We start from the raw sequence: 222,661 nt of genomic DNA on the forward strand, positions 1-222,661 counted from the left end.
TCCTACGGAAACCAGCGAGATCTTAAGACATCACCTTCAAAAAGTCAGCTCACTTCACCAGCTCTGATCCAGATTACAGCAGTAGCTCCCTCGGCTTTTTAAATCCAACCAGACCGCCAAGCGCATTTTCCTCGTGCCACCTTGTAAAGCAAAACACAAACATTAAAAAGACCAAAAACCTGGATTTCTTACCGTGCCAGGCGAGCAAGAGGAGCGATGCTGAGGGAGTATTAAAGTGGTGCAGTGTGTTTGCTGAAGGTGTGCGCATCAAAAGCGGGACGGAAAGGGTGGATTAGGCAGGTCAGAGCAGTGCCGGGGTAGGCTTGCTTCGGGATGGAACAAGGAGAACATTTCTTCCACCCCACTTGCACCATCGCATCGGTACAAGCCACCCCACGCAGACTTTGCTAATGATGCTATTCAGCTAAATGGGGACGAACCGCAAGTGCAAAAGTCAGTCTTGCTGATTTCAGCAGCGATTGCGAGAGGATGCAAGTCTGCGCTTAAGTGTTTTCCACAATAGCAAGCCAAATAAACCATCTAAGATGCCAGCCGTCGTGCAAATAACATGGAGAAACCCACCAAGGCTTTTAGATGCCCTACACACGCTCACAAAAAGAGCAAGAGTAGAGTTTTGCAATCTTAATAACAGCAGGTCAAGTAGTGTGCTTGTTCCACATCCCCCAATAATATCTTATTTAGGGGAGACATCAATCAAGGCTAGACCTCGGGCAAAATCCATGTAATTGCAATGATTTATACCTTTTGACGCTCTGGTCTGCTGACACTGGAAAGACAATGTGCATCGGAGTTTGCTGCAAATATCCACTAACACATTTTTCTGGTTTTGGGGGGGGGGGGTGTGCGTGTTAGAAATATGAAAACATATGTTCTGATTTATAAACTGCAGGTCAAACATGCAGGTGTTAATGGCTTTTTCCCTGAGATTTTCAACTCCAGCCAGACCTGTGTATGAACGACCAATTAAAAAATAGAAAATAGCAGAGCATAATGGTGTTCCCATCATCTCATAGTAACAAAAAATAGCACAGCAAAATTAGAAACACAGACCTTTCCACCAGGACTCAACCTCCAGGTAAGAAAACAACTTGGGATCCTGCTCGAATCCAACAAATGCTTCTGCTTTGACCTTAAATGGTGTGATTTACAGTAATAATAAATATTTTAAAGACCTTTCCAATTTAAATGGCTGAAAGTTGAAAGTTTTCACTAGTACAGTTAGTTGAATGATTAAAAGGAACTGTAACTCTGTTGGTAATAACGAAGGCTGCACAAAGGTTCAGATTGCCTAATAGGTACATTTTTCCTTGTTGTTTTTTTTTCCTTCGTTGTTCTAATATTCCCTTTGGGTCCCATCTGCACAGGTAAATTTATGATGTTGAGGATTATCCTGAAATATGGGCTCTATCTACACTGGGCTAAAAGCCCAGGCAGGTAAGTACAGGCATATCATAAGTTCTGGCGCGGTTCGGCTGTCCCTGTGGCCCGGTCACGAACATCGTGCTGCCCAAGGATGGTGTAGGTTCAGACTTCGCCACTGCTTGCTCTGCCAGTCTACAAGCAAAAAGGGGATGACATGAGAAGACCAGCCCAGGGCCAGGACTCTGATTTTCATGAAACACAGCAACAACCACTGTAGGCACTTTCTAAGCTATGGCCGAGAGAAAGACAGTTCCTAAGGACAGCTCAAGCTCCTCATTCTTAGGTGAAGCTGATTTTGGAGGACTGAGCTGCTCTCTGGAGAGTATTTCTTTGCTGTCTAGAGAGGAAACCCAAGCTATTCCAGCTGAGATGTCACAGTGAAGTCACAGAATCACAGAATGGTAGGGTTGGAAGGGACCTCTGAAGATCACCTAGTCCAACCCCCACGCCTACATGGGGAAAATCCAGGCCCGAATCACAGGGTGTGACATAAGAACACCTTTGCCTGCAAGTTCATGACTTCCAGTCTTCTGCATGTAACACAGCCATGTATGGGAAGCCCCGGTGTCCCTGAGGTTGCATGTCAGTTTGCAGCTGCTTCAGGTCAACACTGCCCTGCTTGTGGCCCACAACACACCAGAAGACACAACACTTGCAAAGGTACAAAAGAACCATAGAAGCACGGATGTGTTTGCTGGAAAAGGAACCTGGAGATCGCCCAGCAGGATTATTGCCAACCCCAGAGCAGGTCAGCCTCTAGCTAAAGCCTCCAGGGGCGGTGATCCTACAGCCTTCCTGGGTACCTGCTCCAGCATCACACCACCCCCTGAGCGGAGCGTCTTGTCTTAACCTGCAGGACTGATAAGAGAAGACCAATGCATGCAGATGTGCAAAGTACAAAATGAGCATTTGAAGATTAGCCTAATTTTTCATTGCAACGGGTCGCTTACATCACACAAACGCACACACAACTCTTTGATACTTATTGCTGGTGTGGGTTTTTTTTGTTTTTTTTTTTTTCCTTTGAGGCTGGTTTAGTCCTTTAGTTTACATAGGCCGAGAAACACTGCCCAAAACTGCCTGAAAAAAATTCCATGCACCATTTCTTCCTGTTTTAAAGAATATTTTCCCATCAGGTGACATAACGTATAATTAAGCCAAAGATTTGTCAAGACGGCAAGTCAATATTGCCTTGAGACCACAGAATTGTTGAAAATTATTGTTTTAATGGGGATTCAAAGTGGTTTTGCATCATTATATCAATCTATAAATCAGCTACGTATTTTAAAAAAAAAATTCAGCTGGCCACATAATTCCCAGCAAGTCTAGCTTCTAGCAACAGTGTCATGAAGAAAACACCATCATTTTCAATCCCAGTAAAAACATGGTATATGTGGTAGAAACTATAACCAAAGAAAGCTAGAGAACATCCTTTAAAAACATTCCAAACATCTTTCTTTTTCATGCCATGAGAGATGATTTTTTCTATTCCTTGTGAGGCACTCTGCTGTTTTGCTTGTAATTCCCCAGCGACTAGTGACCTCATGAAGAAAAACAACCAGGACAGAATTAGCCTTTATTTATATATTAATAGTTTTACCTCCAGCAGTAGCAGATACAATTTTGAGTCAAAAAAAATCATAATTTGCGAGTGTTTGGATAGCAGCGCTCCTGCAAAGTTGTGGTAGCCGGAGTTGCCGGGGAAGGCTGAATTGCGGTTGCCGATCGCCGCATTTATTAATGATTGGATGCGAAAATTAAGCGCGTACTCCAAAACCGACGAAAACCAGGAAGATCCCTGGTTTTTGCATTCCCTGGATTTTATATCAAACCTTAAACATAAAGTAGAGTCATAGCACAGTGGGGGGCACTGACAGGGAATGCAAGACAGCAAACCTCTTCCAACGTAAGCGCTCTCAACAGAACTAGCTAACAGGACGGTCCTGGAGGCTTTGGGGAGGACTGGCTGTCCAAAAGCTTCCCTCCCCACCACTGCCATCCCCCTGGGCCAGGGTCAGTTTAGCAGGTGACTGATCCTTGTCCTCACCCTGCCCGGCGAGAGGTCCGGTCCCTCTGCCTCCCTCCCTCCCTGCAACACCCCTCGTGGGGCTGCGAGAGGGAGCCTTCACCCCGAGGGCCGGCGAGGCGGTGAAAAACGATACGAACCGAACGGCAAAATCAATATTTGGTCAGGCCGAGGGGGGACTATCGATTCTTTTCTCATGATATCCATGTCTCCTGCACTTCCTGCTTCTCCGGGGCACTGGAAACCCAAGTCCCTCCTAGACCAAGGGTGGCCAGGCTTTGACTCTGCAACATCTGTACCTCACAAGAAGTTCACGTGTGGTCTCCCGAGCCGATGCTCGTCCACTTGAGTGGCAGCAGGGATGTGCTGGCACAAGGGCTACCGGGTAAGCCAGGAGGAAGCGAGACAATGGGAGACGCTGAGGGCAACAACGCTGGGTCAATGCAGGGGAGTACCACATGGAGATGCTGCCAGCTCCTGCCTCTGCCGTCTTCCTCACAGCCGTGTGGCTACATCACAGTTTTAGCCTCTAACTTTTCGTTTAATTCCTCACATCCATTTTCTCTAGTCTTTCTTGCTGTCTCTCTCTCTGTCTGGCCCAGAAGTCGTATGTCCTGGATAAAGATAGCCATGGGGCCCACACAACTAGGAGGTCCAGGAATGGTTCCCAATCCTCGCATCTAGGAACAGTGCCTGGGCACATCCCAGCCCCATGTCTGGGGACCCTCATCCTAGCTCCAGATTTCCAAAGGGTGTGGGAACCAAGGGATGAACAGCAGCATTCATCATGTGTAAGTGCAAACACAGTCAAGACCAAGGGCTGCTCTCCTAAGAAGCTGATTAACACTTTCTTCCAGTTTCTCCCAATTCCCCTGTCACAGAGGGCCTTACCACAGGTGGCCACGGATGGTACATCATGATAGCCAGGACTGAGGACAGCAGATCAAGAGGGAAATAAAGTCACACCACCACCGTGTCACTAACCATAGTCAGTTCAGCACCTCAAAATACGGCAGTTCTTTTCCAGAAGAGTTACTATTTTAAGGGTCTTCCTCTGAAAAACCTAGGGTCTCCCTAAAAGTTACCCTAGATAAAGAGGGGTTTGCCAAACCACGCACTGCACTGCTTGGTGCCTCTGTTTGTCCAGTTGCAATAGTTTTGAGCGCCCCTGGAAAGGACCCAGGGATACAAGGATGAGGAGAGCACAGGAAAGGTCTCCTCCTCTTTCATCAAAACATTTTGCTCCCGGGTTTAAAAGCAATACTGCTTGCAGCAGAAAGGCTGCTTTTAGCCAAGGCTTAGAGAAACCTGCCAGGTGCCTTGAACTCCAGGATGGAGAGCGACCAGAGAAACTTTCAGCTTCTTGCCTGGGCAAGAGGCCATTTTCTCTGGAGCAAGAGTGCGACAGTGAAACAGCTCTCCATGCAAATAGAATTATAGAAAGTGTGGGGTTGGAAGGGACCTTTAAAGGTCATCTAGTCCAATTCCCCTGCAGTGAGCAGGGACATCTTCAACTAGACCAGATTGCTCAGAGCCTCATCGAGCCTGGCCTTGAATGTCTCCAGGGATGGGGCCTCCGCCACCTCTCTGGGCAACCTGTTCCAGTGTCTCACCACCCTCATTGTAAAGAGCTTCTTCCTAATGTCTAATCTAAACCTGCCCTGCTCTGGTTTAAAACCATTGCCCCTCGTCCTGTCGCTACCTGCCCTTGCAAACAGCCCCTCCCCAGCTTTCCTGTAGACCCCCTTCAGGTACTGGAAGGCTGCTATAAGGTCTCCCTGGAGCCTTCTCTTCTCCAGACTGAACAACCCCAACTCTCTCAGCCTGAGAAATACCTGCCTGAGACCCATAAACCCACCCCACGCCAAACAGCCATGCGTACACATCGCAATGACTGCAACAAACAAAACACTTGCAGTGCACGAGTTGTCCTCTCCAGGGAGTGCACCGGGCCGGGGGGGGAGGGGGGGGATTTCCACATTGCCAAGTTCACCCAGAATTTGAGCTGACGAGATAACCAGACCTCCTCAGCAATCCACACGTCACACCTGCTGACTCCTGACCTGGTTCAAACTGGGAATATCGAAAACCCTCAAATCCTGCTCTACCACACAGTCTAGATACAGGAGGGAACAGCCCCGCTGGAGCTGGCTTTTGCCTCACGAGGTTTCCAAAGGCACCCCCAGGCTTTGCAGGCTGTTGGCCCCTCTCACTGCTCTGCCCTCAGCCAGAAGGACCTGATGGAGGTGGAAGAGAGCCTGAACTCTGCCCTGCTAACGCACAACAAGAGAAAGGCATAGGAAAGCAAAGGACGTTGCATTGGCCAAAATGGTGCGTCGAGGCAAACATGAGCACGGCAGCAAGAGACTTGCCTAGGAGAAGTACAACCACGATGCGACCAGGTTTAGGGACATCGCCAAGAGCACCAGGTGGCACTCAGATGCTACGGTGCCAGGGAGACAACAGAGGGACACAGGGCACAGGTCTACCTCCGAAAGCCTACCCTGAAATGAAATCTGATCAGCAGGCACCTGAACAAGAGCGGATCCCATCCCTCCTCACAGGAACACAAACAAACCACGGCTCCAAGTGTCCTTTGCGGGTTGCATCTGGCCAAAATTGCCTTGCAAGTGTTGGGGAGAGTCTATAGAGAAAGCGCTCAGCCCTCAAAAAGACAAATATACAACAGAGCTGGCTAGGTGGTGGCTGCCCTTGTTAAACTTCATGGAAAAACACAACTTGTGCAAACCAAATTCCCTCGCTAACCTCTTCCCCTTGTTGAAATATTAAACAAAAATAACTTCTCTTTTTATCTTTGAGCCAGTGGGACAAATTCATCATTAAAGGAACTTCACTGAAGTCAACAGGGATATATCCGAGATGAAGAAATGAATTTGACCTATTGCGTTTTGTGTCCTTATGTTCTAACTAATAACTAAATTGCACAGACTTTTAATCAAGGGAATTTGAAAACCTGGCCAAAGCCACTTGCTTTCTTCCCCCCAGCGTTGCTATCTGTGCTTTCAAATTGCTTTCTCTTTAAGTAACTTTGGAAAACAGGTATTTTCGGTCGATTTAATCGTGTAAATTTTTTATGAGTATATTGTCAAAATCTTAACACGCAGTTTTCACAGAATATTTGTTCCCAAAGCAGAAACTAAGAAATTAAAAACTATTTTCTATTTAGCAAATTTAAAATGTTACCAATTCTCACCAAAAAGAAGTTTTGTGGGCGTTTTAGGCACACACATTTGTTAAAATGACTCCAGCCAGAGGACGCCTAGTCTGATCCAAGGATCTTCCTGGAAGATCCATGGAATGAAGCAAAACAAAGCTGCGGCGCACACAGGGAGAGCCAAAACGCTGCGTCTCGGCCCACCTACGGCTCTTCCCATGGAGCCGGGGCGCACGCTTCTCGCCGGGCAGAATACGAGGGATTCAAAGACAGGAAGACTTCCCGGCAAAGGAAGGGGAAGATGATGAAATATAGAAGCTACCGAAGCCGGTGTTAGGTGGAAGATGCATTCTGTGTCTCGTGTTATATTGCCTGCCAGTCGGTGAGGGTGCAGCCTGTATAAACACATCATGCGTGCTCTGACAGGGAGTCGGGGTGAAGCAGGGTGTCAGGGTAAAACAGAGGATAATAAAATCACTTTAGATTTATTTCTCTAAATTGGAAACTTCATGCTTACACCTGACTAAATCATCAGCCTGAAACTTTAGCTCGACTCCCACAGAAAAAGTATGAAACCTTATCCCATCTTTGTTTAACAAAGGCCAATCAAGCTCGCCTAATGAATTCTGCAGATGTAGGCGACAGGACGCGTTTGGCCATTTTAATTCTGCGGGGCTTCATCAGCCCTGTCTCCGACGTACCCATCTTACTCTTCAAGCGACCAAAGAGGTTTCGGCGCTCTCGAAGCCAGGCTGCGGCCCACGGGCAGAGCGGACGCATGAGCGTGTTATCGGGCATTAGCCACGGCCTTCATAAATTCTGACAAATCTTAAGGAAAGCATCGCAGGTGGCCAGCGGCGGGGGCTGGAGGATGCCAAGGGCTCGTCCCCTCGCTCCTCCCCAGCCCTGTAAGAGCAGGGCACCTCCACCACCGTCCCACGGCCGGCGAGTCTCCCCACTCACAAAGTGCAAAAAAGGACCTTTTTTTAAAAAAAAAAAATTTAAAAAAAAAAAGTCCAGCATATCCAGCATAAGGAGCTGGTTAAAAAACAATAAATCAGTGGTGAAATGTGGATAACAACCTTCTCTGTAAAATCAACATGGATTGTGTTCCTGCAGAGAGCCGTCTGACAGGCTGGTTGAAGTCTGACTGCTTGCAGCCAGATTTTTTTTTTTCTTCTTTTTTTTTCCCTTTTTTTTTTTTTTTTTTTTCCTCACAAGCTGGAGGAGTATCTTGGATCAGGGGGAGGCGAGGAGGTCTCTTCCTTTTGTACATGGTTCTGCTGTGTTAGAAAATCAATAAGCAAGGTCCTGACCTCAGCATAACTTCAGACATCACTCACGACTCCTTTGAATTTCTTCCCCCGCAAAAAAAAAACACCCAGTTTTCCTTTTTAATGGCACGCACCAGAGGGAGTGCTGGCAGGGAGGGGAGGTCTTGTGGGCAAAACCCATCTGCACCCATCTTTCCCGGCAGGTAGAAATCAAATTAGAAGAGGAACGCACCCGGGGAGGGCGAGGGGAGCGGGGTTAGCTGAGGTAGAGCACAGCCCAGCAGGAAAAGCCGAAAAAGAAACCATATGGAGCGTGGAGGTGCTATGGATTAATATACGAGTTCCCAATAGTTTTGTTTTTTGGGTTTTGGTTGTTTTTTTTTTTTTTAGTTTTTCTTTTCTCGGAGGGGAGGGCATCAAAAATAAAACGCACGTTCTTTTTCCTCCCTTCTTCTTTTAGCACCGGGCTATTTTCTGTTAAATCCCCCCCTTTTTTTTTTTCTAAAAAAAAAAAAAAAAGGGAAAACACACACACACAAACAGAAAAACAAAAACACGCTTTGCCACACGTTTTCCCTCCAGCCGACTCCTCAGGCTGGCTAAATTGGGTGATTAAAATATAGGAAGGCCTCCAGATTCCCCTCAGGACTGTTTTTAATATCTGTAAAACTGCCACTTTGTCTTGCCAAGGTAAACACCATCGCATGCAGTTCAAAGGTGAGCAAGCCTAAATGTTTCCCTTTGCCTGAAAGGAATCTGCCTTGGGACCCCGCGGGCCGTGCCGGAGGGGGACGCGGCCGAGCCCGGACCACGGCGCGGTGGCCGGAGAGGCATCTGTGTACACAACGCTAACTTCTCCCACACAAATACTAAAAATTTCTCATTAAAAATTATTGCTGTGTCAACATGTGAGGCCAGCTCAGACCCCAATCTGGAAAAGACGTTCTGGTTTTTTCCTTGCCTTTGCTGGGAAAGCGGCGGCAGCAGCAGGGAGAGGGGGGGGGGGAGAGGGATGGGACGTGAGACCGGAGTCATCTGCTGCTGACTTTGGATCTCTTCTTTCTCCCTTGTCACTCAAGTTGAGATTTCCAACTGTTCCACTTCATCTATTTTAGTTACTTGCTACCCAGATTTTTTCCCCTCTCCTCCTTTGCTCCCTATCGCGGAGCTTTATATTTCCCTCACATGGCTGGGCTGGCCACGGCGCTTGCCGTTACTTTAAATGGAAATGCAATTTTAAGCCATCTCTTTTGTCGTAGCGGCTGCAGTGCCTTCAGAGCACGAGATTTGCTCTTATCTAGACCCATCTACACAGATGCAGCCGTAAATCTGAACTCGCTCTGCCCGTGCGCGATCTCTTCCACGGGTGGCCTGGAATTCGTAACAAAACAGCAGAGGGACCAGATACGTGACCAAAGCCGGCGAGGCCAAATTCGCATCAAAGCCCCATCAAGTCAGGCTCTTCGTTCTGCCCTACAATGCCGGGCGTTTCGCTCCGGCCCACCGAAATAAAAGTTTAAAAATGCGCGTTGTTATCAAGCAAGGTGAAAGACGGGAAAGTTGACCCAGGGAATTTAAAAAAAAAAAAAAAAATGGGAAGGGGTGAGGTGGGGAGGGCAGGGAGCCGGTTGTGTCCCGCGAAACCGAGCAGCCGCCCCTGCTGGAAGCATCCGTCTCGGGGGAGGGCTGGGTGGGCAGCACCCCCTGGGCCCTGCCGATGCCCTGCGCTCCAACGCCACGCCGTGACGCACGCGGGTTTGGGCCGAGACGACATGAAATACAGCGACGCGTAATTAACCCGGTGTAACGCTATATATCAATAAGTTTAAAAAAAACCAACAACTTGCTTTGAGGTCAGGCACCCACACACGCAACTCAAACAGTGGAGACCTAATCCAAATTTATTGTAGTTTGTAACAGCTGGACTTATGCCTCTAATACCTTTTAAGTGCCTCTTTTAACAGTGAACTGAGTGTGTCTTTCATTAAGGTGGAGTTGAAAGTATGTTAAGTTCATAAGCATGAAAATAGCCATTTAGTTCTCTTGGAGATTAATTCTGCCTTCAGTTTACTCTCATCGAACCCCATTAATGTCTGGGATTTGGTCTTTAGTCTCCCATTTGCATAAGCTCTGTTTATTATAGGGCCTCTCGATAATGTGAAAGTATTAAAATATTTCTTTCCCAAAATATAGAGCCATTAATCTTGGAATCCTCCTAATGTCCTTAATTTGCCATCAAATCCCACAACAGGAACAAACGCGCTTTCTAATCAGCAATCTTTTCTCGCTTATAGGCCCCGATCCAACAAGCTTTTAAGCAAACAATTTACTTTAAGCAATGAGTAGTCGTACTGGAACCAATGGAACGGCTCGTGTGTTGTGATGGATTGGGGCCATAGAAAATTGCCTTGATGAAAATGTCAATGCTCCCAAGAGCTGGTGAAAATATATTTTTATTATAAACACACAGAGGAACTGTTTTGATCTGAACATTATGGGGAACAAGCTTTGAACCAATGCTTTTTCACGGTCAGACCTAAACAGAAACTGAACACCGCCAGGTTGGATGACAGTTTAAAAAGGCAGCCCAGAGCCAGATTGATGTTTGTATATAATGAAATTTAGTATTGATGTGATATGGACACTGTCCAGCCTCTACGACTTGTTAGGGCGATGCACAGAAAATGTGGAGAAGATAAAAATCGAAGGCACACTAGGAACATAAGTCTCAACACTAAGAGGAAACGTCGTTTTGAGGAGCTATTTTGCTGCAAATGTTTTGAAGATAAGCCATGGCCAGATGTAAAATACAGAAGTGACGGTAACGTCTGAGCACCATATACAGACACCTATGACGCTTGAGTTTAGGTCAGCAAATCAAAGCTGGGCCGTTCGCCAGAGGTGAGTTAATACCTGGACATGGGTTCACAGAGCCTTCACAAAGCCACCACTTTGTCCCCATACCAATACACCCCCACGGGCACCAGGCAGCATGTGGCCAGGGGATTTAGGCGGCATCTCCATCTCGCCCGCCTGCGGGTGATTTCAGGCATCACCGCTCTGTAGCAAGGTACAAACCGTTTCAAGAAGAGACGTTACATGGCAGCACATAGGACTGCCGGATAAGAAGTGATAACAGACAGCAAATAAACCCCAGAGACCGGCGCAGGCCTAATCCCAGATTCCTGCTGCAGTGGATAGGGAATCACCCCTGTTCTCTTATGAATATCGTATGTCCAGCTGTTTGCTGGATGGCCATTGCGTTGCCTGCTCCGTGATCGCCAGGGCTTACTCCCACCAGGAGCGAACTGCACACAGGTCAGAGGGTTGATGAGAGCCCCCGCTGGTCCCATTCACCAATACTTAATGGACAACCAGGTGTCCTTCACCCTGGAGGTTCATCTTGCACCACATCCAGCTTGGCAGAAGGGGGAGAGGGTCCGGAGTCAAGCCGGAGCAAGGAACCTCATGGCAAATGAAAGCGCAGATCCCAAAAGTAGAAGGGAGGGCAGGAGGTGCATTTCGGGGAAGGAATGGGAGCCCTGGCTCAGGGACAGCAGGGATCTGCATAAACCACCCATGAATGGCTTCAACTAGCTTGGGTTTGCTGCTTTTTTTGGAGCACGTCACCTGCAAACTGAAGGGTACCTTTGAGCTGGAACAGCTTCTGAAGTTTGCCATGCAAAGAGAGGACAAACCAAACAAAATTAACCATCATTTCTCACACCACTGCAAAAAAGGGGTGGCTGCTGAAGAGATCAGGCAGCAGATTTCAAACGGACATCAGCAGCAGAAGACTTTACCCAGGGCATTGTGGAGACCAAGAAACCTCCATAGCTGGATTTAAGGGGGAAAAAAAAAAAAAAAAAAAGGGACAAGACAAATTCAACACCAGACCCATAATTGACTCAAATGGAATACAGCCTCCACCTCACCGCATTGCTAAGCTTCTGACGTGGAAGATATGTCAGGGAAAGAATGACTCTAGGTCCCTTCTGATTTTTTCCCTAATTATCAGCAAGCAGACCCGGCCACAGGCACTGCGCAGGGTTGGATGTAGCCATGGACTGACCCAGGGTGGTGCATGGTACATTTGGACCCAGGAGGACTGTTGTCCCTGGTAAAGTTTCCAGCAGACAGCCTTCGAGCAGGTCACGGGGACCGGAGGCATCCCAACAAGCCCACAGCCTGGTCAACAAGTCAACCAGAGGATAAACCACAGCCTGGAAGTGGGAATAGGGGCGGTACCATCCCCGCAGCAGGGAAATAGGGAAGGGGAATTGAGGTGGCAAAACAAGGGGTGAGGTAGAAGAAGGAGCTACATCCATCAGTGCCTCCACACCGGATGCCTTTGGATGTGGAAAATTGCTGGACCGGGGCGGGGGGGGGGGAAGCGGGCAGAGAGCCAGAGAGGAGCAGGCTCTTTACCAACTCCATCTGCGACAAAGCCACGTCCTGACTGCAAATCTTGCAAATCAATTATGCCCACAGGTTGTTAGGTTGCAAAGGCGGGTGGGGGGGGGGAGAGGGAGTTTGTTTGTTTTGCTTTTCTTAGTAAACCACAAGACCATTTCCTAGCACGTTATCCCGAGAATGACAGGCAGGGCCAGGGCTGCCGGGTGCCTGGGAAGAGGCTGCCAAGTCCCAAGGATCACCATTGCTAATTGGCTCCTCTGAAACGAGCGTGACAGAGAGCCACATTTTCTCACCCGCGGGTTTCGGGGTTATATTTAACTGGCCGAGGCAGAATTAAATGTCAGCTTGGCTGGAAGGGGAAAAAACAAAACAAAACAAAACAAACAACAACAAACAAAGTGAGAACTTGTCATTAAGCCGGGGGGGAGTCAGTGCTAAGCGCGCTGCGGACGATGCCCGCAGACAGGGCTGGCAGGCCAGGGCAGGGAGGAATTCATCCCCTTAAAAACACATAATTTAGATCCAGGTTGCGTATATTGATTTGTAAGCAACACAGGGGACTGGGGAGAGGGGAGACAGATGGTGGGGACATTTATCCCTTCTGATTTCTCTGCTGGGTATTCCCACCGGCCCTGTCTGATTGCAGCCACAGACTTCCACTTCCAGCAACGCCAAGGGCAGAAACTTCCAGCAAAAAAAGTGGATGAGGTGGCAAAAAGAGACAGGGACAGAAAACTCCTCAGACACATCTGGAGCCACCGGAGGAAGCTCAGTTCAGCTGGAGCACAGGTCCCTTTGGGGTGGTGAAAGAGGGTGGAGGAGGAAGGGGAAGGAGCAATGTCTCCCCCGCACACAGCACCCACTCCTAAACAACCGGCAGAGCTTCAGACAGCAACGCACACGCTTCCCTGGCACGGGAAGGGCAGCTCCAGGCCTCCATCCTCCTGCTCCACAACCCATGGGATCAGGCTCCCCTGGGGCATGGTACCAGCCAGAGCAAAACCAGCAACCCACCCCCTCGATCTCCTGCCTGCCTTCACCCCCGCTCCTGTCTGCTTCCCGCCAGCGTTCAGGGACACAGAGATGGGAACGGCCCTTGCCACAGCTCTCAACAGCACCCAGCCCCTTCCCCTTTGCTGGAGGGCGGGCAGTGCCGGCATCTCACAGGCTTCAAAGCCGGTATCGGGCTGTTGGAGATCTCAATGGCCCCGCTCAGATACAGCAAAGGGGATATTTGCCCTCTGCCAAACAGGACGATGCAGGATATGGGCAAAGAGACAAGGCACATCCAGCCTGCTTTGGTTGCTCCTCACTTGCTTTGGTTCAGGAAGAAGAGGACTACGTTACCATGTCCACTCCGCAAGTCACGTAATATGGACCCTTCTCAGGTCAGGTTTATGAAGGCGAGACCAGGACTAACAGAAGGGAGAGGCATGGACCCCCCCAGATCATAATGGGCAACACCGAGTTGCTCCCACTCCAAAGGCAGCACAGCTGTGTGCCCTCTCCAGGGTCGTGGACTGGGAAAGGAAGAGCAGGATCACAGAGAGCAATGAGGGGAAGATCTTAAACCGTGGGAGATTCACAGCTTCACGTACATTAGCTAATAAGAAAATTAAACTAGGAGTACAGGTATGGTCCTAATTTTGCACTACAAGGATTTTTTCTTTCCTCCACCAGAAACTATTGTTTAATCCAGGTAGTCTCTTCCTCCTCCCATTCCCCAAATGAGAGAAAATGTCAAATTCTAGGAAAGTAGAGCTACTCCAGGAAACTGAAAGCATCTTTTCCAAATGCAAGGTTTCGCTTTCCAGTTTGGAGTGAAGTAGTCCAGACAAAATTGAGTTTAAAATCATGTTTTTCCAAGTCAAAATGGACATTGCAAATGGAATAATTTGTTTTGAGGCAGCTTAACCTCGGGAGGAGAATGACAGAGTTAAACTTTTTGGCACTATTGAATCAGAACTTCTTATTCAGTGGAAACAGGTTATTTTGACTTTCTCATCTTAACCGGGGACCAAAATTTTCAAAAGCCCAACAAAATGTTGACGCATCCAAATTTCCTTCAGGCTGGCAAGTCTAACCACCCCTTCTTAAATGAAGATGGAAACATTAAGCCTCAGCTCATATGTCTACAGGCTTATTTTCTTTAGCTCCCATCTTTAAAATCTGGAGACCATAAATAGCCTGGTTTTTTTCCCTCCAGACTGCAACACAGCCTTTTAAACCAAACATTTGTAATCGTCACAGCTGTAATAAGTACAAGGTTTCTTCAAAGGGATTACATTGGACTGTGGTTTTCAGTATTGCTTCGTTGTCTGTTGTGAAATCTCCTCGCCATAAATTAATTTGATTCTATTATCTTGCCGATACAATCTGCTTTCTGACAGATCGGTTTTATCTTGGTTCATTCCTGTTTCTTATTGACAGCTCAGAGCACTGTTGAAGAGATGCGAGTTATTAATGTTGACAGGGTTTGTAACGGAATATCTTTTATCCAGCAACGTATCCTTTGTAATGTTTTTATTCACCCTTCTCTGGCTACTTTAAGAGGCTAAACAGAAAAATCAAACAAGCCATACAGCTTGACTTTCCTGGAACCCTTTTCAGCTCTTTCTGGAACATCTTTCTACATCCACCGAGGATGTTATGGTATAAGGTGTTATTCATATTGGACAAAACTACTAAAACAATAACATACTGAAGGTTAAGTACAGTGCAATCCTGTTGGAAATCCAAGCGCTGGATCAAACGACTTAAAAGAAGTTCATATTTTTACAAAATGATGTAATCCTATAATGCCAACCAGCATGAGAAACAGCGAGGGAAATTAGCAAGACAGCTTATGTACCACCCGAACTTGAGATAACACCTCCCCATGCACCACCAAATCACAGAGGGGGGAGAAAAAAAAAAAAAAAACGAAAAGAGGCATAAAGAGATTCAGCCCATTAAATAAGAAGTACTTGGCTGGATCACTGGAAATTAGGCACCTATTTACCTTCTGTAGGCCTACTCCTAGGTCAAAGTAGGGAGCTGAACACAAATCATCTCCACCCTGTTTTAGCACTACCTTCAAAACACCCTTCCATTCCACACATGATTCATTTTGCCTTAAATGCTTACTAAAGATTTTCTTGAAAACGTTAAAACTGTGCAAGGAACACAAGAGAAGAATTAAACTGTCACGCCTCTCCCTTTGCACCTTCTCTGCTGGAGCAAATAAATTCCAGGCACCAAACCTTCAGCAGCAGCGATTGTATTTATACCAGGGACAGAGGATAAAACACCTCTAAATCGGTGTAATTCTCCATTCAGCTTCTCCTGCAAAAGCATTTTACAGCCACCCTGGGTTCACGCTGCACAAGATACCAGGATTTACGATTGGGATTTAAGCAAATCTGTAATTCCTAATGAATGGGGAAAGGCTTTGCGTGCAGGGAGCGTGACCCCCACCAGCCTCCTCGCGGTTTCCTATCTCTTTTCAAAGCGCATTGTGCTGATGCTGCCAGAGGCAGCAGAGGGTCCAGGTGTCCAGGACTGGCCCAAATAGTCCCAGAATAGAGCAGAAACTATTCCTTCATCCACAAAAAAAAAAAAAAAAAAAAAAAAAAAGCCTTAACAATCCCAGGCTTACACCTGGAGCACAAGGTTTTCCCGCTGGTCTCTTACAAGCTTCACCATCAGGAATGCATCTCTCCCGACAGCGTGGCTGGAGAGGACTTCGCCTCCTGCCTTGCTTGCAGGAATTCGCTAGACCCAGGGCTGCCTTAGTCGGACGTGTCCCTGCGTTGACATTTACTGACTGAGAGGATTTTCCCTAGATCTGTTGGTTTACTTTGACCAGCTTCCACGTTCTTATCTTACCTCCAAAACGATCAGGCCCTATTTCTTGGTATCTTTAGCAGTAGACTCTTAAAGCTTGTCCAGCTTGCCTTCTAGTAAAGTTAATAGTACCTTTCCCCAATTATCTGGAGCCCTTGAGAGCCCCCTGTTATTACTGGAGTGTTTTTCATTAGCTGTGCTGGTTCCAGGCTGCGAGAGGATGGAGCTCAGCACAGGAGTCAAACTGTTCTGGACAGAACAAACGAGAAACCCTGTAACACAATTAGAAGTACCCACAGGGTAACATATAACTTTACTGTCAAGCCCTGAAATAACACGGCTAGCTAATGAAATAACAAAATAAACTTTGTTTTAATTAAAATTAAGAACACTTTATCTCTCTCATTTTAGTCTTAAAACAGGGGCAGTTCAAAAGTCACGATGGAACAAATGGAGGAAAAAAAAAAAAAAAAAAAAGGTTTGCAAAAAGGGTTTGCAAGGGGAGGGGCAAGGCGTGAGGGCAACATCACCGGGTTTGGAGCAACCTGCGCCACAAACTCCTGGCAGGATCTTTGTCTGAAAACAGCCTGCGGTAGATGTAGGTCAAGCGAGATTCCTGGCAAGGAGCTAAACCTAAAAAACCCCAGGGATGTTTGCACAGACCCACCTTCCCTCCAGATTCAGGCTGAGCAGAGGATATTCCCCCCATCCCAGGGCAGACCTGCAACTCAGGCAATGGGACGCGAACTGCTCAGGAGCAACCCGGACCGAAGAAGTTTGACCCAAACGCAGGCGATCACAGTCTCTGCCTCGTAACACCATGGTCCCTCGTGCCTGGGAACAGTAGCTCCGCTCCCCATGGGGAGTTTTATTCCACTTTGTCTTCACCCATCAGCAGCAGCTTGCTGCTGGCAGCGCTCCTCCTCGCGCCTCCGCTCCCAGGGTAGCGGCAGTCAGCGACGGAGCCTTCGCTGCTGCCACCCCGCGAACCCGCTGTGCTGAAAGTGAGCCTGGCATCTCACTGCCTTCTACCAGCTTACGCTATTTTTATTTTTTTTTTTTTCCTTTTTTTGAATGGTAGGGTTGGAAGGGACCTCTGGAGATCATCTAGTCCAACCCCCCTGCCAGAGCAGGGTCACCCAGAGCAGGCTGCACAAGAACGCGTCCAGGTGGGTTTTGAACATCTGCAGAGATGGAGACTCCACCACCTCTCTGGGCAGCCTGTACCAGTGCTCTGACACCCTCAAAGAAGTTCCTCCTCATGATACATTAAGGACAGATGGCACGAACCTCATGCCTCGTCCCTGTACAGCATCATGGTGCACACTGACAGCAAGCAGCAGCAGGGCACCCAGAACAGGTTTGACAGCACGTGGCGTTTCTTCTCCTGCCACTATTGGAAGCCAAGAACTGTTTCCACTATTCTCATTTCTCCTGGCCTCTTTTTCCTACAGCTCATTGTTTCTTAACTGTTCTCAAAAGCCCTGGAGGAGCCTGGAGTTACGCTGCGAGAAGGACACCACTGTGTTCCTCGTACTTGCCATGGTTATTCAGCACGGGAATGAGCCTGCCTTCAGACCCCCTGGCCGAACAAGACGTGCGATAGAAGCTTTATGCACACAAATGGAGAAAAGGGAGAGCTGGTAAAAATAATAATCAGCTTTCCCTTTTTATACATATAAAGACACATTCTGGCAAAAGGTATTGGGGCAAAAAAATATTCCACGCTTGACCGGTTTTAATGAACAACGGAGGTATGCGGGGAGCTAGACTGTATGATCAGAGTCTGATGAAAAGCAGAAATTACCCAGGGGAACAAAATCCTCTTGGTCGAAATCCCAGCTTTTTTCTCAGAAGTTCTCCAACAGATTTTCAACAGTTTCAACATAACCTTTTTTAAAACCAGTTTGATATCAAGTCCTGCTGTAAGTGAGACTTGAGAAATTTTTTAATGTTCCACGTATGCGCATACCACCAGTACCTCCACTATAGATATGGACGTATGCTTCCACACAGGACAAGCACCAGTGAAATTTCAGAAAGATTCGATTTATATGTGTATATTTTAATGCATCTATCTCATCCTAAAATTCTGCGGAACCTCTGGGCCACCACATTCATCCGTTGCCTCCAGTGTTCCCTAGCCATTTCTGCTTGCACAAGGTGAGTTAGAGAAGACAGATCAGAACCGGACTGCAATTGTGTTAGAGCAGGGCTGATCTGCTGGTTGGGCTTTTCCTGCTCGCAGACCGGTCCCTCCATCTGTGCCTGAGTCCAGTGGAAGCACGAGTAATAAACCATACCACATCCTTATACCCGCTGGTCACCAAGGTTGAATTATACCAGAGGCTGCTCTGTGTGGAGCGTTAGATGTTCAGAAGGCAGACGGCTCCTTAACCCGTTTAGAAAAATCAGGCCCCTAGAAGTCCAACGGATCAGGCGCACGGCCCCTGATTTCTCAGGCAACGGACCTTAAATCACCTGCCCGAGCCCAGCCGCTGGCTCACTGCTTTGAGACACATCTACAGTTTCCCAAAGAAACTGGCAGGATCTGCAGCTTGCTCTGGAGGTCCTCAAATGCAGAGCATGGAAAAAATAAAATCCCAAACCAAAGAGGAAGTAACATCCGAAGCCAAGGAACATGAAATCAGCTGAAACATCCTCCCTTGCTTACTGTGAGAGCTCGCTTGCTCTGGAAGGGACCAGAAGATGGGCAGCCTTCTTTGTTCCAAAGTTTAATTAAAGCCTTGACCTCAACCATTGGATCCAAAAGCCAAGACCTTCAAGTGAGGGGAAATCTGTCAGTAACCAGGCAGGACTGTGGCATGCAGCTGTGGCGGGGTCTTTGTGCCAAACTCAGCGTTGTAGATTAATTTTCTCTTTCTACAAGATCTAATTGCCAGAATATCTGAGCTACCATAGAAAGCACAAGGCAATGAAGGATGCTTCTTAAGTGACCAACGTAGGTGCCACAAACTACAGCATGAGCAAAGCTCTTTAAGGCTCTTTGATGCTGTGGTTGCATTGCTTTCTGATTAAAACCAGCTCAAATTTGCTTACATGTGCTGTAATCATATCTGGAGAGCGCTTTGTGCAAAGTGTATGCTGTCTATGACAAATATTACGTGTCCATTAAAAGCAAAGAGGCTTCCAAAGCCAGGGCAGGAAAGATTAAGGGAAGAGGTGTGAAAGGAAAAGAGCAGAGGAATAGGAATGAAAGTCTCAGAAGCAAACTCGGGATGTCAAGAAATAAGAAGTGATGTAAAAATAACACAGGATGTCAATCTCCAGTGATACCGTTCACGATTCAAGACCTGCATATCTTAAACAATCTAAACTTATTCAATCCAATAAAAGCAACAGTTCTCATTATGCACTTACTATAGGGAAGTATTATTTCTGCGTTGGCTTACAAATTGTCTCCTCCTTTCTTGCTCAAACTCATCACAATCTTAACTAACACAAGTAAATCTCTGTGCATGAAATATGAACCACTGGCAGCTCTAAGGCTCGCTTTTCATCCCAAGCCTAATGGGCAGAGCACTGTGATTTCATTTCACGAGCTTTTCCAACTGAGCTCAGAGTCGATCATTTGCCAGAGTTTGACTCTTGCAAACAGCCTGCCGGAGCCGCTGAACTCATGGGGCCAAATCCATCAATGGTGCAACTCCAGCTAACCCGAGACACTTCAGGCCAGAGACCAGTTTGTTCCAAAGGACTAAAAAAAGTCTCTTGAGACTCATGATCACAGAACATTGTCATAACACTTAAGAAGTTATGGTATGTTAATTAAAAGTTGTCAAAATACACGTATGGGCCTGCCTGTGCTTCACTTGGATGTGCACAAGCCAAGAAGTTCATTTACTGGAGCGCTGCAGCTCCATGAGATAGCGACGCGTCTGTGCAGCACAGCGGGACGGGCTTTCGGGTGAAAGCTGTGTCGTTCCTCTTCGGCACACGGTTCCTGGCCCTTCAGCGGTGCTACCGGGGCTCAGTCACTCCTTTCAATGTCTGAACCAAAACCATGTATTTTCCATCTTAAATAGCATTGGCACTTGGTGTCCCTCTCCAGGAAGGGAGCTCTTGTAGCTCGAAGGAGCTAAAATAATTAACTCTTAGGCAAAACCAGGCAAAGAGCCTATAAATCTTGAGAGACCATGGAGTTTCCCCTATACCCAAGGGGAATGAGGGATGCCACATATATTTAAATACATTTGCTACTCACACAGTTTCAAGCACGGCAAAGATGAGGTGCAAACACCTACTGATAGAATTAAAGGCTGCTATGAAGGGTGGGGTGAATCAGACCTCAAAGCAGTGGGTCCAAGGAGAGCACTCCCATGACAAAGTTAAATGCGTGCTTATGCAGAAGAGCTGGACCTCTAGTCTTTTTCCCATCTCAATAATTTTATTTTTTTATCTGTTGGAAATTTCTTCCTGCAACAAACGTGAAAGAAGAGCCAAGGCAACAGGAGGAGAGACATACCAGCCCCTGCCCACTCTGCAAGGGGACCTGGATCCCGAACAAATGGATCCTGGCTCCCAGGCAGTGTCTATGGACACTGGAGCGTCCCATGGTGGAGAGCCCCAGGACCATTGCTGAGGGAACCAAGGTGGCACCATAGCTCTGTGCGAGGACACAACATGTATCAAAGCATACCTGGAGTGTCGCCTTTTACACTCCATACGGGGCAGAAAGACTTGGCGTTACAGCCTCACTCAACCCACCCCTGAACTCTCCAGAAAAAACTGAACAGACCAAACCAGGGTTTGCAAGAGAGCCAGATCCCCCACCCCTACCTACTTGATAGTCTCCCGACTGCTCCGTTCCCAGGGGGTGTGGGATACCTTGGCCCAAACCCTACACCTTTCCAAGCAGAGTAAAATCTGGAGCCACCCCCGTGTCCCATTTTCACATCTTAACTAAAGGGCTGCCAGGAGTAGTCATTCCTCACAGAAACCACAGGGAAGACAACAAGTTTCCTTTAAAAATTTCATTTTTGACAAAGCTGCGATTTCCAAACAGGGGGTAGGGGGAGAGCAGGGGGGAAACGGATTGTCAAAAAATTCTTGCAGTGCTTTGTTTAAGTGCTTTGTTGGATCTGAATGCAAAGAAATTACAGAAAGGATAAAAAAGTATGGACAACACACTACAAAACATACTAGAATAATTTCAATCCTTGGCAAAAGTATTTTAGTTCCCATTGCTTTTTGATAATATATCATAAAATGTCAGTAAAAGCATTGTATGGTAGCCTGTGAAAATAACATCATCTTACAAAGAAATACTTCGTTACTCCTTTCTGCTTAACTACCCGAGAACAGCTAGGTTCAAGAACTCGTGAAATTCAAGAAAACATGAATTGCCAAGAAGTTAAGTGCATTAATTGGAATATAAAGAGGCGTTGGATCCCTCGTCAGAGAGAAAGGCACTTTTGCTGAGCAAAGATGATTATTAAAATTCAAGTCATGCAGGTTACACTCTGAATCCAACAGGCAAGAACTTTCCATAGTTACTGTAAGAACATTTTCATAATGTTAAGGTGATAGACAGTTAATTCATTTTAAGCCAATTATGCAGAATAAACAGCAATATTTGGGGTGGGATCTGGGAAAGCAAATAACGTTTGTTTCCAAAAGGGTTATATGGAACATTCATTGACTATTCTGCTGGGTACCTCTCCAGTTAGTCACTTTTGAGCAGAGAGCTGGCAGGAGCTAGCACTGAAGTAAGGCCGCCTGACTTGTGGCTTGGTCCCCGTTAAACAGAATAATAGGAGGAGAGAAAGTTAAGCCCAGAATAAAACCAACACAAGAAAAAAAAAAAAAAGGCAGAAGCCTTAAATGACAGAGTGCAGAGCTCTGATGTCGGGTGCTTCCACCTTGGATGGTCTCAGCCAAGAGAGGAATGTTCACTCAACCACGGCACAGATCCTGTTTGTTCTACATTAATGGGTGTAAGCCCAGGAGAGGAGAGAGGAGGGACAGAGATCTTCTCACATCCTTTGGACTCTGGGTCACCAAAACAGCTCTAGATGCGAGTATGAGCTGCCCTGGAAGGGCTATGATTTACAATTGTCTCCCGCAGGGATGCTTAGCACCATCCTCCTTAGAGGAAAATCCACAGAGGTGGAGGGCAGCACCTGGGAGGTTGCAGAGGGGGTGAAAGCACATGTACACCCTGGTGAGCAGGACCAGGATAGACCTGGGACACAGCAGGTTCAGGGGCCCAGCAGCTCCCTGCCAGCGGCCACCCAGGGATCTCACAGGCAGAAACGGGATAAGCCCAGAGGGTCGCTCCCAACCACCATGTTGTGTGCCATGGTCGCCAGCAGGACAACGAAGAGGAGAAACAAACATTCAGCTTATCAAAGCAAGTGGCAGCTGGGAAATATCCTCAACTTTGGCACATCTGATCAACCAATTACTCTTCTTTCTCCCTGTTTCTTTCACCTAAATTCCTAATCCTGTTCTTGAAATGCCAGAAGACAAAAGAAAAAAAAAAAACCACAACCTGACAGTAACTGAATTGCACATTTTACAAAGCTCCGCTGAACTTGGCAGCAGACACTGGACGTTCTCAGAGCACTCAAAATTTAGGGCCTGAACCAATTCCCATTGGAGCCTTTCCATTCATTCAACGGCAGAGGGGTGGGGATGGTCAGTAAGAAGACAGGCAGGGGAGGGCAGCTGCCCGGCAGGGTGGGCAGCAGGAGATCCAGGTTGCTGTCCCATCCCTGTCCCCATATTCACAGCCCAACAAGCCCCTGAACCTCCCCACAACTGTCCCCCACTTTGCCCTATCTTTGAGGACAACGTTTGGCCATTTTAGCTGCTACGGCTCTGCCCAAAATTCACCCTTTTCAAAAGGGTTTCTCTTCCCCCCAGTCCACAAACTCGGAGACCAGACATGAAGCCTGGGAAAGTCCAGCCCAGAAGGGAACATTTTGGATATGCGTGAATGTGTAAGAGCAGGGTGTGGAGACTGCATGGGCTTTGCCAAAACTAGACTGCCCGGGTGCTAATAAAGTCCCATTCGGCATCCCAATCTCCTGGAAAAACCTCTTCACTTCTCCGGGATACTTGAGCAGAGCGGGAAGGTGGGAGGCAGCTAAGCGTTAACAGCTTGTGCTACAGGATCAGGACCTCCACCGAGGTCAAAGACGCTCTTTATTCCTGGAACATCTCCAGTCCCTGGCTGCCCTTGAAACCTGGGAACATCGCCACCTTTGCCCCACCTTCCCGGGCCGCGCCAAGCTCAGGCTGGCCACCACCCAGATTTGGGGCCACCGATTCTCATTTTTAAGTAAAAAGGGGGGAAAAGGGGAGAGGAGAGGAACCAAGACATGGAAAGGTCAAGTGTCTTCGCCAAGGCTAAACAGCACATCAGTGGCGGAGCTGGCATTCGAGCACAGGAGCGCCTGTTTTTTACGCCAGTGCTAAAACATCCAGACCACCCTGCTGCCTCCGAGACCACACCGCCTCTGTGAAATGTGTGGAAATTCGCAGGCATTTTCCCTGATTTTTACAGGGATTTTTTTGTTGTTGTTGTTCCACACTTGGCTTACAGCTGTTTGCCAAAATCAAATTGCTGAGGTGTTTCTGTCTCTTTAAAACTTCATAAACAGACACTTAGACAAAAACCATCAGTGAATCGCAGCTGTGGCCGGGGAGGGGGGGGTTTGATCTAGCCATGGCAGGCTGAAAACGAGAAACCCAAACCGAAGTACAGCCCCATCCGTCTGCCATCCCAGGGAGGGCTCACAGCCGCACACAACCCACCGGCATCACCCGCAGCCCCTTCGCTTGAGAGATGCTGGTGTCTGGAGAACCAGATTGCTCTTCGATTCCTCCCAACAAATAAAACAGCATTTTGCGCAATAACCATTGTACGCATTACTTCCAAAGGAAAAATAAAGCAGAAAACATTCAGGTCCTCTCCTGTCCCACGGCTACCGGGCCCTGCTGCAGGTTGCCACCCCTGTTTCAGCAGGATGATGCTGATTTACTCAGTTAAGCACCGGCACCTCTCCCCGCCCCTACCCGAGCTGGGCCATGTATCCCCAGCTTGTCACCTCGCTGCTCTGTTTGCGAGGCGTCCACAGGCCTAAATGTCTTGAAAGCCAGCCAGAAACCCCTCCTGCCCCTTCTCAGCACTCATCCCTGTCTGGGCGATGCTCATGCTGCAGGTGAGACTTCCTTCCCATCCATCACACCCGTCCTCGCCGATCCCACGGCCCCTCGGACCCCGCATCTCCCTACGGACCCACCCCAGGGCACATCAGGTGCATCAGAGTAACAGGGAAAGATATCCACGGCTCGCCCCAGGCAGAGGGAATGCCACGAGCAAAGCACATGGAGATGAAGTGACTATTTTTTCCTCCTTAAGAAAAAAAAAAAAAGGCAAAGCAAAACACCAACGCATCTGCGACCAAACCACATTCTGCAACTTGCCACTGAGGTTCTGCACAGCAAACAAAAGGTTAAACAAACAAACCCCGAGCAACGTCTCAGGCTTGCCAGATGCAAAAAATAAAAAAAAAAAAAAAAAAAAAAGCTTTTAGCCAGTGACATTTCTCCTTCCCCAGCTGTAGGTTCATATTTTTAATGTCAGATTGCAAAAATAATAAAAAAAAAAAAAAAAGGGAGGGGGAGAGGGGAGGAGGAGGGGGAGAAAAAAAGCAAACATCTAGCTCACAACTGGATGGGAAATGAACTGGAAGCTCGTGTTTGTGTATGTTTCGCCCTGGCGAAGGGAAGCCGGCTGGTATGTGCAAGGTCCTGAAAACCTGTCCTGACACCGGCAGAAGTGTGACCAGCGATACCTCTCCCGCGCTGGCTCATGCGTTTTCTCCTATCTCACTTCATCTCTCACTAAGCTCAAGCGAGCCCGCGCTATTGCAGATTTATCACCATCTGAAAAACATTAAATATCTCAGGGTTTCAAATATTTGCAGACAGCTGAAGAAGTGGCTGTGATGGAACTGTCTCTTTCTGGCATAAAGCTATCAATTTTCCATGAAAGTTGAGGCCTGGATTATTTTTTTTTATTATTATTTTATTTTTTTACCCCTGGTAAAACACTGTAACAAATGACTTATTCCCCTTTTAGTGAATGCGAGGGAAGCGGACAGTCATTATTACCAAATGTGTGCACGCACAAGTAACTAAGGGAAAATAAATCCCATTTGAAGGTTAATTAACTAAGGCAGGGTCACAGCTTGACAATCTGCCCTCAGCAAAGGGGAAGCTCAACGTCGGAGGGTCTACGAAGCAGAGCCATAATGAATTGTGACTTGAGGCTTGTCTATGCTGGGAAATTACCGTGCAGTGGGCTACGGGCTGGATTTATAGTGCTCCACATTTACAGCCTTAGACCCTTTGTGCAGAGTAATTAGGAACTAGTTTACCTCATTTACCTTCTGACAAATGCTTCTTTGCACAGAAGCCCACAAGACCAAATTGAGCCCCATCAACTCCTCGGCTGTTGCCCCCACCGCTGGCTTGGCGCAGCGACCAGCAAGTCCGTGCTGGGGAGCGAGGAAGGGGTTAGGAGAAACACGTTCAGCCCCCAGCATGTGAGCAAGAGTTTGGGCTGGAGCTCAGAACCCTCAAGTGTCCGTAGCAAGCCCTCAGGTTTGGACAGAAACAAGCTTGCATCAACGGTCACATCCAGCCTTGGGAGACGGCTGATGGTGAAAGCGATGGACAAACCAGGGTGCATTTGTCATCCCAGCATCTTGTTTAATCTATTCCCCATCCCAGCCTGTAGCTGAGGTGCCTTTCACAACCTCCAACACCCAAAGGAGCAAGAAAAGCTGCAGTGGCTTAGCCAAGGAGGCTGCGGGGAGTCAGAGCAGTGGTGGAGAAGACGGCCATGTTTTCGGTGCAAGGCACCAAGGAGCTCTGGTGGAGGGGAGCAGAGCTGAGCCCAACCTAGATTTCTTCCAAGGAAATTTCTTAAAGAGGACCAGCTGGCTCACTTTCACCCTGCCTGGCTTCTTGGCCAAGCCCAAGGGCACCAAGCCAACATGAGGCCACCTCAGTGCTGAACAAAATACACCCATCACAGAGGTTTCGCGCCGGTCAGCTGTTCTGCTTGCACCCCTTTGTCATACAACGAGCATGGAGGGACTATGAGGTCAGCATGCTGCAAAGGTGGGCTATGCTGGGCATCAGCCGGCAGAGGGTGGCAAGGGCCAGAACTGGCATGGGCAATGCCAGGCTGGAGTCTGGCCAGTAAAGGTGGCAATATCATGGTCCCACGCGCTGACTGACAGCTATCTAAATCCAAGTCCTTTAGGGTTGCTTCACAGATGTGGGCTCACACAGGCAAAACTAGTCAAGGCACCAGATGCCAAAAGTGCTGGGGAAGGTCAAATCCACCATCGCCGGTTAAAAACAAACACACTTCTTTTGGCATTTTGGCCTTTTGAGGCACCGTATAGGCAGGGATATTAGCAGATGTCAGGAGGAGGAGGTGGCGTGGGAAGATCAGTCAGTGTGGGATCTGCTGCCAGCCCCTACAGGCACCTTAAAAAAAAAAAAATATCATTTCACCTCCCTGTGCTGCTCTTTCCCTGCAACAACAGAAGACAAGTGACCTCCCCCGGAGGAAAATTTTCCAAGTCTTGGGGGGTGGACAAAGCTCTGATAAGAAGCAACTCAAGCCATGACTTTCTTAGTAAATGCAGCTACTTTCACACCTCATTTCCCCACACAGCAGAGAGGGTGGCTGAGTTTCAGGAGTAAGCGCAAGGTGCAACACACACTTTCCGTACAACAGGGTCTCCAACATAGCGAAACAAGCCAAGCCAGTGGGGGACATGCCATATGGTGGGCTAAAAGCTCCCCCTTTTGGGGACATCCCTTTGGAGACGGCTCCGGCACAGGGAGGAGGTGTCTGGCAGACACATTTCCGTGCTAAAACTAGAGATTGGCAGTCATTTCTGCTCTTATCTCTCATCTGCTGTGGAGCTAATGAAAGGGGTTCACTATTAACGTTCAATCACGCTCCTCCCCTTGGGGCTTGGAAGTCCACCACCTCCAGTCTGCGGAAGCAGTTTTTCATTTGCCACTTTATCTCATTTTTCTTTTCCTCCTCCCAAACCGTGGATTTCACCAAGCTTCCGAGACAGCTGCTTTACTGAAAAGGAAATGCTTAAAGCCAGCCTGACTACAAGGTGCGCCCTGCTGAAGGCTCAAGTCAGCTGGTGAACAGACTGTCTTCTCCCCAGCGGCCCAAAACCCAAAGGACGTGGAGATAAAACCATCAGAGAAGCTGCTGAAACGAGAGACAGGCACACAGGCCACCGAAAGACGGAGGAAGCCCCAAGAGGCACCGTCTAAGCAAAACCATATGGCAATCTCGGCCAAGCCGTCAAAGGTGTATTCCTACCCAGCTCCTGCTAGCATGCTCTCCAAGCGCCTCGTAGCATTCCCTCTTTCAGCACAGAAGCATCCCAAGTGACCTGCCCAAAACAATAACACCAAGCAAGCCAGTCAGCTAAGACCCCCCCTAAGCATCCTACGTGACCCTTTTCTCTTCCTCTCCTCTACCTTGCTTTTTCTTTCTCCCCCTCCACCACCTTCTTTACTTTCCACACATGAATATTCTTCCTTTACGCACTCCTAACTCATCATAACCTAAGACACTTTATTTTCACCTAGTCTTTTCAATTTAAGCACTGAAGAAATAAGCATCTTACAGGCTTTCACAATGCTGGCATCACACCACCAGCACCGGCCGGTTCCCTGTGAAATCAATTACAAGATAACGTTCCATCATGGCCCATCATACAAGCCCTTTCACCAAGAGGCACAAGAAATTTAAGGGAAGGAAAACCACCAGTGGGAAGGGGAAAAAACCTGTAGGCTTTTTCTTTCCAATGGGCTGTTTTAAAGTACAGATTCACATTCACCACTGGATACGCAGATTGCACACCCATGAAAAAAATAGATGGCCCCTCCTGTACGAAAAACAGCCTAGGGAATAAAATAGGTATAAAGCTACATACTCTGCAGGCTGGTCCTATGATGTCACGGCCCACCGATGTGTGCATACTGTCATATGTTTACCCACTAAAATATAAATAATATTTTATGTAGGACTTCATTTACGAGGCAGTGTTTATGCAGAAATGGGAGGGCCTGTTCTGCAGGAGAGAGGGGAGGTTACAAGGGCTGTGCTGCTGCACTGATTTACCGGCTGCCCAATTTAATTAGTATTTGAATATGATTATTCGGGGGGCTGTGGGTGGTCATTCACAAGGGAATGCCAATATCACCATTTGAAGGTTTTTCATTTATTTCATGGGCTCATGTAATTGTACGAAATCTAAATACATGAAACTGCCAAAAACCCAAAACATCCTTTTCAGGTACATTTGTATAGAAACTTTACCCAAAATACCACAAGAAACAGGTAAGAACCTTTATTCCTCAACCTCCAAAGGCAAGGTTGCAACATCCATTACCCAGATGCACTCTCTGGGGAGCAAAGAGGTTTAGCAGCCTCCTCCAGGACAACGAGGAACGTGGCTTCCACCGATGCTGTCCTGACCATGAGGCTCCCCTCCCTCACACCCCCACCCGCCTCATATTTCAATGCTATATGTGCTCATATAGTCTTATTCTTATTTTAAGAACGTTAATATATACATTTGAAAGCCCAAACCATTAAAAAGTAGTTGGCTCAGACTTTTACTGGAACACGTGCACAAATATGTTGTTTGGATATTTTTACGGCCATTAACTTTTCCATATATAACCCAGACCTCCCATTAGGTGTTGTGAACTGGATCGCCTCTTTACTTGCCAAGTTATATTTCAATTAAATTAAAGTCACCTTTGGTCCTAACGAACCCCTGTTGTTTGCCTAATGCCATGATTAATTCCAGCTGCAAGAAATGGTATTAGCCTGGGTGGGTACATGGTTGAAGACTCTGATTCTCCTCCAAGATTTATGGGTGCTAGAGAAGGCTCCATAACTCATGTTGCTGAGTATATGACTTTTCAGGCAGTAAACAGATGCCTCTGCCACAACAGGCCTCCACTAGTGCTTCAGAAACCAGGATTCACCCTAAATTTGTTCCTGCAGTAGAAACTTAACACAGTCCTTTGGGCACAGATCATAGAATACCCAAGTCCTTCCTTACAAAGCTCAGCAGAAAGTTCCCAAAGACCTTGAACAGTCACCTGGTGCCAACCATCCTCACCTGGAGAACTGCACAGCCAGGAGGGATTACAGCTGGTACTCACCATCCACACCTTCCAGAGGTGAAGGGTTCCCTCAGACCATGTTACCACATCAGACCTGCAAGGCCCAAAAGAGAAAAGCAAGCAGGGACGAGACTTTGTCCTGTGATCTGAAGAGTGCTGAACTCTGGTTCTAGGCCTAAAGATTTATGTTGGATCCAAGAGCGACTAGTTAATATGGAAAAGTAGCATTGGAAGGAGAAGCCACGGGCCACCAAAACCCCAGGTCTCTCACATACGTGTCTAGCCATTAACATGCTCAGAAGGAAGAGGACATCTCTCAACACCCTTGAGAGACTGTACTTAGTGCTGAACTCAGCGCTGTTAGGGTGATCTTAGACACACCTGAAACACGTCTACCAGACCTTCAGGAGATGCAGACATGAGAAACTTGGCTGTGAGCCAAAACCCCCCTATGGGTGGATGAGGTCTCAGCTTTGCCAAAAGGGAGTTGCCTCAGTGCTGCAGCAGGTCCCAGACTTTAGATGCCCCAGCACTTAAGAGCAAAGGTCCATTCAAGTGCAGACCCTCTTTCTGAACAATTTCCTATGAGGTAAAGATCTCCAAGATCAACAGCCACTGATGAGCTTGTCCTTCATGACTGTGTCTAATCCTCTTTTATCCCACTTGTGCTTATGGTCATCATGGCACCAAACAGCAGAGTCCCACCACTTTATTATCTCTGGCGTACCAAAGGCAGGCGCCTGCCACGCCACAGCGTGGTGCTGGAGGAGTTGTGTCAGCTCCAGCCACAGTACCTAAATTCTGACTGTATCACTCCGTAAGATCCAAAGAGAAGGCCATAGTGACCTACAATTCTCTCGGCTTTTTTTATTTCACAGGTTTACAGGTGAACTTGTTTGTGGCCAGGCCCTTCTCCAGTCCCTTCCCCTCCTCCTCTCCATATTATTAAGGCCGTAGAAGTTGCTTCGGTATTCAAGAACATGACTAGATTATCGGTCCTTTTATTAGTGCCAGCAGCAATCTGATACCATGACCCAGCCTGGCCACTTGCTTCACACCTTCCCAGCTGGCATAAGGTGTCCTTAACCACAGTTGCAGAAATTTCCAGAGAAGAGGGGCAACTCAGCAAGTCTGGCACCACAAACTCAGAAAATAAAGCACAGTTCAGACTGTTCAGAGGTGGAACAGGATAAGAACAGTTGGGATATCTCAGCTATATAAAAAATTTTGCCTTCTCCTCCTCAAAAAAAAAAAAAAATCATGATTTCAGAGAAAAATTCTGTTCTGTTGCCAGAACCCTGCTTTAGGATTGTATCTGTGTGAGATGATACCTACTGCTGACATCCAAGGCAGTCCTTCCCTGACAATCAGCCTGCGGGACCAATTCTTAGGAGAATTCTCCCATATTTAAGCCCAGATAAATCAGGAATAGCTCAAGCTGGGTGGAGTTTAAGACAGAGATGAGAATAAAGCCTACGATTTTAGAGGGGCCAGGGTAGCAGAAACAAATATCCATCAGTCCAAGGTTCAGAACTGCCTTACTTCGTACAGCAGTTCAACACAAATCACAGTCTAAGTACAACACTAAAAAATAGTTGCACAATTATCATATTCGGTTCCCACGACGTCCCTGGCATCCACCTCACCTAGACCAGGACTGCACTTGAGCAAGAGCGAAAAAGCAGAGCCAAACCATGTTACGTATAACTCCGCAAAGAAACACAGAGGTTCAATAGGCTTCAGACAAACCCAAGAATAACCTTTACACTGTGGAAAGTATTTGCCATTAAAACATTTTTCATTAAAAGTGGCATTTCTGAGACTTCTATCCTGCTGAAAAGCAATACCAGCTTCACGTCAGAAAGTCTTTAAGAAAAATTTCCATCGCTATAATTAACTTCTCTGTTGAGGTTATATTGTTCCCCCTTCGCAGAAAATCTCAGCAAAATTTCCGTGGTTTAAATGCAGCCAAAAAGGGTGTCCTGTTCCATTTTTGAGGAGGAACTTGTGGTCGCAAAATGTCTGGGAGAATTTTAAGCTATACATAGGGTGCAGAGCAAACACAGAGTAAGCATCTATCCCACTGAAACCAAACGAAAGGTCCAGCTCATTCCGTAAGCCAGCTTTGACGCTGGAAGCAGCTACAAAGTACAATCCGTTGGCCAACAGTTGCCACAGGACCACAGAAGAGTCAGAAATAATGCAAGAGCCAGGCTTGTACAGCATGTTCCTTCTCCTGGTACACGTTTTCTTGCATCCTGCTACACCTTCATTACTGACTTGCAGAATAAGATGTGAAGAGCCTACAGAGTGAAGACAAAACCTTAGACAAGGAATCTAAAAGGAGACCTAAGACGCTCAAGCAAACCGTACCCTCACTGCAGCCAACTTCTATCCCGGCCTGGTTTTAAAGCCCTGCCATGACTCCAGCAGGGAGAAACCCTCATACATAAATGGGTCCTGGTCCCAACAACTGCAAATTCACTTTTTCCGGACAGGTACAACTTCAATGAGGCCCTGTTATTTCCCTGATCACTGTTTTTGGGTAGCAAACGCATGCAGATTATTAGACCAGCCGCCACAGGAACCTGCCCCACACGATGTGTTACTGTAAAATCTTCTGGTTTGTGTGGTGCATTTCGGTGATGCAAAGGGTCGGGCGAGACCCTCCAAAGTAACACCCAGAACTGAGCTCAACCCAGTTACTCCTGCATTGAGACCAGTAACTTCCAATTGGACAGGACATCTAAGGGAACATTCATACTGATTTTAAGACCAAAGATGAAGATTCCATGTTTTCTTTTTGCAGCTTGCTCCTCACTGTTTAAAAAAGAAGAGGAACGTGCTCTAATTCTACTTTGAATATAGGTGTGGTATTCAGGTGCTATTTTTCTTCACCCCCCACGAGGAGATTAACTAGTACATTTTCTCCTGGTGATAGCAGCCCATATGCTAACAAAGTCACATTAATTTCATCTGAGATGAAAATATTTAACTTTATTCTCCTAACCTCATGAGCTAACTCTAAAGACACGGATGCGCGGATTCTGTTGATTTCTTCATTCCCCCCTAAAAATGTTGAACCCGTTCTCCCACTTTTTTTTACCCCTTGATTAGGCTTTAATGAATTTAAAAAATAAAGCTGCTGTGAATTGGGTGGGGAGGGGGCAGAAACAAAGGAGAAAAAGAAAGCAAGCCCAGTATATGTCCCTCAAGACAAAGGAAACAAAGGCAGTTCAACTGTCCCATGAAAATGGAAATACAACCAGCTCAACACCAGAAAGAGCTCAGAACCAGGTATCTCTTGGGCATGCTGCTGCCCAGAGAATCATTCGGACATCAGGGAAATGAGAGACCATTTTGGACAAAAGACGAGAAGTGAAGGTTGCAACAATGATTTCACCGGATTCATTGCTCAGGAAAGCCTTCTTTTCCTTTGCTAGAACAGAATTTTCTTACATTTCAGGAAATGGGTCAGAAACAGCCTTGCCATTTAAGCTGCGCATTTCCAAGATACAACCTTTAGCTCACGTATCAGAGAGCTGGTCAAGACATTGTGACGCAGATGGTCTCATTCCCAGCAGGAGGCATCCTGCCTAAGCACAGGGCATCATCTCAGCTCTTCTCCTCCAAAGCCAAGGGCGTCAGATTGGTGCTCAGACCCCCAGCTCCCGTAATACCTGATCTAATGCTGCCTCCCTGCATCAAAGCAAAGCAAACTTGAGTAGTGCCCGTTTCTGTGGGCTCTGGCTTCCAGGACCTGGAGCTGATGTTGCCGGAGACTGGGATTCTCTTGGAAAAGCCATGTTCTGTTTTGCTACTGAATCTTGGCCCAGCAAAACCCAATCTTTGACACATGTCCCTTCTCTCTACCGCTTATATATCACTGACACATATAATTAACAGCAGGTCGAACATACCACTCTTAACATTTTAGAGAATCTGGTTTCAGCTGCTGTACTGAAGCTCTTTGACTGTGCCAAAGACGGGTAACAGACACCAGGACATAACGCAGGGTCAAGAAATAGCTGCAGAAGGTTTTTCACCCAATCAGTAAGCAATTAAAATACAGATTATAATCCTAACTGAAGGAAAAAGGAATTTTTTTAGGATTACTGTCTCTGTATTGATATAAAACCCGTTTACACACAAAGAATAAATGACAATTTTATACTTAGAACAAAATATTAGAGGCATAAATTGTCCCCAAAACCATCCAAAAATTGGGCCTAAAGCTGAACAGACTGTTATCTTGGCCCTCAGAGTTAGTCAAGGAGACAAATTACTGGGGGAGGGAGGGAGAAAGCAAGCCCAAATTCCTTCCAGGTCTGTTTGAGTCCTGCTGATGTATCTCCATTTCTTACCAAACAAAATGCCCAATGCCTCATCCAGGGACCTGGACAAACAACTGCATGAGAACATGCCAGGAGATCTCATCAGAGCATGAAGTACACAAGAGAAGCAGATGCATTCCCCAAAAATCTAGTAGCTTCAATTTGAAATTTATTTTCTTTCAGTGCCATTAGACAGTGCTCAGCCCCAGGACTTTGTGCCAGACGTGAGGATCACCTGGTGAAGCCTCTGCCTGGAGCTGGCACATTAGATGAGCACAGCTTCTGCTCTACTTATGGTTAAACCCATCCAGAAGGAAGAATTCCCAGAAATCCCAGATCTTGCAAACACATCCTTCCCCAATAGGAAAAGAAATATTTTCAGCATGGTTTCATGGAGCCAAAAGGCCTGGTTTGTTGAATTAGTGTTTGATTACACTCCCAGCTACACCTGATCTCCTTCACTGCTCATTCACCATCCCCCGAGAAACACCTGTAGCAAATCACCCCACCTGCCTAAAACAACGTGGCTGGATAAGAAAAACAGAAAAATCAGACTTCAAAAGCAGTTTCACATACTGTGAAACACTACTTCTGCCACTCTGGACCATTGCAAGCAAATTGCAGACCCACATATATTGCTCAGTAGGTTTTTTCACCATGAAAATTCAGATTCTGCAGATGACCTTCTCCTGTCCCACCAGTCTGCGTTACTACCTGGGACAATTTAACAGACAAAGCAAATACATCCAGTCCCTTATTTTCAGAAGGCTTCCAAACACTGTTTTTAGAGGTCCACGCAATGTAACAAAACAAAATAACATTTCTTTGCAGCAAAAAACCCACACATTCCAGTAAAATTTGCTTTTGAATACCAAACATACATCAAAACAAGTTTTTTAACCTTCCCTTTGACAATGCAAATAAAACTGCCACCCATGTCACATCTCAGTCCTCAAACCTAGGAGAGGAGCCCTGCTCATCAGACAGGGACAAAGTTAGCCCTAAGCAGCATCACAAAGAACTTGGCCAGAATGAGCTTGTGAAACACCACAGGAGAACTGGGGACAGATCGGAATGTGCTAAAGTTGTGATAAGCTGCACATGGGTGCAACAGAGCAATAACAATATATATATGTATATGACAAAAATCAGCTTCACCTTTAGAGTCATCTCTTCAAAAATAGTAAATCTTTCTAATCTGTAAACCATGGCAGATGGCGACACATAAGGCTGAGAGGACAAGCTGGCTGCCCAGCATAACTGGTGGCGCTGCTTCTCTTCCTCTGGAATAAAACATTCCCCCATGTCCTTACCTTGCAATCCAGGCAGAAGTTTACAGCCAGGCACTGCTGTCCTGTTTGACCACCGATCCCAGCTGTTAGCACCCCAGGGAACCTGGGCAGAAGGCAAAGTAGAGACTCACCGCAAGCTGCCCAAGATATTCCTCTCCCTCCAGCCCCCAACTGTCCAATTCTGTCAGTCACTAACATCTTTCTAAAGCGAGTCCTGGTGGGTATGTGGAACATGGACGGCCCTGGTAATGGAGGCTTAAAAGCTGCAGCCCATATCTCCTTGCAAACGGGCAGAAGAATCCAGTGCAGGTTCTTCCCTTTCTCTAACGACATCCCAGATGGCATCTCCTCCTGGAGATGAAGGTTGACACTTCAGGCAGATTTTGTTAGCTAACACTTTTCACCTGGGATACTCATAACTAAGCCCAAAATGGATCTGCTGGCAGTGCTCACCCCTTGCTGTCATAGTGCTGGCGCCCGGCCATATGCCTGAGCAATAAAGCAGACAAAAGCACCGAGAAAATTATGGGATGAACTCTTGGAGCAGCAATAGGCTCATGCAAGAGTTGCAGACCCTTCATTTGCAAATCAGTTCTGGCTGACGCTATAGCAACTGGGCCACAAGAGTCTTCCTTCTCCAGGAGGGGAGACAAATTAGCCCTATTCCCGTTGCTCAGCACTAAAAGGTTTATCCAGACTACAGTTATTTCACCATTGACTTACAGCACAGGCAGGTTTGGAGGATCGTCAGGAAAAAAAAAGGAATGTCTCTTCAGCAGCATTGCTCCACTGCTCTGCCTAAAAAAAAATAAAATAAAAAAAAAAAAGTCAGAGTTTTCAGAAGGTAATGGAAGGACTTCTGAGCGTGCAAGATGAATGCAATTATGCAATTTAAGACCCTCCAGTTAAACTACAGATATTTTGCCAAAGCTGGTTTTAAAAAGTGAAAGGCTCATTCCACCGCAATACAACTGTTCCCATCGCATATACTTCAAGAAGGAACGATATTTATTCTATAAAAACTGTTTTATAAATACTTTTATCAAAAAGACGAGGGGAGAGGGGCTAATCTTTTTATATCACTTTTTTTCTCCTCTCCAGCTGCTTTATCTTTCCCCTACCATTTCAGGACAGAAAAAGAGGAAATACCAGTTACACACAAAAAGTTCAGCTCATATTTTTTTTTTTTTTTTAATTCCATTTAAAATAGCTTCAGAAAGTGAGTAAAACATTTTTTTCCTCCCACCAAAAAAAAAAAAATCAAGTTTTTCCAAAACAAAATTAAAAAACCCTCCAAACAGCTTCCCTTACTCAGTATTAACCTGGCTCTCTCTACAATTAGGGCTCCACTTTTAAAACCCTTCTAACAGAGGCATAACAAACCAACGTTAAGCCCGTTTATTGTTACTCGCTAGCTCAAAAATTTCTGCTTTCCAGCTAAAACACCAGCCCGCGTCCACAGCCTCAGCAGAGCTAGATCCGAGGTCAGGATCCCTAATCCCAAAGCCTCCTTTAATTTTACAATCAACAAATCCATCGCTGGTGAACATCAGAGAGATTATTTTCGGAGCGGCAGAGTGAGATTGCTTGCCTAATTGGAGGACGAGCAGAAAAAAAAAAAAAACTTGCAAAGGGTTTGCCAGGAACCTAAATTTCCTCTTCTTCCCCTCCGAGCAGGACACACGCCTCCATCCTCTCCCCAGGCCCGGCACCTTGTGCTGCAGAGCAGAGGCTGCTGCAAACAGAGGGCTATTTGTAGGAGGGTGGGGCTTGTCGTGACTGGGTGAGGGCTATCGTGACGAGGAGGAGCCTGTTGTGATGCGGTGGGGCTAACACACGCAGAGGGTGGCCACCAGGCAGTGACAGACAACATCAGGGGCACCATTGCCCTGGCTCCGGAGCAGCACTGCTTCACGGGGTTTGGGTTCTTTAAATCATCTTCTTAAAGCGCACGGTCCGAATCGACGTCACCTATTGCCCTTTGCGTTAAAGGCGAAGCCAGGCTGGATGCTGGAGCACTCTTCAGTGCTTTGCAGCCATTTTTGGCCCAAGCTACTGCCTCCAAGTTAGAGGGTGCCTGGGCTGATTGCTTGGCCAGGATGCTTGTCTCAACGGCGTTCAAGAAATAGAGGGGTCCAAGCCAACTCCTACAACAATTAAAGGCTCCAGTATTATGCCCAGTAGAATGAATCCATGCTAAAACTTTGCCGAGCATTGTCCAAGTGCCGGCCTAGGAAAGGGCGGGAGAAATTCCCCTGCTACAGCCTGCAAAAGCTCGGTTTTAGTTCACGAGTGCTGCAGATTTGTCAGAAGAGATGGGAAGGAGCATCAAGCATACCTTGACTGACTCTCCCTTCCGCACTGAGTTTAAACTAGGTTGGCCACAAGCCTTCTGGATGCAAGCAGGGAAACCACCCCATGGCGGCTGAAGCCTGGCCAGGGCTTTGGGTAGGCTCTGTGTGGTATTTCTGGGGCTTTCCACCCAGAAGGGATCGTTAAAAGCTGTGCTTTTCGGCATCTGTGCTAGGAACTGAGAAATATAGCGTCTGAACGCTGCAATAGCTCACCTAATAATTTCATGTTCCAAATAACAGGGTTCTGCCTCCTCTGTCCCCAGAAGCAATGATCAGACATGAAGGTAGAAGGACCAAGAGATCAAAGGGGTCTCCTTCAGCTCCACCTCCTTGAGGCTGTCTTGTATAACCCTGGGCGAACAGACCAAATTAAATCTTTTTGGTGTTGTGGCACACGGCAGCTCAGGCACCACCAGGGTTTCCAGACAACGGCTGCGTTCTCCTGAGAAAGCAGCGTCTCCAGCCTGCTCTACCCCTAGAAATACTCCAGCCAAACCATGCGGGAATGGCAGAGGTTTATCTGGGATGTTCAGAAATTAAAAGACACCAACTGGTGCTATAGCTAAGCCTAAAATCTGTTTTCATTACAATGAGCTGAAATAAAAAGCTTCATCTACCTGCAAAAGAATATATCTACTATTTTTATATATATATGCATATATAGATAAATATGTTGTCCTTTCCATAGAATGGTAGAAGAAGACACTTTGCTCCACAACTCCCTCTTAAGTATTGCATCGCTCTGAAGACCTTGTCCAGACTGAGTCAATTAGGGCCATTTATTTCCCTTCTATGCCAATCAGGCTCTAACGAAGCCAAAAGCAGCTCAGTGTTGCCAGCGTCAGAGGAGACCAAGGCTGCCTGTTTGTGCTTGCCCTCCGCATGATCTCAGAGCCGTGAAGATGCCACGGGAGACACGACCTGTGTGGAGCAGGAGAGGAGGGTGCAGGCGGCGGGGAGACGGGGTTGGGACAGGTGGAGAACACCAGTGGGTGAGGACACGGCGTGATCTCCAGCTGCCACTGCAGCACCTTTGCAAGAAGCTCTCCAACTCACGAGCCAGCCCCATTTTGAGGTCTTCGTGTTATTTCAGGCACCATTTGCCAAGGCGCAGCCGGTGTCCGAATAGCATTTTTTACAACCAGATGCAAAAACACACAGACAGAGATTTACTGGGTGGTGGGAAGACGACCAGATCCCTGACTCACCTCCACATTTCCCTGGCTTAATGTGGTACGCGTGCATCGCCGCAGCATCCATACATCCTTCCCCAACTCAGGCAGCCCTGGCTGCGGACACATGGTGGCTCGGCTGGGTTCTGGTGGCTTTTGCAGGAGAAGATCAGAGGGTTCATTCGAGGATACCCAAACTATCTGAAACAAACTACCCCATTCCTTTATGCTACAGTGGCCCAGAAAATACTGCTGCCCTTTCCCTGCACAGCACATCAGATGCAGAGTCAGGAGCTTGAACGCAACTTTAAACCATTGCTGTAGATGCATCATCTTTACTGGTTCCCCTCAGGTCTCTACCTCGTCGTGTCTCACACAACCCCGGATCAAAGCCAAGGGAAGGATAAACAGCACAGACAGTCTGGAAACGCTGGATATTCCTCTACTTTCTGCATGAACGCCATGGGCTTGTCTTCCTGGTTTTCATAGCTCTCCCCGGGCTCGACCATTCATTTCATTGCTCCATGCTTGGCCTCTCCTCCGTCCTCCCCATGACTCCTCACAGTCGGGGGTCACTGGAGCTCTAGCTGCCAAGCTTCCCTGAGACCCCATCCCTCATTCCCAACCCGTGAGTCATTTCCTCTCCTCAAACCCCACCTTTCAACTTCCATTTTTCATTTGCTTACGATTTTCTCTCTATCTCTGTAGGGTTTTTTGCTCTACACCATTCAGCCGCAGCCCTGTTGGTCCAGGCGGGAGCGCTGCTACTGGTTTCAGCAGGAAGCGGTGGGGTGTGAAGACACCACATAAACACACGGGGCTAAATCTTCCTTCCATGCAACACAGTGCCAGCCCCTGTGGAGATGGCTGAAAATCTAAGCTGTGTTGCTGCGGTCACTTGGAGTTTCTTTTCTCTCAAGAAAACATCATTATTGGATGATCAAAAGTTGGTTAGAAATGGAAGAAAATCCATCTCAAAAATAAAAAGAAAAAAATTTCAGATTTTCTCTCATTTCACATGCTTTGAAACGCACTTTTTCTATTATTATTTTCATCGTTAATTTTTGTTGAAATTATTGTTATTTTTGGAAACCATCAGAAATATGGCTTTTGCTAAGAAACGTAGTGTCTGGACAATAAAAGAATTCCTAGCAGGGTTTCAAAGAGCATAGTAAAAAATCACCTCTAATTCCATCAAAAGATACAAAAATATAATAAGTGCTAATATAGCTTCATAAATTTTCATTTTAAAAGAGTTAAAAAAAACTCAGCAACTTTTTGCCTGTGGAACACCATAAAGTTTAACTCATCATAAGACCGCACACGTTGTGGTGGGGGGGGTTTGCCATCCTCAGCCCCTGGCAATCAGCAGCAAAGGGACTTCTAAATGGCAGGGCCCATCTGGGGCTTCTGGTCTCTGATGGACACATCCCCTACGGCTCTTGTCTCGTTCAAAGCATTTGCTCTAATGTGGTGTCTTCACTAAAGCGGTCCTTATTCTTGCACTGTGACAAGTATGAATGGGAAAGTCCTCTGTGTAAGCAGTGGATGTTCAACCACAGGGAACAAAAGCGTGGACAAACCCGGGATTTTAGCATATATATAATAAGCCGTACCCATGGTCGGAGCAGAAGTAGTCCAACAGCTACTATTGCCCCTTTCAAAATGTCACTCCTGCTTTCAGCATCCTCCTCCTGGGCCCTTCTTCCTCTGCACCCTCGGGTTACTACTGCTTAATGACAGTGTCATTCCCCCAAGGAGTTGCCACCTGAGCACTCTGCCTCCTTCACCAAGAGGATGATCTTGCCCAAACAAGGTTCCTCCTCCTGCGGTCTCTTCCAAAGGTCCCAACCTCCATCCAGATGTCTCTTCCAAGTGTCCACAGGGCAGAGAAACCTCTAGGAACTCACGCACCAGGGGTTGTATAACCCCAGCCACCCCAGGAGATAAGAGCATCCTTCTTAATTTATGCCACCTCATGACAGCAATCTCAGATCCTGCAGATGCTGCCCAGGGCCACGTGCACAAACTAGGAATTATGGCACGCGCGTGACCTGCAGTACAGATTCATATGGCCACCAGCCCAAGCCTTTGACCAAGAAACACCAGGCTATATCGGGGTCTGGGATTGTTTCTCCAGCTTGCCAGTGGCTCGTGGACACCTACTTACTACACTAACTCTCCCCAGATGCACTCTGACAGCACCTTCCCTAATGCAAAGTCCAACCCTTTGCCAGGGTTTGGTCACTGACCACACTTGGGCTCTCCCTCATCACTGATGGTTTGAAGGATGCAGACCAGGGAGAGAAGAGTGACCCCTGCCAGGGACAGGGGACTGTCCTCCCATGGATGCTCCCCTCCATCCCTGGTCACCCTGGGCCTGTGACAAGGCGGATGGCCCAGGGAACGAGGGACAGATGGGGTTTCGGAGGGTGCTCTGGTGCCTGCGCTCATGCCGGGGGAGCCCGGTAACGCGAGCGCGTCTTCCCCATCCCCGGTGCAGCAAGCGGGAGATGAATTACTGAGGACAGCTGAGACAGGAGGCAAATGGCATCGCGCTGGAGCCGAACAAGGCCTGTGACTGTGCGCTGTGGGATCTTAAACATTTGGAGAGCAAAGGTCAGGAGAACAGGACACTCCTCAGCAATGACTTTCTTCCCGCCCCCACAAGAGGGACATGGGGCTGCTATGCCTGGAATGACCCTGGGCATCAGCCACAGCCAGTGCCCTGATGGGTCCCAGGGGTTCAGTGGTACCCACAAGGCAAGTCCTTCTTCTCCTCCTCCAGGTTTCGCTTGCCACCAGAGCCCGGCGTGATGCCCTCCCTGAGGCCGGTGGGTATTTATGACAGACCTGATGTGGTGCAGCCTCAAGCCAGGAGAAAAGTGCCTGCTGGCCACCCCACATCCTCAACGGGGCACGGTGGGACGTGCCACCGGCTGGCTAATCCTCCTCGCCACATCCCCCTGCGCCCGCTGGCCAGGCCGCCGGCCGTTACCAAAATAAACATTCGGGCATGGCAACGCTGACATTTGCTTCAGGCGAACAGGCGCTGGAAGGAGGAGGCAGTCACGTTATTTTTTGCAGGCTGGTCACGAGGCAGGAGACAACCTGCTTGACACGGGGCATTTGGGATCACATCTGCCCCCGTGACTTTGCGGCCGCCCCCGGTGTGCCCTGGCTGACCCCCTCCACATGGACCTCTTCCCTCCGAGCCCACCACCGCGTCCCAAGCCTTGGCGATGCTCCCGGGTGTCTCTGCAGGATTAAACACCTCCTGCCACACTTTGCTGTCCCCACGTCAGAGATGGGGAGGTCCCCAGGGCAGCAGCCCCACAAGCGAGAGGGTCGAGCAGGGCACAGCGGCAGCAGGTATGGCCCCATCAGGCAGGGGACAGGCAACCAGCATGCAGTCCATCTCTTCCCCTCCAAAAAGAGCATCCCTCCATCGAGGGGGTCACAGCTCTGCCCGATGCCGGTAACAGCAGCAGCCCCCGTGCCTGGCTAGTGGCTATCACCGGGGCGTAGGCACGGGTGGTGAGCTGGGATTTCACCTGCCGGCTCTTTTCGTGCTGGGGGAGGTTAAAGAGGCACATCACGGGAGGTTAGAGGGGTGAAGAAGTTGAACCAAGGGCCCTGCGGGAGGATGGGAAGGATTGGTCCATCAGATCGGCACAGAAAGTCTCTTTCCGCAGATTTGCTGCTCAGTTGTCCTGCAGATGAGCGAGACCAGCTGGCAGGAGGAGAGGCAGTCCTGTCACTTGTCATGCCTGCAGACTTCACCCCCCCGAGCTGCCGCCCTGGCTCCTTCCCTCCCCCGGAGGTGGTAGGAGATGTGCACATAGAGGATCCCAAGGCTGCCCGCACCCCAGCCCACCCGCAGGAACGAGCGTCTGTCAGACCACCGATGGAGAAGGGGACATCGGGATACTTCACAGGGGACCCGGAAGAGTTTCGATGAGGACATCCACCCCTAGGTGTCTGCTAACACCGCAGCCTCTCTCATCTGTCCCAATTCCCTATTCCCATCCCATCACGGGATTTGGGAATCAGGTAAGACCAGCTGACAGAGCGATGGCATCCCTGGGATTTCCCCCGGAGGGGTGGCTGGGGACAGAGGGGAGTCCCCAGGAATGTGGTGCCAGTCGATTTTATTCCGGGAGAGATGCCAAAGCTGAGCACAGCTGCCGAAACAGGGGGTTTCCTCACGAGCACGTTGTTGTCCCACTGCCCCTGCCCTTGGCTGAAGATTGCACATCCCTCTCCTGCAGCCCAAACCGTCCCCACACAGGGGAGAGGGATCAAGCCCCCCACCACAACTGCAATCCCAAACCCTCAGGTCTGGGGACAACCCTGGGGCTGTGTGAGCATTGCTGTCACACTCATTAATTACCCGGATAATTCAGCTCAGTGCAAAATGTAGAGGTTTATTTTTCTGGTTATTGCCCCAGCCGGGTTAAGGCATCTGGAAACAACTCCCACGTTTTCAGGCTGATCTGAGTATAAAGGGACAAGTTGCAGCAGCAAGAGGGCAGACTGTTAAATCGCACGTCTTTTCATGAACACAGGGCGTTACAAAAACGGCCAGGAATCACAACGCTGAACAAGGGAAACTGAAGAGCGTTACAAAAACAGACAGGAATCACAAGGCTGAACAAGGGAAACTGAGGCATGGAGCAGCAAAGCAGCATCCCCCAAGAGCAGACAGCATCCCCAGGACCACCCTCCTCTGCCCCTTGGCGGAAAGGCCGGGCAACACTCTTGCTGAGCCCTCCCGGGGTCCTGTCCCTTGGGCAGCCACAGGCAAAGCAAATTTAGGGGGGCGGGGGGCGCTACTGAGGGCACAGAGCCCTCAGGGCCCGCGCTAGCGGCGCAGCTGAATTCCTTGAAGCCGCTGGATGCTTCTCGCAGCTGCAGAGCAAATTCAATAACAATACCATGAGCAATGCCTTTTTAATAGGCACGAGGTGAAAAGAACCCAGCGAGTCAATATTTGTGGACGAAAACAAAATAAGCCAAGCTGTTAGCACAGAGGAATGCGAGGGAGGCCGGGAGGCGGCTGGGGTAATTATTATTTCATCTGCCAGATAGCCACGGTCCTGCCCGCTGCCTCCTTCCTCCGCCTTGCCCACGCTGCCCGTGCCGGAGGGAGGGCAGGGGAGAGGCGGAGATGGGGCAGAAAAGAGCAAATGTTTTGGCTTGGGCAGCATCGGGCGTGTGGCCGGGGCTGGCTCGGGGCTCCGGCTGCCGGAGGCTGAGCGCTGCCCTGGCCCAAGTATTTAATGTCAGCGGCTGGAATGTGCTTAACACAACATTTTACAAGGGAACATTAGTCAAGCATCCGCACTGACAGAGAGGGTCAGCGATAAGGAGCCGGCGCATGGGAGCTGCAGGGAAGCGGCTCTTGTTTCAGGCAAAGGAGGGCAAGACTTGTCGGGGAAGGTTGGGAACATAAAACAGGTCAAATAGCCCTGCTTTCGGTCTGACCATCCCACCCAGCATCGTGTGGGATGACAGTGCTATGCCAACAGCAGGGTCCCGCTTCCCACGCTCCCCCAGCTATCACATGTGCTGCCCCAGAGCCCTCCTCCAACCCCCTGCAAGGTGGGATTGGGGGAAACCTGTCCAAAAGCCATTCCCTGCCACGCGCCCTCGTTTGCGGGAGTACCGGTGTTTGGCTCTCCACGGGTATTAGGTACAGGTGGGAGCTTCTCGATAGCACGGCTCAGGCTTTGCTGCCTTGCAGCAGGTTCTCCCGAGCCAGTCCCTCACCATCAGGGCACGGCAAGGAGCACCCATCCCTAAACAGCAGGAAGGAGACATGCCGCAGCCTGGAAATCTCCCAGAAATGGGGTTGGTGAAACGTTAGTCAGCTTCGCCTGCAACCTGAAAATGGCACCACCCTCCATCTATTCCTAGAGCTATCCCCGTTCATTAGCCTTCTTGTCCCTCAGGCTTAAAAAAATCCCCCAGTGTCATGACTCCTTAATAAGATGTCATCTTCAGCCATGACAAACATGAGCGCTCAGTAAATAATAGCCCTGCCATGTAATGTCATGCCTCTCCCATCTGTTGTAGTAATGACTTTGCCTCTCTCACCTGCCACCCTCCCCCGGCTGCTCTGTGCCCACAGCGGCCAAGCCAAGCCAGTGCTTCCCTGGCCACAGCAGCAGCTCGGCCACCGACCCCTCCGACAGCTGCTGGCCTTGTTCTGGGCGGCAGGCAGGGGGGGAGGTGTGCTGGGACACAGGTGGTGGAGCGCGATCCAGCGTGGGAGAGGGGGAGCGTGACCCTCCGGCAGCCAGCCACCCCAGGAACTGCAAAGGGGCTTCCTCACCTTCTTCCCTCCTTATTCTCTCCTTTCTTTCCATCTTTCTCTTTTTCTTATTATCTTTCTTCTTCTGTCTCTCTTCTTTTTCCTCCTTTCCTTCCCTTTTCTCTATTTCCCTTTCTTTTTCTCACCACCACTGTCCCACGTCCCCATGCTTGGTGCCTGCAGGCCTTGTTTGAGCATGGTCTCTCTGCTTTTTGCTGCAAACCCATTTCCAAAAAGCTCTCCAAGCAGTGCCCAGAGGACAGAACAAAGCTGAAGGAGTTTTGGGACAGAGTTCTCCTTCTCCCCTCATCCTCTCCCACTAGAGAGCATTAACCCCTTTGTGCCTCAGTTTACCCACCTGCAAATCCGGATCAATGACCCAGACCAAACCTGTTGCCAGGGAGGAGCGGGCTTTTCACACTGGCTGGCTGCAGGCGCTTCACTCTGCTCCCCAAAAAACCCACATCTCCTCTGAACCACGAAGAGGAGACACCACTACAGAGCAGCTATTGCTCATCACTGCTTAAGTAGCTCCCATCTCCCTTCTCCCCACCCCATGCCCATTACCACCCCTTGGTGCAACCCCTTGCAGGGGCTGGAGACACAGGTGCATCAGGTTGGAGTTGCAGAGCAGGAGTTAATTGTTAGAAGCAACTAAAAAAATAATAATAATTTAAAAAAAACCACCAATTAAAAAAAAAAAAATTACAAGGACTAATCAAAGCTGTTTCTAGGAGGGGATTTCCAGTGTGTAATGTCCCCAGTCTGAAGTGAAGGTGGAGACAGACGCTGCCTTTACAAGATGTCTTTTTTTATTCCCCCTCCCTTTCCTGTGGAACTTGGGTTACACTGAGCCCGTAAAGGATAGCAGGACGCGGCAGTGCTGTTTGCCGTGAAAACTAATAGGGCCATGCCTGCTTTCATCAGGAGTGTAATCAGAGCCACGGATAATGTTTTAAAAGGCACAGCAGCTTCAAGTGCAAGAGGGGATTTATTAGTGAAAACGAAACCACGCTTGAGCCTTTGCGAGTCTTATTTTAAGAGCCTGGAGGAGAAAGGAGCGGGCTGGCTGGGGAGAGGCGAGGCAGCCAGAGCTCCGCCACCGAGCAGCGGTGACGAGCAGCGGTGACAAGGGCTCATGACACCCCTGGGCTGCCGTTCTTGCTCCGCCACAGGTTGTCCGCACGACCTTGGTCATGTCACTTAGCGTCACGGTGTTTCAGCTCTTAGCCTGCACAGGGGGACAAAAATCACTCCCCTACAGCTCTATAGAGAGATAAAGAAGGATCATGGCTCAGAGGACACTTGCACTCTCTGCAGTCCCACTGGGGCCCTGGCACGACCCAAGGGGGTGGCCAACAGGTCCTACAGGATCTTACAGGCTCAGAGAGCAGCTCTGGGACCTTCTCCCAGTCTGGCGCTGCCACACATGGCAGGTGAGGACAGAAGGAGAAAGGGGAAAAATGTCCCAGCAGACAGTCATAGCAAACAAATAGATGCCCAGACCCCTAGGGTCTCTGGTTCTGCTACAGACCCAAAGTCCATCCCATATTTAAGGTGCTTGGTTTCTGTTGTCTTGAAACAGAGGCAGAGCAGCGGCCCAGTGACGCTGATGGAAGGATGAATTCCCAGTTTTGGCTGTCTCTCGGGGCTCCTGATGCTACTCAATAGACTCAAATAGCTCCTCTGCGCTGATGGACAGGGGATGTCTCACCGGTCCTCAACTAGGCTGGGGGAGGCAGCAAACACAGTCAGCTCCTCTGTGTTCGGAGAGAGACACGAGTATGGCCTAAAAGCGCATTTGAAGGCTGAATTTGCTGCTAGGAGGAGAGGAGACCATGCTCCTGAGAGCATGACACATGTTTAGGGTCTGCTTCTCCATCCTGAGGGCAGTGTGGCTGGTCGGCAGGGTGAGCTATGCAGAAAAGATAGTCCCACATCTGTTTATCTCCTTTTGAAAGAGGGGAAAGCCTGAAAAGTGAGCAGTTCTGCCTGGAAAAATCCTGTTGGAGAGGCTTCCTTGGCCTCAGATGCCCTTGCCATCTGCGCACATAAGAAACCCTTCATAAGGTTCTCATTTCCTCTTTACCTTTTTTATATAGCCCATAATAAGATCCCTAATTTTAATGGACTGTATGGATCTCGCTAGCAGGGAATGGCTCCAGCAGAGAGGCTTTAACCCTCTGTTTCAACAGGATCAGCAACGGAGCTTTCGGTCCCTTGCTCGGCTCCACTGCAGATGCTGGTAGGATTTCTCCAGCCACCTCCACCCTCCCGACCTGCCGGGAGATGCTTGGGCGTAGGTGCCCCATGTAGTGTTAGTGGGAACTCGCCCCTCTCCCTCAAATACTTATGAAGCAGTGCGAGAAAAATTATCAGTAATTTGCTAAATTGGAAGGTGTGGAGGGAGCTGGGCTTGTCCGGCCAGAGGAGAGGGCTAACGGGTGGTTATAGAGCAAACAGAGCCACACTCTTCCTGGAGGTGCGTGGGAGGCAACGGACACAAGGCACAGCAAGGGAAATTCTGCCCAGGTATCAGCAAAATAATTCCTAGTGAGACTAGTGACAAGAGAGTTAGCAAAGCGCGTGGAAGGGTGACTTCCCTGGGCCGATCCTCCAGAGATCAGGGCACCACGCCAGATCTGGATGTGTGTTAAAACCCACTGAATGGCTTGGGTGAGAGGCAGGGGAGGGCATAACCCGGCCCCCAAAAAGTTTTATGGTGTCCCTTGCCTGGGGCACAGCTCGACTTGGACCTCAGCAGCCTGGCTGGGATCTCGGCTGGGGAAGGCAGCGCACAGGAGCTGACGGAGCCGTTACACCAGACGGGGGAAGGCAGAGCCAGGCAGCAAGGACGCGCAGAGCACGTGTCAGGGGCTCTGGGCTGGTTCCTGACAGCTCCTTTCTCCCAGAGCTCCTGGACAGGAGACAAAACGTGATTTCTTGCTCCTTCCACTCAAAGGCGGCTGTGAAAGTCTGATTTATGCTCAAGACTCTGGAAAAGAAAAAAGCTTGGCTGTGGAACCAAGTTCAGCTCCCAGCCAGGAAACCCTTGTATGGGATCAACAAGTTTTAACCATGCAAATCGAATTTGGGTCCAAACAGAGCCCTGTTTCACGACTTCTGCCTCTCCCTTCCTCACTACGCAGGGCCAGGCTACCTCCTCCCTGAACAACCCCTCACATCCATTCCCTGCAGCAAAGGCAGGCCAGGGAATGTGTTGTAGATGATTTGTTGTCCTTCTTTACTTTTCCTTCTCTCTTCTCTTCTCTTCTCTTCTTTTCCTTTTCCTCTTCCTCTTCCTCTTCTCCAAGGCACAGCCAAACATGTCACAGCTCTGTCTTTCACCGAGATAACTCCCAGCTGCCAAAATGTACTGGAAGAGGTCCATCCGCCTGTGACCCTGTCACCAAAAGCCGTGGCTGAGCGTGGCCTCATGCTATGTGACCCCCGGCAGCGTGGAGGAGTGCTCAGGGCACTGGGGAGAAGGAATTGCTTGGTCAAGTCACCAGCAACGAAGGTGGGCAGCTGAACTTGTTTATCCGTGCCTTTGTTTCCCCATGTGGATGGAGCAGACCAAAGGCCACTGTATGACTTTCCCCAGATCCACCATCTCCTGGGTGACCCTGGAAATGGGTTGTGGGAGCAATCTTTCGATGTTGTTTGGGGTGTCTCCAGTCACAGCAATAGCAAATCCTCACCCTGTCCTTATACAGGTGAGACCAATTCAACAGCAGTACTGACGCACCATGGAGGGGTGAGACCTCCCAACCAGGAGGACTGCTCACATGCAGAGAGTCCAAGAGGATCGCCTGGGGGGCCCAGAACTTGCCGTCTAAGCTGGGACCGTGTCTGAAGCTTGTGCACAATCATCTGGCTTCCAAGGCAGGTACAACAGGGCCTGAATTGGTCCCTGAAGCACCTGGACATCCACCCAAGGTGCACGGTGACAGAAGGAGAGGCGTTGAACACGAGTTGCAGAAGGGAAAGCTTTGATTAGATATTAGGGGGAAAATTCACACTGAGGACGGTTACACACAGGGGACCAGACAGGTGGGGGAATTTCCATCCTTGGAGACATTCAAAACTTGACTGGACAAAGCCCTGGACAACCTGATCTAAGTTGGCTCTGTGGCAGGCTGTTGGACCAGAGACCTTCAGGGGTTCCTTCCAACCTAAATTGTCCTATGGCCTACATCCACAGCACTACCCAAGATGCTCTTGCATCCTCTAGAGTTCAATAAACCCACCTGGGCTTCTGCTTCTAAATCGGCAGGATCCTAATTCCCCTTTATGATTTAATCCCTTAATTCGTTTGCCATAATCCTGCAGTATGTGGCTGGAGGAAAAGGAAACAACACAGCAAAGCAAACAAAGAAATGCAACCAGTGCCCCCGAGAATAGTATATTACTCCTCTTCTTTCCTGTTTGCCTTCCTGCCGTTCTGCTTCCATGAAAATTTGTGGGATTTCATCCAAAACTCCAGTATCTCCTCTCCAGCAGCGGCTGGGGATGGCCGCTTAGAGAGAAAATATCAGAAACAGTGAGCACAGAACGATCCTCTCCCTGCTGCACCCTGCCAACCTCTGGCAGCTGAAGCTTCAAGGACATCTGAAGCTAAAGGCCACTTCCAAACTCGAGCGTGTAGCAGTTACCATCTGAGAAGCTGCCAGCGGAATGAGAGCCACGGCAGAGTGAGTTTTATGGGGAGCCCCGGGGAAAGGTATTTCCTCTCCTTCACGTGAAACAGGCTGCCCGGTCCTTCCAGCGGGCCACCTCCCTGTGCCCTCCCCACCCTGGTCCCGGCCCCAGCTCTTGGGGTGACAACTGGGAAGGGACCAGCATCATTTGTAGATCTGCTTACTGCTGCGAGCGTTGCATCCGACCCACAGCCGCAGAGCCCGAGCGTTTCAGCCCCGTTCTCCCTTTCCTCTTCTTTCCCGCGCCCCTGATCCCACAGCGATCTCGGGGATCCATTAAGAGGAGCTGTCTCTGGGGTAAAACACAAGCCTCTCTCCCTTGAGAGCTGGGATGCCTCTCGGCAATGCTGTGACTCAGCCCCAGCCATTGTTCGCCCGGAGAAGTGCCATGCGCCTGCACGGCGTGTACAGGTTGAAGAGCCCCTTGCAGACAATTTATCCACGGAGCCAGAACCGGAGCATTTTACACTTGGCTCTTCCCTTGTGCTGCCAAGGGAGACCTCCCTGCACGAACACACGCACGTACACACACACACCCCTGCATACACACACCCCCCTGCACACACACACCTGCACAAACACCCTCATATACTCCTGCACACGCACATACACACCTGCACACACAGACTCATACACACCTGCACATACACACATACACACCTGCACACACCGGCACACGCACGTTCACATCTACAGACACACACCAACACACATGCACACACGCACATGCACACACAACTACACACATACCTGGACACACACACACACCTGCACACACACACCCCTGCACACACATTCACACCTGTAAACACACATAGACACCTGCACACATACACAATTACACACCTGCCCACGCACATTCACATCTAGACACCCACACCTGCACAAACACACCTGCACACGCACATACACACCTGCACACACACATACACACCTGCACACACGCACATTCACATCTAGATACACACACCTGCACAAACACACCTGCACACACACATACACACCTGCACACACACATACACACCTGCACACACACATTCACACCTGCGCACAGGCACATTCACATCTAGACACACACACCTGCACAAACACACCTGCACACACACATACACACCCACACACACATTCACACCTGCACACAGACACCTGCACACACACATACACACCCACACACACACATTCACACCTGCACACAGACACCTGCACACACACATACACACCTGCACACACGCACATTCACATCTAGACACACACACCTGCACAAACACACCTGCACACACACATAAACACCCACACACACATTCACACCTGCACACACACATTCACACCTGCACACACACACCTGCACACACACATACACACCCCTGCACACACATACATACACACCTGCACACAGACACACCTGCCCACGCACATTCGCATCTCCAGACACACACACCTGCACAAACACACACACCCCTGCACACACGGACATTCACACCTGCGCGCACACACCCCTACACACACCTGCACACATACATACACGTCTCCACACACACACCTACACAGCTGCACACATGTACACACACCTGCACACACACACATACACAGCTGCACACACATGTACACACACCTGCACGCGCACATACACACCCCTGCACACACATACCTGCGCGCACACACACACCCGCACAAACGTGCACACACACACACACCCCTGCACACACACACACGTACACCCCCCTGCACACACGGGCACACACAGAGCAGAGCCCGTAGTGGGAACCACCGGAGCCAACACCCCGCTGCTGTTGGAAAGCGCCGCACACCCTGCGGCAGGGGTGCTGCCCCGGGGGTGCCGAGCTCCCCGGCCCTGGGCGCAGGAGGTGGGCGCTGGGCACGTTCGGTACCCACAGGCCACGCCAGGCAGCGGGGCCCGCCAGCTCACACGATCGTGGGGGAGGAACGATGAAGGATGCTCCGGTCAAGGACATGGCCCAACCCCGCGCGCGGACCCGCGGTTCGGTCGCAGGCACGTGTGCTGACAAGGCGAGGGCAGCTTTGTGCCAGACCTTTCCTCCTTCTCGCTTTTGATGGGCCCCGCTCCTCTGCTTCCTCCCGCCCAGCACGAAGGCACTGAGGCTGCCTCGGCAAAGGTCATCTGAAACGTGGTCATCTGAGGAGCCGGACGAGTGTGTCCATACCCTCTGCTTCTTCAGAGGCGTGAGCGAGCTGAAGTGCAGCTTTATGGAGGAAAATTAAACACGTACTCACCACTATTGCCCACTAATGAAGCACAAGGTGGTGGTAGGAATCCCCCTCCATGGAGTTTCTGGGTACTCGAAAGTTCATGCAGGAGGCACCAGCTGCAAGAGGAGAGCGAGAGGATGCCCCTCCTGCCCCCACGCTGACACCCGGGGCTGGCTTAGAAAACATGTCGGTGGAGTTTGGAAAAGAAGCAGAAATATGTATTTCCCCAATAATCTGAAAACTTCAATAAATGTTTTCGCTCAGTAGGATGTAGCTGAGGAATCTGGGGACCGTTGCTGGAGCCAGCCACTCTGAGAGGAGAAAGCGAAAAGCCAGTCCAAATGCAACAACTGCCAGGACAATAAAGGGATCTGAAGGGGTTCAAGGGTGGTGGGGGGGTGTCTCTTGTGTCTCTTCGGTGTTGTTTCTTGATTAATATTTACATGTCAGAACCAGCAAAGCACACCTCCAGATCACGCACGGGATCTTTTTCTCCTTACTTGGGCAACAGAACGTATAGGCAGGACAATTGTGCAAACAAAGATGCGTGCCAAGCCCACCGCACCGAAGGGAAGAAATAAAAATACCAGTTATTTAAAACACGTGTATTAACAGAGGGGTTCACCTCTCCCCGGCCTTTGTGCTCTGCTGACATCGCGGAGGCAGATGAAAAACCTCGCTGGAGCATCAGGCTGGCCCCAGCCCCCGGGGGCTGCAGGGGCTTTGCTCCACTGGCCTCTGGTCTCCCTGGGCCACCCATTGGCACCTGCACCGTCACCCACGTTGTGACACTCCCCTCTCTGCCCCAGCAAGGTCCTGGGGAGGAGGGCAAAGATGCAGGAGGAGCCGGTTGAAATTCCCACCGCTTCCCTGCCAGGGAGAAGTACAGCTTTGATTTAAACTTGGGGGGCTAGGGGAGGTGGGGGCAGTGTCGTGATACCTGATGTGGGAATGCTCCTCGCATGGCTGAGCTTCATCCACACATGGTTTGCAACATCTCCAGGGTACGGTGATGGATGACAGTCAGAAAGGGACAGGATCCAGACAAATCAACTTAGTGCCAACAAGGCTGTAGCTCTTTCCCCTTCCCATGTCCCTCTCCCCACCCTCCCTCCCCGCCTCCCCTTTTCAAAGGCTTTCAAAAGATTTCAGCCCAAATGTTCCCAATTTGGGGCTGAATGGCATTCCCAGCATTTGTGCTTTGTAAGGGGGATGGAGGGATGCAGAACAGCAAAGGGCTGGTGCCACCCAGCCCCTTCCCACAGCCCGGCTTTGCACCAGAAGGCCAGACCCTCAGGAGAGGTGCCAGGTCCTGCCCGGGGACCCTCCGTTCCTCAAGCAATTACAGCGAAGTGATCTGGGTGCTTCAACACGCAGGAAGGAGGGTGACGCAGGGCCCTTGGGGAGATAATGGGAGCCAGAAGGTCTTATCTTCTCGGAGGGCAGAGTCAAGCCCTTCAAACGAAAGCCCTTGAGGGAGCAGAGAGCATCTTCCCTCAAGTGTCAAGCGCATTTCATCAGTTTATAAATACCAATGCCCTCCTTCTGCCACGCTTGGCCTCGCAGCACCGGCTGCATCCTCAGCCCTGGACCCGGTCCTGGTGGAGCTGAGCACCCGAGCCTGACTTGGCCAGGGGAAGGCAGGATCAGGCCTCAGGGGGGTGTGTGTGTTTCCAGGGATGCCTTCAGCTGCCATTGCTTGGTTCAGCCTTCTCTGGTTTGAGCTACATTTTTTTCCCTACCCAGACCAAAAAAAGGGTTAAACTGAGCTCACCTTTTCTGGAACAGGACAAGGCAGTCACTCAGCTGGAAAGGAAGCAGGATCCATCCCCTTTCTGTCCCCCTTCCACCACATTCCTGTTTCTCTCCTGCACATCCCACTGCTGAGAGCACTGTCCTGCTGCAGAGCCTCCCCAGGTGCCCCGATGATGAGTTGCAAGCCCTAATGACGGGAGAGCGGACAATGGCATCAGACTCCAGGGCTGACCCCAGCAATGCCAGGGCCTCCCCAGTGCATCCATACTGGGGACCCAACACACACACAGCGGGGGGAGGGGACGGTGTCACTAGCCTAGTCCAGAGACGGGGCTCTCTCCAGGTGTCCACTCCCCATGGCTCCACCACCCAGCCCTTTCCCAGCTGATGTTCTGCTGAGTGGGATTCCCCAGGGACACACAGGGGGATGCAGCCCCCAGACCTGCTCACCCAGCCTAACCCTGTCCCTCTGCTGTGACACATTCAAACCTGCCAAGATCTCCAGAGGATGGGAAGAGGGCTGGGGCGTCCCAGGGTGGTAGGTGAGCCCCCACGGATTAAGGGGTTAGATCTGGTCTCACCTTTGCCAGGAACAGGAGGATTTTGGCAGCACACCACCTTCTGCCAGCTGGGCTCATGGCAAGTAAAAAGAGTCTGTGATTAGAAAGAGAGTAAACATAAAGCTCCTAGGGCTGTTTGTCACAGAGGTTGGGGAGAGGGGGTAAGCACAGGCATTTTCCTGAGCAGCCCAAATCCTTCTGCCCTCCCCTTGGGGCCCCTGGGAAGGAGGTGGGTTTGCTGCTGGTTGCAGTCCACATCCAGGCTGCAACTGCTGTGCTTTGCTGGAAAGGGAGCTGAGCCCCCTGCCCTGCCCTGCCCCTCCCCAGCTCCTGCCACCTGTCAAGGGCAGGGGGGTGACGTGGGGAGGAATTAAACCCAGCTGAGTTCTCCCAGCCCTGCTACAAGGTACCTAGCACTGGTGTCACTGGTTTCCAATGGGATCCTAAGTCTGGGTTTCCCTTGGATTTACCTCCTGTCGAAAGCCGAGGGGGAGGCTGCCCCATAAGGCTTGCTTGCAAGGTTTATTCCTCCAGTCCTGGGAACAAAACGAAATGGAGACTTCAGTCTCTGCAAGGGCAGTCAAATCTCCCGAATTTTGGGGTGGGCTCAGCAGAGACCCCCGAAACTGCACAGGGTTGACTGGGCTCACGGGAGAGCGGCTGGAGAGTGAGACAGGGGGGGAATGGGTTTGCCAGAGATGCCTCCCCGATGGCCACCGGCCAGCCCGCCCCGCGCCGGTTCCTGCCTCTGCCCCCGGGTTCCTCCTAACGAGGTTTCCAGCTCGGCTGAACCCCCGCGTCGCTTGCGGGGACGCAGCCGTCCGGGGCTGGACGGGGCTGGGGAGGGGAGGGAGGAATCGCCAGCCCCATCCCCTGATTCCTCCTCTCCAGTATTATCGAGGGTTCGAGTTACATCGAACAAACGCGAAAGCGGGGCAAAATTGGGGAGGGGGTGCAGAAAAATATTGTCACTGATTCATGGAAAGACGCGGGGGGGGTGGTTTAAAACCCTGTGGCAATGCTCCCTGTGAAGGGGGACGGCCCGGGGTCGCTTTCGGCGGTGGTCCCCTCGCCCCGTGCAGCAGTTTGTGATGGAAAGTCTGCAAAAGCCATTAGGACTTTTGTGCTGGGGCACTAGAAAAGCAACGCAGACACCACTCACTTTTCTAAATAAACATTAGTCTTAAAAAGTTTGCACTGCTGACCCCCGCAGCTCTGATTACTTGTAATTCTCTGAACCATATTTTAAGGCTTCAAACTATTTTTATTTTTTTTTTTTTGCGGGGAGGGGGCGGATTTTGGTTATTCCTCCCTGCAGCCGTGCCACAGATGTGCCGCCGGTACTGTGTGCTCCGGGGGTGGCGGGCCAGGGCGGGGGGGTCCCTGCCCACCCCCCAGGCAGGTCCTTGTTCCCCAGCCCCGCAGCCCCAGCCCCTCGGCATGTTCAGCTCCCTCCACTTTCCCCCGGTGAAGATTTTTCTTCCTTCCTTCTTTTTCGGAGGGGTTGGGACCACTTTCGCGATCCCGGTGCAGAGATGCTGTTCCCCTCTTAGGGAGGGCGGAGGCGTGCGGGATGCAGCCCCATGCCCACCAGGCTGTGCCCCCAAACAGCCCCGGGACCCCTCCCCCAACCCCCCCCCCCCCCCAAAGAGCCACATCTTCGCAGCGCGGCGGAGGCAGCTGCAGCGAGGTATCATCAGTATAATTGGAAGGGTCACATGTTAAACCCTCGCTGTTGTTCGCGGTAATGTAGCTGTGTCCCTCGGTTGCACATTTACCGATTTCTCTCAAACCAACCATTGTCACAAGGTTCATTCCAGGAGGAGTGATCCAATGGGTTGCCACGGCAACTATAATGACATTAAAATAGAGGCGGCAGCCGCCACCCCCCACACACACTCCCGGGCACAGCCCTCCCTCCCTCCGTGAAAACCGGCATCAGCCCGGCAAAATCCCGCACCTTTCCCGTTGGGGCAGCCCGGGAAATAACACCCGTACCCAGGTGCAAACAAAGTGGTGGTGATGGTGTGTGTGTGTCGGGGGGGGGGGGGGGATTTATTTAAACCTTCACGGGGGAAAGCGGCCGAGCGAAAACAACAGAAGCGCGGTTGTTGCGCTCCCGCGGAAGGTGAAATTGACCAATTCTGGTCAGTTTCCAGCCCGAGGAGGGAGGGGACGCGGGGAGCGGTGGGCGCTCCCGCCCGCGGGAAAGGGGCGCAGGCGGCCGGGATTTGGGAACGGGAAAGAGCGAGGGTCGATCCCTGCCGGGAGCGGGGAAAACGGTACAAACCTGGGGGTTATAAAGCCCCCGCCGAGGCACCTGCGGGTTGGGCGATGAGACCCTTTCCCTCGGCCCGGCCCCGCGCTGGAAATCCACTTTTCGCTACTTGGTCTTCGGGAAAACGTTCGTTTCCGATTGAATTGCCTTTGTTATTTCTCATCGGCGCCGCTACGCTGCTTTCCCGCATTTTTATTTTTCCCCTCGAAATTTGGGGCGAGAAAAGATGTTTAAAAAAAAAAAAAGACCCGTGTTTCCTATTATCACAAGACACCCTTCCCTCTCGATTAATATTTCCCATCTGTTCTGTCCCGGGCACATTAAAAAAAAAAAAAAAAAAAATGTGACCGAAGAATACTGTGCAAAAGCAAAAGGAAAATTCTGGGAATACCAACTATAATATGAATGTATCTGTCGGGGGGCTTCAATATATCTGTTTTCCATATGGGAGAATGTACTGCCCGTTTTTCGTCGCCGGCAGCCGATAGCAACCCCTGAAATCGGGCTCTCTGGGATTTCCGCGACGCTTTCCCGAATACCTTTCCAGATTTCTGAGCGGGACCGGGAAACGGCCGGGAAACGAGTCGTTTCTATCAGTTTGGGGCCATTTTTTTTTTTTTCCATGGGAGCCCCTGAGCAGGAGTTTACCGGGCCATAACGGAGGGAAAAGACCAGAAAGCTCATCTCAGACCCGTGGTTTCATTTCCTCCACCAAAATATGCCCGACACCTGCCTGCGGTTAGGATAAATCCCCCCTGCGGGCAGAACCCGGAGCGTTCCCGCGGCTGGTAGCGCCAAAAAAAAAAAAAAAAAAAAAAGACAAAAGGGGGAAAATTCGGGTCAGCCCGAACCGGAGCCGCCCGCAGCCGGGTCACACGCGGTTTGCGGCGGCGGAGCGGCTTCCTCCAGCCGGCCCCGACGGCGGAGCTGCCGGCACCAGCACCGGCACCCGCACCCGGCCGTCCACGCCGAGCATCCGCCAAGCGCCCCGGGTCAGGCCGGGGGGGGTCCGGGCTCCCCCCTCGGAGCGCCCGTCGCGGACGGGGAAGGGGCCGAGGCGCGCTGCGGTAGGGACGGTGGGGCCCGGGGGTCTGGGGATGCAGCGTCCGGGGGGCACCGCTTTGCCCCGGCCTCCCTGAGGGGCTGCACGACCCTCCGGAGCTGCCTCCCTCGCACAGAACCGCTGCGACTGTGGTGCTGCCCCCGGGAGAAGGGGGTGCCCCATTCCTCATGCCACCCACCTCCCAGCAGAGACGGGGAGGGGGAAACACGGGGACACACACACACATCCCGCAGTCTGGCCACAGGTTCCCCTGGAAAACGCACTTGGCCTGGTGGGGGGGACACCCAGGGTGGGCGGTTTCTCCAGCCGCCGTTCCCCGAGGGGACCCGAGGAGCTGGGGCGGGGAAGAGCGGCCGGGATGGGGGGGAAGGACCGGCCGGAGCAGCGGGAAAGACGGAGAGGCGACCGCGGGTGGGTGTCTCCCTTCCCGCGGGGCTAACGGGGGGTCCCTGTCCCCAGCCACAACTCCATCTCCTCGGGGCAGAGCGCAGGGGGGTGGGACCCTCCGCGGTGCGACGGGAGGGGAGCCCCGGGGCTCGGGGAGGCTGCTGGGGACGCAGCGGGGGCTCAGCTCGCCGCAGCTCCCGGAAGGACAGAAATGCCCTTTTCGGCGATCTCCTGAGCTCAAGAGCCGTCAGAAACGTCCCTCTGAAGTGATCCTCTTGGCAGGGGCTTATTGAAAGAGATACGCAGAGTAGGAGCATGCCCGAGAGGAGATGTGAGCCTTGCGGGGCACGGGAGAAAATGAAATTAAAACCCAATTAAAAAGAAGAAGGAAAGAGAGAGAGAAAGGTGGGAAAACGAAATTATTCTCCTTGTGAAACGTGTCGGGCTTCTCCGGAGCAACTGCAGAAGGGAGGCCTTTCCACCAGGGTGGATAAATTTACTCGTGTCCCACATGACCGAGGGTGGGGGACCCGGGGCGGGGGGGGAGAGAAAGGTCATGGGACTGGGATTTGGGTTGTAAGTCATAGAGGAGACGTGGATTTCAGCGGCGGGATCCGTGTTAGGTGGCAGCGGCCTCGGGTTTTGCAAGAAAAGTAATTAAATAGGAAAAAGAAAAAGGAAAGGGGAAAAAAAACGGGGGTGGGGAGAGGAAAGGGCATTTAAAAAATAAACCCAGTAAAATCTCGGGGTGTTAGCGGTGGGAAGTTGCGTTTGGGGGACACAGCTCCAGGAGAGCGTCGCTGGGAGACCCTGCTCGCTCAGGGAAGGGGCTGCGCCCCACGTTCCCCCCGGGGCGGCGGGGGGTGCTCGGCGCTACACCCCGCGCCGGCTCGGAGGGCGGCCTCCCGCCCGGCCCCGGCTCCCGGCCGAGCCCTGCCCGCTCCTTTTGTTGCCTCTATTTTGCGGCCACGTCTCTCCCCTGGGAAGAGGAGATCCTAGGGGAGCTGCAGGCGAGGGGCGGGGGGGCTCAGCACTGCCCCAAACAGCCGCTTCACATCCCCCTCCCCTCGCCCCCGCGCACCCTGCCGGGACCCGCCGCGGACGGGGAGAGCCGCGGTCTGAGCGGGGTCCGTCTGCCTGGACCTTGGCATTTTTTGGCCCCATCCCCAAACGAGGGAAGTTTTTCCTTCTCCACTTACTTTATTTAAATTTAAAGCGACAACAGCGAGCCTCCCGTCCCGTCCCGTCCCCCGTCCCCGTCCCCATCCCGCCCGGGGTCCGATTGAGCTGCGTCTGGCGGTGCCCTTAGCACAGCTCCGCTCCCACCCGGCTCTAGGGTTTCCTACACCCGGGGACTTGTCCTGTGTCCTCCCCTCTCTCCCTCTGCCCAGGGCTGATGGGGGGGGGGGGGGGCACCATGGAGGCCACCCTAGGTAATCTCGTCCGGGTGGGGGAAAAATTCCCACGGATTTTGCAGGGAGTCTAGCTGGAATTAAAAGCGATCGTGTGCCCCGCAGACGGCTCTCACAACTGAGGAGTGATTTTGGGGGCGGGGGGCGGGGGGGGGGGGAACCGGGGGATCATTCAGGTTACATGGGTTTTCCGAGGACTCTTCTCTCGCCTCCGCCGGCGGAGAAAAGTGGAGTATCTGGAGTATCTTGGCGAGAGTGAAAGGAATCGCCGGTGTTGGTTTAACCCGTTTCAAAAGCCCGGTACTAACGAAAAGAGGAAAGTAATTTCACTTAAATGGCGAGTTAAAGCGGGAAAATCGAAATCTGATCGAAACGGACACGGACTGCCCCGAAAAAACGCTTCTCTGCCACGCTGCGACATGGAGCCCGACCCTCGGTAGCCAGAAAGGATCGGGGTGTGGGAGAAACACCGCCAGATGGGGAAAAAGAAAGATCCCGGTGCGCCGACACGAAACCTTCCCTGTAGGAACCGACGCACAAACTCATTACACCCCCTGGGGCTCCCGCCCGCCCGCCCGCTCACCGGGGAGACGATCTCCCGCGCAGGCTTTCATTCGGGTTTACGGGACCCGCTTTGGCACACGGAGCGATGAACGATTACAACTCACTCCGTATCCATACCTATATCCATACACCTAATTTATTCGGAGCCCGAGGGGAGGGATGCGGGCAGGCAGGGCGGTTGGGAAGAGAGGCATCCCGCCTGCCCGCGGCTGGGAAAGGCCGCCGGGCTTCGGGGCTCCGGGATGCTCAGTGCCGCCTGCCCCTTGCCGGGCGACGGGTGGGCGCATCCCGGGACCGTCCACCCGAGGAGATCATTAGCATTTGAATGATGAAGGAAGGGTTGGAAACGCGCGATCAAACTCTGCCGCCAGTATTTTTTCTCCCGTCCCGGATCGCAGCGTCACCTGTTGCTGCCACGGGCTTGGGGCGCCGACCTGCATCTTATTTAATAAAATAATAAAATGCGAACTGGTCCCGAACGGACCCCGTCTGTGCCCGGGGGGAACGGGGACCGGCACATTTTTGTACCTACAACCCCGTCTGGGCCGGGTACGCCGCCTCCCGCACGGACCCCCCCGGTAAAAGCACAGACGGACCGGTGAAACGGAGGGTGTACGGGGATGCGCTGCCGGGGGGCGCCGCCGTGCTGCCGGGAAACGGGCCCTGGCCTGCCCCGCAGCCCACCAGGCACAGGCAGGGGACCGCCGAGCTCGGGGTCGGGCGGGCGGGCGGGCGACAGGGTCTCCCCTGGTTTAAAGGAGGGCAGACCCCCCCCACACCCCCCGCTGTCGCCGAGTGAGGGATCCCCGGGGCTGGACAGGGTTGGAAACCTCCTGGAGAGAGCGGAAGAGTGGCCCTCGATGGACCCAAGACGGAGCGGGTGAGACTGGAGAGCCCGACAGGGAGAGAAAAAAGAAAGAGGGGAAAAAGTGAGAAAAGATAAAGGGAGAGAAGAGAGAGAAAAAAAAAGAAAGATGAAAATAGGGAGAGAGAATGAAAAAGAAAGAAAACAAAGATGGGGAGAGAAAGAAAAAAAAAACAACAAAAAGAGAAAATTAAATAGGAAAAGATGGAGAAAGAGAGAAAAAGCGAAAGAGGGAGAAAAGGGAAGAGGGAGAAAGAGAGAAAGAAAGAGAGAAAGAGACAAAGAGAGAAAGAAAGAGAGAAAGAGAGAAAGAGAAAGAAAGAGAGAGAAAGAGAGAAAGAGAAAGAAAGAAAGAAAGAGAGAAAGAGAAAGAAAGAAAGAAAGAAAGAAAGAAAGAAAGAAAGAAAGAAAGAAAGAGAGAAAGAGAGAAAGAAATAGAGAAAGAGAGAAAGAAAGAGAGAAAGAAAGAAAGAAAGAAAGAGAGAAAGAGAGAAAGAGAGAAAGAGAAAAAGAAAGAGAAAAAGAAAGAGAGAAAGAGAGAAAGAAAGAGAGAAAGAGAGAAAGAGAGAGAGAAAGAGAGAGAGAAAGAGAGAAAGAAAGAGAGAAAGAAAGAGAGAAAGAGAGAAAGAGAGAAAGAGAGAAAGAGAGAAAGAAAGAAAGAAAGAAAGAAAGAAAGAAAGGGAAAGAAACAGGTAAATAGAAGACTGAAAGAGAAAAAGAAGAGAGAGAGAAATAACGAAAGAAGGAAAGAAAGAAGGAAAAGGGGGAAGAAAGAAAGAAGAAAGAAAGAAGAGGGGAGAGCAAGAAAAGAGAAAGAAAAAAAAAAGAGGACAAGAAAGAGAAAAGGCAAGGAAGAGAAGGAGGGAGGAAAGATGAGCAGTGGTCCGGGAGGCGAAGGGAGAGTGCGGGTCCGGCCCCTCTCCTCACCCGACAGACAGACGGAGGGGCGACCGCAGGGCCCTGACCTACCGCAAACATCTCAAGGAGGATTTCGAAAGCATCAACTTAATTTCCAAAGCAATTTTCCTGCTGCTGAGCCGGCTGCGACAGCTCCTCCCGCCCTCCCCAGATCGGAAAATGGATTTTTTTTTTTTTTTTTAAACCTCGTTTTTCTACTTTCTGTGCCGGGAAAGGAAAGAAACGAAAGGGAAGTGAGGAGGGAAAGAAGATGCTGGAGGGCGGTTATTTTCCAAAGTTACTAGGCAGGAAAGTGTTTTCAGGTCGGGCACCGGGACACAGGGAGACTGGGCGTTATTATTAAATCCTAAATCCACCGTGAAAACGGGAATTTCTGTGCAGTCACAGGGAAGGGCCAAGGCAGGCCCGGAGGAAGAGCCGAGCTATTGGAAAAGATGCTCTTGATGTTTAAAGGTGGTTTCTATAATCCGGGTTGATTTATTTTTGTTCGGGGCTGCGAGGAACTAGAAAGAGAAAACCAAAAAGCTACCGGGGAAAGGAGTAAGATCTTGACCTTTCCTAATTCTCCAAATCGGCAGTAATGGAAAGCAGAAGGTGCCAGGGGAGGAGGCAGGAGGCGAGGGCCGGCCGGGCCGAGGTCCCGCACCCCGCAGCCGGCGGCTGGGAGCCCGGCTGGCGACTGAAGGGCCACTCTCTTCCTTCCTAGGGACCCGCTCGACTTAGTTAAGCGAAAGCAGAGGAAGAAATTGTGTCCGTCCCCCTTCCCGCTGCCGTCCCGATATTCCGGAGCAGGATCGTTTTATCCCGCCCCGGTAAACCCGAGGAGAAACCCCGTTTTCCGCCTCGGGCTCTGCAAACACGGAAAACCGCCGCGGAGTAAATACTCAGCTTCGTGGTTTTGTTACAAACCCTCCATCTGACATATAGAAAGGAGACGAGTGGGAGAACATTAATTAAAAAGAAAAAAAAAAATCATCTCCACAGAAATCTGACCGAGGCAAAGGAAAGGGAAACCCGCATTCCGCCGGCCCCGCTCGGGAACAGCCGCCGAGCCGAGCCCCAGAGCGAAAGGGGAAAAAAAGGGGAAAAAAAACCCCAAACCTGCGGCAAAGGATCGGGCCCCGGATCGCTGCCGGTCCGGCTTTGCCTGGGGTTTAACACTGAGAAAATAACCACCGAAAGCAACACGGAGAACAGGGAGGATTCGCCTACGGACGAGAGGGAAGGGAAATGCCGGGGTCGCCTTTTTGGCCAGGGACTCCCAAACAGCGACTGCAACAGCTAATTATTTTCCTTTCAGTGCTCGGTTATTGCTGGTGTCCTCCCCGCCTCCCCCCCCCCCCCCCCCCCCCCAGTAAATAAATAAAACCCTCCTTTAGGCAGCGAGGCGTGAAAAATGATCCTCGCTGAACGCTTAAAAATAATGTCCCGTGAAGATCGGGGCTGCGGAGCCAGCCAGCCCCGTAATTAGGAGCCATTATCCGTCCTGCCTCGCCGTGGCAAGATTTCGCCTTAACCCCCCGAGCCGAGCCGGGCCAGGGGTTCCCGACCCCAGAGGAGCCCCCCACGGGCCCTTCCCCGCCGCCCCTCGCCGCGGCGGACGGGTGGGAGCCGATTCCCGGGGGGTCCCCGTCGATTCCCCCCCTCAACCAAGGCTCCCCGAGCGACGCACGTATTTGCAGGCGGCGTGAGTTTGACCGGGGCACGGAAAGAGCTCGGGTTCTTGAGGGAAATTTAGGGGATGGGAAAAAATCTCGAGTTAGAGCCGCTTGGGGATCTTCCACCCCCCAAAAAACCAAACGGCGCCGGCGCTCGCAGGCCCGGAGGGTACCGCGACTCCCAGTTAATGGGAGGGGGGGGGACAAATCCCCCCGCTCCCAAGTTAGCTCAGCTTCAATGCCAGCCGCCAACCGCGGCTTTAAAACACCGCAATGATTCCGCAAGGCAAAAGAAGGGGAACGGAGCCGGGGAAAGGTGTCCCAGCGCCAGAAACCCCCCCCCGAGTCCCCTCCCCTGAGCGTGTGGGGGAAGGGGTCTCTCCGCTTCCCCGCAGAGAAGACCCCCCTCCATCCCTTCAAAACTCTGAGACCACCAACTTGGAGAACCCCCTGCACCCAGGGGGGGCTGCAGGGGCGAGACGCGCTCGTTCATCCCCACGGGCACCGGCTGCTATTTCTTATCCGCTCCTGGCACCCTTGGCTCATTTTTCTCCGCCACTCCGCAAACAAACAAGATGAAAAAAAAAAATTAAAAATAGCTACTTTATATTAAAATAACCCGCCCCCCCTTCTTCCAGACACACAACCACCACCCAGCCTCGCTGCACATCGCTTTCTTCCTTCGGATCCCGTCTCCTCAAAGCAGGCTCGGTTATTAAAGGAGACTGAACAAAGATAGCCCCGAGAGCAGCTATCAGCGTATTTTAACTTCATCAAAGACTTCGGGGGAGAGGGAGAGGAGGGGTCTGGCACCTTCTAGTAATGAGCTTGTCAGGAACACCCCTGCCAGAGCAATTGAACAATTTGCACACAAGCAAAAGAAAAGGAGCGGGGAGGGAGGGAGGAAGGGGAAATGCTACAAAAGCCCCTTCAATTTCCAACCATGTGCTTGGCAATCTGGAAAATAGATTCATTGGCCTCCTCTTTTCTCCCATGTCGAGTCTTGTAGCCCCTTTTGTAGGAGCTGGACATGAAAGGGAGACAACCAAGTGCCGGACACGAAGATCGCTTTTCAAAAGCAAATGTGTGTGAAGGCGAGATGTGAGACCGCTCGCTGCGGGGAGGCGGCACGTTCAGGAACAACATCAACAAACTGCGCGGAGGTTCGGGGTGGCACAGACAGGGGCAGAGGAGGGGGAATTAAAAAAAAAAAAAAAAAGGGGGGGGGGAGAAAGGCCGACACCCCCCTTCCCCCGTCCCCGGCGCACACCGCCCGGCTCCTGCCCGCACAAAGCCCCGCTTGCCCGGGGACCGGTTCCGTTCCCCGCTCCCTGCCTCGTACGTCTCAGCTTTTTTTTTTTCTTTTTCTCTTTCTCCTTCAGCTGGCTGCACGGGCAGAAAGGCCTCGATTCTTTAGATCAGGGTCCCTGCCAACAAACAAACCAAAGAGCCACGTTTGGTCCCTGAAATAAATAAATGGGGGGGGGGCGGGGGTGGAGGAGAAGGGAGCGCTTAAAGATGTTTATTTACTTTGTAAGTTGTTGCAAAATTTAGGCGGAGATCAAGTTTCATTCGGTCATTCAAATGCTGCAGGCCCAAGGGGGACGTGTGTGCGGGGGGGAAACCCTCCAACTTATTTTCTCATGTGTCAACTTTTCCAAACAAAATAAAGGGAAGCGGAGGGGGGAGAGAAGGGAGAAGGGAGAATCTTCCTCCCGGCCCCCACCTCCCTCCCCCTGGAAACAGGCAGGGGGTTTGGTTTTTTTTTTTTTTGGGGGGGTGGGGGGACACCAAAAAGCAAACAAAGAAATAAAAAATAAAATTAACAAAAAATAAAATACGGGGGTCCTTTCCCTTGCCGGCCCATGGACCCAAAGCGGGGGAACACCACCACCACACACCCCCCCCGGGCCTTGCCAGGGGAGGCACGGCCGGTGTGGCAGCGGTGGGAAGGGAGGCGGCGCGGAGCAGCCCCGCGCAGGCTGCGCGCCCGGCCGCGGAGGGGAGGGCTCAGCCCCGCAGCTGGCCGAGTGTCGCCAAGGCCGAGGGTGGGAGCCACTCGCTTCCCCGAGGCCCGAGCGGGGCTCTCGGCTCTCAGCGTGACAAAGGACATCGCAAAGAACGATTGGGATTGTTATTATTTCTTTTTAACCAGGTCACAAACATTTATTAATTTACACCAACGGTGGACAAAATTCTGTTGCCTTTTGCACATCAAATTATTCACAGATTCTCTCAATAAAATAGATATGACGGATGCACAACCAGTGAAGAGTTAACTGGACTCCGCTCATTAGCTCCCGAATAATCTATATACAAATAATTACCAATACACCAAAAAACCCACGCACGGAGGGGGTGGGAAAACGGGGATCGAAAAAAAAAAAAATAGTACGGGAATACGGGAATTCTCCAAACTTCCTGAAGGATCGGATTTTCTTTTAAACGTGCATTTGAATGTCTCATTGGAAAAAAAAAAAAAAAAAAGGAAAAAAAATAAACCGCAGTCCTGAGTTTCACCGACTTTTCTTCTTCTTAAAAATAAAGAAACCCTAAACAGTGCCTTTTAAAACCAAGCCCGAAGCTTCAAAGAAACTAAAAATAAGATCGAACCATTAAAACATTTTCTTTGAGAGTAGGGGAGAGACAGACACACATGGCAAAACCGCCCCGGGAGAGAGATTTGCAGGAACGAAAACGAGCTCGCTGCCACCGGGGCCGTCTCCAACTCCACTGGCCACCTTCCCAGGCGATTTGGGGGACCCCGCGGAAAACCCGCACCTCTCAAAGGAAACATTTCCGACCCTAAGACCGTTTCTTTCTTAACATTCCCCCCCTCACCCCCCGCAAGACGTTACGTGTTCAACCAGCCCAAGTCCCAGCTTCTGTTACGGCCACTTTATAAATACGCTTTGGCGCTTGCGGGACGAAATCCTGTTATCCTCCCCCCCCCCCCCCAACCCCCGCCGCCCTCCCGCTTTATTTATTTTTTTTTTCCCCCCGAGCAAAGAGACACAAACAGATCTGGATGTCACAGAGCCTGGAAATAAAGTAAAAATTAAAAAAAAATAGGAAAAATTTCCTACCTTAAAACACAACGGGAGGAGATGGGGGGGACGGGGAGAGGGAAGGGGAGCATTTTCAGAGGAGGGGGGGGAGAGCTGGGAAGGGGCCGTTTGCTTCGCGACTCTTCCCCCCCCACCCCACCCCCCCATATCCCTCACCACCACCACCTCCCCAGCACACTTTAAAAATGACAGCTGCTCAGGGTTGTGATTTTACTGGAAAAGTTCTGGGCCGGCTGGAGGAGCGGCTCGTGTGCCAGGCTGACCTGGGGCTGTGCCGGGGCCAAGGCGGGGCTGAGGACGGCCAGGACCTGCGCCGGGGGACCCGCCTGGCCGGCGGGGTAGGGCGCGGCGGGCGCGGCGCTGGGGTTGGTGCTGGGCGGCGGGGGGGGCACGGCCCCCCCGATGATGTTGTCTATGGAAAAAGAGGGCCGGGAGGGGTGGTTGGTGCCGCCGCCGCCGCCGCTGCCACCGCCGCCGCCACCGGCGGGCGTGGGGTCCGGCTTGAGGGTCTGGAGGAGGGCGGCGGGCAGGGCGGTGGGGCTCAGCTGGGGGTGGTAGAAGGATTTCCTGCAGTTCAGCTCGCCGCCCAGGAAGGAGGGCAGCCCCGAGGCGGCGGAGAAGACGGAGGCGGCGGCGGGAGGCGGCGGAGCCGGTAACGGGCAGTGCGGCGCCGGGAAGGGGAAGGCGCCCGCGGCGCCGCCGCCGCCTCCGCCGGGGTGGTGGTGGTGGTGGTGGGGAGGGGGGTAGCCCTGGAGCTGCAGGCCGTAGTTGTAGCCGTAGGGTCCGTAGGCGAAGCCGGGCAGGAAGGCGGCGGGGTCGGCGGCCCCGGCCCGCAGCAGCAGCTCGGGGTGCGGCGGGTGCAGCTGCTGCTGCCGCTTGAAGCGCTTCCTCCGGCGCAGGAAGCTCCCGTTGTCGAACATGTCGGCGGACTCGGGGTCCAGCGTCCAGTAGTTGCCCTTGCCCGGGTTGCCGGGCTCCCGGGGGATCTTGACGAAGCAGTCGTTGAGGGAGAGGTTGTGGCGGATGCTGTTCTGCCAGGCGGGGAACTTCTCCCGGTAGTAAGGGAAGCGCCCGCTGATGAACTCGCAGATCTCGCTCAGCGTCAGCCGCTTCTTGGGGCTCTGCAGGATGGCCATGGTGATGAGGGCGATGTAGGAGTAGGGCGGCTTCACCAGCGGGTTCTTCCCCCCCGCGCCGCCGCCGCCGCCGCCGCCCGCGGGCGCCTTCTCCCCGGGCGCGGCGCCGCGGGCGCAGGCCGGCTCCGAGCCGCCGGCGGGGGAGAGCCGCTCCGGGGACCCCCCCATGCGCGTCTTGGCGGCCCCGCTCCGCGGCAGGGCGAGCCCCAGCGGATCGGCGCCGTCCTCCTCGTCCTCCTCCTCCTCGTCGTCGTCCTCCTCCTCCTCGTCCTCGCTGTACTTGCCCCCATCCTGGGGCGGGCCCACCACGTCGATATCCGCGTCCTCCACCTCGGAGAGCGGCTCTTCCTCCGGGGAGCGCTCGGACATGATCCCGCAGCCGCCGCCGCCGCTGCTGCCCAAAGTCATTGTTGTGCGGCCGGGGCGGCCGGGGCCGGGCTCCCCCCCCCACCTAGCGGCGGCTCCCGGGATGGGCCCGGGGCCGTGCCGGAGGGCTGCGGGCCGCCGCTGGGACTCCGCGCCCCGCCGCCGCCGCTCCGCGCCCCGCTCGCTGCTGGCGGGGCCGCGGCAGAGCTGCGGGGTGGTGGCTGCGGAGGGAGGGGCGGCGGAGGGGGGCGCGGGGCGGGGGCGGAGAGACGGGACGCCCGGAGGCTGGGCAGGGAGCTTGGAAGCAGCGATAATAAATAATAGTAATAATGATAATAAAAGGAGAGAGAGAGAGAGAAAAAAAAAAAAGTGGGGGGGGGAAACGGGGGGTGCGGCGGCTCCTTGGCTGGGGTGGGGGGAGGGAGGGAGGGGGAGGGAGGGGCGGGGGAAGAGGGAGGGGGGAGGGCAGAAGTTGGGAAGGCGGCTCCCCCCTCCCCACACCCCTCCCGAGCTGGGACCCGGTGGAAACGCTCCCACTCTGCGCCTCCTGCCAGCGCTCCCCAGGCCTTTATACGGCCGCCCCGGCATCACGTGGCGCCCACCGCAGTCCCCGCAGGGCACGGCGAGGGGCTGCCCGGCCCGGCCCGGGCCCCCGGGGAGCGCGGCCCCCACTCCCGGCGGGGATGCTTTCGAGGAAAAACGCTGCCCGCTCCTCCGGCGCTCGGATGCCCCTGACTACGGCTGGAGGAGGCTGCTGCGGGAGTGGGGGTCGGCGCTGGCTAAAGCTGACCCCCCCGCCCGACACCCCGTGGTGCTGGAGGCTCGCAGGGCCCATTCCTGCGGGATGCGACGGCCGCCTCCCTCTGCCCGGGGGCAGTGGAGGATTCCTTCGCCCCCCGACGGCTGCTCACTCCCGGGGCTGGGGGCTGAGCCTCGCCGGTGGGGCCCGTCGCTCCGCCACAGCCGAGCCCTCGGCCCCCTTGAGGAGTCGTGTGGATTTGGGGATCCCCTCTCCCCTTCTCCACGCGCTCACGTCACCGACACGTCACCGAGCCCGGAGCACCCTGCCTGGAAACCCGCCTCCCCCGAGGGCTTCCACGGGCCCGCACCCGCGGTGAGGGATGCTGCCGCCCGGCAGGTGCGGGGCGGAAGGCGAGGAGGAACCGTTCGGTCAAGCTTCCCCCCACGCGAGAAATAACTAAAGCGAAGCCCGTGCGTGTCCGCGGGATGCTGGGACGGCACCCGAGACCCGCATCCCCCGCCCGACGGGGTTGGCCCGGCCGGGTACCGCTTTCCGAGGTGGCCCACCCGCAGCCCGGCCAGGCCCCAGGCACCCTCCGGGACAGGGAACCTCCCCCGGCCTCGGGATCTCCTGTCCGCCGCTCTCCCGCCATCTCTCCCCGCGACGGCTTGGCAGGGAGGAGGCGGTGGGCAGCGGACACCCACCCTGCCGCGGGCTGCAGCTGGAGAGGGACGGTTTCCCCATAACCAGAAGCACCCCAGGCCCCCCCAGAGCAGTGCCCCCGCGGGTGGCAGAGCCCCGCTCCCCCGCCTGCGGGTGATAAGACCGGGACGGCCACCCAGGCGCAGGGTGGGGGGCACGGCCACGGCTGCAGCCGCCCACCCCACACCCCGTGGGTGGCTGTGGCAACCCGTTGTCCCTGTCTGTGCCGCGGACACACTGAACCACGCTCGCACGGGTGGGTTTGGTTTTTTTTCCCCTTAGACGCTCTGCTTTCCCGTAGCCGCTTTCCCGGGGGAGGATGCCTGGGCAGGGAGGAAGGGGATGATTTCCTCCAAGGGGGTGCCAGGGGGAGACCTCCCCCCACCCAGGGCCGCGCTCAGCAGTGTGAGAATCCGCGGTGATGAATTGCCAGTCGCTGCCGTTAACAGGTGCGAGCATTTGGTGATAAAATCTCCAGCACTAATACCGGGGAGCCGGGCCAAACAGCTGCGCGGCCCCGCTTCCAAATGCCGGTCACAATTACTCAAGCCCTAACGACTCGGTGCACAGGCTGGCCGAGCTCGGGGGGACCCCGAGGAGCGGGCAGGAGCGGACGGCGCGTCGCCCGGACTTCTCCGGTTGAAGCAGCCTATTACCGAGCCGGAGCCTCTGCGCGGACTCGGTCGCATCCTCCTCCCTCGCCGCCAACGCTGCGATCGGGGAGGATTTCTCGACCTTACGGGGAAAATAGATGAATAACTTGTGCTGAGAGTTGCTGAGGAAGGTGGGAAGTCTGTCCTGCCGGCGTGTGGCAGGGCTGGGGGAGCTTTCCTGAGCTCTTTCACTTTTATGCTCCTCCGATGCCGATAAACATGCAACACATACGCATACATCTCCCTCTCATATGTGCATATATATATATTCACCTATATATACTTATATATTTTTTTCTTATTTATATTTTTTCTCATTTTTTTTTCTTATATATATCTATATAATTAGCGAACACGGAGAAAATCTTCGGAGACGCCGCATCTTTCCTACCAACTTTGTTTAAACTCCCCCGTTCATCAGCCCCGCGGAAAGGCGATGGGAAGAACAAATGGAGGAGAGCGGGGAGGGAAAAAGACCCGAGCCGCTTTCCATTTTTATTAAGTAAAATAATAGTTATGCCTCCCCTACATAAACGAAAGTGTCATAAAAAATTCCGAAGCAGCTGCCAGAGATTTCGACCACACACACAACGGGGCGATTGAATTTCCACTTGGTGCATTTCATGGCAGCGAGGAACCGCCGGGAGCTGCGCCTTGTGCCTCTGCAGGGCGGCGGAGGGGAGGGTTGCGGGGGGGACACACACACACAGCAAAATGACGAGTTGCGAGGGGCTGAAGGCAGTGGCACCGCCCGGGGGAGGATGCCCCGCCGCCCCCCGCACCCCTCCGCGGGGGGAGCCCCGGGGGGCTCCAGTGGAGCTCTTCGCCGCCATGCTCCTGGGCATCGGGACTCCCATGAGCCCGAAAATATGGGGCTGGGGGGAGGCGAGGAGGGTCGCGAGGAGGCGGCCGTTGATGGGATGCTGCCGGTGCCTTGTCCCGCTCCCGCCGGGACCTCCCCCTTCAGCATCGCGCATCCAGAGCCGCCGCAGATCGAGACATAAATAGCATGTCCCCACCAGCCACCGTCGACACGATTCCTGCCTGTTTCAAGGCAAAAATATCGTACCCGTTAAAGTCGGGAACGACCCAAAAGGAAACGATAGGGAAGGAGTCCCGGTCCCTCCATCTGCGAGCGGTTCCTGTTCGCCCAGTCGGAATTAGCCTCGGCTTTGCCGGGCGAGATGGGCTGCCGAAACAAATCAAAACGAGAAAAAGTACCTAAACTAGCCCCGTCCCGAAATGATTTAGCAAAGGGAAACCCGGGACTGAAGCAAACCAGATGGTCGGATCCCAGACACGTACATACACACACACACACACACACACGCTCCCGGCCGTGCATCCCCACACGGAGCGAGGGGTGAGTTTTAATCACGGGTTTGCACGCCGGGGTAAGACATGAGGCGGTCTCCCGAAAGAGAAACCCGATCGATCTACCCGAAAACATTGCCTTGTCATCGTCCCACTGTTCCCAGGCGTTCAGGGCTGGGAGGGAAGCATTTTTCCTAGGGCAGATTTTTAATTTTTCTGCTTTCCTCTCTGAAGTATTTCGTTACAGACAGCCTCCCTTCCCATCTCCCGTTTTAACCCGACTCTGCTTTACATTCCACGTTAAATTGCGGTATCAAACATGCGTGGGGCTGAGAGTTGGTGGGGTGGGGAGGCTCTCCAAAAAGTCTCAACAATGCAAAAAAAAGAAAACAAAAGTAAAAAAAAAAAAGTGGCCAGCAGCCGATCAGGATTTTATTTTTTTCTCTTTTAAATTGACTTTCACTGTCTGTCCTGCCTATCTTAATGAGACGTTGGGTCGGCGTTTTGATACCATGCAGACCTCTCTAGCAGGTGGATTCCCCCCCCGGAGGAGGGTTTCCCCCGGGGGTCTCGGTGCCCCCGCCCTCGCAGCTCCGTGGGAGCTGGTTGGAGCCCCTGCAACCTGCAAAACGGCAACAGCGACCAGGAACATTTTTTTTTCTCCACGGGGAAAATTTCGTTCCCTGCCTGTCCGCCGGGACCTTTATTTGCCGGGGGGGGATGCGATCGCTGCTCCTGCCCCGGCACCTGCCCCCGCCTAAGGGAGCCGTCCCTGGCCAGAGCATCCCCCGGCGCTGGGGTTTAACGGGGGGCAAAGCCCTGATCCTGCACCGCTCTGCCCGGGGAAGGGCAGCATCGGGCCCTGCAGCGTTTCCGTGCGCTGCCTTGGGAGGTTTGGGGAGGTTTAGCACCAGCCCAGCCGACGTTGTTCCCAGATCCTTCCAGGCGATCCCTTGGTTTTGCAATACATAATCGTTCTTGTTTCCTCTGACAAGCAGCCCCTAAATTCGTTTATTCTGATGAGAACCGCATCTACAAGTCCCCCAAGGCTCAGTGATGGATTTTTCTGTATTACCTTGTTATCAAGCTTGGCTGACCTCTAACTTCTCTGAAAACATGAACAAGACAGACCTGCTGCTGCCTGGGCTGCCCCAGGGGGCTCTTTTTCCACTTATGTGATTTCCTTTGATATTATTTCTCTTCTTTCCATATCCAAGGCTCAGACCTTCAGTGCTCCCTGCAGTTCAACCTTTTTTTCCAGCCGCGTACCACCAGCTCCCATCTTGCAAAGATCACTTTGCAGCCTGCGCACCAGGAGCTCCCCAGCACAGGGAGGTAAGTGGGAAAGGTGGTGCCAGATAGTGCGAGATGTGTGAAATTCCCAGTTTGGAAACCATTGGAGCCAAGTGCCTATATCCATCCTCGCAGCACTCAGATGTTGGACAGCTTGGTTTTGTTTGACTTGCATTTTCAAACATAGGTGTCTCAAAATCCACACCAAAAAAGGTTTGGATTTCTAGGGAGGCTTTTCCCAGGCACCCCATGAATCTCTGGAGAACAAGCGTCCCTTTCTTTCTGACTCTTCCAACAAGTGGGAAACTCCTCTCCCCCCATATACACACATTTATTTAGGTGCTGTGATCTTACTTTAGGACCTCGGTTTTGGACTTGCCCTCCAAAAACTTTGTTTGCTGCTCTCTATTCATACCTGATCCTATCCCACATGGATCTGAAGCCCACCAGGCAAGCTCATATGCAGCTTAACACTCAACTGATTAACTCTGGCTTAGTATAAACTTTTTTTTTCGTACTGTTCTTCAGCAATCTGACATGAAAAGAGATGGACACACACACACACACTTACATGACTCAGAGGAACGCAGTCATTTCGAGCCATAAACCACCAGGTGCACTTTTGAGACTCACCAAATCCAGCTCTCCTGGTTGCCATAAAAAACACATTAGCCAAAGGCCGATGCATGTGGAAGGCAATTATGCTCTGGCACATGGCAACGTGTATAGAACAGCCTGGTAACTGTGCCTACCACACAAGGAAAAATATCCCTGTGAAAACAAGCCTGCTAAATCACTTCATTCTTCCCTGAATTCCCTGAAAATAAAAAAGACGATTTTTTTGGGGGGGGGGGGAGGGAAAGATATGTGAGAGGGAATCAGATTTTCCAAAAGTAGGTGCACCAGTGCAAAAACCTAAATAAATGGTCAGATTCACAAGGATGTAGAAACGCGTGATGAGGTTTCCGAGTCCAGGTTTTCCATGTTAGTATCTGATCATGCCAAACGTGCCCAGGAAATCCCTGGTGCCAAGTGCTCTGCATTCAGTGGTTCAGCAGCCCCAGTGCCCACCTCACCCACAGAGTTCTCAAAAGTCCACTTCTGCCAGAAATGCCAGCTGAGGACCCCCAGCTTGGTGACCAGGAGCAATACAGAGAGGGGGCCTTCAAAGGAGGACATTACAGAGAAGGTGGAAAATTACTGGAATATAGCTTGACTGGGAGAAAAAGTGTTTGGGTTTTTTTTGCATGTAGTAAATGGCCGGGGACAGGAGTCTTTGCATCTGGAAGTATCCAGCAATTTCCAGCTGGGATGAGGTTGGGGTGAACCTGCTGCATCCTTGCAAAAAATCAGCCCTGCACATACATGCTGATATCTGCAAATCTGCTTCACAAACAGGTTCATAGGTATATTTTGCCTCTTAACCTAAATAAGATTATGCTTCAGGCAGCTGGAGGCTGTGATGCTGCTACTGCACAGGAATATAGCGCAGGGTCACTTTTCACTGTTCCCACCTTGGGAAGGAGCTGGATAAGCAGAGGAGAAAAGTTTGCAACATGAAGTATGGGGAGGGAGGTGAAGCATCTCACCCATGCAGTGATGCAGAGGCAGAGCCAAACCCCTTAACCCTGTCCCATTATCCGGTGAAGGGCAGCCAGGTAGGAAAAATATCAAACCAGGCATCACTGTAACAGTCTGGGGCTGAATCTGCACACAAGGGTGAATGTCAGCTCCGTTGTCCTGCCACTGTACAGCTGTGGATGCCAATTCCTCCACTGCATCTCCACCAGGTCACAGCTTCGCTCACAAGCCCAGCTCTGGCACTTCCACAGCCCAGCGGCTCCTTCCTTCAGGTCCAGGACCCAAAGCTAATCCCTGCTTTGCACACGGGGACACACAGCCCTGGCACATCCCAGGCTGACTTTGTGGCAGCATCAGCATGGCTGCAAGGGAGAGTTCTCCGTCTCTATAAAATAGCAGTGCACGGTAGGTAAAAGGGACACATGAGAAACCCATCCCCATTATCTCCAGACCGGTGTGAACTTCTCCTGTCCCTTTCTTCAAACCACCAGAAGAAGTTGCTGCCCCGAGCTGCACGGAGGCAAGAGAGGGAAAGCCTGGCAACACACAGATTAAAATCAACCCAGCCACTCTGGGGGTGTTGAAGCTTCACATGCACACACGCATCCCCCCTTCTCTCACTGACTGCAGGGGAGCCTCTGCTTGTTCTTGCTGGGAAGAGGAAGCTGCATCACTCGGATGGAAGAAACGACACTGAGGGCTGCTGAAGGAGGGGCTGATGTTTCACATCTGCCTTTACGTTACTTGGAAAGACCTGATTTCTGCAGGATGGATACTCAGCACGGCCCAGCTAACTGGATCCCACCGACACGCATTACAAAATGCCTTTTTCGTATTTTGCTTTTGCATAGTCTAGATATTGAGCGTTAAAACTGTGTTATAATGGGGCATGAGGCGTTGGGATAAGTTTTCTGCTCCCTGAAAATACGTCGCTGGGGTCCTGCAGGGAAGCCGGCTGGTGGGGCTTCCCTCTGAGCGCAGAGATAAGCGTGCCATCTAGAGGAAATCCCCTTTATTGCCAGGACTGGCAGCTGAAAATTATCCAATAAAGCATAATTAACCTCTGGCTTCAGAGAAAATCCTCCAGCCGTGCCCTGCTGCTCCGGGCTGCCGCAGAGGCATGTCGCAGGGGGCTGGCGATGCGCCGAGGCATCGGGAAGGCTCAGGAAGGTCCGGAGCGCTTGAGGGCCACCTCAGCCCACGCTGGCACACACTGCCACAGGCTGGCTTGTCCTTTCCCCCTAGGCGATGTCAGCTGCCTGCCCCCCCTGATATGGGCTTTTGGATGTAAAGGGGGAGAAGGGAACGCGAGCGTTTCCACAGTACATGCTCTCTACCATGTCTGCCTCTGAGAAAGGTAAGGAGGCTGTACATATCGCAGGATAAGAAGGCTGTATATATCGTATAATGCCCTCCAGTGGCTGCTAGCAGCAGTCCTGGACCTCTGGGCGCCAATCCCTGGGCCATAGGTGAGGGCCTAGGTGCACTAACGAGGCAGTGGCAGGGTCACCTGCTCCACCAGCAGCTCCCACCCTGTAGAGCACAGCCCTGCAGAGCCCCTGGGGGGGCTGATACGGTTGTGGGGTGTACAGTCCAGCAGTGGGGATGGGGGTCTGGCCTCCCATAGGAAGGAAGGAGGTGTCCTCCACGTTTCCACTCACATTTCCTAAGGAAAAAACCCCTTCACAGCTAACTTCCCAGGCTGGACTGCTCTCATATGCCTGCTGCTGTCGTGGGCACCCTCATCCAAACCTTCAGGCGTGGTTCTAGGTCTGGGACATGAGATGTGGGAGCGCATGGGACAGCAGGCACCATAGGTCTTGTACTCTCCTCTCCTGTGGTCAAAGTCAGCCCACTGAAGCCTACAGCATCCGTATCCCGTGCCTTCCTCTTTTTCTTTTCTACCACTACCACTACCAGGGAACAGCATACCTGCAGTCACCAGCACAAAGTTGTTGTCCCACTAATAAAACCAAATCCTTCCAGCCCTAAAGATAATTGAAAAACAGCGATCTAGGTCCAAGCAGAGGGACAAGTGCTACGGCCCAGCAGGTAGCTCTCTTGTAAAAACGGGAAGGCTTGCAAAAAAAAAAACCCTTCGGAGACGGAGAAAGAGCAGAGAAGATCCTACATGAGAGACTTATTCTGCAGAAAAAGCAGGTGCATGCCTAAGTGAAGAATATTTGGTGAGGAGGTGCTATTGCATTGATTTGCTCATATCCTGCAGGATTTTTTAATATATTTTCTTCACTTTTTTTTTTTTAAAATGAAGATTATTTCCGCTTTCCCCACCACCTCAGGAGCTCCCCATGATGCTGCTCTCCGGTGCTCCCAAGAAAAGCTGAACTCCAGCAACATCCACAGCACCTTTTTGCTTTTAACGGCGATCCTGTTTCCATTTTGCACCCTCTTCACCTTCTTCACCACACCTCTGGGCTCTCAGACCTGCCTCCTAACCCATGTCTTGGAGATGCTGCTCTCACCACCCACAGTTGCTGTTGCCCCTACTCCATGGCAGGGAGGGAAGGCATGGATGTCCCCATGGCTCATCGCAGGCCATTGCCACTCACGTGGAGCAAAGGGCTTCGCGGCATCGCCCTGGAAGCTTGTGCGCTTTATAGGTCTCTTATTTCCTGCCATTACTGAGAAGAGCCTAGTTGTAATAAAAATCTGGGCTCCGATCCTACAAACACTTATGCCTGAGCTTAACTCTAAGCACGTGAGCCGTCAAAGGGGACTATTCATGTGCTTAAAATTTAAGCATGTGCTTAAGCGTCTGTAGGCCTGGAGTCTGTCAGTGCGGGGATTTGTGCTTTAAGCCCATACTCTGGGTCATTATCCTTTTCATGTCTTCTCTGGCATCTCAGAAGATGCTTCAAAGGGGAATTTTCGAGTTCTTCAATAAACTTCCAGAGCAGCCTGGATTCTTGCCTATTCTATGGGGCAATTCTCCTCCGCTGCCTCCCCTCCCCCTGTTAGCGATAATCCTGTGCTATTTCATGCTTGGCCAGACAATTAAGCCCTCTTGCTGCTTGGCTCTGTCTTTGTTATGTATAATTGTTCCAAATAATTAGCCACTATTGCACGCTATTCTGAAACTACTTTGTATCGCAATTATACTTAGAGGGTGAGCATCAGCTCCTGGAGAATCCAAGCAGCAGACAGCCTGGAAAGAAAGGGCTTCGAGCCGGGGGAAGATGGAGATGCGCTTAAGCCAACACTGCCGAAAACCTAACAATAAGTAACCAGCAAGGAGTAAGTGTTGCTTGGAGAGGGTCTGCGGCTGGTGGGGTCTGGGCAGGAGAGCTGAGGGTGGGCTGCAGGGTCTCGGCCAAGGTGTCACCTGGCTGCCACCTCGTGGGTGCTGGCTACGGTGCAGGAGGCAAAACCATTCTCCACTTCCATCACTTCCCTGGTGACTTGAAGGGAGCACCTTGGCCAAGTGGCCAGTTTTGCCATCTCCACACGATGTAGGGAGTGTATACCTGTGCTGGGATGTGTTTGCAGTTGTTCCCTAATCATGTCTTTGGGATGGCGAAACTTGTGATTTCTTGTGAAACTTGTGATTTCTTCAGGATAGAGACTCCAAATGAGGAGACTGGTTCAGCAGCCTCTTGTTTTCCCACTGGCAAACACATCTCTGTTGTGGATGAGTGCTGGACGAGATGCTCAGAGGAGTTACAGCTCCATGTGAAGCATCTTTTTGAAACTGAAAATAAAGTGGCACAGCAGAGTCCCCTTAGCATTACTCAGTCTCTTGTCTTTCAAGCAGAGAACATATGAAAAGGATATAACCAACACCTGGGTTGGCCTGACCTGTACTGATGAATTAATTTCTCTGCTGAAACCAATGGCCTGCTCTGAGCAAAGAGCCAGGATGGCCAGTGACAGTGCGCTTGGGCAATTTTGTGCTTTTTGAGACACGTTTTCTCCAGCCAGGTTAGGCTGCTTGAAACCTCCTGAAAATGGATCTACGGGCTTGGTTTGGTTTCCAACACCTGGTTAGCAAAAGGGGTTTTAAAACCATGTAGAGATGTGTGTGATGCAGACGGAAAGCACTCAAAATGTCTGAGACAGCGGGCCCATTCTCTGCAGACGTCGTACACTGCTTCTTTTGACTTAGAAGAGCTGACGCAAATGGAAAATGAACTTTCCCAGGCACATATGTAACTGGCTCAGGTGTATCCTTCCTACATGGAGCACCCTGAGGTGCCACGAGCCAGGGCTGCTTGTTGGCGCTGGGAGGGCACAGTTGATTCAATACATGCATAAACCCAACTGTTGCAGTGTAGCCCCTTCAGCAGCCCCAGTACAAAGACCGTGAAATGAATGGACCTCCCAAGAGCTTGTAGGTGTTATGTTGACAACACTCAGGCTCTGCCGCTTTGCTGCCGAGCCGCAGCCTTGCTCCTCGGATGCTCTAAGGGTCAGGCCAGCCCCCAGCTCTGCCATTCACATAGATGGCGTAGCACATTTCAAACAAAAAGTCAGGCTGCCAACGAGGCAGGCTGCTGCAGACGAGTGCTCCTTCATCACTGCCCCCTCACCTTCGATCAAAAGCCCAGCTTCTCACTGCGCTTCCACTTCTTTCCCTATTTCCACTCTAGGGAGAAGAGGTGCAGGGGGACAGCCACCGCCACCCAGCCCTATATCCTGTCTCCAGTGATGGTCTGGTGGACGCTTAGGCAAAGGGTAAAAGAGGGTAAAGCCAGAGAAACCCATTCTCTCTGAAATCTTCCCAGCACCGGTAATTGGCGTTTTAGGGATTTCCCAGCCTGGAGGTTACATCCAGCCTCCTGTGTTTAATAATGAGCCTCACCCCGTTCTCGTTCTCATCCTGACCGTACCCCAAGCCTCCGCGATGTCCTGCCCTTCCCCACGCAGCCACGACAGGACGGACCCCAGCGGCCGGGACGCTGCCGGTACACGCTGAGCCCCTCTCCGTGTCCCTGCGCCCTCGGCGGGGGCCGGGAGCGGCTTCCCAGGGCTTTCCACTGGAGGTCAGTGTTGGCCTGAGCACGGCGGCTGGCACTGCGGGACACATCCCCCCTGCCACCCCCTCCCCACGCCGGCGCCTTACACCCCTGGGGTAACGCGGTGGGAGGCAGGGCAGGGTTGCTCTGGCCCTGTTCGAACACAGCCGCTGCATCACCCGCTCCTGCCCGGACCCAAATATAAAGGACCCAAATATAAAGTAGCAGAGGTGGTGACAGACCCCCGATACCCCGAGGCGTAGCTCAGAGTTTGGGAAGTGCTGGCTTCCAGGTGCTATTTTGTTAAAAACTCATTATCAGCTGGCAAAGCCAATTTCAGCCGGTTCCACTGCACCCACTGCCCTTCTTCCCATCACCATCTGACTTTACCGACTCAGTCTTGACCTCAAATAGACACTGATTGTCTTCAAGCCGTGTATTTGCAAAGGGCACAGCATCACATAAAATAAAAGCTAGCTATGGTATAAAATTTCCAACACTGGGACTGCCAGTGGACAGCTGGCAGCATCCAGACAAAATCTAACACTACCAGAGGGACCGACAAGTTCTTCAGGAAACGTGCTTTGACTACAATTTCAGCTAATGCTGTGCTTGTTTGCAACCGGATGGAAAACACTATTTATAGCTTGGGAATATCAGCTGGAAAGAGCATTTCTTATTGCTTGTTTTAACCTGTGGGGAGGCTGTAGGAAGGTGGTACAAGCATGAAACACGCAGAATGCTGTCATACGCAGACAGATGTGGCAGCTCGGTCAGTCCTCCCTGGGCAGACAGTATTTCCCAGAGGAAAACAAACATCTTTTTCAAAGTGGCAGCTGATTTGGGTCATTTGTTTCTGATCGTGCAGCCTGAGGGATCTGAATTCAGCCTGATTTGCAAGGGGACATTGCCCAAGAAGTCAGACTTGCCGGTAGCCCAGATCGCCACCCAAATCTCTTTGGTTCTCAGGATCAACTCCAACCGCCCTGCTGCGTCTGCGAGGTCCAGACAGGGGTCTCCTCACCATGGATATCCAGAGGACCTCTTGCCATCACCCTGAAGTATGACATTCATTCCACAGTCTTGGAGAGCAAAGAAAGTTTTGCCTCTGGCTTTTGTGTGAGCAAGATCAGGATAGTTATGACTGTCATTACTTAATATTCCCTAAACGCCCTGGGTATAGCTAAATAAAGAGAGGAGGATTTCAAAGGAGACCAGGTTTCACAACTGAAATCTGGGTGATAATTACTCCTGTTTCTTTTAAATCCCTCTTATTCACGAAACAGGGATATTGAAAAGACACTAAAGAGCCCAGGTATAAACTTTACAAAGCTTAAAACTACTCTGTCCCAGCAAGGCTCATGCTTTACATGACACCTAAATCCTACTCATTTGCTAGATTCACCCTAACTGTAAACAAAGCTTTGAAATGAAAGCTTAAAAGCCTAGTTGGGATACATTAAGTTAACCAAGAAGACACTCTTAAGGCATTAGTTTAATGACAATCGCAATGTAAGTGCCAGAGGTTTGTGCATGTGAGGATTAATATCTATAGGAGAAGGGGTTTATTCTGTCTATAGAAGAAAAGGGGGTTGTTCCCCATGCTTTCCAGCTTGTTTGGCAGCAGAAGGCCAGCAGTGAGGGTGGCTTACTGCTGCTTGCAGGGGGCTCCGAGCTGGGGCTGTCTGGCAGACAGGGCCTGGGAAGATGTGCCACCCAACGCTGCACACCAGGGATTGTCCCCACACACCGGGACAGGGTCGTCTGCTCTCTCCGAGAGGTTTTCGGGGATCCAGCCCACTGCAGTGACTCTTGTTTCATGCCAGAGCCCCCTTGGTTGAAGAGGCCCCTCTTGCACAGGCACAGGGGTGGGATGGGTCTCCTGCAGACCCCCCCCAGATGTGGAGCTGGGTGCTGCCCTCTAGAAAGCCCCCTGGCAGGAGGGCGCAAGTGACCGGGGGACAGGAGCAAGCCACATCCCAGCCCTTCAGGTACCCCAGTCTCCCCCTGGCTCCACCAGCACTTGAGTTAACACCTGGCAGAGATGCCAGGAACTTGGAAAGCCCTTTCCAACACCGGCTCCCTGCTCCTGCAGGGCTCCAAGGTGACTGGGGAGGAGCGAGTGTGAGATGTCCCGGCTCAGCCACCTCTTCCCGGTGCATCCCACCGGGGCAGAACCACCGTATCACCTGCCCACCCCCTCCACCCAACACCATTTTTCTTTTACGCCAGTACTCGGTTCTCCCCCACCTCAGACACTCTCCTGCTCGTGGTGCAAACCCAGCAGAGCCCCAGTCTGGCGCCCGGTGATGCTGGAGGGAAGCCAGCAGACCCAGGGCTTCGGGCACGTGGCTGGCTCTGACCCCCTGGATACTTAGGCAAGACTTCAAAAGTGCTTTTGTTTGAAAAACACATCAGGATCAGGCCCTGGGAATGAATGTGAGCTATGACAAGTGTCCTTTCTACCCACTGTCCTTGCAAGCGACTATTTCAGCATCCCCGCAGTCCATCTATACGGACAATACGTTGCAGACAGGAATGGCACTTTGCAACCTTTCATTAGATAGAAGATCTCTGTCTATAGATATTTTCTGTAGAGAGCCTAACTATTTTAAGGGAAAGTTTTTTTACAACGCCCTTTTCCGAGCAGGACTATCACTAAGGGAAAAGCACAGGAGCTGCTGGGAGCAGCGTGAAAGCTCAAAAGGTGAAGCTGGAAGGACGAGGGAAGAGACCCCGAGCCCAGCGGCTCAGCCAAAGGCAGCAGACCAGGGCTAGGACAGTTTTTAGAGAGAGATAAAGCCCCAATTTTAAGGAGGATGAGGAAAAAAGCATTTTCTTCCCTCCCCTCTCGTGAGATAAAAGAATGAAAAGCCACAAGATGTGGGTAAAAGCTGGCTCCCTGGGTACGCGCCTGTACACCCAGCTTTTGGTCATGACCAGCAGCCGGGGAATGAGATGCTCAGTTTTGCACCAAAGCTCAACTGACACCCAACTGCTCCTTAAGCAGGAGAAAGGTGCAATAGGGACTAGGAGAAACTACTCTGCTTCAGAGGATACCCTTGAAAAACGGGAGAGAAATTCTAGATTGTCATTTTTACCTGGAGGATGTTTAAATTTAGAAAAGCTAAATCCAGAGACAGGGAATTCTGCCTTCAAAACCTGGCAGTCCCGTAAATAAAGAGCAGCAGCCCGGCCAGTGAACAGGTTGGAATTTTAATTGATTTTGTTGCTAGGAAGGAAAGCTACAATCTCCTAATTTGATGCGCTAAATCAGAATTTCACCTGCAAGGGCTTCCTCGGAAGGAAGCCGCGTTCCCTGCCACGCAAATGGAAACCATGGAGCCCCGTAAGAGTTGCATGGGCAAACCTTGCAGCTTCCAGGTGACAGAGAGCTTACGGCAGTCCTCGCATGGCTTGGCAGTGGTTAGTTACCGTTCTCTTTTTAAAAAAATCATAATAAAATAGTAGTGTCTTAGAAAGTGTCACTAGAAATGCAAGTGGTGTCAGCGTCACAACAGCAGCATGAGTCTATCTCCCACCGGTTACAAGACTGATAACTTCCTCTCGTCAAGGTCTGCCCGGAGCCAGAGGAACGGCGGCACTGGACGTGTTGGAACAAAAAGCTTTATTTTAAAAAAAAGTCCTTTCTAACAATAGAAGTTATTTTTAAAAATAGTAAAAAGAAGTAGTATGGGTGTTGGGATTTTTTTTTTCCTACAGGAGAAGGAAATGAACAACATCTTAAATATTCATTTAAAATCCACTGAACTGCGTTTTTTTGGGTAACTCTGATTCCAGTCGCAGAGGAGGCACACGGGGAAGAGAGTAGAAAGCCCGTTCGCAGGACACCTCCTGCTCTCTGGGTTCCTGCACGTTGCACCCCACACCCACCTCCTGGGAGGGCTCCTCCTCGCCCCGGGAGTGTCCTGGGGTGCCCCGGGGTGCCCTGCTGCAGACAGCACCCCCGGGATCAGGCCGTGCGGAGGGGACACCCCCTGGGTGTGGGGAGCCCTGCCTGGCAGATGCATCCAGAGAGCACCTTTCCCGGCAGGGGATGGGGCAGAAAAATAGATCACCTTGCCTCCAGATAAAAATAAGCTGAGAAAGAGAGGATTTAGGTCCCCCCCGCAGGTGTGTGTCCGCACGTGGCCAGAGGCTGGGGATCCCCAACCCAACCACAGCCGGTCCCCGCAGCAGGGAGAAGTCCGCATGTCCAGAGATGCCCCAGATGGGAGCCTGGGGGTGTCCAGCCAAGCCCCCCCCCGACCCCATCACATATACCGCTCCAGGCCGGTGGGGAAATTGGGCTGCCTCATGTAGGCATTGCTAGAGCCGAACTGGCCAAGGGGGGATGCGGAGAGCCCCAGGAGCTGCTCGCTGTGCTCGGCGCAGGCCGGGGGCCGCATGGCCGGCAGGGCCAGTCTGTTGGGAGCTCCGTAGAGCGGTGGGCTGCCGGGCGAGTAGCTGCCCTGTGCCACGGGCAGGTGAGGGGGTGAGGCAGCATAGGGGTAAGCCAGGGTGTTGGGGGCGGCCCGGCCCAACAAGCCAGGACTGACGGGCTGTGCCTGGAAGCAGGGAGGCTCGGAGCTGCCGGCGGAGCAGGAGGGAGCCAGCTCGGCCCCGGGCAAGCCCAGCGATGGGTGGCCCAGCTCGGCAGGCGGTGAGGGCTGCAGGGCCTGCTGCCCGCTGATGAGGCTGTCGATGCTGAACATCCTGGGATGCTGTGCCGGTGGTGCTGCCCCGGCTGCGTAGGGGTGGAAGACAGTGCCGGAGAGCTGGGGGCCGTAGCCGGGCGAACAGAGGGCGTTGGAGTAGGGTGCTGTAGGTGCCGTGGGGCGGCCGGCGGGCGGGGGCGTGAAGGCGCTGGAGTTTTGCATGTAGCCAGGGTAGGTGGTGATGTCGGTGCGCTTGAAGCGCTTCCTCCGGCGCAGGAAGCTCCCGTTGTCAAACATGTCCTCGGCGGCTGGGTCCAGCGTCCAGTAGTTGCCCTTGCCGGGGTGGCCGGGTTCCCGGGGGATCTTGACGAAGCAGTCGTTGAGGGTGAGGTTGTGGCGGATGCTGTTCTGCCACTTCTTGGGGTTCTCCCGGTAGAAGGGGAAGCGCTCGGTGATGAACTTGTAGATGCCCCCCAAGGTGAGCTTCCTCTCGGCGGCGTTGGCGATGGCCATGGCGATGAGGGCGATGTAGGAGTAAGGGGGTTTGCCCCGCTGCACCGGCCGCTTCCTGCGGCGGCCTCCGGCGGGGGGCGGCGGTTCCTCGGGGGGCGGCGGCGGCGGCGGGCTGCCCCCACCGCCCCGCGGCTCCGGCTTCACCGGCGGCGCCTGGCCGGCGGGAGGAGACCCCCGGGGCGGCCCGGGGGAGCCGGGGCTGGCCGCGGCGGCGGGGCTAGGAGCCGGCAGCGTGCACATGCCTCGCAGGCAGGGGAAGCCGGCCGCGTTCATATACGGCCCTCGCCTTCCTCCTCCTCCTCGGAGGATGAGGGGGGGGTCGGCGGGAGAAAGAAGCCCCCCCCCGAGGGGAGGGAAAGGGGGGAGAGGGAGGGGAAGGGGGGCAGGCGCCGCGGCAGCTCCCGGCGATGGGGAGGTCGGTCCCGAGTCGCTTTGCAATATATAGGGCTGTCGCCCCCCCCGGAGGGGCGTGCGGTGCCCGGCCCGCCCCGGCCCCTCTCCCCCGGCGGGAGGAGGAGGCCCCTGGGGAGGGGTCCCGATTCCCACGGCTAAATCCCCCAGCCTCTCCCCAGGGTTTTATTTGGCAGCCATGCCCCCGAGCGGTCCCTCCCCCGGGGGTCCCGGGTGCCAGCGCGGCGGCCGGCGCCGCTCCCGGGCCGTTCTCCCCGGCGCTCCGCTGGCTTTTGAACCGCTGATTCCTCCCAGCAGGAAAAAAAAAAAAAAAAAAAAAAAAAAACAACTAAACAAAAAGAGTCCCGACGGTCAGATCAGGGCGAGTTTGGTGCCGCAGCCAGCTCCCGGCAGCAGAGCAGGTAACCTCCCGCCGGGACCCCCCCACCGCTGGGATTTCGTTGTCTTTTTTCCCTGGGAAAAACGCTCAGAGGCGGCCCCAGGCGCACCGGCGGCAGCAGCCGGGAGTTTCTCCCCAAATCCAGTCCCCTCGGTTTAGTTACTTTGCAGCCTGGTGAGATCTCCTGAGTAAAAACATCCCAGCAGAAGTTTTTCTTTTCCCCTGGGAGAGAGGAAAATGGTCCACAGAGCTCGGGGCTGCCCGCAGGTGCCTCCGTCGGGGCGGGCAAGGGATGAAGGACGTGGATGGCATTTTGGGGGCGGATGGCGGAAGCAGGGGGTCTTTCTGTCACTGCAGAGGGGCTGAGCCCACGGCTGAAGCTGAAGGAAGACAGCAAATTCAGACAGCCCTGCCGGGTTTCAGGGAAAAGCTCTTCAGATCTCATCCCGCACCCCAGAACCAGCTGGGTGGAACCACAGCTCCCCTTCCATGGCATATGCCGATACTAGAGCTGCTGGCTGCTTTATCGGCACCAAAAAAAGTCATGAGCTTTCACACCGTCCTCACCCATTGCTGCTGAGCATCACCTCTAAGCCAGATGCCCACCCCTGGGGAGCCCGGCCTGGAGACCAGGTAAGGGAGCTGCTGCATCAGGGTGGGCTGGACAAGCGGAGAGGAATTCTATAGCCAGATCACAGCTTTACGTGTAGCTACATGTCTGTGTCCTGAGAAGACAGGTGGAAATGTATGCCATTAATGCAGTGGCAGATCCCTCCACATATCCCGCAGCGGAGTAAAAATCGCAGCCTTCAACTTCGTAACTTGGTTGCAAGTATTCTGAGTAGCAGAACAGGATGAGAGACTTTTTCCACAGAGGCAAGTAGGTAATTCTCAACCGGGTCGTATCATCCTCCTCCTCCTTTCCTTTTTAAACTTAAGTGCCACCCAGCCTTTTGGAAAAGACTCTTCAGCCCTTTCATTTAAGCATTTCCTTGCAGTTTTGTTCTACACTGCAAGTAAAAATTCACCGACCAGGTTATTTCCCACCATCGCTCGTTCCCCTGCTTGTGTCTGCCTGTGGGTTTGTTCTTGCTTTATTTTTTTCCTGCAGATACTTGTGGCTCTTCTTCTGCTCTCTTCAGGGCTCAGGCAGGGAAGTGTGGGTCTGACAGAGCCCTGTCAGGTCCAGTCCAGCAGAACAGCTGCTGTTGGGGCAAACTGCCTCAATTTCCCTTCTACCAAATGGGGATAACCGGAGTGTAGGTGCTGGCTGGAGGACAGAGAGCAGGTGAGAAAGGGTGAAACGTGGCCTTAGAGAAAGGTGCCTTTCTCCACAGAAGCTGCAGATCTTCAGGGAGGAAAGCAAATCAAGGGCAGGGCAGGGACTATTCATTCACTTTGGGAAGCCTGAGGGGAAAAAGGAGGGAAGATTCCTATTTCTCCCGAAGCGTGCATTTAAACCGAGCAAGTATCTGAATGTGGCCAGTTCATTTCAGTCAGAGGATCTGATTTTTCCAGTCACTGGAGAAGGTGGCAGGACAGACTCCCAACAACGGAGTCACTAAAGATCACTCCAGGGTGTCCAAAGAAAATTACCTTTCTGGGGGACATGGAAACCTTCAGTTCTGCAGCCATTAGCTGGTGAGATTTTCATGTTGATGCAAGGATTTTAATCTATTCTGATCTAGCAAGAATGGGTTTGGGAGGGAAAAGGCTTATGGGGTGCGAAGGAGGAACAGCAATCAAACATATCAAACACTGATTTTCTTAATGCATCATATCAAACAGCCTTTGCCTATCACTCGCTTTCTCCTGTTTTATTGGACTAAGCATCAGAAAAGGAGTTGGAAGCAAAAACCCAACAGAATGGCTGGGGCTGGAACTGCCTGCACCTGAGATCACATCTAGCAAAGGAAGAGACGCCTCATCTGGACAACGGGACTTGAAGACCCAACTGCGTGAAGTGTTTATAGTCCAAGGCCCTGATCTCACGTCATTTTACACGCGGTGGGAGAAGCCCCGGCCCCGTCTCGGGCTGCGGGGTGGCTGAGACTCCAGCTGGTGAGTAGTTACTTTAAAGCTGACGGGACCATTTAAATTGCTCTCAACTTCACTGGGTTAGGACCCAGATGTCAACCCAGTTTTGACAGACGGGTAAAACAGCGGGACGGAGGCGGGCAGGAGCACACAGACAAGAAACAAACTGTGTTTTACCATTGAATAAGGAAAGCTAAAACAGACAGACGCCGATTCTCACATATGCTTTATAACTCAGGGTTCTCTTTCTGTCCCAGATCTTTTATAAAACGTCGGAAGATGATAATAAAGACGGCTACCAAACAAATACGATCTGGGTCTCTCTTTAAAATGAGGTGACGAGGAGGGAATAAATCACATTTACTAAGTATGTGTAAGCTTTGCTAGCATCTCCTGCCTTCTGCATCGGTTGATTCCAACTGAGCACGCCGAGAGAGTTCAGCTGCTCTTTTCCCTCCAGCCCCCGAACCGTTTTGCACTGGAGCTGCAGCCTCCTTTAGAAATGTCGCACGCACAAATCGCTTTGCAGCATGGCTGAACTTGCTTTACCGCGGAGGAACAGGGCTACTGTGGCACCTCAGAGAGCTGCTGTTCCAAGCCCCCCGTGTGCCCAGGCAGGTATTGCGTCACTGGTACCCGGGCCACATTTCCAAGCTGCTCTTTGCAACCGCATGGGTTAGAAAAACGTGCATTTGCTTGCCCCAAAACAAAGCAATCTTCTACTAAACCATATGGAGGATGGGGGTAACTGGTGGGATGTTCACATTCTTTAATGTGGCCATGCTGAGGAGCCAGTGGTTTTGCCCTGTCTTAAGTAAAACAACAGCCTCGATATCTGCACTGGGGAAAGCTGCGTTTGGAGCATCCCTGTTTGCAAAGCCCCCCACTTAGTCATGAAGCAGACACATCGGTATCTCAGCCAGCTCCGGAATGTGCAAAGAAGAAGAAGGGATGGGGACCTTGGGAATGAGGACCTCTCTGGTTCCTCTCCCAAGGACTCCTGCAGTGAGCAGTCCAAAGCATCCTCCAGCTTTGAAGCCAGCAATGGCTTCTGGGGGATGCTTCAATGACACAAGACCTGCTGATGGTGCTCTTAGCGTGGCCATCTTTGTACTAACAACAAAACATTCAGGGACCTCCTTAGCTGAAAGCTGCATGAGTACCACTGCCTTCAAATAACAGCACCCGGGGCCATTCCCATCCTCAGCCCATCCCTAACTGAATCCATCCATGCTCCAATCTCCCAGAGGGAGACCCTCAGAAGAAGTTTGAGAGATGCTTCCACCACAGCTACTCTGTGTGACGGGAAGGCTTCGCCACCAGAAGGTGAATCACGTTGTCACATAAGAGCTCTGTACATTAGGATGAGGTGACTACAGTTAGGGGGAGTGGGGAGAAATCCTTTCCTCCTGGGAGATTTCATTCATGGGATGCCACCTCTCAGAGGAGGAACACGTGATGGAGAACAGCAACAAGAACAAAACAGGAGGCCTGGAGGGTTAATTCTGGCTTGTAACCACAACTAACACACATGCAGGTGTCAGAACACCTACAGGATCAGCAGCCATGCAAAAACCAGCCCAGGACATGGGGCAATGACAGCCTGGGGTCAAAGGAGACACAACTAAACACCCTTGCTGAGCTATTCCATTTCTTCAAGACACGGGAAGCGGATAACGAAAGCAAATAAATTCTTCCTGAGAACTAACTCTTTGAGTCACTAACGCATTTGTAGGAAATCATGCAGCAAGGTCCAAGCAAAATATTTTTTTCACAAAAATTACAGGTAAGGCATTTACCGAACTGGGAAACATCAGGGAAATATTTCTAGAGAAAGAAACTTGCAAATTATTTTTCACCTTTGTAGGAAGTTTTTTTTCCACTACAACCAGTCAAGATTTTCTCCCCCAGATCAATTTTGATATAAAAATCGTAAAGTTTTCTTTTATTCCTATGGAAATAAAGGGGATGGGAGAAAAAATCTTTCATGTTGTCTGTTTACCAAAAATAATATTCTTAACAGAAGCATCTATTTGCTTAAATTTGAAAGAAAACAAAAACAATGCTAAGGGACTTGAGCTATTGAAAACCATGATTCAGGGGCAAAATTTTGTTTGGAGCTTTGTCGACTCGGCTTCTATAAACTTTGGTGCATTTTTTTTGTTCAAGACAAACCTCAATATCTGGGGTGAATAAATATTTAATTTTTTTCCTTTTCCTGGAACAAAAAAAAAATAATAATCCCAAAATTCCAGCCTGCCCGAGGTCCGTACCTCATGGCCAATACCCAAGCCTAAGAAAAGGCCCAGCACAAGGGCCAGGCTGAGCTGGTCCCTCTCCCTGGTGGCCCAGCTGTCCTGCCTGGTGGCTTCAACACACTGAGAAGAGCAAAGCGTGGGTCATGCATGGGGTTAGTAAGGAACATTTAAATATTTGTTCTTATAAAGCAATATTAAATACTCTAGAAAGCCGAAGGGGCTGCCATGATCATTGTAATACAACCCCAGCACGGGTCTGAAAAACATCTCTTGGTGAGCACGTCTTAGCAACGTGCCACCTTGAGCAGGGCACGGCTTTGACCGTCCCCTGACCATCCTTCCTATCCTGGAAGGATCCAGGCTATGCAGCAAGCAGAAGAAACCACCACACAAAATGACTGGGACAATCCCTGCAAGAGCAAACCTTCACAAGAAACCTCTCTCTCCTGCTTTCCGACTACCTCCAATTCTCCTTAAAATTGTCCTTTCCCAACAAAATGCTGATGCACACTGACCGGCTTTCCCAGGTTTTGTTCAGAGGACGCGAGGTAAGTCGTTAAAGCTCAGTGCCCTGCAGGGCCATTCTACAAGGCTCATTCGTGGCCACCCCCCCCCCCCAAAGAAGTTTTGATGCTTTCACCACATACATAGGCAGCCAGGTCCATGGGAGAACGTGGCCCATTGGGCCTGCCAAAAAGCCTCTGAAAATCCATCTGGCTTCACAAGAACGGGACAGGAACAGGCTGGAAAACTTAGTCTGGACACAGGCACTGCACCAGGATTTTTTCGTGTATTCCTACTCTATTTCCCCCTCCCTGACCCCACACATTAGCCCGAGCCCTCCCCACGCCGGGAAGCCCTGCCTCTGCTCCTGTGCTTGCTAGCTGCCGTGCGAGAGGCACTTCTGCACGGACCCTGCCTACACCACAGCTCCAGTTAGCCCCCCAAACCTGCTGAGGCTCATGTTTTTCAATGAAATCAAAGAAGCAATGCCCAAGTGCCCCAAATGCTGCACACCAGGGCTCCCAGGCAAGGACTTCACTGCAAAATTTTCCCTTTTCCTTGAGTGTTTGTTACTCTCTTCCAACTACCATCCCAATTAGCTGCAAGCCCAGGCAGACGGTTAAAATCCCACCTTGCTAGCTCACTACCCGCTCTCTTTTTCCTCTGTTTAATGCTCCTGCCAGCATTGATTTCATTCACTCCAACCATAATAGCCTTTTCCCTTCCCTTAGGCCAGGAGCACACCTCTGTCATGGAAAATTTCCCTCCGTCTTGTACCTTCAGCCTGATCTGCTTGCAGTTAGGCTGGCAGGTTGTTTTTTTCTCACCGCTTAAAATGCTTTTGAAACAAAGGTTCTTTAATCCCCCCAGCCCAGCCAAGCACCTCTGTCAATCCCCTCCTGGTAGCGCAGGCAGAGCATGAACCTCGGCAGGAGGTACAAGGCACCCCACGAGCTGGTAGGACCAGGTGGATGGAGGCTGGGTAGGACATCGGGTCTCCTGAAATGGTGGGGACGGAGCAGGGCTGGGGGTGGGGAGAGCATCCCAGCCAAGGTGCAGAGGCAAAGACACAAGATGATGATGGTGAGCTGGGGGGAAAAAAGAGCAGAGATCCTCACACCCAGCTCACGTGCTCGCTTGCTAGCCTGGAGAGGGGTCTCCAAGACCCACAGTGCTGATGGGGAGCCAGGGGCTGGCAGCCAAGCACTACGCCTCTGCTGGGTATCCTAAAGCCAGTCAAGAGAACTGGCAAGTCCAGGAGCAGGACATCTATCTTCGTGTTCCCCAGGCATAGAGGGAGTGGCCTGGCCATGTCCCAGCCCTTCTGCCCAAAACAGGGACGTCTCCCCACATGTCTGTGTTGGTAGAGAAGAGTTGATTGTCTGGAGGGGAGACAACTTGGTTAAGGTTGTGAAGACCTCATCTGCCTTTGAGACCAGTCCACAAATGGTCAATAACTAAAATTTCATGCAATGACTTCAAAGTGCATGTGGTACAGGAAAAAGGTCTCCAGCCATGACAGGACAGGGTTCATCATATCATTTCCTCGTGAGAAGGCAAGAGAGATGATTCAGATTCGGATCAGACTGGACAGGTATGAATCACAGTGTTTGTCTCACATTCCTCCTCGCCAAAACCATCCCTGGTTGATGCTACTTGGGGCTGGGAGAATCAACCCAGACATTTCTTTATTTTGAGGATCCGCAGAGATTCAGTTAATTCATTTCCACCTGCCACTTCTGAAGTGCTGTGGACACTGGCAGCCTTCAGCGGAGATGGGAATCTCAGTGTAACACCAGTGTTTGATGCAGGTAGGCAGCTGGCACCAGCATGCAGGTCCTGGGTGGTTTCTGTCAGAGCTGAGTGCCTGGGGAGAGTGTCTGGGGTTCACTCATCACTGCTTGCGCTGCAGTAGCTGTTCTGGAGGACCACACCACATCACTTCCATTTCTGCAGTGGTACCCCAGCTGCATCCTGGCTAGTCAAGGTGTGGGCTTTGCTGAATTCCTTCTGTTCGGATGTGGAAGAGGTGATGCCAGTCAGCAGTATATGTGGGCCAGCCCTATGACATAGGAAGGCTGGTTCCCCCCAAAGTAGCACTCGTACCTCCTCAGCCCCTCCAAGAAGTGGTAGCTGTGAGGGCCATGACCTCTCTGCTGGGGCTCCAAACCCCTCATACTTCTTTCTATTGGCTTTTGTCTTCGTGCCTGCAGCTCCCAGGGCTGTCCTGCGACTCACTTTCCCTGCTCACAGTCCTTACCCCAGGCACTGTGATGCACATCACTGACTTGCCCATCTTGTGGCTGGTCCACACAGGGTGGACTTGAGAGAGGTCCAAAGCACCCACACTCCTGGTCCTGCCTCTTCTCTATTCACATTGACAGCTCAAGGCCACATTGTAGCCTGGACCATGAGGGTTGATACCATGCTTGAGAGGAACTGAACTTTTTGATAACGTAGCAGGCTGAAGAGGTCTCAAGGTTCACCTAGAAGGTTGGTGATAAGGCCAACTCCATCTGGTAATGCCTCCTTGAGAATAAACAATGTGGGAGACGGATTTGGACTTGCAGCCTGGCTTGGATCACAATTACCCAACAGGATAGGTGCAAAAGAGGACACTGACTTCCCTCACCAGATGAGCATGGAAGAGAGCTCAGCCCGCACCACACCTCAGCGTTAAGGAGGGCCCGTGAGCATGGATCAGAGACCACATGGTGTCAACCTCAAACACCCTTCTTTAAAAACATCCAATACAATATGCCCTTGGGGAAGGTGAGAAATTATTTTGCCCGTTTCTAAATGGGGATAGCAAGTGGGGCATAAAGGACTGACTCATCTGGAGTAGAGCAGCAAGCCAGTGGCATCATCAGGACCAGAGTTCAACTCCTCTCTGATGGAATCAAGAAACATACTCTTGTCGACTTTGCAGACACGTCTAATTAGTGTCTCTGGAAGCTTTTCCCACACACATCGTGTTATTTGAGTTACTCTCCATGTATCGCATGTGTTCCGTTTTTGTTTGCGTGAAACACATTTTTACCATGACTGTAGGATGGAGCTGATGGCTGATACAGGTTAAGTTTCCTCTGAACATTTGTAATTTAGCTTTCAAATACGAATGGGCAAACAATGGACTCCGTGGTGGACTTTGCTGAATGAAAAACCCATGGTGAAACAGGACAAGATCCTTCCTTTTCCACTGCAGCTGGAGCTTCGGTATTTGTCTTGCCTTCTTTTCCCCTGCCTGCTCCGTTTGATGGGCTTGAGAGGAGAGGGGCCAGCAGCAAAAAAGGCTGTCTGTGAAGCACGGCAGGTCAGTTGAGACCCGAGATGGTGAGATTCCAGGGGAAAGGAAGGATTTCTCTCCCAGGGATGACCAAGAGGATGTTTTGTTCTTGCAGAAGAAATGTTGGATGAAATACTTCAGCAGATCTTTGTGATGGAGCCAGGCTGGGAGGGGGGTGGGGGGCCTTAGTGCTATGGGAAGAAATCTCCTTCAAAATGGCATGAAATCATCCACTAGAAAACAGCAGCTGAAGGTCTCCGGGAGGTAACAGGGGTGGGCTGGATCCAGACTTCTGCAGGCACAGGAGAAGTCAGGAGACAAAGCTGAGCATCAGCTGCTCCCTTCCCCTTTTGTTGGTCAGTTTGCTGAGCTACATACTCTTCTTTGGAGGATGCTCAGATGACTGAATATTGTTCAGTTTCTTTCCACCAAACTTGGAGTGCACAAGCTTTGCACAAAATTTCCCTGCCTTGTGTCTCTCTCAGTAGGCACAGCATATCTTCAAAGACCTAAAAGATCAAAAATGGGAAGCTTGTCCTCCACCACACAGGGAGGGAAACTGAGGCAGGGGGAGACACACAGGAAACCTGGATCAAGCCCAGGAGTGTGTCAAAAAAGAAAAAAGTCAGGATCTGGTCGTAATTCTGGTCATAAAGAATCTTGGAGAAGTTTGTAAGAGCAATTTAGGAACACAACTCCCATCCAAACCAACGTGAACTGGGCATTTGCATCCTGACATAAAGATTTTAAAGCAAAAACATCAATGGCAACAAAAAGCAGTCCTAAGAGGCACAAACATGTTCAGACAGTTGAGAAGAACTGTCTCGGGTCCCAAATGAAGAGCACATTGACACTGAGATATTTGAGATATGTACTTAACTGCAGGGCTGAAGGGGCTAAGAGGAGCCCCACGAGCAGCCAGCAGCGTGCCAGCACCCACCAGAGAGCTCAGGAGCTTCCACCACAGAATTAGCTTGGTTGCATGCAGGTCCTAATGGCTTTGCCTTGTAAAGCCACAAAATCCAGAGGCTGGCAGCTGCCATGGGTCTGTTCTTCCACTGCTTAGCCTGCCCCTAGGAAAAAGGGGGCCAGACGCAGCCCCCAGCAGTCAACAAAATCCCAGGGGATAAAAGCCGAGCAAAGGAGGATGGAAAGCGTTTTAAACAGTCAGGAGTCTGTGCTGTAAGCGTCCTGTAGCACTGAGGTTGGCCTCCTTCCCAGGGCTGCCAACCATTGTGTTTTCATCACAGGTTTCTCAGAGTGGGGAGGGTTTATTCCCATTTAATTGCTGGTTTTTTTTTTTTCCTTATACCACAGGTGAGGAGTCCCAATTGCAGAGGACAACGTGAAAACCACGATCTAAGCACACCCACAGAGGTCAGAGAAAGATACAGTGCTGCTCGTGGTGGTGAACGCATACAGATGAGAAAAAATGCCCTTTTCCTTTTTAAGCCAGTCTCAAGAGTTTGGCTGGCCTGAGTAACAAGCCGGAGCTGCTTTGGGTCCTTCATCATCAGCTGCCAGGACCGCGCCCCAGTGCTGACCAGACCCTGTGGAGGAGTGGTTGTCCTTGGCCTCTGGAGATAGGTAGTCACTTCTCCACCAAACCCAAGACTGACTGAGAACCTCCCCGGTGGGTAAATCACAGCATACACCCTCCACCAGCAGGAGCCATTGCCAACTGCCCTCATGGAGCCACTAGCCAAGACCCGGGCTTGGGATAATGGTATCAAAATTCATTAACCTAATTATTGCTGGTGTTCCCGAGTGGGTGGAGAGGGACTTTAGTGAGCAGAATAAGCATGCCACAATAGCAGGCGGTACTTCTGCATGGCCAGTGCCAGGACTTGCAAGGAAGCTCTGCCTCTTTCTTCACTTTTTCCCCTACATACACTCAAATTACAAACTTGGCAACTCCATTCTCGGCAAGCACCTTGTTCTGCAAACAGAGACCTGACGCCCCAAAGGGGCTTGCAGGCCCCCTTCAGACTGATGCTTGTGAAGAAACCCCCGCCATTCCCACCCATTCTGGGGAAAAACAGTGGCAATGGTGGCCCCAGGCTAGGCCTGCCATGGGATGCTCTACGGAAGATCCAGACCAGAGCCCTGCACACCACGTACGCCAGGGTGGCAGGAGCAGGGCAGCACCATACCACTTGGTGTCCTTGGCCACCTTCAGAGCATCGCTGCATAAATGTCCCTGTAAAGGAGGAGCTGACAGCAATTTCCCCGCTCTCGCGGCTGCATTCACTGGATGTCCCCACAGCAGATGCTGTGGTCATCACAGCCAGGGTGATTCCCATGAGTTTAATGAGAGCAGGCTACATCCCACCTCTCATCTGACCTAGACCAAATGTCCTCCAGATCCTCCATAAAGCAACAAAAATCCTGAACAGAAAGGCAGGACATGCTGGAAAGGCCCTAAACAAACAGAAAGGGTAGAACAGGATAGTTTCATCTTTCCAGTTGGGGCGGGGGAGATTTCAGGTGGGTTTAAGAGCTCTCAGCAGCACTTTGATCTGTCCACTTGAACCAAAGCAGAAACAGACCAGTGATGAGCACATCCAACCCTCTTCTTCCCACGGTAAGACCCAACCACGACACAAAGTCATTGTTCCCCTTATGTATCTGGGAAGCTCCCCCACAGATCGTTTGTGAAGAAGCACAGAAAAGATCCTCGGTATGTAGGAAACCAACAGAGTGTAATTTCTCAGATGGGACACCTTTACTCAGCTACATAGAAGAAACGCATTACCAGGCTCGATAATGGCTTGGTAGCTGCTGACCACTGCTCAGCAGAGTTACTTGGAGCCAAAGGGCCAGAAACGCAAGAGGAAAGGTTGGATTTACGCCTGGCGCTCTGGTGGTGGGGAGCACTGTGCCTGCTCTTGCCATCCTACTGCAGTGTCCCCACATTGAAAACCGAGATAAGCCTTGCAGCACATCTCTGAGGCAGGTGATGAACATTAACTCCTTAACCCGTCCATCCAAAATGGCACACAGAGCATGAAGAGCATCGGTGCCTGATGTCAGCGCCGTTTACGGAATCACACCCAAACTCCTGGACCAGAACTCCGGGAAGCAACAGAAAAAACACAGCAAGGTACCACTGCCAGCCTACACCAACAGCGTCAGACCAGAGACCAGCGGTCACATCACCACTGGCCTGGGCTTCACGTGTCACTGATTGACTCAAGTTTTAATTATGCCTCAATATCACCACGTCTCCCAAAACACAAAGCTTTCAGCCAGGCAGTTCCTGCCAGACGAAATTTCATAAAGAGCAGCTAGTGACTAAGACAGCCCAACCTTCAAGTCAGATGCTAACAGCTTTGGACAAGTGTGGGATTTTTACACCCCTATCTGCAGGAAAATCTGATGTTTAGTGCCCTGACTGTGAGCAGGTCACTCTTAAACCCCTGAACATCCCAGGCCAAAAAAAAAAAAAAAAAAAAAGAGAGAAAAAAAAGAAAAAAAAAAGCGCCGGAGGGGAATTGTACTGGCTCTAATCCCTTCTGCCATTCTGCATATTCATGGAACATTGTCATAACACATCAGTGGGACAAAAGGTCTGTCGGCACCTCCTCCTCATTCCTTTGATAAACCACGAGACAAATGCTGAGTAAACACTTGGAATCCATTCACTGCACTATTCTCATCGGGATGAGAAAGGGCTCCTCTTTCTTGCAGGCCCAGAGCTGCTCAGCCTAATAAAGTACGGCCCACGGCCCGTGAAAAGAGAGGCCTATGGATGATGAAAACATGGATTATCTCATTTCACCCTCCTTGTATCAGACCCTGCTCACATTCTGAGTGCACTTGGTCTGACACGCAATTACACACACCAAAAAAAAATAATAATAAAATTAAAAAAAAGAAAAAAAAGCCAAGGGAAGGGGGTGTTTAGCGAACGGGGGGAACTGTCCGTGAAATTTCACAGATGACCTTTCCCTAGTGGGAAAGTAATTTGTTTCTGCCCCAGCCATAGCCAGGAGTTTTCTCATCGATACCCGCATTCCCCTGAATATTGCAGTTGGTGGGAGAAGAGACAGCACTTAAGACAAAGCTTTGCAGGTCACTTCAGTGGCCTGACTCAAGCTGGTGCTGAGCCCCCAAGAAGTCGATGGGATGTTACCGAGCACCCCAAAAGCATCTCCCCGGCTGCGCCACTGCCTTGGCTCTCTGTTGCCTGCTCGGCAGCGGGTGTAGGCAATGCCTCGATCTCCTTGCACTTGCACGGCTGGAAATCAAGAGTCCTGAGGGCAGCCAAGTACCTGGAGAAGGAGAAGCAACTTCTGCGCCCACGGAGGGATGCGAACACCTTGGTGGTTTGGGATCTCCAGGTGAAATGCACGATGAGAGACAAGTAGGTCAGGGCATGAGATCTCCTGTGCTGGAGGTCGATGAGCTCCAGTATGGAGATGAAACCAAGCAGTCCCTTCGGTAATGCTTGGAGCCCACCAGAGCACACAGCAGGCTGGTGAGGCTGGGAGCAACATGGCTCCTTCAGCCTCTATTCACACCCCACAGACAGGCAGAGAGACCAGAGACACACCGTCATTTAACTAATAACCCCCAAAATATCAACATAAAGGGCTTCCTTACCATTAGGCGTTCATTGACTTGACCAAGCCTCGTGTAACCACGAGACATCGATCACCAAAGTCACCCTCGAGCGTTTTCCGGCACCTACAGCAGCCTCCACCATTGCCCAACTTTCTGGAGGCTGAGCTAAAAACGCCTGCAATAAAAACCAAAAAAAAACTTCAATAACCCAAAACAAGGCAAGAAACTGGTTCTTTTGAAAACAATCATCTGAAAGAAATATTTTCCATTTAAATAGGACCCTTTATTTGGAAGAATACGAGCAGTTTTCAAAGTGAAAATTAATTTCAGAGATAGTACATGGGGAATGAGCACACTTAATGCAATTGTGCCCGTAATAGAAAACAAGACACAGTTATGAAATGCTGTCAAATGATTAAGAAACAATAAATGGACCGCTGATTAACTAGGGTCTCTTCTCTTTTACATAAATGGCTCATAAACCTGTCCACTGACTGAGGGATGGGCGTATTGGTTGTAAACAGCGTATTCAACGTTTTTGTCTCTGCAAAATCTTGAAGTTCACCCTTAAGTTTCAAACAACCGGCAAGAAACGTGAGCGGCTGTTCCTTGGCCCGGCACATTACTTGCGAACGTCGCTATTCAAATATTTGCATTTTACAAGGTGTTTGTTACCAAAACTCAACTCGGCCGCGGTCTCACAGCAGCTCCAGCCTCTCGCTGGGCGAGCCCCCAGCCAAGCAGGCGATGCCGGCCGTTTGCTTTTCCCGAGCGGGCGACTCCTCTCCCTAAGCAACCAAGACGCAAAAGCAAGTGTGAAACTTGCAGGGCTTCCAAGAGGCTGTTTGTTTTGCTGCCCGAAAGCAATTTTCGGGCTAAACTGTATTTTGCACGTGTTAACGGCCACATTTGCCCTGCCCCAGGACGGCTGACAAGCAAGCTGCTGCCTGCAAACACCCACGTCCCACCAGCACAGCGATACAGCACAGCACTTCATTAAAATATCAGGCTAATGCAGTGATTTCTTTCCTTAGACGATGCTTTTATTTCCCAGTTGCTACATTATAAAATAAAAAATAATTATAATAATAAAAAAAAAAATCAGCAATGCTATTAAGCCCAGATGCGCTGAGATTACGGAGGCGCATAACTGCCATTCACGTCCAAATGATCTCAACCATCCTTGGGATACGAGCCCTAGAGAGCACCTCGCTCAATATTTCTTGTGGACACAAGTCTCCACACAGTTTCTCTGCCTGCCCAGCAGCGGCTCCAGCCTCCGGGGCCTTGGGGCTCCGAATTGAACCCCATGGGACAAACGTCGTTTTTTGAGCACGTGAAGATGCAGAACAATCTCCCTTCTCTCCTGCAGCCACCAGCAGCAGCCAGTGGTACCAGACTCCTGTCTCCACCAGCCGGGACCCAGCTGGGGAGCAGAAACAGCCCTCAGCCTGTTCTGGGCAGTTTTCCAGGGACTTTGCTATGCTTTGCACCACGTCCTACAGCTCCTGCCCCGTTCCCCAGTGTCGGGATGTTGCCAGCTGCCCAACCCAGGGCTGCTCCAAGGATGCTCAGTGCTTTGCCCAGTAGGAGGCTTTATATATCTGATTCCAGCCTGTTGCTCTCCAGGGGTGACTCTGACACCCTCGAGAGCTGCCAGGTCCTGGGGAAGGGTCAGAATTGGGCCCTGAAGATTGACGCGGAGTTTTTCCATCGACTTCTGCAGAAGCGGCTTTGGTACCTGTTGCGTCCTGTCAGCAGGGCTCGGGTTAGAGCATCCAGCCTTAAATCGACAATGTTCCTCTGAAAACCCGATAAGTAATTGGGGGATCTGCTAATAGGGCTTGTCAAAATCAATTGGGGTTAAACACCTTTAGCTACAATAACAGTCATCTGACCCCGGGCTCCAGAAACTGCCGGGCTCAGAGGAACCCCAGGGGGTTATTCCTGGCTTCCCATTGCTTTGAGACAGATAAAAGAGCAGACGATGCAGAGCTGGGTAATCCGTTCAGCCCGTCCCAGCCATGCACTGAAGTGACAGCTCCCAGAGTTTCTGCAGAGCTGGCTCCTCCTGGGAATTGTGTGCAGAGGGGCCAATTTGTTCAACAAAACCTGGGCAACCAGAGTTTTCTTAAATTCAATTGCCTGAAGGAGAAGGCAAATAGCATTTAAGCGGAGGAAAGTGCATTAAAACCACATCTTTGATACAATGGCCGATACACCCCACGCTGCCAACGCCTGAAATGATAATATTTTTTTTCTTAAATAAATAGCTCAGCAGCAGGATCCCAGCCTCCCCCGGCACAGGGAGGCTTCATGCTGCAGCAGCCGCGTTTCCAGCCCTCCAGGCCAAACTGCTTCAACGCTTCCCCTCTTTGCTGGGCTCATTTCCGAGGGCGGACGAGCTCAGGAGGGACCGACAGCAGTGCACACACTGTGCTGAGGATCCACGCAACCAGAGGGCACTTTCGGCTTATTTTTCCCACCAGCTCCCAGGAGGGAAGGTGTAGGAACATCAATTAGTGTGAGCATCCTTCCTGGGTGGGTATGAAGGGCTTTTCCTGTCCTTGGGAACTTACTGCCTTTAGAGACCTGCCAGACCTCAACACAGAGGAAGGCAAAGCAGGGTGGGTCAGGAAGAGAAGCAAATATTCAGGATTTGGGGCGCTCGCATAACCCAACGGGCCTCTTGCTGTTTCTTAAGTTGTGGGATGTACCACCTCCTCCTCCCTGGGAGCTTTTCACCTGTGCCTTCCCTCCCTCCTCCATCTGGGCAGCATCTGTCACCGTGGGGGCATTAGGGACCTCAGGAGAGGGTGTTTGGGTATCCCAGGGGAGGCTCCTCGGGGACCTGAGACCCTGAGCTAGACAGAAGTGATGCAGGGGAAAGGGACAGAGCTCTCGTGCTGTGTCCCAGGCAGGACGCTCGGTGGCTGGCTGCTGGTTGTCCCTTTGCAGAGCAGCCACCAACTTCATCCTGAAGCGCAGCATGTGATATTTGAATGAAGTCAAACCAATAATAAGGGATTTCAAATCGTCCTGTCTGGTCTCAAAATCTCTGAGAAACTACGAGACAAAGAAAAGCATCCTTTGCCATGCCTCCACAAGCTGCAGAGAAAGCTGCTTTCAGGCTTCCCTCCCTGGAGATTTCATCTTCTCCTGCTTCTGTGAGGATCCTAGCAAGGTTGTCTCTCCCACACCCGTCAGGCATGTTAACTTCTCAACCTGGCTAGGGCCCAAAAATCCAGTGCCAAGGTGAAAGCAAGCAATACAGAGAGCAAACAATTACCCCAACGTTTCCAAACAGGCATGAGTGAGGGGAGAGGGAGGGCTGCAGTGAAACCTGAGCAGAAGAGGAAATGAAAGGGGTCATACCAGGGAATACCAGCATGGAAAATGGGAAGGAATTCACTTTCCTTCAACACCAGGGAAGGGCTTTCATCTGTGAGGGACGTCACACCACGGACATCTGTGTTGTCACCAAGAATCAGCTCCAGATTTCCCCCAAGCCACCCTCTGACTCTCTCCCCCGAGTCCAGCCCCATCCAGCAGAGCCTGGACACCCACATGTGGGATCCCAGCACACAAAACCTTCACTCCTGAAAAGTGGTTATGGTGCCAGTGGAGGAAAAGAAGCTTTTCAGAGGAATCTGAAAGAGGGAGGGATTGGTAGTGATACAACACTAAAAGCAGCTGAGGAAAACCTGGGGAAGCCCAGCAGCGAAGGTGCCTGCCTGACCTCAGGGAACAGCAAAACTTGGTCCTCCCCAGGGATGGGATGCAGCCAGGACCACCCATGCGGTCGTACACACGTGGAGGGCCATTAGTTATCAGCAAGCCCAAAGAAAGAATTAAAAAAATAAAATCCCAGGGTCTCCTTGCATCCAGAATCATCTCCCCTAGAGCCCAGAGATGCTGCAAGACGGCTGTGCCACCTGCCCAGAGTGTGCGCACGCTGGTGTAAATCAGAGGTTGCAACCACCTGCGTAGCAGATGAAACTATTCTGCTGAGACGACCTAGTTCCTTGGGTGACATCGGTAGGGATCAGGCTTCAGGCAGCATCCCTTGGATGTTCCCAGATGCCTAGATAGTGGCAGACAGGGCGAGCACCACCTGCTGGGTACCCTTTTTTGCCCATCGTCAGGGTGTGGGAGGAGGGCAGCTCCGGGGCTCGGTCCTCTCGTTCTGGGTCCGCACAAGGGAAGGGGAAGAACTGCTGGTCCCCAGCCCTCTCCTGAGTCGCTGCGACCGGGGGATCACATCCCCGAGTGGGAAGGAAAGGCTCGGTGGGTATCAGAGAAAGGGACACCAGCCACACAGCTGCTTGGGACAGATGTCAGCTCACGTGTGTCACATTTTCTAGAATAAAAGTGAATCCACCAAGTCCAACACACTTCTTCTGGTGCCAGCAGCCCCACTGGGAGATTAACCTGCACCTTTACCTGGGTTGTTGTTTTTTTTTTTTTTTTTTTTAAACCAAAACACCACAAATATTAAATGTGAAGGGAAATCAGGAGCAAGTTGAAGGACTCCGCACAGCTCCACTCGAAGGAGACTCCCAATTTCTAAAGAAAGTCTAAACCAACTGTCATCGTCCGAGGGGTGCATTGTCCCTTGGAGCAGTGGCTGGTGCCACATAGGAGGTATTCAGGCTAAATTAACTCTCCCCCTAATACCTGAGCAAACATTTTCAGCTTGAGACTTAATATCCCTGGACATGTCTGCTGTCTCCCAGGTGAATCCCCAGATAAACAAGGTCAGCTCAGCTCTAATGCGGCTGTAAAAAGCTGTCAGTCAGCCCAGGAGGTCTGGTTGCAAGGTCAAACCAGTTCTGAAGGTTGCTGGGGCCAAACCTGGCCTGTCACTCATTTTAAGTGCAGGAAGGTTTGTTTTCTCATCACAATGTCAGGTATCCCAAATTTAGGATTAGCTGTCGGCCGCCACACCATTGTTCTTTCAAAAAAAAAAAAAAAAAAAACCCCAAAAAAACCCCACGTGCACACACACGTCCCCAGACCCAGATAAATCTGTGTGCTGAGCCTGCCTGCAGCTGGGAGGTGAAAAGAAACTTGCCTTTCAAGAAAAGAGAAAAGGGACGTTCCCAGACATTGTGTGAGAGTTTCTGGCACAAAAGAATGCCCAAAAGCACAAAGCAACATCCTTCAGTCAAAATTCACACTTGAATTATGGCATCTCCACCAGAATAATCCACTGCTGAAGAGTCACTTTGTCCAGTGGACGGGGAGTGCAGCAGGGCACCCTCCATCTCAAGGGGAACGTGTGGAAGCTGTCCTGGGCCAGCTGCGAGCAAAACAGCTTTGCACGGCATGAATCTTCGGTGCCACGTGTGAAACGAATGCAGCCTGTTCCCCAAACCCCACCAGCTATTTAAGCACGGGGACCAGTTTGCCTCTTTGCATCCTTTCTCCCAGCTATACGTCCCTTGTGACCAGATGATGCTCCCAGAACAAGGATCAAACCAAATAACCCACCAGAGTCCAGTCGAACCTTGGATTGGTCCTCCCACCGCCCCGCAATAGCGCCAGCACATCGTAGGGATAACGCTCACAGTCTGGGGGTGAAAGGGAATGCACAGACGTGATCCCCAGGAAGAAGGGCCCCGTGGTGCTCCTCCAACCACAACACTGTTTAAGGGGGAGGTAGTCTGTCTGGGGTGGATACTGTGGAAATAAGTACACAGGGAGAGAGATATTAAAGGGCCACTTAGGGCAGCTCACTCTTTTCAGAAATGCGCCAACCTCCACCATAAAACTCACTTGAGCTTTTGCCTCCCACCAGCTCCTACATTAACCAGCTTCAGCGCTTCACCTGCTGCTGCTAAAAGCAGCAGAAGTCGATCCGTGGCCAGTTTATCCCTTTTTGGAGGAACTAACATCGTTCCCAAACATCCCTCCTCCTCCTGGCTCCCTTGGTGTTCAGCCACAGCACGGCTCCTGCCCGTGCTTGGATGTGGTGTTTCTGCTGCTGCAGGGGGCTGGTGGGACAGGGACCATCCAGGGCAGCCCAAGGCATGTGGCAGGGACCCTGCCTGCGGCTGAAGAGGGGGGGGAATTTTTCAGCCTGTGTCTCAGGAAGGAAGGATGGGGAGCAGGGAGCTGCCCCGGCCCCTCAGAAAGAAAAAGAAAAGACAAATAAGCTCCTCGGAGGAGGAATTATCTGACTGCGCACAAAGAGGCGAGCCTGAAGAGACTTGTGCCAGGAATGCCTGGAGTGAGACAGGCTGACGACTGACAGCAGCACCCTCCCTCCGCGGCAGGCGTCACGGCGAGCTTGTGGCAAAGAGCAGGGGAGACACATTCACCTCAGCCCGTGGTGTCTCCACACACCGGTGGAGGCTCGGTGGTCCCAATCCTCAGCTTGTGTTGTCATGCTCCAGCCACCTATGGAGATTAATGGGCTGGGTGGACTTTGCTGCGATACCTCAGAGAAATATATCAAGCTCTGCCCACCCCCCCACAACTAAGCGGATTCAGCGGAGGTGCCCCAAACCTCACAGAGAACGCAGACAGCATCCCCAGGGCAGTAGAAAGGCAGGTAACCATTGCTTTTCTGGGCCACGCACATCTTTGCTCTCCAAGGTTGTCAAAAGACCCTCTTCACCTGCAGTGCATCTCTAGGTTTGGCTAATAAGCGGCTATTTCAGCACGTACCTGACTGAGGAAAGCATCTCGGACACTGGGATGTCTCCACTGAGGGAGATCATCTGAATGGCTGAGTATTCACGTATAATTATATAAAGCCTTGGCTCCCAAGGCAAAACCAGATTAAGAAATGGCCATCCTTGATGCCTGCGGCTCCATGCTACAGTTCACTGCCACACCTTCAGAAGGGGTTAGTTTTTAACCCTGACCATTTGGTTATCCAGCTAACCGCTCAGCCTTATAAAACCCAACTGCTCAGCGTAGGGGATGGGGAGCTGTGGCATAGCTGGAAGAGGAGCTGGGCCAGGAAAAGCTCATTTTCAGCCAAAGTAAGTGAATCATCTACGAACTTAAATGAAACTGAGTTGACACCATCTGCTGCCCATCCCGGAGCAAACTCCCAAAATGATATCTCATGGTGAAAGAAACCCCCAGAAAGCAAATAAACAACTAAACCCTGTAGAACGCCAAAGGTGGCCATCCATCACCTGCAGGGCTACAGTGTTTCCCCAGAAAGCTTCTCCTCCCTGCTCTCCATCGCAGGGACATCCCACAGCCGGTTAACTATCCAAAATTGTCACTTTTTTGTTCTCTCAATTTTCAAGGCACGTTAATAATTTCTAAACAAAGAAACAAGACACTGTCCTTAAACATCCCCAATATTTCAAGTTTAACTTTGTTTCAACATTCCTAGAACTGTGTTTTTTCAACAATTAAACCATTAATCTTTTTCAGACCCACTCAGGACCTTATCTAGATACAACATTTATCTTCCTGGTCTTAAAGCCAAGGAGAAAATAGGCATTTCTTTTTTTCTGCTCCTACAAAACAATAATGTCGCAACAGTCACTGCCGCTTCCAACCCAGGCTATCAATGTGCTCAGCCCAATGCTATCCTCACGTTGCAACTCAGCCCAAAATATCTGATTCTCAGTTTCATCCCATTACATCACGCTCTCTAAAAAGAAAAACTAAACACACACAACCCCCTCCCCCCCAATCCAGCCACCTAAGCAAAGATTCATTTCTTGATGAGGCCTGGGAGAAACTCTCTCCCAGACCTCCCCAGAGAGGCCTCAGGAGCTGCTGTCACCAGCTCCTCGCTCTGCTGGGCATCGCTGCATCCACTGAAGAAGGGGAATGATCCACCCACTCTTGAGCCTAACTCACTGCCACTTGACCACCCCTAACTCATCGTCACTTGACCACCACAGCCCTCACTCATTCCCACACCAGCCTCCATGTAGGTGCCGCTCCATCTTCTTCTCTCCTCACCTCTCCACTCTTCGTGAGTTTCAGCTGAATCAAGATCCATCCTCCAGCAACGGCACTGGAGCTAGTCCCGATACACTGCAGTGGTAGAGAAGCTTTGGCCAAACACCAGTTCTCTTCCCTTTCCCAAAAAATGTCATTCCCCGTTCTGGAGCCTAGCATGATGGATGTTTTCACCACTATCAACAAGCACAACACACGACGCAACACAAACGTTCTCACAGCTTACAAAGCCTGTTCCTCCCCTCTCCTCCTGCCTCGCCTGCTTGAATTCAGAGATGGCCAACAACTATTAAACACATCAATGTAAATGTTAGTAGATTGCTTCTAATAGGAAACAAAAATGTTTTGAGCAAAGCTAATTGCCGGGAAATAAGGTCGTTCCAATATTTCAGCGGGGGGTTATAAATCTCTCGGTTCCTGCCTCCTTCCAGCGTTAAGGTTTTACAGATGTTGCTGTCAGAAGGAGAAGAATGATTTCAGATGCTTGTTTCCACTTTACATTAAAAAAAGGCATAAATGCATGCAGCAAATCGCCGGGCGAGCTTTCTTTCTACAAGAAAAACACACAAATCTCAACAAACAAAACACAGTAAGTCTGCATTGGGGCTCCTAAACTCTTATAATGGTACAAAACGCTAAACACACCGACAACTGGCAAACTTTAACATGTAACTTGACTCTGCCAGTTGCTTTGACTGACAAAATGCTTCTTCCAGTCCTCTGCTTTTCACCCTTCTCCGCCACCAAATGTTCACTGTACATGGAGGGACCTTCTATTCCCACAAGGAGATCAGGAACCAGCTCAGTCCTCCCTGGGCTAGAAGAGGTGGAGGAGACGGGCCTGAGCAGCCATGGAGAAGAGAGCTGTTCTCTGCAACAGCTAGACCTAGGCCCAAATCCGAACGTTACGAGGGCAGGGAGAGGGAAGAAAGCCTCTGTTTAAAGTACAAGAGGATGGTTAGGGAAGAGAACAAGACCTGGTGGCTGCCTCTAAGTTGGCTGAACAGGGGAGTTAACCATTTGCATGGGAAATATCCACCAGCAAAGGGGCCGGCTCAGCTCCTTTCCCCTTGCACAGAACTCTTGGGAGCCCCCAGCCATCCCCAGGACTAGGATGAAGCCCCCCTGCCCCCCGCCCAGTGCTGACACACACCCCACGGTACACACTGTACATGGACACACAATGGTTTTCTTTGGAAACCATTCTTCAAGCAGCAAAATCTCAGCCGCGCAAGCAATCCTCTCCCTGGGAAAACAGAGGAAGCGTGGAGAGGACCAAAGGCAGACCATCGCAGACCAGGGGTTAGTCTCTGCAGGAAGGTGCCCATCGAGTTTCTCATCAGTGTATTAATTGGGATAGCATAGGCACTAAACAGGGGGATTACACTATGGTTCCTGCTTAGCACAACCACAAGATCTTGGTCACCTCCCCAGCCAAGCCGGTGTCCATGCTGTTGGCAGCATCTGCACCCAGTGTCCAACCAGGCACCAGTCAAACGAGGACTTGAGTGGGCTTCAAATGCCCGTGTTCAAAATTGCCACTGCAAAAGCCAAGGTAGCTCAAATCGTGACTGGGACACGTACACAAAAGCACACCAATTTGATCAGCTTTAACTCAATGAGCTGTTTTAACACTCACGGGTGTCACTGTCACACATTGCACTGTGTTATAGTGAGCTTTCTTTCCAGCAAAGCATAATCCATTCATTCTCCTTCAGCTTCACTTACCTTTATCTCCTTGATGCCACCCAAAGGAGGACAGGGCTCTGCTCCCCCCATGCCCACCACCCCCAGTGACCTCCTTGGGGCTCAGTGGCATTCATCCCAAGGCACCAGACTTGCTCCAAACACGCCTGATAGAAGCCAAGGGGCCAGGACAGCTCACGAGAGGCATTTGGGCTGCTTTATTTTTCCAATCCAGCAGAAGCTGTGCTCTCCTGCTGAGAAGCCTGGAGCCACCTCTGAAGGCAATGGGTCTGTTCCAGCTTTACACTATTTTTCCTTAAGCTCAGAGATCGCTGCTGAGCTGTCTCTCATCCTGCTTTTGGCACCTTCTTGCATTTTAAACTGCAATCATACCCCCCCCAGAAAAAAACCCTTATCCAGGCAAGGGAGCATCCAGTTCAGCTCCTCTTACAGTCCCACGACAGCAGTATGACTTCTCCAGATCCAAAGCGTAACCCACCATGGTTGATTTCCACAAGACTCAAAGTGGCACTCCTGAAAAATAAGCCAAGCCAGAAATAACCCACTGGGACAGAAGAGCCGAAGTCCAACTTCTCTCTTATTCAAGTAGGTGGACTCATGTCCCTCTCATAAACCAGACAACCACCACGTATGAAGAAGCAGGTACATATCCATCTTAAACCTCCTGATGCTCACGCTGGCTGGACCCCAGCAAGGACGGGGCTGTTCAGGGTCATATTCACATAGCCTGTGTGGCTGTGCTTCTCGTTTCCCACCACATGGGCCACTCTGCAGGATCCATGAGTGGGGGTTATGTTTAGGATATCTGCATTTGGAGAAGATAAAGGCGCTGGGATGGCACATTTCAGGATCAGCCTGTTAAGTCGCAGAGGCCAGCGCAGCATCCCCAGGCATCCCTGCATGGCAGGTCGGCTCCTCCCAAGCTGTAGGTTGAGGAGATCCACCAGGAAGGACAAGCCCCGCCACCTCCACGCGGGGAATCACAGCAGCTCCTTGCAGGAGGGTGGTGTGGGTGCCAGGTGTGCACCCCAGGGTGCCTGTTTCAGGAAGGTTCCTCCACCCTGGCTATAAATACCAACCCCGACCGCACGTTCCCTAGCGGCTCGCTGTGTTCTTCCAGCAGATGTGCCAAGACAAGCCGACGTGAGGCTCCGTAATCGGCAGTTTGTTGGTCTCCCGGGGCCAGTGAAAGCCCAGATTAGACTTTATGGCTGACTCGAACGCACAAGCAACCAAGCTCTGTTAGGGCCACGAGCAACTGTGGAATGATTTAGGAGATGGAACCTTGAAGTTGCCAATTATTTATCTAGTTGATGACTCAGACAAGCAGTTTTACTGTCCAAACCTTGAGGGAAAACATGTGGAATTAATCAGGCTGCACTGAAAAAAAAAATCAAATTAATATAAAATAAATTGAACGACGCACACGATACCAAACCTGATTTTTCCTTCCAAATAGGCACCGTATCTAAGTGACATGCTTTTTGTTGCTTATTTATTATCATTTTGCTTTTAAAGGGAAACACATGGCAGCAGAAGTCATTTCTGCAAGTACAACAAAGCATAATCTCTTCACAAAGAAAGGCAATGGCTGTTTACTCAGCAGGTCCCTTCTATTCATGACATTGCCATGTGAAAATAAGAATGTCACTGAAAATAATAATAAACCAATACGTCTTTGTGATTACCCTAGAAATACACCAATTTCAGTGTTAAACCAGCCAATACGAACAAGGTTTTCCCATGAGTTTGTTGCCTGTTAAGGTAGACAAGATGCTTTGGTAGTTGAATGTTGGCTGAGAGATTTGGGGTCCTCAATCTTTCGTGCCCCAGAACCCTTGGGAAAATCACTTCAGCCCAACTCATCAGGAGCCGGATGCCCAACTCCCACAGAGACACATATTTTGGGACCTTGTGGGATTTGGGACCACCTCACCGCACAGTGATGTCCAGAGCCCTCACCCTCACCCAGCCAGGATCGGTACCATATTAATTTCTAGTTTCAAAGGTGCACATATGGATAAAAACTGAAACTTTTCTTTAAAATTACAGATTTTGCTGAAATTCCATTCTCGGGGAGGGAGACTCAAGTACCAGCCACATTAAAACAACATGCTTAGAAACAGGTCTGAGAGCTATTGCACCCAGCATCAGAGAGGACATCGATAAAAGTTGAGTCGGCTTAAACCAGACCCAGCCAAGGCAGCGCTCAGCTTCACGCCAGCACTCCTCCGACCCCTCGCATCCCTCTCCAGCACCGGCGAAGCCACATCCCCTCTCCCACCAGGCACCAGCCCTCCTTGGGACCCCAGGGCTTGACGCTGAGCCAGAAGCTCCCGCCTACCTGCCTGTTTCGCTGCCTCCTCCTTGACACTCGGCCTCCCAGATAACATCAGGCCAAGGTGATTACGTCCCCCCTGGGGCCAGCAAACCAGATTTTCTGAATGACCTGCCCAGATCACCTCTCATCAGCCTCACGGTTGGTGCCAGGGCTTTTCCTCTACGCAAGTCGCCAGGTAACATCCTGGAGCCAGACAGTTCCCCCCCTCCTCGTGTTCATCAAAAGACTGACCATGTCATTGCTGGAGCCATTCATTTAGCACACGGTCCAGCAATTAGCGTCCCCATCCCAGCATCAGGTCACTCTGAAACTTGCCCTTCTACTGCGCCCTTCCTGTTTGCTGTCTCTTCTCCACAACTGCCCTTTGATTGACTTGCTTAAAGATGATCCCATCAAGCAGGTTGTGGTCTGGGGCCAAAAAGGGAAAAAGACCACAAGTCAGCAGGGGAAAGTATCTGCTGTGAGAGCTTATTTCATCCCTGGCAGAGGGATCATGTCTCACCCAAGATATATGCCTCCCCAACAGACCAGCCCGATGCTCCCCAGCCAGGGCTCGGCAGCAAATGTCCCACTGCTGGTCCATCCCCAACATCCTGCTGTCAGCTGCTGGTGGGTTTGTGTTCCTTATGATGGGCATTTCAAGCAGTTTCACAGTTGCGTGTTCTATCAGAGAGCAGCAAGAGCACAATTTCCACCTTCCTCATCCAGCCCATGGCCATGCTCTCACCTGGGAGGCAAGGGGTGACAACAGGGGCATCCATCCCAGGTGCCCATCGCTCCTCCCCTCCCAACCAATGCCCATTTTAAGAGACCACAATGGCCTCAGCAACAGGTCTATTCACAGACCTGCAGGCTGCCACCTCCCCCACTTTCATTAAAATAAACTTTTCATCAGGAACGCACCTTCACCCAAGTCACGAGGCAGAGGAGACGAGGCAAATACTAACAGATGAATGAGAGCACACCTTAAAACAGAGCAACGACCTCATGCAGCGTCCCAGAGACTTTTTCTTAAAGAAGAGAGACAAGCAGCATTCAGGCCGACTTAAAAGATTGAGCAACACGATGACAGCTCCCATTCCAGGGGAGAGAGGGAGAGGGGATTTAGATTCAAACTAAACCCTTGCGGCAGGTACCCATCAACACGCACCCCAAGGTCACATGCGGGAGGCAGCTCCTTTTACAATAATAGGACACCTTGAGGCTTTATTTACCTTCAGAAAGGCTTTTTCACCCTGATGGCAGTGCCTTCACCCCTGGAGACCTTATGGAATACCAGTAGCATCGCCCCTAAAAGAGCAGGTTTTGGGGACCACCAGTGTCTAGGTGTGCAGGGAGGGTGAAAATCCAGGTGTCCAGCCCAGATGGGGGTCCCAGGTCCCCATGGATGCCCACCTGATGAATCCATCCCCCAGACAGGCTCTCACCCCTACAACACATCCCCCAGTACTGCCACCCCACTGGTGTCCTCCCCTCCACGTACATGTCCTACAGGGGGGTCAGGCTGACGCAGCCTCTCCTCCCACAGCTGCCCAGCCTCTCCTTTCCACCTCCATGTACCCACAGACACCCAATTTTAAGCGCACGAACAGCCCGTTTCCTCTGCTCACACCATCACAGGGTTTAAAGCACCAAGGATCAAGCCCGGAATGTTGAGTTTGCTGGGGAACGGAGGGCCTGTCCCCATGGCTGGTCACAACAGCAGCAGAACGGAGGACCACCAGGTCCACAGCAGCAGCTCAGCACCGTGACAAACAGCTCTCATTTCTGTCACTCCTCTCAAGTGTTTAAAAAACACTTTTTTGAGGCAGAAAAGCCATAATGGCATCACCTGCACATGAGACCAGAGCAGGTCTAGTGCTGCTGCGGGCAGGGGACAATATGGGGGCATGAACTTCCTGTCTCACCTCCATCACACATGTCACAGCCCTGCAGAGGGGGGGGACAGGGTTTACCCCTGCAGCTCACTCCCCCGTTACTTAGAGCTTGCTCTGACTGAAAAACTGAGCCGAAAAAAGACCACGTATCCTGGCTCCTCAGCTGAGCTCCAGCAGGCAGAGCTTGCCACCAGCCTGGTAAACCAGGGCAGGTCCTCCAGCAAGAGGGGTTCCATGGCTTGCTGCAGGCATCTGGCCACTCATTTGACCTTCAGCATTTCTCTTTCACCTCTCAGCCTTTGCTCATTTTCTCAGTTTAAGGCTTGCGATACTGGGGTTAGAGGGACTTGGGTAAGATTTCTCCGCCCCCGCTTTAAACAAAGCTCCAGGAGATGGTACAGAAATCCGAGTCTGCTTTAAAAAGGAAAACCAACTTTCCTACTCCTTGTGGTTATGGGACAGAAACAAACCAAAAAAAAAAAAAAAAAAAAAGAAAGCAGAAAGCAAAGGAAAAAAATACAAGCTTCAGATGATTTCTAACCAAATTTCATGCTCCCTGAGTGCCCGGCAGGCTTTCCAGTCACGCAGGCTTCGGGGCATCAAAGTCCCCTTGAGTAATATCAAAGTCCTCAGCAAGTCGGGAGCTTTGGGGCATTTGCTGGTGGGGAAAGGAACCAACAAGCAGCACAGCAAAGCCCCACAGCCGGTGGAGACCTCTGCCCAAGGGATCCCAAGGTTTTGTGCTCCAGTTCCCGCTCTGCCTCCAGCGACACCCGATGAAAAGCAAGGAAGCTACCCAGCCACACGTCCCTGGCACTACCCAAAAACACCCCCAGCACCTTCCACTCACACAGCCCAGCCCAGTCCCAGACAGTCCAAAGGAGCCGGCAGCTTTGCCCCTGAGCAAACCAACACAGTAACGACTAAACCCAGAGTCCTCACCTCTGCTCCTTCCCTGGATCCCAAAGCAGGAGCTGCAGGGCTAGCGCTTCCCTCCCTGGGTGCAGGGTCCTGGGCTCCGGTTTGCAATTCTGCACTAACTTGTGGGGACCAGCAGGAGCTCAGTTACCAAGTGCCTGTCCTCACCCACCTGGGCTGGGTTCCCTGCTGGAGCCAATTAGACCAATTAGCAGCACATCAGGGTTGCCCTGCGTTTGTACTGAGGACTGTCACATGTGGGTTTTTGCCAATGACCCTACCCATTTCTGTGCCCTTCAGCATCTCCTGGGCTGCTTGGGGGGGGCTCCCATCTCCCCACTTTTACCCATTCCCCCCAGAGCTCCTATTTTTATGGGACTGTGCGGTTCAGAGAGGGGACAGCAGGGTAGATAAGGCAGGAATTAATGAATTGCTTGTGATGGAAGAATAACGCTAATTAAGGCTCTTCATATGCCTCCTGTCTACTGCCGTTAGCTGCTGTGGTGGCCCTGTGCCTACTCAGACAGCAGAAACCTATCTGCTCTCCCAAAGGGACTCCAGATCTCCCTTCTCCAGAGTAATCCCTACCGCAGTGTCAGTTAATGGATCAGTCATTTTTTTCACTAATTTTCAAAATTAAGGTTATCACCTTTTATTATTATTATTATTATTAGCATCACTTGTGCCTTATCATTTTAATCAACTGATGTTCTTATTAACTTTTTAAAACACATGTCATCTGAAGCATAATTAGCTAGTCTTTTATTCTGCAGCGGAGATGGACGTGAGCAGGTTGGACACAACTGCTGAGAGATGTCATATCCCTCAAGGGGGACTGGACTCCTGAACGGGTTTTGGTTCTCAGAGTCTGCCCGCAACTGTGTTAACTTGTTCTTGAGGTACTTCTCTTCCAGCATGAGCAGGTGCCCTAAAAAATTGCACTGATGGATTTCCCTGAAAAAAATATTTTCCCGGGAAAAAAAATACCACCCCTAAATACTTTGGAAAACAGCAGAACTTGTTTAACAACCCGACCTAAACACCTGGAATAACTCTGGGGGTAAATGACTCTTGACTCATTGAACTGATGCAGTGAAGTTCTAAACCACAGCAGACCTGTCCTTCCCAATTCATCTCCTGCTCCTCCTCAGAGCCTGGCCAGCACCAAGGCTTTGCAGGAAGCAAAACAAGCTGTTAAACCACAAGCCAAGCCAACTCTTGTCCCTTCTTCCAATGTCTGCACTGCCTGCAAGACACCTTCCCCTGCTGCTCAGACTTGGTGCTTCCTGCAAGTCCCCGCTCCTGAGCCTACACTGGGGGCTGCTGCTGGTACTGGTCCGGCTCATGCCCCACGCTCAGAGTTACTGGCCATGCCCCAGCACGAGGCTTTGTCAATGTAGCCCTGCCGGCATCTCCAGACTCCCCTTCTCTGCCCTCCACCAGCCAAGATGCCAACTCCATCCTGCCTCTTCCCATTTCCTTACCCTGAGGTCCCTTTGGGAAGCATGGGGCTGTTATTGCTGAAGGATGCCCAGGTAGTACCTGCACAGCCGTGGCTGAAGGAGAGAACTACCCCATGCTTCTCCACCAGAGTCCCTTGGAAGGAATAACAGAAGGGCAACTAGGAGATTTTGCCAAAACTCATCAATCAATAGACAAAACAATTTAGGTTTTTGACCGTGTAGCTACAGCTGTTTCCCTCTAAAATTCCCCTGTGAAAGTGAATCGGGTGCTTTTCCCGGCAGCTTCCCTTTTAGTGCTCCCTCTGCCAGCCCAGGCCAGATCTCCCTTCCGAGGCGCTCGGGGATGGAGACACACCAGGAATAGTTCTCTGCTGTGGTACCAGGTATGCGGCTCCTTCGCTAATGGAAAGCTCTCACCCAAGCCAATCTCGGAAAGTTGGCTTGTTGGCTCAGGATGGGAATGACAAACCTATCACGAACGTAGGGGCACAGAACAGCCACAATAATTACGTTGGCCCCGTCTAGCTGTTCTCATTAGATGCAATTAAATAAACTGACAAAAAAGCACTGTTCCAAGTTCACTGTTGCCAAGTTACCCATATAGCAGATCTCAGTCCAACAAAAAAATCCGTCCAAAGATATCTGTTTCTTTATGGGTACTTTTTTTTTAACTTACACCATTATAAAAAAAAAAAAAAAACCACAAAAAAATCCCAACAAAACAACACAACACAAAAAACCCCCAACAAAACAACCAGGATTACTTTTTGTTTAAAGTTAGGTCTTTCAATATATGGGAAATGTACAGCCCGTGAATGCCACTTACAAGCTGCAACCTCTCCTCTGCGAGCCTTGCACCCCTCCTTGTGGTAGATTGAAGCAATTGTGTGAGCAAAATCCTCTCTCTGCTGGGCTTTGGCTTCCAAAAAGAGCACAGCTAAGCGCCCGAGACATGCTTTCAGCTCTGGCACCCAGCATCGTCTTCTCCAGGTTGCGAACATCTCCGAGCTAGAGATATAAACAACTTCTCCCTCTCACTAGAAGTCAACGATAAGCACGCGTTTCAAACATAATTAAACCGGAGGGTGTAGATGTGTGTGACACGTTGGAACAGTTAAACTGCCCAATCTCAATGTTTGTTTAAAGGTTACTTTTGGATGAAAGCTGGTTAGAGAATAAATAACAGATGCTGAAGGCATCCATTATGTATTTTTGCAATTAGCAGAAAATCTCGGTGCTTTTCTTAAAGAACATACATAATTTTGTGGGATGTTTATTGCTGGAAGCAATCTGCTCTCGCTGGCAAGAACAGCATCCAAGAGCCCAGGGAAGCTTCACAAGAAGTCACACATGGTAAGCCAAACGCAACGCTTGCTTCGGGAACAGCACTTCAAGCCCTGAGCTCTCTCACAAGGAAGCAGTCAAATGCGCTTTCTTTCCGCAGAAAATTTTAAATTAGAAAGAACACGGTAAAATTATCCCCGTTCCCATTTTCCACAGGCATTTTGATTACCCAGTAAAAACGTAGTTGCTGATTATGCTTTCCTTTGAAAAATGCATCCAGGATGTTTCACGCCATCCTTGTCTTCTATGTCCAAGGGCTTCTCCCATGGGCCAACTACCACCTCCCCTCTTGGGGTAGGGAGATACTACTGTACCTTGGGAAATCTTGTCCATCCGGGATGCATGGCCTGGAAAGAAAACTGGAAGTAAGGAAGCCGCTACAGCTCCAGGAGAGCATCTCCCTCCCACAGAAGCCTGTGTGTGCGGAGAAGGTGGGGCAGCAGCTTAACTTTGGACTGTGCAAGTCCTCACCCTGAAATAAAGGCACTGGTGATTTCCGTCACATCCAAACGAAACCACAGGAGGTATTTAGACAAGGATAGAGGTATTTGGGTTAGAACATAATGTGGACCTCAGGGTACTTGTTGACCACAGCTGGGGACTTCAGGTGGTTCTGGTTTGGAAGACAACAACGGTAACACCTTGAACAGATCTCTCACCTAAAGAGATAACTCCGTGCTCAGTCAGGAAAGACAACCACCGCAGATTACGTCCTCCAAATACCTTGATAGATCCTGATAATCCCTGAAGACCTCTACAATAGATTAAGCGTCACTCCTGCGACTTGATCCAATTGGGAAGCTATCCAAAAAATCTCTTTTTGCAGCTCATGGCACCAAAGAAAAGTGCGGGCTGAGCACAAAAGTTTGGCTTTGTGCAAGCAGAGCCGCTGTACAAGATACCGTTCCCACGTACCATCCACATATCGTTACACTTTGGTAGTCGCGCAGCGATCCAGCAATCTTTGCCATTTCTCACCACAAAGAAACTGCATTGTGCTAAAAAGCCCTCCAGAATAAAGCAGATAATATCTTTTGGGATGGCGCCTTGTATTTTCCAAGAGTTGTCTCGCTGCAGCAGCTATTACAAGAAACTAACCCAAACCCTCCTATTTGTAAATTAGAAAGAAAAAACACAACTCAAACTGGTATTTGGTTTAGGAGCAAACGGTTCGCACGGCCCTTAAGAAGCATTTTAGACAAAAGCAAGCTTTCTGCCAAACGCTGGAGGAGGGAAGAGAAAATTTCTGCTCTGCTGCCCGAATGCAGCTATAAACCAGGATGAGAAAATAGCCTGGCATTGCTGCCCACCGTGAAATAAGTTGTGCGTCTCGTTCTTCACCAGCACGGCTCGATTTGTCTTCCTCCTGCCCAGTTTAGCTTCTACAGCTTTACCCTGAAGACAAATTCCTGCCCCCACCAACCCCTGGAATTCAAGGTGGCAGAGGCGATGAGGGGAGACAGGCAATTTCTAGGCAGGGCGTGCTTTTGTATGAATTTCCATCCAGCGTAATCATGGAATCGCTGGACTAAATACCAGCGTCGCCGCTGTGCGGAATAGATACGTAACGAAAGCTGAAGCCTGGCTAGCGAAGCAGAATGGACTGAGAGCTTCTTTGAGCGCCTTTCCTCCCTTCCTCAATCGTCTCGGTCCCCTTGAAGCGTAACAGGTCATTGCTAGTTTAACAGCTACTGATTGAGGAGGGGTTTCTTTTTTTCATGCAACTGCTGCTGAAGCAAGACAGACACATCTGATCTCACTCGCATAGGAGAAAAGAGCAGAGGTACTACACCGAGATTTTCCGTAGTTAAAAAAAAAAAAACAAAACAAAACACAAAAACCACAATGTGCTTTACATCAGTTTTGTAGCAGATTATGCACTAAGCTCGTTGGCAGAAAGAGGATCTGATCGCTCCAGCTGAAGGCACTTAAAGATTTAGTTGCTTTTGCAAGGCACACAGAGGTTGGTGAGAGCACCCCCTTCCCCATCCCAAAGAGCACCCACAATTCAGAAAGGTGAGGAAAAGACAACAAGGCAGAAAGCAAAGAGGATCGAGACTACATCAGCTGAGCAGATTAGAAGACTCAATAAAGACGTCTTTTGTTACCAACAGAAATACTCTACAGACCACAGGCTGAAAACCACCATCTTAAACTAAGCAACCCACGAAAAACAGCGGAGCGCAGCAAGATTAAATTCATTTATGCCCCGCTATCTCCACTGGAAGATTTATAAAGGTCTGCAGATCAAAAGAGCGTGAGAACTCCTGCTGTAAAAAACCACGAGCCTTAATATTTTTGTTACTGTCTCCTTCGTTACCTGATGAGCTGAATCCTCTCTGCATCGTCGTGCAGTTTTCAGCGTCAGCTGTTCACCCGGGATCTTTGGACTGGGGCGAGCGCCCAGCCCCAGCTGCCCGGTCTCCGTGTCCTGCTGCACCATGCCTTGAAGAAACAACCTGATCTTGCCAAGGGGCCAATGGTTGCCCCCCGCCCCGAGCAGGAGGCCAGCCGAGCAGTCACAGATCATAGCTTTCGGAGACACGTGCACCACAGCAGGGACCCAGCCGGTATTGAACTTCAAACTAAGCAGAAAAGTAATCTCTTAAGCTGCAACTTTCCTAAGTGCTGGCAGCTAGAAACTGCCAACCGGTAACGACAGTTGGCAGCTCCAGTCTGAACCGAGGGGTTTTTCTCCATTTAACTCTCCCATTCTCCCCAGTTCAGCCTGGGCAGCAGCACGCAGACGTCCCCGCTGTTGTAAGACGTAGCATTTTACACAAGACCTTGGAACTCCCTGACGAACCCTTTCTTCTTATTAAGGACAAATGTTGCTAGTGGGGAATATCTTACGCTGAGGCAATCCTCAGCTGCGTGGTCATGGTCTTCTCCACAATAGCGTCTCCTGCGCCTGCCCCCATTCCAAAAAAATTGGCACCTTTTAGGCAGGGATTTTCAGTTCAAGCCTCCCACTCGTGGGAGTGGGAAGTCCCCAGGGAGACTCTACAGCCTCAGGATGAAGTTTCAAAAAACAAAAGAGTTTTAAAAAGACGTTTGTCTTTCACCAGCAGAAAGATAACCTTCGCTGCTGGAAACCCCCCCCCCTGCTTTTCTCGTCCCTTTGCAGGCCAGCTCGGCAAATCTTTCCAGAGGAAGGTTTCCAAGTTCGACATGATGTTTCCTAAAAACCTACGTGTGAAGCAACAACCCCTTTTGTGACAAACCTTTATGCAAAACATGAAGACTTATTTTAAAATAAGTCTGGCAACCTCTCAGTTTTTTTTTTTTTTGGGTGTTTTTTTTTTTTTGAAGAACATTATGCTGTGCCCATCTTCTTTAAGACCACAGTCCCCAGCACAGCACCTAGACACGTGCTGCAAAGTAGCAGAATGGCATCAACATGGACGCATGAAATATCAAGGGGAAAAAGAAGCGTCTCCAACCACCGCTGTGCAATAGGTTTGTGTTTCCTAGTCGCCTTCCCAAGTTCCTTCTTTCACAGATATGCCAAATGATTCATCACTGCACCACTATACAAAGAGAGTAATTTGACACACCTGTAAAATCAAGAAAAGCTACCAATTCCACAGGCATTTCCTTGATCTTATTCTGTGCCTAAGAGGGTCTTCAAGACTTCAGTTTTGATGGTGAAAGCTAAACTTTCATACACATACCTACGTGTATGCAGGCTCGCAAAATATAACACTAATAAATACACACTTCATAGATAGATATATGTGAAAAATACCCCTCTGACAGATAACTGGAAGCCAAACACTCATATTAAGTCACAGAACAAAGTTTATTGGATCTTCTCAAATTCCTTGTACAGTTTTGCTGCTAAACGGACACAACACACTGGCATATCGCCTTTAATCTTTATTTCAATCATAAGTCCAACTTGAAAGAATTGGTAACACATTTAATGGCATCTTCAATAAATAAAATGACAAAAAAAAAAATCTAGTCTTTGCACAGACACATTACAATCCACTCCAAATTCAATATTGCCAAAACATTGGTTTTTTTTCCTAAAATTTTGCTCCAAACGGTTTTTGTTTGTTTGTTTCAGCACTTAAATACACAGAAAAGTATATGATGAGAGAAAACAGATACTCTATTCTGAACAGAACTTGTAAAAACCAATAACTTCGAAACAAAACATAATTATATCTAATTAGATTAAAGCATCCTGTTTGAAGTCCTTTTGGAAAAATCCTGATTCTAACCTTCATATCAAAACATGCAGTTTTCCTAGATCCTATCCTATGTCAGCATACTCGTAACAACAAGAATTAAATGCCATGATTGAGTTTTTTTTTTTTAAGGGGAAATCCATAAAGCAAAAGCAGTGGCCTCCCACACTCACAGAAGTAGCCATGGTCCATATATTCTGCAGTAGTAAACAGCTATTTGTGCTCAGTCCACGGTTTGAATTCCTACCGTGACGGAAAAGATACTGTAGTTTACCCTTTGTTTCTGTACCCACCTCTGCCCCAGCCCAGCAGCCTCAAGAACCTCAGCGAGATGAGGATTCACGCAAACACAAATCTGGCTGCACGGATCAGATTGCAGGATGAGGACCAACCCGTCTGATTCTAATTAGAAGCTAGGCTTAATGTAAAAGCTTTTCCTAAATAAAGTCATCAATAAAGAAAAGCTGAAAACCAAGATTTCCAAACTGCAGTTCCCTGTAATTTGCAACATCTATTAGCGTATCAGAAACCAATTACAGTGTCAGTTAACGTAGGAAGAACCACTCTATCACTAAAATTGGTTAAAACAGTCATCTTCTGGCACCTTCTTCAGTGAAAGCTCAGGGCATGCAAGGAATGCATGTTCGGCCCCACAGACCTATGCATACTATATAGGGGAGAGAAAAGGTTACTCTAAACAAAAGGCAGAATTACACCACATCTGTACAAACATTTAAACCAGTTTGTTTCAACCAGTTACCTGCTTATCCCAATTATTGCTGCTGACTGTACTTGGCTAATTCGAGAGAACGTCACGAAGCAGGACCCAATTTGTTTAAGGGAATGGAACTGTTTTTCTGCCAGTATCTTCCCCCTCAGTTGCCCACATCATAACAAAAGTGCAATAATTTACATTTTTTTCAAACACACAGCTATTAAAATTATACAATTTTAGGGAAACAAATTCACTAGTTTAACCATAAAAGTATTTCCCCAAGTAACAAACTTTATAGCATTCAGTAACACAGTATTTCAATAATAATAACACAGAAAATCCCTTCCACTTGTTACAAAAGACAGAACTGTTAGAAGATTGTTTATTGTACACTATTAAGAGTTTTACTGTCTTGTTAACACCATGCTGTAATTAAGAATATAACCACCATTTAAAATAAATGAGCATGGAAATACTGACCTGACTTTGAAGTTATATTCTCAACCTTTTGCAAATGAAGTCAAGGTAAAGCCCAGGGCCAAGTCATCCAGTTACTCAAGAATTTACGAGACAGTTCACATCCAGAGTCAAAAGACAGCACCACTTTCCATAATGTACTTTGTACGTCTATTGCTGAACAACGTATTAAATAGTTTTGTCAGAACTGCTAAAACAGATTCTCAAACTAACTGTAGATTCATTTACAGAATTCAGGTTTGGGGATTACGGGGAACTTTGTGACAAAATTATACTCGGAAAAAAAAAAAAAAATCTGCTAAATTTGGTCCAAGCATCCAAAAAACAAACAAGGGCACAGGGGTCCCTCATTGCTTAATGCTGCTGTTTAATTGATCCTTAAAAAAAACAACAAAAGAAAAAAAGTGTATGGCAATAAGGAATAAGAAGGGCTGCCCATTATAGGCACAGAACTGTGACAGAATAAACAGTCTCTTCGGAGAGATGTTTTAACTGTGGTTTCGCCATGGGAGTAACTGAACTTGTGCTAATGGAGAACGCTGAAATTTGTATACTATAGCGGCAAGAAATGATTTCCTATTTAAAAAACAGACCCATTTGCAATTAACTGCTCTCCCAATCATCATTAGATATGTGAAAAAAAAACAATAAAAAAATCTTTTAAAACAATTACAAAGAATGGACGTAGCAGCTATTCAAGCAAGATTCAAGCACAAGTTTAAATGGACTTCCAAGCTGGGAATTAGCCTTCTTTGTCGAAAATTTGTACAACTTTTTCAAAGACCTAAAAAGAGAGAGAAGAATATTAACTTTATAAGTGTTAGTCAAACAGTTACTGCAAGTTAAACAAGCACACACAATAATTGACAGTATTTTTAAAAATGTATAGGTTGTTCTTAGAACATTCACGTTAATTCTTTAATAGTGAAATTGGCAGCAATTCCGGGAAACTGAGACAGAAGAGCAACACTACTTCAGAAACGCAAAAGCTCATGAAAGTGAAAGAGACAAGACTGTTAAACACAGAAACACTGAAAACGTGTTTAGTCCAGCTCACGTTCAAGCAGAACTAATTGATTTCTTAAAGTTATTCACATCTTAATCAGTTCTTCAAGAGTCAAAACCAGAGTTCCACAACCTCCCTCAGCAATACACATCAGTGCTTAATTAGCACCCTAACCACACACACACATCTCAGAAGAATGCCAAAAATATGTACTCGCCACTGTCATCCCCGTGGTTTTTTGACTTACATACTTACTTCATCAACAGATTTAGAGGCATCCACTTTTCTGACTTTTCCCATTCTCTCATACAAATCTATTATAGGCTTAGTAGACTGCAGATATGTATGAATTCTAGGAGAAAACACAGGGGAGGAAAAAAAAAAAGCATTACATAGTAAAATATAAACAGAAGAGAACTGAAAAGTTTTGGAGATAGTACCTCTTTTCCAGACTCTCCCGATTATCATCACTCCTACCGCTGCTCTTGCCTCTTTCAAGACAGCGGCCAATACATATCTACAAAAAAGCATCAAAAAGACGATCACGACCAAGAACATGAGGTGCTACCTTGAAAGCAGGAATAAAAAACAGAAATTCTGAAAATCTAAATAGGCCTGACACACAACTTCTGTCCAGATCTGGTGGATATAACCAGAATTCACATGGAGAGTTAGATTCTTCCAGAGAAAAAGGATGACAGCTTTACACTTCATCAGCTTATTAAAATGTGGGCTCTTAAAATGGGATTCGGATCAGTGGAAAAGCAACATCAAGCTCTGTGGTTCAACTGGGTCTCCAACTTCAGCCGTTTAAAGAAGAAAATGACCTGATTTTCAAGGATGTATTTAGACTTTCTGAAAAGCAGCATATCAAATTAGACTACTAATAAATGCCTGCACTGAAAGAAAGTCACTGTATGTTCTCACAAGAATTTTGCAAGGCTACATAATAAGTTATAATAAGTTAAAATGTTCTTACTTGGCATTGCTATAATGAAGACTTAAAAAAAAAATAAATCAAAATCCAAGTAAAAACTGAAGAACTAACCAGTTAAAAGCTGCCCAATGAACTATGTTTTGAAATATAAATTTAAGTAAGCAACACTGACAGACGTACAGTTCATGAATACATTTATCCTAGTCATGCAAGAGGACAATGGTTAAAAATTATTTTTTTCCTACAAAGTACACCCATAGTAAAAAAAAAAAAAAAATAATCCAGAAGCGCATGTAGACATTTTTGTCTATTTTCAGATCCAGTAAAAAAATTAGAAGCCCAAAATTAACACCCCACCAAGTGAAAAAAATCATTTCATCTTATTTAAATTTTTGAATAGGAAAAAAAAAAGTAACCCCTCACTTTTCTTTGAGATTAAAAAAAAATTGCAATTAAGTAAAAAGAAAAAAGTAATAAAGTTTCTCAGGAAATTGGGGAAAAGGGTAACAGGAAGAAAGTCAGCTTAAGGTGCTGGGATTCTCATAGCAGTTTTATCCCTCAAGGGCACTGACATATTAAAAAGACAGCATATCATGGCACTTATTAAATGAATATAATGTATCACTGTCAAAATGCCCTTGTAATCTAATGACTTGCTGAATAAAATGTTGATTACTGGCTATCCTATAGCCCAGCTCATAACTATGAAAATAAAGACTACTGCTCCCAACACTGTAGAATTAAAGCAGACATTGCTATGAAGTTCATTCGGGACTAAACAACAGTTACTAAGAGTAAACACAGTAATGTTTTCTGAAAGTTAACCAAATAATTTTGCATAAGGTATTTAAAGCTTTTATAAATTTTCCCTAAGAATGCAACTGCCTGAAGTACTACTTTAATATAATTTATTTGCACGTGATTATACCAAGTGTAATTAGCCGCCCGCTATTTCAAAGACATGCATTTTCTTCATCTGCAAAAACGACTTGCCAAAAAATCCTTGAAACTCACAGACCGAGTTTTCCTTCTGCTCTTACACTAGTCCATTTACTACCTGACAGAAAGGAAGTTACAGAATAACACACTTCATTACCTCATTGTCACAATCAAAAAAGAGAACAAAAGAAACATCCGCCTTTCCATCCATAGTCTTATTCCAGCCTTGAAGATTATCTTCATTCCTGGGAAATCCATCAATCAAGAACTTGTTCTTCTGGGAATTTGCAGCCATTGTTTGATCCATAGCCTGATAAAAGACAATTCAATTAATGATCTCCTGCACATACAACCATTTATCCACTTATTAAATTACCCCCAAAATGTCGACATGGTAAGTCAAGAAACATTTATTTTAGGATTACCGAAGAATTACAAAATGTACTTTTGTTTCACCTTCAATGCATGCTAATTTATTCACCAATGCACCAATATAGCCTTATTTCAAACTGAATTCGCCATTTCATAAAGCTCAAAATCTCCCAACACACAATTCCAGCTTTAAAAGTTGATTTTCTACAAGATACTGGAAAGTGCTATTATGCAATAAGATGCCAAAACATCCCTGATCTAGAGTTAATTCTAATGGAAAAACTCCAGATAAGTTTAGTGCCATAAGCAACAGAAGCCTTTTCTGTCTTAAAGGAGATACTTTGGTTTTCCTGGACGTCTAATAAGGAAAAAGCCTGGAGCTTTTCTTGCCACAGGAACATTAGCAGGTGCTTGTCTCCTTCACCTGGCAATATATTTTGATAAAACTTACAGAAACTTAGTACCTTTAAGGCCTCTACCCTCCAGTCAAATACGACGGAGCTGACCAAGAGGTCCAAAAGCTAATTAAGGGAAACAAGGAATACAGAGTTTCACTGATTTCCCTAGAGCTACTAAAAAAAAAATAATTAAAAATAACCAATTCTCACATATCCGAAGGTAATGGAGGCCATCACCTATTGCCCTCCAACCAGCCAGAAAGAAACATGAGTAATTGCTGAGAAGCTCAGTACGCGATACGCACCTATGTGTCCACCATTTCACACTACTCCCACTGGAGGAAAGGCATTTCTTCCAGTATATGGCCACTGCTTTGTTGCTTAGCCTGCAAGAGTGAATGAACAAGGAAACAGCCCTTTCCTTACCCTCTTCAGCAAGCTGATTGTTATTTCAACCGGTACGATTTCCCCCTCCTTAATGTAGTTCTCAATCAGTTCTCCATACTGCGAGCCTGGCCTTTTTCGTTCATCTCGAAGGAGGTCACCAGCAGAAAGGTGCGTGTACCCGTATTTCTGAAACGTGCAAACGGACAGGCATAGACTCCCTCGAATTAGTAAACATGCAAAGATAACATCAGTCAACAGCGTCAATCACATTTATTCTACACATTACAACAGAAAAATACAGGGAATAGCATCTTGCTGGTGACAGATCTATTCCACTGTCAGTGTGTAATCTGACATTACAGCACACTCAGTATGTGCAGCAGCAGAGAGATTCTTGGGTAGAATGCTCACCAGGCCTTTGGTCAGGCATTTATGTCCTGTTTTCAGAGTAATTTTGTCACGTTTGGAAAATAGACTGTCCCCAAAGTGCTTCCTGAAATGTCACACTGTGCAGGAAGACATTTAACTATCACCAAACCAGATACAAGCTATACCCCATCCTAAAAGTTCAACTACTTAAAAATTGCAAGTGATGATCAGTTGTTGGGTCAAGTCCTGATCTACAAAGTGAAAAAGTTGAGACAGTGCCTTTTCTTGCTATGCTTATGCAACAGGATTGTAATTTTATCAAATTACTGCTGTTACTAAAGAAAAGCGCAGGCGGTGATTCCAGGTCCTTTGGAGCTGGAGGAATGTTTCAAGCACAGCACAAGTCAGGAATCCTTACATTCCCGCTGTGGTTCTGGCACCAACTTCCTCCTCTGCCTTGGTCAAATCACTTATAATTCTGCATCTAACGCTGCAGCTACACAAATGGTCCTACACATGCACTCCTCCAAACCCAGCCCTGCGTGCCTGCCCCCCTTCCCTGGGACGAATACCACAAACTGGGAAGGCAGCCCTTGGGGGAGGCCACTGCCTTCTCCTAATGATGATGTGGCAGATGAAGGTAAACAGATATGCTGGTGCCACCCTATGTCACGCCACGTACAGTAAACAGAAAGAGAGCAGAGAGATCAGGTCCAAATCTATCGGTTTGATACCAGTATGCAGGAAAACAGCAAACACCATTGCACTTTTCTTTCACTTCTAACTACATCTGAAAAAAAAGTTGCTAACGCTAATGCAAAATACCGATGAAAAGTATTTATTACACTTGAATTTCTCAGGCATTTGCCATGATAAATAGACACCTAGTGCAAACATATGCTCTTACCAGAGAAATGCATTGTGATAAGTTTCAGAGCACAAACCAATCATTTTCTCAGCTTATTTAACACCACAAGATAACTAACCAAGCATACTATGGTCCTTGACCAAATATAGTCCATAAAAACCAGGCAATAAAGACATCTCCTTGGTGATTACCTAAGCTAGCTATACATCCAAAACAGAGAACACCTATATATACTCATCCTAAAGTTTTTACACAAAACAAAAGCAGCAGCAAAAAACTTCAGGGTTATCAGCCTGGCTGCAGCAACATCCAAAGCAAATTTCAAAAAAAGGTGTCTGAGCAGCATAATAATGTGGCTATACACTTTTTAAGGCTGTGAACTTGGGATTTAAAAACTTGGCTACTGGACTAAGTACAAGAGAAATATTACACAACCCACTAAGTGACTTTAAAAACATTTCAGTTGCTTTCCAATTTCACTCACAAAAGTGTGGAAAGTTAGTTCTGCCATAGTCATAATTTAAGAAGGGATATAATTACCTAAATCTCCAAAACTCTACACAGATGGGGGAAAAAAAGGAAGCAAGATTTTGCTCTAAATAACTGTGAAGAAAAAGCTCCACAGACATCCTCTATAAGCTCACTGTACTCCTGCTTTAATGCGCACTGCATTTGGATATGCCTATTTAATTGCAAATCTAAATATTTACTGTGAACTACAAAAACCATAAACCAGAATAAATCTTTTCTTATAAGCAAGAAACCTTACTCTGCTGAACCCTAAATTAACATGTAGTTCTTCTTGCTAAAGTTAAAGAATGATGATATTTTTAACATCAAGTTTCTACGAAGGAGAAAACAGGAGGAAAATATAATCCCTTCAGTTTTAGAGGATTACCAAACCATTTAATTTTCCTTGGCATTTCCCTTTTCATGCATGAAAACGAAATTGAGTCATACAGTTTTTGGAATTCTCTGTCTTTTGCAACAGCAAACTAAAATAGTTTTTTTAACAGCTGAACAGGAAAGTAAAAGATAGAAGTGTTTTGAAGTGCTGTTGCATAAATAGACTTGTTTTAGATAATAGTAAATTTTATTCTAGAGTAACCTTCAGAATGGATTAACCAGGCAATAAGAAAAACAAACCTCTCCTTCAGGGGCAAAACATTTATTTGTTAACTGTACCGAGTCAAGAGCCAAAGACAACACGTCAGTTTAAACAATGCAAACAAGCACAGAGAAAGGCTTGGCTGCTGCTCCGTACGCAGAAGGCTTCAGAGACGCGGGGCTCACGCTACTCTTGCCAGTTTTAATCAATTCGTACAGGGCACAAAGTTTTCTTTCATCTTAGACAAGATAAACCGTCATCGAGCATCCTGAATTGGAGAAAATCATCACATCCCCAGGAGCTCGCAAGACACTGTGATGTAACTGCACAAAAAATCAGGGCAAAACACTCTCGCGTCTTGCCAAGGTTTGCATTGTGCCAGCACAACTTTCCAGCACTGCCAAGTACATCTTGATGCAATCCCCAGAACGTGACTTTTTGCAACTACCGCCTAATTCTTCTCCTCCAAAATCAGAAAGGGAGCAGGACTGTGGCTGCCAAACAATGAAAAAGCAGTTACTCCAGTTCTTGAAGGATGCCTATATGCTAGATTCATAATGTCAGACTGAAAGGAAGAGTTGAAATAGATACTAGGTTAAAAAAAATAATTCCAAATACTCAGATGCCAAGCACCTAAAATTCGGACAGATTTTTAGATTACAGAAACAATACAAAAAAATAAAATATAGAATTAACTATTCTAAAACTTATTTCAGAGAATGTTTTCTGCTATACTAGCAGACTGGCATGCTGTTCTATAAGAAGAAAAGAAAAGATTAAATCAGTAAATTGCTATTATACAAGTTCTCATTATTTTTAAAACTATTTTTTATATTTGGAAAACCACAATCAACATCTCTTACAAACATTAACTGTGAATGACAAAGATAAAAATCAGCTGTCTTCAGCCCACCACAGACATCTTCCTCCTTTGTGTTAAAAAAAATAATTACACAGTGCTGTGGAAAGGCAAGCTCAAGTTTCCATCAGTCCCACCATAGAGCTGTTACTCAGAAGAGCACTTAGCAGTGCGGCACAGAGCAGAGCAAATCATGCCTCGCTTGTTTGTCACACAGTGACCTAGTAAATCAGTCCCCATTCAGCAGGGCAAACTGGGACAGGCAAGCCATATGCTCCACATCTCCAAATGACAACCCGAGACTGCAGCCTCCCTGGGATGCCCTTCTCTCCCCTGTCCTATAGCCACCTCTAGCCTTCCTCCGTCGGCCAGGATTTGCAACTTCCACTCCTCAGGCAGAACTTGCTTTGCTTTCAGTAAATAGAATAAATAGATGAATACAACTAAAAATACATGAGCCACATCTGCGTCACACTTGAATAAGGTGGAGTTTGCAATAGCAATCTTCTGGAGGAGTCAGAAAGGATCAGCGGTGTACAGCAGCTGCTGCTGGGATTCCTTACGCAGTCAGCTTTGGAGGGGGACAAGGTTTAGTTCTGATTCTGCCCTGTGTGGTCCAGCAACACATCTCTCCACTACACACACAGCTTGATACTTCCTCAAGTGAGCAGAAGCCAAGAAAAAGCAAGAGAAACACAAATTACTACTTTGACCTTGACTCCTATCTTGGCTTATCATTGTTACTCTGAAAATGAAAGTCAAAGGGCTTAAGATCTAAACACATAAAATAGAAACTTTTATTGCCCTAGTTCTGACCCGTCATATCTTGGGCAACCTTAATAAACAACCAAAGTTTGTTACATGTTCTCAGATACACCATTCAAGAACTAGTTAAAATAAAAATAGAACCATGTAAAGCCTGCAGCCTTCATACTCTTTTTTTCTTTTTTAACCTAAAAAGCTTTTGTCTGTCCTATTAGCAATTAGCACAAGAAGTTATAACTTTGGGATATAAACTATAATGCAGTAATAGACCTTCTGTCTGCTTATTCCAATAAGAAGAAAAAAAAAAAAGACATTTTCTTAGTTTGAAATATGTTCTTGCCTGGGGGGGTGGGAAACAAACAAAAAAAACACATTAACAAAACAAAATGCACAAAGGAGATCCCACTGACAGTGCCCCCAGGGAAGCGGGGGCAAATAGAGCACCCCAGTGCTTCAGGAATGCTCAACTCAATAAGAGGCACCCAGTACGTTTGGGAAAGCCCAAAATTCAATGCCATGTGAGTGAGCCTGCGTTCTGCAAAATGGAAGCAATCTTCGGGGGGGCAGGGGGTGGATTTATATGATCACTCACTGTGTTTTAAAAAAGCTCAGTAGTTCAGAAACATAAACTTACATTCCAAAGAACAACTACGAGGACTTAAGGCTAATACTTGGCACTCTTGAAAGATATTTCAGAAGTGGAGTTTAAAGCAAACAATTTTAAAAACGTTTTTATTTCAAGAAAGTTAATGCCTCTCAGCAGACTTCCAGAAGACAATTAACACACGACAGCAAAACTAAAATCCACTGCTACTTTCAGAGGACTGTTTCTGATACAATGAGTTCTTTGCATTGTTTTCTTCACCCTAGGAAATCTCCTTATCATATACCCCAAAGAAATTTAACAGCCTTTTCCGTTTCGATATTAACTTACGCTTTTATAAAAGAAGGCGGCTCAGCATCCCACCTTGTCAGATTAATTTTATATTTAACCACAAACATACAGGAGAGGGCTGTGGTGGAGGCGAATTATATTTTGGGTACACAGAGAGGGATGTCTTGCATACTCCAAATCCCTAGAGAATCACCTTGCCAAAACAAACAAACAAATAAATACAACTCAAATCTTGTTTGGAATAAAGACAAATGATTTAGTTATTATTCTTCCCCCAAACCAAAGAGCTCTGTATTTCAGGCAAAGGTTGTAAGGATTTAAAATTTAACTACATGAAAGCATAGATGGTGCAGATTTGAAGAATGTATTTTTTTTCCCTTGGCTTTACCATACGCATTTTATAAGCAAAGTTCAGAAATCAGCAATAAAATACATTCATTTTGTCCTACAAAAACCTGCATTCAAATGACATCATTCAACTACCTGCTCAAATATTCTGCCTCACACAATAAGCTACACCACAGTCTCGGGTGATGGCAAACTCCACCTCACACACCTGTGGAAGCTTTCAGGAGTTAATCTGCAGAGCTGGAAGGGAGCGGATAAGAACTTATGAGGGAACTCTGCTTCATCCCTTCCTAAATAGGAAGAACTGGTCCAGAGCAGTTCTGCTGCATTTGCATTTCAGGGACGACTCTGTGAGTTTGTGAAACGTACACAGGAGTCTTCCCTCCATATCGGAGAAAACCAGCCTGCTTCAGCTGTCTCTTCCAACCTTATCTGCGAAGATAAAGAAACCTAATCGCTTACCTGCTGTTCCCTTTCATACACTATGTCAATACCCATTTCCGCTTGTTACTGCATCTTCTTCCCTCAAATCATTTCTCCATTTTGGTACAAATTTGGCATGAATACATGCCTTCTCCGGAATGAGGGACTCCAGCACACACATATTGAGCAGTTAGGATTTAGGTTAGTACTTAAGAAATAGATATTTTGCCTACTACATGTGATAGCCATCTCCCTTTTCTGGGAATGTAAACCATAGTCAGCAAAACAATTACAACACTTCTTTGAGAAATCGTTCCCAGGTAGTATGTAATACTCCCTTTACTCTACAAAACGCTTATGGCTACCCTTGCTTTTTTTAATAGAATCATTTAATGCTAAAATCATGCAAAATCTCACCTCAGCAAAGTGAGACTTCTTCCACATGTGATGTGCTCTGTCCTAAATCTCTAGTATGAATAGCAATCTAGAAGTATTTATAGCTCATACTGACTTTTTGTTGAGCGCAAACTTCAGATTTACAGCAAGATACTGGGTCAGATTCATTCCAAATGTAAACTAGTATTATCCAGTCCATTTACAACAGGGATGAATGAGGTTTATTATTACTCAGCTACAGTTCCTCTTCTCCGCAGCAAGCTGCCAATGAGGTTTAAAATCCGAACAAAAATACACTTTCAACCTAAAGGCAGCATTGACTCCATACAGGCTATTCAACCGCCTGCACCAAGGCTCTCTCTGGGGGCTGCCAGGGGCCAGGCCAAGGATACGTCCTTAAAAAAGGATACTGCTCTGCAGTACCTCATCCACACTTCCCTGTTCGTGTTCCCTTTTTCTAAAGTTTTCCATCAGGCTCGCATCGCTCCAACTCTCCCTTCAACTACCTCAGACCCTCTCTCCCTTAAAGTTCAGCCAGCAGCTCCTGTAGAGGTGTCCAAGCGAGCAGAAAGGCTGTCCATTGCAATCAGCAGGTCCAAGAGCTTTCTACTGTCAGCCCACTGACTTCAATAAACTCCTTTCCACGTAGTGAATAAAATTAGTGGAATTAAAGCAAATTTACATTTATTAGTATTTGTACTTCCCTGTCCAGACTTAGAGAAGAAAATAAACACAGTACAAGCAAAGTTAACTTTCTTCTTTCATTTTTAGCTGCAAATACAATTTGAGTAGCAATAACTCATTTGAACTCCTCCTAATAAAGTGGTCTTTATCCAATTATATTAGCCTATCAAGCCAAAGGCATTTATACTTCTAAACACAGGCCAGCAGCCACACAAGGTACTTCAGCCCTGAGGCTACCTTAATGGTCTGGTGAAAGCCATTAATGACAGCCTACAAGATTCCCCTACAGTTTAAGCTCATTTGTTTGCTATGTGCTAGGGGCAGAATATGACCTTACCAAAACGTCTTTATGAGTACTATGAACCTTTAATTCCACAATTTAATTTAATGAATAAGATGGTTTGAATGAGAGTCTGTAATTTGAGGTTAAAATCCTTCAGAACTAAAGTCATAACGGCATTTTTCAGTCTGGACCAAATCTGCATAACTTAGTTATACAACACTGAGGACTGGGATACAATGGCAGCGTGGATAAACTGTAACAGCACTGCCAGGGCATCACCATAATAGATGACACGCAAAACGTGCTAGGAGTTGTGGGTTCTTTTTTTCCACTAATAGTTTCAGAAACATGGGCATTGCCACAGTTAATCATTTCTTTCAGCTTCGATACTACGTGCCTTTCAACAAGAAAAATACATGCGACTGCTCAGAAAAAAAGAGAAAAAAGCATCTGTTTCAAATCCAACATACACATGTGTTTGGAAGCATTCTGCCTTAACTACTTCTGTAATTATCCACCCAAATACAGTGCAGTTACTCCCGCGTCTTTTGTTTTTTAAAAGCTACACCACATAGCATTCACCGTTCTTTCTTAAATGCTTGTTCTATGTCAAAGGGCTGTAAAAATGTATTTGGAAAACTGAAAATGCAAAAAATATAGCGGAAAGTCTTCTCAAATTATACTTTCAGTTTGAGGTTCTTTGGAAAAAGAGAGCAAGATTAACCATCTATGGGGTCAGGACATCCTCTAACCTCTACCATATTCTGTCATAGAACAATATTTTACTTTCACAACTTACAGAGATGGCACTAGGTCAGAATGCCAACACCCTGCAATGCCTACTGCACCAGCTCTTACATTTATGGGACAGCTTCATAAGACAAGGACCTTGACCCTACACACTTGAAGTCAACGTAAACCACCTTGCCTCCACGCCCAGGCCACAAACCCGAGGCATGCAGGTGGCAGCCCTGCAGTCACCTACGTGGCTATGCAGACGTGTCCAGGGCCACCCACACGAGCCGGGCTGCAAGACTGGCCTGACAACGCAGCAGGAACTTCTTGAGGGCTATGGTCCTCTGACAAGGCACAGCGGGCAACCAGTGCTCCCGCTAAACTGCTGCCGTGCTAGGATAGCCTCCAAGCCCCAAGCGAGTGTCCCCCTGCCCAGGATGGGTGCCAGCGCAGGCAGACCCACCAGTGGAGTGGGATCCCGGGTGGGGTACTGAGGGAAAACAAGGCAGAAGAAAGAAAAAGGCCGGCTCCCAGCTAAATTACTTGACAGGGGCGGGACGGGGAGCGGGCGGGGGGGGGATGGTGTCTGCCCCCGCCACTTCACCGGCTAACGGGGAGATGCGGGTCAGTCATTTTTATTTTATCGTCTCCATCGTCTCCAAGGGGCGTATCGAGGTTCGACAAGAGCCCAGACCATCAGGTGAAGGGGGACAAGCTCCCCCAAGCGACTACCGCATGGGGAGGCACGGAGACTACCGGGGGGAGGGGGGGGGGGCGGGGGGGGCTACAACTCCCGGCGTGCCGCGCCCGCAGAGCCCCCCCGCAGCCGGAGCCCGGCAGCACACACAGTCCCGTAACCCCCCGCTCCCCGGCGGACCGGCTGCCCTCACCTCCACGATGCGAGCGCACTGCGTCCCCTTGCCCGCCCCGGGCCCGCCGAGGACAAAGACGACGACGGGCTTCATGAGGAGAAGGAGGCGGCGGCGGAGCAGCAGCAGGACAGCGGCGGTGAGGGGGCAGTCGTGAAGCGGGCGGGCGCCGAGGCCGGGGCTGCAGCCGAGGCAGAGCTGCGACCGCCACCACCCGCTGCTGAGCTGTCCCCGCCGAGGGAAAAGTGCTTCCGGGTCCCCGGCGGCGACCGAGAGGGGAGGGGCGGGGCGGGCAGGCGCGCAAGGCGGCGGCCCTCCGCTCCGCCGCCCCGCCAGCCGCGGCCTGCGGCCTAACGACGCACCGTCCTCTGGTGAACGCCGTGGGTGGCTCGCGGCTCCGGGACACGCGGGTTGGGAAAGGCTAAGGCCAATGCCGGAGCGACGCTGCCGCGGGACCGGGCAGGCAGGAGGATGGGTTGTGCCGGTTTATTTCGAAACCTAGGGCAGCTGCCACCGTCCTGTCAGCCCCGGCCCGGCCCGGCCCGGCCCAGCACAGCCCAGCCCAGCCCCGGCGATGGCGGCGGGGCGTTGCCATGGCAACCCCGCCGAGCCCTACTGCGCCTGCGCGTTCCCCGCCCTCCCGCGGACCGTTTGTGAGGCCCCGCCGGCGTTTTTAAACCCCCTGCGCGCGCGCTGGCGGTTGGTTTCCCCCGGGGTGCGCTGTGATTGGTCGAGCGTTCCCCACTACCACCACAGCGCACCCATTGGGTCGGAGCAGGCAGCGGGGGCGGGATCGAGGCCGGTTGTGCCTTCTGATTGGCCGGCGGCCGTCGGCCGCGGGGAACGAGGCGGGGGGTCGGTGGTGAGCTGAGGAAGGCGCCGGAGCGGGGCGGGACGCTGTGGAGCGGGTCGTGTCCCGCCGCGGCGGGAGGCGAGGCGGTTCCTGGTGCCTCCCGGCGGTCGTTAGGCCTTGGGGAAGGGGTGGTACTGTCCACTCCCCTCCTCCCTTGAGGACGCCGGCAGACCCCCCTCCAGGCTGTGGCGGGCAGGCCCTGTGCCTGGGCGCTGCCTCAGGCTGGTGCCATCCGGCAGGGAGAAGAGGAGGGGGCAGAGCTGCGGCCGCCCCTCATGGACCCCCTTCTGCCCGGCTCGGATCTGAGGTACCCCGTTGGGGAAACGCCCCTGGGAGGGTCTGGTGTACCCTCGGTAGCGAGGGGAGGGTCGGGGGGGAGGTGATGCATCGCCCGCCGGCCCGTCGGGGCACAGGCTGGGGCCGATGCCGCTCTGCCAGTGCGGCTCTGGCTATAAAGAGCTGTGGGGTTGTGTTTATGATCCCTGCTTGCCAAAACCGAGTGAAAACTGCGGCTTTAAAAAAGTTTCCCCTTTCACAAGCCTTAATTAGGACTTACTTGGATGGGCGTTTAGCTTTTAATGGCAATTAACTGTCGCTGGGAACACGAGAGGTTGGTGAGTTTCTTACAGGACCACCTTAAAAATACGGAAAGTTCTTTCCTGGCAGTTTAAGGAAATACAAAGAAAGCACCTTGCTAAAGTTTGAGGCTCCAAATACCTACAGAGGAAGTTCTTGTTTATTTGTTAAAAAGCGTTGAGATATTTGGCAAATGACGTGGACTGTCAAATGTTTTGTATTTTTCTTAGTATACTTGGTTTAGGCAATTCTTAAAAAATGTAATCCTGCTTGTGTAAACAAGTTTACATACTAATTTTCATCTTCATGCCTCTGAAGTCTAATTGCAAATTTTGCACTATATTGTCTGACTTAAGTCAAGGCTTTATTTCATAAGTCTTCAAAACTTAAGAGGATTGAATGCTGACTTTAAAAAGTGACTGAAACAGGGCTCGTGGAAGCTGATCTAAAGTTAAGTTTGCTAAATCACGAATTCTGTGTGCCGTGGGAATGTCTAATGATTGATAACTTTTTCCTTTCCTACAATATATCCAGAGCAGGTTTTTCTTGAGCTTTATCTGCAGACTTTTATTTTGGCCTACACATCTTCCAAGATTACATGAAGGAACTGTCAGGTGGAAAAAGAAAGTTTTGTGTTGACTTTGTAGTTCATATCCTTGACAATTTCATACGACAAAGTTTCTGCTTCTTTGGCCTGGAATTGAAAAAAAAATAACAACAGTTTATGTATCCTCTTATTTTTCTTACAACGTTACTCCTTTGTTCCTTCTTATAAATGCTGTTTGAAAGTAATGAGCTTAATCAATTTTCCTTTCTTATCTCTATGCTCTTCCCAGATTTGTTTCTGAAAGGATGGTCCCTTTCAGTTTCCCTCTGGCGAAGTGCGCGCTTTGGGACCCAGTCCCTATGGGTGATGTCATTGGCTCACACATCACCTATTACAGGTATGGATAACCTGTTCTAAGCAGCCAAAGGTTAAAATAAATTAAGATTTATATGATTCCAAGCCTCATTTTATCTTTAGAGTCTAGTGTTAAGAGAAGGTTGAGGGGGGACCTGATTAATGTTTACAAATATCTAAAGGGTTGGTTTAAGGAGGACGGAGCCAGGCTCTTTTCAATGGTTCCCAGCGACAGGACAAGGGGCAATGGGCGCAAGCTAGAACATAGGAAGTTCCGTTCAAATACACGGAAAAACTTCTTTACAGTGAGGGTGACAGAGCACTGGAACAGGCTGCCCAGGGAGGTTGTGGAGTCCCCTTCTCTGGAGATTTTCAAGACGCGCCTGGATGCAGCCCTGAGGGATGTGCTTTAGGCAATCCTGCTCTAGCAGGGGAGTTGGACTAGATGATCTCTAGAGGTTCCTTCCAACTCTGAAGGTTCCGTGATTCCGTGTATGACAAAGCACAAAGGAAAAAGAAGCAACCGGTGTGTTCATTGTAAGCGTATAGGGATTTTCATTGGAAAGATTTGAGAGTTTCCCTTTCTGTGGTGTATCACAGTCAAGTGGGTTGGAGGTGCCTCCGTCTAAAGTAACTTACAGTCCCATTCAGTTTTCTTCCCATATGGAAAAGTGTAAAAGTAATTGCATACTCGTAGTTTTCTTTAATGTGTTTTTCTTTGTCTCTAAATATTTACAAAGAAAAAAATATTTTTTATAAACTGGATACAGATAGAGTGCTTCAAGTAAAACCTAAAACTAAGTCTTTTGCTTGCTTCAGGAATGTGGATTAAAATGCAAAAATGTTCTGATGTTTTTTTGTTTAGGATGAGTCTGGAGGCAAATCTGAAGCACTTGTGAATTTCTAGGGCAGGGTGTTCTAAACCTGACTTGTAAAACAAATGGAGGGTAAAAATTGATCCTTATTACTTAACTGGGTAGTTATTCTATTGATGTTATAAAAATCTTACTGTAGTTATTAAAGCAAGTATATGCGCAAGTATATGCGTACGTGTGCATATAAGTGTGGACAGCCCTTATATACAGCTCAGAGGGGCCTCCACTGGCTCTTTGGAGGCTCTTTCTGTATATTTTCTTTTTAAAGGACAAAAAATGTGGAAGCTATTGGAATATAATGAATACTTTTTTAAAAAAGCATTAAAAATAACCTAGGCCTTAAACTTGCTTATTGTCTCCTTTTAGAAACCCAAAGTTATCTATGATGGAGAAAACCTTGCGACTTGCCTATCGCCATGCTAAGCAGAATGAAAAGAAATTATTATCCTGTTTTTTACTTGGAACTCTTGCGGTAGATGAAGGTAACTTTAAACATCAGGGTGACAGAAAATGTTGTTTGGTTGGTTGAGTAAGCCATTATCAAGGAGCCTGAGTTGTGCTTGGATTCTAACTTTATTTATTTATTTTAAAGCTGGGGAAGGCATAATGCTAACAATAGACCGCTTTGATCCTGGTCGAGAAGTTGCTGGTGGATCGGGCAAAATTCCAACTGCGTCTCTTCCTGGAGACTTTTTGATTCCATGTACAGTTAGTACCTGGGGACCTTCTTCAGATAATATTATAGTGCACAGTGCTGAAGATATCAGCTTGGCTTTCAAGGTAAGCAGCCCTTGGCAACTTTTGGGTCTCTTAAACAATAAATTGTCTTCTAGGCAGGACATTGAACTATGCACAGGGCTTGATTTCCAGCCGCCATTGATTTCAAACACAGCAAAGCTGTGGCTGAAGTAAGACTCTTGGTTAGTTGGTTATCTGAAATGAGCTGATCGAGCGTCATGGAAAAATATATCAGAAACTGTTAAAGTCAGTTAGCCTTCACAGGTGTTTAAGGATCACACAGTCTTTAATCTCGGACTAAAATCTTGCTGTCTGACCAAAGTTTTTTAGCTGGTCTGACCACCAAACCCAGCATGACAACAGTGATTGCAATTAACTTACTTCAACAAGAAAAAACAGCTTTTTCTTTCAAATCTATCACAAATTATTTGCAGTATTTATGCAATTGTTGATTAAAAAGTAGTACTAAGCAAGTGACTTGCAAGAAAGCATGTAAAGTCCATGTAGGTTAGCAGTTATAGCTGAAATGTGTGTCTGTTGCTTTTGTGCTCTGCTGTAGATGTGTAATCTAGTAAATACACCTTCTGTTCCTGGAAATGTTTGCCTGTAGTATTTGTGTGTATTTTGTAATAAAAATAATGCTTACTTCATGTATAAACTTTCTCATCACGATATATCTAGATGTTAAAATACAAATTTCTTGAATGCATGTAAAAAAACTTTGGTAGATCACCTTGAGCCTTCTAGTTGCTTGTCATTTTATTAATTTTTATACAATTTAAGTAACCCCAAGTTTTTGAATACATCACAAAGCAATGCTAAGATATGCACAGCTTAATTTCAAGTGTATTTTACATTATTGATTATATTCAGTACTGCCATGAACTTTGGAGACCTGGGTTAACAGCTTTTTTTACAGTGTGTGCTGCAACAGTAGCTGTGATGAGTGATCTGAGTTCCTAGTGTAATACAACTTGAATCATGGTAGTCATATGAAGACAGTTTTTGTGTATTTAACTTTTTTCTCTTTCCCTTACTTCTAGGGTCTGCAGCACAGTCTGTGCAGTAAAGAATCACTGGATCTTTCTAAACTGCTCACTGTTAGAGCTCACATTGTTTTCACAGAAAACCTGGATAATCTACATTTTAATTTTTACTGGGCTTCTATTACCGCAGCAAATATCTTGGAATACACCCCCGTGAAGTCTGTCCCGATTATTCCCACGGCCCTAGCAAGAAATTTGAATAGCCCTATGAATATTGCACAAGTTCAAGGAACTTATAAATGTGGGTGAGTGAAGCGTTATGCTAAAGCGATTAAAGTTGCCTGGCAGTTTGTTGCATTTCCTAAAGCAGGTAGGAAGGCGAGATCTCAACCAGTGCTTTGCTTTTTAGTAAAATAACGGTCATAAAAATAACAACTTTTTGGACTTGGAAGAATTTAAAACATTATTAACGAGAAACAGGAAATGGAGTAGGGCAAAAATAGTAACTGGTTTAGCAGGTATAGTTTTTGCTTTTGACTTCAGTAGAAGGATCTTCCTACTGGGGCAGGGACACACAACTCTAGTTAACATAATAAATATAAAGAGCATCCAGCTTTTTAAACAATATCAGTGCTGGCTCAAGAATGAAAATCAGGTGAATGGGAATCAAAGCTTTTTCTGCTAATCATGCTTATAAGATGGTATTGTGAAATCATCATTCTGACTGATAGCTAATTTAGTAGGATGAACTAAGGGTCAAACAGAGAAATAATTTGAAGCAAGTGAATGTCATTTTATTTGGACCTTGTGAATGCATCCCTGAAAGTTACTCTTCAAATTTAACATGACTTGCAATACTGGACGACTTGTGACTACCATAATAGTAAGCAAATATGGCCTTTGATAATTCCTTCATACACAGGGAGAGGATGAAAAGCTGAGGAACTGCTGTTAGCGTGGAGGAAGAATGGTTTTCATTTTTTTTTTTTCCCAAACTTGTTTCTTACAGTATTTTCTAAACTTGTATTTGTCTCTTAATGATTTTTCTGAAAGACTTGACTTCCAAAATGCTAAAAAACCCCCCCAACTTCTGCTTTGTTTCAGCTACCTTACTATGGACCAGACACGAAAATTGCTTTTGCTGCTTGAGTCTGATCCCAAGGCTTATACTTTGCCATTAGTTGGAGTGTAAGTGTTTGGCTCTGTTTGTACAGATTAATACACATACTGATTGAGATGTATTTGAGGAATTTCATAGTGGAAACTTGGTAATGGAACTGGCTCTAATTGGATATTTCTTCTTACTTTTAGTTGGCTGAGTGGAGTTACTCATATCTGTAGTCCTCAAGTCTGGGCCTGTTGCTTGCGATATTTATTCAGTTCTTCAATTCAAGAAAGGCAAGTCACTTCCATCTACAAAACATAGAAGCTATTGGCTGCCTAAAAATGCATTCCGCGGAAATGCGTGGCTACATGGGCTCCATTCAAACATATTTGAGGGAATTCTGTGATTTATATAAGAGGTGGGGCTGTCTGTTTTAGTCGTTCTTTCTGGTTTTGGCTTCTCTCTCACAAATTTTCTATGACTGAAGTGTTAGAAAGCTGGCCTGATATCTCAAAGGCAGAAGAGGGTAAATATTAATTAAGGTCACTGCATTTTAGTTTATTTAAACTAAGGCAAGCAGAAAATGCTAGTTTAAACAGTGGTGGGGTTTTGGTTTTGAATTTTTTTTATGGGTGTTTTCGTTGACATAGGCTTTCTCCCTGATTGCATCTGACCAACATATTGAATCGTATTGATTTAAAGCTAAAATACTGTCTTGTTGTGACTTCCTGCTGAATATTCTGTTTTCATAGCTCTTGCATTCTGATTTATTTTTTTTATTGTGGTGTTAGTAGATAATAATTCCTCATTCTCTACATCTTTTCCCTTGTAACATTTGCTAAGTTCTATTTATATGAAAGCTGGGAGGGAGTTCAGGTGTTTATAGTTTAAAACTATTCTTCAGATAAATGAAACTTTAAAATACGCTGTATGCATAACAATTTCTTCTGCTCGACCACACTTCCTTTTAAATTATGAAATAAAACCACATTTGGTGAACAGATGTGTCTGTAATTACAGAATAGGCTTTTTTCCCTTAATGATTTAAATATGCCCAAATACAGATAAGAGCCCAATTAGATTATTAGATAGGCAAGTTAGATGCTTGACTCTCATTAACTTTCACCGATTCCATCTTGGAAGTGGATTAGGCAGATTTGATGAACCATGCAAACAGAATTAACCTCTGCAGACTAACCGCTTAATCTGTGCATCATACAATTTTAACTCTTAAATTGTAAGTATAATTTTAAAGTTGTATGTGAATGTGTTTTTCAAGCATCTTTCTAGTGCTTTCTTTATCACATATCCTACTCTAAAAAAAACCCCAACAACAAACAAACAACACCCCACTCTCTCCTCCCCAAACAAGCGCATTACGAACGCTATAAAAAGAAAAATTGTTCTGAAAGTAGTGCTAACTTCTTCTGGAAATGCACGTTATTTTCATGATCCTGATCTTTTGTGTTAAATCTTGACTGTTGTTACTCACTGTTCTTAACCTGTAGAAAAAACTTCAATATCATTTTTCTTCAAAAAAAAAAATCTGTTTGCTAGTGAGCATTTTTGGAATACTTAGGAATAACTGGAACACTGAGTGTCTTTATAATACCTCTCCAACTGAATTATCAAAAAACTACAATATCATTTTTACAGATGTTTTCTTCTATGGTATGATTGAAGTCTTCCTGGAATTCATTTAAAGTACTAAGTGATCCTAAAGGTTTGAACTAGAAAGTAAATTAATTATTCCAATTTCTCTACTTTGCTTTGATTCTTGCATGTGGCATCAGCCATAAGTCCATCTGCTTAGTACCACTCAAAATGCAGTGATTCACCAGTTTGCTAAACTGTGTGGTAGTTTGCTCAGTATATTGAGAAAGTAGAGGCCTTCTTCCTGTTTCTTAAATTTTTTTTAAGATGTGTTTGGGTTTTTTTTTTTCTATTCTAGGGTTTTTTCGGAATCTGGGAGTTTTCTTATTGTGCTTTATTCATTGACACACAAGGAGCCAGAATTTTATGAGTGCGTTCCATGCAGTGGACAGACTGAACTAGGGTTTCAGATATTAACTTGCAATGAAACAGTACACCTCTTCAAAGTAAGTGGCTTGGTCTCCTACTACATCATGGTACTTTAAAGTACTTACACTGTAAGTACTTTAAGGAGGAGTCGCTATAATGTGACCCAAATGGAACTGCAGTGTTTGAAAATTATGTAGCTCTATAAAGCTACCTTTTTACAGCGATTACTGTAAATTCAGAGTTTGTCTCTCGATTTGAGAGATGACCTCCGAAGTCAGCAACTGCTTGCTTTTCTAATAGCATTAAGAATCTGTCTTTTAAAATGTAGTGTGCTGTGTTGGACTTGGTTAGTGCTCCTTCTTACTAGTGACCTTTTGGCTTTATGAGCAGAGATTATGATTTCCTAAAGCGTTTGTTAGTCTGGTATGCTCTGTGCATGCAGGACACATCTGACAACTGCTTGGGTGGTGCATATCAGTGCTTTCTGGAGAGCAAAGCTAGGTAATTTGTGCTTTGCTTGAAGTTGAATGCAAAAGGGAATTCAGTGGTTACTAATCTGCAGATCTCTTGCTGTGCTACAGTACCAAAGCGGGAACAATTTTATCTTTGTGCAGGGTAACTCTTTGAACGATGAGTTTCATCTTTGATGATACAGTGTCTGGGAGATAACTAATAAGGTTTGAGGAAATTGTAGGAAATCTCAGTTTCTTATGTGTTTTCCTAGACTTGTGCAGAACCTGAAGTTGAATTGTTACTCTGCTTGATACGTGCTTCTGTGCTCTGGTAGAGAAGCAGCTAGTGTAACGTGTGTCCTGTTTCCAACTAAATTTCTCGGTTCTGGGGTGCCTTCCACCTTTAGCCTAGGTAGAGCTTGGCTTTCTGAAGATGACAAAGCTCTTAGTAACAGAGGCTCACTTCGGTTGTCTCCAGAACTTGCAGTTGCTGTTTCCTATAGTGGTGAAGGCTTGTGGAAGAGTGTCTAAGCAGTTGCAGCAAGGAAGCATCTGCTTGTGGCTATAATTAGGCCAACTACTTTAGAGTACCAGGGGGAGCGGTGTTAAACAGGAAGGGAAGTTGCCTGCCTCCTTGTAGTGGTGAAAGAATTGAGAATTGAAAGTAGAGGACAAGCAGCAAATAACTAGATATAAACCTCCTTAAAGTGATTTCTCTGGGAGTAGTACCTCAGTGATTAAAAGTTGAAAGTTTCATGCTTCACAAATACAGAAAATTTCATTCCAGAATGTCGAACCTTCAGACAAGAACCCTATCCACTTTGAGTTGAGTGCAGAAAACCAAAATGCAGAAACTGAGTTCTTCAGCAGAGTTTGCAAGACGCTTCCTATGAGAAGGTAAATCTTTCAGATGTCATTTATACGCAGAAGTTAAATATTTCTTGGACGAAGTTTTTCTGACTTCTGCTGTGCCAGTTGTCAGTTTAGCTGTGCATACAGTGATCCTCTCACGTTAAAATCTGTGTATGTGCTTTTGTTTATTCCTAGACTTAATAGTCTTCAAGTAAGACGGTCAAGCTGACCATATTCCAAGAGAAACTACTTGTAGTTCTACTCTTGATACTGGTGGTTGTAATTTATACAGTGGATGGTTCTAAAAAGGCTTCCTTACTGATGGAGTCTAGTTCACTGTATTAAGCTTTCTGTGAGATCTGTCCTTTGAAGTAAATCTCTAATTGAAATCTACTTAAGTTGGTGAAAATTCCTTTTTCCTTCTGACTTTTCAGAACTGCGAGACCTGGATAGGTTGAAACTTAGAGATATTTAAGAGCTTGACGTATCCATCAATTTTTTTATCTATGACTATAAGATGGCCTTTATTTTCCTTTAAGCAAAGTTACAGTCTTTACTGTAGCACTCTCTATCTTTCTACTATAAATCAGTGCTTTACTGTTAGAACGACACTTGAAAGGTGTGTATGTCTGAGGGTGTTGGGAGGGAGGGTTCGTATCTTCTTGCCCAAAAGCAGCATTTGCATTTTCACTGTCTGATCTTAGAACTGCTTGCTGTGTGATCTCCCTAGCTAACCGGGGAGATGTACAGCAACTGCTTCTTGAAAAAATGATGCTGATATTGCACTGTAGATGACACAGTGAAAAACATGAAGATTCATGTTACTGCTGCCAAATCTGACAAGCAAAAGTTTTTAGTTTGATTTATGTTGGTTTTAGTCCTTCCCAAGGCTGCTCACCCAGGAAGTTGTCAGCAAGTGATCACGACTCTGGTGTAGAAGAGGAAGATTTATCCCCCAGACCAATTCCAAGTCCTCACCCAGTGAGTCAACAGGTAACTAAGTAAATAATTGTTCTAGGCATCTCAGATGTGACACTTAGAGCAGCAAAACTCATTGTAAGGGGACTGGAGAGTATAAAGCTTCTGTCTCAAAGTGCTAGCAAGGGAAGACAGAACTGAAGAAATAGACCAAGAGTTGCAACTCCTGCTGCAGTTAACCTGCTTTTTTTCCAGGATTATAGGCACTTTAGTTCCTGTATACGCTAGGATTTGGGTATAGGGGTAGTAGGTTCTACTTTGGGAGTGTTGATACCATTAAATGGAAGAGCTGTGGTATCTGAGGCAAAGATAGAGGCAGCAAACTCTTTCTTTCGCGTTTCCAGGTAAATGAAGTCAAGATCTTCTGGTCTGTCCTTTTTTACTGAATCATATACAAATATAATGAAATAGCGGCCCTCATACAGCATACATCTAGAAGGATGTGACAGTTTTGGATTATAAAATGTTTTCTGTTGCACCTCTCTACTGGGTCCAAGAATAGTAAGAGGGAACATGTAGCCCACTTCTTGAGGGGGAAAAGATCCGTACTCTGAAATACGCTCTGGGATGACATGGCGCATTCATTTGGTAGACATGGGTGTTTATGCCATATGAAAGCAATTTTGTCTTCTAAGAATGATCCTAGAGATCTTGCTGCTTTTTCTATATCTGGATTCTCCAAACTTTAGAAAAGTATTCAATGTGTAGTTGGTTTGGAGCTGGTAATGGTCATATACTGATTTTAAATGAAAACATTTTCTTTGAAATTCTTCATGTGAAGAGCTGAAAGACAGAATTTTAAAATGATCTTAAACTTGTTTGTGTAATTGTCCCTTCAGGTTACCAGGATCTTTCCTTCAGTTCCTGAACTGTCACTTGTTTTGGATGGGAGTTTCATAGAATCAGGACAATCATCTACACCTATGGGGACTTCAAATGCTAAAAGCCTACCCTCAGCGCTACATCAGCCTAATAAAAAGAAAGGGTGCTTGGGATCTACGTATTACCCCACCCAGCACTCTGAAGACAAGCAAAACTTTTCTGCTAATATGGGAGATCCCTCTTTGAGGCAATTACCGAACCATTTAAACCAGAAAATTCCAACTTCAAGGCCTTCCAGAGGAAAGCAAGCTCAACTACAGCAACAGTTGCACTGTAAGAAACTGTGCCCTCAATCAAGAAAAAGTTCTGGATCTTCTTCTCCTTCAACCCCCTGTGGTGGGCCTTCCCCGGATACATCTGTGCATCATCCCAGAAAGCCACCAGAAAGACTTGGATTAAATCCCGATGGAGTGGCACAGCAGGGGGAGCATCCAATTAGAAGAACATCGATACCCATTTCCAAGCAGCTTCCTGCTGTTACGCAGCCAGTCCTCTACACCTCTGCTTTTTCACCACAGAGCTGCAGAAGACCACCAGAACTGCAGATGCCGGTTCAAGTGCCACCTTGCTGTCCAGCCAGTGCATGCAACTGTCAGTTTCCTGCTTCCCTCCAATACAATACAATAAACTCATGGCAAGGAATTGGTAAAATGAGCCCCAAACATGGAGTGGAAATCCAATCAGAGATGGTTCAACACAATCTGTGTGCCGTGCTCCATCAAAATATCGTTTGTCCAAATATTTGCTGCAATCCAGGATATACCACAAGCAGCCCTATAAATGTGAGATGTCATGGGAAAATGGGGAACTCTTGTCTTGACAATAGCTTATCGCCTGGAATAAGGCTGCCTTCCAGTGCAAGCCCCTCTAGTCCGCAGTTTTGTGCAGCCCACTCACCGTGCTTGCATGTGCCTACTTCTAAAGCAGGATCAGATAATGGAATGATGGGATTATCTCCAGATGCATACCGGGTTCTTACAGAACAAGATAGACAACTCAAATTACTTCAAGCTCAGGTTTGTGGAAATGGCAGCTTTCTGCTCTGCCCTCTTAGTGATTATGCTTTGATAGTTCCCCTGCCAAAGGAATTAAATTAACTGTTGTCTGTCCTTGTTGGAACAAGAGAGCCTGTCATAGGAGCTGCAGTTTGGGGATGGAGGGGGGCGTCCTGATTAGCTCTGCTAATTGGTGTCCCTTAAATGAAAACTATTTGACTCTTGCCTAATTAAATTTTGCATTTATTTTTATTGTATTTCTATAACGTGGTTTCCCTTTTAGCAGGCTGTTTTACAATGCAAACAGATATGCTTTCTGTATAAATGCTTTCCTGTATACATATATATATATATGTATGTTTGCATATGTAAAAAAACTTACTGCACGGGCTGGAAACTTTGGAATTATTTTAAGCATACAGGTGAAGCACAGAAGGTTCGTGTGTGTTGCTTTGCCTGCATTCAAGCCTGCAGCTTCCTGAGCTGTTGAGGCTGTTGCCTTGAAAACTTCATCTGGCCCTGTATTTTGCAGGGTATGATTTGGGGCTGAAGAGCCAGAGTTTAAATATTGCTGCTGGTGATGAATGATAAGAATAGGAAGGTTGCTCGCAATACATATTTTTCCTGCTTAAACTGTAAAATTACAACTGAAGTATACCTTAGATATAGTTCTCAAAGCGTGGTTTGTGCATGAGAGAGGGAAACCTCACCTTATTGCAGAAATGCTGCCTTCCCTGTTATGATATTTCCCTATGAGCTGTGAACTAATCGGTGAACAGGGTGGATGCAAATACTGGAGTGAAGATTGCCTGGGCAACCTTAATTTTATCATTTAAGTGCTTGTAATTAATACAAAGTTGGTTTAGCATGGTGTAGGGACAGTTGGCATATAAATGCTTGACTGGTAAGTCGGTAATAGGCTTTGTATATGAATGAAAGGGACAGAGAATACTTCCAACAAGTGTAGTGCAAATAGGCTTTACACAAGTTGTCTTGGTGTAGCTCTGCCAGCGTGCTTAAAACCTCTTCTTTGCTAGCTCTGCCAACATCAGAATTGGTGGATTGATTTATGCTGCGTGCACTGCTGAGAACTGGAAGGTTATCAGACTTCTGTGGCAATGCAGCCTGGATTTGAATCCAGACCTTAGAGGAGTCTAATTTAGTAATTCGCTTTTGCCAATTGTACTTTATATTTTATTGTATGAATTATAACTTTCTGATAACCGTTACAGATCCAACGCTTATTGGAAGCACAGGCTCGTCAGGCTTGTTCCTCTGAAGCAGCTGCAGCTAGCCATGCTCTGCAGCCAGAAAAGCAAGGGGACGTTGTTTCTATGGAAACACAGCCCTTGCCGGGTTCTCACTCAAGGAAAAGTGTGAGCATTGCTGTGAGCACAGGTAATGCTTTAAAAAGAGACTGGCATCGCTTTTTCTGGATGTTTCTTTGATTTGTTTGGGCATGGAGGGAATGTTTTGCAGAAATGCTGAACATAGGCAAACGTGCACGTAGATACCAACAAAAGCTAAGTTCTCCAGGTGTTGTTTGCAAGTTTAGGCTGGAGCTACTTTTGTCTTTGGGATGCAATGGCAGTGATTGCCATCACTGGAAGAAGTATTTTTCCAATAGCTTTAGCAAGGTCTTCTATTTTTAAATTGTGCCTTATGGAAAGAAAAAATCCCCATCTTTTCTTGAATGAATACACTGTTTTGAAAAGTAATACCTTCTGTCCCATCTGGTGTTCTATTAAATATATTATTGATGGGTTTTGCAAGCCGTGCATTTACATGCATGGAGAGGAGACTGTATTTGCTTTAATTTTAGCGAGTTAGGCAGCTGTGTCTGTAAAGTTACATATTAATGTATTGGTTCCTGTAAAATCCATGGAAATATTGTGGTTAGTCTGGAGGAAATTTTGAAACTGGCTCAAGGTCAGTGCATTAGTGTGCTTTAATACAACCATTTATTTTCATCAAGTATGCTGTGGAAGAAACTAGGACTTGAGTGATGTTTTGGCAACTCTTATCTGTTGTAAACCCTAAATAACTTTTAAAGTGGTGAAAAAAAAAAATGAATGTGAGGAAATGATTCCTCTAGCTTTACAAAGCCAAAGGGTCTCAGAAGTTAGTAATGACTTTCCTTAAACGAGTAAATTCTCTTCTAGGTGCTAGCTTATTTTGGAATACAACCTCGGAAAAACAAGATGACTCCATACCACAAGGGAAAAAAGAGGATGAAGAGATTTCTAAGGAAGACATAAGTATTTCAATTAATGCTGAACAAGATGCAAGTAATACAAGCATTGCATCTTCCTTAAAGGTGGTTGACATGCCCAGCTTTGTAGACAGTATTCATCTTGTGGAAGAGGGAACTAATCAGAACACTCTCCAGTAAGTGACCAGAAATATCTTGTGTTCACAGAATAAGCTGAACTGCCTTTATTAAGTTATACTTTCATAATTTTTTTTCCAGGAATTCTAAATAGTCACCTGACTTCACTTGTTGTGTTCCTTCCCGTCTTTGTTTTTTAATTATGCCTCGGATTGTACAGCTCATGGAAACAGTTGCCTTTAGAGTCTGCATTTATCAGTCATGCACGTTTAGCTAGCTCACCTATCAGCAGCAGCTGATGGCAAAAGCCTTTAACTTGGAAAAGCATGTACAGGGCTGGCAGCATTCCCTTCCTTACCTTAAATCCTGAGGGAGAAAGTGGACGCTGATGTAGTCGGTTGTTTTCCTACAGTGGCTTTTCCTTGTCAGCATTCAGAGCCCTTTCAATTCTGAGGGGCCAAGGATGAGGGGTTTACAATTATACGACTTCCCTGAATTCCTCTGCATTTTACACCAACTACTTTGTGTAGTGAATGCAGGTACAACTTCACTGCTGCTAATTCAATTGTTTTTAAGCTCAGGTTCTTTATAGTGCAATGACTAATCTCAGACTAATTTGGGAAGTGATTTAAAAATATTTTTAATTATCTATATAGGTGTTATTTTTACACAGGGAATAGCTCAACAGTTTAGCGCTTTTAATGATCTAATATTCTCTAGGTATGAAAAGCCAAAGGAGGACAAATACCCTTCCAGTTAAATTAGGTTTCTAAAATAATCATATTGGAAAAGATTATGATAATTAAGCTATAACTTAAATATTCATAGTCCTTTATTAAAGTATTATCTGCAAACATTTGTTGCTACCATAAGTGTTACTGATTCAAATCTGCCTTTTGAACATTGTCTTTTAGAGAGATGCCATCTTGAGGTTCTCTTCAACTTGGATTCATAAACCTGTAAAATTGCTGTATAAGTATCTTACAGTAAGAATGTAGAGCATCACCTAGATTTCTTTGAGGAGGAGGGGAACATTTTGGGGAATGATGAATAATTGCTAGTGTAACAGTAACTGATAACCTACATTGACTATCTAGTATGTCACGTGATTTAAATCTTATCGCTTTCAACACAGGCAATTGATCAGTTGAGTTCTGAAATTCCCTTATCTTCCACTTGTCTCCTGAGGAGGAACAGGGAAGGGGAGGAGGGTCGCTTAAGGAACTCCTTGGGATGATAGTACTATTGATATGTCTGGTCTCAAAAGGTTTATGCGACACACGCACCAGCTGGCTGAAGGGGATGCAGAGCATTGCGTTGTAACTCATACTAGAATATTAAAGCTTTTTATCTGGAAACCTCAGGATAGATTATGGTTCCTCTTTCACACCTGCTATTGAGAAATATTTCAACTAGGTGTTTGTTCTCAGTTCACGATACTCAGGGTGCATTATGAATGTGTGTACTTCTAGTGGTGTCTTTGAGAAGTTTTTAAAGTGTTCTTAAACTAACAGAGGAATCTTGTTATTAGTTACTCACCTTGGTGAAAGCGCCTTTTTGAATAAGTCATGTTTCAGAACATATGAAAGAAACTTAGTCCTAAAGGCTTTTAAGTGTCCATGAAAATGCTGAAAACGTAAGACAAATTCCAGATTCTTAATAACTTCAATTTCGTCTGCTTTAAGGTTAAGTCGTAGAGTGCCATTGAGTTTTGACTAGTCCAGACCAGAGAAGCCATTGCCATTTTCAAATCATCATTTGAAAAACTAGTCAGGCTGTTGTAGTTTCACACTGCGAGGTGTATTTCCTCAGTCCTCAAATGACTTCCGAAAGAAAAAGACTGCAGAAAGGAGCAAAGCCTCAAGGAGTAGACAAACCAAGAAATGTTAGGATCTGTTTCCAGTACTCGGATTTTTCTCCTCTTTTGATGTTCATGAAAAGATAAGGCACATGTAGTTGTACTTGTGCTTTTTCTGTTTCAAGGAAACATCTAGCTATCTCCATGTTCTCTTTCAGAAATGGAAACGTTTCCCAAGCACTTGTTCGTGGTTCATCCTTGGAAGAAAGTATTAGTGTGTCTTTACAGAAAGAACCAACAGAGGGAGCCAGCAACCATGTGGCGGTAACAAGTGAGCAAAGCTCGGAGCCACCCGCTTCGTTGCTGCCTCGACATCCGTCAGAGGATCAGAAGCTTTACCAGGACTTACTGGTAATTCGTTTAAATTTGATATTCTGCACTGAATGCAACAGTGAAAACGGCACACTGCTGTAGTTATGGTGTGGTATTGGCATGGATGAAAATTGCGTGTGGTTTTCAAGTTCACATGTTGTGCTCTACAGAAAAGTTCGAAGTTTGTGGTTTTTCATTTTTTTAAGGTTTAAGTGGTTATTCTGTGCTTCACTATTCCATGCATACATGGAGTACTGTCTAATGAGTAATTCTTTAGTTCAAAGATAATGTCAGTTGATAACTTCCCAAATAAGTGCCCTTTAAAATAGCACAGCATTTTACCTTCAAGTCCCTTAAAGGGCAGATACTTTAATCTTGAAGAATATCAGTATGTGATGTGGTTAAATTCAGACAGACTCTTACAGAAAGCTTGAAATGTAAGATATTCCAGTGTTTGACTACACTGCTCTGAGTTTACGTGATTGCATCTGAACTGAATCTGAATTTGGCTTCTTTGTCAGAATAAGCTGTTAACCCGTCTAGTTGTATTATAAGTTGCATAAGAGTAAACCAGGATTTTCATCTTCGACAACTCCTGCATGTCATGGTGTTTTTGTCCATGTGGTCTCTCCTCACTCCCTTTTTCTATAGGGCCAAGTAAACCACCTCTTAAAGTCCTCAGAAGAGCAAGATCCCTTGCCTGTAAAATCAGGAATTGTTAATGGCGATGGCCCTAAGTATCAGGATGTTGATAGAACAGAAACGGCTTCAGAGACTGACACGGGAGTGGTGGATAAAGAGAGTGTGATTAGTGCTACGCTCAAACAACTGAGGAGTCTTGGAGTGACAATTGACTCGCCTGGCAAAAAGAAGAAAAATACACACAAAGTGGAGAATGCCAGGTAAAATACTGGTTGTTTTGAGTAGTAATTTGTAGATCCAACCAAAAATGAAGATTGTCTCAATAAGCAAAGAGAAGGGACTGTATTCGCTGCCACTGGGGATTTGTTTGGCAACTTGATCCACATTTTCTGCAAAGATGAAACACTGGCTCATGCTATGGGTATTTCAGATAGGTTTAAGAGCTCTGCTAGCAAAACTCAGATTATTTAAATATAACACAAGTAGCTCGAGCTGTTAGAGCATCTGGTGATTCTTAAAGTATTGTGCATGCAGTAGCACACCATTCCCTAGAATAATAACGAAACTGCTTGAGTGATTTGAACCCTTTGGGCTATGTCAAAGTATTCCAGAGAAACACTGGACTCAGGAGGCTGAACATTAAGCAGCTATATATTTTTTCACTGCTTCTTAACCCTTGTCTTGCACTTTACCAGTACAAGTGAAATTGTTATTGTGGCTTTGATACGTAATCAAAACTGGTTCTGTCCTAATTGCTTGTTATTTTGAGCGCTTTGACTTGAAACAGGGTGGCTGGGGAGGGAAACAGCCTTGAAACAGAAGGAGGAGCAGAAGTAATTTCTGAAGAAGGTGTTTGAGGCACAAGAATTTACTTATGTAGCTGCTTCATTTTCATCCTAATTGTCATCTTGATACTAGTATATAACTGTTAGATAAACAAAAAAAAAATCTAACCGTCTCCTAATTAATCTTGTCTTCAGCTGTGTATCAAAAGCTGTTTCCAACCATACAGTTTCTAAGCTCTTTTCTCTCCTTTTCACTTGAATTTTATCAGGCATTTTTCTGGAATTTCTGGACTACCTTCCTGGCTGGAGAGTCTGTCGGTGTTCTTTTAGTGTCAATAATATGCTAATAAGTGAACCCATAAGACAAAACCGGAATTCTTGGGAATTTTATTTTTTTCCAACTTGGGGAGCGGGGTGGGATTCTTCCTTCTGCCACATTCCTGACTGATAAATAATTCTGAGAAAAGGTCTACACCTCAATAGAGAAGGAAACAAGAGTGCAACTCCGTAGCATAATTGGTGGTTGTTCATCTGAGCCAGGAGTTTACTCTCTCTGGGCAAACTTCAGAATCTGTGCTCAGTGAAATAGGAAGACTCTTAACCCTCAACACAAGGAGTTTGGGTTTTTGAACTAGCATATGATGCTTGTACTAAATGCAGTGGTTTATAACCACTACCAGTGTACCAGAGCTTGTCCTTTCAGTCTTTAAACTAAACACCTAATGTATACAAGAAACTGGTGTACCAAGCAACAGAAAGAATGAGCATTTCCCTTACTGAAGGATGCCTTCAGAAAGTAGAACCTTCCAGGCTTCTGGAAACAGATTCTATGTCAGAGTTTCTGTAAAAAGCCTGGATGGAATTGGCATGCATTGAGGAAGAGATGTTCTTGGTCTCTGTCATCAGGCTTGTATCTTCTATCTAGATAATAAATTTTGGGTTGGATGGCAGCATCTAGACTCTTAGGATCAGACACATTAATGTCACATTTACTGGTGAGAATAGACCGAGAGCTCAAACCTGCTTTAAAAGCAAAACCAGCTCTGAAACCTCCTAGAGGCAGGCTCCTCTTCATACGAGGGTTGTGGTTAGCATTGAATCAGAAGGGAGTACCATCAATTCTCTAACACGGCGTTTGGATACTGTTGGTGTGAGTAGCTGGAGAGCTGCTTTTTAGTATGTGTGGAACGTATGACCTTGGCACTGGTCAGCCTGACCGAGCTGTGGTGTTCAGAAGGAAGGAGAAATTGGTACAGCGAGCAAAATTAAATGATCAGATTATATGGTGAAATGCGTACTTTTCCTGTAATGCTAAACTAACTTCTTGATGCTTTATTTCAGCATCTTAGCGTGCATAAATCCTGAAGCAGTGGTTCCTGGACTAAATTATATGTCGTTTGCCAACGTCAGCATGTGTGGCTTAACTCCTAATGTTGTTGATCTGAGCATGGAAGCAAACGCTATAGCACTCAAGTATCTCAGTGAAAATCAGTTATCTCGACTTTCTCTCAGCCGTTCCGGCCAAAATCCTCCTGCAGATTTCTGTTTGCAAGACCTGTTGCATACAAATACGGACAAGAGCATGGTGGGTCTTAGCTTAATTTCACCAAACAATATGTCTTTTGCAACCAAGAAGTACATGAAGCGGTATGGGCTGATTCAGGGCAATGACAGTAGCGAAGACGAAGAGGAACTGCAGGTTCAAGATGGCAATTCTGGCACTGTCAAAAATGAAAGAGTGCTGGACAAAAACTGTACCCCTGTGTTGGATGGCTTCAACCACTGGACTGAATTATCCAAAAGAATTGATGGAAGACTTCCTGTTCATCTAAAAAGTCACAGCAGAGAGTTGACTACTAATGCTTCTCCAACAGAATTAAACAGCCCCGTATTAAGAAATATTACAAACGAAAGTTTTCCTCCCAGAGCAGATCAAGCAGATGACAACTCAGTTCAGATTTTAAAGGAGTTAAAATCAAAACCGAAATTGTTACCTGGGAGGGTTGAATTCACTGAACAACCTGGCAGGAAAGACGAAGGAGATATTCAGGTCTTCCCTGGAAATCTGCATACTCCAGCCCTTGAAAGATTAAACCAGTCGAACAGCATGAATTCTGTTGGCACCATTCTTGATGTGAAACAACTCAGGCAGTTGCCAAAGTTGTTCTGAACATCCTCTGGGATGGCTGGCAACCACTGTTCTAAATCTGAGAGGGACCTCTCCATAAAAGACTCCAGGAAACCAGAGATTAAGTTCTCTTTGAGGAGGTTACTCTGTCGTACTGACGTAAAACTTGCAGAACTGAGTTTTCAGCCCAGGTCAGGAACAACCACCTCCAAATGCCTGGTTGCGTCAGTGCTGAGCAGCAGTGAAGTGTGTGTGCACTTTTGTTTACAGTTAGACGTGATTTTAAAGTATCTAAAAGGTGAATCAACTTGAACCCAAGATGTACTTTTAGTATACTTTTAACAATGATGCTTATTTAAGTGTTCTTCTTTTGACTTTTTTTTTTTTAAACACTGACTTTTACACGTTTGTGCCAACTGTGAGCCATGGATACTGTGTGTGGCAGAGCAGGGGTAACAGCTAAAGCACTAATTTCTAGAGATTTGCTGAAATGGTTGTATTACTGGGGGGGGGGTTGTGTCTAGTGGGAAGGGAAATACAACTGTGGCTTTACTTTGCATAAAATTATTTTCAATTCAGCCAAAATGGCACATATAACTTTCTGTATCATGAACTCTCAGAATGAAATTGGAAAAACTAGCACTTTTAAAACTTTTGTCATTTTTTTCTTTTTTTTTTTTAATTCTGAATGAATGTTTTCTATTTATTTAAGAAGTACATTTTGCTCATAAAGGTCAAAGATTACATTAAAAACAAAATAATCTTCAGTTGTCTGATGTAGCCTTTATTTAAAACACTTGCCACCTCCCAGCCATTGTTTAGAATGGCTAACTGGAAGTGTGAGGGTGTCACTTGCTACTGAACTCTTCAAGAATTACAGTATTGGGTAGTGGGGTAAGCAAAAATAATTGATTTTTAGTTTGTTCTGTATTAACATAAAATATTCTGTGATGAAGCACTACAGTCTGTTAAAGAAAGAGCCCTTTTCGATCACTCTGTGATGATAATATTCCAGAAGTTGAGGAATTCAGGTACTTATTAAGGATTCCATTTCTCTTAAGGCTTTGATTTTTTTGGTTAATTTCTAGGTGTAGCAGGTATTTTTGAGGTGATGTGTGTTAGTGACCCAGTAACCCACGGGTGCTGGGAACCCCAGGTGCCCAGTGGTGGCTGGGACAGCTGTGGCTGCCTCTGGCGAGTAGGTCTGAGGCCAGGGCTGAGTGAGCGTGGTGGCCCTGGTGTCACACACCTCTCCTGACCTCTTGGTCTTGGAAATGAGGCAGCAGTGCTGGAAGCGGCAGTTCATTCCCATTCCCACCATTCCTGACCGGAGGACGGTGCGGAATGACGGTTGAGCCATCTGTTTTCTCGCTGGCTGTAGCGCATCAACATGCTTTAATGGGAGTTTGAACAAACTTTGTTTTAATGATGGCATTGTCCCAACAGAAGTTCAGTCTACGGTACTGACCTGTCTTTCCTGCTCCAAAAGCGGTAAACTAGAGCTTAAAACACCCCACGATGAAGTCCTGGGTCCTTCCCATTCAAATCCAAAGGAGTGTTGTTCCTGGCACTGCTGGTTCATGGTACCTTTGAGTGGGTGCTAATTGCTAATTAATTACATTGACAGGAGAGCCTTTTCCAGTATCTACCACCTGTGTGGATTAAGAATTGGGGGTGAAATAAGCCATGTGCTATTTCAGAGCCCGTACAGAGAGAGGAAGGCAGCAGCTCCCTTTAAGCTGTGTCAGAATTTCTCTCCTCTTACGCAGCCCCTTCCATCAACAAGAATATTTGCTTCCTTTCCGGAAAGGTGCTACTTTGCTGTGCTGAAAAATAAAACCTTTCTCAGTCCCTGAATCTCCCCTGGATCAGGCACAAGCTTATTATCTAGCAGCATGTTTTCTGCTGAATCAGTCAAAAAATAGTTAATGTTTTTGAACATTCCAGTGAGATGAATGAGGCAATTCATACCTCTGAGCTATTGTTGTAGGGTTTTGTTCTTTGTTTCCTATTGTAAAATGTCTGGAAACACAGGAAGATGACAGTTGTATTGGTTAATATTTTAAAGGCTTTCTTCAAATGCTCGAGGGCTAGAAACAATTTGAAGACAGAAGCCAAACTACTCAGACACAGCCCAGGACAAGGGTGTGGTGTTAATAAGGTTAAGTTACACAAATCATACAATCCTGGACAGCAACCTCTGGGCGAGTGAAACATGAATTTACTTGACCAAAACAACAAAAAACCCCCACACTTCCCTAAAATGGCTTTTCCTTTCATACTGTAGATCTGAGTAATTTCAAGATGCCTGGCTTTTTTTTTTTTTAATTTATTTTTTTATTATTTATCCTGAAGCATCTACTGCACTTGGGAGTCGAAAAACGCACGGGAAGCCAGGTCTGGCTTTGTTAACCCTCAGCGATGGGGACCCATCGGGCAATGACAACACGTGGAGGGGCGGCACGGTTTAAGGCTTTATTTAGAGGGTTTTCTTCTTGGCTTCTGTTGTTTCTAGCTGTCCTTTGTCATAATTAAAGGGCAGATATTTATAGTGCTGGCTCAAAAGGTCTTGGGCCTGCTCGGAGCATCGCTGACCTCTTTAATTTTGGTGCTCCCTACCGCGGGGCTTGCTGCCTCTTCGCCTGGCGAGAGCGTGGAAGGGGGACAGGACCGGGAAGCCCACCCGTGTCAGGGGAGTGGGAATGGTTCCGCGGTGGCTGTCGGTGCGCAGAAGATGCTCGGGTTTCCTAATCTCCCCCACCCAGCCCCGGCTGTTCTATCTTTAACGCTTCCTGTTGGTGAGAGGAGCCGGCTTGAAAATGGTCGTGTTTCCTGGCGGGAGGCACGGCGGGCTCTCTCCGCCGCGTCGTGACTGTCCCCTGCCCTGCCACCCCACGCAGGCTGCCGGCATCGTGCGGGCTCCTGCCTGCGGGGACCCGACCCCAGCCGCGACCCGGGGGTGGGGAGGAACGAGGGAGGGTTTGTGGAAACCTCTCCCACGGCCGCGTCCAGAGCCGGGAGGTTGAGGGGAAGGAGTGAAAGGAAGAATAACAGCTCCGGCATTTCCCCCTTGCGGGGGGGCGTGCAGGTGGCGGGGGCCGGGGGGGACACGGTAGCGGCCCCCGCACCCCCGGCTTCGCCGATCGGCAGGTGCGGGGGCCGCTCCGCATCGCCCCGCCGCCGGACGGGGCCGCGGCTTCTTCCCCCTCGCTCCGGGCTCCGCGCACGGCCGGGGGGCCGCAGCCTCGCCCCAACCCCGCAGCAGGGACCGGGGGGCGTCCCGGGAGGGGTTCAGCCGCGGCCCCCTCCTCCCCGCTCCGCTCCGGTGGAAATTTCGTTGGTTTTCGGCTACCCGGGCGGGTCGATCCCCCGAGCTATCGAAAACCGCTCCCCGCCGCTGCCTCTAGGACGGCTTTACCTGTGGGTGTCCGGGGGAACGCACCCAGGACCCCCCAGCGATCCCTCAATCTCCCCCTTTTCTTCTGACGGGCCCCTCTGGCAATTCGGGGAGGGTTTCGGGGGCGTCCCGTCGCCTTCCGAGCACCGCACAGGGCAGCCGACCCCCGCCCCCCGCCCGTCCCCCGCTCCCTTCGCACGGCGTCTTTGGCAAAGGTCGGGGGTGGCCCCATCCCGCCGGGCCCGGAGCCCTCCGCGGCCGGGCTGAGCCCCAGCCCCGACGGGGCGAGCAGCCGGTCCCCGTCCCCGAGCCCCGCTGGCTGTCCAGGGCCCTTTCTCCCCTTCCCCAAGCTCCTCTCCTCCAGGCTCGGCCTTTCCCCGAGCTCTCCTTTCCATTCCCATCCCAAATTTCCCAAGGGCGAGGGGTACCCGTTCCGTTCCCCGTCCTCCAGCATCCCCCGGGCCGGCGGGGGGGGATGCTCGGCCTCCCCCCGCCTCAGCACGGGAGATGACACGGGGAGCTCGCCCCAATTCAGCCCTTCAGCGAAAACACACGGTGTGGAGGGGGGAAAGGATGGCTGGGGATGGGGCCACTTGTCTCCAAAACATCTCCTCTTGATGCGCTTTATTTACCTCCTCTTGTCCCAAAGCAGCCCACACCCCTTCCCTCTCTCCTCTCTCTCTCTCAACATCTCCAACAATTTATTTTGTCTCATTAAATTTAATTAAGAACGGAGTAGGTGTTCCATATTTAATCAAAAAAAAAAAAAAAGAAAAAAAAAAAAGAGCAGGGGCATAATAACCTCCAAGAGGACTAAAATAAAGAATTGCTATTCAGATGCGGGCAGCCACAGTGCAATTTTTTATTACTCTTTTTTTTTTTTTTTTCAGTGTCTTTTTAAGAGCATCTAAGCACACACACATAAAAAGCTAGAAGGCATGCATTCCGGAGTTATTCCTATGCATATCCCTGCAATAATTTTCCGCTTTCCTTCGATAAAATTGCCAAATAATAATGAATCATTTCATAAATAATGGGTTTAGAAGCTTATCAGGGCAGGCGGGCCACTGCTGGGGTTTTATCTCTCTCGGCCACATTGCAGTAGTGTTCCGCTCTCCATACTAAATAGGAAACTGGACGTGATGTGGAATTAGAGCCTCCCCAGCTGAAGCCACCCAACACTTACTACAAATATAGCCGCGATGCGTAGGCCACAAAATGGCTCCACTCACTTTTCCCAATGAAAAGCAAATGGTGAGTAAAGAGGAATCCGGCCCTTCAGCGGGCGGGGGGTTTTGGGGGGGGTCCAGGGGGATTTGGGGGGGTTTCTACCCCATGTAAGAGACAGGTGAAAGGGGCAAAAAACCACCCAAGTCTTTTCCGCGGTTGGGTTTTAATCTTTTTTCTTCTTCTTCTTTGATGCGGGGTGGGTGAGGAAGAGAACGCACTTTCCCCTTTGAAAATGTGGGGCGCTCCCCCCCCCCCCCCCCCGCTTCCTCCCCCGGGACCCCCGGGACGCAGCAGCGAGGGGCCGGGTGGGACGGGCGGCGGCGGGGGGAGCGCCCGCCGGGCCCGGCTTACACCGTGGAGTGGGGGGGGGGGCACCGGGACCCGGCCCCGCCGATGGCCAGGGCCTGTTCGCTTGTTCCCGGGGTGGGGGGGAGGTGTCTCTCTCCCCCCCTCCCCATATACCGCTCCCCCTCCGCTTTGGGGTAATTTCCCTACAAAGGGCCGGCGGCAGAGGTGCGTTTCTGGGCTGGAAATTTCCTGCCCATCCGCGGCTGGAAAACAAAAGGATTTTACGGAGCAGAAACCAGCAGGCAGGGAATTAATGCCCCCCCCCCTCCCCCCCCCGCTTATATTTCTAAACGAAATCACCCCCAAACGAAGGCAAAACACTGCGGGTATTTTTGCGGTTTTGTGTATTTCGTTTTTAACGAAAGCGGGAGGAGACGCCATCGGGATTATTTCGTTTTTTAACGAAGGAGAAAGCCTTATTTTTCGTGATTTCGTTGGCGGCGGCGGTGGCGGGGGGGGAACCGTCCTCGCCTTCCTGTTGATCGGCGGCGGGGAGCGGGCTCACCCCGCCGGCGGCCCGGCCCTGGCCGTCGCGGCACCTCGGGCGGGAGCCCCGCCGGTAACCGGCCTTTTTAGGAATTAAATTTACCCTTTTAGGAATTAAATTTTCCAGCCGGGCGTGGGAGAAACGCCGCCGCCGTTATTGGCGAGCCCATCGGGAGAAAAACAACTCCGTCTCCGGCCCCGTCCGGGATTTCCTCCCGGGGAGACCGGGCTTGCAGTGTGTCCAAAAAACCGCCCAATTCGCCCCGAATATAAGGCGCTTTTTTTTTTTTTTCACTCCGTTTTTTTTTTTTATCTATTTACATTTTCTACGCCAGGCCGTGGCCGCCGCGCGTTGTGGTCCCGTGTGCGGGGCGGCGGCTCCCGACTGCGCGGCGGGGACACGGCCGGGGGGGGGGGGGGGGTGGCCGGCTGTCCCCCATAACAGGGGCCGCCCCGGGGTGCCGTCCCCTCCTTCACTCTCCCCTGCACCCCTCTCTCCGCCGATCTCTGGCCATCCGGGCCCACGAGATCCACCCTCTCCTCTTTTTCTCTCCCCCCCCCCCCCCCCCCGCCTTCTCTTCCTCCCAGGATTTAGCAGTTTTATCCCGATGCGGGTGTCCTTCCTCTCTATAAAGTCGTAAGTACCTTGAGGTGGGAGGAGTAAATTCAGCCTGACACTGAGAGCGCTTTTGTTGAAACAGGAGAGACTTGCGGTGTCCCTACTTAAATATGACACATGTGAGTAATCTCTTCCTATACAATATCGGAATAGGCAATTAGATTTTTCTTTCTCCAGGGCTGGCGGGGAAGGGGGCTGGAGGGAAGGCAGAGAGGTTGTGCTTTAGCTTGGGTGGTTTGTTGTTTGGTCGTGTGTTGCTTTTTTTTTTTCCCCCCCCAAGAGGGGTGGTGATATATGACCCCCCAAAATGGGTTTTCTTTCACAATTAAGCCCAGCAGAAACAGAAAAAAAAAATAAAATGAAAAATTACTCAAGGCAAAGGAACGAGAAGGATGGGGAGGAGACCGGTGTGTGGCAGCTCTCTGCTCTGCGAAGCCCTTTATTTATTGGCGGGGGGGGGGGGGGGGAACCAGCCCAAAAACGAACGAGGAGAGGGGTGGGAGAAACAGCATGGCAATAACAGCGATATCGCCGCCTGCCCTCGGCATTCGCGACAGCATTCGTTCTGCGGGAGACGGGGGGACAATGCGCGGCCGCGGATGGAGCTGCCGAGCGCCGGGCCCCTTCCTCCTTCCTGCGGTAGCGAATGCGCGGGGGGAATTGACTCCGGTGTGGGCTGCTTTAACCCCCTCTCCCCCAAATAGTGGCTTCGGCTGTATTTCGCTGGTTTAAAAATAATAATTAAAAAAAAAAAAATTAAAAAATGGGAGGAGAGGCTTGAGGACGCTGCCGGGAGGCCGGGCCGCGATGGGGCGGGCTCCGCGGGGCGGCAAACAACGCCGGGGTCCCCAAAACGGGGAGAAATCCCCCAAACGGGTGTGTGTGTGGGGGTGCGTCTGAGCCTTCTCCCGGCCGTAATTTGGCCGCATAATTTCACACCCGGCCACCGCGGCGCGCCGGGTGCTGCTCCCGAGCCCCTCTGGCTGCATCAGCCGCCTTCAGGGTGTCAGCCCTCCGCGCCTGGCCGCGGAGATCACCGCGGGGTGTGAGGGGGGGGGGGGGATCCGACCCGGCACCCCCCTGCGCGGTGCGTCGTGCGGAACCGGGGCTCTGCCCGACGTCAAAGAGCCGCACCGTATCGCGGGGCTCCGTGACGTCACGGCGGGGCCGGGGCGCTCCGTGACGTCACGGCGCCGCACGGTTCGGCGGCGTGGGCCCTGCAGATCCACCCCCCCCCCCCCCCCGCCAACCCCTTCCCCTCTCGCAGCCGTCCCGCTGTCAAACTCGAATTGATTTGGGGTGATTAGTGCCTCCCCCCGTTTCTTGCCGGCGAAGCCCGAGTCCTGAAGTGCCCCCCCCCCCCGCCCTCCCCCGTCGGGGCGGTGCCCGGGGCGGGGTACCCCTCCACCCCCCCCCGCCCCAAACCGGGGCTGCCCCTCACCGCTGCTTCTCTCCGCAGGACGATGGACAGGCCGCCCGCCCCGCCGCCCCCCAGTGACCCCCGCGATGCCCGCCCCCCCCGGCGGCACGACTCGGAAACGGAGACCACGAGCGAGCCGGAGAGCAGCCGCGGGGGCATGGAGGCGCCGGCCGACCCCCAGCTGCTGCTCAACGGGGCGGCCAAGGAGGCGGGCCGGCCCTCCCCCGGGCCCCCCGCCGCCCCCGTCCCCGTCATCGAGCTGGTGCGCCGGGGGGGCTCCCTGGACATAAAAAGCCGGGAGGCGGCGGGGGAGGCGATGCAGAGAGCGCCGGGCGCCGAGCCGTGCCGCGCCGCCGAGGCCGCCTGCGAGGCCCGCATGGTGCAGCTGAGCCCCCCCGCGCTCCCGCTGCAGCCCCCCGGCAGGGCCATGCTCTACAACCTGGGCCAGCCGCTGGCCACCATCAACAGGTCCGTGTCTCCCCCCCCCACCCCATCCCCGGCCGGGATCTCCGAGGGGGGCCCCGCTCGGCTGCGGGGCTCGGTGCCGGGGAGGGAGGGAGGGGGACGGCAGCAGCATCATCCCTTCCTCCGCTCGGGGCTTAGTCATCGCGGTTTTGGATGCAACTTTGCAAAGGAAGAAAAAGGCGGGGGGTGCGGGGGGGGTGCGGCGGGAATAACCCGAAACGAAAAACTGTCGTTCCTAGAAAAAAAAAAAAAAAAATCATGGGAGAAGTGCCCCGTGCAGAGCAAAGGGGTCCGTCGGTAAACGCGGCACTTGTCGAGAGCTGGTTGAGACCCTCGGAGCTCCCCGGGCTCCGATGAGTCCCGCAAGGGACATAAAACGCTCTGGCAGGGGCAGAGCGCGTCCCGTCTGTGCGGGGAAGGGGTCCTCCGCTGTCCCCTTCTCTCCGGGGGGGAGGCTGGGGGGCAGAAACCCGCGGGGAGGGGGGTGGTTTTCGCCCGGCCGCCCCCCGCATCCCCCCGCGCACTCAGGGCTGGCGTCCCTCGGTGCGTGTCGCCGGCGCGGCCGCGTGTGGTGTCGCCGCACGACCCCGGGCTCTGCTTCGTGAGCCCTGAGCTCCCTGCGAGGTCACGGAGCTGCTCGGCTTCCCGCCGGCCCCCGGACCACCCCCCTCCTCCCCCTGCCCCGCGGGGGCCGTGGCGTGCCGGGGCGGATGCCGGTGTGTCCTCACGGCTTCTCCGCCTTTTCGTTTGCAGCGGGTTTTTCGGCGAACCGGATTCCTTCTCCATGTACGGCAGCAACCGGGTGAAGAGGAGACCCTCTCCCTACGAGATGGAGATCACCGACGGTGAGAGAGTTTTGCCCCTGCACTGATTTTTTTTTTTTTGGGGGGGGGGGTTAGGGGGGGAAGGGATTCCCCATCTGCTGAGCGGGGCAAATTGCTGCAGGGTGCCACACGCTGGGATTAAGACCCCAAATCGAAAAGGACAAATAGGATGGCTGTGGCGGAGGGGTAGCTCCCCCCCCGGTAAGGCTCTGTACAGATCTGTCCCGGCTAATGACCGGCAGCCTGCTCGGTGGATTTGCCTTCACGCAGCAAAGCAGTTCAGCGTATGGTTAATTACATCCCTGTTCTGCAAATTGCTTAGAGATTAAATCCGAAGGAAGCCACTAAATTTAAGTCCCCGTTGAAGCGCAGCGGCTGGATGAGGGCCACTGCAGTGACACACGCTGTGGTTGCAAACCCTTTCAGCCGAGGGGACACCCCTATCGCCGACCGCAGCCTTGAGCAGAAAGATCCAACCTGCCTCTAAACTGCTTAGAAGCAAAGAGCTAAACCTGGGCTGAGGTCTGCGGGGTCGCAGTGGGGTTGTGGCCGGTCCCTTTGCCGCCGGTCCCCATTTGCCACCTCCTCTGCACCTCGATTCAGTGCACACCCACCCCCTGCTGCAGCCCGCCCCGCGGAGAAATAGCCCCTGTCTGCTCTTGGTGGCAGAACCTGGGAGCAGATGTGGAGGGTGACAGCCGTGTCCCAGCAGAGATCCCAGGCGCGGGGATCGCCCGTTGGACCGGCAGGATAATACCAAAGAAAGGCAGGGCAGGGAAAAGGCAGGGCAGGATCCCGCTGCCCGCTCCCAGGCAGCCGGCGTGGGCTGCGGGAGGCAGGAACGATTTTCGCCTGGAAGCCCGACACGTTTATCTGCAGTTAAACAGCCCGTACAAACGAAATGTGTTTTCTCTTTAGCAATTGCAAACGCTATATTTCCATCGCCAGGCAATTAATTTCCCCTCTTTCTGGCTAGCTGTCCCTTTCCTTCTCCCCGCCTAAGCTAAAATCAGATGAAATCATAATCCGCATCACTCGGAAATAACACGAAACGAGGGGCTCGGGGCGTTATCTGCCTTCATCAGTCCCTCTCTCCCCGATCTCCGTCTGCCCGGTCCCTCCAGAAGGCAGCCCCGTGGGGCAGGGGGTTGTCTCAGCCCCCGGCACAAAAAGGTCTTTTTGTCTGGGATTTCGGTCCAGAGGCTTAGCGGCTACGGCGACAAGTCCATCAAATCACGGTGTCTGACTAAAGCTTTCGACTTGCTGCTAAATTAGGTATTAAGGATTACAGAGATATTTGGTTGTAACCACGTTCTTGGCTGTGGGCTGTGATGCAGGTGTATACACTGGGCTCAGTCCTGCAGGTTCTGGCTCATGTGAATTTCCGACATTAGGCTTGGAATTTTTTTTGGGGGAAAAATAGGTACTACATGATGCTGTCTAAACAGGAGTAATTTGTAGAGAGATGCATCCCGTCCTGAGGCATCTGTGCTGTCTGCTGGGCTTTGCTCATCGCCCTGAGCATCGCTCCTGTCGGTCCTCAGCCCCTGCGAGGTGCAGAGAGGCAGGAGAGCGTTTGGTTTCCTCTCTAAAGAAGCAAATGCTAGTTTATTGCAACTATTTCTTTTTCCATTTTGGGGAAAGTTTGGTGCAGTGAATATCTTCTTTAAAAGTAGATATAAATGGAGACAAAAATGTAAAAAAAACATCTGCAAGGATATTCTGTAACTTTGGAAGCTAATTTTTTTTTACTAGTTTTCCTAAGACCTCTAATTACAATTTAAAAAAAAAAGCATCAGTCAATCAATTGGAACAAAATTCAGGCAGAAATTTTCATCCGACTGCTTGCATTAATTATGAGGCAAGTTTCTTTATGAGAAATAAAGCTCTTCTATTATAACACAGCTATGGGGCATTTTAAATTTCTCCATTGCTTGACGCGTTTTGGCCAAAACCTGATCTCTTTCTAAAAGATGTGTTTACTTCGGTTGATGCAGGAATGAAAAAAAAAATCTGAGTGGTGTCAGAATTTGTGTTATACAGTGGAGCTTGATTTGGGTGCCCCCGGATGAAGACAAAGAGGTCTTTTTTCTGATTTCAAAATTTTAGGAATAGGCTCCTCTTAGTCAGCAACTTTCAGTGAGCAGAGACGCGTATTTGAAGCCTGTGAAGACTGGAAGTCTCTTGAGAATTTTTGGAAAATAAATAGCGCCCAAGGTTTTTTGTTTTTTTTTTTTACTCATGCCCTCACAGGAGTAAAAAGGTTTTAATCTCCATCTCCTTCTAGATTCAAGGCTGGTAGCTTTGTTTGCTCTGGAGAGAGTATTTAAAGGTTGAAACTGTTGTATTATTGTAGCAGGTTGTGGCACCTTCTCCACTGCCTTATTAGCAGCGCCGGGCAGCCCAGCGCTGTTGAGGTCCCCTTAGTCTCCACCACCTTCCCCATGACCCCATGACAGCAGGCTATGCACATCAGGGACAAGAAACCTTCCTTTTCTATGAGCTCTCGGACATCAATTCGTATGAAGGGTATTTATGTGCTGTCTGGCAGCGGAAAACGGGCTTTATTGAAGCATCAGACCGGGATCTTAGAGGTTGGAGATGAGTTTCTCATTCTGACATCCCCCAGTTCATCCCAGGGGCTCTTTGTGATTTTGAGGGACTCCCTGCTCCGGAGCATGTTGTGAGAAGTGAGTTGTACGGCTGCTCGCACGCTGGAGAAGCAGGTGGCTTTAATCTGACGGCCTGGGAGCATGTCCCCACGCATACCCCCATGTGCCACCCTGCCATGGAGGGGATATTGTATCTGATGCGCTGGACCAAAGGGGCTCAGTTTTCCCTGAAGGGAGGGAAGCGTGATGGAACATGGGATTCCTCTTCTTGCATTGTGCTAGGTGGGATCTGTCAAAGTGCAGCTTGAGTAGGATGCCTCCAGAATCACATCTGGTCGGCACCTCTGCCACAGTCAAAGCAGGCTAGAGCTTTGCTATCTAAGAATAATGGTGTTTAAATGCCTCTGAGGATGCTGGTTTCGCTGGGTGATGGCAGAGCTATGGCTTAAACTGCTCACCATGGCCAGGGACTTGCTCCCACTGGTTAGGCAAGTGTCTCAGAGTGGGGCTAGAGGGGAGAGATGGTGCAGATGGGAATATCCGCAGCCTGTCCTTTGGGGTACCGCTCACCCATGTGTTATCTGCAAGTCTTTGCTTCATGCTTTGTGATGGTTTTCACTGTATGCGATGCTTCCCATCCTATGGGGGTTTCTACCATAGTCGTTCTCCCAGAGTTTCACGAGATTACTGTGTCCTTCCGTTGTTGGTGTCTCCGGAGGTGAGGATGGAAAGGACGTAATAATAAAAGCATGCTGTGCTAGTGTCTCCTTACGTGAACTGGTTTCCATGGACCCAAGGACCCGCAGTCCTGATATACAGTGCTGCTACTCCTGTAGCACACTACTTTTGGGTCGACGTGCTTTTGGGTCTCTCCTCGTGCCGAGATCATGTCTCACTCGTGCCAACAGGAGTTACCCTGATGATCTGAAAGGAGAATGTATGAGTGATGAGTGAGAATGATGTGCACTGAATGAATGATGTGCAATGAGTGAGAATGTGTGCATTTTGTGAGTCCACCCTGTGTAACATGGCCCGTCAGGAATATGGCAATAAAACTACAGGGATTTAACAGGAGTTCACATGTAACTGAGCCAAACGGACACCGCTGGCAATTTAGAGTGCCTTCTCCCATCGCTGTCAGACAGGGAGTTTTTGCCACAATGTGCAGAGGGCAGGTGGTCCTCGGGCCAGCTGTGAAACCGCTTCATCCTCCACCTGTGATCACCCTTCCAGCAAGGACACTGCTTTCACTCTGGGGGTGGCATTGCCACCTGTCCTCATCGCTACGGGGTGAATCCTGCCACCTCATTTCACACAGACCACCCGGAGGGCCGGTGGCAATGCTGTGCTCTCTGTCAACTCTGGATCCTGCCTGCATCAGGGAAGATCTCTGGATCTTAGAGTTGTCAAAGCCATTGCTTAAGCTTATTTCCTCCTGTCCCAATGGTATGTCCTTAAGACACTTTGGGGATAGAAAATAAAACCATCTTGGAACCTAGCCTTTTAATAGGACCCTTGTTGCTGAGATATCCTAAAAATATAGCAGCCTTCTGCACAGGTGTCATGCTCTAAGCCTTATTCCTTGGAGAAGTAAATTTAGGCGTCTCAGGAGACATCTAAAAAGACACAAGTCCATTTTCCCCTTCCACTGGATTGAACAGAGATTACGGCTACCTCAGCTCACGAGATTAGCTTCCAGTTAGCTGGAAACTCCTGTTTCACTGCCTTGCTGATGTCATTAAATTAGTTAATTTGGGAAACGATGACTTATTCAGCAAAGTAATAAATGGCCTGTTACGCCTGGCTCCTAACTCTGCATGGTTGCAATTGCAGGTCCTCATACGAAAGTGGTTCGTCGCATTTTTACCAACAGCCGGGAGAGGTGGAGGCAGCAGAACGTCAATGGAGCCTTTGCAGAGCTTCGCAAGCTCATCCCCACCCACCCGCCTGACAAAAAACTGAGCAAGAACGAGATTTTGCGCCTGGCTATGAAATACATCAACTTCCTGGCCAAGCTGCTCAACGACCAGGAGGAAGAAGGAAACCAAAGGGGCAAAGTGAACAAAGACTCTGGGATAGTCCAGGAAGACCTCCTGCAGGACATGTTGTCTCCTAACTCTAGCTGTGGAAGTTCTTTAGACGGAGCGGCAAGCCCGGACAGCTTCACGGAAGAGCACGAAACACTAGATTCGAAGCACACGCGGAGCCTGCACCATGCCATCCTCCCCGTAGAAGGCAACGCGCAGCGGTGATGACCTTCCGCATCGCTCCTGAAGCACCGAGGGGGAGGCGAGACCCGAGCGTGAGGATGCTGGAACTTGTGCCCGTGGGATTCGTGACTCTGCCTTTCCGCGGGGGCTCGGGCTCCCCGTTCTCCCCAGCCCGGGGACGGAGCATCCGGCACGTTGGCCGAGGACAAGACCAAACCAGATGGACGTTCGGCATTTAGGTACGTGATCGTACAAAGAAGAAAAGCCTTGAAGTCATCTTCATTGTACATACTGCTCATGATGTGACTCTGTGGAGGGGCAGGAGACGTGGCCAGCACCTCTCCAGCGTTTGGAGGGTTTTCAGACCGTTTGATGACCGTCGATTTTTAAGCAGTCGCCTGGTTGAGACATGAAACTCCTCTTTCACTGCCGGTGGAGGCCACTGACGCTTTCCAGCTCCACGTGGCACTGGAGACTGCTGAAATCCGCCAGCGCCGCAGCATTTCTCCAGCCTGTGGCACATACAACTGGTCTGAGCAGGAGCTGTGGCCACGTCTTCCCATTGTCCCAGAGATTTTGACTGTATCTTTTTAAAGAGGTGAAAAAATAGCCTCAGCAAAAGAACTATTAAAAGGATTAAGACTTTTTCTTTTTCTCTCTTTTTTCTTTTTTATTTTCTTTTTTTTTTTCCCCCCCCCTTTCTTCCTTTCCCTTCTACCTAACTTTGGATTGTTTGGGGTTGTTGTATTTATGACGTGGGATTATTTCTGTTTAACGCTGTCATGCCGTATCCACTGAACGAAAAGGTACATAGATGTTTTCTGCCACCCTCCCGGTCCCTGATTTTTCTGCTGGTAACGCTCAGCTGTTGTGTTCTCCTAGAGTTTTCCCAGTGGTTTCCGTAGGGCCAGAGCTTCTCTCAAGGCAAATGAATTTCAGAATTGGTAAGGGAAAAAAAAAAAAAAAATGCTGGTGAAGCATCCCCTTGGACGGGGGGATTTTTAAATTCAAAAAGCAACAAAAAGGCAAAAGGAGTCGATGACGCATCAACAGTGCGCGTGTACATAGGGTATAAAAGGGTTTTAATAGTATACTTTGAATTTTTTGGTTTTTTGTGTGAAAATGGTGGTGGTTCAGCTGTGCCAATGCCTGCAGGCTGCGCTCCAGGTGCTGGATTCAATCCGGTGTTAGGAGGGCCCAAGGCTGGTAGGAGCCCCCAGCCCTCCACTAAAAGCAGTGGTGGGATTGGCCTCCACTCCCCAGCGCTTCAATTGCTGCAAAATTTATGGCCGTGACTGAGCCGATGCTCTGATCCCTGCTTCCTCCTGGGAGGGCTTTTGGGAAGCAGGGGACTGCTGCTGGGAGCTGAGGACCACATGGTGCCATCACCGCTGCATCAGGCCCATCTCTCGCCCACCACCTGATGCCTGATGGAGCGATGGCCCCAAGCCCATCCTCTCCCTCTGCAGAGATGTCAAGGCACAGAAATCTCTACCATATTACAGTAAAAAAAACAACAACAAAAAGAAACAAACCAAAACCACCCACAAACATCCTTTGGAAGGGAAAAAGTCCTTTGAGTGGGGACACCTTCCACGGCTCTCGTTCCTTTTCAAGGGTGCTGAGGTACAAGGACACACAGAGGATTGGGGCAGGTGTCTGCAAGCCCCTCCAGGCTTCACCCAGAGCCCCATCATTTCCACCCCCGCTTGGTTTTAACGCCCCTTTGTAAATAATAGGTGGGAGGCTGGCGCGTGGGTTGGCACGTTAGGTGGAACTAGTTGCCGGGGAAGAGGTCCTGGCCTGAGGAAGGGTTTCCAGCAGAGACTCCAAAGCCACCAACCTCCCTCATCTTAAACTGGGGAAAAGGAAGAAAATTCCCTCCTGGGTCCGGATTGCCTGTGCGTGGGCGTTGGGTTTTTTTTCTGAAGGGGGTTACCCGCAGGGCTGGGCCAGGGGAGAGGTGCCGGCGGGTGATGGAGTGATGCTGAGGAAGAGGTTTGGGCTGTTCCCGGTGCCAGGGGTAGGAGAAGCAGGTGGTGGGGGCTGGCAGGCCCTCCAGGGAAGGGAGAGGGATGTTGTCGCACAGGTAAAGCTGTTCTTGGTTTTTAGTGTTCAAAATAACCCTGGGGTATGTGTGTGTGTGTGGGGGGGTGTTGTGCACCCTTTTTATTAAACTATTGCAAGAAAAAGTCACCGACTCTCAGAAATTCCTCATCCCTCACCATTTTTTAATTTTTTTTTAATCTTTTCGGTAGCTGAACAGTTGGGAAAATGGTACAACCGTGGCGGCACCCCCCCCCCCCAACCCCCCCAGCACCCTCACGCACACACGCGCCTGCTTGTAGCCTGTAGCAGAGCAGACCGTAGGTCTCCTGGGGTATGTACAGTTGTACTTTAATTGTGATTTGAATGGTACATTTCCCCTGCCCACCTCTCCTCCTGCCTGCTTCATCTCTCGCTGTGTGGACCATCGTCGTTCCCCCCCCCCACCCCCCCCACCCCGTTTCTGTTGGAAACAGCACTTTGCGGCGATGTCGCACCGTGTGAGTGAATTCCCACCTGACGATTTTTGGGTTTTTCAGCCCCCCTCCCTTTCTCTGCCGCCCTCCCCTTGGATTTCTGCATTTTTTCTGCAGAAATGAAGTAACCAGACCTGGTACCCTGAGTCTCAACCCACTGTGGATGTGCTACTTAGAAAACACATTTGTTGTAATGTGTGTGTATATATAAATATATATATATAATGAATATATCAAGAATATTTCTAAATAAAGTTTTACAAAGCAGCCTCCACTTGCTGTCTGCCTCTCTCCTGCCTCATCGCTCGGATCCGTCACCGCTTCGGTGTTTCATTCCTGGGCGTTATGGGATGAGGTCTCCAGGATGGTCCATCCCCAGCCATCAAAAACGGTAAAACAGGCAGCAAAGACCTTGCAAAAGGGTCTGCTCGTATTTTTTCTTGCTTGGCTCACGCCGTCCAGCCTGGGCTGGGCTTTTGCAGAGAGAGCAAGCGGGAGGAAGAGCGCGCGGGGCCGGCAGGAAGGAAGATGGGCGGTGAAGCAATCCCCCCACCGCAGGCAAGCGTTACCAGCTGCCACCGCCTCGCCCCCAGCACGTTATTTGCAGGTCCCCCAAAAAGCTCTGACAGCCTTTTCCCCTCTTTTGGTGAGGGGGACGGTGCGGGGAGGGGGTGGCCGGGGGGCAATGTTGCTTCCCTTCACACCCCGGCAAGTGTTCAGCCACGATTTTATAGGCAGCGACAGTAATTCCCCTTTTCTTTTTTTTTCCTCCTAAGAAAAAAAAAGAAGTTCTCGCAGCCATGTGCACAAATACTTGAAAAACCTGTTAACCAGTTGAGCTGGTAACATTAGTTGGGGAGCGTTTACAGGCTAAGGGGTACACTGACCATGTGTATGTGTATCGCTGTATATTTATATACACATATATACGTATAACTACAGCACCATGCTGCTGATGGTGGCCAACACCATGCCCCATAGCACGGAGCAGGTGAACAGGAACGGCACTGCAGGTATTTTCTTGTCTTTAAATTCTACGATTTTTCAGAGTCGTTACCTACTTAAACAGCATCTTTTAGAGCACCCCTCGCTCTTTTAAAGCATCCCCCCAGAAGCCTAGCTGCTACCCGCCCCCCCTGCCCCCTCCCCTGCCCCCAGCCAGCAGCCAATGCTTCCTTTCAAAGTGTCTGGGTGACATTTCTCCCCGGGTGAAAGATGGGGACCCTTCTCAGGCTCCAACCCGGGGGGTGCGGGGAGCCCTGTCCTGGCACAGCCTCACGCTTGGGACACAGAGGTCCCCCCCAGCCAGGCTGAGCAAAGCCCCCGCAGCCAGGACTGGGCTGGTTTCCATCCCCAGGGGAGGCTGGGACAAGGCGTGGGGCAGCGTGCGGCTGCTGGGGGTTTATCTGGGGTCGGGCGATCACGGCTTCACAGCTGGTTTAACCCCCGTCCCCTGTCCTGCTGCCAGCCGGGGGAGAGCTGATAGCTCACCCACCCTTTATCTCTCCCTCCCACCTCCTGGCCCTCTCCCTCCCTCCTTCCATTGCCAGGTCAATTCTCCTTCCACCTCCCCCTTCTGCTTTTTTATTTTCTTCAATTAAAACGTCCTTCATGGCCACGTGGCCTTCGCCACCAGCAAAGGGGAGAATAGCCTCAAGGTGAAGGTTTCAAACCACTCCGTGCACATATATATTTAATATCAAGCCGTATAGGACGGGAGGGTGCCGATGCCACCCGCTCTGTGGTGGGATGGCCAAGGCGCATCACCCCTGATGGACCCCAGTGATGGAGAGACCCTGGGAGCTGCCGTGCTGGGACAGGCTCTGGGGACATGGCTGGTGGCCCCATGTTGGCCATGTTGGCCACCTTCCTCTCTGGGGCATCTAGACTTCGCTGCTGCTCCACCACCAAGATGCAAATGTCACAGAAGGTAGCAGACACCAAATGCATTATTTATTTTTTTTCTTATTTAAAATAATTTTTGAAAGCCCTTCCCACTCTTGTCTTCCGAAGGAAAATTTCATTCATTTCCCATCAAATGGTAATTTTTTTTTAATCGCGTTGCATGGCAAGTGGGGGATGCGCATTGCTCTGTGGATTCAGAAATATGCGGAAAAACCCCCAACCCAACCTGTTTTCTTCTCTCTTTGTACAAAATAGAGGAGAAAGTTGGGAAAAGCACCTTAGGGTCCTGGTTTCACTGCACAGAGGGGGAGTGCGACAGCCTGTGTGTCACGGGTGGGGATGCCCTCGGCTGGGACGGGGCTTTGGGTTTCTCTCTCGCCCCTTGCAGCATCACTGGTGGCATCACAAGGTGACGAGGGTTTTGGTCTGTCTCCTACTGCAGGAAATTTTCTGGCAAATAAGGTTTCCTTTCAAATTTGAAGCAGGTGCATTTAAAGGGATTTTTTTTTTTCACCCATGTTTGTGATGAGTCCCACAAACCTGGTGACATTTGGGGTCCCGGTGGCAGAAAAGTCCCCCTTAACATTGCACGGATGATACTGGGGAGCGAGAACAGGGGGGAAGCGGCATTGAGATAAAATTGAATTAATAAAAAAAAAAAAGAGAAGGTGGGAGGGATGTGTATGTTTGAGACAATAAAACAAGAAACGCAAAAAAACCAAAATCACCCAAAATTCGGGCAGCTTTTATTTTCAAGCCTCATTATCTGGTTTTAATTACTGCCTTCCTGGCAAAGCCATGCTGAGGGCAGCCTGCACTGGCACCCCTGCCTGGGAACGCCGCCGGAGCCAAGAGCAAGGACCTGTTTCGTTAAGGGCATTCCCACATTATCGAATTAAATACGCTCACAGAAACGACAGGACCCAAACGTTCCCACCCCGGCAAGACGATGAGAAAGCTTCGCCTCTTCGCTGTTACAGGCCAGCGACAACGGGAGGGAATAATTTATGACTCTCTGGGACTGCTGGATATGCTCCTCATCCCGGGGCTCGTCCCCGATGTTCCCACCGCCGCACAAAGGCTACAGCCGGCCAGAGGTGCCCAGGGGACACCGTGCTGTCACAGGCGGCGAGGAGATGAGCAGTCAGCGAGATCCCCTTTCTCCTCCCAGCCCTTTTCTCCCTCTCTGATCCTCCTGCCTCTCCTTTCACGATCCTTTTTTTTTTTTTTTTTTTTTTTTAATCAGTTTCCATCCAAAAATTGGTGCTGGGAGAGACTCGGCAGGGCTGGGGTGGATGGGAGAAGATGAAGATGCTCCAAGACCCCAGGGGCTCAGGACAGGGAGGGGATCCACACCACTGATGGGGATGCAGGAAACCTCCCATGGGGGGGGTCCGGCAGGCACTTCTGAGCTTGCCCCCCCTTGGTAGACATTCCTTTTCCCCTGCTCTTGGAGCTATTCTCAGCCGCCCTGGTGACCTTTCCGGGGAACAATTTACTATTGTGTTTTGGTGAAGCCCGGCCTCTATTTTTACACTCTGTTTTGCTGATGTGGGCGCAGGGAGCGAGACGGGAATCCAGCAGGAAATGGGAGGGAGCGTCTGGAGCGCGGTTAAAACTGCCCTGGCACTTTGATGTGCCGCCGGCAGCACGCGGTGGGGCCGGGGGCTTCGCCCCGTGCCCATCCCTACGGTAAATCCCACACGGCACCAGCTTAACCTGGCCATGCCGAGGTGGGAACGGGTCCTGCGTCCAAGGGCTTCTGGCGAAGAGGCCACAAAGCCTCGGTGGTGCTGCGCTCCTTGGTGCGTGCACAGAAGAAAAACGAAAGGCAGCTTTCTGCTGCTTAAGAGATGCTGGAAACAAAGAGGAGGAGGTGACTTGCTGACCAGCCTAAGAGAGGCTTGGGGACTTGCCCAGGGGTGTCTGGAAAGTGGCAGAGCATCCTGGGCGGCATCGTGTGAAATGAGCAGGTTGGCAGCAGGCGGGGGCGGCAGGTCTTCGTGTGAGGTGCCATCAAGCCGTGGTCCTCCCTGATGTGGGATCCTGAGCCGGGCTTGCGGGCAGTGAGTGGCTCCGAAAACATCAAGCATCACAGCCTAGAGTGGCTAGGAGAGCGTGGCTACCTGCTTGCCCTGCTCACACCGTGTCTGTGGCAGGGAACAGCACATCATCCAACCCTGGAGGTGGCTGGGGACATAGCCAAGCTCGGGGGAAAGGAGCGGAGCCAGCCCTGTTCTGCGGCTGTCCTGCTTCCACCATCTGCAGCACAGCCCCCTGGCAGGAACAGCACCCTGCTGCCCCAGGGCTTCTCCAGATCCCACCAAAACCAGAGGCAAGGTCCTCCTGAGTGTCCAAAGGGTCCAGCCATGTCCTCACCAGCTGCCCATCCAAGGCTGCCTGTGAGGGCATGTGAGCAAGGGGACACTTTGCAGCAGCTGTCCCATCTCCAGAGCGCTTCGCTTGCACCCCGCCAGCGACACATCCCTTCACGCGCTGCTGGAGCTGAAATAAAACACGTCAACACCCTCCCAGTCGTGTGTCTCGTAGCCGTCCAGCAATGCGGCATCGCTCCTCCGAGGACTTAGTCTGCGCCATCCTTGGGAATGGTGTTGAAATGGGAGCTGGAGGCCAGCGGGGGTGGCCGGAGATGGTTAGCAGTGTGCCACCACGAGTGCTGTGGGTGGAAAAATGCTGCTCGGGGTCGGGAGGGCTCTGTTTGTGCTCGGTGGACGTGCGGCTGGTGAACCGGTGCCCCGCGGATACCCCTTGGGCCAGGGAGCAGGTGAGGAGAAAGTGGGGCTGCGGCTCCAATGTGGGGCATCACAGGAGGTGTGTTAGCAGTCACACATGGGCACAGACATTTGCGTGCACAAGGAGTCACGAAAATACTCACACCCCCCACGTCTACCTGTCTGTGCAGGAGCTCACGCGCATGACAAGGAAGTTTGCGCCCTGATTTCTTCACAAACACACAGCCCGTGTGCTCTTACGCTTATGGTCTCACCTGTGTGATGGGGCACAAACACGTTCACAAACGCACGCGCTCATTCTTGCACGTCCCACACCTGTGGGCCCGTCCGTGGGTGCACCTCTGAGGACGCCGTCCTAAATACACGCATCTGGATGGATGCGGACACGCAGTCCTGCGTGTGTCTCAAGCCACCCAAGCCCACGACGGGCTCACACGTGTGTGTCCCCTGCCCCTTGCACGCTGTCCTGCTGGTTGTCCCCACTGCCTAAACCACCAGGCTGGTTTCGCTTTTGGTTGCATCAGCAGAAGTCACTCCCAAGCTGCTCCCTGCCTTCTCCCAACAAACTCTGGGACAGTTTGACCTAGAATCATAGAATCATTGAGAATCATAGAATCTTCATGGTTGGAAAGGACCTTTGAGATCATCGAGTCCAACCAAACAACCTACAATCTCTGCCACTAGAGCATGCCCTGAAGTGCCACATCTAGACATTTCTTAAACACCTCTAGGGATGGTGACTCAACCCTCTCCCTGGGCAGGCTGTTCCAGTGCCTGGCCACTCTTTCAGTAAAGTAATTCTTCCAAATATCTAACCTAAACCTCCCCTGTCGCAACTTCAGACCATTAGAAGATGGGAAAAGGAGCTCAAAGCAGGTACCGCCTGCTTTTCCAGGGGTGTTTTTTGGGGTGGCAGGAACGGCTGAGCTCACCCAGCGCCCCAGAGGTGACAGCCGTTGCTCCTATCTCTACAGGCGCTGGATGGGAGGGCTGTTTGCCCGGTCCCCGGGGGGCCACCCTCCAGCTGGCTCCGTGCCCGCTCCGAGCTGCCCCTCTCTATCTTGCCGTGCAGGCGTGGGGCCGGGGTGGGGGGCCGCGGGATAACACCCCGCAGCCGCACACGCCAACGGCCCCCTGGAGAGGCAGCACGAAGGGCGTGTGAGCAGGGGCCTGCGTTGTCCCCTCCAGCGGTGATGTGGTCCCAAGGGTGGCGGCGTTGCCCCCCCAAGGATGGTGGCAACCGTCACCGCCACCCCGCGCGCTTGCGCCTGCTCTCCCGCTCGCAGCCGATGTCCCCGCAAGTGGCCTGACGGGGGTCCTGGCCGGCCTGTCGCGGGGTGACACGGGGGGTGGTCCTCGCCCCGCCACCGAGCCCACGCGGCCGCTGTCGGTCCCTAGGCGGCCGCCTGCGGGCCAGCGCCTCCTTTGAACAGGTCTCGGGGAACCCCTGGCCGCAGATAAACGGCAGATCAAAGCCGACCGCAGCGGAGCGCTTCCTGCCAGCCCGGAGCAGCCCGAGACCGAGCCGGAGCCGGAGGGGCCGCCGCCGCCGCCGCCACAGCCGCCACCGCGGGCACGGCCGCCGCTACCGCCCGCCGGCCCGCAGCCCGCCGCGCCGCACACGGCCGCCAGGGGGCGCCAGCGCCCTCCACGCCCCCTGCGGCCCCGCCCCGCGCCAGCGCCGCGCCGTGACGGAGAGGAGCGCCGGGATCGGGGGGGGTGTTGGGGAGGCTGGGTTTGTTAAGAGGATTTAATGTTTTCTTGGTGTTTTCCAAATAAAGTATGTTCTTTCCCCTTTTCTTCTTATTTTTTTCTTTTCCTTTTTCTTTTTCTTTGTTCCTTTTCCTTTTTCTTTTTTTCTCTTTTTCTTTTTTCTTTTTCTTTTTCTTTTTCTTTTTCTTTTTTCTTTTTCTTTTTCTTCTTCTTCTTCTTTTTCTTTTTCTTTTTCTTTTTCTTTTTCTTTTTCTTTTTCTTTTTCTTTTTCTTTTTCTTTTTCTTTTTCTTTTTCTTTTTCTTCTTCTTCTTTTTCTTTTTCTTTTTTCTTTTTCTTTTTCTTTTTCTTTTTCTTTTTCTTTTTCTTTTTCTTTTTCTTTTTCTTTTTCTTTTTCTTTTTCTTTTTCTTCTTCTTTTTCTTCTTCTTTTTCTTCTTCTTTTTCTTCTTTTTTTCTTTTTCTTTTTCTTTTTCTTTTTCTTCTTCTTTTTCTTCTTCTTTTTCTTCTTCTTTTTCTTCTTTTTTTCTTTTTCTTTTTCTTTTTCTTTTTCTTTTTCTTCTTTTTCTTCTTTTTTTCTTTTTCTTTTTCTTTTTCTTTTTCTTTTTCTTTTTCTTTTTCTTTTTTCTTTTTCTTTTTCTTTTTCTTCTTCTTTTTCTTCTTCTTTTCCTTTTTCTTTTCCTTTTTCTTTTTCTTTTTTTCTTTATTTTTCTTTTTCTGCTTTCTTCTTTCTGTTTTTCTTTTTATTCTTTTTCTTCTTTGTTTTCTTCTTTTTGTTTTCCTTCTTTTTTTCTGTTTTTCTTCTTTTTCCCCGTTTTTCTTCTTCTTCTCCTTCCCCTTTCTCCTTTTCCTTTTTCCCTTCCCTTCCCTTCCCTTCCCTTCCCTTCCCTTCCCTTCCCTTCCCTTCTTTCCTTGTTTTCCCTTCTTTCCTTCTTTTCTTTTTTGGTATTTTGGGGCATAGTGAAAGTTCAGGACAGCTGGTGTTCCCCCCAGCTCAGCCTGGCCCTGGAGGCCTCGGTGCTGCCCCATGGGTCCACACTCCCTGGGACATGGGGGCGATGGGCTCCAAGCTCACGGTCACTGGTTCCCTGTTGGCTCTGCCGAGGGAGCGCAGGTTGCCGAGTCCCCTGGGATTTCGGCAGGGGCAAGATGACCCTGCAAAGTCTCGCACTTCCCGGTGGGAGTACTGGTGGTTGTGCCAATGACCTGCTATTTATTGCATTTTAATTCACAGCCCGCCCAGTCCTGGAAACTGCCTCTTCTCCTCAATCCCAGGCAAAAGCATCTCTCAGGGGTCTTCACCTTTTGTCCTCGAAATCTATTCAGGGCTGGATTTGGGGGCAGACAGTTCTCAGCCGCTGAGGCACAATGGCACCGCTCGGTGTTGTTCAGCCCTTTCCTATCCATCCCGTCCCTCCCATGGGAGCCCTGGCTCCCTGTCCCCATCTCACGGCACTCATCTCGGCTGCAGGAGCATCCTCCAGGGGCCAGCAGCCTCTAAGGCTTCAGGAATAGGTTAAGATTCCCAAAAAGCTCCCCTAACTTCAGTGTACCCTGAGAAATGCCCCTTTCACCCCTTGGACTCACATGAAACCCCTCCGGCTTTTCCACCTCCCTCCCAGCCCCTTCCCCAGCAACAGAAGCCGCTGCTCAGAGCAGAAGATGACGTGATTTTCCCCATCTCCACCGCTACCTGCATCTGTTTGCTTGGGTGGCAGCCAGAAAAGTGCCTTCATACATTTGATTTTGTTCCCCGCGCACCCCCCCTTCCCCTCCCCCCCCCGCCCCCCCCCCCCCCGCTTTATTTTTCATTTTATTTTTCAAGCAGCCAAACGCTCTCGCCTCTTGCAGAATCGAGGGCGAAGCATATCCAGGCCAAATCCTGCCCCTGTGTTATGGTAATCGCGGCTGCCACCCAGCAGATGCAGCTCCCTGAAATAATACGGCTGTTTAACAGGCGCCAAGGAGGAGAGGGGAGCTTTTGTTTGGCACTTGCCGGGGCTGGAGTACACTTGTAAAGCAACAACTGGAGCTCTTTGAAAAGAAGTGGAGGTTATTAGATGCCTTTCGCTCGCTGCTGATGGCCCCGTTCTTTTTTTTTCTCTTTTTTTTTTTTTTTTTTCCCCCTTCGGATGCCAGGCAAAAGCTCCGGTGCTGAGAATGAGAAGGAAGAGGAGAGGGATGCCACCTGAAAACATAGTGCTTTTGATGATGAGTGTGGAAATAAATAGGGCTGATGCCCCGTGGCAGGTTGGACCCCACTTCAAGGATGCTCAGGCAGTTCTCCTGAGTTAGGGGTGCTCCTCAGCTCTGCCCAGGACCCTTCCCATGCCTCGGGAAGGCTGCGGGCTCTAGAGGAAGGAAAATACCTTCTTCAGGTGGTGCTGAGCAGCGGGGTCCTACTGAGATCAGGCTCTTCTCTACCTGCACCGAGGGACATGCAGTGGTGTCCTCCTCATGGGACACAGCCTTCCCTGATGCTCCTCTGCTTTCCAGGAGGCTGATGAACACGGGAGGCTGGGTTCCTGCCTGTTGGGAGACAGTAAGGTTAAGCAAGACTCGAGGGTGCCCTTAATCATGCTTGGAGCTGTCAAAACACCGGGCTTGTCACCAGCAAAGGTGACAGAATTTGTCAGAGCTTGGAGGGCAATGGGTTGCTGATGGGGATGAAAGAAATTCAAGTGACTGCGGGAGCTGTGGTGATACAAAACCTCGTGCTTGGGGTTTATAATCCTATTTCTAAGCGTTGCAGTTTTGGATGGGAGAATGACAGGAGGTAGGTCTGGGTGCCATGAGGTTTCTCTGTCTTCCCTTGAGTAAGTGGGGACAGGAAAATGATCAGATGGGTCGTGAGTCAGTCCATCCATCCATCCCTTATCAACCTCCCTATCTATCTCTCTGTCTGACACATCTTTGCTCTCAGAAAACCCAGCGATCCCCTTCAGAAGCCAAGAATAAAATCAATATATTCCCTCTCCAATTCAGGTAGCTCCCCATAAATCTTCCCAGCTTCGGTTTGGTCTCCTAGGACTCCCAGATCGGTTGGGAACCTATTTAATCAGCTGAGATGATCAGTGCTATTTGCTGACGAAAGGCCCTTTGAACTCTTTGTCTCTTCGTTGAATGATGCTCCCGTCCCCCGAGGATTTAGGCAGACTGGCCCATTCTGCGTGACAAGTCTCAGGTTAATAATGCCGGGCGCTGGCAGCGCCCACCAAAGTCCGGCTGTGAGCCCGGGGCGCTGGGAAGAGTCGCAGCCCCTTTGCCAAGCCCTTATCTCCACATCTTCCCGCGGTCCCTCGCTTGGCTTGCTGCAAAACTCCATAAAACTACACCAAATTGCAAGCCCAGCATGAAGAGCATCCAGCCTGGTGCCAGGGGAAGAGAAGTACAGCTCCTTTTGGGGAGGCTCGGCAGGGGCTGGAGGGATGGAGAAATCACAGCCCCCCCCCCCATCCTTGGGGTGCAGGCTTGGTTTTTAGCATATTTCAGTGCATTTTAGGTTTTAGCTGGTTGGGAATCAACCCCATACCGGTAACTTTTCTGAGGGATGGTGGCTTCTGGAAGAGGTTTCCCATGTTGGTCCAGTCCTTGGGAACAGGGGGCTCAGCATTGCTCAGGATCTGGCCTCCAGGAAACAAATCTGGAGATGCCCTAAATCAGCAGGATTCCTTCCACCGCCTTCGACCAGTTTTCAACCAGGGAAACACTGAAGTGTCACCGTCAATAGCCAGGTTTGTCTTCTAGGCTGTGTTGATGTTGTGCTGGAGGTGGCCGCTACCTGCCAACCCAACAGCCTCCAAGCAACCCAACCTGGTGAGAAACAGCCAGATCCTCAGCCCATCTCCATCCAGAGCTGGATGGAGGGGTCAGTGTTTCCCCTTCCAAAAGCTTCTGCTCTCCATAAACCACAATTTAGCGTGGACCACCATCAAGACAGGCAAAGCATCCTAATCTACGAGCGCATTAGGGTGTCAGAAAACAATAATCCGAGAAAGAAACACATTATCTGGCCTTGTTACTTTACAAAGTAATTTAAATTAATTTTTCCCTAGAGTGGTTAGGGAGCACCGCAACTTGCCCTTGTCTATTCTCTCCGGCTAATGAAGCTTTACCAGCGACTGCTCGTGAATTCCTATTAAGACCTCATCTTAGAGGTTACAGGGCAAAGCAATTTCTGCTCCTGGGAAAGATGCCTATGAATTTGTAATTGTAAGTCCGTGTTTGATAGGGATTAGCATCTGAAAGTGGTAGAGTGGTGGGTAGCAGAGAAAACATTATTTCAATTAGCAGAAGAAAAGCAACTTAACATCTGATTATAGTTTACACTTTTAATTTTCTCCTCTTCTGGCCTCTGGGATAATTATTTCCTGAAACTATCCACCCCCACCAAGCCAGCCAACTCTTCCCTTCTCCTCCTTTTGGCCATCTTGGTTGAGATTCACATGGAAATGGTTGATGAGTCGGGTTTTTTCCTTTTCTTTCTTCTCCCAGGCAATAGCCAGTCTCAAGGAATGTGGGGCTGGAGAGGAGCATGCTGTACCAAACCAGACTGAAATGAGACGCCAAGTTTCTCTTTGTGCCAAGGAGGTCCGGGACGAGGACGATGGGGCTTTGCTCCACAGCCGGGCTCACGGTCAGGTTTGTGGCCAGCAGCTCGGCACGGTGCCGGTGCCCGGCTCTCCCAGGCAGAGCCCCGATGCCTAAAGCTTCGCTCTGCGTTTGGAAATTGCCTCCGATCGCCCCCTTTTCTCCCACCCCATAAAGGCAGGTGCCGGTCACTCCGCAGGGACTTGGCCCTTGTGCTAACCTGTGCTCCAGCTATTATTTTTTTTTCTGGCTGCTGGGCCTCCTATTTCCTAATGACGATGCAATCAGTTTTCGGATGGGAGATTCCTCGTGAGAAGGCTTGTTGTTATTTAAGGAAGATCATGAAATCCATCCTTAATGAAAGGACTGGAGAAAACCCTTCCACCAAGTTACACTGAAGCCTGAGATTATCATTTTTATGGGCTTCCAATCTTTCCTGCCTCATGTCTTATCAGCGAATGCAGCTGGAGGCTTCAAAAACCCTCCCAGCTTGCTGCTGATTTTATGGGACAAAGATTAGAGATGATCGGATAGTAAATTATTCATTCCATTCGATATTGCTGGGCAGGAGGGAATATCCAGAGCGAAGTCAGCTCCCTTCTCCCTTTCTGAGCACTACGAGCCGGGATCGCGGCTATCTGTCACTCCAGCAATGCGGTGGCACTTTCCCTGCGCTCAGAGGCGATGAGGGATGCAATGTGCCCTCCGAACAGTCAGGAACGCCAAGGGGGAATCACAGATGCAGGCTCTTTCCCCGGCAATAAGGCAGACCGGAGGCGGGTGGACTTTTTTTCTCGTTTCAGGGATTTTTAGTTTGATTCCTCCCAGACCAGGGCACGGCGGGACAGATCAGGTGGGGGTTTCCTCAGCTTAATTTCTCAAGGCTGGGGGACCTGAGGCTGATGTGAATGTGCTGTGAGACCCCTGGCAGACATTGACGCCACGGACAGAGGACCAAGGAGCTCAGAGGGGACAAATCATGGCAACTGTGTGCAAATGGGCAGCTGGAGAGGGGAGAGAGCCTATTGCTGCCCCTAGACGTACGGAACAGCAGCATCGCCCATCAGGCCCCTGCACAGATGGCGGCTGGACAAGGGACCTGTGCCAAAAACCAACCGGTGTAAAAACATCATCCAGAGGGTCCCACGAAATACGTGGTGATGCTACTGAGCAGATCTTGAGGGAAAATGGAGAAGCCCTATCTGGTGCCCAATGGTGGTGCCACGTCTGTGTCCCATCTCAGAGGGCTGCTGGGTACCAGCTCCCAGCGCGTGCCCTGCCAGCAGCGGTCCTGGCTGACCCCGCCGGAGCATCCAGGATGCCTGGGAGGAGAAGGGCAAAATCCACACCCTCCCCAAACAAGGCTCCAGGAGGGATCACGGCCACTGCCGTGCCACCCGCTGCTCCCAGCTGCTTATGCAAGGCTTGCAATTAGCATCAGCCCTGGGCGACTCATGAATGGTCTAATAAAATGTCTAATAAAATGCCGAGAGGTGGTGTTTTTTTTTTTCTTGGCCATATGTGAGTGTACAGGAGGGGAGAAAACAGCCCAGCAGAACCTCAGGCTGGTGGGGGAGAGGATGGGGACGGCGCGGGGCCGTGCCCTATTGTCACACCATTGACATCGGGGTTTTCATCGGCACATAAATAAGAAAATAGATCGCAGTTTAAAGGCATTTTTAAAGAGGGAAAGTGAAGGCATAGAGCTGTGATGGACAAAAAGCCTTTTTCTGCTGCCGTTTATCCACAGTGGCAGCCTGGGTCGAGAAAATGCCCTTTTTATAACAGTGGTAGCTCCTGGCTCTGCCCTCGCAGCATCCGTCCCAGGCTGGATTTGAATGCCCATGTCGACGGGAAATGAGAGAATTCTGGGGCAAGCGAGGAATATTTGGTTTTGATGGAAAATATTAAAAGACACAAGCAATTAAAAATTGGGTTTGTGGTTTATTTTTTTTTTTTCTTTTCTTTTTGGAGCAACTATTGAAATGCAGCAAATTCAACATTACCTTTTTTTTTTTTTCCCTAGGAAAAATACAATCTTGCCTTTAGGGGCTGTTCAGGCTTGCGCTCATCCATTTGCATTATTTTTATGGCTCTTTCCAAAAGAGAGGGAGGGGATGATGGAGGGGATGAAGGAGGGAAGGAAGAAGAGAGGAAGGAAGGAAGTGAAGGAGAAAGAAAAATAACCTCCATAAAAACACAGAGCCACACGACGTTTTTCGAAGAGGAACTGGCTGCTGTGCTCTGAGCCGTATCACCCAGGAACATGTTTTAGGCTCAGGAACGTCACTGTGAGCAAAAGTTAATTTTGGCTAAAAAAGACATATTTATTGGCGGGGGGGAGGGGAGGGGGAAATGCCAATTTTTGGAGGTTATCAGTGTAAATCCTGAAATCCCAAGACCTGTTTTGTGTGACCTGTTGTACGGGCAGCCGCTCACATGAGTCCCTGGGAGAGAACTGGGCTGGGTCTGGCTGCGCTTGGGTTTGAGTCACTGCCGCCAAGGTGACTTGCCCCTTCTGTGCCTCAGTTTCCCTCACCTGTAAAATGGACCTGTAGGGCTTTGCCTCACCACGACTGGGCGATGCTGAAGGCGTCGATGTGAGAGACAGCAAGATTTCCAGCATGTTGCAGCAAAAAAGCTGAGCTTCTCACCTCTTCGGGTCCCAAGCCACAGCCAGAACTGCAAAAGGGCGAGCCGGGTGGCTATTTGTTTGCCGAAATTTCTCACTTTGCCTCTGCACCAAGGCCGCTGCCATTACAGTGACTTGCTGTTTCTCATCCCCCCGGGCTCGACCATGAGATATGCAACCAAGCAGGTGCCACAGGTGCTTTTGGCCACAATAGCACATACCTTCCTGATAGCCGCCACGGGCTAAAGAAGACGCACAGTTGGAGCACAGGGGAGCTTTGAGATAAGCAAACGAGCGATTCCCTGGCCTCCTCAGCAAGCCCAGAAGAATTAAATTTCCTTAAATTTCTTAGCACTGTGGGAACGTGCAATAGTAAAGTGTTAGTTTCTCCTCAGGAGGGAGCCGACAGCAAGACCCCTGTCTGGAAGGCACAGCAGCCCTGCCTTCATCTCGGGGTCTGGTCTGTCACACACCCCCTCAACACACTGTAGGATACGGATGGATCCTCGAGACATCACTATCTTCAGAAAATCGACCCTAAGTCCCTAGAGCTGGGCTGGGCAGGGCCCCGGGGTGGGAAGACAACCTGGCATACACGTGGAGGAGGACTAGAAGGAACCCCCTGAGCAACCTGCTGCAGCCCCAGGCGTGACCTGGGGTGGGTAGCAACATCAGAGAGACGTCTCAGACTTTGAATTTTCCAAGGGCAGCAGCAGGACTGGCTTCTCTAGAACTTCCGATCTGCTGATAAAGCCTTCTGCTCTAAAGAGCCAGGTTTTTTTGCTGAGTTTTTGCTAAGAGACAAGCAACAACCGGCAGCAAAGATCGCAAGCTCTGCCTGCTTTCCTGGATAGATAACGTGGAAGCAATTCACAGCGAACGCAAAGTTCAGTCTCATTTTTATTTCTTCGTAAGCCGTTCTTTTTACCCGGTAACAGGACTAGATTGTTTTTATAGGGCCTCGTTATGGGCAGGTCCCTGTCGTGCCACTTCCTTGCTGGTTGCAGCAGGAGAGTCCCTGCCCCAAGGAGTTCGTAAGCAAAAACTATCAGGGTTGGCAACGGGATTATCCCACATTGCAGGTGAGGATTTGGCCATGGAAATGAATCTGGGAGAGAGCTGGGAACTGGCCTTCAGTCTTGCGCAGCTCAAGCCATCTCCGGCTTATTTTCAGGAAAAATGACATTATTCTAGGTCCAGGGGAAAGAGGAGGGGTGAAGGGGGGCAATCCTGCACGGGTGGGTATGTGTTCCTGAGGGTGTCGCATGTTCCTGAGCGTGGGTCCTTTGCGGGTGCCTGGGTGGGGACCCGGTGCGCCAGTGGGGTCCCTGCGGAGGGGACCACCAGGCCCAGAGCCTGGGAGCCCAGATGCTGCTGAGGGGGATGCTCGCCAGCTCTGCGGGGCTGGGCTTACGGAGATGCTACGACACACGAGGAGAAGAGCGATGACAAAGCCACTCCGGCTCACAATTTCAAAGTTTCCTCCAGGAGTAACCGAAGTTGTGCAGCCGTGAAGCCAAATAGCATTTATTCTTCCTGCGGGGTGGGTTTGTCAGCCATCCAAACCCGGCACGGGCTGGGAAGCTGCTTCATTTGGGACCTACGAGCCTGCCGTGTGCCTTCCCCATCCTGCAGCATCCGCCCAGCTGATGTGAAGGGCCGGCCAGCTTTGCTATCTGCCGTGGGTCTTCAGGTGTTTTTACCTCTTCTGTTGGAAACAGCCCTGATGTCTCAATAAAATGAACGCCGTGTTTGCTCAGTTGAACCATCTCTCCATTAAACAAGGTGTGGGAGGTGGGAGGCAGTACTTGGCATCGAGTCGGCTTTATTAAATTGATGTTTTTAAGCCGCAAGTGTGTTTTGCTGGGCTGTTAATGACACTTGCTGACAAGAAAAGTGCAGGGAAGCAAGTGGGAGCTGTGCCGGGCAGCTCCCCGCATCCCCAGGACGCGGGCTCCGGTGGGGTGGGAAGGGGTGTCAGAGCTGGGGCATGGCTGGTCCCCCCCAGTCCCTCCTGCTGCGGGGAGGGGGACTCGGGGGACACCCAGGTCCTGTTCAGCGACGTTCCCCGAGTGCCACAGCTGTGCTGGAAAAATTCATTTCTTCCTCCTGGGCCGATGCAAATATTTGGTGGCCAAGTCCCCTTCCACGCCCTGAGGGGACAGTCAGGTTCAAGCCACCACCGTGCCCCAAATTCCCCACCAGCCTCCTCCGCGGAAGAAAGAGAGGAGGCACCTCCTTCCACCCCTTCCCGCAGCAGGATTTGAATAACCAGGTGTGAGCATTAGCCTCCCTCGTTAATGCGTTTGATAATTGACCAGAGCGCTCATTCCTGTGGGAGGGCGGCGTGCCCGAGCGCGGCGCCCGGCTGCTCCTCCGCGCCCCGAGAGAGCCGGTGGCCCTGCCTGCCGCCATGCCTGCCCGCCGCCTCCTCCTCCTCCTCCTGGGGCTGCTCCTGACGCTGGAGCCTGCCTGCTGCCAGGAAGGTAAGTGCAGGCAGCTGCCTGACATCCCAGGGAAACTGAGGCAGGGGGAAGGCAGGAAGGTGCGCCGAGCACTGGGAAGGTGGGAGCTGCTCGGTGGGGTGGCTTTGGGGAAAAGGGACAACTGTGAAAAAGCCTCTTAAGAGGAGGAAAAAAACCATCCCAGCTTCTGCCTGAGCTTCAGCTCTGGCTTCACGTCGGCGGGCGATGGGGACGGGTGGGTGTCCGGTGGGGTGGGAGGTCTTGCCGGAGCCAGGACATGGAGACTTTCTACCTGTTTTGCCGAAGGCTGAAACTGCCGTCCAAGGTTTATTTCTCTTGCTTACGCGGGGATAAAGCAGCTCTGATTTACCTCCGGCAGGACTGTGCACCCAGATGAGTAACCTGTTTTCTTAAGGCTTTTTTCTTCCTTTCTTCTCGCTCTTGTCCCTGGGCAAGCATTGCGCTGGGTCGCTCCCCGAGCTCACAGTTTTTCCTGTTAATCTGTAATTTTGATCATTGCTGAGGTGAGGGAGCAAATATTTTCCTCTGCAAATTGCCCTCCTGTTCCTTTCCCAAACACTTAATAAACTTCCTATGACCAGGGCATTATTTTTAGGAAATTTGTGGAAGGACTTGTCAAATGCTACAAATAACTAGGAGTAATTAAAACTCATCTGATGCTGCCAAAGTCCTGGAAAATTCCCTCCCCCTTTCTCCTTCTGATGTCCCAGCCCCGACCGCTCTTCCTGCATTTGTTTATCAACTTGCTGGGGATTTAACAGGCTGGGGTCTCCACCGTCAGCAGGACTGAAAGTTTTGCTGTTGCCTGGAAAGAGAAAAAAAACCGAAACCTTTAATGAGGATTCAGAGCGTGGCTCAGCTTCCTTGGAGAGGGGAAAAGACAGGGACCAGCCGATGCTTTCCAAGCACTCGGGGAAGACGTATCAAAAAGCAGATTTGTGTTTTCAAACCAGATGCTGAGTAAGGAAATGGAGTTACAACACACGCTAGGGCTTATATTGGCATCTCCGCTTGGTCTCATTTGTAGCTGCAGATGTGTGGACGCATGTCTGCTGTGGGTGCAGATCCCACATTGCTTAGTTTGGCTCAGAAGATCTTGTTTGAGAGAGAAAAACCTACCATTGCCATGGGGTGAAACACAGAGGAGGTGGCAGAACCCAAGGAACAAGCTGTCCCAGGAGGGACATCCCTGGCAAAGCATTTTTCCAGGAACACGGTCCTGTTTCCACAGGCAAGACTCATCCTTTCGGCCATCCCTCTTGTCAGGGCAGCAGGGAGTGCTCCGGTGAGCCTCCAGCCAGGTGGTGCCCCCGGGGGCTGCCATCCGCATACTCACTCCCTGAGAAGATGATGCTATCAAGCTCTTGCCTCCGCCTGGTTCCCATTCCTCCTTTCTTCTGCCCGTGCAAGTTCCCTGCACCCACAGGGGTATTTCAGCCTGACGGGCAGGCATTTGCCGTTCCCGCTGCCATCCTCATCTCCCTTTGCAGCAGGTTCTACATGGTCTCTCAAAGCCAGAACCTCTTGATTTTAGAATCACAGAATCATGGAATGGTTTGGTTTAGAAGGGACCTTAAAGATCATCCAGTTCCAACCCCCTGCCATGGGCAGGGACACCTCCCACTAGACCAGGCTGCTCAAAGCCCCATCCAGCCTGGCCTTGAACACCTCCAGGGATGGGGCATCCACAGCTTCTCTGGGCAACCTGTTCCAGTGCCTCACCACCCTCACAGTAAAGAATTTCTTCCTAATATCTAATCTAAATCTCCCCTCTTTCAGTTTAAAACCGTTACGCCTCGTCCTATCACTCCACTCCCTGATAAAGAGTCCCTCCCCAGAGGGTATTTGGTTTGGTATTTTTCCTTTTGTCTTTGGATGCTCTGAAATCTGGTGGAAACAGCCATCTGAGAGGGGTTTTGCTTGCAAAAACACACAGTACCTCCTGAGTATGGCTGCTCCGGAGGAGATTTCCTACCACTTATCTCCTTGCCTCCTTTGCTTGAAGATCACGAGATGCGAATTTGGCGTTGTCAGTCATCACTGACTTCATTCCCTGGTTGACCTTGAACTCCCTTATCCCCAGCAGAAAGCTCACGGAGGGGTGGGACCTGACCATCCCCTTCTAGGCTGAGGCTGGAAACCCTGGCCCCGACAGGAAAAATAAACCACAACTAATAAATAAATCTGGCTGAGATAACAGCCAAGGGCAGAGCGAGGGAGGGAGCAAAGCGAGCCAAAGCTCAGCCTGGAGGCAATAGGTGCGTTCGGGGCTGGACCCACAGGGGTGGTGGGCAGCAGGGGCAGGAGCATCCCTACCCATCACATAGGGCAGGAGGGCACCAAGTCCTGCTCTTCCCCACTGCAACCGCCCCAACGTACCCCCACCATCAGCCTGCCGATGCGATGGGATTTCAGCCAAAACACGCTGATACAAGAGGGAATTTCCGCTTGAATTCCTCCTGCTTGAGTTTTGGCCCCGCGACCGTGCAGTAAACACGGCAAGTGTCTCTGGGGGGAGGCAGGGGGGCTGAAGGCTGTTGTTTGGGGCTGCTCTTTCGGCCACTTGCTCCGGGGTGCCATCGCTTTTTTGGACTGGCACAGGCGGTGAGTCCTCTGGCCAGGCTGGTTCCACTTCCAAGAGGAAAAAAGAACTTTGTTTTGGGTTTCGTGGTGTTTCATTTGTTTGTTTGTTTGCTTTTTAAAATGAAAGCCTCTTGATGTAAGGATGCGAGGAGCTGGAGGTCTTACCAAAGGACAGTCCCTCTCCCCAAAACCAGAGGAAGGAGATGAGAGCTGTCAGCAGCGGAGACGGCATGGAGCTGGCAGCGGTCGAGGAGTTTGCACATGCGGAGCAGCACACCACCCACCTTTATTGCCGCTAGTAAAGATTATTTGCTGTTTATAGCAGAGATTCATCTCCCGTGAGACACGTGAAGCTAGCGTAGAGCTCCTGAGCTGGACTGAAGTACCAAGGCACCACTCCTGGGGCAGCTCAGCCTGAGGGGCGCCGGCGGCAGGAGCTGGGTCCCAGTGGTCCCAGGCTGATGCTGGGGCTGGCGGGGAGCATCCTCCACCTGCACAGAGGGACCTCACCTGTGTGCAAGGGTTGGCATCTCGACAGACAGAAAGAGGAAAAGCTACCCCTCTATAAATCACTAATTAAATCCCAAGAGGTTGTGTCCCCATGGATGAGGTGTCCTTTCGGTGCTGATATTCAGGGCAACACTTAAGCACGGGTTTGACTATGTCTAAGTGCTCCGTTGCCCAGCAGCTGGTGGGAGGCGAGGAGCAGCCATGCCGGCAAGGACGGGGACAAGGTTTCTTCTTCTCATCGCCCTACCCTTGAGTTCCTCCCACATCCAGGAATACATCTCGCAGCCTTCCCACCCGTGGCCGCATCACTGCTCAGGTCTCGATTGAGAAAAACAAATCCATGAGGCTGTCCCCCCCCCCCGACTCCCCAGCCGCCTGGCCCCCCGCCAGCCCCGCCTGGCCTTTGCGCTGGAGGCTGTTGCTCTGAACGCCTCAGCCTTCAATTTCCCGTCGTAAATCAGCTTGCTGCTCTGGAAACTTGTTGAATGGTGCATTTTGCCGAAATCCACGCGGGCAACTGTTTGCTGCGAGAGTGACAACGAAATTTTACACTGTCCCTGTGGTGGGGTCCTTATTTTGCCAGGCAGTATTTGGAAAATAACCCAGAAATGACATCTGTGGCGTCTGGGGAAGGAGAATGAACAGTTTGCTGAAACCCCTCTGCCTTCCTTCCCCTGCCACTTTGGGCAAACATCCTCCCTCCCTCCCTCCACGTCCCCCAGCCCTTTGTCCCCCCATCCCAGAGTCATCTGCACCCCACTGCATATGTGTATGTATGTGTATATGGGCCCCCAAAACAGCAAGGCATCGCGCTCCACATGCAAATGCCAGTGAAACTGCTGTTATTTGCATTTTATTTCACTGCTATCGCCTGGGTAAGCCTGCCTGGATCAATAGCAACGTGGTCTGCTTGGCTTTGCGGGACTGAGCTCTTGGCTGGACGTTGGTGGAGCTGGACAGGAGAAGCTCGGCAGATAAAGCCTGAGGATGTATTTCTAACACGTGCCGCCTTATTCTTCTGCAGCCCGAGGCAGCCTCCAGCCGTGGTCGCAGGGTGTCATCGCAGTGGTTGTGTTCCTAGTCCTGGTGGCCATCGTTTTCGTGGTCAACAGGTTCTGGTGTAAGAAGAAAGTGTAAGTGTGGGAGCCCCGGGGGTTGTTTCGGGTTGGGCTTAGCTGCCTCTGCACGGGTCACTTCCAGCCGATCTCCGTCCCCATGCCAGGGCTGGGAACAGTGTGATCGCTGCCCGGCAAGAAGAGCAAAGACTCCCTGTCCTGGTCTCCCTGCCCTCTTCTTGCTGTCCTGGTCTCTGCTCCCTGTTACTTATTGCCAGCTGCGAGCGTACACCGTCCGTCCCCACTGCTCCCTGTGCAGGGGCACTCCCAAAAAGAGCACTCAGATGCCACCACAAGAAAGAGAGGAGAGATGCATCATCACGGCTGGTTTACGCCGGCACGCATCTCGGGGGGCTGGCCTGAGCCTGGTTTCCAATGGATTTGGGGGTGCCATTCGCAGGTGCCTTATATCCATGGGGAAACAAGCCCCAAACAGCTTCATCTGCAAAGCAGACCGGGCCAAGTCAGCAGAAGGCACTGAGAAGAACTGGGAGAAGAGGGAGGTAGCCAAGCCATGGCAGTGCTCTCCACATGGAGCCCACGGCACAGGCAAATGAGGTGGCCTAATTCATCAGAAAAAGGCTGTGCGGGACTGGCTACCTCTTGCCTGCTGCTGGCCAAGCAAAGCCACAGGTGGCTGTTCCTGCTCAGCTGACCCAGGCTAACTGGCTAAGTTGCAGTAACTTGATCTTGAATCTGAGACCAAAGTCAACAGGGGATGAAGACCGATAGTGCCCTATAGCCTGATTCCCGGTTCCTCTGCACCAGCACGGGCGCTTTGGGATTTGCACCCAAAGGTGCTGGAGTCTTCTTGTATCTGCACATCCCTTGCAGCCCCTCCAGGATGGGGAGGTGGGGACTTGGGGTCTGCTTCTGCCTCAGATACATTTAAAGAGGGTCCTTTAGGATGCATTCAGGGCCAATGCATAATGCAATGTGTGTATGTATATAGATATACACAAAATATATATATTTATATGGCCTGATGTGCAGCTGCAGTCTTTGTTTTCCCAAAGAGAAACCTTTGTCCTCAGACTGGAGGAGCCCCCAGCCCACGGAGCGGGAGGCAGGGATGGTGTTTCCCACCTCTGCCCGTGCCCCGCTGCCTCTTCCCAGCCTGGAGGCAGAGGATGCTGAGGAGGGCTTGAGGGGGGGATGGCGGCTTGTTTTAATTAATCTGGCCTCTCTTCAGAAGAGCCGTCAGCGAGGCTCGGCAGCCTGGACCGCTGCCAGCTCCGCGCTGTCACTGTGACAAGCAGCTATCAGCCCAAGCCACCGCCTGTTTTATGCCAGTCTGTTCCTCGGAAAAGCCTCCCAAATCGCCCTTGGGAGAGCGCTGGAGGAGGCAGGGATGTGCACTCAGCGTGGGCCTGCACCCACCCACCACGGCTAAACCCTCCCAGGGATATTCGGCTCGTGGTCTTGCTCCAGAGCAGAGCTTTTAGGCTCCGGCTGAGGTTGAACACCCGGTCCCTGCCCCGTGGTTCCTTCTGCGAGCGATCCAGACTCGCATCCAAGAGGAACGAGAGTTTTGCACACATGGACATGCATGTGTGCACCCTCCTGTGCCGGGGCTGCGGTGCCGGCAGAGCCTCGGAATTCCTCTCGGTGTCAGTTGGGACCGTAGGAGACTATTTTGCAACAGATTACATAGAAGAAGACTGGAAAAACCAGTTAGCGGGAGAAAACAATCCCACGTATTGACAAATGAGTGGTGCTGACTGCCAGCCCGGCGCTGGGAGTACCAGCTCCAGAGACAGGGGTTGGCACTTGGTGTCCAGGCACGGCCCCTGCAAACCTGCTGCAATCTCCTCGCCCTTGTCCTGCTGGGAAGGGGGTGTCTGAGGCCAGGATCACACGTCCAGGTCCCTTATTATCTCTGTAGCATTGGAACAGTCCCTTTCTCTGCACTGTCACCGTCACGAGCTGCTCCCTGGTACGACCCCTCCATTGTTGTCTCAACTCCTCTCTTCTCCCTCTCCAGGGAAAATGCCGAGACGGTGGTGAGTGTCGAGGACAAGCCGGAGGCTGTCATGTCCAATGGCCATGAAGGGAAATACGTAACCCCTGCAGCCGACTTCAGGTGAAGGACTTGCTCAGAACCCCCTGCCCATGGCTCCTGGGCTCTGCTTCATCCCCCTTGGGATGGCTCGGACACGTAGAGCCACAGCTTCTCCCACTCAGGGTCTCAGATGTCCCATGTACCTGGTCTGGGGGCATTTATCCTCTTCAGGGTCTAAGGAGAAGGTGGTGAGGGAGTATGCCCCCCTTCCCTGGTCTCGTCCCATCCTTGCAGCTGGGCCCCATGGTCCATCCATCACCTTGCAACCTGCTACACCACGTTTTTCTTATCCTACATCACTCATTTCAAGCAGGGGAAACGACCAAAAGTGGCCATAGGTCACCACGCAGATTCTGACTGTCAAGAGTCCTTGCTAAAAATTAGAGCAATTCCCACCCCGTGCTTGGCTCTCACCCTGGCAGGGGGATCCCTCCTGCCCTTCCCACCTCGCCCCTCGCTCAATGCACGGCTGGCACCAGCAAGGGCAGGGCCCCGGTGGTGGCTTCAGGGAGGCTGGTCTTGCTGGGGACAAGCTAACCTCTGTGTTTCTCCCTCCCAACGCAGGTCCAAAGAGAGCAAGCATGCCTATGAGAATAACCTGGAGCTGGAGGAGAAGGTGGTCACCACTGCCATGTAGCAGGCACCCCGGCCGTCCTCTCTCCTTCGTCCTCTCACTTTGCTTCCCACTGTTACGATGGGCATTTTCACAGGGATCCACTGCACCAGCATGCCCTGTGTGCGGTGGGTCCCCGACCTCTCCACGGCACCACCATCTCCTGATCTTTTCCCTTCCCGCCTGTGGGATACGCTCTTCTGCCTCGGGGGACGATGTCCATGTGGGCTTCAGTCCCCAGGAGAGGTCTAGAGGTGCCACCTCTCCTGCCCAGCGGTCACCCCACTTGGTTGGCGAGGTTGATGTTCCTGCTCCCAGGGGTATGCTGACCTGCTCCAGACACGGACGGATCCCCACTGGGTTCCCAGGACCTCCCCACATCACCAGACACCCTCCAGGGAGCTGCTGGTGAAAAGCCCACCCTTCTCCCCATTTCACCCTCCTTTTTACAACCTACACCATGCATTTGAATGTCAGAACAAACCTTCTCCCCTGTACATATCTTCCCTGTGAGCAATAAAGAGAATTGTTGCCCATACCACAGCAGAGAGGGCTGTTTTGCTAATCGCCCAAAGAACTTTCCGTCCTCTTGAAACACTCCCAGCCTTCAGGCATTTGGGCAGGGAGGGACATCGGGGAAGGCGGTGCTGGGGTGGGAAGGGTGCTTAGACAGGGGTCAGCACCCCCATCTCCCCTGTGATCCCTCCTGGGTTGGATCCATCTCTTATTTCCTCACTTGGATGAAGCCGAGAACACTTTTTTGTGTGTCTCTGTGTCAACAGGGGAGACAAAAAGGTGGAGCATTTTTTTTGCTCAGCATTTGGGCCCCCCCAGAGCCGTGAGGGGCCGTATGGGGAGGTGAGCATCGTTCCTCTCCATTCTCCAGATGGAGAAACTGAGGCACGGCACCAACCCAGTGCTTCTCAGTGTTGCTTGACGGGTGAAAGGCAGCACTCCCTGAATCCCGCTGGTCACAGGGCACAGACCCATAGCCAACTGCGGATCATTCCTGGGGCTGGAGGCTGCGAATGGCAATCACTTACTGGTATTGCCAGGATGTGTCTGGGGGCTGCTCCGGGCAGTGCTGACTCTCCCTGGGGCAACTGGCCATGGTGCAACCTGCTCCTGCTGGGCTGTTCATTAACCAGGGTTCGTTTTTCGCCCTGGTAGGGACAGCGCTGGGATCACCGTGGGAGCAATGAGCACTCCCAAGACACAGCATTTGCAGATTGAAATGAGAGACCTGTAATGGCCTGGCCTTCCCTGGGACATCAGTTACCCAAGCAGCGTGCAGGGTCCTCCTCTTGAGCAGCAAGGAAAGGGTTAAGGGGTTCTGCAGTCAAGGGCAACCCGGGGAGCAGGACTGGGAGGGATGGGATGGGGGATTTATGAGAGGGACATTTTTGGTAGCCCCTGGGTTTGGGGGGAGCAGGGTGGTTTTGGGCTCTGCTGTGCTTGGGGCTGTGCAAACACAAAGGGAAGGAGGTGGCGGGAGGAGATGGCAGAAGGACACTGGGTACCTCAGCCACCCCTTGCTCTCGCTTTCTGCTGAGCGTGGAGGCAAGAGGAAATGTTAGCCCTGCTGTGAACCAGCAGCTGTGGTGGGTTTGGGTCTGGGGAGAGCCCTGGTCTCCTTTCAGGAGGTGCTTTGGAGGCCCGTTTGGAGGCAGCGATGCCAGAAACAGGCAGCTGGGTGTTGGGGCTAGAGGTGCTGCTTTGCCCCTCACTAGCAGAGCTCCTGCTCTGCGTGTTTCGACCCTGAATGGGCTTTCCTGCTGCAAGGGCTGTGCCCTGGTCCCCTGCTTTAGCCGGTGACCTTAAAAGCCCTGAGCCTGGAGGAGGTGCTGCCTAGCACGGTGCAGGCATCTGGCTTGCAAAAAGCCCAGTTTTCCTAAACCACCGCAACCTGCCGGGTATTCCCTGAAGTGAAGCTGTGACAGCCCTGATGGAGAGCTCAGCCACTTCCCACCGCCGGGAGCCCGCTGGGATGGAGCCAGGGGCTGGAGCTCAACCCTGGTGCCACCACCGGCCACGATCCACTGTCTCACTTCCTGCAGCTGAGGCTGTTGGTGTTCCTAGCAGGTGGTGACACAAAAATTCGGGCACAGGAGTGAAACAGGAGCCTTCCAGTAAGAGACCCACCCTGAAAGGCATCTCCCTTGAGAGCCTCACTTAGGCAAACGTTTTGAAAATGCCCTCAAGACTCGGCATTGAGAAATCACGGCTCCAGTTGAGAAATTGCGTGGGGACAGAAGAAAACAGGCAGAAGGGTTAGAGGGGTCAAGCCCTTGGGTGCGGAGGAGTGATGGCCGCCGTCCCCAGCATCACGACAGAGCCGGTCCCCCCTTCTACCACCTTCCCTGGGGCAGCTGGAGGCTGAGCCAGCCCCAGGCTGGGTCCTGGACCTCCCCGCTCATCTCCCTGATGGATGCTGCTCCCATGTTTTTTTTCTTGCGGACGCCAAACGTCACGCGGGTTTGGAAAAAAACAAGCTCCCGGAGTTCAGCGGTAATGCTTCGCTCAGCAGGGTTTAAGGAGGATTAGTCATTGCACGTTCCCGCCGCGTCAGCACTCGGGCTGGGGGTGTGGCGAGAGGACGGGAACCCATTAATTTTTACCTCTCGGTTGCAAAAGGAGTTAGAAACGGCATCCTTATAATGAGTAACAGCGGGAGTTTATTCCCTGCCCTGCGCACACCCAGAATACACGATGCTTGTCCAAGACGTTCCCCCGGCAGTGCCTGGGTGCAGGTTTGGAGTGGAGGTGACCCTGGTGGGTCTCGGCGTCCCTTTCCCAATGGGACCCTCCCACGGCCCTAGGTCCAAGCAAGGAGAGGGATGGGGCTCTACCGCTACGTGCTTTGGGCAAGCCAGGGAACCTTGATGCTTGGTCTTAACCCAGACAGTGCCCCTTCAGAGTTCACTTTCCTGGGGAAAACAGCTTTTGCAAGAGCCACCGTGTTACCTCCCCGGGGAGGACCTCACCTCCGCACAGTCCGTGATGCCGTCCTGCCTCAGTTTCCCTTGTCCGTCAAGCACGATCCAAGGCTGGCTGTGCGAAGCGGGCTGCCTTCCCGCAAGCTGTGCAGCCGGCTCGCGGATGCTTGTCGTTGTGATCCTAAAAAGAACAAAAGGGAGCAAGCATAAATGAAATTTATTGTTGGAAAATCTTAATTAGATTTTAAGCCCCAAAGGGAGAAAAGTGAGGTATTATCTGACACAGCTAATGAGTGTTAAGGGTCCATTGTTATATTTCTTGTTTACCTTTCTGTGCTGGCTGATACAGCCCGGATCCTCGCCTGTACTGCCATAATTAGGATATCTCATCTCTCCCTGATAGGGTCGGGGATGCTGTTTAAAGCACAATGCTGTCTCTCCCTCCCTGGCAGGATGAGCGTGATCGGGAAGGCAACTTCTGGCGTCGTGGCGCTCGCACCCACCGCGTTGACCCTGTGAGCTGGGGGATGCTCTCCAGAGCCAGGGCTGTACCTGATAGCCCCCAGGTGATGGGCACCTCCAACAGCCTGGGTGACCTCTCTGAAGGGCCCTGAGCCAACTTGCCTGGGGACCAAATCCTCCCCAGCACCTCTCTCCACTCAACATGGGGAGTGACCGTGTCCTCCACAAGTCACCCCAAGCCCAACGATGAAGGTGAAGGACCTCCGTGGGTACTCCATCCTACCCCTCACTCCATAATGCCAGTATCTCTGAAGCTTGGGCTACAGGAAAGCATTCAGGCTTGGCACCTGCTGTGGACTGGATGGTCTCCTTTAGGGCAGAAGATATTCAGAATGTTCTTTTTGTGTTACAAGATGTATCACAGCTTTCCTTTGTGGCCTAGGAGGGTGCAACTCATCCCTTGGACCCCCAGACAACAGGGCATCTTGTTGAAAGCCAACCTTTACCCTGAGGCTTCCCCAGTCTCCCTGAGGTTAGCAAGGCTATTCAGCCACAGAGGTTTAAGATGTTTCTGCTCCAGCTGTGACCACGACCCTGGAGCATCTTGGGCAGGTGGACACCTACCTCGTTCCTTGGAAGTCCACGCACAGCCCAATGTGCGTAGCTGCGTTAAACTACTGGCAAAGGTGGGCCAGCACTGCCTGGTCCTGAGGATACATGAATTATTCCAAGGTGGTTTAATTAAAGACTCGCCATATGCAGGTAAACTGCTGCTGGAAGGACCACCAGCTCCAGCCCTGGCCCTGAGCAGTGCAGCCTGGAGTTTACTTCTCTACGCCGGGTACCTCGACACCCAAGCGATGCGATTTGGACCTCTAGAAGCAAAAAGGGAGTCTGTCACACCACCGTGGTCCTTCGGGCCAGGCAAGGAGCCCAGCCACCCAGGTGGGAGCTGGGAGCGTGGCGTGTAGGGGTGGCTGTGTGTGGGCAAAGGGGGCTGCAAAGTTTTTGGTCTCAATTCAAGCCACTGAAAGCCAGAAGTAAAATACCATCCATTGTTGGTTTATACACTCGTAGTAGCCAAACAAACATCCCCGGAGCCTGTCCTTATCACTTTATTACACCTGCCAGAGTGAATAGATTAAAGAGGACGGGGGAGGGGGGAGAAAGCAGAAGAATCCAGCAGAAAAACTGGGTTTTGGGATTGTTAATTATTCTCTGGGGTCTCTAATCTTTAACTGGCAAACAGCATCACTAACTGTCTTAAAGCCCCTCCTGGAACATCCTGATAATAAGCCATCTGCATGAAGGCACCCCGTTATCTGCCCTCCTCCAGCCGCCTGTGACATGGCTGGAGTGGGAGATAATGAATGTGTGGTGTGTAATAACGACACGTCATTCATGATTATCGGCCTGATACCCAACCTTTTAGCTCCATTGTTTGTGCTTCAAAAAAGAAGAAAAAAAAAAAAAAAAAAAAGACAGAGAAAGAAAAAATAAAGAGGAGGAGGGAAAGAAGAAAAAGGGGAATTTTTGGTGCTACGGGCAGTCCCAGGGTCCCCGGAGTGTCTCCCTGCCAAAGGGGCTGGCTCTTGTAGCATCTCCCAGAGGGTTTGGTGGTACCCTGGAAGGACTCGCCCGTGGATTGGCGGCTGCTGTAGCCATGGTGATGGAGGGAGAGAGCCGAGACAGCGCAGAAATGTCACCGTCTGGCAGGGAGACATTTGGGGCAAATGCTCGGGCGATTAGATCTGTGTCACCGGGTGCTGCCCGGCTCCTCGCACTGCTTTTTGCTGCTCTCAAAGCCGTTTAGCGGTGGCTTGGCAGAGGAGGTTATCTTGAACACGCTGCTGTCCAGAAACTGCCAGCATTTGAAGGCGGGGGGGATGTTTGGGTTGTCCCGTTTGACCTGGATAAGCTGAAAAGCGGAAGAATTTTCTCCTGGTTGCCGCTGCGTTATGGCTCCGCAATGCATCAGTCCTGCGAGATCTTCCCCCAAAAGCTTTGGTCCTTCAAACTGCAAACTTGGGTTAAGCATCATTCTTCATGGGAAAAGACTTTAAAGCGTTTGGCTCAGGTTACCTCGATTATTGTCAGAATTGCCTGGAATAATGATCCTTTTATTTTGCATAAAAAACGGCAGTAGATTTGCCTCTCTTTCCTGAGCATGTTTCCCAGAGTGGTTTCCCCAGGAAAGGTCTCCGCTGGAAGTGGTTGGGGTTTGGCCGTTCGTAACAGTCAGGAGGACTGCTGGAAAACAAACGAGCAGCTCGGTCATGGCAGTGAGGAGGGTGATGGCCTCAAAACACAGGGCTGGGCGGCCAAGCAGGGCATTGTATGGAGGCAGGAATGGGCAGCATCTGTGGGTCCTCAACAGGTCTAACTTCTGCTCTGGTCTTGTTCCCCCATGCCCAAACCAGGAGATGCCACAGGGACATCTTCAAGTGCCTCCTAGTTTCCTTTGCAAGCCACCGCCAAGGAGACTGGGCTGGGTCTTTGTGGCCAGGGGCTGCCAGCAGTGTGCCCTTGTGGCCGAAAAGGCCAATGGCATCCTGGGGTGCATCAAGAGGAGTGTGGCCAGCAGGTTGAGGGAGGTCATCCTCCCCCTCTACTCTGCCTTGGTGAGGCCGCACCTGGAGTGCTGTGTCCAGTTGTGGGCTCCCTGGTTCAAGAGGGACAGGGAACTGCTGGAGAGGGTGCAGCAAAGGGCTACGAAGATGATTAGGGGACTGGAACACCTCTCTGATGAAGAAAGGCTGAGGGATTTGGGTCTCTTCAGTCTGGAAAAAAGACGGCTGAGGGGGGACCTTATCAACACTTATAAATACTTAAAGGGTGGGTGTCAGGAGGATGGGGCCAGGCTCTTTTCAGTGGTGCCCGGCAACAGGACAAGAGGCAATGGGCACAAACTTGAGCATAGGAAGTTCCACCTAAACATGAGGAGGAACTTCTTTACTTTGAGGGTGTCAGAGTCCTGGCACAGGCTGCCCGGAGAGGTGGTGGAGTCTCCGTCTCTGGAGACATTCAAAACCTGCCTGGACGCGTTCCTGTGCAACCTGCTCTGGGTGACCCTGCTGTGGCAGGGAGTTGGACTAGATGATCTCCAGAGGTCCCTTCCAACCCTATAATTCTATGATTCTATGATTCTGTGATTGCTGGGACCACAAGCTGAGGGTGGATGAGCAGAGCTGCAAGGTGGCTTGCACGTTCCCTGACGGGTGGCTGAAATGTCTGACAAATAGGGCCAGTAAGGAAAAACTGCATCAAACTGCTGCCCTCCAACGGCCTCTCTGTGCTGGAGCTGTGGAGAAGCTGGAGTCTGACCCTGGAGACCAGCCTGAGTCCACCAGTGGTGCGAGGGTGGTGGCATCAGCACCTACACAACCTGCACCCCGCACCTTCCTGGGGTGAGAAGGGGAGGGAGTGGGGAGAAGAGGAACTCAGTCTGCAGCTGCCTTACAAAATAAATGCAAGCTGCACCTTGCTGGTTATTCACAGCATCCCTGCCCTGTTCGGTATCGACACAGCCGAAACGAACGTCCGGATCCAGCCCTAGAGGAGCTTTGTTTCTCAAACTGAAGATGCAGCAAGCAGCAGAGACGGGGAGCAGGGAGCTGCAGGGGTCTATTCAGATGGGCAGTTTCTCAGATTTGGTTGTCCTCGTATGGCCACAAGCAGAGTTGATCTGCCCAGAAAGATGGACACGGTTTGGCTGATGATACTATTGCCATAGGCGAGAGCTGGACAAACGGCCTTGTCTCTACCATGGCAGTTCTCTGTGCCTCAGTTTCCCCTGATGCCTGATGAGTGCCTGGGCACTCGCAGTGACCAGCATTCCCCGTGCCTTGGGTAACCCTGCTGGGGACTGTGACAGAGCGGGGCCTGCTCCACTGCCCTGGATGGCTGAGGGTTGGGACGGGATGGGGATGGAGGCACCCCCAGGGATGTGGCCCATCCTTTGCCTTGCTGGACCTGGCCACGCTCCCTGCCAAGCTCAAGGGGTTTTGCCAGGGACCAGGGAGGACTTTGGGTTTTTCTGTGTCTCCCACTGCCACCTAGTGATATGTTTCCCACCCCAGACCTGCAGCTCACCCAGATGGTCTCCCTTGGCCTGGGAGCTGGGGTGAAGGTCTGCAGTGGGTCCCTGCACCCTCGAAACGAGCTCGGGGCCAGGGCCAGTGCCCGCCTGCTTGCCTTGGGCAGCTCACTCATGTAGTGAGCAGTCAGTTCTCAGCCTCTGCAGAAAAGCGCTTGATGCAGACTTATGCTCCCTCTTGGGGCTTTTTTTTTTTAATTTGTTTTGCAGGCTGATTTTGTTCTGGCTGCCACCTTTTGAGTGTGTGTGTGTGGGTGATTTCTGTTTTATTTTGTTTGACCCCCACAGTGTTACAAGTGTTTTCTTACCACGGAAACTCCCGGAGGCAGAGGTGAGGGCTTGGTGACCCACGGCATGGGAGGGGTGGAAGCAGGCTCCTCAGGCTCAACGGGGGGGGCAAACCCACTGAAACAGCCCTTGTGGCTTGAGAAAACACTCGCGGGGCTGCACCCTTGGGCACAGCCTTGCCTCCGGGCTGCCAGGACTCCTCCTGTATCCCCTGACCCCCCAAATGCAAAGGAAGCCGAAGCCACGCTTGGGGAGTATCTCCATAAGGCTTTATTCTCATTTCAGAGAGGAGGACAGGACCGATCACACATGATTCTGAGGGCGGTGAGTGCCTTCTCCAGGTTAGCTGGTGTCATGGCTCCTGAGCACCCTCAGCTCAAGGAAGTTCAACTCCAGGGCAAGAAAAACCCGCTGGCTTTTGTCTCCGTAAGGGCAGGCAGGATGCCAGCCCCAGAGGGGATTACAGGGGAATAATGCGGAGGGTGGTGCGTGGGGATGCAGTGCGGCTGCGGGGAGGAGCTCTCCTGCCCCGGCACACCCAGGCTGGAGGCAGGGAAGGGATGGCATGTTTGGGCAGCATCCAGGCTGTCGACGCCCGTACAAACCACACTGACACTGTTCATCGCCGTGCCCAAGCCGGGAAATGGCGGCGGTGCAAACAGACAGGCAGGTGACAGAAGTCCCACCAGGCAGTGTGTGAGGGCGGGTTGGAGGTGAGGAGATGTGCAGGACACGGAGGAGGCCCGCAGAGGATGCCCATCTGAGCCATGGCTACGCTGTGAAACCCCCTTGGCAGTGCCCTTCCCCATGAAAGGAGGGGACATGGACCCACTGGGTTCTGTGTGTGTGTGACGCGGGGGAATCTGCGTGCCCCCCTGGATGGCAGCGGAGGGTGTTAATATGGGAGAGGTCCAAGGTGGCCATGGTGGGTCTGTTCGGTGTCCCCCTTTTAAATCTCTGGGTGGAGGGCAGTCTTTGGGAAAGTTCTTGCCCCCCGTTGTGGTACCCCACGGGATCAGCGGATCTTCTTCAAGTGCAGGTGGATCCCGTTGCTGGACCTGAGGACCAACTGTGGTATCAGCGTGGGAGGCTTGGATGGGTCGGGGCAGAGCTCGAAGCGGAGCAGGGTCAAGGCCAGCGCCACCTTCATCTCGTTCATGGCAAACTGCTGCCCGATGCAGTTCCTGGGGAGAGGATGACAAATGTTCCAGTTGCTGCCTTCATCCCGGACTGCCCCCAAGCTGGGCTCAGCCCACACACAAGCTGGGGGGCCTCCAGCTGCTGCGAGGATGACCCCGCAGCTTGTCTAGCAATCTCCTGATGCCACTCCAAAATGCATCCAGCTCTGCGGTGGGTTATGGCTGCTTTTTATTAATAAACATGAAAAAAGATATGAGATTGAGAGAACTGGGGCTCACTTCACTAGGAAGTGCTGCATGGATCCCAGACACCTCAGAAAGGTTATTTTTGGCCCTGTGTGGAGTATGTCCTCTTGCAAGTTACTGAGACCTCAGTATCCCGGATCTGTCTGCTGATACAGAACGGGAACCACAGAGACTTGGACCCAGCTTGACATTGAGGTGCACCGGGTATTCACCCCTAAACAAGGGAGCCCACGTTCCCAATGCAGGCAACAGAAAATGTAAACATCTCCACAAAACCACTGTGTGAAACCCTACGGTGACCACAGAGCTTGGGGTGTGGGAAACGCTCTGGAGCTGATGGTGCATGGTGGAGATCCAGTTATGGAAATCCTGCTTGAGTTGGTTCATGGGAACTGAGGAAGGATTAGCTTCAGGAGCTTGGCTCTGAGCTAGGTCCTCCATGCAAGATAGCCTACAGGGAAGGAGAGGGATGAAGGGTCTCCCACCTGGATCCAGCAGAGAAAGGCAGGAAAGCGTGGGAGTGCCTCTGTGCCGAGTTCTCTGGAGAAAACCTCAGGGGATCATAAATCTGTGGGAGCAACAAAGGCCATTTGGTCAGCGTTTGGTCTGAGATGAGCAGGACAAGGTTCTTCCCCTGTCCCCAAGGTGTGGCTGGATGTGGTCTCTGCCCTTCCTGGGGGGGCCGCAGCTGACAGGCATCAGTCTACAAAGCCACTGGGTAGATGAGAAGAGGGTGCTGGTGGCTGCGCAGATCTTCCCCTTGGAGATATCCAGATCACCCACTACAGCACCCAAGATGCCTGCAGGTGTTTTCTCATCTGTGGCAGCAATGATCAGGCCAGATTCCCTCCAGTCCAGAGATGCCTGATCCTGGCTTTCCAGACAGCCACTGGAGAGAGGCAACTGCACACCCTCCTTTAGGTTTCTCAGCTATTTTTTTCCTTGAAGCCTCTAAGATACAGCTTCAAATCACACACTGCCTGGAGGGCTCGGTACTTCTCATATCATGCTGGGACCTAAGTCTGTCTGTGGCAGCTGAAAACAGTCTGACCGTGTTTGTGTCACCGTGCATGAAGACTATTCAACACCCTTTCCCAGGACTTTTGTCACATTCAAAGCCTTTGGACTGTTTGGTAACTTCATTGAATTTCACATTTGGGTATGGACTGTTGGAATACGAGAGGAAAAAAACCCCAAACACAGCAGGGAGGCACAGGCTGCCTTGTTCAAGGGGAGCGGATGTCTGGGCTCAGAGATCATCTACCCCTTCTTATTATAAAGGTGAAATACCTCAGGGTCCTCCCACACATCCCGATTCCTGTGAATAGCAAATATGTTCAGTCCAACCTGGCAGCCTGTAAAAGAAAAGTGAGAAAAAGCTCATGACACCTCAGAATGAAGACCCGGGAGAGGTGTTTGTGGGATGCTCTCCCTCCCTGGGCTCTGCAGGCACTGTTGCAGGAGATGTGGCATGGAAAATTCCCAGCCTGTCCAGACAGGTCACCTCCTGAAGCCCTCACATGGAAGAAATAGTGGCCTAAGGGCTGGGACTCATTTTGGTACTCTGCAAGTCCCTGTGAACTCTGTGAGCTCTGTGAACACCTCAGTGCACCCCAGTGCCCTGGAGTGTGTCCTTGGACACTCTCCAGCCACCCTTACAGTAGAGATGTAATGGTGAGCTGTGGGGGCCCTTCACAGCCCTTTGGGGAGAGAGGAGAGTCTGGAAGCCCTACCAGCCCCTTGGCACAGCAGCTCTAGTACGGATGCACCACTTGTCATGGCCAGCAGCATGAAGGATAAACAAACTCAACAGACCTGCTGGCAAGCTGCGTCCATCGGAAAATGTGATGGGTTTAGAGAGGTTTCGGGACACGGCAGGAACTGGTGGGAACAGGCGCAGGCTCTCTTTGACACACATTGTGGTGTAAGTCATCTTCCCAAGATCATCCCTGAAAGCAAACCAGGGGTCAGGCTGTGTTTGAGTGGCAGCAATGAGGACACCAGCAATGAGGACACCAGCAATGGGTAACTGGGTGGGCTGGACCACTGTGTCTTCCATCTCCTGTTGGGGTTTCTCCTTCTAGTTCTCGTTTTGCTGCCAGCATTGCTACATGAAAAGCAGAATGCTCCAGTGCAGATGCAGTATAAGGTGGATAAAATTTCCGTCTCAGGATGAGAGAAAAGAGTTCAAAGTAAAGGAGTAAGGAGTCCTAGCTCACCACTCAATGCTATCTCGGTCTCCCAAGATCCCTTGGATCTCTTCCCTGCACCGTTGCTGGTACTCTGGATGTAATGACAGGCAGTAGAAGAGCCAGGAGATCCCGCTGGCCGTGGTGTCGTGACCCTCAAACATGAATGTGTCCACCTCGGCACGCAGGTCCTCGTCAGATAGCCCAACTCCGTTTTCATCCTAACAAAGAGGAGAGAATATAATCCTTAAGTGTACATTGACTGGACTTGCTCCTTTGGGTATAAAAATAACCCTGGATGATGATGAAGAAAGGCCTGATTTGGCATCTCTTGTATCTTGTACATTAGGAAGTAAGCCCGTAGAAAATATATCCAACATATATGAGAAGCATCAGACCTGCTGATTGCCAGGTCTGTAGTCAACAGAACTGGAGTTGTGCTTCGGTGGGATACCAGATGCCAGCCCTTCAGAAAGACACCCTATTTGATCCCTTCCCTACCAAGGGTCCCTGTTACATTTTTCAGGAGTTTGGTTTGGACAGCTTTTGTTTCGGATTGAGACGCAAAAGAAAGCAGTGGCTCCAGAATGACAGAGGGAGCAGAGAGTGTATCTCCTTCCTGAACAGAGTCCAGGGTATCTGAGGATGTCTGTGAAGGTAAAACTACAGAAGGTAAGAAACAAAATGTCTTAAGAGGACTACAGCCAAGGTGGCCCCCCATAACCTTTCCAAAGATCTCATTCTTCTCTGGTTTTTGACAGCTCGCTTATTTTAAATTATTAATGTGCTCAATGAAAATGAACAAGGAAGATGAAAGTCTGCCCCAGCTATTTGTGTTCAATCACTGCATCTCACACATTTGTATTTCCTTTCCTTTCCTTTCAACCCACACTTCCCCAAGGTAGGAAATCTGGAGTGGGGAAGCTGTTTGCCAGCAACTCCAGCCAGGCATGGTGAGCTCCCTGCTGATGCAGATATGTTCTTGGGCATTTGATACAATTATTTGAAACATTCACCTTGGTACAAAGAAGAATATCCAGAAAATCCAGGTGTCTCTTCTTCTGGATCTTGTCAAGTTCCTTCTCATTGGAGAGCAACATCTTTCTTTCATTTATTACCTTATCTGCATAGATGAATGATCAACCTGTTAGATGTGTCCTACCCCTCCAGAGAGCTCATGTACTTGTCTGCTCGGTCAGCGGCTGGGACTCTGTTTAATGTGTAACCCTCTGGCCAGTTCATGCTGCAGCCCTCTCCGAGCTGCTCCAGATGCCACCTGGGGAGAGGTTCAGCTGGGAGACCGGGCTGGGGAGAAAGGGGGACAAATACCTGTGTGGGTATGGGCCAGCTTGCAGGCATCCTGAAACTCTCGGCCTTTGCGAGTCAAGTCATAGAAGATATCCTTGTAAGAAAAGGTCTGGATTCTATTGCTTAAGAGGCAGCTCAGGTCATAAACAGCTCTGATATAATAGTCTGAGTTGCTGTAAAGAGACCAAGGTTAAAGCTGGTGTTAGCAACATGAGTGGGGAAACAGGAGCGCTTGCTTTCTCATGATTTGAAAGTTCAGGCACTGACCTCTGAGTCTGACAGTTGGCATTATAACTAAAGGCGCATTTCATGATGCTGTCTAGCGTCATCAAGCTGACGTCTTGAAAGAGCTCCACTGATTTCCTCTCTGTGTACCTCTCCCATTTATCCTAGTGGTGGAGACAGGGGTAAGGAGGGACAGACTACCATCTACAATCAGAATCACAGAATCACAGAATGGTAGGGTTGGAAGGGACCTCTGGAGATCATCTAGTCCAACTCCCTGCCACAGCAGGGTCACCCAGAGCAGGTTGCACAGGAACGCGTCCAGATGGGTTTTGAATGTCTCCAGAAATGGAGACTCCACCACCTCTCTGGGCAGCCTGTGCCAGGACTCTGCCACCCTCAAAGTAAAGAAGTTCCTCCTCATGTTTAGGTGGAACTTCCTGTGCTCAAGTCTGTGCCCATTACCTCTTGTCCTGTCGCTGGGCACCACTGAAAAGAGCCTGGCCCCATCCTCCTGACACCCACCCTTTAAGTATTTATAAGTGTTGATAAGGTCCCCCCTCAGCCGTCTTTTTTCCAGACTGAAGAGACCCAAATCCCTCAGCCTTTCTTCATCAGAGAGGTGTTCCAGTCCCCTAATCATCTTTGTAGCCCTTATCAGGTAATATTTTCCTGTCCCTCTTCCCAGATCCACACTGCTAATTACTTTTTTTTCTGCAAGCAGAGGCCTTAGATCACTATATATTCTGTGAATCTAAACAAAATCTTCTGTGCATTTCTTTTTCCAGGTTTACCATTACTGGGCTAGGAAAGGATATTCTAGCAGTGGTTGATTTTATTGGAAAGCAGATGAAAGAGAGAGTAAGTGGAGTGGCCAGAGGAAGGCGAGGGGAGCAATTTCAGACCTTCAAAACTACCCAAAGAGTTCAGTGAAACTCTAGGAACCATCTAAGTCCCGTCTCTTCCCCTCAGTTATTCCCAGACTTGATTATTTTTGCTGGTGCACAACTGAAAGGCAAAAGTAGCCGGAGTGGTGATTCTTACCAACATCACTTTGACCGACTCTGACATCAGGGAGACATAAGATTTCAGCACGTCATAATGAAAGGCTGGGGTGAGCATCTTCCGATGCTGGAACCATTTGGGCCCATCCAAGATCAACAGCCCCTTCCCTGAAGACAAAGGCACAATCAGCTCTTCCAGACTCTGATCACGGCTCTGACAGCCTTACCCCTGCTTTTGGCCAAGCAGAGGCCAAAAGGGTGCAGGGTCTGGAAGGAGGAAGAGTTGTTGGTGGAGCCTTTTCTCCAGCCTCTCTGAGGCCGTTCACAGCAGTGCTCTTTGGATGGAGGAGAAGCATGGCCGTGTGTCCTTCACTGCAACCAGCTATGCACACCTAATCTACCCTGAAACCAAACCCATGATGGCAGAGGCACAGGAGTTGCTCTCTCAGATGGATTTTTCTACCCAAAATGAAATACTTGGGTGTCTTTTGCAGCACACGCTGGCAGTTGTTAGCAGGACCCTGGAGGACTACCTCAAAGCTGTGTGCAAGCCATGAGCCCTCCTGTCCTTGGTGTGTCTCACCCCAGTTATCCATGGTAGCATTCTGACCCTGAAAGCAACTGAAGGTTGCTTTGTGAAGGCCCGGGTGTGTGATCCAAGGCAAAGCCGTCTGGTGAGCTCCACTCCACGACTAGGTGGGTGCCACCGGTACTAATGCTCACACTCAAACAAACCCTCTCATTTGCAAGCTCTGGTTTTAGAATGGAAGAAAGCAAAATAAAGGAAGACAGGAGAGAAGCCGCTGAAATGTGCAATGTGGCTGAAAGGTATAATGGAAGATAATGACTTACCAATCCAGGGAACTAAGAATTCGTAGGGTATATTGGCCTTGGGATCTGTAAAGCAAAATAGATACCAAACCAGTATGAATAGCTAATGAATTCAACACAATAAAAAAATGAAAATTCAGGATAAATTGAAGTTAGAGTCTATTCTCTACTTCACTAGGTAGAATTGGTCTCATTTCAGTATGTAAAATACTCTAACACTAGAAGTAGTGTTTAAAAATGGTCTTCTACAAATACAACCTCAATGGACTTGAGAAAACCAGAAAAAAGTACACTGAAAAATGTGTGTGGTAAAGACATGACCATGGCATATCTCAAAGATGAGAACAATGGATGGGAGTTACTGGAGATGCTCATGTATCACTCACAGGCAAGATGCTCCACAGAAGGGAGCAGAGGAGAAGACCTGAGATGTCTTCTGAAAGCCATTGCCATGCCAGCTCAGCCACATTACTGCCTTTACTGTGAAAAAGAGATATTGTTGTGGTAGAAGTCATAGAAGACAGTAAGACCAATAATAGTGGAGACAGCGGACTGGGAAGAACAGGCACGTGGTCACTGTTTTGCATGAGAATACAAAGTGCTTCATGAAACCTGGGGTGGGGTGGGAGTTTGTGAAGGGGAGCAAAGGAGGCATTGCAATAACTGTGAAGGAAGCTGGCAGAGGGGACGACCCCAGGCAAGTTCCCCATGATTTTCTCGGTAGGGAATTGTCAAGGACATGAATTCCCAGAACCAAATGTAGACACTTACCCGTTCGGCCAAGGATGCTTTTGGCATATTCAGGATGGTGGATTATTAGAGAAGGCAGGACTGGTCCAAACCATCTGGGAAAGGCATAGGGGTATTTTTCTCCCCATGACACCACCTGATGTAACATTTTATCGCTAGTTATCTGCAAAGACAGTTAAGCAGGGACTGAATTCAGGCAGAAAAAGAGGGACATGCCAGGGAGTGAAGAGGCTAAACTTGCCCTTTCATGGAAAGCACAGGCAAGATGTCCTCTCCTGGGAAACGGGGGGAGAGTGGGTGGACTTGCCATGGGGGGCTTTCCATGCTGCAGTTGGAGGAGATGCTGGGCATGGCAAAGGGACTGTGCACAGGTGGCAAAGCTGCCCGAGCCACTGCATCCCTGCAGCACAAGGCAGCTCTATGGAGAGTCCCTCGCTGGGGCCTGGCTGCAGTCGAGCCACGTTAGGACGGCCTGGCATCAGAGTGGCTCGGTGTTGCATCTGGGAGCTACAGCTGGCATGGACAACGCCAGGATGCCCAGTGAACGGGCCAGGGATGTTACACATGTGTTCTCTAAATTCAGCAGTGCAAGGTGGGCATGCAACATGAAAGCAAAAATATCTTCACTATAGAAGGATGAAAATCCCTGCGATAAAATTCCCTGCTTTTGTGGCCATGTCTTCTTAGGTGGCTGTACAGGGAGAGACTCTTTGTAGAAGGTTTAATGCAGAAGAGAGACATTTTATAGAATCATAGGAGCATAGAATGGCTTAGGTTGGAAGGGACCTTAAAGATCATCGAGTTCCAACCCCCCTGCCATGGGCAGGGACACCTCCCACTAGACCAGGCTGCTCAAAGCCCCATCCAGCCTGGCCTTGAACACTTCTAGGGATGGGGCATCCACAGCTTCTCTGGGCAACCTGTTCCAGTGCCTCACCACCCTCACAGTGAAAAATTTCTTCCTAAAATCTAATCTAAATCTACCCTCTTTCAGTTTGAAACCATTACCCCTCATTCTATCACTACATGCCCTTGTAAAAAGTCCCTCTCCAGCTTTCATATTTAAATAACTGCATGGAAGTCCCAGAAATCACCTAACTCCATGTTTAAGCACATGATCGCAAGCAATGTGGCTTTGTTTTCTACCAGAATTATGCCCATCTCATATCCAGGCACCCTTTCTGCCTGCCCTGCAAAAGTCCTGGCACTCCTGTAGGAAGGAACCGGAGCAGGAGACGTGTCCCCCCACATCCTGACTGATATCTTCCACATTTGTTGGGACAAACCCGCCCAGGTTGAGCCCAGCTCCCTCCTTACCAGGTGGTTGTGGCCATAGAGCCAGTGTTTCGGGGGACCAGGGAATGCCTCCAGAGCTTTGATGAGCTTCTTCCTCTCCTGGTAGAACTGGGCCACCTTCAGCACTATGAAGATGACACCAAGGACCACAGACAGCTGCAAAACGACAGCAGAAGGCCTGGCTATGTTGTCCAGCAGAGATGCCATGCTGGCCCTGCGTCCGGAATGCCTTTTCCCGCCTGCTCCTCTTCTGCTCCTCCCGCGCCTGGGCCTGACGGGCAGCCGGGTGCAGGTAAAATCCCTCTCCCTCCTGCTCTGCTGGAGCTGAGCCTGGTGAAGCGCCGCTGGCAGCGATTTATAACAGCAGCAACATCCCGGTAAACAATGCGTCAGCTTGGCCGGCAGCCCGAGGGCCTGCTGCTCCCCCTCACCCTTTCACCTGCTTCCAGCGACCTGTGGGTAGAGGTGGCTTGTTAACAAACAACCCGGACATCATTTGCTACTTTCTTTGAAGTCTCGTATACCCCAGCAGCCGGGGTGAAGTGTTCTAAGTCACCCACCCCCAGGTGGATGAAGCTATAGGAGGGAGGAGGTAAGAGGCAGCCAGGCTCAGGCTCTAGCAGGTCCTCAGACAAATTCAGGTCTGGAAGCCGTTCGTCTGCCCACATGAAGTGAGGAACCTTTGCCCGACACACCGGATAGACAGATCCAGCCACCTTCATCTGTAAAAGCAGTGCTCTGAGCGACATCAACACCACACAGCGCCACCAGACTATAATCAAGAGAATGGACATAACCCCACCAGCACACAAGGGACCGTGGTCCTGTTCTCCAAGGGGTTCTGCTGTAGACAAGCCAGGAGACAAAACTGCTGCCCAGTAGAATTACCATGGTCAATAGATAAGACAAGGGGAGGGAGAGCAGCAGAGCAGTAAAATGAGCTGCAGCAATATTGAGGGCACATCTACCCTGGGGAGACGTGGGGGTGTTGGTTGACAGCTGGCTGAATATGAGCCAGCAGTGTGCCCAGGTGGCCAAGAACGCCAACAGCATCCTGGCCTGTATCAGGAATAGCGTGGTGAGCAGGACTAGGGAAGTGATCATCCCCCTGTACTCGGCACTGGTGAGGCCCCACCTCGAGTACTGCGTTCAGTTTTGGGCCCCTCGCTACAAGAGGGACATTGAGGTGTTGGAGCGTGTCCAGAGAAGGGCTACAAAGCTGGTGAGGGGTCTGGAGGACAAACGTTATGAAGAACGACTGAGGGAGCTGGGGTTGTTTAGCTTGGAGAAGAGGAGGCTGAGGGGAGACCTTATCAGCCTCTACAACTACCTGAAAGGAGGTTGTAGAGAGATGGGGGCTGACCTCTTCTCCCTGGTGACAAGTGATAGGACGAGAGGAAACGGGTTCAAGTTGTGTCAGGGGAGGTTTAGATTGGATATTAGGAAACATTTTTTCACTGAAAGGGTTATTAAACATTGGAATAGGCTGCCCAGGGAGGTAGTGGATTCACCATCCCTGGAGGTGTTTAAAAAAAGGGTAGATGGGGCACTTAGGGACATGGTTTATAAGTGGCTTTTGTCAGGGTAGGCTAAAGGTTGGACTCGATGATCTTAAAGGTCCCTTCCAACCTCAGCAATTCTATGATTCTATGATTCTACCCTGTTAGGGAGGTGTTACAGCAAGGTCGCGTTCCCTCTACAGTCCCGGTGAGTCCTCCTTCCCCTGTCTACCCAGCACCTCACTATCCTCCAAAAAAAGCTCCGCATCACAGCATTTACCTCTCCAGCGCTGTGCTCTGTTGGTCCCCAGGTAGGACCCCTTCTAGCAATCCCTGAGCAGATCCTGCTTGTTACCTGGGCTGACGTCCCGAAGGTGCAGAAGCCTGGGACGGCTTGGATAGAATTTCAGGGTTTGCGGAGGAATCGGGCTGGAAGCCTGCCGCGTGTGAGTGACTTCCAGGCATATTGCAAAGAGGAGGATTCCCAGACGTGTCGAAATCATTTCCCATTTGGATGTCAGGATATTATGAAGATCAAACGTGTCATCAGCGGCTGAACTTGGTAGTCTGATGGGCTACTACATAGGGGCTGCTGAAATTTGTGGGTGTTTCTCCTCAACTTAACACGTCTCTCCTGATGTTTGGGCACCTTCCTTTAGTTTTTAGTCTAAATTATGACACGGCCAATTGAAACCCATGTTTTCTGCTAGTACTGAAAAAACTACTGTTTATCTGGTATTCGTTGTGCAGATCTGTCCATTTTACAGCGACAGAGACATGGAGGTCGCTGGCTGAAGTGAATCTGCACAGCCCCAGTGAAAATATTTAAACTTTTTAGACAGAAAGAATATAGGAAAAAACGTTACAAAACCCAATGTCTGGGAATTACCTGACTCCACAAAAATGTCTGAAAGTTAGTGAAGTGAGTAACTTTTCCCTCAGCTGGCTTTTGGCCTAGTCGTTAATTAATGATTGTGAAGACAAAGCCCTAGGTACAGGCGGTACCATTTATATTTCAGCCTTGGGGAGATTTAAAGTGTGTGGCTGCTGCAAACCGCTGCGAGGGGTTGTAGATGTATTGCTCATCCCTTGTGGTGTGTTGCTCGTTGCAAACAGGCTGAAGGTCACGGTTTGGGCGCAGCATGGGAAGGTGCCCAGCTGCGAAAGCTGGACTCATCCTGCGCTCTTTGAGAGAAAAAAGTCAACAGACTGCACGAACGCTTCAGGTGTGGTGCATGCCACTCCTCGAGAAAAGGCGTTGTTAAAGCAACTCCCTTTTCACCTGAAATCTTCGCTTGCAACCTCTCTGAGCTCTCAACCCTTCTCAGGAGCTCACAGAAAGGTCCCAAATGCCCCCATATCTGAGGGCATTTGGGATGGTTTCACTTTGGATCCGTTGCTGGAATGTGCGACCCAGTTCAGCATTTTTTTCTCTTCATGGGTGGGTAAGCTAGTGCACGGAGCAGGAAGGCTCAGCCTGACCCTCTGTCCAATACAGCCACCGCAATGTCACCTGTGGGTCCTTGCAAGGGAGAGGGTTTGTCCTCCCTGCCATGCAGCTAGAGGGTGCTGAGTGCCATACAAAGGCTCAGCCTTGCAGCTGAACGGTTCACAGAAGGACCTGGTGGCTTCAGGTGGCTCCACTTTCAGGTCCCTTGGAGGGATGTTTGACTGTGCAGCCCACTGCTTGTGTCTTGTCTTGGAAGTTTGGCTGTGGATTTTCTGGGTGACCATTGATGCCCCTGCTGACGTTAGCTAGTGTGGTACGTGGTCTCTGTCATGTGCATCGTCACCTAGTTCTCAGGTGGTGATAAGATATTTTGCAAATGCTCAGACATGATGTATTGGAAGTGGCAGTTCCTAACAGCGGCCTCCAACTCCAGCAGTGACAATATTTCCAGAGGTCCTCATTCACTTCTGGGTTTGCATCCTGGGGTTGGCAGCCTGGACATTTCCACGTAGGATGGGATGAGAACGCTGACATTGAGACACTTGCCACTGCAGATTCCCAGGGTGCCAGAGGCAGCTGGATAACAGCCAGCTCCTACCATGCACGGCAAGATGCTTGCTAAAGTTTGGGCTGAAGACGGGGTCTTTTCTTTACTTCTTCATGCTGGTGGTAGAAGACTGCTCTAGAAAAACACCTTTCTCTTGAAAGAAGTCAACTGTATGATCTACTCTCAGTCTGTTCCTGGGCTGCAAGTACCCTTTTGCTAATCTGCCAACATTGTCTATAACACTAAATTTCTTTGGCATTTCTCTAGAAATAATGATTGCATAAGTTCCTCAGCTGGAATAAAGTGACCCAGTCAACACCACAGCTGTCCACAAGGCATTGGGCCTTTGTTAGCATGGCAGGAAGATGTATTGCAAAGAGCCATGAAAACAGCTAAAAATCTCTTATATCTCCTCAGACTCAGGTGCTTGGGCTGTATGAGCCCTGTCCTAGCACATTTCTTTAGCTCCCCAGCATGACTGTTCCCTGAACTGGACCACTGTAACCTACTTTAAGATGGTGCCTCTATTTCTTCAGACTAGGAAGAAGAAGAAGGAGGAGTTGTATCCTCTTGCTGGCCCTTGTCATCCTGCTTTCTCACCGTTGATGTTATGCTACATCCTTTGGGCCAGAGCCTGGTAAATCATTAAAGCCACATCCATCAACATTTTGAAAATTTAAAGAACACACTGACACTCCTTTTGTTGCCTTGGAGAACATCCCTGGCAGGCACTGAACAACATTAGCTTTTCACACACTTGGCTGCCATCATGAGACTAAATGTATCTCGTTATGCCAAGCTGGCTGGATCTGTGTGAAAGTTCAGAGGAGAGTTAAAGGTTGGTCTTTAGGACTCAGAAGACTGCAGTCTGTCAGGTTTGGCATTTCTTAGTGAATGCTTTGGCTGTAGCCAGAGCAAGAGGGACCTGATCTTCCATGAAAACTTCACGCTCCTGAGCAGGAGCACCTGACTCCAGGGACCTCACAGTCATGGAAGGTGTAGGAGACACATCTAGTAACTCTAGCTCTTCCTATGATCCTCCACCTGTCCTGCAGCACCGTGATTAATGGGCTTCCCATCAGAAGAGGAAGCAGTGCAGACTGGTTGGCTGGCTGGCCAGTTGGCTGGTTGGCCAGATGGCTGGGAAGTGTTTGGGTTGCAATTGGTCAGGAAGCTCCTGCTGATGCTTCTTGCCTACCTGAGGAGGGGGATGAACAAGCAGCACAAGGAGCCACTTGTGGGGTGCCTGAGCCAGATCTAAGGCTCTGCAGGCTGCCTTCAAAACGTGGGGCTGACCTAAATAGACTGGGGAAACAAAGGGTGTGAGGAGAACAATGTTACCATGCACTTTCTCTCGTCATCAGATGAGGTCATAGGAAGATTTTGGACAGCTCTACCATGATACTTGGGATTAACCTCAAAGTTAGGTTCAAGTGGCGTATGCTACAAGAGACCCCATTCCCCATCTTCAATGCATCATGGACTCTGCTGTAAAGCTGTCGCTCCTCCAGGCTTTTTTTTTTCCTCTCAACAAGCTCTAAAATGGCCTTTAGGCTCTTTCAGAGACCCCCCTCTAGGAAACAGTTCATAAACAACTGGGCTCTCATCTGGCCTTGCCTGTGACTGTGGATGGGATGGAGAAGAAAGGGAGCTCCATGGGGCTGAGGATTTTGGAAGGACGGATTGCTACTATGGGTCCCTCATGTGAGGACCTGCAGCACACTTATAAATCCAGCAATGCCATTTGGTTGGGTGCCTTACAAGGTCCATGTAAGAAACACAGGAAGAGCTGGAGGGTTGAGCCTTTGATCAGCACCAATGGAGCTGCTTTGGGGTGTCCTGTGGCGCCTACCCAATTACCAGACCATGTGATCTGGATCCAGATGGTACCTTTCAGCAATCACCTACAAAATAATTCAAAAATCCCCCAGGACCCATTGGTGGAGGGACCAGGCTGGTGAAGTCACTGGCATGGCGTCAGATGAAACTTTTATAGCAAGACAGAAATTCTCACTGGTGACAAAGTCCCTGGACAATGGGTTTGACCATGGGTTACTGAGCAGGGTGGATTTTTACCCATCTGGCTCCCTGGTAGTTATTTAATAACCAGTAACAACTGTTGAGCATGGAGTCAAGGTGATATGGGTTGTCTTGAAGATCAAGTGAGATGTCAAGCATTGAGCTGATAGGGAGGGGATGTAGGGGACAGAGTCGTTAAACCCATATTAATGGGGATTTGGAACAAGAATCTGAGCTTGGGTAATAACAAAACTGAGTGCTTAATCCAGCTTCCAGCCTGTGCATTTTGTGTTTCACTGGTGAAGGGGAGACAAATGCCTTTCTCATGTATTTCAGAGATTTCACGGCAAGAGAGGGCGTGAACATTTGGTTTGACACTTTCGCACAGCCTGGGGATGATAATTCAGGGCATTTTGCAGGGGAAGAAACTGTGGAAGTTCAAAAGAGAAAGTGAAGTAGCCACAGAGCCACAAGTGGAGAAAAGCGAAAGGGGACAGCACTGGTCTGGTCATCATAAGGGATTGGGACAAGGCCAGAAATGGCCTGCTTAGCACCAGGAGAACCTACAGGCCTCTTGCTCCCAGGAATTCTGACTGAAGTGAGGAGATTACGAAATAAGATGTCAGCATGACGAAGCAGCTACAAGAGTGTCCGGTCAGCCAGAGTGGTCTGGAGAGTCTGGCAGAATGAACAGAGTTTTAGCTTGACCTTTTGGACATCTGAGGCTGGCAAAACTACAGCTGGGTGTTAAAGGACACTTGGAAGGTCATCAAATATTTGCAAAGAGCCTTTGCACATTTGGCTCGATGCTGTGGGTGTCCACATCATGGCAGTGTATGTCATGACAGGTCAGGCCATAAACGTTAAAAAAAAACATGACACACTGAAGAATTCCCATCCCGTACCACAACCATGGACACATCAGGCTGTGGAAGTTGCTTTCAGGGTCCTGGGAATTTCTTCACTTAGTTTAGACACCTAAACAGAAGGAAGAGAGGATCTTCTTCACTGATCGAACTCATATTCTTGGCATTCATTGCAGAAGAACTGGTTTACTGAGCAGGTGAAATTTTGTTGGCAAATCGGTACTTTGCCTGCCCCGGACCGTGACCTTGCAGCAGCTGCTTTCCGCGGTTGTGCCTGTGTTTATTCAGATAGGAAGAAGAGTCCAGGCGCATCTGTCCCTGTGTGTTCCTGCAGTTCTTAGTGCTGACAGATAAAATGTAGCTGTAATGCCAAAAAAAATTAGTAACGTTTCAAGCTTCCAAACAGATGATGTATGAGGAAGTCAAGGCAAGAGCCCAGCAAGTGTTCCAGAGTAATGTGAGCTGCCTGGATCCCATCTGACCACACATGTCTTGAGGATGAATTTATATCTGGAAGCATTTAATGCAGCTGCCTTACAAATATGTTGCGATACTTATTTAATTCACAAGCTGCTTCCGGTGTAAAATCCCAGAGGGGTTTAGATGGGAATTGCTGGTACCATCTGATAACGGGTTTGCCCGGAGAGTGGCGCAGGGGACCGCATCCCTCGGTGGTGCGAGCAAGATGCTCTCGATGCTGGTGCCGCTGCTCCCGTCGCGCTCGGCAGCGTGCGAGAAAGTTCCGCCAGCAGTCTGCGATGGGAGGGTACCCTCCACATGGCCGGGATGTGGCTGTACAGCTCTTACGACAATCTCTGCGGGGAAAGGAATAACTGCGTGAATAGATGGTGTCTTTGCTCTGCCAAGCTGCAGCAATGAAAAAAATCCAAGATCTTTTAAACCGAAACAAAGACGTACCCCCTTGCACCCTGCATAGACCCCTCTCCCAAACTCCTGTTAAATTAGTTATAGAATCATAGAATCATAGAATTGTTGAGGTTGGAAGGGACCTTTAAGATCATCGAGTCCAACCTTTAGCCTACCCTGACAAGAGCCACTTCTAAACCATGTCCCTAAGTGCCCCATCTACCCTTTTTTTAAACACCTCCAGGGATGGTGAATCCACCACCTCCCTGGGCAGCCTATTCCAATGTTTAATAACCCTTTCAGTGAAAAAATGTCTCCTAATATCTAATCTAAACCTCCCCTGACGTAACTTGAACTCGTTTCCCCTCGTCCTATCACTTGTCACCAGGGAGAAGAGGTCAGCCCCCATCTCTCTACAGCCTCCTTTCAGGTAGTTGTAGAGGGTGATAAGGTCTCCCCTCAGCCTCCTCTTCTCCAGGCTAAACAACCCCAGCTCCCTCAGTCGTTATTCATAAGGTTTGTCCTCCAGACCCCTCACCAGCTTTGTAGCCCTTCTCTGGACACGCTCCAACACCTCAATGTCCCTCTTGTAGCGAGGGGCCCAAAACTGAATGCAGTACTCGAGGTGGGGCCTCACCAGTGCCGAGTACAGGGGGATGAAGGTCTGGTTCAGGCAGTCCAAGGTCAGCTCATCATCTTTGCAATTACCCTTTCAGCAGAAAGTGGGGAAGGATTAAAGAATGAGGTAACCTCTCTGCATCCAGTCCTTGACTGTCTTTATTGCTCTGAGTGATACATCCCATGTGACCGGGTCTTTTTATTACTGCCGTGTCTCTAATATCCAGGAGGGGAAAGGTAACCGGGGGCAGGCGCTCTCAGAAATTACATTCTGGAAAGATCTGTCTCTCCCCGGCACTGGGACGCGGTTGCCCCAGAAGCCCTGTCGCAGCCTCAGTTCAAAAGCAAGAGCAGCCACGGAAGATGTGGGATGCAGGATGCAGGACGTGGGATGGTGCGGGATGCGGGATGTGAGATACGGGATGCAGGTCTGTGGGATGCAGGATGCAGGACGCGGGCTGCCTGGCCTGGCGTGCAGTGCTGGCCCACGTGTCTCGGGGACAGCGGGAGCTGGGCTGCCATGCCTGGAGTTATTTAGAAGAGTGTGACTCTAGCTCTTGGCCTCGGAGGGTGTTGGCACCAAGGAGAGCTTCGTGTGCAGATCTGATGCTTGGTCTGGGGGTGTGACTGCAGGGGGAAGAAGCCACAGGCACAACGCAGAGAGGAGGATGAGGATGCTGCAAAGCACCTTTCCTCTTCTTCTGATTTTTTAGTGGATCCAGAGGTAGATTTTTAATGAATCCTAAAAGCCATGAGGGGGCCAGTGGCCGAGCAGGGCGAAGGCAGGAGCAGCCTGGTTGTTCGGTCCCAGGGCCAGAACCATGCACATATTGGATGATCCAGCTGAGAAAGCGTCAGTGCAGCCTTTCCTCTACCCCCAGTTCAGTCTGCTCCCAAAAACCAGGCTGGAATTCCCCTGCTGTAGCCTTACACCACAGTCATTGCCTTCTTTAGGCTTTTGGATTATGCAGCAAAAATGGTGACCTGCTCTTAAAACCTCTGAAAATGCAGATTTCATGGGCAACCTGTGTCAGGGCTTAAGAAACCTTAGGAAATACTTTATGCTATGTAATCTGTATCTACCTAAATGCACTTTAGCGGCTGCCATTTATTTACATGAGGACTGTTATGCCAAGTTCCCTTAGTTTGAGCCCCATTTACTTCTCCCTTTTCCCACTGATTTCACATGATTTCGGCCTTGTGCCCTTGCTCATCAGATGTGCTTGCTTTAATCTTCCACATTTGCATGCCAAGGTCCATCTACTCCTTTTTAGATGGCATTTTTTTTCCAAATCTTATCTTAAAAGAAAATTGAATCTAACACAGAGATGCATGTTGTTTGCTTCTAGTGACTTCATCTATTTTGATTAAAAAATTTCTCATTTTACACTTTAGAATATGTAGGCAAGGTACATTTTGGAGTAAATGCAGTTGCCCTTCTACTTGAATCTCCGTACAGGGTTGAAGGACGCTGTCTCATTTCATCTAGTGAAAGGAGATGCAAAGGAAAAAATTTTTGAGAAATATTTGTATTTATCTATCCAAGTATGAGGTTTGCTTTGATTACAACAGCAGGATATTATCGATTCGCGTTACCTTTGTGAGCCTCTATATCTACAAAATACCTTTTGGAGAGATTTCTGCCCATCCGTCATTTCCCCTCTTCTGTGCTCGCTCTTGTGCTTCGTGCCTGCGCTTACGGACTCGCATCCCATACACTTCAGCTTTTTTTTTCAATTCATCAAGATAATTTTCGAATCCTGACACCGCCCGCCAAAGTGCTTGCGGTGTCTCAGGGTTTTATAACATTTTAATAAGCGTGTTCTGGCCCTCTCCCTTGCGGGGATGCCTCCGATTTCAACTCGAGAGCTGCACCTCGCGTCCGAAGCGGGGACGGGCAGCTGGAGCCTGCGGCCGCCGCCGCCATCCCCTGCAAAGTGGCCGACGTACCGTCATGCCTACGCTCCTGCTCCTTTGAGAGGAGCTGTCTTACGCCGAAATAAATTGGATTAACTCGGAAGCAAAAATAAATTGAACTGGTTTTCCTGACAGAGGTGGAAAGCCAACATCGCTGAAGGGCAGGAAATAGAGATGGAAAAGCACATGGAAAAGCACATTTACTGAGAAATCTTGTTTTCGTTTTGCTTTCAAGAGTCCTGATCCTTATGTATATAAACAAGAGCAACTGCTAAGGCTGTGTGCCGATTGACCTGCCGTTTGACAAGGACTGCCTTTACGCTTAAGCTTAAACGTATTTTCAAAATGCATCTTTCTCATTATAAGTTCAGTTTCGTTCTTTTTGGTGGAATTCATTACAAAGGAAGGGAGTAGAATCGTCATTCAGATTATGATGTGGGGTTCTACAAGTTACTGATTTTTTTTCCCCAGAAAACATTTTTCTTCCCGGGAGACCTGACCTCTGAAAAGTCTTGGTTTTCAAAAGGAACTCGAAGTTTGAAAACAGAAATGGCAGTTTGAATCTTTTCTGCTTTTGAGCTCAGAAAATAATAACTGGGTTAGACTGAAGTCTGGCCTGATGATTGTTTTTTCATGTGCTTTTTTGCCAGGTAGTATGGCATATAGAATAATCTGCCATATTCTGAAATCCCTGCTTACCCACCCAGACCAGTTAAGGGATGTGGGGGTAACCTCGATGGCTCAGGCTGGCCCCTGAGCTCCCCGCTTTCCCAAGCTCCATTCATCTTCTCCCATGAAAAGCTGCTGTACACTTTATTTTTTAAATTTTTCATTGTTAGTAGCAATTTATTAATTCTTCTTTTTAAAGTTATCAATTCTTCATCACAGATTTTCAAGTCTTTTGCCTAAAAAATAGTTGGTCTCCTCTCCCTGCAAACCCTTCCCTGGCAGACATAATGCTCTCGAGGTGCGTGAAGGAGGGACGAGGCTGGAGGGTGCTTCCAGCGCTGCCGATGGCTCCTGGCGCTGAGGACGCTTGAACTGCCTGGTCCGGCGGATGCTCTCCCAGCTGCTTTCGCAAGGTGATGATGACAGTGAAAGGTTGTCCTCCCACCTCGTTGGCTTGCGCTCTGCACCGTCCTGCATGTCAAACTTAGGCTCTGAATCCAGATATCTGGTGCCCCTGAGCCCTTCTTTAGCTTTAAATCCTCTGTCCTTTGCAAAGTCTAACTGCAAATTTTACACTGCACTTGTAATTTGCCCCTGTTCCCACTGGTGGGATGTCTGTGTATTGCCAGGGTCCTGCAAAATAGTTCCCGTGGGTACATTTTCCATGGGCGTAAGGAGCAAAGGAGTTTTTGGTGGGTCACAGCCCGGGGTTGGCTCTATTTGCAGACAGTTTTGTTCATTTGGTCTCTGGCTGTGGTGGTCTGATCACGGACAGCTTCAGGTCTCAGCACAGGAGGAGAGAGGAAAGGGGCTTGATTGGCACCTCATCTCTCCTGGAAGGTCTGTATGGTCTCAGGTCACAATCTGTGGCTCAGATCTCACTTGAAATGGCAAGTTAAAGGGTTACATTCCATTAAAGGTAGGGAGAGGAATGGCAGGCACGGGTGATGCAACCTTGCTCCATCCTCCTATCATCAGAGCGCAGGTCTTCTGCTGCTGGGTCACCTGCACTGTGGCCCCGTTGGCATGGGGACCCCCTGCCTCGATGTAAACAACGCTTTCCTCAGCGTTTGCCAGTTTTAGTGCTCGCCCTTGTGTCCTTGGTCATCGACGCAGGCCATTTTTTGCAATCTTTGCTTTATCTTATTCCTTCCAGTGCCTTCATACACAGCCATTTCCATTTGTGCTTCACGCACAGCACCCCTGCTGTTGCTGTGATGGGTCTCTGCATGGTTCTGCTATGCTGAGCTCCACCACGATGGGTCTGTTCAGCGACCCACGACTGTGGGTTGGTATGGGAATACTGGCATCACCCCAGGTACACAGCTCCTCAGCTGCTGTAGTTGGAACAGACCCAGTTTCGTAACCGAGGTGAGGCGAGTTTGCGGCGTTTGCCCGATGAGCTTTTACCCAATGACCCTGAAACATGATTGACCATAACCGAAGAAACTGGCTTTTGTCAGCTTATTACTTGCCATCTCACCAGAGGCTGTGACCGAGCAGCTTTGAGCCAGGTGTATTTACTGCTTTCCTCCTGGACCAGAGCCTCATCAGGAGGGGATAAATCACTGCTTTCCTTTATCTGATGCCAGGATATGGAGTGACCCAAGTTTTTCTACTCGCAAACTATGGATGCAAATCCATGGCAGGGCGGGAATCTTTTGGTGTTTTTTTCATGTACTCAGGCTTAACAAAATTCTAACTGAATTCAGGGTGAAGCCGGATGACGCAGTTGTGTCCTTCATGTTACCCACGCACACAGGCGATTTCTTTTTTTTTACCATTTCTTCTGAAATGGGCTATTACTGAATCACAGCAGTTGCTTCAGGGCAACCTGGAGGTTTTGCTCACAGGAGATGCTAATTTGTGGCTAGGGTGCCTGGAGCACCATGAGGTATGGAGGTAGGAGGTGATGCTGGCTGATGGATGTATCTTCTCGAGGCTGTTTGGCTAAGTGAGCATCCCACAGCAGGCAGGATTTATGGATGGCGGCTGGATGTGCTGGCATGGAGGTAAGTGACGAGGACACGGGAGGGTTTTGTGGGGGGCTTGGTGGTAGCCATGCATACAGCTGTCATTAGAGGAGGTGTGGGACATGGGGCAGAGGAGGTCCACGGGCAACCCTATTTGCACAATATACTGGCCTGGTTTTTGTGGCTTCTCAGTTACAGCTGTTCTGAGGACACCTTTGGTGTGACATTTGCAGTGGATTGGCAATGTGCTCAGAGTGAGAGATGACAGAGGTTATTTGTGTTATCTCCATTACTCATTGTGGGCACACTTTATGTATTTAAAATTAAAATGGGACAGAACTTCGTGTTTGATACAACCTTCTGTTTATGGGGCTCACCAGTGATTTGGCAGTAGTGTTGATAATGTAGCACAGCGTACTCCACAAAAAGGCCCTCCTATTTCCCCCGCTGCTTTCTATCTGCCTTATCTCTGCAGATGAGAGCTGTATGACACGACACCGGAACCGCAATCAATGTCACCACGACGCTAATTGCAACAGCAGCACTTGGGATTTCCCAGTTTGACACTTTCTACCCCAATAATGATTCCTGCAGAGGCAGAGGACATCTCGCTAGTGTCCTCCAGTGTCCCTCAAGCATACAACTCTCATGACTTTATCAGCTTAGGAAAATAATAATAATAATAATAATAATAATAATAATAATAATAATAATAATAATAATAATAATAATAATAATAATAAAAATAAGAAGAAGAAGAAGAAGAAGAAGAAGAAGAAGAAGAAGAAGAAGAAGAAGAAGAGATTAAAACC

General features: G+C 49.9%; 7 protein-coding genes and 2 long non-coding RNA genes across 11 annotated transcripts; 4 read left to right on the forward strand and 5 right to left on the reverse strand.

Moving 5' to 3' along the window:
• Positions 1-53,000: 53,000 nt before the first annotated feature.
• Positions 53,001-117,643, reverse strand: LOC134519883 (uncharacterized). The gene is made up of 4 exons (XR_010072320.1): positions 117,586-117,643; positions 97,717-97,852; positions 54,114-54,186; positions 53,001-53,719 (listed from the first exon to the last, which is right to left on the reverse strand). It is a non-coding gene; the product is annotated as an uncharacterized LOC134519883 (long non-coding RNA).
• FOXD2 (forkhead box D2) lies at positions 65,433-68,120 on the reverse strand. The gene has a single exon (XM_063344628.1). It carries the CDS (start codon positions 67,847-67,849, stop codon positions 66,485-66,487), a length of 1,365 nt encoding a protein of 454 aa, XP_063200698.1. The 5' UTR covers positions 67,850-68,120; the 3' UTR covers positions 65,433-66,484.
• On the forward strand, positions 68,577-70,205 carry LOC134519908 (uncharacterized). The gene is made up of 2 exons (XR_010072328.1): positions 68,577-69,700; positions 69,822-70,205. It is a non-coding gene; the product is annotated as an uncharacterized LOC134519908 (long non-coding RNA).
• FOXE3 (forkhead box E3) lies at positions 83,313-84,509 on the reverse strand. The gene has a single exon (XM_063344241.1). It carries the CDS (start codon positions 84,507-84,509, stop codon positions 83,340-83,342), a length of 1,170 nt encoding a protein of 389 aa, XP_063200311.1. The 3' UTR covers positions 83,313-83,339.
• Positions 117,644-119,048: 1,405 nt separating the features above from the next.
• Positions 119,049-133,847, reverse strand: CMPK1 (cytidine/uridine monophosphate kinase 1). Its single transcript, XM_063344565.1, has 6 exons — positions 133,316-133,847; positions 124,732-124,878; positions 123,693-123,845; positions 122,100-122,176; positions 121,915-122,011; positions 119,049-121,437 (listed from the first exon to the last, which is right to left on the reverse strand). Exons 1-6 carry the CDS (start codon positions 133,388-133,390, stop codon positions 121,396-121,398), a joined length of 591 nt encoding a protein of 196 aa, XP_063200635.1. The 5' UTR covers positions 133,391-133,847; the 3' UTR covers positions 119,049-121,395.
• A 314-nt stretch (positions 133,848-134,161) lies between these two features.
• STIL (STIL centriolar assembly protein) lies at positions 134,162-153,946 on the forward strand. The gene is made up of 16 exons (XM_063344799.1): positions 134,162-134,454; positions 135,560-135,667; positions 136,866-136,981; positions 137,092-137,279; positions 138,281-138,528; positions 139,328-139,411; positions 139,535-139,621; positions 141,280-141,427; positions 142,590-142,699; positions 143,533-143,647; positions 144,472-145,530; positions 146,742-146,907; positions 147,672-147,897; positions 149,855-150,047; positions 150,660-150,910; positions 152,777-153,946. The coding sequence occupies exons 1-16, from the start codon at positions 134,423-134,425 to the stop codon at positions 153,603-153,605; spliced, it is 3,960 nt and encodes a 1,319-aa protein (XP_063200869.1). The 5' UTR covers positions 134,162-134,422; the 3' UTR covers positions 153,606-153,946.
• A 4,122-nt stretch (positions 153,947-158,068) lies between these two features.
• Positions 158,069-169,944, forward strand: TAL1 (TAL bHLH transcription factor 1, erythroid differentiation factor). Of its 3 annotated transcripts, none has more exons than XM_063343998.1 (5): positions 158,075-158,214; positions 159,613-159,762; positions 161,103-161,531; positions 162,282-162,373; positions 166,798-169,943. In XM_063343998.1, coding segments are annotated over exons 2-5 (942 nt in total). In that variant the 5' UTR covers positions 158,075-158,214; positions 159,613-159,760; the 3' UTR covers positions 167,217-169,943. The 3 variants fall into 3 exon arrangements, with proteins under 3 accessions (XP_063200067.1, XP_063200068.1, XP_063200069.1); XM_063343999.1 differs by having other exon boundaries at positions 158,100-158,214; positions 159,726-159,762; positions 166,798-169,944; XM_063343997.1 differs by lacking the exon at positions 159,613-159,762 and having other exon boundaries at positions 158,069-158,214.
• Positions 169,945-185,589: 15,645 nt separating this feature from the next.
• Positions 185,590-193,192, forward strand: PDZK1IP1 (PDZK1 interacting protein 1). Its single transcript, XM_063344980.1, has 4 exons — positions 185,590-185,771; positions 189,889-189,997; positions 191,964-192,062; positions 192,606-193,192. The coding sequence occupies exons 1-4, from the start codon at positions 185,699-185,701 to the stop codon at positions 192,676-192,678; spliced, it is 354 nt and encodes a 117-aa protein (XP_063201050.1). The 5' UTR covers positions 185,590-185,698; the 3' UTR covers positions 192,679-193,192.
• A 7,499-nt stretch (positions 193,193-200,691) lies between these two features.
• On the reverse strand, positions 200,692-209,764 carry LOC134519892 (cytochrome P450 4B1-like). The gene is made up of 12 exons (XM_063344665.1): positions 209,446-209,764; positions 208,150-208,291; positions 207,400-207,444; positions 206,588-206,715; positions 205,586-205,707; positions 205,340-205,491; positions 205,027-205,133; positions 204,041-204,231; positions 203,637-203,770; positions 203,112-203,176; positions 202,307-202,389; positions 200,692-201,620 (listed from the first exon to the last, which is right to left on the reverse strand). Exons 1-12 carry the CDS (start codon positions 209,629-209,631, stop codon positions 201,452-201,454), a joined length of 1,524 nt encoding a protein of 507 aa, XP_063200735.1. The 5' UTR covers positions 209,632-209,764; the 3' UTR covers positions 200,692-201,451.
• Positions 209,765-222,661: the final 12,897 nt, after the last annotated feature.

This window comes from Chroicocephalus ridibundus, chromosome 8, assembly GCF_963924245.1.
Source record: "Chroicocephalus ridibundus chromosome 8, bChrRid1.1, whole genome shotgun sequence".
Classification (NCBI taxonomy): Eukaryota; Metazoa; Chordata; class Aves; order Charadriiformes; family Laridae; genus Chroicocephalus; species Chroicocephalus ridibundus.

What these genes read in the sequence shown, in the direction of transcription:
- LOC134519892 (XM_063344665.1), bottom strand. Translation starts at nt 209,631, where the DNA reads ATGGCATCTCTGCTGGACAACATAGCCAGGCCTTCTGCTGTCGTTTTG. An exon ending in AAGCATCCTTGGCCGAACGG is followed by an intron (nt 207,445 to 208,149) that starts GTAAGTGTCTAC and finishes TTTGCTTTACAG; the next exon opens with ATCCCAAGGCCAATATACCC. An exon ending in GCTGGCCCATACCCACACAG is followed by an intron (nt 205,134 to 205,339) that starts GTATTTGTCCCC and finishes TCATCTATGCAG; the next exon opens with ATAAGGTAATAAATGAAAGA.
- PDZK1IP1 (XM_063344980.1), top strand. Translation starts at nt 185,699, where the DNA reads ATGCCTGCCCGCCGCCTCCTCCTCCTCCTCCTGGGGCTGCTCCTGACG. An exon ending in GCCTGCCTGCTGCCAGGAAG is followed by an intron (nt 185,772 to 189,888) that starts GTAAGTGCAGGC and finishes ATTCTTCTGCAG; the next exon opens with CCCGAGGCAGCCTCCAGCCG. An exon ending in TTCTGGTGTAAGAAGAAAGT is followed by an intron (nt 189,998 to 191,963) that starts GTAAGTGTGGGA and finishes CTCCCTCTCCAG; the next exon opens with GGAAAATGCCGAGACGGTGG.
- CMPK1 (XM_063344565.1), bottom strand. Translation starts at nt 133,390, where the DNA reads ATGAAGCCCGTCGTCGTCTTTGTCCTCGGCGGGCCCGGGGCGGGCAAG. An exon ending in AGTGCGCTCGCATCGTGGAG is followed by an intron (nt 124,879 to 133,315) that starts GTGAGGGCAGCC and finishes TGCACGTTTCAG; the next exon opens with AAATACGGGTACACGCACCT. An exon ending in TTTTTGATTGTGACAATGAG is followed by an intron (nt 122,177 to 123,692) that starts GTAATGAAGTGT and finishes GCTTTTTTGTAG; the next exon opens with ATATGTATTGGCCGCTGTCT.
- FOXE3 (XM_063344241.1), bottom strand. Translation starts at nt 84,509, where the DNA reads ATGAACGCGGCCGGCTTCCCCTGCCTGCGAGGCATGTGCACGCTGCCG.
- TAL1 (XM_063343997.1), top strand. An exon ending in CCGCTGGCCACCATCAACAG is followed by an intron (nt 161,532 to 162,281) that starts GTCCGTGTCTCC and finishes TTTCGTTTGCAG; the next exon opens with CGGGTTTTTCGGCGAACCGG. An exon ending in CGAGATGGAGATCACCGACG is followed by an intron (nt 162,374 to 166,797) that starts GTGAGAGAGTTT and finishes TTGCAATTGCAG; the next exon opens with GTCCTCATACGAAAGTGGTT.
- STIL (XM_063344799.1), top strand. Translation starts at nt 134,423, where the DNA reads ATGGACCCCCTTCTGCCCGGCTCGGATCTGAG. An exon ending in ATATCAGCTTGGCTTTCAAG is followed by an intron (nt 137,280 to 138,280) that starts GTAAGCAGCCCT and finishes CCTTACTTCTAG; the next exon opens with GGTCTGCAGCACAGTCTGTG. An exon ending in AAGACGCTTCCTATGAGAAG is followed by an intron (nt 142,700 to 143,532) that starts GTAAATCTTTCA and finishes TGTTGGTTTTAG; the next exon opens with TCCTTCCCAAGGCTGCTCAC.
- FOXD2 (XM_063344628.1), bottom strand. Translation starts at nt 67,849, where the DNA reads ATGACTTTGGGCAGCAGCGGCGGCGGCGGCTGCGGGATCATGTCCGAG.